Source organism: Streptopelia decaocto (assembly GCF_964273445.1).
Source record: "Streptopelia decaocto genome assembly, chromosome: 1".
Classification (NCBI taxonomy): Eukaryota; Metazoa; Chordata; class Aves; order Columbiformes; family Columbidae; genus Streptopelia; species Streptopelia decaocto.
The window spans coordinates 212,744,949-213,015,532 of record NC_138663.1 but is presented as its reverse complement, the minus strand read 5'-3'; the positions used below and the strand labels follow the sequence as shown (position 1 = coordinate 213,015,532).

Here is a 270,584-nt window from a genome sequence, read left to right as displayed (position 1 = left end):
CTTCCTGACAACACAGCGTCACTGCACCGCCTTCCTGACAACGCAGCGTCACTGCACCGCCTTCCTGACAACACAGCGTCACTGCACCGCCCTCCTGACAACACAGCGTCACTGCACCGCCTTCCTGACAACACAGCGTCACTGCACCGCCCTCCTGAGAGCACAGCGTCACTGCACCGCCTTCCTGAGAGCACAGCGTCACTGCACCGCCCTCCTGACAACGCAGCGTCACTGCGCCGCCTTCCTGACAACACAGCGTCACTGCGCCGCCTTCCTGACAACACAGCGTCACTGCACCGCCCTCCTGACAACACAGCGTCACTGCACCGCCCTCCTGACAACACAGCGTCACTGCACCGCCCTCCTGACAACACAGCGTCACTGCACCGCCTTCCTGACAACACAGCGTCACTGCACCGCCTTCCTGACAACACAGCGTCACTGCACCGCCTTCCTGACAACACAGCGTCACTGCACCGCCTTCCTGACAACACAGCGTCACTGCACCGCCTTCCTGACAACACAGCGTCACTGCGCCGCCTTCCTGACAACACAGCATCACTGCACCGCCCTCCTGACAACACAGCGTCACTGCACCGCCTTCCTGAGAGCACAGCGTCACTGCACCGCCTTCCTGAGAGCACAGCGTCACTGCACCGCCTTCCTGACAACACAGCGTCACTGCGCCGCCTTCCTGACAACACAGCGTCACTGCGCCGCCTTCCTGACAACACAGCGTCACTGCGCCGCCTTCCTGACAACACAGCGTCACTGCACCGCCTTCCTGACAACACAGCGTTCGTCACCTGAACAGCAGAGAGCAGCAGAGAAGGAACAAACACCTGCAAGCTGCATTTCCAAGTTTCTTGCTAGATTTTGACGCTACCTTCACAAAAGCACCAAAATAAAGTTCCAAAGCATGATGAATCATCTCTGTTAACTCCAATGATCTTACTACAGCAGAACATTCTCTCTAAATACTATACCCCTTAGTATGAAACAAGCTTTGAACACGGGACTCTAGCTCACCCATGCACTGTACAAATGGTTCTATTTTAATGGTTTTATTTCAAGTGATTTTGCATCTTGTTTCAATCAAGTGCCCTATTCTTGTGCTATAAGGCTGGTGAGGTGGAGGGCAGTGGGTCCCAGTGTGCTTCTTGTGTGCCATACCCAGAAAAACCGCCTGTACTGAACGTTGTTTAGTAAAAGAACCTACTTTGTATTGTTTGATTTGTATCTCATCTCCTGGGGCTCCAACGTCTTCCTACAGCTGGATCCTTCTAGACTGAGGGATTCTTTCATTTCAGGAAATACACCCACCATGCTCTGTTTGGAAGACTCAGCACCTGCACTGGGGACCAGGGACCCACGTCTACGGGAGGAGAGCTGGGGCACACACCGGTATCTGAGACAAACCTTCGGACGTTCCCAGTAAAAAATACCGAAGCATGGGTAACATGTCAGACTTTGAAGGCTTTTGCTATCAGTTTTGAACACAACAGAAGCAGCAGCAGAAAGACCCTATTCCTGTCTCCAATGAATCAAGTGTCTGAGCAAAGGTCAGATTTGTTTTCCTTCAAACTTAAGGACAGATCCTGTGCGTACAGGGGCCTTTAAGGCCTGAACATCAGGATGAGTGACACTCGCACGGTGTATGTGACCACATGCACATTTATTCAGCTTCAGTGTCACTACACGTTTCCACTTCTAATACGACAACACATGGCGCTGAGGATGCCATCCTGCTTCACCGCCTTCCAGCCGCCCTTCCTGCTCCTGGAACACGGGTTTCCAGCGCAGAGAGAACTACTGGCGCTGCTGCACTGCGGACAACACCAGTGACGTGACACAGGTCAAAGAGCTCCGCTGTCCACCCTGAGGAAGGCACCAAGCAGCCAAAGGCAGGAACGTCCTGGACTGCGGCGGCTGCCGGGCCGTTCTATCACGGACACATGGGCTCGGTCCAGGCTGCTCCGCAGCTGCGCCGCTCTTCTACCGTCTCAAAAAGGGCACACACAGATAGAAAAGCATTTCAGAAACAGAAACACTACACATACAGTTCCACTCACAGGGGACAACACCACAAAGCACATGACGTGCTCCCAAGTGCTCTGCTGGACAACACTGCGGTAGCGCAGTCATAGAATACAACCACCTCTCGCGAGTGGAAGAGCAGAACGGCTCAGAACGGCATGTGTGGAGGCAACAGGGAACAAACTGGAGAGGGAGGGCCTGCCGGATCCCAGACACGGGAGCAGGAGCAGGCAGACCCGCACTGCAGCCACGCACTGGGGCCCCCGTACAAACAGCAGTGAGAGCTGCTCAGGGTCAGTAAATGGGAAGAGTGAAACTGATGAGAACCACCAGCGTCAGGATGAGGCCCTGGCCTCACTGCAGGCAGCAGCACCATTGCTGCGGGGATGGGGACAGCTACTCGGATCAGCATGCCAGCTGTTCCTTCCCGGCCCTTACCGCCTCCCAAAATCTCCCAGAGAAGCCTCCATGGTTAAAACAATACTATGAAAACCCGTCAGTGTGTACCTGCCACGCTGGATAACAACGGAGTCCAGGAAGGTTCCATCCCCTTCGACGCGGCCAAGACAAAGTAATGAGAACACTTCAGATGCCATTCCTGCAGCAGGCCCAAAAAGGAAACAAACATCCTGTGAGTCGGTCTGCAGACGGAGCAGTATTGCCTGAACATCGCCATCAAGAACTCAGAGAACTGAAGCTGAGACCGAAAGAACAGACGGACAATGACTGGAGAGAGGCCTGAGGAGCAGCATTGTGTTGTGCTGTTTCTCCGACCCGGGGGGCTGCTGCTAACAATGGCTGTTGTGTGGCTTCGCCTGCTGCTTCAGCCAGAGCCCCAGTCTCCTGAAAGCTGTTGTGATGAGGGTCTCTTCGACCCAGGGACAATCGCTGCTGTCCAGAAGATGTGTTCTCACCTGCAGCCTCAGTCACACGTGTCCCCCACCTGCTCCCCCAAACAACGGCCAACAACAAGGAGCACGCCCAGAGCTCGCCAAGGGTCCTGAGCTCACCCGGTGCACCAGGGAAAGACCCGAGTGCTGGACATGCAAGCGCTGGCAAAAGAAAGCGTGGGTCTCTCGAGCCTGCGCAGTACGAGCCTGGGTTGTGAAATCAAGACGGAGACTGGGCTGAAACAACGGGAGCGAGGGGGGGGAAGAAGCACAAAAGGTGACTCCAGAATGGACACCGCTGAAGATCTTCCCACCAGAGGATCCCGACCCACGACGGAGGACCGGCCGGACTCCACGGGACCGGAGACCAGAGGAGCTTCTGGAACCGGACTGGTGACAAACGCAACCTCTTTCTCATCTTTACTTTTACGTTTCCCCGTTTCTTTCCCCTTTTCTTTTTCTTACTCTCTCTATCACGTGCCGCTTTACGGGCAAATTAATAAAGTAACACTGCTTGATTGAATTATAACCCCTTGGCATTTTGGTCACCTTAATTTTGCGCTCCAGCGGCGGCCGAGAGCCAGAACACTGCGGCTCAGCCTGAACACCCTCCTCACCCAACCCCAAGGCTCACAGCTCGGGCATTTCTCAGCAAGAAGCTGTGTCCTTCCTCGATGGACTTCTCATCCATGAACCTACCCAGTCGCTCTCTGAACTCACATAAACTTTCATCATCCGCAACATATTGTGGTGAAGAGTTCCACAGCGTAACTGCACCTTACAAGAGGAATCTCTCTCTTTTGTTTTGAGTCAGTTTCCTTCGTGCTGCCCAGAGCTGAGCACAGAAAAGAGCGAGGGCTGTGTACCACAGGCACGGGGTTCTTAAAGGTCATGGAATACAAGTGATCCCAGAGAAATCAAAAATGTTCCAAGGTGCAACATGGTCTCTGCTGGCTGACAACACATAAACGTGACTCCAGTCTGGCCTTGGGACCTCTCTAGACGCAGAAGCACAAGCAACAGGAGAGGAAGTCCATAGCAAGACCAGAGTCCAGCCTGGCTGTTATGGACATCAGGGAACTGAGTACGCCCCTTCCCACGGGGTGGGACGTATTCCGACAGCTACATGAACAGAAAGCATAAACGTGAATTTAAAAGGCACAATATCAGCATAATCATCCCGACTTTTACCAGAAGTAAAAAGCCTTGAGCAGCGTAGGGGAAAGGGACCTGGGGGTCCTGGGGACAGCAGGGTGACCATGAGCCAGCACTGGGCCCTTGTGGCCAGGAAGCCAATGGGACCTGGGGTGGGTTAGAAGGGGGTGGTCAGTAGGTCAGAGAGGTTCTCCTGCCCCTCTGCTCTGCCCTGGGGAGACCACACCTGGAATCTTGTGTCCAGCTGTGGCCCCTCAGTTCCAGCAGGACAGGGAACTGCTGGAGAGAGTCCAGCGCAGCCACCAAGATGCTGGAGGGAGTGGAGCATCTCCCGTGTGAGGAAAGGCTGAGGGAGCTGGGGCTCTGGAGCTGGACAAGAGGACACTGAGGGGGGACTCATTCATGGGATCAATATGGAAAGGGGCAGTGTCAGGAGGATGGAGCCAGGCTCTGCTGGTGACAACCAGGGACAGGACAAGGGGCAATGGGTGCAAACTGGAACACAGGAGGTTTCACTTGAATATGAGAAGCAACTTGTTGGGGGTGAGGGTGGCAGAGCCTGGCCCAGGCTGCCCAGGGGGGTTGTGGAGTCTCCTTCTGTGCAGACATTCCAACCTGCCTGGACACCTTCCTGTGTAACCTCAGCTGGGTGTTCCTGCTCCATGGGGGGATTGCACTGGATGAGCTTTCCAGGGCCCTTCAGCCCCTGACATCCTGTGGTTCTGTGATCTTTTGAAAAGCAATACCCAAAAATTAGTGGAAATACTGAAAATGGAAGAATCCACTGTTCATCCCTGGGCAAATTATTCTAAAAATGAGTCGCTCTCAGCACTGTGTATTTTACATTTCTTATCTAATTCAATCAATCTTCTTTCCAGTAAGACCTGGATCTTCCTTTATCTCCCAGGCTAATTGTAGACCTCTCTGTTACCACGTATCTTACTCCTGTGCAAATCTTTCAGCTTACAGTTGTGTACACGTTAACCTCATCTATAAGGAGAGCAATAAAGAGTTTTCACTTTCTCATGTACAAGCAGTTGTCTTGATCTACAATAACTCTTGTGCACATTTCTTTCCACACCACTTTCAGCGTCTTTGCCCTCACGTAGCACATGTTGGCGAAACACACGCAGGCACGTTAAATGGTTCTCACGCTGCAGGCTTTACATTCCCAGAGAGAATCACAGAGAACCACAAAGTCAAAACAGAAACTTCTGATAAGTGTCCTACAGGATATTTATCTCAAAGTTACTCAGTATTTTTGACTTCTCATCCAGACTTCAAACAGTCACAAACTTTGCCAGCATTTAACATCAAAATTGCAAATAACAGAGTCATAGTTAAATTTCAATCATTAATACAGCAAAGCCTGTACAAAGTCAGACCAAAAAATATCTGAAACTACTAACCTATCCCCAACAATGAGGAACGGGAACAGCCTACAGAAGTGCAAAAGGCAGGACAAGTGCATGTACTTCCCCCAGCAATGCTGCCAACCCTTTGCAGTCAGGAACCTCACATCAGGTGTATTTTTTGTATTGACTAATCCTCAATGGATTTCTCTTTGATTAAAACAATTGCCCCTTGAGGCCATGCACACTCACAGCATCCACCAGATCTTTCGCAGCAGCAGCGGGTTTTCTATGCTAAGACTGTAGCCCTGAGAGAGCACTCGCAGGGGAGGAACAAGCAGCTCTTTGAGCACCAAAGAGCCTCTCCCAGTGCCCCCTGCCCAGCTTTCCGCGAGCTTCCTGCAGGCTCCGCACCAGCCCCGTCTGATCCCAGATCTTCCTGCCCGTACGAACATCTGCGCCTCAGCAGCTGCTGTACAGGATCGTGGCTACGAGAAACTGCAGAAACCTCATCAAATCAAAGCCAAGCCACTGGCATTCAGAATAAAGGAACGTTACCTCGTATTCATCAAAAGGCTCCAGAGCCTGCACTCTCTGCTGCTCTTCTAGTGGAGTACAACGGGTGAAAAACTCATTCATATCCATGACACTGCACTCGGTCCAGCCCTGGAAAGAGAAATCCCTCACAATCATTACCCCTGGAAGGACAGAGACTCGCCTCCCACAAGAGAAGAAAACCCCTGAATTGAACACCTGTGTGATCCTTCAGGATTGTCTAGAATCTGGTGAGGATGGATCTTTTACCTGTAAAGCTCTTAAGAACTTATTTTATTATATCAAAAGTCTCGGAGGAACCCCCCTTGCCTCACACCCATGCCACAAAGCACACTGCGCACTGGTTGGACGACCTCTGAATGACTGCTCATGCTGGTAGAGAGGCAGCGTCCCAGCCCTGGCCCTGTTCACTCCAGCTCACAACTGACACAGCCAGTGGCCTCCCAAGCTCTGTGGCGTCGCCCTCTGCCCCAGCCCATCCGCGCTGCCCGCCCGGGGCGGGGGAACCTGCCTGTTGGAGGAAGCGGCGCTGCTGCGCGCCGCAGTCCGGGTACCGCGCCAAGGAGCGCAGCGCCGAGCCCCGCCGGCTGAAGTGCCGCTGCATGACGCGCCCGAAGGGGTCCCGCGGGCGCACCTGCTCGTACAGCACGAAGCACGCCCGCGGGAAGCGCCCCGCTGCCCACCGGATCAACGCGTCCGACCTGCGGGCAAATCGAGCACAGACGTTAAACAACTGAGGGCCCACCTGTCACACGGCAAACGCAACGTATCTTCTTGCAACACCATTAAACACGTTATTAAGGCACCCTGGCAGAGGTAACACACAAAGAGAAGCCTGTGCTGGAGACCCATGAACATCCTTCCCCCATCCGTGCAGAGAACTCGGGGGATGAGAAGAACAAAAACTCAAACCCTTCCTCGGAGGTTTTGCTGCTGTTTCCTCCTCCCTTTCAGGACGCCAAGCGGCACCGATTGTATTACCAGGAGCTGACTGGGACTTGCAGGGATTTCCTGAGGTCCCAGTCATAAGACGGGAAGTCCCCAGGAGACACACACAAAGCAGCTCGTTCTCATTTCGCTAACAGACGACACGTCCACTAACCTGCTGTTTTCCATGTAGGTGAGCACCACCTCTGCTATGAAGAGGGTGGGGGCTTCGCTGTCGAGTCCTGCTCCCGCCAGGGCTCCCTCCAGCTCAGACAGCTCTGACAAATCCACTCCCAGTAACTTATAATCCTCTCCGGAAAAGGCAATGACTCCTGGGGGACAGAAACGGCACCACGTCCCCGCAGAGCCGACGCAGTACTGGGGCCAGAAAGGGCAATCGAAGAGTCAGCCACACAGGCAAGCGCTGGTGAGACCGTGCACACCGACTCCATCCTCCGAAAAGTACACGACAACCCCACCGCTAAACGAACCGCTAAGGGATAACGTGAAGGAGCAACCCATTGAATGCAGATATAAAACTCCATTATTCCCAATGTAAACTTCACCCACAGAATTATCACATTTACTGTAACAACAAAACTTTATCATATTTCCTTTAAAAACGTTTTTATAGAACCACTACAATTCAGAATCAAATCTCAAGTGCTCTCATTCATAGACCTTTCAGTTCAGGCTCAGAAAGCGCCGCTGCCCTGACAGGATCTGAATGGTCTGTCTCACAACCATGAAGCCGTTCTCATGTTTTCACGGTTTGTTCGGCTTTGAACAGATTCCATCTGTGTAACCTGGCGCCGAATCCTGACCGAGCAGTGCGAGTCCCCAGGCCAGTCCCACAGATCGCTGTCCTTGGAAATAAGTTCCAGCTCATTATTTGCGAGCATTGTCATGGCATATTTCTGTACCCCATAAAAATACCATAAGCTATAGCTTGTCGGCCCGTTTCAACCAAAACCAAATAATGAACAAAGCAAACTGCAAAGTACCTTTAGAAATCACCTACTCTATAGCTCCATATTAGTGCAATCCAACAATTGCACCTGTCTTGAGAACTGTCAATCTCTGCTGCTCCCAAAGGCACCCAACACCGGAGGCAAACCAGCCTCCTTCAGGAGATAATTTCTGTAACAACTAACTTGTCTGTCCCTCACTTCCTGCCCTCCGGACACAGATAACAGGGTATTCCCAACTCTTTTAGTCTGGGTAACTGAAGAAGATTGGTAGGGACAGAACTCTTTGCTGCTGATATTAAACATGTGCATGGATTCAAGAGGAAACTGAACAAGCCCGTGGCAAAGCTGCTCACTAAGACTTGTTCAGCCGCTCACCGGGGTCAGGGACTCGCGCTCTGTAGCTGTCTTCCATCTCTGTTTAAATTGATTATTACAGTCTACATGCGGTGGCTTACACATGTCCCTGTTGTATTTCATTCCACATCTTCCAGAGCATTCATGTACTTTGTCAAAATCCTGCTCTCATCCACCACTGCAGCTCCCCCAGGTTCCCGCTGGTTTATTACAGTTTAACCTTCTATAGCACATCACCTAGAAGACGAATGGAAACCTTGAGGGAAACCGCACGCAGGAGGAGCCTCTAGTAAACCCCAGACTTTCCATTGTGCCACTGAACTGCCCCTCAGTACTTAGCATAACAATCCTTTCAGCTCTGCTTATATTCTATAGCAGTTTCATAAGGCTCAGATTTTCCTTCCTTGGAGAGAAGGAAAAGTCGTCAGGTAACATAACACCTGATGTTTTATTACAGTCAAGGCAGCTCAGAGTCGTGCCTTCTCTCCCACCCAAAACCACATAAACCTCAGTGTAGTTTAGGTTGGGAGGAGCCTCTGAAGGTCCTCCAGCCCAAGTCCTTGCTCCCAGCAGGGTCACCTGTATCAGGCTGCTCAAGGCTCTGTCCAGTTGAGCTCCGACTATCTCCAAGGCGGGAGACTCCACCACCTTTCTGGGAAATCTGCTACCGTTTCTAACCACTCACATGGCAGGAAAACAAATCAAACCACCAAACAGCGCAACACCTGAACATTTTCATTATACGGAACTGAACTGCCCGCACTGCAACGAGCAGCCGCTGCCGGCCCGCTCTGTGACCCCAGAGCCCGGCCCAGCTCCTCCGCACGCGCCATCGGGCGCCGGAGCCCGCAGCACCGTCGCTTTCCCCGCACTTCCCCGGGCAGGCTCCGGCGCCGGCGCCACGGCATCGCCCGCCTGGGCCGTGCTGCCAGGGCCCCCCGCTGCCAGGGCCCCCCGCCGGCACGGGACCGGCTCCTAACAAGCCCACTCTGCCAGCGGGGCATTGTCATCTCCCAGAGCTTACGAATCAGTTCTTTTCTCCTATTTTTTTCAGAAAATGAACATGCTTTTCATCTACCACTTTGGAGTTCCTCTACCATCATATCTCACTTGTTAAAAGCTGAAACTGCATTTGCTTTTTCTAAACACTCAGTATCTAGAAAACGTTCCACAAATACCATACCCAGCTCCTCCCCTCCAGGCTCTCCCACCAGCGCCGACAGCTCTTTGGTTGCTTTGATGAGAGCGGCCTTTTGGCGCGCCACCCTTGGGAAATCCACCTCGTACACCACGGCGCCGTGCAGAAGGCCCATGTCCTTCAAACGGAAGAATAACGAGTCGAAGCCAGCGCCTAGAGACACGATCTGCAGAGAAAGTACCAGAACAAAGTTATGCACAACTCTAGCAGCGTCTTGGGCATCTAGGTGTGAGAAACACTCAACAACATAACTTGTAGAGCGACAAGATCAGGCAATCGTCTGCAAGAGGTAGAAGGATTTTGTGTAGTTATTGCTCCCTCTGAGATATTTCTGCTGAAGCGGCAGGTGGACAGCACAGCAGCGCCAGATTCCCTGCGCTCTCTGGGAAAGGACCACAGCACACGCACTTTCCACACGTATCATGGGAACTACCCGTACAACCAAAGGAAACGCACCTGTGTCCTGGGGTGGCCTTGGGTCTTCAGCAGGAAGTCTCGGACGCAGTGATCTACAGCGCGGGCGCGGATGTAATAACCCCTGCGGAATGACATTGAGCCGCAGTCACTGCCAGGAACCCCCCTTCTCCAGCACCGCCATTCTCCATTGCAGAAACGGGTTTTCTCCCTCAGCTTCTACCCAATATGTCTGATTGTGTCACATCTACAGCTTGGTAATAAATACAGATCTCCTGTATTCAGCGTTAACCAACAAGACTACAGATAACCCAGAGAAAACATAGATATCCTCGCTTGACCTGTTCCACTTTGCCTAAATATTCACTGAATAAACCAGTATAAATTCAGACAGTTAGAATGCTCCCTGCAACGAGTGGCCGGGTTCTTGCCCCACGTCACATGCCATAGCAATATTAACTCCTCCACTTACAGTGGACTGTTGGCTGTAACAAACGACTGACAGTGTGTGCAAATGCAGTGAGCAGGGAACAAAAAATGGCAGAGAAGCAATGACAGGAATTTCACCGCCTGTTCTCCCGAACGACTGGACCTACGTCTGCCTCCTGGACCACGGACCGTCTGCCTGGCCTGGCGGGCACCGGCACCTCTGTCCTTGGCGTTCGGGTTCATCGTGTCCCCGACAGGCTCACCAGCTCCTGTCACCCCTTCAATGAGCGTATTATCCCTGAGCCAGCAAATGAGTTACTGAACTCATCCTTGAAAACGAATGAGAAAACTACTGACTTGCTAATATTTTTAGCAGGTTAGTTTTCAAGACTTGTCTGAGTTAGTTTTCAGGAGCACTGAATACTGGAGTTAAGAACCAGTCACAGAACCACAGGATGGCTGGGGCTGGAGGGGACCTCTGGAGATCATCCAGTCAACCCTGCCAACGCAGGGTCACCGAGCGGATCACACAGGGTCACCGAGCGGATCACACAGGGTCACCGGGCAGATCACACGGGGTCACAGAGCAGATCACACGGGGTCACCAGAGCGGATCACACAGGGTCACAGGGCAGATCACACAGGGTCACAGAGCAGATCACACAGGGTCACAGAGCAGATCACACAGGGTCACAGGGCAGATCGCACAGGGTCACAGGGCAGATCGCACAGGGTCACAGGGCAGATCGCACAGGGTCACAGGGCAGATCGCACAGGGTCACAGAGCAGATTGCACAGGGTCACACAGCAGATCACACAGGGTCACCAAGAGATCACACACGGTCACAGAGCAGATCGCACAGGATCGCAGGTGGTTTGAATGTCTCAGAGGAGACTCCACACCCGCTCTGGGCAGCCTGGGCCAGGCTCTGGCACCTCCAAGGAAAGAAGTTTCTCCTTCAGTGTCGTATTTTACAAAGCTTTCAACCTGTGCCCATAAGCCGTGTAAAACCACACTAACATTTTTGAACGGTTATATCACTGGCAGTTCTCTGCAAGCTGCCGTGATGCACGTTTTCCTTAAGATGCTTTTTAACAAGCGGTGCCTTAAACAGAAGGGACAACCCGAGGGGCTGGGGAAGCCCCGAGCAGAGGGGCCAGACCGCACCGCGCCGGCCCGACCCGCGGCACCGGGACTCGCAGCCGGAGCAGCCGCGGGCCCCGCCCGCTCCTCACCGGTGGACGAGCGGCGCCCGCCGCCGCTGCCGCCCCGCCAGCAGCCGCAGGAACCGGTCCTGGACGTAGCCCCGCGCCGCCGCCGAGCACTTGCTGACGGCGCTGCTGCCGCCGGTGCTCTGGACCTGCGGACAAGGACACAGCGCTGCCCCGAGCCTGCGCGCCGGCTCTGCCGAGCGACCCCGCGGGCCCGGCGGCGCTCGGGGTGCGGGGCCGGCAGCGCCGCCCAACACCGCTCACCCCCGCCCCCGCGGCGCTTGGTCCGCGCGGCCCCGAACCGTCCGCCCGGCGCCGCCTGCGCAGACACCGGCGGGCTCCCCGCGCGGAGGGGGCGCTGCCCGCGGGCCCACTCGCGCGCTACCCGGCCGGGATCACTCGCGCGCTGCCCGCCCGGCCCACTCGCGGCGCTGCCCGCGGGCCCACTCGCGCGCTGCCCGCCCGGCCCACTCGCGCGCTGCCCGCGGCCCACTCACGGCGGCGGGGCGCGGGACGCCCGTGCGGCCGCGGCCCATCCTGCCCGCCCGGGAAGCCGCCGCAGCGACGGGAAGCGCGCGCGCTCTGCCGGACGCAGGAAGTGACGCACCGCGCGCGACTCCCGGCAGGGGAGTGTCCGGGCTGGAGAGATACCGGGGAGCGCGCCCCCTAGCGGGGCCGGCCCGGGCGCCCCCCCAGTGCCGGTCCCGGGGTCCCGGCCCGGCCTGGCCGCCACTGGGCTCCCGGTCCCGGGGTCCCGGCCCGGCCGTCCCACTCCCAGAGAGGCCGCGGCGGCACCTGGCGGACCCGCGAGCGCAGCCCGAGCCTGGGCCCGGCACTGAGGGAGAGCCGGGAGCGCGTCGCCATGGCAACGAGCAGCCTGCGCGCGGTAAGCGGAGCGGAAGCGCTGTCAGGAGCGGGAGCGGAGCTGCCCCGAGCCCGGGGGCTCTCGGGGAAGAGTGTCCGTGCGGACCTGCCCGGGGCAGGGTGCCCTCCCCCGGGGGGGTGGAGGTTCCCCGGGACAGGGTGCAGAGCTCAGTGTCGGGGTGCAGAGCTCAGTGGATGGTGCAGAGCTCAGTGTTGGGGTGCAGAGCTCCATGGAGGGTGCAGAGCTCAGTGTTGGGGTGCAGAGCTCCATGCGGGGTGCAGAGCTCAGTGTCGGGGTGCAGAGCTCCATGGGGGGTGCAGAGCTCAGTGTCGGGGTGCAGAGCTCAGTGTCGGGGTGCAGAGCTCCATGCGGGGTGCAGAGCTCAGTGTCGGGGTGCAGAGCTCCATGCGGGGTGCAGAGCTCCATGCGGGGTGCAGAGCTCTGTGTCAGGGTGCAGAGCTCAGTGTCGGGGTGCAGAGCTCCATGGGGGGTGCAGAGCTCAGTGTTGGGGTGCAGAGCTCAGTGTCGGGGTGCAGAGCTCAGTGTCGGGGTGCAGAGCTCCATGTGGGGTGCAGAGCTCAGTGGATGGTGCAGAGCTCCATGCGGGGTGCAGAGCTCAGTGTCGGGGTGCAGAGCTCCATGCGGGGTGCAGAGCTCAGTGTTGGGGTGCAGAGCTCAGTGTCGGGGTGCAGAGCTCCATGCGGGGTGCAGAGCTCCGTGGAGGGTGCAGAGCTCCATGGGGGCTGCAGAGCTCCGTGGAGGGTGCAGAGCTCCATGGGGGCTGCAGAGCTCAGTGTCGGGGTGCAGAGCTCCATGCGGGGTGCAGAGCTCCGTGGAGGGTGCAGAGCTCCATGGGGGCTGCAGAGCTCCGTGGAGGGTGCAGAGCTCCATGCGGGGTGCAGAGCTCAGTCTCAGGGTGCAGAGCTCCATGCGGGGTGCAGAGCTCCGTGGATGGCGCAGGACTCGGTGAGCAGGACCCACAGTAGTTGTGTCCGTGCTGTTCCCTGGGCTGCAGTTGAGAGCTGGCGCTGGTGACTGGGGGTGTTCGGAACGTGGGTTCTTGGGGTGCACAAGCTGATGGTCTGGAGGACCAACAGGCGGGGCCATGGCGGTGTCTGTGGCAGAGGAGGTGACTCTCCCGTGTTACTTCTCCTTAGGATTTGCACTAGGAGTTTTAGAGGAACTCTGGTAGCCTGAGCTGTGTAAGACATCACAAATACTGTGCGTACTTCCTATTCAGTGTCTCTGCACATCTTGCTCTCCAAAAATTAGTACATTGTGCATTAAATAAGCTACAATCTCAAAATGTCACTTTTACCGAGAGTGGCCAGTGTGCATATTTCGAACTGGGACCCACAAATCTCAGTGCTTAGACAGTGACAGCGTTTTATCAGCAGCAACATGAAAATTCTTTTCTGAAACGTATTTTGTTAGTGTTGCCTTTTAGGTGGTTCCTGGCAGGACTGAAGTAACTAGTCCTGGCTGCTGCAGTCGCAGGGTGTGATAGAACACCTCCTGGGAGCTCCTGGATTTCTGTTCACATTCCAGATGTGTGCGCTGTTTCTGCAGAGACCAAGTCTTCGTTTGCCTCCAGGTTCTCTTTTCCTGGCTGTTCATCATTTTGTTGATCTTGTCACATCGCCGGGTTCTGGAAATGATGTTTTGAGTCAGTTAGAGGTTAACTGACAGGGAATGCTGGCCAGTCCTAGAGATTAACTGACAGGGAATGCTAGCCAGTCCTAGAGGTTAATTTACAGGGAATGCTGGCCAGTCCTGGAGGTTAACTTACAGGGAATGCTAGCCAGTCCTAGAGGTTAACTTACAGGGAATGCTAGCCAATGCTAGAGGTTAACTTACAGGGAATGCTAGCCAGTCCTAGAGGTTAACTTACAGGGAATGCTAGCCAATCCTAGAGGTTAACTTACAGGGAATGCTAGCCAGTCCTAGAGGTTAACTTACAGGGAATGCTAGCCAATGCTAGAGGTTAACTTACAGGGAATGCTGGCCAGTCCTAGAGGTTAACTTACAGGGAATGCTAGCCAGTCCTGGAGGTTAACTTACAGGCAATGCTAGCCAGTCCTAGAGGTTAACTTACAGGGAATGCTAGCCAGTCCTGGAGGTTAACTTACAGGCAATGCTAGCCAATCCTAGAGGTTAACTTACAGGGAATGCTAGCCAATGCTAGAGGTTAACTTACAGGGAATGCTAGCCAATGCTAGAGGTTAACTTACAGGGAATGCTAGCCAGTCCTAGAGGTTAACTTACAGGGAATGCTAGCCAATCCTAGAGGTTAACTTACAGGCAATGCTAGCCAGTCCTGGAGGTTAACTTACAGGGAATGCTAGCCAATGCTAGAGGTTAACTTGCAGAGAATGCTAGCCAATCCTAGAGGTTAACTTACAGGCAATGCTAGCCAGTCCTGGAGGTTAACTTACAGGGAATGCTAGCCAATGCTAGAGGTTAACTTACAGGGAATGCTGGCCAGTCCTGGAGGTTAACTTACAGGGAATGCTAGCCAATGCTAGAGGTTAACTTACAGGGAATGCTAGCCAATGCTAGAGGTTAACTTACAGGGAATGCTGGCCAGTCCTGGAGGTTAACTTACAGGGAATGCTAGCCAATGCTAGAGGTTAACTTACAGGGAATGCTGGCCAGTCCTAGAGGTTAACTTACAGGGAATGCTAGCCAATGCTAGAGGTTAACTTGCAGAGAATGCTGGCCAGTCCTGGAGGTTAACTTACAGGGAATGCTAGCCAATGCTAGAGGTTAACTTGCAGAGAATGCTGGCCAGTCCTGCTGGCAAGTCAGGTCCTGCAGTATTTGCACTTACACCAGCGTCCTGCAAATTATGATGGAGCAAAACATGTGGCAGCAGGTCAGGCAGTGACCACTGAACTCGCTGCATTCAGCCATCCCAGGAAGACTTTCCCAGTCCTGCATTTCTATATCCATAACAATCTTCTGTGCAAACTCTGACATGAAACATGAACTGGGCGTCTTGGGTTTAACACAAAAACACAGACCTAAATAGTTTGGGGGGGTGGGCAGGGGGCTGGGAGGTTGGTGTCCTGCCCTTAGCACAAGGCACCACGTGTGTGCTCCAGGGCTGGCGTCTCCACATCAGATTTCCTGGGTAAAGGGTGGGAAGGGGGCGCGCAGCCATTCTTGGGCTGCCTGTCCTGTTCCTGGGTGTCACAGGTCCTGCAGTCACTCATCATTTTATCAGGCTCTAGTTCAGAAGCAGATGGGACTTGTGCTCCTATGTCCTCCTTAGTCTGGAAGGATGTTTTGGAGCCTGATTGCTGTGATAGCTAAAAATCTCCAGATTTCTTGTTGCATGTATTAATGGCCAATTTGCATCCATTTATTCTTGATTCACAGTTAGTTTTAATCTGAAATTGCTCCTTTGCCATTCTGGCGCCGACTCCAAGTGCACAAGCAGACATTTATCATCTCTTGCTGTTTTGCCAGGCTGGGCTGGCTAAGCAGGCTCTGCTCCTTCGGAGCGGGCCGGGTGCTGTGCGTGCAGGGCACGCTGGCACGGGCCTGGCACGTCCCGCTGACATCCCCCGGCTGACGTGGGGAGGGGTGCGTGGGCAGCACGACCCCCCGAGGGTCCCCGGGGCCCTGCACGGCACGCGAACCTCGCGAGGAACGCACAGCTCGCCCCAAGTAACAGAAACGCGGAGCGGCGCGGCGCAGGCGGCCCGGGCCATGCGGCCCCCGCCCCGGGCGGGCTGGGGACTGGGGAGCGCGTAACGGGAAGCACCCGCTGCGGCGGCGGCAGCGGCAGCGGCAGCAGCCACCGTCTACAGTGCTGTGTGCGGGGAGCGGCGGGGCGGGCGTGTCCTGCGCGCCCCTCAGCGCTGACGTCAGAGAGCCAAACGAACAGCAGGGGGTGCTGCAGAGGGGGGTGCGCAGCCAGCCCGCCCGGCGCCCGCGCGGAGGGGCCACAGCGGCGCCCGGCGACAGCGGCGCCCGACACAAAGGGGCGACAGCAGCGCCCGGCGACAGCAGCGCCCGGCCACAGCAGCGCCCGGCGACAGCGGCGCCCGACACAAAGGGGCGACAGCAGCGCCCGGCGACAGCAGCGCCCGGCCACAGCAGCGCCCGGCCACAGCAGCGCCCGACACAAAGGGGCGTCAGCGGCGCCCGGCGCGAAGGGGCCCAGTGACAGCAGCGCCCGACACGAAGGGGCGACAGCGGCGCCCGGCGCGAAGGGGCCCAGTGACAGCAGCGCCCGACACGAAGGGGCGACAGCGGCGCCTGACACGAAGGGGTGACAGCAGCGCCCGGCGCGAAGGGGCCCAGTGACAGCAGCACCCGACACGGAGGGGTGACAGCGGCACCCAGCGCGAAGGGGCGACAGCGGCACTGCTGGAAGACACAAGAGGTGAAGTGGGAGCTATTGCTTCCCACAGAAGGGCACTCTGTCCACATTATCAAGGCTCTGGCATCAATTCAAGCTGGGCCAAAGAAGTTTGGGTCTTTCTATGGTGTGACTCAACAACACAAAATTCATGCTTCTCATCTACGACAAGCATTTTCCCTTCCCCGCTCTGCTTTCTTCGCCACTTGGATGCATACTGAAGGTTACCAGTTACAGCACAGTCTCTGTATTCGCTTGCACCTGGGAAACAGTTCTGAGAATGATGACAAGGTTACAGATCTGTGTTGTGCGAAGCACTAGGGCTGTGCCTCGAACATTCTGCTACCCAAAATATTTGGTTCTAAGGCTACCGAGATTGTCCTGTTGCTCCCGGTCACTGCAGGAGTGGAGGGCGGAATTCATCTGCCCGTCTAGGACAGTGTGGTTGGAATTGGCTCCAGGAGAACACGTATGAGTCTCAGATCTCAATCATTTTATTGTAATGGAGCACCACAGAGAGACCTCAGTGACAGGCAGGGCCCAGTCAGGCTAAGGCCAGTGCAGCAAAGCTTAGAGGTAAACGGCATAACCTGTAAGTCTGAAATGCATATGGAAGTCTGGAGTGTACAACCCAAACACTTCATCTGTCATCAAAGAGTGTGTGATTAGCAAAACAAGATGCAATTACGGAATCATGTAATGGTTTGGGTTGGAGGAGACCACCCCCCGCCACGGGCAGGAACGTCTCTCACTGGATCAGGTCGCTTAGAGCCTCGTCCAGCCTGACTTTGTCCATTTGAACACAATCAGAGGAACCAGCCTTCTAGCAATTGTTAGGAATGTAAACATCTCAAAAAATCCATCATTGTCAAGGAACATATTGTGATTTTCTCAGTCTTTGATGTTCAGTGCAATCTTTTGTCCTTCAAAAAGAGTGATGGAAAGGAAGTTTAGAAAATACTGTTAGATACTAATGGCAATGATGCTGGAAGTGGAGAGAAGTGCAGGAAGTGCAGCAAAGGGTTGTGAGGACTTTCAAAAGATACAATAAGTAGTTTGTTCCATTGCCTTGTAGAGACTGTGCAGCAGAGAAGAGGGAGATGGGGAAATGATATGGCTAAAATACTAGACCGGAGGGAACATTTGCACCATAGACTTAGATTTGTGAATCAACGAGGAGAGTCAGAAGAACCAGCTGAGGAGATGTGAGAACAAAGAATGTTAAGGTGGGGTTTTGTTTTTCTGCTGTCTTTGTTTTGCAGAGATCTGGGACCCAAGGAGCTTGGGGAATTGGCAGCGCACTGGTGTTCATAGGATGAGAATGACATGTCTTGTGAAATTGTTGGTCATTTAATACAGTATCAGCCCTGAGCAAAATAGCGGAAGGGTTGACCGCACATTCTGAGAGGGAGTGATGTTTGCCACTAACTGTTGAACTGATACACATTTCTGAGCCAGACAATCCTGTCTGTTTGAAATACCACCATTGGTATATTTTGACATCCTGGAAGGTTTGTCTCTGCTCTGCTCCCACATACAGGCCTGTCAGCCACAGCTCTGTGCCTGGCGGAGTCGTGGAGAGATTGTTCTGGGGGTCACTGAGAAACCTCTGACCAGCAGCGCGATCGCTGGTCCCAGCCAGCGCCGGTCCAGCGGGGGGGTCTGTTTGACACAATTCCGTTCTACCACAACGTTGCCCGCTGGTTGGCCAAGGGAAGCCTGTCAACGTGATCCTTTCGGATTCCAGGACAGCCTCGGCAGTGTCTCTCACGGTCTCCTCCTGGACGAGATGTCCCGCACAGCTGGGCAAGCACACAGTGCAGCGGGTGAGCAGTTGGCTGATGGTTCTGATAAATGGGGTCGTGTCGGGGTTCCGCAGGGATCCATCTCAGGGCCAGCACTCTTCAACATCTTCACAAATGTCTTAGACTCAGCACTTGAGGCATTACTTAGTAACCTTGCCGATGATACGAATTTGGGAGGAGCTGTTGGCACTCTGGAGGGCAGAGAGGCCCGCAGAGGGGTCTGGGCAAACTGGAGAACTGGGCAGTCACCAACTGCATGAAGTTCAACAAGAGCAAGTGCCAGATTTTGCACCCGGAACACAGCAGCCCCGGCTGTACCGACAGACCGGGGACGAGGTGCTGGAGAGCAGCTCTGCGGAGACAGATCTGGGAGTTCTGGTCAACGGCAAATTGAACATGGGCCCCCAGTGTCCCTGGAGCCAAGAGGGACCCGTGTCGTGCTGCACCCAGCACAGCACGGCCGGGCAGGGGATGTCCCGCTCTGCTCGGCCTGGGGCAGCACGGCACGGCACAGCACAGCACAGCACGGCACGGCACAGCACGGCACGGCACGGCACAGCACGGCACAGCACGGCACGGCACAGCACGGCACAGCACAGCACGGCACGGCACAGCACGGCACGGCACAGCACGGCCGGGCAGGGGATGTCCCGCTCTGCTCGGCCTGGGGCAGCACGGCACGGCACAGCACGGCACAGCACGGCACGGCACAGCACGGCACGGCACGGCACAGCACGGCACAGTACCGCACGGCACAGCACAGCACAGCCGGGTGGGGGATGTCCCGCTCTGCTCGGCCTGGGGCAGCACGGCACAGCACAGCACGGCACAGCACAGCACGGCACGGCACAGCACAGCACAGCACGGCACGGCACGGCACGGCACAGCCGGGTGGGGGATGTCCCGCTCTGCTCGGCCTCACCTGCAGCATTCACTGTGTGCAGGGCTGGGGCACAGGGTGAAGGAGATAAAGCTACTGGAGAGTGTCCAGAAGAGGCCACGAAGTTGGTGGAGGTTTGGAGGGGAAGCCGTGTGAGCAGCGGCTGCAGTCCCTGGGTTTGCTCAGCTGGAGCAGAGGAGGCTAAAAGGAAACCTCGTCATGGTCTGCAGGTTCCTCACAGGGGGAGGAGGAGGGGTGGGTGCTGAGCTCTTCAGCGACCAACACCAGAGCCCGGGGAGCGGCAGGAGATGTGCTGGGGGGGTCAGTGGGACGTTAGGAAAAGGTTCTTCCCCAGAGGGGCTGGACACTGAACAGGCTCCCAGGGAGGGGTCACGGCCCCAACTGACAGTGTTCAACAAGAGACTGGACACCATCCTCAGACACACGGGGTGACCTGCGGGGTGTCACTGCAGGGACAGGAGCTGGACCCCATGATCTGTGGGTCCCTCCAGCTCAGGACACTCTCTGATTCTGACATAATATTGTGGTCTTTTAAAAATCTCCTTGTTAATAATTCAGAACTTCATTAAATTATGTTGTCCATTCCATGTTGAAGGACAAGAGCTTGTGCTGTGCAACTGCTGTGATCAGCTCTTCCCGAAAAACCACTAAAGCTTTCACAGAAATGACTCGAAGTCTCTCCGTGCTGGAGGATGCTCATACACTTCACGTCAAGCGATACTGACCCCGCTTGGCCTTTCGGCTGCCTGGTGGGACCCTCTTATCTCCTTACCCACCGGAGCTGCTGCACACCCGCTGCTGTCCCCATTTTAAGTAACACGTTACCAAATATATCTGTTGTGTTTACTTTCGGTGATTCCCTGCATTGTGTGAATAAACGTGGGTTGGGGTAGAGCACACAGGATACTTCCAATGAAATGATCTGGCACTTTGTGCTGTATTACATCTATGTTCGTGCTGTTCAAAGACCTATCGCACCATCTCAGTTTGCTGTTTCTCTCTGAACAGGTCAAACTCCCGTCTGAGTTACTGTCCAGCGTGGAGTATTTCAGAGGGGTGAGCCAGATAGGAGCCTCTGGCTTCCGTCGAGGGAGGTTCCCAAAAGCCGTGTGCCCGTGTCGGGGCCTGCTCGGTGGGTGCTGCTCAGCCCCCTGCTTTGGTAAGCAGACCGAAACTCCACAGAGCTCCTCTGGACTTCAGAGATAAAGACCTCGCCTTATTCTTCGCTCCAAATGCAGAAAGTACACGCTGGCTGTTTCATAGTTTCTGTGGTGACTTGAAAGCCTTCAAAAATCTGGCTCTTACATTGTTTCCTCCTCAAATCTTCATTGAAAGTCGCTCTCTGTAAAATGGGGATAAGACCAGATTTCAAACCTCCAAGGGGAGATGCATGAGGGGAAAAAAGGCAATTTTAGCACATTGGGGATGGATAAGGGATTTCTGTAAGGCATTTTTCAGTAGTGCATGAAGAGCTGATTAAACACTGAGCAGTAATTCATTAACTTTGGACTTAAACTCAGTTTAACCCTGCCAGCAGGGTTGTTTAGAGGAATTCTGAGTGGGAATTAAAGGATTTGGTTGCATTAGATGGCCAATAGAATATGAGTTCTCAGTTTGATGAAACAGCTAGCCCAGAAGGTATTTTGAAGAGTGTGTAAAAAGGACAATGTAGAATAGAATAGAATAGAATAGAATAGAATAGAATAGAATAGAATAGAATAGAATAGAATGGAATGGAATGGAATGGAATGGAATGGAATGGAATGGAATGGAATGGAATGGAATAGAATAGAATAGAATAGAATAGAATAGAATAGAATAGAATAGAATAGAATAGAATAGAATAGAATAGAATAGAATAGAATAGAATAGAATAGAATAGAATAGAATAGAAATAGAAATAGGTTCAGTTGGGAGGGACCTACAAGAACCATCTAGTCCAGCTGCAAAACAGGACTGGTATTACACCCGTGTATCACATTAGTATAATGATTACTGACGTGATGTCAGTGTCCTGGAACCAGCATTTCAGACCCATTCTGGTTACAAGTTAAAAGGAATTCTGGTTTGGGGTCTCCCCTACATTCAGAGATTGAAGGCACAGTCTCTTGTTTTAAAACAGTTATAAAATTAACCAGTGTGGAATGACAACAGGACTTTCAGAAAGTGAGGTCCACCCCGTGTTTGGATGCCCGTGAGCTCTGTGCGGGTCCCAGGTGCTGCCTCTGTGCTCCTCTGGCGGTGACAGCGTTTCTCACTGGTTTCCTGGGGGTTCAGGGATCGCCGTCACTGCCGTGTTTGCCAGCAGACACAGTGCTGCATCCCCAAATGAGAATCCACTGTCCGCGTGATGTTAAATCCAGAACCGCATCCAGCAGTTTCCTCCTAGGGGACTCAGATGAACACGACTAGCAAGAGGAAAACATCTCTAGTGTCCTCCCTCCCCGCTCTGCACCGTCCCGTGCGCTCAGCGTCATCCTGCGTTAGCTCTGCTCGCAGGAGCGCGTCACACAGACATCCACCCAGGCTGCGGGGGGTCCTGGTCCGTAATCTGGCCTTGTTTATGGCATCTGAGCCACGACGTCATCATTCTGGGGCCCCACACATAGATGGCAAAGGAAGAAACAATATAAATTATGCTGGCCCCCGCTTTCTTGTGGTGAGATCTGTACTTGCCAGAAACTTCCAGCCTTTGTTCTGGGCTGGGAATGGGTTTCATAAGGGAGAGGGAGGCACTTTCTATTCTGAGTGGAGAAAGCGGCACCAAAGAAGGTTTTAATTATCCCCACCAGCGCGGTGCCGCCGGGCTGCCGGCAGTGACGGGGCCGGTGAGCGGTGCAGCCGGCCCAGCCCGCGGTGCTGCCGGCAGTGACGGGGCCGGTGAGCGGTGCCGCCGGCAGTGACGGGGCCGGTGAGCGGTGCCGCCCGGCCCAGCCCGCGGTGCTGCCGGCAGTGACGGGGCCGGTGAGCGGTGCAGCCGGCCCAGCCCGCGGTGCTGCCGGCAGTGACGGGGCCGGTGAGCGGTGCAGCCGGCCCAGCCCGCGGTGCTGCCGGCAGTGACGGGGCCGGTGAGCGGTGCAGCCGGCCCAGCCCGCGGTGCCGCCGGCAGTGACGGGGCCGGTGAGCGGTGCAGCCGGCCCAGCCCGCGGTGCTGCCGGCAGTGACGGGGCCGGTGAGCGGTGCCGCCGGCAGTGACGGGGCCGGTGAGCGGTGCCGCCCGGCCCAGCCCGCGGTGCTGCCGGCGGTGACGGGGCCGGTGAGCGGTGCAGCCGGCCCAGCCCGCGGTGCTGCCGGCGGTGATGGGGCCGGTGAGCGGTGCAGCCGGCCCAGCCCGCGGTGCTGCCGGCGGTGACGGGGCCGGTGAGCGGCGCAGCCGGCCCAGCCCGCGGTGCCGCCGGCAGTGACGGGGCCGGTGAGCGGTGCCGCCCGGCCCAGCCCGCGGTGCTGCCGGCGGTGACGGGGCCGGTGAGCGGGGCAGCCGGCCCAGCCCGCGGTGCTGCCGGCGGTGACGGGGCCGGTGAGCGGTGCCGCCCGGCCCAGCCCGCGGTGCTGCCGGCGGTGACGGGGCCGGTGAGCGGCGCAGCCGGCCCAGCCCGCGGTGCCGCCGGCAGTGACGGGGCCGGTGAGCGGTGCTGCCCGGCCCAGCCCGCGGTGCTGCCGGCGGTGACGGGGCCGGTGAGCGGGGCAGCCGGCCCAGCCCGCGGTGCTGCCGGCAGTGACGGGGCCGGTGAGCGGGGCAGCCGGCCCAGCCCGCGGTGCTGCCGGCGGTGACGGGGCCGGTGAGCGGTGCCGCCCGGCCCAGCCCGCGGTGCTGCCGGCGGTGACGGGGCCAGTGAGCGGGGCAGCCGGCCCAGCCCGCGGTGCTGCCGGCGGTGACGGGGCCAGTGAGCGGCGCAGCCGGCCCAGCCCGCGGTGCTGCAGGGATGCAGTAGCGGCGCAGCCGGCCCAGCCCGCGGTGCTGCAGGGATGCAGTAGCGGCGCAGCCGGCCCGCGGTGCTGCAGGGATGCAGTAGCGGCGCAGCCGGCCCAGCCCGCGGTGCTGCAGGGATGCAGTAGCGGCGCAGCCGGCCCAGCCCGCGGTGCTGCAGGGATGCAGTGTGCTTCCCCCTGCGGGAAAGTGGCCCTTGTGGAGAACGAGAGCGGTTCTTAGTGAGACCCAGAACAGAGCTCTTGTGAAGAGGAGGGGACTCGCTCTGCCAGACCCGGAGCAGCAGAGCAAAGCAAGCACCAGTTCGGAATGGAAGGGAAGCACTACGGGCTTTGCGCACCCTTGCCCATGTCTCAGCTCTGCTCGAGGTGACGTTGTGCTGTGGAGAATGGTGCTCTGGGCTTGTCGTCCCGAGCTCTCCTAAGGCCTAATGTAGAGCCTGGGCTGCTGCTGCTCACAGCCTGGCAGAGAATGCTGCAGGCACGTGGAAGAGATGTTCTGTCTTCAGGTTTGTGCTTTGCCTTGCGATCATCCTCTTTTCCTCCAGAGGCGCTTGGTACAGTGCAGCACTTTGGAGTCCTGCTATGAAAATCATCTGCTCGGCATTTTTCACACGCTTTGGGGGAGGGTTTTTGTGTGTCCTTCATACTTTAGTGTTCCTCCTGTCCTGCTGATCCTGATTCTCCATCTTGCTGCCCTATCTGTGGGTGGTTCCGGTCACTTTTGCTAGATCTCTGCCTAGTTTTTGCTTTCCCATTGTAAGGATAAATCTAAATCCTGCATCCCTATTGCAAGAGCTGCTACATCCTTCCCTCACCCTGAGTTTGATTAATATTTCCTTCCATCTCTTCTGCTCACTCACAGGTGACGTTGTTGGTTTTAGCGTCACTTTGCCTTCTCCTGCTGTTTCTGAAATGCCCTCTAAAAATGCCCCTGTCCCTGGCATTGTCATGGGCTCCCTGTCCTTGTCTTGTGTCCTTCAGAGACGCTGGTGCCTTTATGTGACGTTTCTCAGGGTCTCGCCTGACGGATCGTGTTGCGTGAAGCAGGTGGGGCTGCGGGGACGCTGCGCCGCCGTTCCCCATTGCTCCCTCCTCCTGCCCTGCTTCCTTCTCTCTTTTCCTCTTCAGCTTCTCAGTGTCACCGCGTCCATCCTGCCCTTCAATCTCCGTCCCTCTCTCTGCTCAGTCACCGCTCGCACTTCCCCACCGTCTGGTTCTTTCATGCTCATGTCTCGCCCTTGATTCATTTCCCCTTCGTTCCATTAAGCTCGACGCTGGGAGTCCTCACCGCTTACACACCCGGCATCTCTTTCACCTCCTGCGCCAGCATTAACGGACTGTCAGAAACAGTCTGAATTCTGCCGCTCCATGCTTTCCTCCCGCTCTCGTTTTGCCGTCCTAGTTTAAAATGGAAGCGTCGCAGTTTTGCTTATTCCCCTGTCCTCAGTTTCAGGTTCCTGCAGCCTGCTGCGGCTCGTTCCTCACACTCTTCCTCCCTTGCTTTCCACTCTTTGTAAGAGCTCCCTGCTTCCTCCCGCAGGAAAAGAACAAGGAATAACGTCTTTCTCTGCCTGGCTTTCACTCTGCTCTTTCTTCTGGGCTTCACAAATGCAGAAATCTCTTACCTACTTCATCCTGTTATTGTGATCCCAGGTAACATGTTCTGAGGATTTCAGGTGCAGCATTTCAAAGAGTTTATGTGACTCCTTTATCATTTGTTCCAGAAGGGAAGACAAAGTTTGTCGATGGTATTTTTGCAGCAAACAGCGTGTCTGTGGCACAGGGGGCTCTGGACTCCAGCCTCCAAAGGTGCCGATACAACGTGAGTGAGGCACGAAACCTGCCATGCACAGGGTTACTCAGGCACAAAGCAAGTGCCACAGACAGGTTAATTTTCAGTAAATTACATTTCCTTTGAGGAAATAATCACCAGTAAGACTAAACCAGAACAGCTGTAGTTGTGTGTGGTGTAGGTGCGGGACGGTGTTTCTCGGAATCACAGAGTTCTAGAGGCAGCACGTTGTCCACTGGCTGTGGCAGAGGACGCCAAGGCCCCTCGGTCCCCGCGTTTCCCAGGCGAGTGCTGCTGGATTTGTCGTTTCTCTGGGCGCAGACGGGGACACTTGGTGGGACAGAGCTGGAAAAGTGCTAAGAAGAGTCTTTCACCTTTGACAGTAATGAAACCAGAAAGACAGAGAGACTTCGTACCAAGGCCTGTAGTGACAGGACAATGGGTAATGGTTCTAAACTAAAGCATAGATTTAGATTGGATACGAGGAAGAAATTATTTACTGGAAGAGTTGTGAGACAATGGAACAGATTGCCCTGAGAAATTATGGATGTCACATCCCTGGAAGTGTTCAAGGTGAGTTTGATGGGGCTTTGAGCAACCTGATCCAGTGAAAGACGTCCCTGCCTGGGGCAATGGGGTTCGACTGGATGGGCTGATGCAAATTGTGTGAGGTTCAACAAGGCCAAGTTCAGGTCCTGCGCTTGGGTCACAATAACCCCAGGCAACGCCACGGGCTTGGGGAAGGGAGACTGGAAAGCTGCCCAGCAGAAAAGGACCTGGGGGTGTTGGTTGACATCTGGCTGAATGAACATGAGCCAGCGTGTGCCCAGGTGGCCAAGAGGCCACAGGATCCTGGCTGGTACCAGCACTGGTGTGGCCAGCAGGCCCAGGGCAGCGACCATCCCTGTGCTGGGACCTGGGGAGGACAAACCGCCAACCCTGGGGCAGTTCTGGGCCCCTCAGCTCAGGGCTCAAAATGGCAGCACCAAAATCCCCTCAGTGCACAAAATGGCGGCGCCAGTGGCACCAAAATCACCTCAGGGCTCAAGAAAGGCCTTGAGGTGCTGGACCGAGTGGAGAGAAGGGAACGGAGCTGGTGAGGGGCTGGAGCACAATGTGATGGAGCGGCTGAGGGGCCTGGGGGGCTCAGCTGGAGAACAGGAGCTGAGGGGAGACCTTCTGATCTCTGAACTGCCTGAAAGGAGCTTGGGCCATGGAGGACCCAAGGTTGATCTCTTCTCCCAAGCAACAAGTGACAGATGAGAGGAAATAGCCTCAAGTTGTGCCAGGGGAAGTTTAGATTCGATATTAGACCTTTGAAGGTCCCTTTCAAACCAGAGTATTCTATGATTCTATGATCAGGAAAAATGTATTCACTAAAAGGGCTGTGGGGCATTGGAACAGGCTCCCCAAGGAATGGTGGAGTCACCACCCGGAGGTGTTTAAAAGACACGGAGATCAGGTTCCTAGGGACATGGTGCTGGACTTGGTAGTGTTAGATTAACGACTGGACTCAATTATCTTAAAGGTCTTTTCCAACCAAAATGACTCTATGATTCTGTTACTCTGAATTGCCTGGTGGCTGCAGGCACAGGAAGCAGACAAGGCACAATTTCCAGTCTATAGAGTTTTTAACTGCTTTCCTTACAAAACCTGAACGCCTTCCAGAAGTTCATCAGACAATGCTGTAAAACCTGTCTGATGTGCTCTACAGACAGTGTCCATGAGGTGCGGGATACAGTAAGGGGAGTTGGATAAAATGGGTCATGTCTGTGTAATTCTCAGCCTGTAATAAACTGAGGTGAGGCTGACTGGCCCGTGGCTCCTTGGAGCTTCCTTTTTGCCCTTCCTGAAGACAGGAGTGATATTTGCTTTCTTCCAGTCCTCAGGAGCCTCCCCCGGTCACTGTGACCTGTCAAAGCCATTGCAGGTGGCCCTGCAGTGGTGTCATCCAGCTGCCTGGCCACCCGTGCTGCGTTCTCCCAGGACCCATGGACTCGTGTAGGCCCAGGCTGCTAAAGTGATCCTAACCCAACCCTCCTCCACCATGGACTCGTGTGAGCCCAGGCTGCTAAAGTGATCCTAACCCAACCCTCCTCCACCATGGACTCGTGTAGGCCCAGGCTGCTAAAGTGATCCTAACCCAACCCTCCACCATGGACTCGTGTGAGCCCAGGCTGCTGAAGGGATCCTAACCCACCCCTCCACCATGGACTCGTGTGAGCCCAGGCTGCTAAAGTGATCCTAACCCAACCCTCCTCCACCATGGACTCGTGTGAGCCCAGGCTGCTGAAGGGATCCTAACCCACCCCTCCACCATGGACTCGTGTGAGCCCAGGCTGCTGAAGGGATCCTAACCCAACCCTCCACCATGGACTCGTGTGAGCCCAGGCTGCTGAAGTGATCCTAACCCAACCCTCCTCCATGGACTCGTGTGAGCCCAGGCTGCTAAAGTGATCCTAACCCAACCCTCCACCATGGACTCGTGTGAGCCCAGGCTGCTGAAGGGATCCTAACCCAACCCTCCACCGAGGGTCAGTCTGCCTTGCTCCAGAGTTTCCTTTGGTCCTAGGGGCCTGGGATTCCTGAAGGTTGCTTCTCTGTGTCCTTTGTCGCCAGTGTTCTTGCCCACTCAGCAGTGGACCCCATTTTCCGTAGTCCTGTCGCCGCTGGGACACCTGCCGAAGCCTCTCGTTGCACTTCACGTCTCTTACCAGCTGTGACTCCACGTGAGCTGTGGTTTTGCCTCCCCCATATCCGCTTGCTTGGATAACTGCTCTATATTCCTTCTGGATTACCTGTCCCTGTTCCATCCCATAGTGCCTCACCGTGGCCCGAGGTATTTTTAGATACTCAAGAATCATTAAGTTGACTCATAAACCAAAATTACTTTCTTCCTCCTGCTGGGTCAGTTGTGGCCCTTAAGGGCTGTGTAGAGCAGGATCAGCCGAGTGGTTGTTTACAGCCTGGTTTTGCCTTTGGAGGAGCCGCACGGCTGTGGGTTAACCTGGAGGTCTGAGTCACCTTCTAAAGTGTGTGGGAGGCTTATGTGTGCATTGTTAACCTATGGGATGGCTTGGATTGTGACTTGGGTTAGAGCGTTCCGTGTTACCTAATGGTAACATCCTTGTTAAATTATGTGTATCACAGCGGCTTAAACTGCAAGTTAATCATTTTTCTTTTTTCTTTTTTTTTTTTAATAATTTAAACACGTTAAGTATAGCACAAATTCTGGTCTGTGTCTGGAGCTCATAAGCAACACTACAACACAAATAAGTAATATTAATGAGGTTAAGATTGTATAATACATAAACTTCCACTAGATGGAGATGTGCCATACCAGTTGATTCCTTCCTTCCCTCCGGTGTGGGGTGCAGAGAGAGGAGGTGTACGTGTGTTTGTGTGTCATCCTCTGGTGTAACACCCATAGCTTCCTGTACTTCTGTGGGGCAGGTGTATTCAGTCAGATCTTACGTGTGCATGCAGCATGTTTAGCGCAGGCTGTTTGGTCAGTGTGCACGCTGTTGCTAATTTGCCTACTGGCTTGTATAGGAGCGTAAGGTATGTGGGATCTCTTGTTGCATCTCATTGTGCATCAGTTGTGGGTGATGAACTAAATCTGTGAAGGCAGAAGGAAGGTCAGGCCGGGGCGCGCTCCGCGCTTTCCGCTTCCCTGGAGGAGCCAGCAGACCCGGCTCTGGAACCCGCCGGCCGGGGGCAGAACGGGGCGCGCGCCGCGAGCTGCCTGCGCCGGGCGGCTCCTGCACGGCCCGTCTGGATCCCGCCGGCCGGTGGCAGGCTGGGGCGCGCGCCGCGAGCTGCCTGCGCCGGGCGGCTCCTGCACGGCCCGTCTGGAACCCGCTGGCCGGCGGCAGAACGGGGCGCGAGCCGCGCTGCGCCGGGCGGCTCCTGCACGGCCCGTCTGGAACCCGCTGGCCGGCGGCAGAACGGGGCGCGCGCCGCGAGCTGCCTGCGCCGGGCGGCTCCTGCACGGCCCGTCTGGAACCCCCTGGCCGGCGGCAGAACGGGGCGCGAGCCGCGAGCTGCCTGCGCCGGGCGGCTCCTGCACGGCCCGTCTGGAACCCGCTGGCCGGCGGCAGAACGGGGCGCAAGCCGCGCTGCGCCGGGCGGCTCCTGCACGGCGCATCGTCCCCGCGGACCCTCCGCTCCCGGCGGGCGGAGGAGGCAGCGGGGCCGGCAGCGTGTGGGTGAGACGCCACTGCTGAGCTCACAGCCCTTCCTTCCGCAACGAACATTTTCCATTCTGAAATAATCACCTCACTATATATAGAAACGCCTCCAAAGCAAAAGCCGTGTTCTCTGGGAAGGGATATTCCTCAGATTATTTTCTTCCTCTTACCAAACACTGCCAGGCCCTTTGCCACGAGGCCTGCGTTTGCGAGCACTGTTGATCAGAGGCACGTGTTCAGCTCGCACAAAAACAGTCTGGATTCCCCGTGCCGGCCCTGCGCTCCTGCCCCCACCCCGTGGGTTCCGAGGCCGCGTCTGTAATCACAATCCGCCGTGTTTCGGAAACCACCTCCCCATCTCACTTCCTCCCAGCTGATTTTCGGGGGAACAGAAGGAGACTTGTTTGCTACCAGGGAGGAAGTCCAGGCCTTAGCGAGCGGTTTCCAGAGGCAGCGCAGCCCGGCGCGCTGTGCTCAGCGTGTGCTCGCAGGGCCGCTGCCAGATGAGGTCACCCTGCCGCAGAGCGCGATGGAGGGACCCGGAGCACGGGAGCAGCAGGCAGGAAGCGCAGCCGTCGGCAGCGCAGGGCTCAGTCAGCTCCCGCTCTGGAAATGTTGATTTCAGTTTTGTCTTGGCGCACAGACTGAAATGTATTAGATGTTTTCCTTCTCATCATTCACTCATTCCATTTTCTCATAATAAAAATCCTCCTTTGTCTGACACAGTTCAGCCGTCTCTTTGGGGTGGTTTAATGGTGCAGGCGACACACAGATTCCGAGGGTGGCTGGGACACCAGGGCTGAGTGGCACCGTCCGTGACTTTGTGCAATCAAAGATCGCAGATCAGAGCCGAGCCAGCACATCTCTTGAGAAAGATCCTACAGTCATAGATTCATAGAATACCAGGTTGGAAGGGACCTCAGTGATCATCTGGTCCAACTTTTCCTGGCAAAAGCACGGTGTAGGCAAGATAGCTCAGCACCGTGTCCATCCGACGATGGACAGCCTTGATTCCTAGGAATCTGTTATGCCTTTTTCTTAGTTACTTGAGCGATTTATTCCTCCTTCCATGGAACTGTTGCTCTTTACTTGTGTATAACTGCAGTTCTACCCCATTGCTCCTGTTCTGAATTCAGGTGCCAGACTGAAACATTATGCACAAGACAAAATGTTATTTCTTACACATCCTTAGAAATCAGCTCTCTTTTTTAATCTTTCTGAAGCTCTCCATGTGGAAACTTGTTCCGCGGATCTTGACTCATTCTTATGTCTCTTCTCTGACCACTTTGAGTTTTCTGCAGTGTCCTGGACTTGGCTGGGATAGATGTTATTTTCCTTCGGGTAGCTGGTATTGTACTGTGGTTTGGATTTAGTATGAGACGACTGCTGGTAAAACACTGATGTTCCCAGCCTCCCATAGTCTGCCAGGTGCTGGGAGGGAGCAGAGCCGGGCCAGCTGACCCCAGCTGGGCAGAGGGTGTTCCTTACCGTACGGCATCATGCGCGGCGTATGACCTGGAGTTGGCCAGGGGCAGATACCACTGCTCGGGGCTGGACTGGCTGTTGGTGTCATGAGTGGTGAGCAACTGCATTGTGCATCGCTTGTTTTGTATATTGTATTATTATTTGCTCTTCATTTGCTGTACTATTAAACTGTTATTATTTCAACCCACAAAGCTGTGGGCTATTTTCTTTCCCTTTCAATTCTCTCCGTCCCATTTCAGGGTGGGGGAGAGCAAGCCGCTGCGTGGGCCTAGTGGCCAGGTGGGATTAAACCACAACAGTCCTTTTTGGTGTCCAACATGGGCCTCAAAGCTTTTGAGATAATAACAGACTAACTAGAACATAATAAGGGATTTATATCTGGTAACAGTTATGATATTGATTCACCTGTTCTCAATCCCAGTTTATTCGATCTGCACCATGCTCTGGGTTTGCGGTACATGTTAGTTTCGCAGTTTGCTGTGCTCTGCATTGATTACTGATGCTTTGCCTGGGAAACTTCGTAATAAAGCAATAACCTTGAGCTTAATCTGGTTTTAGAACTTGGTACTGAAGCCACTACTGTAATTTGGGTACCATCTCATTGAGACAATTAGTAATCACACTTCTTCCTCTGAGAGGCTTTTTGTGGAGGAAATACAGAGTGGCACCTTTGCTACCTTCTTCTGTGATGTTTCCTCCTTTATTACAATAACTTGTCAGTCTCTTGAACATCCTTGGGCAGTTAAAATACTTTTATTGGTATTTCTTGGAAATATCATTTTTATTTTGTCCAAGGTTAGCAAACAATTTAAGAATATCACCCAGAGATCTGTCCTGAGGCTGGATAGCTGTAAGTGACAGGGTGTGTGGAATGGCACAGGCAAATGCCTAGGATGGTGGGCACCTACAGTGTTTTGGGACGGCGGCCCCGAGCAAGCGCCGAGTCCTGGAGCATCAGTGGGATATCTGGAGGAAGCGTGCCGCATCCCGGCCGTTCCAGGGACACGCGGGTCACCGCGGTGGCGGCGGCCCGGCCGGCGCCCGCCGAGCCCCGCTCAGCGCCATTCTGCGCCCTCAAAAGGAGGAGCCGGTCTCCGGATCTGACAACAACGCGACAACACTGTGGCCACTCCAGCCGCTGTGACAGGCACTGCGGCTGCTCCAGCCCCCACAGTGGGCACCGCTGCTACTCAGACCCCAGCGACAGGCGCTGCCGATGCCGGAGGACCAACCGGTGCTGGTATCGGTTGCCCCTATACAAGAGAAGAAAGCTTGGAAGTGAACGTCAGCTTGTTTAGTAAGGGGTGACCAGAAAGCAGGGCCATCACAAGGAGGGAAGAAGAAGACAGCGAGATGGTAAACCACTCCATGCCTGACCCTGAGTGAGCCGCAAGATATGCAAAACGGTTTTGCCTGTCATCCAGGCAAGCACACTGTCACCTGGCTGCCGGAATAAGGGGCCAATAGCCTGGAATTAGTGGGTAAGGAAGACAAGCAGCTGGGAGCCCTTTCTAGGGAAGGAGGTATTGGCAGTGTGATCAGAAAAGGGGCGCAATCCCTCAGCCTCTGGAGGCGACTCCCGTCAGACATAAAGGAAAGGTATCCCTTCAAGGGGGATGTTTGAAGTAGCCCAGGCAAGTGGACTACTGTGGGGACATGTATCCCGTAACTGAGGGAATTAGCTGTTTTAGAAGTGATTTATAGTGACGCAGACAATGTGCAGTTACCCAAAGATCCAGATGAAGTCCCATGCACACAACCCATGCGGCAGAAGGTTGTACAGAGCACACCGTCATCGTGTTCCAATTCTTTGGCTGTACTGAACTGGAAAGATGGAGAGGTGCCAATGGTGGATGGCGCGGTTGTCAACTCTAGCAATACGAGGAAAATCTCTCTTACTCCCTCATCTCAACTGTGCAGAAATTACCAGATGTGATGGCTGAGAAACTGTCCTGGGAGCTCCAGAGATTCAAAGAACATGTGCCCTAGTCCGCACCTGTACAAACCAGTATCTCAGCTGCTAGGAGTAGAGGATACAGAGGGTACACACCACAGGGCATCCTGTGGTTTCACTTGTATGACCGTGGGAGAGGATGTGAGGAAGTGGGATAGAAAACCTACCTCTACACAGGTGCCTGAGTTGCAAGGAAAACCATCACAAATACAGGTTCTTCCAGGAAAACTGCTGCTCCAGTCTCCAGTGGGCTGTTCCCCAGGCAGAGTATCCCACGGGAGGAACTGCTGATTTATGTTTATAAGAAGTGAGTAACAAGGGTGAGATACAAACCCATGTGTACTACACGAACCCATTTGTTGGTAACAAATACTATGACCAGGACTAGAGGGGCCCTGCCTCCAGCCGGGTGGAGGAAAGGGACAGCCGGGTTTATTGGACTGTGTGGGTTTGATAGCCTGACACATCAAACTGTATGAGGCTCTAGGGTACACTGGTGCACAGTGTACCCTAATGCAATCAAGCTATAGAGGCACGGAAGCCATCTGCATTTCTGAAGTGACAGGAGGATCCCAACAGACAACTGTATTGGAGGCTGGAGTGAGCCTCACTGGGAATGAGTGGCAAACGCGCCCCATTGTGACTGGCCCAGAGGTGCATCCTTGGTGGCACAGACTACCTCAGGAGAAGGTGTTTCGAGGACCAGAAGGGTGCTGATGGGCTTTTGGTGTAGCTGACTTGGAGACGGAGGAAATGAAACAGTTCTGCTTTGCCTGGTCTCTTCAAGGACCTTCTGTTGTGGGGCTGCGAAGGGTCAAAGAACAGCAGGTGCCAGTCGCTACCACAACAGTGCACTGGTGGCAATATCACACCAACCGAGACCCCTGATTCCCATCTGTAAGCTGATTGGGCTGGTGAGCCAAGGAGTGATCAACAAGACTCACTCACCTTTTAAGAGTCCCATATGGTCAGTGCACACATCTGATGGAGAGTGGAGACTAACCGTAGATGATCGTGGCCTGAATCTGAACGGGGTCACGCTGCTGCTACACGCTGCCATGCTGGCCATGCTGGAACTTCAATGTGAGCTGGATTCAAAGGCAGCCAGCTGGAGTACCACCACTGATATCGCTACGGTGTTTTTCTCAGTCCCTTTGGTAGCAGAGTGCTAGCCACGGTTTGCTTTCACTTGCAGGGGTGTCCAGTACACCTGGAATCGACTGCCCCAGGAGTGGAAACACTGCCCTACCGTGTGCCATGGACTGATCAAACTGAACTGGAACAGGGTGAAGCTCTGGAACACCTGCCGTACATTGATGACATAATCATCTGTTCTGTTTAACCTCTTTATCAACGATCTGGATGATCTGGGGATCAAGTGCCCCCTCAGTAAGTCTGCAGATGACACCACGTGGGCGGGTGTGTTGATCTGCTCGAGGGCAGGAAGGCCGTACAGAGGGATCCAGCCCAGCTGGATTGATGGGCTGAGGGTCACCAAGGCCAAGTGCCAGGTCCTGCACTGGGGTCACAACAACCCCATGGACGCTGTGGGCTTGCAGAAGAGCGGCTGGAAAGCGCCTGCTGGAAAAGGCCCTGGCGGTGTCCTGGCCGGGCCAGCTGACTGAGCTGACAGAGGGTGTTCCTTACCGTACGGCATCATGCGCGGTGTATAAACTGGAGTTGGCATGGGGCAGATACCACTGCTCGGGGGTGGATTGGCTGTTGGTGTCACGAGTGGTGAGCAATTGCATTGTGCATTGCTTGTTTTGTATATTGTATTATTATTTGCTCTTCCTTTGCTGTTCTATTAAACTGCCCTTGTCCCAACCCGTTAGGGTTGTTTTTTCTTTCCCTTTTGAGTCTCTCCGCCGTCTCACCTGGGGGACGGGAGTGAGTGAGCAGTTGTGTGGTCCTAGTTGCAGGCTGGAGTTAAACCAGCCTTTACAGATACTGAATATTAAATTTCCATCACTAAAGCTGCGGTAATATAATGTCCCTATTGCTCTGTGTGCTTCTGTTTAGTCAGTCCATACTTCCTTGCAGATTATTAATCAAGGTACTAAACAACATTGATAGAGATATTAAAATAATTCGATTCCTTGGCAGGAAGATCATCTGCTTGGCAGGAATAATAAGGTGTGCAGATAGAGACTGAGAAACAATGGTCTATACAGTAGGTCTCTGTGTTTAGTTTATAGTGACCTGTTGGTTGAATATGAATCAGCTGAGGGCATGTTATTGCAAAAACTAAATAACATCATATGAAATGGTATAAACAGGAATATGTCTCGCAGGATGCATGAAGTGACGTTTCTGGTCTGCCTTGCTGTGATAAGGCCCTTAGCCTCAGCGCTCTGTCCAGTCCTGGCGCACTTCGGAGAGCACAGACGGATCTCAGCAAGTCCGGAAGAAACGATCAGAGGTTGAGAAAATACAGTTTGGAAAGATTAAATGCTCTGGGGCAGTTTAGCTTAACAAAGAGTAAGAAAATACGATAACTGCCTTGATTTGTAAAAGACAGTTGCAGAGAACAATCTATTTCCAGTGTTCATGACAGATGGAACAAAAAATGATGGGTTTAAATAACAGCAAAGCAAATGTAGCAGTGAATGGACCGACCGGCAGGTTCGTGAAGTCCTTACGGGAAGGCTTTGGGCGCTGGGCGGGCTGGGCTGGGTCTGCTGAGCGCGGCAGCCCCGGGCCCCGCCGAACCTGTTCGAGGGGCAGGAGCGAACCAGCTGCCGGCCTGCATTCTCCTCTGCTGTTTGAAATCTACCTGTGCTGTGCTGTTCAGAAAGTACCTGCAGGGAATGTAACTGCCGTCTCACTGGTAATCTTGTCCTTCCGTGCTTCTTGTTGTAGCTGCCTACTTGTCTTCACCTTTGATTATTTTGTCTTCTGGGCCTGAATTGTCTTATTGCTCCACTTAAGTCTTAACCTTTTGATGCTGCTATAACTTAAAATGGTACCAAATGAGCTGTTTGGGAAGTCCCCATCTGGATTACAAGAGGGGTGCTAGCTGGGAATACAGGAACCGGCGAAACTAAGAACAAGTCCAGGGTTTGGACAGATGGCACAGTGACCGGTGGGACTCCCGGCCTGCAAGACGCACGGTACAATGTGCGCTCAAGACAAGCAGGTAGCAATGACCAGCATAGTGAGCCCAACTAGCTCGCAGGTTTGCTGTGCTAGAGAATTTCTCTAAAAGCAGGCAAGGTTGACAATAACTGTTCAGGGTGTTTAGGACTGTGTCAGATAGAGCCCTGGAGCGCAGCCCGTGGGAGTCCTTACCAGGCTGCCACGAGAAGGACGGGAGGCAGGGGAGGAGGTGGCTGGGCAGCCGTGCTTCCAGCACGATGTAGTGTGTGACATTAAACCACTGCTCAGTCCGGCTGCTTCTGACACGGCCAGAGCTTCAGCACATTTCCGAGACTGTAAACATTCCCATAAAAAATTAGCAGAAGCTATGAGCTTTACCTGCTTTACCCTAAAACCATCCAGCACGTGCAGCCCATGCATTACATTCAGGGCTTGAGGCTCCTCATGATCAAATCCTATGGCAAGAACTTTGTGTGACAGGACCTTGCATCCAGTTGGGCATGCAGGAGCTGCAGAAGAACCCGTACGCTGCAGTCCCAAACTGTCTGCTCAGGTTACGTCCAGCAGCAGCGCGCTAGGCAGCATCTCCTCTGACCGAGCTGTGAATGGAGAGCTGTAAAGCTGAGGTACCAGCTCCGTTTGCCAGGTGAAATGATCTTGCAGCTCTTTACATTTCATGGATTTCAAGGGCGCTCCAAATGGCAGAGGCAGAGTTGGGATCTCACCGGAAAACTCGCTCCCGCATTGGGGAGAGCTGTCCCCGACCTCCCTCCCTGCCTTCCCCTCGCCCGGCCGTGGGAGTACCTGGCAGGTGCCTGCTTGTGTTTCTAACCTCTCTCTGAGTGCAGGAAGCCTCTGCTCGCTGCGAGCGTCCGGGAACCGGAGCCCAAGCACATCCAGAAGGATTTCCTGTTGGGGCTTCCGAGCCAGACCCGGCCTGTGCGAGCGGGAGCCCCCGAGCAGCTGACGGCCCTGCTGGCCGCCCGCGGCTCCCGCCCGGCCAGGGGCAACGTGCCGTCCAACCAGGGGCAACGTGCTGTCTGACCAGGGGCAACGTGCCGTCCGACCAGGGGCAACGTGCTGTCTGACCAGGGGCAACGTGCCGCCCGGCCAGGGGCAACGTGCCGTCCAACCAGGGGCAATGTGCCATCCAACCAGGGACAACGTGCTGTCCAACCAAGGGCAACGTGCCGTCCGACCAGGGGCAACGTGCTGTCTGACCAGGGGCAACGTGCCGTCCGACCAGGGGCAACGTGCCGTCCGACCAGGGGCAACGTGCTGTCTGACCAGGGGCAACGTGCCGCCCGGCCAGGGGCAACGTGCTGTCCAACCAAGGGCAACGTGCCGTCCGACCAGGGGCAATGTGCCATCCAACCAGGGACAACGTGCCGCCCGGCCAGGGGCAACGTGCCGTCCGACCAGGGGCAATGTGCCATCCAACCAGGGACAACGTGCCGTCCAACCAAGGGCAACGTGCTGTCCGACCAGGGGCAATGTGCCATCCAACCAGGGACAACGTGCTGTCCAACCAAGGGCAACGTGCCGCCCGGCCAGGGGCAACGTGCCGTCCAGCAGGAAGGTGCTAAGCGGGCAGACCAGCTCCCACGTGCTGCGCACGAGCGTGGGAGCACACAGCGTCTGGTCGGGGGGATGCGCACCCCTCGTGGTGGAGGCAGGACAGCAGCATGGGAGCGAGCGTGGCATCCCGTCACAGTGCAGTGTCTGCCTGTAGGTCTAGGGACACACAAAGCATGCGGAGAGAATGTGTTCTGTGCTGCTTTCCAGCCACGCTCTGGTCACCACTGACTCCAGTTTGCCGTGTTTCAGCAGCTCCTATGCTATTTCAGCTTCTGAAGTTCACCCAAGTAGTGATTAACCCAAAGAACTCTGTCATCTTCAACTCTTGCTCCCGTCTCTGTACCCCGGTCTTTACATCATTAATAATTCTATCAAGAGGCAGTCCTGTCCCAACCTGTACTACTACCAGTAGCCTTCTGCCCTGAGTAGCTGAATAGCGTATTTCTACTCTTATTTCTGTGTCTAGTTGCTCTTACAAGACATGGATTGACTCAGATTGTTCTACCAGTCTACGCACAGTTGCAAAGATACAGAATGTCAGAAAGACTGTGCAAGGTCTCTCTGAATGTCCAGGCACGTGATATGGATCTGTTCTCCCCTCTCTTGCCAAGGGGCTCCAAGAATATATAGTAAATTAGAATTTACTAGAAGACCACAAGGAATACACGGTTGTCAGCTCTAAGTAGCGGCAGCACTCGTGTACAACGTCACTCGTGTGCACAAACACCGCAGATGCTGAAGGGAGGAAGAATGGAGTGAGTGACCAGGAACACGCAGGTTGCTTGGGGTGGTGTAAAGGACTGAAAGCAGATTCTAAATGTAAATGATCATTTGAAAACATGACAATAAATGGCAAATGTGATCAAATGCAGCAAGCTTGCCAAATCGTGCCAGACCAGCACATTAGACACCCTGATTTGTGATTTTTGAGGGTGGGCAGGAAGGAAGGTTGATCAGAGTGTCTGAACTGCAGCACTACAGGAACACGGGATGAACTGATTCAAATGGAGAAGACAGAGATTAATACAAAACTGTCAGATATGTGACACTGGCAAAAGACCTAACAGTAAATGAGAAGTTTTGTGCCTGAGGAAATGCACGGTCTTGTCAAGGGCCAGTTCAGAGTCCGTCTATTTCATTTTTTGACAGTAAATATCTCAAAAGACAAAAAACAATATACTGATAAAGTTGATCAGTGACACAAATCAAGAGATGAGTAAAGAAGGTGACCAGAGCACCATAAAAGCAAAAAGCTATTATTGAGTAGCACAGCAGACACTGAATGAAGTTCGTGGATCCTTGGCAGACAGCGTCCGTGGTCGAAGGGGCGTCCGGACACGCGGCCAGCCTCCGCTTTGCGGACGGTCAGTGGTCAGATCGGCCTCGAGAGCTCGCAGGGGTGCAGAACTGTACTTCTTAACTGAACCTCATGAGGTTCCTGCCGATCCAGTTCTTTGATTTTCTGGACCAGAGCTCTGCGTGCAGCGTGTCAGCCGCTCCTGCTACTGTCATCTGCAAACTTGCGCTCCGTCATCAGAGAACATCAGTGAAGATACTGAGCAGTATCGGGTCCCAAATCAATGCTTGGTGTAGTTTGTTGGCTGCCTGGCACCAACCCCATGTTAAGTCATTGATCACCACCCTTTAAACCCAGAGGGGCAGCTGATTTTCAGCCAGCCTAATGCTCCCTTCATTCTGCCCGTACTTCATCAGCTCAAGACTCCCTCTAGCCCAGGGTGGCTACGAGGGGATGCACAGGAACGTGTGAGAGAAGAGGAGGATCACACACAATATTTCACCTAAGTGCACCTCCAGACCCAACTCCAGAGACCTGGACAGGCTGGAGAGTTGGGCAGGAGAAATTTAATGAAAAAGAACAAGGGCAAGTGTAGAGTCTTGAATCTGGGCAGGAACAACCCCAGGTTCCAGTGTAAGTTGGGGAATGACCTATTAGAGAGCAGCGTAGGGGAAAGGGACCTGGGGGTCCTGGGGACAGCAGGGTGACCATGAGCCAGCACCGGGCCCTTGTGGCCAGGAAGCCAATGGGACCTGGGGTGGGTTAGAAGGGGGTGGTCAGTAGGTCAGAGAGGTTCTCCTGCCCCTCTGCTCTGCCCTGGGGAGACCACACCTGGAATACTGTGTCCAGTTGTGGCCCCTCAGCTCCAGCAGGACAGGGAACTGCTGGAGAGAGTCCAGCGCAGCCACCAAGATGCTGCAGGGAGTGGAGCATCTCCCGTGTGAGGAAAGGCTGAGGGAGCTGGGGCTCTGGAGCTGGACAAGAGGACACTGAGGGGGGACTCATTCATGGGATCAATATGGAAAGGGGCAGTGTCAGGAGGATGGAGCCAGGCTCTTCTGGTGACAACCAGGGACAGGACAAGGGGCAATGGGTGCAAACTGGAACACAGGAGGTTCCACTGAAAGAGGAGAAGAAACTTGTTCCTGGTGAGGGTGTCAGAGCCTGGCCCAGGCTGCCCAGGGGGTTGTGGAGTCTCCTTCTCTGCAGACATTCCAACCCCTGGACACCTTCCTGTGTAACCTCAGCTGGGTGTTCCTGCTCCGGGGGGGATTGCACTGGATGAGCTTTCCAGGGCCCTTCAGCCCCTGACATTCTGGGATTCTGTGATCTCTTGGCCAATGTAAGTTCTGAGCATCCACAGTGTTCTACGGCACAAAGTTCCCCTGGTGCACAGCCCCTCACCTGAGGTACTACCTGACTGTGGTTTGATGTTGGCTTTATTAACCCCATTGCACGCCTCTTTTACATTGGAAGACACAGGGAACAAAATGAGCTTCACAGAGCTGAACAAACCCACTCTCCACAGACCGCCTGTGATTTCGTCGTCCTCTTCCATACCTCCTCATTTGTCCTTTCCAGAATGGAGACTGAATTGTTCCATGCGTTGGAACTGATCTAGACCATTATCGTCCTCACATCTGAACTTTTTCCTGCCTTCTCGTGGCCTTCTGGAGATAGATGTAGGGGAAATAAACTGAATATATTACATATTGGTGAATATATGATAAAAATTGTAAGATGTGCTGTTCAGGGTCAAAACGATTCAGTTTCTCCAGGGTACCTTTGGACCAGTAAAAGTAATCCAGAGGTGCGTTTTATTTCTCAATGAGCTCAGACTATGTGCTATTCAGGAAGGGATGCAGACATGCAAATCTTGAGGGGTTCTTCCTCCATGAAGTTAGGGTGTTGGTCCATATTCTCTGCTTGAATTGATTGTCCCTGATGGAAACACCTGGACATTCTCCTGATGGAGCAGGCTGACCCGTCACCTCTACAGCACGTGGTATTAGCGGTGCACCGTCACAGCCAGAAGCGAACGGCAGTTTCTCTGCTAAGAAATAAAAGGCCACCCTAGTGACTGTTGGCCCAGGCCCCGAGTGGCCCCCTCAGGCACACCAGTACTGCTGTGACCTGGCCAGTCTGGAGCAGAGAACAGTCAGACAACAGCCACTGCTGGTGAACCCTGGACAGTCGCTCACCGGAGTCCTGCTTTGTCTCTCGGAACAGATTGGTGGGGCCCCAATAACTCGCAGACAAGCACCTTCCAGCCTGGACATCAGAAGCCCTGATGTGAATCAAGGTGTTGGCAGGTTACTGGTTCCTGGACTCTGGGCTCAGGAAGGAACTGTGGTAGAGAGCGAAGAATGGGCTGTGCTTCTGTGACCATGTCCCCACATCACCTCGATGTCACCCACAGCCTACCTGCATGTCCTGCGCAGCCTGTCCTGCCCTGTCCCATCCCAGCACTGCTCTGCCTCTTGCTCCTGCCCACCCCTTCCCATTTCCCCGGGCTCCCGGCGCCCATTGCTTCCTCCCATCTCTCTGTACCCCGGCTCCAGCCGTTCCTCGCCCTCCGTGCCGGCCTCTCCCGGACACCGCTCCCGGTCCCGTCGTGCCCCGGGCCCGCCACGCCGTCCCACCGCTCCGGTCCCCCGCCCGGGGCCACTCGGGGGCCGCGCTCTGCCGGCGCGCTCCGGTGGCGGGGCGGGGATGGGGGCGGCGGGGGGAGCGGGGGGCTGAGGGCGGCGCTGGGTCGGGTTTCAGCAGGAGCCTCCGCGCCGAGCCAGCGCCGACCCGCCGCCTGCCGCCGAGCGCTCCGCGGGGCGACCGCGGCACCGGGGCAGCCGCGGCACCGGGAGGCCGGCGCGCCGGAGCACCGGGGCGGCCGTGGCACAGGAGGGCATCGGAGCGCGGGGGGAATCGGAGCGGCCAGCGCTACCGAAGCGAGCGCGGCACCGGAGCACCGGGGCACCAGAGCGGCTGCGGGACGTCTTGGCGGGGCCGGATCCTGCGGGATGTGAGCGCCGCCAGCGCGGGACGCACGGTGTAAGTGCCAGCGCCGGGACCGACCCCCTCCTGCTGCCCCGCCGCCCTCGCCCGCTGCTCCGCACGTCGGCATCGCCGCACGGTGGGCCGGCCCGGGCGGGACCAGGACCGGGACCGGGACCGGGACTCGGACCGGGACCGGTCGCTTTGTTCTGCCTCCGCTGCTCAGACAATGGGGCGGGGAGGGGGGGCGCGCCCGCGGCGGCGCAGCTCCACGGATCCGCGGCCGGCGCGGCTCCACGGACCCGCGGCCGGAGCGGCCTCGCCCGCGGCGCGGCGGCAGCGGGGCCGGCGCTGGCAGCGGACGAGCGGGACGGGGCGGCGCGGGGCCGCGGTGCCGCCGCAGGGCAGACCCGCCGCGGGGCGGGCGCGCAGCGGGCGCGGCGGAGGAGCCGCGGAGGCGCCGGGCGGGGGCTGCGGTCCCGAGCGGAGCGGGGCCGGCGCTGGCAGAGCTCCGGCACGGGGGGCGCGCCGTGCGGGACGCCCGGGAGCGCCCGGGCACCGAGCTGTGCACGGGGACTGCGAGCAGCAGCAGAAGCCCCAGGGGGGGCAGGGAGCCCCGGGAGCCGGAGGGTCCGGGATGCCCAGGAGATCTGAGGGTGTTAGAAACCCTGGCGGCCTGGGAGCAGCGGTGGACAGGGAGCAGAAAGGCTCTGCAGCACCTCTGTGATGAGCAGACAGCATGGCAGGGCCCGGGCCAGTGCTGGGATGCATGTGGACTGGGATTGTGGGAACTGGATAATGTGTGAGGAAATTTTATTAGAGCTTCCTTTGTGGGGGAAGTGTTTTCCGAGACACGACAGCCTGCAGGAAGCCCTGGTGTGGCACAGAAATGGGATGCACGGGGTGCAGTGGAGCTGGACTGCATCCTCATGACATGATGGTCGCCACTGCGGGTCACTGCTCAGAGCTGGTGTCAGGGGAGCTGTGTGGCTGGGGGGCGGGCAGTACAGTGCTGGTCACTGCTCAGAGGGGTGTCAGGGGAGCTGTGTGGCTGGGGGGCGGGCAGTACAGCACTGGTCACTGCTCAGAGGGGTGTCAGGGGAGCTGTGTGGCTGGGGGGCGGGCAGTACAGCGCTGGTCACTGCTCAGAGGGGTGTCAGGGGAGCTGTGTGGCTGGGGGGCGGGCAGTACAGCGCTGGTCACTGCTCAGAGGGGTGTCAGGGGAGCTGTGTGGCTGGGGGGCGGGCAGTACAGTGCTGGTCACTGCTCAGAGGGGTGTCAGGGGAGCTGAGGCTGTGTGGCTGGGGTGCAGGCAGTACAGTGCGGGTCCTGAAGGGCCAGGTGGGAGGTGGTAGGAGGCCAGGATGGTGGAGATGACTGGAGGTAGTGGCAGGCTAAGAGGCGGATGAAAGCGAGTTGTTAGCCGAAGGCTGCACCGCAGGCAAGCCTGGGCTGCGTCTGGTTCTGAGGGCGTCTAATCTGAAACTCTTGAGAGATGTGTGAATGCAGAAAAGAAAAGCGTATTCCAGGTCAGCGATGGTGCTCAGCAAAGATTAAACAGGCTTCTGAATCCTTCCTCATCTGGACCGGAGTCTCAAAAACATCATTACATGAGTCATGGCCCCTCATGTGAGACTCTGGGTATGGCATCAGCAGCATCTGCAGCTTTGATGGCGTCCTGCACAGCGAGCGCTCTGACATCTGTTTGCGGCGTGCGCAGTGGGTGCTGCTCCCCAGGTCTCTGCTGGCCTGGCGTGGGCCCTTCCTCGTGGCTGACGTGAGACGCGCGGCACCACTGGCGTGCAAGGGTGTTTGCAGCAGTCCCTCTGTAATTCCCTATCTTATTTTTCTAAATGTGACTTATCTTAAGCGTAGGCTGGGCTCTGCTGGTGCCCTGGCCTATCAGCCTGAGGCTTAGAGACGCTTATGTGTATTGCAGCTGACTCCATTTTAGCCGCCCGCCCTGTCAGCCTCCTTACTGTGGCTCAGGACCCCGAACACCTCTCTGGACAGGTTCTCATGTTGGCAGTTTTCTTCAGAGGCTTCTCCTGCCATTTTTTACTAGAGGACTCAGTGCCTGCTGGTGGGAGGGACAGAGAGGGAGCAGGGCAGCCTGGCTCACGTTACACAGGCTGGGCCTGGACCAGCGGAGCCAGCCCCCAGCGCTGAGCTATCTGCTAATTGGAAGCAGCTGTTGGGATTTGGTGACTCTGCATCAGCTGAGGTCACTGCTGCCTTCCTCCGGCCCAGGCCCTTCATCGGGACAGAGTGCTGCTGCTCCGACGGGCGGCCGGGCCCTTCATCGGGACACAGCGCTGCTGCTCCAGGCCCTTCATCGGGACACAGCGCTGCTGCTCCCACGGGCGGCCAGGCCCTTCATCGGGACACAGCGCTGCTGATCCCACGGGCGGCCGGGCCCTTCATCGGGACACAGCGCGGCTGCTCCAGGCCCTTCATCGGGACACAGCGCTGCTGCTCCAGGCCCTTCATCGGGACACAGCGCTGCTGATCCCACGGGCGGCCGGGCCCTTCATCGGGACACAGCGCGGCTGCTCCAGGCCCTTCATCGGGACACAGCGCTGCTGCTCCAGGCCCTTCATCGGGACAGAGTGCTGCTGATCCCACGGGCGGCCGGGCCCTTCATCGGGACACAGCGCGGCTGCTCCAGGCCCTTCATCGGGACACAGCGCTGCTGCTCCAGGCCCTTCATCGGGACACAGCGCTGCTGATCCCACGGGCGGCCGGGCCCTTCATCGGGACACAGCGCGGCTGCTCCAGGCCCTTCATCGGGACACAGCGCTGCTGCTCCAGGCCCTTCATCGGGACAGAGTGCTGCTGATCCCACGGGCGGCCGGGCCCTTCATCGGGACACAGCGCGGCTGCTCCAGGCCCTTCATCGGGACACAGCGCTGCTGCTCCAGGCCCTTCATCGGGACACAGCGCTGCTGATCCCACGGGCGGCCGGGCCCTTCATCGGGACACAGCGCGGCTGCTCCAGGCCCTTCATCGGGACACAGCGCTGCTGATCCCACGGGCGGCCGGGCCCTTCATCGGGACACAGCGCGGCTGCTCCAGGCCCTTCATCGGGACACAGCGCGGCTGCTCCAGGCCCTTCATCGGGACACAGCGCTGCTGCTCCGACGGGCGCCTCCTGCCCAGCCTGGGTGGCCTGGGCGGCCCGTACCCAAAGGTGTCTGGGCTCTGAAACTGCCCACTTGTCTCCAGGGAGGATGGGAGAGGAGAAGTTTCATCACAGCCTTTCATCACAGCTCCCCACCTCGAGGACCCTCGTTTCCGTTCCCTCGTTTCCCCAGTGCTCTCGGCCGCCCTTCACACTCCCCCGATCTGCTTTTCAAACGTCTCTGCTCCCCGCCAGCAGCCTACAGGACCTTGCTGCGCTCCCGCCTGCTTCCCAAGAGCCACGTCACTAACCAGACCAGGTGTTTTTCCCCTATCTGTGCCCCGGTCTGTTCCAGGCCTTACCCGAGACCCTTCAGCTCCATCGTGTCCTCAGCCACTGGGATCGCCCCAGGGAGCCTTGTTCCTTTATGTGGTTTTCCGCCCTCCTTTTTGGTTTCTGACTTTAAACCTTCTTCCCTGTGCCTTCCCATGGCCTGAGCAGCTGGGTCACAGGACGGTGAGTTTCACTACAGGAGCAGACGTGGACCCCGTTCAGCCAGCACCGCGTGTTTGGGGAAATGTAGCAGCTCCAACAGAGAGACAGACCTGTCCAGGACCACCGAGTCCGAGCAGATCCCGCGAGAGCCCACAGGGGTGAAAGTGGCTTCTCTTGATCCCTGCTCCTGAGAGATAATGATTTATACTTGCTGGGGGCAAGAAGAGAGTGTGGATTTACTTGCCACAGACCTCACACACGGGATGTCCACTAAAGTAGACAAACACTTCTTTATATGCAGAAAACACTTTTTAATATTTTTCCTTCTGTCACTAGCCCAGGATTTCCACAGGGAAAACCAATCTAAACAGCTGAACCGATGTGGGAAAGACGACCCAGGAATAATCACCCCGTGTGCCCTGGAAAGGGTTAACACTGCTGTAGAGAGGATTGACATTCTTAGTACCCAAACTAGGCAGTGTCAGCCACCTCCATCCCCCAGGACAGGGAGGTTCCTGCCGTCCTGCTCTGTCCTGAGTGGCTCCTGAGAGCGGTTATGGGACCAGCAGCAAATGCTTTCAAGAGAGTCCAAGTGTGAGCTCATGCTGCCGCCATCCCCGCAGCGCGCTGGGCGCCGCTGGCTGGGCGGGAGCCGCTCCGGGCCGCTGCTCCTGCGGCTCCTCCGCTGCCGGGGCGGCGGGCAGAGCCCTGGGGCGGGCAGCTCCGGGCAGCGGGTCCAGAGCCCCCGGGCGGGCAGAGCCCCCGGGCAGCGGGTCCAGAGCCCCGGGGCGGGCAGAGCCCCCGGGCAGCGGGTCCAGAGCCCCGGGGCGGGCAGAGCCCCCGGGCAGCGGGTCCAGAGCCCCCGGGCGGGCAGAGCCCCGCGGGTGGGCAGAGCACCGAGCGGCCAGCCCCGGCAGCGGGTCCAGAGCCCCCGGGCGGGCAGCCCCAGCAGCGGGTCCAGAGCCCCCGGGCGGGCAGAGCCCCGGGCAGCGGGTCCAGAGCCCCGGGCGGGCAGCCCCGGCAGCGGGTCCAGAGCCCCGCGGGCGGGCAGAGCCCCGGGCGGGCAGCCCCGGCAGCGGGTCCAGAGCCCCCAGGCGGGCAGAGCCCCGGGCAGCGGGTCCAGAGCCCCCGGGCAGCGGGTCCAGAGCCCCCGGGCGGGCAGCCCCGGCAGCAGGTCCGGGTCCAGCGGCGGTGCGCTGCGGGAGCTGCTCCTCCCCCGGCGCTGCAGCCAGACGGAGCTGCGGCAGGGGGAACGGAGCGGAGGAGACAAAGGAGAGTGAGCATTGGAGGGTGTGGGACTGCGAGGGAGCCAGAGCAGCTGGCAGTTCAGAGGGAGCTGCTGCGTTCCTGCTGTGCTGACACCGCCCTCCATGGTACCAGCGCGGGGCATCCGCAGATTTCTGTACCACGCCAAACAATGGGCCCAGTCTGATTTTATCCTGGACATCCCCAGCTGTGGGTGCATCCTTTGCAACACGGCCATTCTGATTTATTGTTCGCTGGATGTAAGCCTGCTCCGGTTCTGCTGTGCCCTCCCGGGGACGCCAGGTTTGCACTCCGTGGGATTCTGTAGCACCTTGGTCCCTGTTGTCCCGCAAGGCGTGCCGTGGGGCCGGGGCCTCGGCGTGGTCGGGGCCGAGCTGTCCCACTGGGAGACCAGCCTTCCTCAGGGCTGCTGTTGGTCTGGAAGCCTCTCCTCTTGCAGACAGCCCCTCTCAGCCTCGCTGGAGCATCCAGGTGTTAAAGGCACAGGAACGCTCTGCTCTAGGGCAGTTGGCTCCTGTTGCTGGGAGGGCTGGTGTTTGGGGAGAACGTTTGGCTATGTAGGAAAAGGCCTGTGTGATAGGACACGAGCTGCTGACCTCTGGCATTGCCAGGTGCGGCCTGCTTGGCTGGCTTTAGGTACCGTGCCGCCACCCCCTGCTCTGACACAGTGTCACCGTCACTCCTCGTGAGGGACAGGTAACACAGGGCAGCTGGACAGCAGGTATGCGCTGGGCCTTCCCTCTCCCTTCCTTTGCTGCTCCCTCCTAACCAGCATCCTCTGGTCTGCATTCCATGCAGGATTAGAGCGCACTCTGCGGAGGAGATCGAGCCACGCTCTGCTCTGCAAGTCCCTGCAATGGAGCAGATGAAGGGGTCAGCCGTGCTTCTGCTGGAGCTGCTGATCCTCGGGGGCCTGAGAGCAGGGAAGGGCTCTGCCGTCCTGGGCACCCTGGATCTACAGATAGACGAGGAGCAGCCAGCTGGCACCATCATTGGGGACATCAGTGCCGGCCTGCCCCCTGGAACGAGCGCCTACATGTATTTCATCTCAGCACAGGAGGGCAGCGGTGTTACCACTGACCTGGGGATCGACGAGAACACTGGTATCATCAAAACGGTTCGTGTCCTGGACCGAGAGACTCGAGACCACTACAGCTTCATTGCTGTGACCCCCGAGGGCATCACAGTAGAAGTGAACATCCAGGTGAATGACATCAATGACCATGCTCCAGCCTTCCCCAAAGAGCACAGCACCTTCCAGATCCCGGAGCACACGCCCATTGGCAGCAGGTTTCCCTTGGACCCAGCCTTTGACGCCGACAGTGGGCTGCTCAACACGCAGGGCTATGTGATCAAGGGAGAGAACGTGGGGCAGGCCTTCCGCCTGGAAACGCGTCGGGGACCCAACGGGGTCCTGTATTTGGACCTGGTGGTCAGCAACATCTTGGATCGGGAGAATCGTTCGTCATACTCACTGGTGCTGGAAGCCTATGATGGTGGCTCTCCCCCCCGGAGTACCCAGATGACACTGGATGTGTCCATCCAGGACATCAATGACAATGCTCCTAGCTTCAACCAGAGCCGCTATCATACTCTCATCTCGGAGAATCTGAAACCTGGCAGCAGCATCCTGCAGGTCTTTGCCTCTGATGCAGATGAAGGTGACAATGGGGATGTGACTTACGAGATCAACCGGCGGCAGAGCGATCCTGACCAGTACTTCACCATTGACTCCAGGACTGGAGTCATCAAGCTCAACAAGGGTCTGGACTATGAAGTAAGGAAGGTGCATGAGCTGGTGGTGCAGGCGAGGGACAAGGCTGTCCACCCCGAGGTCACCACAGCCTTTGTCACTATTCACGTGCGTGACTACAATGACAACCAGCCCACCATGACTATCATCTTCCTGAGCGAAGATGGCTCCCCCCAGATCTCTGAGGGAGCCCAGCCTGGCCAGTACGTGGCACGCATCTCTGTTTCTGACCCAGACTACGGCGAGTACTCCAATGTCAATGTCACGCTGGAGGGAGGGGATGGCAAGTTCGCCCTCACCACCAAGGACAACATCATCTACCTGATTTGTGTGGACCAGCTTCTCGACCGGGAAGAAAGAGACTCCTACGATTTGCGAGTGACAGCGACAGACTCGGGAACACCCCCGCTCCGGGCAGAGTCGGCCTTCGTGCTGCAGGTGGTGGATGTCAACGACAACCCTCCGCTCTTCGACCAGCAGGAGTACAAGCAGAGCATCCCCGAGGTTGTGTACCCGGGCAGCTTTGTCCTGCAGGTGACAGCTCGTGACAAGGACCAGGGTCCCAACGGGGAGGTGCGGTACAGTATCGTGCATGGCCGTGACACCCACTCGAGCTGGTTTGCCATTGACCCTGCCACGGGTATCATCACCACCGCTGCCCCGCTGGATTATGAGAAGGATCCTCAGCCCCAGCTGACCGTGCTGGCCACCGACAGGGGAACCCCCCCGCTCTCTTCCTCCGCCGTGGTGCGTGTGGCCCTGCAGGATGTCAATGACAACGAGCCAGTGTTCAGGAGTAATTTCTACAACGTGTCGCTGAAGGAGAACACTCCTGTTGGGACCTGCTTCCTACAGGTGGGTACAACTACCGGGAGCTGTAGCTGGAGGGCATGGACGGGGCTGCGCGGGGCTTGGGGTGGCAGACCAGCCACTGCAGCCCGTTCGGTGCATGGGGCGGACGGCAGCGGCTGCAGCAGGAATGCTGGAGCACAGGTCCCCGTGCTCCGTGTGAGTAGGAAATGGGGCAGACCACTGTCACACCCCTTTTGCACGTGGGTACCAGGTGATACCACTGATGGTATGGGCACACCTCGAGGACGTCGTTGTGCGAAGCCTGGCGCTGGCCTCAGCTGAGCTTGGCGCCCACCGTGCCACGCCGCGCTTGCACAAGCGTGGAGCTGCCAGGACACTCAAAACGGTGCCCAGGAACACGGGTGAGACTCCAGGAAGCGACATGGAGCTAAGCTGTTAACTTTGCTCTCCCCCTGTGTGGTCATTAGCCTAGGTTCATCAGTAAGGCTGGTTGTGAACTTTAGCATTAATTTGCACCATTGGTATTGTTATATTACCTTGGAAACAGCAGCTGTGGGACTTGAGCTGAGAGATGTGCTGCATCAGCCTCTGTGCGCTGAGGCCTGGAGAGGTGCTGCCCCGCCGACGGCTCCGTGCGCCCCGAGATGCGTCAGTCACGCCGTTTGTATTTTGTATGGTTTGTGTTCCTTGCCTTTGCGCTTTCAGTCGCATCTCTGGCCCCGGAGCCCTGCTTGCTGGGGACGGGTGATGGGGACACGTCGGCATTGAGGCTGACAGTGGGGATCTGGTGCGATGATGCAGCAACGCAGTGGCAAGCAAGGCAGCGCCCACACTGGCCATCAGGACAAGAACCCGTGAGGTGTGGGGCACTTCTTTGCTGTAGCTGTGGGTCACTGGGACGTGTGGGGTCTGGGGCCAGGTGGTGAGCAGTGCCCATGGGGCAGGAGGAGGGGGCGAGGTGCAGCAGGAACGCTGGGGCCCATGGGACAGGGCAGGAGGGGGTTCTGCGGCCCGGCCAGGGCAAAGGGCCCTGATCTGGAGAGAAGGACGAGTCTGTGTGTGCTGTGGGTGCGCAGGTGGGCGCGGGGCAGGAGCGCGTGGGCCATGCAGGGAGTGCGCCCGCGGGAGACTGGCAGCGTGGGCTGGGGGCTGCAGTGGGGCTGGGGCCTGCAGTGGGGCTGGGGGCTGCAGTGGGGCTGGGGGCGCTGCAGTGGGGCTGGGGGCTGCAGTGGGGCTGGGGGCTGCAGTGGGGCTGGGGGCGCTGCAGTGGGGCTGGGGGCTGCAGTGGGGCTGGGGGCTGCAGTGGGGCTGGGGGCGCTGCAGTGGGGCTGGGGGCTGCAGTGGGGCTGGGGGCGCTGCAGTGGGGCTGGGGGCTGCAGTGGGGCTGGGGGCGCTGCAGTGGGGCTGGGGGCGCTGCAGTGGGGCTGGGGGCTGCAGTGGGGCTGGGGGCGCTGCAGTGGGGCTGGAGGCTGCAGTGGGGCTGGGGGCTGCAGTGGGGCTGGGGGCGCTGCAGTGGGGCTGGGGGCTGCAGTGGGGCTGGGGGCGCTGCAGTGGGGCTGGGGGCTGCAGTGGGGCTGGGGGCGCTGCAGTGGGGCTGGAGGCTGCAGTGGGGCTGGGGGCTGCAGTGGGGCTGGGGGCGCTGCAGTGGGGCTGGGGGCGCTGCAGTGGGGCTGGGGGCTGCAGTGGGGCTGGGGGCGCTGCAGTGGGGCTGGGGGCGCTGCAGTGGGGCTGGGGGCTGCAGTGGGGCTGGGGTGGAGCGGGCAGGGCAAGGGGGAGAATGGGGGAAGGAGGATCTGGGTGGGAGCGAGGGCGGGTATAGAATAGAGAAGGGACATGGGGCAGGAGCAAGTTTAGGATGGGGCAGATCTGGGGAGTAGGGAATGGGTCAGGGTGGGATTTGGGGGAAGCCTGGGCAGAAGTGAGTGGGAAATGAGGAAGATTTGGGCGGGGGAAGCTGTAGGTTTGGTCTATGCAGGGCAGCACTGCACGCTGTGGGGACAGGACCAGGGCTGGGGACAGAGATGGGGAGGGTTCAGGGTGGGCTCGGGGACAGGGTCGGGGTGAGCGGCCATGTGTCCCCGGTGAACACGGAGGCCCCAGGCGCGTGCGGGGACGTCTCGGCTCGGCGGCCCCTGAAGGGAGGCCCCTCTGTCCTCCTTCGTGCCTTGCTGCTCGGGGCCGCTCGCCGTGTGGGAAGACGTTCTGGAAATGCAATCGGAGATGGCGGCTGAGCTCCCGCCTGCGAGCGCGGGACGGGCGGGCGCACAGCGGCACCTTGGAGGAGCTGGTGGTGCGGGGCCGTGGGGCCGCACGAGGCAGCGGGTCTGGCGCGGCTGCCGGGCCCTGGTGAGGCCGGTGGGCGAAGGGGCCGGCCCAGCCCCGCACTGGTGCTGGCCCGGCGGCCGGCAGCAACGGAGGGTTTGGCCAGGTTTCGATGGTCTTGGCTCAGCCTTCATGTTTCGTTTGGAAACTGCGCGTCTGGGCTGAGCGCAGGTAACTCCCGCGTGGCCTCGGCACAAAGCAAACAGCTCACACATCTGCTGCTGCTTCCTCTGAGCCGGGAAACGTGAGAGGATGGGAAAGGAGGCCGGCCAGGCTGCCGGCTCGGCGCTGGGCCGCAGCAGCAGCGAGCCAGGCCGGGGAGCCGGGCAGAGCCGGCGGGAGCCCGGGGCCCTCAGCACAGCTGCCTGGTGCGGCCAGCGAGCCGCGGCAGCCCCGCTGCCCCGGACGGGAGGGGCTCAAGGCGCTGTCAGGGTCCGCGGTAGCCAGCGCCGTGCCCCACAGCGTCGCCTGTGTCAGGTGTGCTGCCCCACAGCCCCTGCGTGCAGCTGCTCCTGCCCGACTCCATCTGTCTGCAGCTTCCAGGCATCGGGGCTCATCCTGCCCTGGGAGGCTAAAGGGTCCCTGTCAAGATTTGGTCCAGACCCACATAATGATCATGAGAGCTGAGCCCATGGGCAGGACCAGCCAGCGTGATGGGCAGCACACAGGACAGACTCCAGGGTCAGCACAGAACCGAATGGGTTTGATTCTCCATGTTTCCAAGCAAAAACCCAGAGAGGACCAGGCCTACTTGCAGACGGTGACACCGGCTCTTGGTGGGCAGGACAGAACGATGGGGACGTGGGGAGTCCACGTGGGCGGCCAGGAGAGGCCGAGGAGTGGCTGCAGCCCCCTGCTCCCCTGCGCGCCCATCTCTGCCACGTTGTCTTTGTGTTCGGCGCGTGAACAGGGACGGGCAGAGTGGGTCGCTGGCCTGAGCTCCCGAGAGAGAAAAAGGATCTCGTAACATCTCACAACATCTTCATTTCTTCCTCGTGTTTACCATGGGCCGCGTCTGATGGTAGCAGACTCTGCATGAGCACCAAGGGAAACAACAAACTCACAGCTCGAGTCTGACGTGAGAGAAACACCAGTGGAAAAGGAGCCCAGGGAAGCAGCGATCGTGACACCAGCACAAGACAGAGCAAGGGGTGGTCACTGACGGGTTGTCTCAGTTTCTCTCCGTTGCCATGAGTTGATAATATACAAGTTTTAAGGCTCATCGGACTACATTCAAATGCTATGCTTACATGATGTGAAGCCCTGTTCTGTTATAAATTCACCCTGCTGGCTTACATTTTTTAAAACATTTGACTTGGTCCCAGCGAGCTGCATGCACGATCAGATATTGTCTTTGTGGGCCTTTCTGACTCTCCATGCTAAATCAAGTATTGTCTGTCCCCTGGCAGCCAGCACGGAGCACAGGGCTGCGAGAGCCCCGCGTTGAGCACGGGCTGGTTGAGCACGGGCTGGTTGAGCCACGAGAGCCCCGCGTTGAGCACGGGCTGGTTGAGCACGGGCTGGTTGAGCTGCGAGAGCCCCGCGCTGAGCATGGGCTGGTTGAGCACGGGCTGGTTGAGCTGTGAGACCCCGCGTTGAGCACGGGCTGGTTGAGCCGTGAGAGCCCGCGTTGAGCACGGGCTGCTTGAGCACGGGCTGGTTGAGCCACGAGAGCCCCGCACTGAGCACGGGCTGGTTGAGCACGGGCTGGTTGAGCCGTGAGAGCCCTGTGCTGAGCACGGGCTGGTTGAGCACGGGCTGGTTGAGCCGTGAGACCCCGCGTTGAGCACGGGCTGGTTGAGCCGTGAGAGCCCCGCGCTGAGCACGGGCTGGTTGAGCACGGGCTGGTTGAGCCGTGAGACCCCGCGTTGAGCACGGGCTGGTTGAGCCGTGAGAGCCCCGCGCTGAGCACGGGCTGGTTGAGCCGTGAGAGCCCCGCGCTGAGCACGGGCTGGTTGAGCCGTGAGAGCCCCGCGCTGAGCACGGGCTGGTTGAGCACGGGCTGGTTGAGCCGTGAGAGCCCCGCGCTGAGCACGGGCTGGTTGAGCCGTGAGAGCCCCGCGCTGAGCACGGGCTGGTTGAGCCACGAGAGCCCCGCGCTGAGCACGGGCTGGTTGAGCTGTGAGACCCCGCGTTGAGCACGGGCTGGTTGAGCCGTGAGAGCCCGCGTTGAGCACGGGCTGGTTGAGCCGTGAGAGCCCGCGTTGAGCACGGGCTGGTTGAGCACGGGCTGGTTGAGCCGTGAGAGCCCGCGTTGAGCACGGACTGGTTGAGCACGGGCTGGTTGAGCACGGGCTGGTTGAGCCGTGAGAGCCCTGTGCTGAGCACGTACTGGTTGAGCACGGGCTGGTTGAGCACGAGCTGGTTGAGCACGGGCTGGTTGAGCCGTGAGACCCCGCGTTGAGCACGGGCTGGTTGAGCACGGGCTGGTTGAGCCGTGAGACCCCGCGTTGAGCACGGGCTGGTTGAGCTGTGAGACCCCGCGTTGAGCACGGGCTGGTTGAGCCGTGAGACCCTGCGTTGAGCACGGGCTGGTTGAGCCGTGAGAGCCCCGCGTTGAGCACGGACTGGTTGAGCACGGGCTGGTTGAGCACGGGCTGGTTGAGCCGTGAGAGCCCTGTGCTGAGCACGGACTGGTTGAGCACGGGCTGGTTGAGCCGTGAGAGCCCCGCGCTGAGCACGGGCTGGTTGAGCCGTGAGAGCCCCGCGTTGAGCACGGGCTGGTTGAGCACGAGCTGGTTGAGCACGGGCTGGTTGAGCACGGGCTGGTTGAGCCGTGAGAGCCCACGTTGAGCACGGGCTGGTTGAGCCGTGAGAGCCCCGCGTTGAGCACGGGCTGGTTGAGCACGAGCTGGTTGAGCACGGGCTGGTTGAGCCGTGAGACCCCGCGTTGAGCACGGGCTGGTTGAGCACGGGCTGGTTGAGCCGTGAGACCCCGCGTTGAGCACGGGCTGGTTGAGCCGTGAGAGCCCCGCGCTGAGCACGGGCTGGTTGAGCCGTGAGAGCCCCGCGTTGAGCATGGGCTGGTTGAGCCGTGAGACCCCGCGTTGAGCACGGGCTGGTTGAGCTGTGAGACCCCGCGTTGAGCACGGGCTGGTTGAGCCGTGAGACCCTGCGTTGAGCACGGGCTGGTTGAGCCGTGAGAGCCCCGCGTTGAGCACGGACTGGTTGAGCACGGGCTGGTTGAGCACGGGCTGGTTGAGCCGTGAGACCCCGCGTTGAGCACGGGCTGGTTGAGCCGTGAGAGCCCCGCGCTGAGCACGGGCTGGTTGAGCCGTGAGAGCCCCGCGCTGAGCACGGGCTGGTTGAGCCGTGAGACCCCGCGTTGAGCACGGGCTGGTTGAGCTGTGAGACCCTGCGTTGAGCACGGGCTGGTTGAGCCGTGAGACCCTGCGTTGAGCACGGGCTGGTTGAGCACGGGCTGGTTGAGCTGTGAGACCCTGCGTTGAGCACGGGCTGACTGACAGCAACGGGAGGAGGCGAGGTGGTGGATTACCGATTCTTGCACAGATCCAGTATTAATGATGTTGGAACCAGGGTTTACATAATTCCTTTGCATTCGCACACACAATTGCTGGGGAACAGGAACATCAGAGATCAAAGGCTGACCAGTACACACCTAACATATAGTCTTACGTTGCCATTTTGAGGACAAGCTTGATGAGTTTTGAAGTCTGAGTGCTGATTTGCGGTTCTGTGGAGCGGCTGTGCTGCATGCACAGCACCAGCACCAGCACCAGCACCAGCACAGCCGCTTGGGCTGTGCCCCAGGTAGGACCTGCGTGAAGTGTGGTGGGATAGACCAGGCTATGTATCCCGTGTTACTGGGAGTCTTGACGGGTAATCCTGGTGCATTGGTTGTGCTACTGAAGGGGCAGCTGTGAGGGGACACAAGTGAAGCTGTGCATGGGGACTGGAACATGAGGAGGAATAATGCTCACCGACTTTGCTGCCAGAGAGAGTGGCAGGAGGTTGGGAGGACATTACTACGTGCGTTCATTTTCTTGGGACAAGGGATTTAGCATTAACCTATTTTCAGACCTTTGCATGACATACAACAGGCCTCCCCCTCCTCAGGAACAAGAAAGCGAGCTTCCCGAGGCGAGATGGAGCGCGTGTGCGCTCGGGGGAGCAGCGCCAGGGCGGCCGAGCACCCCGCGCCTGGGCAGCGACGCGGGGAGTCCGGGGTGCGCGGGGACGGGGACGCGAGGGAGATGCTGGTACATGGGGAGGTTGTGGGGGAGGTGAGTGCTGTTGTTACCGCCAGAAGAGCTGCATTTGTTCCAAATTCCTGTGAAAGTTATTTCCTCGCGCTGCCAGCAGCCTCCTCCTGGGCTTGGCACAGCAGCCAGCGCCATGATTAATTCAAGTAGCATTTCCCCTGGAGCTGCAGCAGCTTTTCCACTGCAGCCGAGAGGCCCCAGCCCCTCGCTCCGCTCCCCCCGCGCTCCGCTCCTCCCCCGGCCCCTCGCTCAGCTCCCTCCTTCCTCCACGCCATCCCAGCCCCCCGGCTGCCCCTTCTCCCTCACCTCTGCTTCAGCCCCGGCCCCTCAACGCACCTTCTGCCGCAGCGCTTGCTCACGCCTCCCTCCCCACGTCCCCCACAGCCCCACGCCTGTGCCCCCCAAGCGCCAGTCCCCGCGCCTGCCGTCCCGGAGCCCCAGCGCACCGTGTCCCCTCTGCTGCGCTCGGGCTCTGCTCCCCCTGCTCCCCACTCCCCTTGGCCCCGCAGCTGCCGTTGCCTGCGCCCCCCGGACCGTCGCTGCTCCCGCTGGCAGCGCTGTCACCTGCATGGCCCTGGGGACACCCCAGCCTCCTCCTGCTCCCCACCGCCGCCCCGTTCCCCATGGTCACCCAGCTCGGGGTGCTCCACCTCACGCTGCCCTGAGCCGCGCTCTCACCGGCGTGTCCTGCCCAGCCGTGTCCCGTCTCACTGTGCAGACCGGCTTTGTGAGCGCCTGAGCTCTGCACAGCCAAAGCCAGCCCAGCAGCGCGGTTTGGAGCCCCTGAGCGCTCCCCAGGAGGCTGTGCCCAGACCCTGCACCACTGCTGCCCCACTCGATCCCGCGCCTTGAGCGCTCGTCCTCCACTGAGGGCCGGACCCGCGCCCGGCTCAGCTCCCGAGCCCCTGCGCGTTCTGCTGGGCTCCCAGTGCCCTGTTCCTCGCTGCTGCAGCTCCCGTTTCACCTCTGGCTGCTCCGCCAGAGGGGCCACCTTGGTGTGCGTGAGCCCTGCTCCTCTTCCCGTGCTCCCTCTTGCCCTGGGCTCAGAGGCACCGGGGCTCCCGGAAGAGCCGTGTCCACTCCCGGGCTCCTGAAACCTGTCACGCAGCCTCGCCCTCCGCCGTCCTGCCTTGATAGAGCCTGAGGGAATGCAGGGAGATCACAGAATCATTTCAGTTGGAAGAGACCTCAGGATCATCGAGTCCAGCCATAACCTGACTCCAGCACTAACCCACGTCCTGAGAACCTCGTCTAAACGCCTCTTGAAGTGGTGACTCCACCACTGCCCTGGGCAGCCTGTTCCAATGCCTGACAACTCTTTCCATGAAGAATTTTTTCCTAATCCAATCCAAACCTCTCCTGGCACAACTTGAGGCCATTTCCTCTTGTCCTGTCGCTTGTTCCTTGGGAGAAGAGACCAACACCCTTCAAGATGTTCCAGGGGAGGTTCAGGCTGGCCATGAGGAAAAGGTTCTTCACCCAGAGGGTTCTGGACACTGGAACAGGCTCCCCAGGGAGGTGTCACGGCCCCAAGAAGCGTTTGGACAACACCCTCAGGCACACGGTGTGAATTTTGGGGTTGTCATACTCGGGGACAGCAGTTGGACTTGAGGATCCTTGTGTGTCCCTTCCAACTCAGGACATTCTGTGTTTCTATGATTCTACCTTGCCAGCATCTGTGATTAAACTGCTTCCCCTCCCCCTCAGACCCGAGGGCTTTACCCCGTCCCAGAGCCGCGCTGGAGCCGCGGGCTGCCCCCGTTGCCGTGCGTGGCTCTGGCAGCCCTGGGCCTGTCCCCGCCTGGGCTGTGGGGCCGCAGGGCAGCGCCCTTGCCGTGCCCAGGGCTGTGGGGCCGCAGGCAGCGCCCTTGCCGTGCCCAGGGCTGTGGGGCCACAGGCAGCGCCCTTGCCGTGCCCAGGGCTGTGGGGCCGCAGGGCAGCGCCCTTGCCGTGCCCAGGGCTGTGGGGCCGCAGGCAGCGCCCTTGCCGTGCCCAGGGCTGTGGGGCCGCAGGGCAGTGCCGTTGCCGTGCCCAGGGCTGTGGGGCCACAGGCAGCGCCCTTGCCGTGCCCAGGGCTGTGGGGCCGCAGGGCAGCGCCCTTGCCGTGCCCAGGGCTGTGGGGCCGCAGGGCAGTGCCGTTGCCGTGCCCAGGGCTGTGGGGCCGCAGGGCAGTGCCGTTGCCGTGCCCAGGGCTGTGGGGCCGCAGGGCAGCGCCCTTGCCGTGCCCAGGGCTGTGGGGCGGCAGGGCAGTGCCCTTGCCGTGCCCAGGGCTGTGGGGCCGCAGGGCGGCGCCCTTGCCGTGCCCAGGGCTGTGGGGCCGCAGGGCAGTGCCGTTGCCGTGCCCAGGGCTGTGGGGCCGCAGGGCAGCGCCCTTGCCGTGCCCAGGGCTGTGGGGTCGCAGGGCAGTGCCGTTGCCGTGCCCAGGGCTGTGGGGCCACAGGCAGTGCCCTTGCCGTGCCCAGGGCTGTGGGGCCGCAGGGCAGCGCCCTTGCCGTGCCCAGGGCTGTGGGGCGGCAGGGCAGCGCCCTTGCCGTGCCCAGGGCTGTGGGGCCGCAGGCAGCGCCCTTGCCGTGCCCAGGGCTGTGGGGCCGCAGGGCGGCGCCCTTGCCGTGCCCAGGGCTGTGGGGCGGCGGGCGCCAGTGCCGCGAGCAGCGGTGCGGGCTCCCCGGCCGTGGTGCTCCGCGGGCTGACCCTCGGCTCGGCCACGCGTGCCGCGCCGTCACCGGGGCCGAGCCATGACCCTGCTCTGTCCCCCGAGGCCTGGGCGTGCTGGAGGCTGGGACCCAGCCCCGAGCCAGCGGCAGCTCCTGAAATAGCCGCCGTGGCCGCTCCCTGGCTGCTTTTAGCTGGTCAGCAGCTGTGCCAGGGCTGGGAGGGCAGGACGCCTGGCACACACTCAGGCAGAGCGAGTCGTGCGTGGGATCGCTGACCACACTGGCGCCAGCCTCTCCTCCTCTCCCACCAAGAGCCGTCACTCGGAGGGGCGGGAGCCCAGAGCCAGATGTTTGCCAAAGCCACAGCGTAACATGTGCGTAGCAGAGATCCAGCCAGGGCAGGGCTCCAGATGAGCTCCCTGCCTGCTGACTGCGCTCGCTGGAGATGGGGAGGACAGCCAGGGAACGGAGCCCCGAGCGGCTGAGCGCTCCATCCCTTTCCAGCGCTGCGGGCTGTGTGGGGGGCACAGGGTGAGCAGTGGGGCTGGGGGGCAAGGAATGGCTGTGTCTGAGGGGCCCTGCTGTCCCCTCGGGGGGGGCCTGTGGTGGAGAAGCTTGGACTCTGACAGGTGATGTGTGAGGCTGTGCTTCTCCATCCATCCCCGACTGGGAAACGCAGGAGCTTCGTGGTGTCATGGCTCCGCTCTACCTCCTGTCTTGCCTGGGGACTAGGAGAAGGGCATGAAATAACAAGGCCTCTTTGTCCCCCCCGTTCTCCATGCAGAGGGGAGAGGCACACGTGCCCTCACAACACTCACAGCTCCCTAAGATGGGTGCTTTGCTTGCTTTCTGCCTAACCCTGAGCCATCTCGCTGCTCTGCGTCATCCAGCTCTGCTTCGCTTTGGCCGCCGCACTCCATGAGATGCTCTTCTGCCCAGCTGCAGGGAGCACGAGCGACGTGTTCCCACCGAATGCTCTGGGCAGGAGGGGCAGGCGGCAGACCTGGCCGACAGTGCCGTCAGGGCTGGGGTACAGGGCTGGTGGAGCAGATCGGCGCTCAGAAGGATCGGAGCTGAATGGGGAGCTGAATGGGGGTCCAGGGAGGCCTTTGGCTGGAGGTCACAGAATGGCTGAGGCGGGAAGGGAGGAGGCGACCTCTTGAGATAATCTAGTGCAACCCCCTCATGCTCCAGCAGGGCCAGCCCGGGTTGGTTTCCAGGGACCATGTCCAGACGGCTTTTCAATACCTCCAGGCATGGAACCTCCGCCACCTCCCTGGGCAACTTGTGCCAGCATTTGGTCACCCTCGCAGTGAAAAAGTGCTTCCTGCTGTTCAGCGGGAGCAGTTTGTGCCCTTTGCCTCTGGTCCTGGCACTGGCCCGCTGGGAAGAGCCCGGCTCTCTTCTCTCGGTGTTCTCTTCCACGTGTGGATGTGTTTCCCCTGGCTATTCTCTTCTCCAGGCTGAGCAGTCCCAGCTCTCGGCCCTTCCTCATAGGAGAGATGTTCCGGTCCCTTCTTCGCCTTCGTGGCCTTTCGCTGGGCTCTGTCCAGTATGTCCATCTCTCTCCTGTACTGGGGAGCCCAGCACTCCAGCCGTGGCCGCAGCGGTGCTGAGCAGAGGGCAGGATCGCCGCCCTCAGCCGGCCGACCGCGCGCCTGATGCAGCCCAGGGTACTGTTCACCTTCTTCGCGGCGAGGACGCATTGCTGTCTCATCTTCGAGGCGGTGCCCACCAGGAGCCCCGGGCCCTTCTTGCCGAGCTGCTCTCCGCTGGGCGTCCCCAGCACGTTTTTCCACAAGCTGTCCCTCCCTGGGTGGGGACTTTGCCCTTGCTGAAGTTCACGCAGGTCCCGTCAGCCCAGCTCTCCAGCCTCTCGAGGTCCCTCTGGATGGCAGCACAACCTCTGGCGTGTCAGCTGTTCCTTCCAGTCTGGTGCCACCAGCAAGTGTCCCGAGGGTGCACTCTGCGTCACCACGGTCCCGGTGAGGGTGCTAAACGGGGCCGGACGCAGCACTGACGTGGGGTTCGCTGCCAGCCACCGGCCTGCAGGCAGATGTTCTGCTGCTGACCAGCACGCTCTGGGCTGAGCCGCTGGGCCCGGTTTCGATCCACCTCGCTGTCTGCTAGCCCAGCCATTCATCAACAGCTTGTCTATAGGATCTTATGGGAGACAGTGGTAAAGGCCTTACAGAAGTCCAGGTGGACCATATCCACTGCTTTTCCTTCATCTGCCAGGCCGGTCATTTATCAGGTTGGTCAAGCACGACTTCCATTTGCTTGAAGCCATGCTGATTACTCCTGATGATTTCCTTGTCCTTTATGTGCATGGAAATGGTTTCCAGGATTAGCTGCCCCATCACCTTCCCAGGGACCGAGGTAGGACTGACTATCCGTAGCGACCTGGGTCCTCCTGCTCACCCTTCTTGAAGGCAGGAGTGACGTTTACTTCCCTGCAGTCTTCAGGCACTTCTCCCAAACACTATGACTGAGCAGCGATCATTGAGAGTGGCCTCAACGGCATCTGCCATCTTAGCACTGTGGGTGCATCCCAACAGGGCCCAAGGACTTACGTATGTCCGGTTTGCTTAAGACCTCACTGAGCTGATCCTCTTCAAACAAGGGTACCTCTTCTTTGTTCCAGCTTCCCTCCAGTCTCGGGGACATGGGACCCCTGGAGACAGGTCTTACTGGTAAAGAGGGTGTTAAGTACCCCAGACCTGTGTATGTCCTGCCCCACCAGGTCCCGTCTCCTGCAGCTGGGCCTGCGTTTCCCCAGGCCTCTCATCGCCTGTGCGCCCACAGAACCCCCTTCTTGACTCTGACATCCCCGCCAGATTCAAACCCAGCTGGAAACTGAGTGCAAACAGCCACATTTTCATGTAATTACAATGATCAGTTAGTGATTTCAGCAGAAAATGCCCTGAATGTATTCCCTGAGCCCCTCCATGAACAACCTCTTCTATACCCATCAAAGAAAAGTCTTCAAAACACAGCGTCAGGTTCATCTCCTGGGTTCTTTAACACATTTTTGGGTCCCAGGGGGCATATGCCATTTCATTTGCATCCATTATATATTAATAAAAGGAATAATACATTTTGTCTGTCACTTTCACCCAGTTTCTTTTCCTAACGTGGCATCAGCAACCTGATCAGCTGAAGCCGCCTCTGCTGGTCGCGGAGGACCGGACTAGGCGACCTCGGAAAGTCGCCTCCAACCGAACCGTTCCATGGGTCCATGATTCAGGGGTATTGAATGCAGAGCAGCGGCAGCGTATCCCAGCCTCACGCCACCACTGTGCGGTTCCCCTCGGATTTACTGGCCCATCCCTTGGGCCTCGGCAGCTCTCCCTGGCACGCAGGTGGTGGTTGTGCCCAACTGTAGCTATTTTACGTTAACATTTTGCACTTCGGTTTGTTTTTCGGTTAGCGCAGTTCTGCTGGCCTGCCCTTTGCGTGCCAGCTTTCACAAACTGTGTGGTCTTCCTAAGTCTGAGCTCACAGGATCTGGATAATCACATCTCTAAATATTAGAATCATAGGATCATGGCATCATTTGGGTTTTAAAAGACCCTTAAGATCATCAAGTCCAACTGCAAACCCATCATTGCCAAGTCCACCACTAAACCATGTCCCTTAGCACCACATCTACCTGTATTTTAGATACCTCCAGGGATGGTGGCTCAACCAGTGCCCTGGGCAGCCTGTTCCAATGTTTGATAACCATTTCTGTGAATACTTTTTTCCTAATATCCAATGAAAACATCCCCTGGTACAACTTGAGGCCATTTCCTCTCATCTGTCACTTGTTGCTTGGGAGAAGAGATCAACGTCCTCCATGGCCCAAGCTCCTTTCAGGCAGTTCAGAGCTCAGAAGGTCTCCCCTCAGCTCCTGTTCTCCAGCTGAACCCCCAGGTCCCTCAGCCGCTCCATCACATTGTGCTCCAGCCCCTCACCAGCTCCGTTCCCTTCTCTCCACTCGCTCCAGCACCTCAAGGGTTTTGTTGGCGTGAGGGGCCCAGAACTGCCCCAGGATTGCCAGTTTGTCCCCCCCAGGTCCCAGCACAGGGACGGTCGCTGCCCTGGGCCTGCTGGCCACCCCAGTGCTGGTACCAGCCAGGACCCTGTGGCCTCTTGGCCACCTGGGCACACGCTGGCTCATGTTCAGCCGCTGGCACCAACACCCCCAGGGCCTTTTCCAGCCGCTGTTCCCCAGCTGCAGCGTCCATGGGGTTGGTGTGACCCGGCACTTGGCCTTGGTGAACCGTGTAAAAATGGCCTCAGCCCCTTGATCCAGCTGTTCCAGACCCTCTGTACGGCCTTCCTGCCCTCACACGGATCAACACTCCCACCCAACTTGGTGTCATCGCACACTTAGTGAGGGTGCCCTGGATCCCCTCCTCCAGATCACTGTAAAGAGATTAAACAGAACTGGCCCCAGCACGGAGCCCTGGGGACGCCGCTCCTGACCGGCCACCAGCTGGATTGATTTGGCTCCATCACCACAGCTCTTTGAGCCCAGCCATCCAGACAGTATTTTACCCAGCAAAGAGTACAGCTCTCCCAGCCATGAGCTGCCAGTTTTTCAGGAGAATGCTGTGGGAAACAGTATCTAAGGCTTTACTAAACTCTACACAACATCCACAGCCCTTCCCTCATCCACGGGGTGGGTCACCTTGTCACAGAAGATCGAGCTGGTCAAGCAGGACCTGCCTTTCACAAGCCCATGCTGCCTGAGCCCCGTCACCCGGCTGTCCTGCACTGCCGTGTGCTGGCACTCAGGATGATCTTCTCCACAGTCTTCCCTGGCGCTGAGGTCAGACTGACGGTCCTGCAGCTCTCCAGATCCTCCACCCGCCCCTTGTAGACGGGCATCACATCTGCCAACCTCCGGTCACCTGGGACAGCCCAGCTGGCCAGGACTGCCGAGGGGCGGCGTGGGGAGCAATTCCGCCGTCTCTCTCGGTGTGCTGTGCACTGTCTGTCATGCGTTTGGACTTGAGAATGTCCTCAGACTTCTTACAGTGTTTGCAAACAACTTGCGTAGACACGGAGAGGCCGCCCCATGTACAAACACCCTGCTGGGCTGTGTGTGGGGCTCACTGCCCACCCAGCAGCTGTCGGCATTTGGTTGTGTGTCCTCTCTCCCCATCGTGCTCGGGGTCACGGCTCAGCACTGATTAACAGCGGCCTGTACTAAACATCTTGTCTGCAAAGTCTGCCGGTGAAATGCAGCGTTTCCCCAAACAGTGCTGGTGGTTCCTGGCTCTGGAATCAGTCTCCGGGCCCTGATTGCCAGTCGCATCTCCGGGTGGCCCCGCAGTGCCAGGACGCTGGCCTCGGGCTGTCCCCTCGTGGGAAGCGACATGTCCTCACTGGCTTCCCTCTGCCTTTACCTCCTCTTGCTTCGCTTGTTCAGAACGCAGAATCTTAGCTCCGCTCCGTCAGGTTTTCCTTTGCAGCCCAGCCTTTGGCCCGCGCTGCTACACGGTGTGCCCGCTGTTCTCTCTTGTGTTGTCTTTGCCTTTCCCGTGTCTGGTGTAAGGAGAAAACAATAAAACCCAAGCATACAACCTATTACTAAATAACCTTAAAATTACCAGCCTATCTTGTCACCTGCAAGTACGAGCTAGGACTGAAACATGGACTAACAAGCGGCAGGGGGTCCTGCTGACCGCTGCTGTCTTTCGCCGTAGTATAAGCTTGTTCCAGGTCAAGCACAGGGGGTGTCTCCTGGGCCTTGGGAAAAGGGCCGGTTCCTGCTGCTTTCTGCCTTCATGGTGAGTGTTCTCTCCCTTGGGCTGCGTGTCACCTGGGAACCGCCAGCCGTGCCAGCGTGGGCAGGCTTTGCCCTTGCCGGGACCCAGTGGAAAGAGTCACCTAAAAGATGGGCCCTGGACGTGCTGGAGCTGTGAAAACAGCCAAGGAGGGAGCTCGGGAGGTGCTAGAGACGGGTCCCGGCGGGCAAAGCGGAGAAGCCTGCAGGTGAGGGCAGGGGAGCAGAGCGTGGGCACAGGAACGCGTTCGTTCTGCTGCGTGACGGTGCCGAGCGGAGGCTTCGCAGGATGAAATAGACGGAATCACTGTCTTTGCCGCGTTCGGGAGCGTCTGGGAGATGTGGACTCTGTTGGACACGCCGCCCAGCAATCTGTATCTCTTCTCGTTGTCCCCTGGCGCTCGGCAGCTGTGCCCCTGCTGTGGGTCGTGCACGGAAGAGGGAGCTGCAGGACCATGTACATGGTGCTGTGTGCGTGGGGAGGGTGCTGGGGTGCCGCAGCCTTGGGCTTGGTGTGAGGCTCCTGCCTTCTCGTGGGGACACGAGCCCGTGAGGAAAAGCCGTCTGGTCCTGCTGCCTCCGCCTGCAGGTGAACAGGGTTTGGGGTGCTGGAGCCCGCCCAAGTGCGCGGCGTCTGCCCCGTGGGCACAGGAAAGGAGCCGTGGGTCCAGAGGAGAGCTGGGAACGGGCCCGGGTGTGACGGGGAGAAGAGGAGCGGGACCATCCGATGCTGGATTCGCTGCAGCAAACTGGGGCTGCTGTGAGTGGTGAGACAGGGACCTGCAGAGCTCGGGACAAGGGCCGCACAGCACCAGGTGCACCGCGTGCTGGACGAGGAGCCACGGGCAGCTCTGCACAGCGCTCGGGGGCGGCTGGAGCAGAGGAACCTGCTTCGCCAGCGTCCTGGGCCGGTGCTGACCTGGATCACGGCAGCAGGGGCCATTCACATTGCAGAGACCTTGCAAGTCTCTGGTCCAACCTCCTTCTTGAGGCTGTTGGGTCAGACCAGGCTGCTCATCCAGCAGCATCCTGAAAACCCCAGGGATCAACGACTTGCTCCAAACCCGGATGGTCCTCACGGGGAAAAGTCTTTCCCCCGTGTCCAGCCTGAGGTTCTCGTTTCAACCCACCCCGGTGGGCTCTGCTCCCGTGCTGTACAGGGCCCGGCTCTGTTCTGTGCTGTACAGGGCTCTGTTCTGTGCTGTACAGGGCTCTGTTCTGTGCTGTGCAGGGCTCTGCTCCCGTGCTGTACAGGGCCCGGCTCTGTTCTGTGCTGTACAGGGCTCTGTTCTGTGCTGTGCAGGGCCCGGCTCTGTTCTGTGCTGTACAGGGCCCGGCTCTGTTCTGTGCTGTGCAGGGCTCTGTTCTGTGCTGTACAGGGCCCGGCTCTGTTCTGTGCTGTGCAGGGCCCGGCTCTGTTCTGTGCTGTACAGGGCTCTGTTCTGTGCTGTGCAGGGCCCGGCTCTGTTCTGTGCTGTGCAGGGCCCGGCTCTGTTCTGTGCTGTACAGGGCTCTGTTCTGTGCTGTACAGGGCCCGGCTCTGTTCTGTGCTGTGCAGGGCCCGGCTCTGTTCTGTGCTGTACAGGGCCCGGCTCTGTTCTGTGCTGTGCAGGGCTCTGTTCTGTGCTGTACAGGGCCCGGCTCTGTTCTGTGCTGTACAGGGCCCGGCTCTGTTCTGTGCTGTACAGGGCTCTGTTCTGTGCTGTGCAGGGCCCGGCTCTGTTCTGTGCTGTGCAGGGCCCGGCTCTGTTCTGTGCTGTACAGGGCTCTGTTCTGTGCTGTGCAGGGCCCGGCTCTGTTCTGTGCTGTGCAGGGCTCTGTTCTGTGCTGTACAGGGCTCTGTTCTGTGCTGTGCAGGGCCCGGCTCTGTTCTGTGCTGTGCAGGGCCCGGCTCTGTTCTGTGCTGTACAGGGCTCTGTTCTGTGCTGTACAGGGCTCTGTTCTGTGCTGTGCAGGGCCCGGCTCTGTTCTGTGCTGTGCAGGGCTCTGTTCTGTGCTGTGCAGGGCCCGGCTCTGTTCTGTGCTGTACAGGGCCCGGCTCTGTTCTGTGCTGTACAGGGCTCTGTTCTGTGCTGTGCAGGGCCCGGCTCTGTTCTGTGCTGTACAGGGCTCTGTTCTGTGCTGTACAGGGCTCTGTTCTGTGCTGTGCAGGGCTCTGTTCTGTGCTGTACAGGGCTCTGTTCTGTGCTGTGCAGGGCCCGGCTCTGTTCTGTGCTGTGCAGGGCTCTGTTCTGTGCTGTACAGGGCTCTGTTCTGTGCTGTGCAGGGCTCTGTTCTGTGCTGTGCAGGGCCCGGCTCTGTTCTGTGCTGTACAGGGCTCTGTTCTGTGCTGTACAGGGCTCTGTTCTGTGCTGTACAGGGCCCGGCTCTGTTCTGTGCTGTACAGGGCCCGGCTCTGTTCTGTGCTGTGCAGGGCTCTGTTCTGTGCTGTACAGGGCCCGGCTCTGTTCTGTGCTGTGCAGGGCTCTGTTCTGTGCTGTACAGGGCCCGGCTCTGTTCTGTGCTGTACAGGGCTCTGTTCTGTGCTGTACAGGGCTCTGTTCTGTGCTGTACAGGGCCCGGCTCTGTTCTGTGCTGTACAGGGCTCTGTTCTGTGCTGTGCAGGGCTCTGTTCTGTGCTGTGCAGGGCCCGGCTCTGTTCTGTGCTGTGCAGGGCTCTGTTCTGTGCTGTGCAGGGCCCGGCTCTGTTCTGTGCTGTACAGGGCTCTGTTCTGTGCTGTGCAGGGCTCTGTTCTGTGCTGTGCAGGGCCCGGCTCTGTTCTGTGCTGTGCAGGGCCCGGCTCTGTTCTGTGCTGTACAGGGCTCTGTTCTGTGCTGTGCAGGGCCCGGCTCTGTTCTGTGCTGTACAGGGCTCTGTTCTGTGCTGTACAGGGCCCGGCTCTGTTCTGTGCTGTGCAGGGCTCTGTTCTGTGCTGTACAGGGCTCTGTTCTGTGCTGTACAGGGCCCGGCTCTGTTCTGTGCTGTGCAGGGCTCTGTTCTGTGCTGTACAGGGCTCTGTTCTGTGCTGTGCAGGGCCCGGCTCTGTTCTGTGCTGTGCAGGGCTCTGTTCTGTGCTGTACAGGGCTCTGTTCTGTGCTGTACAGGGCTCTGTTCTGTGCTGTGCAGGGCCCGGCTCTGTTCTGTGCTGTGCAGGGCTCTGTTCTGTGCTGTACAGGGCCCGGCTCTGTTCTGTGCTGTGCAGGGCTCTGTTCTGTGCTGTGCAGGGCTCTGTTCTGTGCTGTACAGGGCCCGGCTCTGTTCTGTGCTGTACAGGGCTCTGTTCTGTGCTGTGCAGGGCTCTGTTCTGTGCTGTACAGGGCCCGGCTCTGTTCTGTGCTGTACAGGGCCCGGCTCTGTTCTGTGCTGTACAGGGCTCTGTTCTGTGCTGTGCAGGGCTCTGTTCTGTGCTGTACAGGGCCCGGCTCTGTTCTGTGCTGTACAGGGCTCTGTTCTGTGCTGTGCAGGGCTCTGTTCTGTGCTGTACAGGGCCCGGCTCTGTTCTGTGCTGTACAGGGCCCGGCTCTGTTCTGTGCTGTGCAGGGCCCGGCTCTGTTCTGTGCTGTGCAGGGCTCTGTTCTGTGCTGTGCAGGGCCCGGCTCTGTTCTGTGCTGTACAGGGCTCTGTTCTGTGCTGTGCAGGGCTCTGTTCTGTGCTGTGCAGGGCCCGGCTCTGTTCTGTGCTGTGCAGGGCTCTGTTCTGTGCTGTGCAGGGCTCTGTTCTGTGCTGTACAGGGCCCGGCTCTGTTCTGTGCTGTACAGGGCCCGGCTCTGTTCTGTGCTGTACAGGGCCCGGCTCTGTTCTGTGCTGTACAGGGCTCTGTTCTGTGCTGTGCAGGGCTCTGTTCTGTGCTGTGCAGGGCCCGGCTCTGTTCTGTGCTGTGCAGGGCTCTGTTCTGTGCTGTGCAGGGCTCTGTTCTGTGCTGTGCAGGGCTCTGTTCTGTGCTGTGCAGGGCTCTGTTCTGTGCTGTACAGGGCCCGGCTCTGTTCTGTGCTGTGCGCGGCCCGGCTCTGTTCTGTGCTGTGCAGGGCTCTGTTCTGTGCTGTGCAGGGCTCTGTTCTGTGCTGTGCAGGGCCCGGCTCTGTTCTGTGCTGTGCAGGGCTCTGTTCTGTGCTGTGCAGGGCTCTGATCTGTGCTGTACAGGGCTCTGTTCTGTGCTGTGCAGGGCCCGGCTCTGTTCTGTGCTGTGCAGGGCTCTGTTCTGTGCTGTACAGGGCTCTGTTCTGTGCTGTGCAGGGCCCGGCTCTGTTCTGTGCTGTACAGGGCTCTGTTCTGTGCTGTACAGGGCTCTGTTCTGTGCTGTACAGGGCCCGGCTCTGTTCTGTGCTGTACAGGGCTCTGTTCTGTGCTGTGCAGGGCCCGGCTCTGATCTGTGCTGTACAGGGCTCTGTTCTGTGCTGTGCAGGGCCCGGCTCTGTTCTGTGCTGTGCAGGGCCCGGCTCTGTTCTGTGCTGTACAGGGCTCTGTTCTGTGCTGTGCAGGGCCCGGCTCTGTTCTGTGCTGTACAGGGCTCTGTTCTGTGCTGTACAGGGCTCTGTTCTGTGCTGTGCAGGGCCCGGCTCTGTTCTGTGCTGTACAGGGCCCGGCTCTGTTCTGTGCTGTGCAGGGCTCTGTTCTGTGCTGTACAGGGCTCTGTTCTGTGCTGTGCAGGGCTCTGTTCTGTGCTGTGCAGGGCCCGGCTCTGTTCTGTGCTGTACAGGGCTCTGTTCTGTGCTGTACAGGGCTCTGTTCTGTGCTGTGCAGGGCCCGGCTCTGTTCTGTGCTGTGCAGGGCCCGGCTCTGTTCTGTGCTGTACAGGGCTCTGTTCTGTGCTGTGCAGGGCCCGGCTCTGTTCTGTGCTGTACAGGGCTCTGTTCTGTGCTGTGCAGGGCCCGGCTCTGTTCTGTGCTGTACAGGGCTCTGTTCTGTGCTGTGCAGGGCTCTGTTCTGTGCTGTACAGGGCTCTGTTCTGTGCTGTACAGGGCTCTGTTCTGTGCTGTGCAGGGCTCTGTTCTGTGCTGTGCGGGGCCCGGCTCTGTTCTGTGCTGTGCAGGGCTCTGTTCTGTGCTGTGCAGGGCTCTGTTCTGTGCTGTACAGGGCCCGGCTCTGTTCTGTGCTGTACAGGGCTCTGTTCTGTGCTGTGCAGGGCCCGGCTCTGTTCTGTGCTGTACAGGGCCCGGCTCTGTTCTGTGCTGTGCAGGGCCCGGCTCTGTTCTGGTGCTGTACAGGGCCCGGCTCTGTTCTGTGCTGTGCAGGGCTCTGTTCTGTGCTGTGCAGGGCTCTGTTCTGTGCTGTACAGGGCCCGGCTCTGTTCTGTGCTGTACAGGGCCCGGCTCTGTTCTGTGCTGTACAGGGCTCTGTTCTGTGCTGTGCAGGGCCCGGCTCTGTTCTGTGCTGTGCAGGGCCCGGCTCTGTTCTGGTGCTGTACAGGGCCCGGCTCTGTTCTGTGCTGTACAGGGCTCTGTTCTGGTGCTGTGCAGGGCCCGGCTCTGTTCTGGTGCTGTGCAGGGCCCGGCTCTGTTCTGTGCTGTACAGGGCTCTGTTCTGGTGCTGTGCAGGGCCCGGCTCTGTTCTGTGCTGTGCAGGGCCCGGCTCTGTTCTGTGCTGTACAGGGCTCTGTTCTGTGCTGTACAGGGCCCGGCTCTGTTCTGTGCTGTACAGGGCTCTGTTCTGTGCTGTACAGGGCCCGGCTCTGTTCTGTGCTGTACAGGGCCCGGCTCTGTTCTGTGCTGTGCAGGGCTCTGTTCTGGTGCTGTGCAGGGCTCGGCTCTGTTCTGTGCTGTGCAGGGCCCGGCTCTGTTCTGTGCTGTACAGGGCTCTGTTCTGTGCTGTGCAGGGCCCGGCTCTGTTCTGTGCTGTGCAGGGCTCTGTTCTGTGCTGTACAGGGCCCGGCTCTGTTCTGTGCTGTACAGGGCTCTGTTCTGTGCTGTACAGGGCTCTGTTCTGTGCTGTACAGGGCCCGGCTCTGTTCTGTGCTGTACAGGGCTCTGTTCTGTGCTGTGCAGGGCTCTGTTCTGGTGCTGTACAGGGCCCGGCTCTGTTCTGTGCTGTACAGGGCCCGGCTCTGTTCTGTGCTGTGCAGGGCTCTGTTCTGTGCTGTACAGGGCCCGGCTCTGTTCTGTGCTGTACAGGGCCCGGCTCTGTTCTGTGCTGTGCAGGGCTCTGTTCTGTGCTGTACAGGGCTCTGTTCTGTGCTGTGCAGGGCCCGGCTCTGTTCTGTGCTGTGCAGGGCTCTGTTCTGTGCTGTGCAGGGCTCTGTTCTGGTGCTGTACAGGGCCCGGCTCTGTTCTGTGCTGTGCAGGGCCCGGCTCTGTTCCTCGATGGCCCCGTGGGTGCTGGCCGCTCGCTGCCGGACCTGCAGCCGCCTCCCGCAGGACGAGCGGCCCGGGCACCCTGCAGCTCCTTGGGGCAGCTGCTCCAGCCCCGACCGGCTCCCTGGATCCACCCGAACTCGCTGCAGTTTGTTGGGGTCTCTCCTGTCCCGGGGCCCCCAGGTCCATGCGGTGTCTAGGTGTGGTTTATCAGGGCCGAGGAGAGGGCAGGACAATCCCGGCCCTCCAGCTCCGGGCTGTGCCCCTGCTTGCACCGCGGTGCTGCTGCTGGGCTCTCCTGGTCACCGGCTCGTGTCCCGCTCAGCACCCCCTGTACCCCAGGCCGCTGTCCCCACAGCTGCTCCGCAGCCCGGCCGTCCCGGAGCGGTGGCGCAGGGCCAGGGCAGCGCGTGGCGCTGGTCCCGCCGAGGCACGCGGCCCCCGTCACCCCCTCCTCCCGCCCGCCCGAGGCCCACGGTGCCCGTGTCAGCTGCGCCCCCTCCCCGGGACGGGGCCACTTGTCACCTGACGAGCGAGCGCTCTGTGCCCGCACAGAGTGAGGGTCACTGCTGAGGACGTTCAGCAGGACAGGTCCCCGGGCTGCTCACACTTGTCACCCTGGCGAGCGAGCGCTCTGTGCCTGCACAGAGTGAGGGTCACTGCTGAGGACGTTCAGCAGGACAGGTCCCCGGGCTGGTCCCTGTGCACACTTGTCACCCTGACGAGCGAGCGCTCTGTGCCCTCACAGAGTGAGGGTCACTGCTGAGGACGTTCAGCAGGACAGGTCCCCGGGCTGGTCCCCGTGCACACTTGTCACCCTGACGAGCGAGCGCTCTGTGCCCTCACAGAGTGAGGGTCACTGCTGAGGACGTTCAGCAGGACAGGTCCCCGGGCTGGTCCCTGTGCACACTTGTCACCCTGACGAGCGAGCGCTCTGTGCCCGCACAGAGTGAGGGTCACTGCTGAGGACGTTCAGCAGGACAGGTCCCCGGGCTGGTCCCTGTGCACACTTGTCACCCAGCTCCAGGCGGAACAGCTGGTGATCCACCTGCTCTGAGCCCAACCTTCCCACCCGTTTGTGACGCGCCCGCTGGCCCAGCCCTCCCAACATAGCATCCTGCCTTGGGCATGAGGGCGGTGGGAGAGGATGCCAAACTCCTTCCTGAGTCAGGGCGACTGTTGTCCCGAGTTGCCAGCCACAGATCCGTCACTGCTCCGCGGAAAGCAGACGGGACAGTCATCCACGCTGTTCCCTGCCAGGCTGCTCCCTGTGCCTGAGAACGTGCTCCGGGGGGCTACCCCATGATACCCCAGGGACTGGAGTGCGGCAGACAAGACCGTAGGCCCTCGGATCATCCTTCTGGCCTTTTCTAAAGGTGGGGTGCAATATTCTCTTTCCTCTGATTGTCAGGGGTCTCCCCTGATCTCCCCCACATTTAAAAGAGCAGCCCTGTCAGCACCTATTGATGCAGCCTGTGAGATCCCATGGATTTCTACTGATCAGGTTCACTGAAGAAATCCTGACTTAGTGCTCATCCCTGTCTCGTAACTCCCTGAACCCTTTCAAAAAGCATGGAGGCCTGGGACACCTTGTTGGTGAAGGCTGAGGTAGAGGAGGCATTGAGTGTCCCAGTCGCGTCTGTGTCTGCTGCGGCTCAATCACCCACCGCATTCATAAACGCGCCTGTATTCAGCCTTTTGCTACCAATACAGTGGTAGAGGGTCTTCTTAGCAGCCTCAGTTTTCCTTGTGAGTCTCAACCCCGTTGAAGTTTTAGTTCCTGACACCATCCCTCCATGCCTGGGCAGCATTAATAAAGTCCTCTTTTGCAGTTTGACCCGCACCCACCTCCCATATGCTGCCTTTTTGCGTTGCAGCTTAGCCCTAAGGCCACTGCTTAGCCGAGGCCATCTGCTGATACGTCTCCTTGTTTTGCTGAGCACCGGGCTGGACCGTTCCTGTGCTGGGGCTGTCCCGATGGACCGTTCCTGTGCTGGGCCTGTGCTGTCCCGATGGACCGTTCCTGTGCTGGGGCTGTCCCGATGGACCGTTCCTGTGCTGGGGCTGTCCCGATGGACCGTTCCTGTGCTGGGGCTGTGCTGTCCTGATGGACCGTTCCTGTGCTGGGGCTGTCCTGATGGACCGTTCCTGTGCTGGGGCTGTCCCGATGGACCGTTCCTGTGCTGGGGCTGTCCCGATGGACCGTTCCTGTGTCAGGCTGTGCTGTCCCGATGGGCCGTTCCTGTGCTGGGGCTGTGCTGTCCTGATGGACCGTTCCTGTGTCAGGCTGTGCTGTCCCGATGGACCGTTCCTGTGCTGGGGCTGTCCCGATGGAGCGTTCCTGTGCTGGGGCTGTCCCAATGGACCGTTCCTGTGCTGGGGCTGTCCCGATGGGCCGTTCCTGTGCTGGGGCTGTGCTGTCCTGATGGACCGTTCCTGTGCTGGGGCTGTCCCGATGGACCGTTCCTGTGCTGGGGCTGTCCCGATGGGCCGTTCCTGTGTCAGGCTGTGCTGTCCCGATGGACCGTTCCTGTGCTGGGGCTGTCCTGATGGACCGTTCCTGTGCTGGGGCTGTCCTGATGGACCGTTCCTGTGCTGGGGCTGTCCCAATGGACCGTTCCTGTGCTGGGGCTGTCCTGATGGACCGTTCCTGTGCTGGGGCTGTGCTGTCCCGATGGACCGTTCCTGTGCTGGGGCTGTCCCGATGGACCGTTCCTGTGCCAGGCTGTGCTGTCCCGATGGGCCGTTCCTGTGCTGGGGCTGTCCCGATGGGCCGTTCCTGTGCTGGGGCTGTGCTGTCCCGATGGACCGTTCCTGTGTCAGGCTGTGCTGTCCTGATGGACCGTTCCTGTGTCAGGCTGTGCTGTCCCGATGGACCGTTCCTGTGCTGGGGCTGTGCTGTCCCGATGGACCGTTCCTGTGCTGGGGCTGTCCCGATGGGCCGTTCCTGTGTCAGGCTGTGCTGTCCCAATGGGCCGTTCCTGTGTCAGGCTGTGCTGTCCCGATGGACCGTTCCTGTGCTGGGGCTGTGCTGTCCCGATGGACCGTTCCTGTGTCAGGCTGTGCTGTCCCGATGGACCGTTCCTGTGCTGGGGCTGTCCCGATGGGCCGTTCCTGTGTCAGGCTGTGCTGTCCCAATGGGCCGTTCCTGTGTCAGGCTGTGCTGTCCCGATGGACCGTTCCTGTGCTGGGGCTGTGCTGTCCCGATGGACCGTTCCTGTGTCAGGCTGTGCTGTCCCGATGGACCGTTCCTGTGCTGGGGCTGTGCTGTCCCGATGGACCGTTCCTGTGTCAGGCTGTGCTGTCCCGATGGGCCGTTCCTGTGTCAGGCTGTGCTGTCCCGATGGGCCGTTCCTGTGTCAGGCTGTGCTGTCCCGATGGGCTGTTCCTGTGTCAGGCTGTGCTGTCCCGATGGGCCGTTCCTGTGCCGGGCTGTGCTGTCCCGATGGACCGCGCGGTGCTGGGTCTGGCCACGGCCGGCACAGGGCACAGGGCACAGGGCACAGTGCTGGGTCTGGCCACGGCCGGCACAGGGCACAGGGCACAGGGCACAGGGGACAGGGTGCAGTGCTGGGTCTGGCCACGGCCGGCACAGGGCACAGGGCACAGGGTGCAGTGCTGGGTCTGGCCACGGCCGGCACAGGGCACAGGGGACAGGGTGCAGTGCTGGGTCTGGCCACGGCCGGCACAGGGCACAGGGCACAGGGTGCAGTGCTGGGTCTGGCCACGGCCGGCACAGGGCACAGGGCACAGGGTGCAGTGCTGGGTCTGGCCACGGCCGGCACAGGGCACAGGGCACAGGGTGCAGTGCTGGGTCTGGCCACGGCTGGCACAGGGCACAGGGCACAGGGCACAGTGCTGGGTCGCCGGTGCTGCCCGGGCTGAGTGGGCTCTGAGAGGCTGGATGAGGCCGGGCTATCCCAGGAGCAGAACGAGAGGACAAGGCAAGGAGGGAGAGTAACGCTCCCGGTGCTGTGCACGGCTGCAGCGGGTTCCAGAGAAATCCCGTGCTCGCAGCCAGCACCGTCTTAACAAGGCCAAACGGCAGGCAGGAGCACGGCCTGTGCTACTCAGAACCCCGGCCTCATTCTGCACTCGAGCAGGGTGCTCTGCAGGACCCTGACTCTCAGCCTCCTTTCTCTTCAAGACCAAGATCTGGCTGCTGTCAGAAACACAACCCTTGTGCAACATCAAGATGCATTGGTGCAGCCCTCATCTCCTGACAGCCAAGGATTTCCCTTTGCTGAGTGGGCTCCTACAAGACAGAACGGGAAGGTTACGGGCCAGAAAACCCTCTGACTCTGCAGCTGGTTTATCCAGGAAGGGGGGGGCTGCCTGGGCCACCTGGCAATACCAGTGCACAGGGGGTTCTGAGAACAACCTCGGTCTTACAGGGGAAGAATCAGACTCTGGGGTAACAGCAGTGGTTAGAAGTGGGTGTTCAGCAGAGAATGTAATGAACTGTAGAAACAATTAACCACGTCTCCCTTCTCACTGCTGGTCTGGCTGGGTCTGTGAATGGAACATCTGGAGTCGCGATGTCAGAGCTGCAGGGTCACCCCGCTCCGTGCCGCAGGGAGCACCCTCCGGAGCCCCAGCACGGGGCGAGCACGGGGCTCTGGCTTCGCGGTCTGACAAGGCACAGAACATTTTCACCAAGTGGGAGGTCTCACTGCACCTGCGCTTTGGGGATGTCTCTGCTCTCGGTACGTGGGGTTGCAGCTGCACACGCTGTGGTCCTGGGCAGAAAACAGCAAGCACTTCAGCTCTAAACATCGTGCCTGGTCTGCCTGTGGGATCCTGCAAGCTCGCGCAGGTGTCCCGTGCAGGTGAGGTGACCCCACAACTTTGTGCACACCTCGTATCTGCATGCTGACCCTGCGAGCTCATGCAAGCGCCTTGTTCCAGCCGCAGCCTCCTCCGTCTCTTGTGGCTGCCCCGGGAGCAGCCGCCTGTCCTGCGGGCGGGCACGGAGCGGGGCGTGCCGTGGGAGCTCCATCGGGCTCAGGGCTCTGACTCCCTGCTCCCACAGGTTCAGCAGCCGCCTGGCCTGCGGGCGGGCACGGAGCGGGGGGTGCCGTACGAGCTCCATCGGGCTCAGGGCTCTGACTCCCTGCTCCCACAGGTTCAGCAGCCGCCTGTCCTGCGGGCGGGCACGGAGCGGGGGGGGGTGCCGTGGGAGATCCATGGGGCTCAGGGCTCTGACTCCCTGCTCCCACAGCTTCAGCAGCCGGCCCTACACAGCCCTCAACGGGGCGTTTCCTGGGCTGCTCCATAGACAGCTCGACCCCATTTCCCTCGTACTTCTCAGGCAAACATCAGGAGCCTCATAAGTAAGCAACAGTAAAACCAGCTGTTGATCCAAGGTTTGGGTGGGCGCTGGGTGGAGAGCCTGGGGCTGCCCTGCTTTAGCTTCTAGCGAAGTTCCTAGAGAAATATCCAGACTCGGTTTTACAATTTCCAGGGGTGGTGAATTCACCACAGGCCGTGATGAGCCTTTTGGTGGTTACTTACCCCCACAGCTAACGATGTGCAGCACGTCCCAGCCTGCGTGTGCCCGCGGCTGTGGGTCCGGCGGCACAGAGCCGTCTGCCGTCCCCAGGGGCTGCTCGGACCCTCCCCAGGAGGCGTCGCCCCCCACGCTGGGTCTGTGCTGCCCCTGGGCGGTGTCGGGCGCTGCGGAGCTGGACACCGGCGCCAGCCCGGTCCCACGGAGCACACAGGAGCCTGCGGGCAGGAGGGCCTGGCCGGGGCGCCACAGCCACAGCCACTGAGCTGTGCGGCTGCCCACGCTGAGCTAGCACAGTCCACTGCTTCTTCAGGGGTTTGTTGTTCCTGCGGCTTTTCTCCGGGCACCAGTTCAGCACCACCCTCCAGTGACACTAGGACCAGACACAAGTGTCCAGCAGTGGGTGCAGCGGTGCTGGTGTAGCAGCGCCGTGACCTCCCTTGGGCCCTGCGTGGGGGGCACAGGCAGGATTTGTGTCAGACGCTGGTTCACAGTCCCGCAGCAGGATGGGGGGTGCAGTGCCCGAGGTGAGCAGGGGAGCCCCTGGGCGCCCTGCCCTGGCTGCAGCCGCAGCGCCGCCGGTGCCCTGGAGCAGCCTGGCGGGGAGATGCCCCTGGGCGCAGGGGTGGTGCTGTGCTGCTCAGTGCTGAGAGCTCACCCGATTCTCCCTGTTCCCAAAACCTGACACGGCGCCTGTGGCGGAAGCTGGATCTCCAGACAGCATCGCCGGGGGATCGTGGCGCGGCCGCATCAGAGGGCGGGTAGGGCGGGGAAGTGGGGCTGTCCTAGAAGCGCCAGAGCCCCTGGCCTGAGGAGCCTAAAGAAAACATCTTCCTGTGCTGCGGGGCTCGTGGCTGTGCAGTGCATTAAAGCAGCCGACATGCGTTTGAGGGCACCTCAGGTGACAAGCAGTCCGTTTTGAAGGAAACAAGTTATTAATTTGCCACGCGGTGCCCGTTCCAGTCACCGTGGTAGCGTACCAGTTTCAGGCGCATTTCCATCTGCAGCAGCAGTGAATGCTACCAGCTGAAAGCCAGACATAGCCCATGATGCTAGTGTTGGTGCAGGGCTGTTACCCATTAACAACACCCAACGTGGAGTCAGAACACGGGTGACCTGAATACAGGTTTCAGCAGCGTCAGTGAGGTCAGATTTGTGCTCCGAAATGACCACAGTGCAGGGGCTGGGGCCGGAGGGAGGGCGGGTGCTGCACTGGGGGGAGGCAGGTGGGTTCAGTTTCCCAAAGAGCTTTGGGCCGGGCTGCTGCCGTGGCACCTGTGGCTCTGAGCTCTGCAGCTGGAGCCGGGAAGGGGGATCCTGTTTCATGGCGCTTCTTCTGGCAGCTGCTGCGGGGTTGAGGAGCAGGTTCTCTGTACAGGAGCACCGTGCTCGTTGCAGATGTGCTCTCAGCTTCTCCCCTCGGGCTTCCCCCAGACCACGGGCAGCGGGGCAGGGTGGCTGGTGAGGGTGTGTGAGGTGCTGCCTGCCCTCCCCGGGTGCAGGACCCACCGGGGCTCTGGGGCCGCCTGCCCTCCCCGGGTGCAGGACCCACCGTGCAGGACCCACCGGGGGCTCTGGGGCACTGCCTGCCCTCCCTGGGTGCAGGACCCACCGGGGGCTCTGGGGCACCGCCTGCCCTCCCCGGGTGCAGGACCCACCGTGCAGGACCCACCGGGGGCTCTGGGGCACTGCCTGCCCTCCCTGGGTGCAGGACCCACCGGGGGCTCTGAGGCACTGCCTGCCCTCCCCGGGTGCAGGACCCACCGGGGCTCTGGGGCACTGCCTGCCCTCCCCGGGTGCAGGACCCACCGTGCAGGACCCACCAGGGGCTCTGGGGCCGCCTGCCCTCCCCGGGTGCAGGACCCACCGGGGGCTCTGGGGCACTGCCTGCCCTCCCCGGGTGCAGGACCCACCGGGGCTCTGGGGCCGCCTGCCCTCCCCGGGTGCAGGACCCACCGGGGCTCTGGGGCACTGCCTGCCCTCCCCGGGTGCAGGACCCGCCGGGGGCTCTGGGGCTGCCTGCCCTCCCTGGGTGCAGGACCCACCGTGCAGGACCCACCGGGGCTCTGGGGCACTGCCTGCCCTCCCCGGGTGCAGGACCCACCGGGGCTCTGGGCACCGCCTGCCCTCCCTGGGTGCAGGACCCACCGTGCAGGACCCACCGGGGCTCTGGGCACTGCCTGCCCTCCCCGGGTGCAGGACCCACCGTGCAGGACCCACCGGGGGCTCTGGGGCACTGCCTGCCCTCCCCGGGTGCAGGACCCACCGGGGCTCTGGGGCCGCCTGCCCTCCCCGGGTGCAGAGCATACGGTGTGTAGAGAGGGAGGTCCCAGCTCTACCTGATTTACTCCTTTCTCCCTGCCCCAGCTGTTCTCTGCGCTCGTTGTTCCTCCCTGCCTGACGACGGGGGAGCGGTTGGGCTGGGGCCCAGCCGAGCAGAGCGCCGTTTGCAGCCCCCGGCCGGGCCCTTCCTTGGCGCGCGAGCAGCGTTCCTGCGCCGCTCGCTCACGGGAGCGCGGCCCCAGCGCTGCTGCTGGGAGGAGCTGTGGCTGACGAGGCCTGAACTCCGCTTCACCCGGCCTGGCCCAGCTGCCTCCCTCCTGGCTCCGTCCTCCGGCTTTGTTCTCCTGCGCAGCTCCAGCTGGTGGATGAGCCACGGGCAGCGATGCTGCGGTCAGGGGAAGGAGCTGTTTTCTGCTGACCTGAGCTCTGCGAGGAGCCCAGGGAGGAACTGGGGCCTTGCAAGCAGGGAGCAGTTCCAGTCCTGCTGTGTCTGTAGCTGCTAATGCAATTCATGTGGCCCTGGCTGTCTCGGGGCGCCGCCTCAGTCATCCTCTGAGCCCAGGGCTCCTGGGCACAGCGCTGGGAGAGCAGGACAGAGCCAGGGCCATGGTGAAAAGGGGCTGTTTTTCTTCTCGCCCTAAGTGTCTTTGCAGAAAAGAAGGAGCAGAGGGCCAGGGCAGCTGTGACCGCGTGGGTTGTCCCGGCTGGCCGTCAGCTGGGTGCGGTGGGGCTGCCTGGCTGCCGGGTCCTTGGCCTGGCCTTTCTGCACCCCCTCTCCATGTGGCCTTTTCCTTTGCTAAGTCAGGTCTGTTGACCTGGGTCGTGGATGTGGCCCCAGGGGTGCAAGGGGGAGGACAGAGACAGCACCGGGTTGTGGACGCGGTGATGGGCTGTGTCGGGCTGGTGGTCTTGTGACGGTCGCCCTGTTCATGTGGTGTCTTCCCTCATCCAGGTGACAGCCACAGATGCAGACAGCGGCACGTTCGGCTCCCTTTCCTACTCCATTGGCTCTGGCATCGTCAGCGTTGTCCCCACGCAGTTCAGCGTCGACAAGCACACGGGGCAGCTGTGCACTGTGCAGCCCCTGGACCGCGACGAGGGCACGTCCGCCTACGACTTCACCGTCACTGCGGTCGATGGGGTGAGTGCTGGAGCGGCGCCAGGGAGGCCGCGCTGCTGAGTCAGCACCGCGCAGGAGATAGAGTCATAGAGTCCTTGCGGTTGGAAGAGACCCTCAGCATCAAGTCCAGCCATAACCTGACTCCAGCACTGACCCGTGTCCCTGAGAACCTCGTCTAAACGCCTTTTAAAGTGGTGACTCCAGCGCTGCCCTGGGCAGCCTGTTCCAATGCCCCGCAGCCCTTTCCGTGAAGAATGTTTTTCCTCATACCCAATCTAAACCTCCCCTGACACAACTTGAGGCCGTTTCCTCTTGTCCTATCACTAATACTGTAGACATGCTGTTGTCCTTGCCCCTGTTCTTTGCACCATCTCTGATCTGGTCCCTCCACAGGGTGGCCTGAACTCCATGGTGTATGTGAAGGTTTTCCTGGAGGACATAAACGACAACCGCCCGGTGTTTTACCCGCTGGAGTACGCTGCCAGCATCAGCACACAGAGCATGCCGGGCACAGCCGTGCTGCGGGTGACTGCCCACGACAAGGACGAGGGCCTGCACGGAAAGGTGACCTACCGCATCGTCCTGGGGAACTCGCCCCCGCTCTTCTCCCTCAACAAGGACACAGGTGAGCGCGCTCGGTCAGCCGGAGAAGGCGGCAGTCGGAGCCGGGAGCGCGGGCAGCGCAGCAGCCAGCCCGCAGGTCCTGCTCGGCCGCCTCAGCAGCGCGCTCGGCCGCCTCGACACGTCCCTACCTCCCCCTGCTGCGTCTTCCCTGTCTCGGCGTCTTGAGCCTCTGGTAGCCCCTTCCCAGTCTCAGGCTTTGACCTCTCGTTTCTGCACCCAGCTCTATTCCTCATTTATTTGTCCCACCTCCCTACCTCTCCCTCATTCCCCATCCCTGACTCACTGCGTGCTGCTTGCTTTGCCCCATCAGGCTGTATCCTGCTTGGTTTCTTGTCTCTGCCCGGTTCCCTTCTCTGCCCCGCTCGGTTTGCTCTCCTTCCCTGCGCCCTCTGTCGCGCTCGCCTTTCTCGTGGCTGCGCCGGTCTGCCTTGCTTTGGCCACCAAGGCCAGAGCAGCTTCTGCGGGAGGCGGGTGCGGAGCGCGTGGTGCCAGGGGCTCTCGGGAGGACAGGAGCGTGTCCTGTGCTCAGCACAGGCACCGGGGGCTCTCCACAGTGGTTGCCCAGTTCCCAGAACGTGACTGGGGTGAGACAGGCCGCGCAGCCGTCCTGGCGCAGGGCCCCCTCCTTTGTGGAGGTGTCCAGGATAGCTCTTCAGTTGTACACTTCCCCCCGGATCCCACCTGCTGTGTTGCGACCCCGCCACGCTGGAAGCTCGTTTCCCTCCTTTACCTCTCCCAAGACCTGCCCTCTGGGTCATTTCCCCATCCCTCCCCACCGCTTAGCTTGGGCTTCAGGTTGGGAAAGGAGAGTGTGCAGAGACTTTCCAAGGAGGGTTGTTCTTTACTCCTGTTCTTCCATGGTGAGCTCCCTCCTGCAACGCATATTGTTGCCCCTTTGGTCTGTCTTTTCAAGCTTATGGTTTGGCCTGTTCCCTTGGTGCCGGTGACAGCAGTGACCTCTGGACTGCTTTCGTCCCTAGGTGTCATCTCCCTCTCGTGGTCCCTGAGTGGCAAAGCCAACACCTTGGTGCAGCTGGTGATCTCTGCACAGGACGGCGGGGGCCTGCAGGCACAGCCAAACGCGCGGGTGAACATCAGCATCGTGGAGGGCACGGTGTCTCCCCCCGTCTTTGAGCAAGCTCAGTACTTCTTCACAGTGCCCGAGGACGTGCTGCAGGGTGCCAGCGTGGGAGCTGTCCGGGCCCAGAACCCTCCAGGTACGGCCTGTCCCTTGTGTAAACAGTCACCCTCCCTGTCCCTGAGTCATCCTGAAGGTCCAACGCCAGGTTCCCCACAGAACAGCCCTGTCTGGGAGCTTCACGCCCGCACAGGGGCATGTGCATCCAAATGTGCACCCGCGCGATCGTCGCTCAGTTCAGTGCATGCTCTGGCGTGCTTACGGATGTGTGTACACACACACTTGTGCATAATCTGTGCACGGAAGCACACGTACGCAGTGCTGCTGCGCACCCCGACCAGCGTCTGCCGGACGCTGCTCCCGGCGCTGCCGCTGCCCAGGGCCCTGGCGAGGGGAGCCAGGGCCACGAATCATTCTTCCCGTCTCCATTTGCTTGTCCGCAGGTCATGCTGATGACATCTTTTATTCCATCTCCTCGGGGGATCCTCATGGCTACTTTTCCATCGACTCTGCCTCCGGGCAGCTCCGCACCAACCTGCCTCTCGATCACGAGTCCCAGGCCGTCCTGGTCCTGGACGTGCAGGCCCGAAGCGGTTCGCCGCCTGCCTATAGCAACACACGCGTGAAGATCTCTGTGTCAGACGTGAACGACAACGCGCCACTGTTCCCAGCCCCCTCTGACTCGATTCTGCTGCCGGAGGCCACAGAGCCCGGGACTACAGTGTACTCTCTGCAGGCCGAGGACCGCGACAGCGGCGCCAACGGGCAGGTGAATTTTGAGCTGGTGTCAGGAGGTGACAGCACCTTCAGCGTGGAGCGCTCGTCGGGGGCGGTGCGGCTGCTCGGCGCCCTGCAGTATGAAGCCAGCTCAGCCTACAGGCTGGCCATCGTGGCCCGAGACAGTGGCGTTCCCCAGCTCAGCTCCACGTTCACGCTGCTGGTGCACGTGCAAGCCGAGCACGACAACGGGCCCATCTTCGACACGCTCACGTACCGCGTGGAGGTGCGGGAGGGGGTGCCGGTCTCCACGCACTTCCTGCAGGTGCGGGCCCTGGCGCGCGACGCGGAGCCCGCGACCCTCACCTACCACCTGCGTGCGGACGGGGATGCCGCCAGCTTCGGCATCGTGCCCGACAGCGGCTGGCTGTACGTGAAGAGCGCGCTGGACCGGGAGACGCGCGACCTGTACGTGCTCACGGTGCTGGCCTCGGCGGGCGGCGGCGCGGCCGGGGCGGAGGCCCGGAAAACGGGTACCAGCACCGTACGGGTCAGCATCACCGACGAGAACGACAACAGCCCCCGGCTGAGCGAGGAGCGGTACTTCTTCACTGTTGCTGAGAATCAGGCTCCTGGCAGCAGCGTGGGGAGAGTGATGGCAAGTGACCGGGATGCTGGGCAGAACAGCCGGCTCAGCTACCGCCTGCTCCAGCACGATCCCAGCTTTCTCATCCACACACAGACAGGTGAGAGGCGTCCTGGCTTAGGCTGGCGCTGGCTGGAAAGCCGTCAAAAGCCATGCGGGCCAGGCCAGTGCCACAACAGAATATTCATCCTCCCTGCTGGGCTCCCCAGCAACGTACCTGAGCACAAGCTCTTCTCTAAAGAGGTTTCTGGGCTGAGCTGTGTCCGCACTTCTTCCTCACAGGGGAGCTCAGCACCAAGCACAGCCTGGACCGGGAGCAGCAGTCCAGCTACCAGCTCCTGGTGATCGTGCAGGACGGGGGAGCACCACCCCGCAGTGCCACGGGCACCATCTATGTCACTGTGCTGGACGAGAACGACAACTCTCCTGCCTTCCTTCACGTGGGCAGCGGGCAGGAGCTGCCGGTGCAGGTGGGGTAGCAGGCTGGGGACGCGGGGCTGCGACAGCTCTGGTGTGGGGGCAGGTGCTTCTGCAGGGCCAAAGGTGGGGGCAGGGGCACCCAGGAGAGTTTTGGGGTGGGAGGTAAGCAGGCACGAGTTGCATCTCTGCAGCAGCCAGGGCAGTCTGGTGAATCTGATCGAGACCTGGTAAGACAGCCGTGTCCTGGGGAAATGCGGACGTCCTGTGCACAGAGCAAGTGAGGGCTGCGGAGGGCTCCGAAACCGGCAGGGCTGGGCAGCGGGCAGGAGCTCGGCTCACACACGCCTGCAAGGAGGGAAGGTGAAAGGGAGCCCTAACGAGACAGCAGAGCCAGGGCTAAAACGCTTGTGAGCAGGGAGTCACGGGGGGCCATTAACTTCCAGGTCTCAGGACTTTTGGTATAGGCGCTCGGCTTTCTGAGAGGTGGAGAAAGTGCTGCCCAGCTGTTCTTAGCGCAGCGTTCCCCCCAGCTGTGTGGTGGCAGCGGTCACCGGGCACGGCGCGCTGCAGAGCCAGTCGTGTCCGTGCTGCTCAACAACGGGGGTGAGCGCTGACCCTCCGCCCCGTCCCAGCCGCTGCGTCTGCCCCGCTGTGTCCCCTGGGAGTGGCACAGGTGCGGGGGCTCGCTCCGCCGTGTCCCCTGGGAGTGGCACAGGTGGCGGGGGCTCGCTCCGCCGTGTCCCCTGGGAGTGGCACAGGTGCGGGGGCTCGCTCCACCGTGTCCCCTGGGAGTGGCACAGGTGCGGGGGCTCGCTCCGCCGTGTCCCCTGGGAGTGGCACGCATGGCGGGGGCTCGCTCCGCCGTGTCCCCTGGGAGTGGCACAGGTGGCGGGGGCTCGCTCCGCCGTGTCCCCTGGGAGTGGCACAGGTGCGGGGGCTCGCTCCACCGTGTCCCCTGGGAGTGGCACACGTGTGGGGGCTCGCTCCACCGTGTCCCCTGGGAGTGGCACAGGTGCGGGGGCTCGCTCCGCCGTGTCCCCTGGGAGTGGCACGCATGGCGGGGGCTCGCTCCGCCGTGTCCCCTGGGAGTGGCACAGGTGGCGGGGGCTCGCTCCGCCGTGTCCCCTGGGAGTGGCACAGGTGGCGGGCCTCGCTCCGCCGTGTCCCCTGGGAGTGGCACAGGTGCGGGGGCTCGCTCCGCCGTGTCCCCTGGGAGTGGCACAGGTGCGGGGGCTCGCTCCGCCGTGTCCCCTGGGAGTGGCACGCATGGCGGGGGCTCGCTCCGCCGTGTCCCCTGGGAGTGGCACAGGTGCGGGGGCTCGCTCCACCGTGTCCCCTGGGAGTGGCACAGGTGGCGGGCCTCGCTCCGCCGTGTCCCCTGGGAGTGGCACAGGTGCGGGGGCTCGCTCCGCCGTGTCCCCTGGGAGTGGCACGCATGGCGGGGGCTCGCTCCGCCGTGTCCCCTGGGAGTGGCACAGGTGTGGGGGCTCGCTCCGCCGTGTCCCCTGGGAGTGGCACAGGTGCGGGGGCTCGCTCCGCCGTGTCCCCTGGGAGTGGCACACGTGTGGGGGCTCGCTCCGCCGTGTCCCCTGGGAGTGGCACAGGTGGCGGGGGCTCGCTCCGCCATGTCCCCTGGGAGTGGCACACGTGTGGGGGCTCGCTCCGCCGTGTCCCCTGGGAGTGGCACAGGTGCGGGGGCTCGCTCCGCCGTGTCCCCTGGGAGTGGCACATGTGCGGGGGCTCGCTCCGCCGTGTCCCCTGGGAGTGGCACAGGTGGCAGGGGCTCGCTCCGCCGTGTCCCCTGGGAGTGGCACGCATGGCGGGGGCTCGCTCCGCCGTGTCCCCTGGGAGTGGCACAGGTGGCGGGGGCTCGCTCCGCCGTGTCCCCTGGGAGTGGCACAGGTGCGGGGGCTCGCTCCGCCGTGTCCCCTGGGAGTGGCACACGTGTGGGGGCTCGCTCCGCCGTGTCCCCTGGGAGTGGCACAGGTGCGGGGGCTCGCTCCGCCGTGTCCCCTGGGAGTGGCACAGGTGCGGGGGCTCGCTCTGCCGTGTCCCCTGGGAGTGGCACAGGTGTGGGGGCTCGCTCCGCCGTGTCCCCTGGGAGTGGCACACGTGTGGGGGCTCGCTCCGCCGTGTCCCCTGGGAGTGACACACGTGGCAGGGGCTCGCTCCGCCGTGTCCCCTGGGAGTGGCACAGGTGGCGGGGCTCGCTGGAGCTGGCCGAGCAGCGCTGGCAGCAGCGAGCAGGACGGGCAGCCCCTGACCTCGCCTCCTCTGCGGAGCGGGCAGGGCCTGCAGCCGGAAGGATGTGCTGGCTCCGCGTGTTGCTTTGCTTCAGGCAGCGTGCCCGAAGCCACCTGCACCGTGCCAGGTCTAAACCATGGCGGCGGTGGCCCCCGTGTCTGCCGCAGGTCGTGCGCGGCCGCACGCCGCAGGGCGGGTCGGAGCGGGCAGGGCTGTACCGGCGGGTCGCTGCCACATCTGGGTGGCCACCAGCACAGGACTCTGGGGATGCCGCTGCTCCAGTTGGGCCTTCCCTGTTCATTACTTACAACCTTCCCATCGCAGGTCACAGCCGTCCCTTGGCCAGCCCCCTTCCTGCATGTCCAGCTGGTGCTTTCTGCTCGCGAAACTGCCCGGCAGGTGCTGGCCTGGATGAAGGCCCCTCTGGGCTGGCGGAGGCAGAGGAAGGCAAAGTCAGTCTTGTCGTCCCTCGGAACAAGGCTCTGGCTGCAGTCACCCTGCGGGCAGGGACCAGCAGTGGCATTGCTGCGGCTGAACGGGCTCTGCAAACGGCATTGCTGGCACTGTGCGTGCTGCGTCCCGTCTCCGCACAGGGACGCCTGCCCGCGCCTGCGCAGCGGCCGCTGCCCGCGACCCCGGAGCTGGGGGCGCGGGTGCCGGGAGTCTCCCGGTAGAGCTCAGGAGGGCTCGTCCCGTACAAACGTACCACACAGCGTACGTGGCCCTCAGGGGACAGAGCAAGGCTGGGACAGACCTGGAGTACTGGGGCAGGTGAACGCTATGGGAGTTTTGAACTAAACCAATACTTGAGCACTTAGGTTTGAAGCTCTCCTGCTCGAAACACTGGCAGAGAAGGACGAAGCGCGGGAAGAAGCCACTGTTAATCATGAGTGAGGTGTAGAAGAAAGGCTTGGAGGGAAAAGTAGGAACGGAATGATCAATGCAAAGCTCAGTGATTTATTGCGGACTTGCTCAGTGAAGAGTTCATATCAGCGTTCATTGGGCAAAGCAGAGGAGGTTCTGTACCAGCAGCTTTCTGCACCAGCTCATGGGTGTCTCCGGCTGCGGGCGGCAGGACGGGCTGGGCAGGCTGGTGACACCAGGACCGGGCGTGTGCGCGGGGCTGCTGGAGAGGATGGTGACACCAGGACCGGGTGTGCGCGGGGCTGCTGGAGAGGATGGTGACACCAGGACCAGGTGTGCGCGGGGCTGCTGGAGAGGATGGTGACACCAGGACCGGGTGTGCGCGGGGCTGCTGGAGAGGATGGCGACACCAGGACCGGGTGTGCGCGGGGCTGCTGGAGAGGATGGTGACACCAGGACCAGGTGTGCGCGGTGCTGCTGGAGAGGATGGTGACACCAGGACCGGGCGTGTGCGCGGGGCTGCTGGAGAGGATGGTGACACCAGGACCAGGTGTGCGCGGGGCTGCTCGAGAGGATGGTGACACCAGGACCAGGTGTGCGCGGGGCTGCTGGAGAGGATGGTGACACCAGGACCAGGTGTGCGCGGGGCTGCTGGAGAGGATGGTGACACCAGGACCAGGTGTGCGCGGGGCTGCTGGAGAGGATGGTGACACCAGGACCAGGTGTGCGCGGGGCTGCTGGAGAGGATGGTGACACCAGGACCGGGCGTGTGCGCGGGGCTGCTGGAGAGGATGGTGACACCAGGACCGGGTGTGTGCGCGGGGCTGCTGGAGAGGATGGTGACACCAGGACCAGGTGTGCGCGGGGCTGCTCGAGAGGATGGTGACACCAGGACCAGGTGTGCGCGGGGCTGCTGGAGAGGATGGTGACACCAGGACCGGGTGTGTGCGCGGGGCTGCTCGAGAGGATGGTGACACCAGGACCAGGTGTGCGCGGGGCTGCTCGAGAGGATGGTGACACCAGGACCGGGTGTGCGCGGGGCTGCTGGAGAGGATGGTGACACCAGGACCGGGTGTGCGCGGTGCTGCTGGAGAGGATGGTGACACCAGGACCGGGCGTGTGCGCGGTGCTGCTGGAGAGGATGGTGACACCAGGACCGGGTGTGTGCGCGGGGCTGCTGGAGAGGATGGTGACACCAGGACCGGGTGTGTGCGCGGGGCTGCTGGAGAGGATGGTGACACCAGGACCAGGTGTGCGCGGGGCTGCTCAAGAGGATGGTGACACCAGGACCAGGTGTGCGCGGGGCTGCTGGAGAGGATGGTGACACCAGGACCAGGTGTGCGCGGGGCTGCTGGAGAGGATGGTGACACCAGGACCAGGTGTGCGCGGGGCTGCTGGAGAGGATGGTGACACCAGGACCAGGTGTGCGCGGGGCTGCTGGAGAGGATGGTGACACCAGGACCAGGTGTGCGCGGGGCTGCTGGAGAGGATGGTGACACCAGGACCAGGTGTGCGCGGGGCTGCTCGAGAGGATGGTGACACCAGGACCAGGTGTGCGCGGGGCTGCTGGAGAGGATGGTGACACCAGGACCGGGCGTGTGCGTGGGGCTGCTGGAGAGGATGGTGACACCAGGACCGGGTGTGCACGGGGCTGCTCGAGAGGATGGTGACACCAGGACCGGGCGTGTGCGCGGGGCTGCTGGAGAGGATGGTGACACCAGGACCGGGTGTGCGCGGGGCTGCTGGAGAGGATGGTGACACCAGGACCAGGTGTGCGCGGGGCTGCTGGAGAGGATGGTGACACCAGGACCAGGTGTGTGCGCGGGGCTGCTGGAGAGGATGGTGACACCAGGACCGGGTGTGCGCGGGGCTGCTGGAGAGGATGGTGACACCAGGACCAGGTGTGCGCGGGGCTGCTGGAGAGGATGGTGACACCAGGACCGGGCGTGCGTGGGGCTGCTCGAGAGGATGGTGACACCAGGACCAGGTGTGCGCGGGGCTGCTCGAGAGGATGGTGACACCAGGACCGGGTGTGCGCGGGGCTGCTGGAGAGGATGGTGACACCAGGACCAGGTGTGTGCGCGGGGCTGCTGGAGAGGATGGTGACACCAGGACCGGGTGTGCGCGGGGCTGCTGGAGAGGATGGTGACACCAGGACCAGGTGTGCGCGGGGCTGCTGGAGAGGATGGTGACACCAGGACCGGGCGTGCGTGGGGCTGCTCGAGAGGATGGTGACACCAGGACCAGGTGTGCGCGGGGCTGCTCGAGAGGATGGTGACACCAGGACCGGGTGTGCGCGGGGCTGCTGGAGAGGATGGTGACACCAGGACCAGGTGTGCGCGGGGCTGCTGGAGAGGATGGTGATACCAGGACCGGGCGTGTGCGTGGGGCTGCTGGAGAGGATGGTGACACCAGGACCAGGTGTGCGCGGGGCTGCTCGAGAGGATGGTGACACCAGGACCGGGTGTGCGCGGGGGGCTGCTGGAGAGGATGGTGACACCAGGACCAGGTGTGCGCGGGGCTGCTCAAGAGGATGGTGACACCAGGACCGGCGTGTTTGCGCGTGGGGCTGCTCGAGCAGCGGGTCCTGCAGGGAACGGTCCCTGGGACAGGGAGGAGCGTTTGTTCTCAGAGAGGGGCTGTCGCTGCGGGGTGCCTGGAGCTGCTCTCCTTGGAGCTGGCATTTCATGTGTCCCCCAGAGAGGTGACAGCTGGTTGATGTGACTGGTCTGTTTATAGTGATAAAGGTGAGGGGTCCCTGCGAAAAGCTGTAGAAGGATCTTGTTGTAGTGTTCAGTCAGGAAAGAAGATGGGAGACAAGATGCGCTGTTTCTAGCGGGAAGGCGATGCACGTGGCAAAAAGCAATGTGAACTTCACACGCTGGTGGGTCTGGCCTGGCTGCTTAAGCTCGGGGAGAAGATGGGGCATTGCCATGGACGTGTTGAGAAGATGCCACCCGGGCTCAGCCGCGGGCTGAAGGCAAATCCAGTGCTGAGTTTTAGTGGAAAGGGAGCAGAGAATGAAAGAAAAGATCGTTGCCCTGCACCTCAGATTCCGCAGGCGCTCCCTGCCTCGACTCGCTGAACGAGCAACAGCGCCAGAGCAGGGCCAGAGAAGGACGTTGACGTGATCTCCTGTAGAGAACGGTTTCCGTGAAGAAGGAAGCACCCGACCATTCCTTGGCATGGGAGGCACCGCGGGAGCGTAACCGAGGTGTGCAGGGGCGGCACGGGGGAGGCCGGCGAGACGGGAGCTTTGCGAGCTACTCGTTCTTAACAGTGCCAGACCTAGGCGGCTTCCTAAGAAAGGACCAGGCAGCAGGTTTAAAATAAACAAGGGCGGTGCTTTTTCATGCAGAACATAATTAAATTGTGAAATCATTGCCAAGAGTTGCATGGGTTCAAAATTAGATGAATTCATGGAAAGAAAAAGATCCGTCAGAGGCTGCTGAGCAAAACCGCGCTGTGTGTCGGGAAGTGACTTCCCCGGCTGCGGGGTGCGCAGGGGCTGGTCCGCGCTCCTCTTGCCTCTCCTCGGGATCCGCCGCCGGCTGCTGCCAGAGCTGTGCCGGCTGTGCCAGGCCTGTGCCGGCTGTGCCAGGGCTGTGCCGGCTGTGCCAGCTGCTGCCAGGGCTGTGCCGGCTGCTGCCAGGGCTGTGCCGGCTGTGCCAGAGCTGTGCCGGCTGCTGCCGGGGCTGTGCCGGCTGCTGCCAGAGCTGTGCCCGCGGCTGCCAGAGCTGTGCTGGCTGCTGCCAGAGCTGTTCCTGCTGCTGCCAGGGCTGTGCCAGCTGCTGCCAGAGCTGTGCCGGCTGCTGCCAGAGCTGTGCCGGCTGCTGCCAGGGCTGTGCCAGCTGCTGCCAGAGCTGTGCCGGCTGCTGCCAGAGCTGTGCCAGCTGCTGCCAGAGCTGTGCCGGCTGTGCCAGGGCTGTGCCGACTGCTGCCAGAGCTGTGCCGGCTGCTGCCAGGGCTGTGCCAGCTGCTGCCAGAGCTGTGCCGGCTGTGCCAGGGCTGTGCCGGCTGCTGCCAGGGCTGTGCCGGCTGCTGCCAGAGCTGTGCCGGCTGCTGCCAGAGCTCTGCCGGCTGTGCCAGGGCTGTGCCGGCTGCTGCCAGAGCTGTGCTGGCTGCTGCCGGGGCTGTGCCGGCTGCTGCCAGAGCTGTGCCGGCTGCTGCCAGAGCTGTGCCGGCTGCTGCCAGGGCTGTGCCCGCTGCTGCCAGAGCTGTGCCGGCTGCTGCCAGGGCTGTGCCGGCTGTGCCAGAGCTGTGCCAGCTGCTGCCGGGGCTGTGCCGGCTGCTGCCAGGGCTGTGCCGGCTGCTGCCAGGGCTGTGCCGGCTGTGCCAGAGCTGTGCCAGCTGCTGCCAGAGCTGTGCCGGCTGCTGCCAGGGCTGTGCCGGCTGCTGCCAGAGCTGTGCCGGCTGCTGCCAGAGCTGTGCCAGCTGCTGCCGGGGCTGTGCCAGCTGCTGCCGGGGCTGTGCCGGCTGCTGCCAGGGCTGTGCCGGCTGCTGCCAGGGCTGTGCCGGCTGTGCCAGAGCTGTGCCAGCTGCTGCCGGGGCTGTGCCGGCTGCTGCCAGGGCTGTGCCGGCTGCTGCCAGAGCTGTGCCGGCTGCTGCCAGAGCTGTGCCAGCTGCTGCCAGGGCTGTGCCAGCTGCTGCCGGGGCTGTGCCGGCTGCTGCCAGGGCTGTGCCGGCTGCTGCCGGGGCTGTGCCGGCTGCTGCTGGTGCCTGAGGCGGCTGTGGCCGCCGGGCGGTTTGCAGCAGCCCTCCTGGGGGGGATGTCTGACCTGGAACGAGCCCGCTTGGTGGCCCTTTACTGAGGCTTTGCAGGGGCAAGGCCGCCTCTATTGCTGTTTGTCCCTCTGTTTGTGTGTCCGAAATGGCATCTGTACGTGGAGCCTGCGTGGATGCTGCTCATCTGACTCCCCTGCTGAGTCACCGCTGCCCTCAGATGGGTTTGTTCCCTGGGGAAGGGCAGCGTGGCCACGCACGCGAGGCAGGAGCCCCTCGTGTCCTGGATGAGGGGGATGAGGGTGGTTGGGGGTGAGGGATGAGGGTGGTTGGGGATGAGGGTGGTTGGGGATGAGGTTGGTTAGGGATGGGGGTGATTAGGGATGAGGGTGGTTGGGGATGAGGGTGGTTGGGGATGAGGTTGGTTAGGGATGGGGGTGATTAGGGATGAGGGTGGTTAGGGATGAGGGTGGTTAGGGTTGAGGGTGATTAGGGATGAGGGTGGTTGGGGATGAGGGTGGTTGGGGATGAGGTTGGTTAGGGATGGGGGTGATTAGGGATGAGGGTGGTTAGGGATGAGGGTGGTTAGGGTTGAGGGTGATTAGGGATGAGGGTGGTTGGGGATGAGGGTGGTTGGGGATGAGGTTGGTTAGGGATGAGGGTGGTTAGGGAGGAGGGTGATGAGGGTGATTAGGGATGAGGGTGGTTAGGGATGGGGGTGATTAGGGATGAGGATGGTTAGCCTGTTACGGGGTGGGGGTCGAAGCGGCCTCCTGAGCGCGGCCCCACTCGGAGGTGTCCACGCAGACACTCCTTTTCATAAACAGACAAGCTATATTTAGGTCTTCTGCCTCCATCACTGCTGCGAAATGCTGTTCCAGATTCCTTGATCTGGTAGTTTGAAACCGTCTCTTCATTTCCAGCCTAAACTAATTTCTGACCACTTTATGCTTATTTGTTCTTGTGCCAATATTGTGTTTTTGCTTAACTAGCTCTTCTCTGTCCTTGGCATTTCCCTCCGCGCAGTGTTTACAGAGCGCAGCCCCATCGCGGCTGGCCGAACGAGCCCCGCTCCTCTGGCCTCCCCGGCGCCACCGGCGCGGTGCCAGCGGCTCGTGCAGCAGCGTCAGCGCTCGCGGCCCTTTCCCTCGCGCTCGCTCCGATTCCGTTCGTCTTTTTCGTAAATGCACTGAAGTGGCGCCGCGCAGAGATCACCCGGCACAGCTGCGAGGATGAGGGGCGCTGCGGGTGTGCTGGTGGGACGTGAACGTGGGGTCTGAGACCTCAGGAAGGGAATCCGGTGTCCTCCGGGGTGGAAGAGGCTGCAGAGTGCGTGCGGCGCGGACGCTGCCGCGGGGCAGGCGGGACAGGGACAGGCGGGACAGGGACAGGCGGGACAGGGACAGGCGGGACAGGCGGGACAGGGACAGGCAGGACAGGGACAGGCGGGACAGGGACAGGCGGGACAGGGACAGGCAGGACAGGGACAGGCGGGACAGGGACAGGCGGGACAGGCGGGACAGGGACAGGCAGGACAGGGACAGGCGGGACAGGGACAGGCGGGACAGGCAGGACAGGGACAGGGACAGGCGGGACAGGGACAGGGACAGGCGGGACAGGGACAGGCGGGACAGGGACAGGCAGGACAGGGACAGGCGGGACAGGCAGGACAGGGACAGGCAGGACAGGGACAGGCGGGACAGGGACAGGCGGGACAGGCAGGACAGGGACAGGCAGGACAGGGACAGGCGGGACAGGGACAGGTGGGACAGGGACAGGTGGGACAGGCGGGACAGGGACAGGCGGGACAGGGACAGGCGGGACAGGGACAGGTGGGACAGGCGGGACAGGGACAGGGACAGGCGGGACAGGGACAGGCAGGACAGGGACAGGCGGGACAGGGACAGGTGGGACAGGGACAGGTGGGACAGGCGGGACAGGGACAGGCGGGACAGGGACAGGCGGGACAGGGACAGGCGGGACAGGGACAGGTGGGACAGGCGGGACAGGGACAGGGACAGGCGGGACAGGGACAGGCGGGACAGGGACAGGCGGGACAGGGACAGGTGGGACAGGCGGGACAGGTGGGACAGGGACAGGGACAGGGACAGGGACAGGGACAGGGACAGGCGGGACAGGGACAGGCGGGACAGGGACAGGCGGGACAGGCGGGACAGGGACAGGGACAGGCGGGACAGGGACAGGCGGGACAGGGACAGGGACAGGCGGGTCTGCCCCGGGCTGCGGGCCCTGAGGGGCTCCCGAAAACCGCCGGGCAGGGTGGGCCGGGCTGTGCTCTGTCCCTGCCCCGAGAGGCGCTGCTGGCAGCGCTGGTGCACGCGGGCTCTGTCGGGGAGCTGGAAACGCCTCCGAACGCGGGGTAGGCTGAGCACGCGTGTAACTGAGGTCTGACGGTGCTGCGGTGCGCTGGGTAGATGTGGTCTCAAGTGCCAACGGACGGGTGGTCAGCAGTGCTGACCAGAAACGAACGGCAGAAGGGAAGGGCCATGAGAGTCCAAGTGTCCGAGCCCAGGAACTGCCAGCTGCACTTCCAGAGATCGCAGACCTCCTGGGCTGGCGGGGGGACCTGAGCAGGTCAGATCACCCGCACTGCGGGGTGGCTGGGGGACCTGAGATCAGATCAGATCACCCGCACTGCGGGGTGGCTGGGGGACCTGAGATCAGATCAGATCACCCGCACTGCGGGGTGGCTGGTGGGACCTGAGATCAGATCAGATCACCCGCACTGCGGGGTGGCTGGTGGGACCTGAGATCAGATCAGATCACCCGCACTGCGGGGTGGCTGGTGGGACCTGAGATCAGATCAGATCACCCGCACTGCGGGGTGGCTGGGGGACCTGAGATCAGATCACCCGCACTGCGGGGTGGCTGGGGGGACCTGCGATCAGATCAGATCACCCGCACTGCGGGGTGGCTGGTGGGACCTGAGATCAGATCACCCGCACTGCGGGGTGGCTGGGGGACCTGAGATCAGATCAGATCACCCGCACTGCGGGGTGGCTGGGGGACCTGAGATCAGATCAGATCACCCGCACTGCGGGGTGGCTGGGGGACCTGAGATCAGATCAGATCACCCGCACTGCGGGGTGGCTGGGGGACCTGAGCAGATCAGATCACCCGCACTGCGGGGTGGCTGGGGGACCTGCGATCAGATCAGATCACCCGCACTGCGGGGTGGCTGGGGGACCTGCGATCAGATCAGATCACCCGCACTGCGGGGTGGCTGGTGGGACCTGAGATCAGATCAGATCACCCGCACTGCGGGGTGGCTGGTGGGACCTGAGATCAGATCAGATCACCCGCACTGCGGGGTGGCTGGGGGACCTGAGATCAGATCACCCGCACTGCGGGGTGGCTGGGGGGACCTGCGATCAGATCAGATCACCCGCACTGCGGGGTGGCTGGGGGGACCTGAGATCAGATCAGATCACCCGCACTGCGGGGTGGCTGGGGGGACCTGAGATCAGATCACCCGCACTGCGGGGTGGCTGGGGGACCTGAGATCAGATCAGATCACCCGCACTGCGGGGTGGCTGGGGGACCTGAGATCAGATCACCCGCACTGCGGGGTGGCTGGGGGACCTGAGATCAGATCAGATCACCCGCACTGCGGGGTGGCTGGTGGGACCTGAGCAGATCAGATCACCCGCACTGCGGGGTGGCTGGGGGACCTGAGATCAGATCAGATCACCCGCACTGCGGGGTGGCTGGGGGGACCTGAGATCAGATCAGATCACCCGCACTGCGGGGTGGCTGGTGGGACCTGAGATCAGATCACCCGCACTGCGGGGTGGCTGGGGGACCTGAGATCAGATCACCCGCACTGCGGCGTGGCTGGGGGACCTGAGATCAGATCAGATCACCCGCACTGCGGGGTGGCTGGGGGACCTGAGATCAGATCACCCGCACTGCGGGGTGGCTGGTGGGACCTGAGATCAGATCAGATCACCCGCACTGCGGGGTGGCTGGGGGGACCTGAGATCAGATCAGATCACCCGCACTGCGGGGTGGCTGGGGGGACCTGAGATCAGATCAGATCACCCGCACTGCGGGGTGGCTGGTGGGACCTGAGATCAGATCACCCGCACTGCGGGGTGGCTGGGGGACCTGAGATCAGATCACCCGCACTGCGGCGTGGCTGGGGGACCTGCGATCAGATCAGATCACCCGCACTGCGGGGTGGCTGGGGGACCTGCGATCAGATCAGATCACCCGCACTGCGGGGTGGCTGGGGGGACCTGCGATCAGATCAGATCACCCGCACTGCGGGGTGGCTGGTGGGACCTGAGATCAGATCAGATCACCCGCACTGCGGGGTGGCTGGTGGGACCTGCGATCAGATCAGATCACCCGCACTGCGGGGTGGCTGGGGGACCTGAGATCAGATCAGATCACCCGCACTGCGGGGTGGCTGGTGGGACCTGAGCAGATCAGATCACCCGCACTGCGGGGTGGCTGGGGGACCTGAGATCAGATCAGATCACCCGCACTGCGGGGTGGCTGGTGGGACCTGAGATCAGATCAGATCACCCGCACTGCGGGGTGGCTGGGGGGACCTGAGATCAGATCAGATCACCCGCACTGCGGGGTGGCTGGTGGGACCTGAGATCAGATCACCCGCACTGCGGGGTGGCTGGTGGGACCTGAGATCAGATCACCCGCACTGCGGGGTGGCTGGTGGGACCTGAGCAGATCAGATCACCGCATTGCCGGGGTGGCTGGTGGGACCTGAGCAGATCAGATCACCCGCATTGCGGAGTGACTGGCCCCCAAGCCTGCCAGTGCTCGCACCTTTGCATTTGCAGCTGCGGGATCTGTTGGGGCAGAGAGAGCCAGGGCTGTCACGGAGCCCTGGATTTTTGTAGCTGCAGAGGCCTTGGACGTAACCTGGGTGAAACCGTGTCCTCCCGCCACCCGCGGGTCGCTGCTGCCGCGTGCCGCGGTGCTGCTGCGCTGGTCGTTGAACAGGCAGGATGGGAGGCAGGCTGGCCAGGCAGAAATGCCCTTCGCCAGCTTTGCTGTGACGTGTCCGTGTTGTCCAGCCCCAGGCACAGCCCGTGGGCCGTGCCAGGCGGTCTGTGCCGTGGGCGAGGCGGGGTCTGCTGTCGGGAGGGTGCGGGTGCCGCGCTGTGCCCAGGGCCGTGTGGGCAGCCTGAAGGTGCCCTGTACCACTGAGCTGCTCCGCGCTGTGCCGCAGGTGCTGGAGGAGAAGCCATCGGGACTGCTCGTCGCCTCCCTGCAGGCCAAGGACCCCGACGAGGGCGAGAACGGGACCGTCGTCTACTCACTGATAGGTATGAGCTGAGAACTTGATTAATCAACGCTGTTCTCTGCCTCAAGGCATCATCCCTGTGGGCACGCGGGTGCCCACCGCCCAAACCCCGCCACACTGCGCTCCCTCCTCCATATCAACCTGCCCCTGCGCTCCCTCCTCCATCCCACCTGCCCCTGCGCTCCCTCCATCCCACCTGCCCCTGCGCTCCCTCCTCCATCCCCCCTGCCCCTGCGCTCCCTCCTCCATCCCCCCTGCCCCTGCGCTTCCTCCTCCATCCCCCCTGCCCCTGCGCTTCCTCCTCCATCCCCCCTGCCCCTGCGCTCCCTCCATCCCCCCTGCCCCTGCGCTTCCTCCTCCATCCCCCCTGCCCCTGCGCTCCCTCCATCCCATCCCACCCTGCCCCTGCGCTCCCTCCTCCATCCCCCCTGCCCCTGCGCTCCCTCCTCCATCCCACCCTGCCCCTGCGCTCCCTCCATCCCACCTGCCCCTGCGCTCCCTCTGTCCCACCTGCCCCTGCGCTCCCTCCGTCCCCCCTGCCCCTGCGCTCCCTCCTCCATCCCACCTGCCCCTGCGCTCCCTCCATCCCCCCTGCCCCTGCGCTCCCTCCTCCATCCCACCCTGCCCCTGCGCTCCCTCCATCCCACCTGCCCCTGCGCTCCCTCTGTCCCACCTGCCCCTGCGCTCCCTCCATCCCCCCTGCCCCTGCGCTCCCTCCATCCCACCCTGCCCCTGCGCTCCCTCCGTCCCCCCTGCCCCTGCGCTCCCTCCATCCCCCCTGCGCTCCCTCCTCCATCTCCCCTGGCCCTGCGCTCTGTCCCACCCTGCCCCTGCGCTCCCTCCTCTCTGCCGCTCTGCCGCTCACCCTGTTCCTGCAGGCGCCTGGGCAGAGCGTTTCACGCTGCACGTGGCCACAGGAGAGCTGCGCACGGCCGCGGTGCTGCGGCGCGCTGACCGCGCTGAGTACCTCTTCACCGTGACAGCCAGCGACCGGGGCGCGGTGCCTCGCAGCACGTCGGCCATCATTCGCGTTCAGGTATGCAGCGCCCCAGCTCCTCTCGTCCCTGCACCGTCTACCGCTCACTCGCCTCTTGGAGCTCACCATCCAGCTCCTTGAAGCCTTCCTCCCCTCCTCCTCACCCTCCACCACCTTTGTCCCAGGGCACCCTCTGCCCCTGTTGATCCAGCCCTAAAACCTCTGTGCAGAATCTGGGACGGGACAGGGTGCGTCCGTCTGCCCCTGGGCATGTTCTCATTTGTAAAGAGGTCAACAGCATTAATAGTAAGCACTGCTGTCTTTTCCAGACTTGAACAGTCAGCCCTGTCCTAGATACGCTGCTGCAGAGATTCCCTGCACGGAGGCATTAGTTAGGACCATAGAATCATTTGGGTGTGAAGAAACCTTCAAAGCTCCCCCAGTGCCCCCCCCGCCATGACAGGGACATCGTCACAGCTCAGGGTGCTCAGAGCCCCGTCCAGCCTGGCCTGGGATGTCTCAGGGATGGTTCAGCCACCACCTCTCTGGCCAACCTGGGCCAGGCTCTCACCACCCTCAGGGCAACAATTCCTTATATCCAGCCTCAATCTCCCTCCTTTAGTTTAACCCATCACCCCTTGTCCTGTCACAACAGGCGCTGCTCAAAAGTCTGTCCCCATCTTTCTCATCAGCCTGGAAAGGCCGCACTAAGGTCTCCTGGAGCTTCTGTTCTCCAGCTGAACACCCCAACTCTCTCACCTGTCCCCAGCAGAGCTGTTCCAGCCTCGGGTCATTCCTGGGGCTGCTCTGGCCCCTCTCCAGCAGCTCCACGTGTGTCTGTGCTGAGGACCCAGAGCTGGAGCAGCGCTGCAGGGGGTCTCACCCATTCTTCCAGCATCTGCTGAAGGCTCCTGACCCGCAGGGTGCTCTGCTCTGTGTGACTTCGGCACTCACTGCCTGGTGCATTGGCCCGGACAGCCAAGGCTTTTCTCTGCCGTTAGTAACGAGCTTCCTGTTACAGCAGAGCCTGCGGTTTCCCCAGTCAAGGCACTTTCACGGTACCCGGTTCACATCTTCCCGTCCCTGTTCATGCAGTTCCCAAGGCCAGCTGACTCTCCTTGTTCGGTGTTCTGCTGCTTCTCTCTGCTGGCAGTGCCCTCGAACATCATCAGCAAGTTCACAACGTGCTCGGCTTTCTTTTGCCCTTGCACCAATTGAAAGTAAATGTCAGCACCAAGAGCCACCTCTGCAGAGGCTGCTGATGGCTGCGCTAGAGCGCAGTGTTGCGGTGTTCGTACTGTGCCTTCCCAGCTTGATGAGTGATCCCCGAGTGCACCAGAGCCCAGCTGAAGCCCAGGCAGCTGACACGCCGCGTTTCCTCTGCTCTCGTGGGCAGAAGCGCTGCGTCAGCCAGCACATCTGCCTTAGCCCTGCTCAATATGGTTTATGCCGTTTCCTTTTTATGCCATGTCTGTAACTGTTCTTGTCATCGAGGTTGCTCTGTGGCCTTCAAAGCGTTGAGGCCAGGGTGTCAGGCTGGTTGTCCCTGAGGGCTTTGTTTGCATCGCTATAATGCAGCGATTTACTTGACAGTCACCAGCTTTGATCCCTCTCTGGGCCGGCAGATTTGCTGTACTCTCTCTCCCCCAGCTCCTTGACTTGCACTGGGTTCTTCAATACATTTTCCCTTCAGATAACACTATTGCTTCTCATGCATCCTCTCTTGCACCCACAGGTACACCTCATCCCCAAATTAACTTCGGTACCTTTAATAAAAGCAGTGATAGTATTTCCTTATCTTCGAGTGGTACTGGGTTATCTTCCTCTCGGTACCTCTCGTCTGGGTGAGCGTTACCTCGCCTCTCGCCCACTCTTGCTTACGTTGTACAGAGCTGTTTCTGCTGGCGTCGGTGCCTCTGCGGTGCCTGACACAATCACAGGCTCACGGACGGCTGAGGTGGCCGTCTCGGCCAACGACCCTGCCCAAGCAGGGCCGCCCAGAGCCCGCTGCCCATGTCTGGGTGGCTTTGAGGGTCTCCGAGGATGGAGACTCCACCACCGCTCTGGGGAATGTGTGCCAGCCCTCAGTCACCCTCACACTGAAAAGCTTTTTCTGATGTTCAGAGGGAACCTCCTGTGTTCCAGCTTGTGCCCGCGGCCTCTGTCCCGGCACTGGGCACCGCTGGGAGGAGCCCGGCTCTGTCCTCTTGCAGGTATTGATGTACTTTCATAAGATCCCTTGAGCCTCCTCTGCCCAGTCAGCAGCTCTGTCTGTCCTTACCCGCCCTGGCTCCCCAGGTGAGGCTCGTCTTTCACCCTGTCAAATCCGTGCTCATTCCCAGTATGTTTTTTGGGTTGCTATCCATTTGTTAGGCCACGAGAGCTGAGATCTTGCCTCCTGACAGCTGCTTTCTGCGGGCCCCGTGTCCTCCTGTCCCCTGGCTGCCCAACAGGACCTCCTGCCACACGGGACCCCGGCGCCTGCCCCTCACTGCTCCTCTCCCGCAGGTGCTGCCGTCCTCGCGGGTGCTGCCCCGGCCCGACGCCACCGTGCTGACCCTGCAGCCCCTCGAGGGGGTCAAGCCGGGGTCCGTGATCGGCTCAGTGGCACCCACAGACGCCCCTGCGCGGGGACAGCTGACCTACACGGTGGTAGGAGGTGGTGGGGACGGCACCTTTGTGGTCGACAGCGTGACGGGAGAGATTTATGCTGCCCGGGAGTTGGACTATGAGGCTGGGGCACGGCACGTGCTTCAGGTGAGTGCCGAGGACACGCAGCACGGCTATCCCTCCAGCCGGCTGGTGCTGGTACAGATCCACGTGCAGGACTGCAACGACCAGGCGCCCACCTTCCCCGAAGACCCCATCACCATCGTGGTGCCCGAGAACACCCAGGCGGGCTCGTCCGTCTTCACCTTCCAGGCGCTGGACAGGGACGGTGTGGGTCCCAACAGCCAGGTGCGCTACGCCCTGCTGCACCAGGAGCCGCCCGGGGCTCCCTTCCAGCTGGACAGCCGCTCGGGGCTGCTGAGCCTGCGCCAGCGCCTGGACCGGGAGGCCGCTGCCTCCTTCCTCTTGGTGGTGGAGGCCACGGACCAGGCGCGCAACGTGAGCCAGCGCCGCTCGGCAGCCGTCACGGCCCGCGTGTTCGTGACGGACGAGAACGACAACGCGCCTGTGTTCCTCTCACCCGCTGCTGTCAGCGTCATGGAGGACCAGCCGACGGGCTTCGTGGCACTGCACGTGGTGGCCCAGGACAACGATCTGGGGGAGAACGGACGTGTGAGCTACTCGCTGCGAGCAGGAAACAGTGACAGCCGCTTCCACCTTAACCCCAGCACCGGTGAGGGGGGTGCAGGGTGGGAACGTGGGGGCTGAGGAGGGCGCGGGGCTGCCTGGGGGTGCAGTGCGGCGCACGGGAGGGCAGGGGCTGGGAAACCAGAGGAGGGAGACGTGAGGTGCAGAGCCCCGAGCTCAGCGCCTGGCTGGAGCGGTACTGCTGTCTCTCTCGAGACCGGGCTGTCCCTGGCTCGCCCAGCGCCCGCAGCCCCGCGACCGCTGTGTCCGGGGCCGGCCCGCCCTGCGCCGCGCAGCGCCAGCTCGCCCTCTCCATGCCTGCAGGCGCGCTCTCCATCGTGCGGCCCCTGAACCGCGAGGAGGTGGCGCAGCACAACCTGACCGTGGTGGCCACGGATCACGGCTTCCCGCGCCGCTCCGCCACGCAGCTGCTGTCCGTGCTGGTGCTGGATGTCAACGACGAGGCTCCCGCTTTCGAGAAACCTGAGTATGAGGCGCACATCATGGAGAACTTGCCAGCTGGTAGCCCTGTGCTGCAGGTGCTGGCCGTGGACCGGGACCTGGGTGAGCATGCAGGGTCGGGGTGAGCTGCCCAGTTTGGTCAGGGACCCTTCTGGAGACGCAGCACCCAGGACTGGGTGCGCTCCGCTCCCTCCCACCTGGTTTGGAGAGCATGGCTGAGGATCATCTGGCCTGGAGATGAGAGACGGGCCGAATCCTGGGTAAAGCTGACAATGAGAATAGGGCCTCTAATTCCTTCTGCTCCCCAAGACAATGGCCTTTGTTCCTTGGAGGTTCTTGGGCCCATCTTCCCTTCCACAGGCGGGGCGGGGCCCTCCCTCCACCACACAGCTCTGCCCCAGCTTTACTTGCCAGGGAGTGAGCTCATCGCCCTCCACAGCCGGTGGACCCCGGGGTGGGACGCCTGGCAGGAGGGGGGTTCAGGGCTGTGAGTCTCCCGGGCTGCTGCTGGGCTGCCCTCAAACCGTGTTCCTCCCTGCAGGTGCCAACGGGCAGGTGTCCTATGGGGGTTTGTCTGGGGGTCCGTTCTCCATCGACCCACAGACGGGGCTTATTGTCACCACACGTGTCCTGGACCGCGAGGAGCAGGAGCAGCACGTGCTGATGGGTAGGGCTGTGCTGGTGCGTGAGGGGCGCAGCAGGAGAGGGGCTGGCGGTGCTGCAGGGGCAGGCCATGGGCGGTGGGGGGGCTCGTGTGGCGCGGGGGGCTCGTGTGGCGCGCGGGCTCTCGGGTGGTTGGGGCGTGCAGGGTTGCCCGTGGTCCCGTGCCTGGCTGCCCTTGTGCTCGTCTGGGCGTTGGCGTGTGGCAGCCTGGACCGCGGCTCCGGTCGGCGGCGGCTGCAGCGCTCTTGCTGTCCTGCAGTCTATGCGCGGGACGGCGGCCTGCCCCCCAGCCTCGCCAGGGCAACCGTGCGGATAACCGTGGGGGATGAGAACGACCATGCGCCGCACCTGGAGAGCGAGTCCTGCTCCGTGGAGGTCCCTGAGAACCAGAGCCGCGTGGCGCTCTACACCCTGCGGGCCACCGATCCCGACGGAGGCGAGAACGGGCGCTTGGAGTACCGCGTGGCAGGTGAGGCGCACGGGCGGCTCTGGAGCCTCTTCCCGGGGGGTCAGGAAGGGCTCTGCACCCTCGGTTGCTCCAGGAAGCGTCACCTGTGGCAGTTCCTGTTCCACTTCATTCTCTCCTGCTCCAAACCACACGTAGCTGCTACTGCCTCTCAGCCACCTAGTTTCCTTGCCTCCAGTAAAGAGCACCCCAAGATCTGGACATGCTGCACTTCTTCATTCTCCAGGCTCTTGTCTGGTTCCCCAAGCGTGGACTAGTTCCCTGCCTCTTTTGGCTGCTCTGACCTGTTGAATTTACAGGTTGCTGAGACCCCTGTGCCCCCCATGCACTGTCTGGGGCTCCTGTGGCAGCAGCGCTGGTCTGGCAGCTGTTCCAGCCAGTTCTTACACACACACAGAGCTGGACCAAGGAGGTTCAGTCCAACCGGGGCCTGTAAGAACAGCTCGCTCTGCCCTCCTGCCAGGCCGCCCTGGGATGGACTCCATGCTGTCCTCTCCGTCCTTTCACCGGTTGTAGTCATGCTGTCTTCCTGTTCCCTCTCTTCCAGATGGAGACCCTGCGCAGGATTTCAGCCTCGACCCAGTCTCCGGTGTCCTCTCCACCGCACGCGCCCTTGACCGGGAGCAAGTTGCTTCCTACAGCCTCACAGTGGTGGTGCAGGACCACGGGACCCCCCCCCGCAGCGCCACCATGTCAGTGAACGTGCGGGTGTTGGACCTAAATGACAACGCACCCAGTTTTGCTCAGGCCAGCTATGTGGTGGAGGTGCCAGAGGACTTGCCTGTTGGTGCCCTGGTGCTGCAGCTGGTGGCCGAGGACCCTGACGAGGGCACCAACGGGCAGGTCTCCTACTACCTGGGCAACGAGTCGCTCGGCATGTTCCAGATCGAGCCGCAGAGCGGGCGCATCAGCAGCGCCCAGGCGCTGGACCGGGAGCGCCACCCCAGTTACAGCTTCCTGGCCAAGGCCGTGGACTCGGCACCGTGGGAGCCCAAGAACGCAGCTGTGCGCGTCACGGTCACGGTGCGAGATGTCAACGACCATGCCCCCGCCTTCCTGCACAGCCCGCTCACTGTCAACTTGTCCCGCCACACGCCGCTCAAGCAGGTTGTGGCCACCATGAGGGCAGAGGACAGGGACGCGGGTGCCAATGCCTCCATCCTGTATCGCCTTGCCACCCCCAACTCTGCCTTCGCAATCAACTCCTACACAGGGGAGATCCAGCTGCTGCAGCCGCTGGGCGCGCTCGGCCCGCGCCAGCGGACGCTCTTCGTCCTGGCCACAGACCTGGGGCAGCCCGCGCTGTCCTCCACCGGGGTGGTGGTGATCCATCTGCAGGAGGAGCCCTACCGGGGGCTGCGCTTTCCCCGCAGCGCCAGCGACGTGGCCCTGCCCGAAAACGCTGCCCCAGGTACAGCTGCGCAGAGCGCCCGGCAGAGCGCTGGGGTGACACGGGACGGGACGGGAGGGGAGCCGGGTGCTGGGCTGGCAGAGCTGTGGGGAACCCAAAGCAGGGAGCACTGGCGGGGTCTTGGGAAGCCCCTTTATGCTTCGGTAGACCCAAGGGACCACGGGGCCTGCCTGGCGCCCGGGCTGTTCGGGGCCATAGTCCCCGTGGGTTTGCCTCAGGGTGTTTGATCCCTGTAGGTGGCCACGGGTGCCCAGGGGCTCCTGGGGGGTCTCCGGGGATCACAGTGGGACCACAGAGGGGCCGTGGACAGGCCCCACGAGCCCTGGCTCGCAGCCCAAAGTTACCATAAGACCTGGCGTCCTCAGGCAGAGCCGCTGCCCCGTGGCGCAGCCGTGTGCCCACGGCACCTGCCCCTCTGCGCCCCTTCACGCTGTTTGCTCTCCCAGGCACTGCTGTGGCAAGCGTCCAGGCGGTGCACACGGGCGGCTCCTCCGGGCGCATCACGTACAGCATCGTCAGCGGCAACGAGAAGAACGCTTTCCTCATCCAGCCCGGCTCAGGTAGGCACCGGGGCTGCCTGGGCAGCAGCGGGGGGGGCCCAGCGGTGCTCTGCCGGTGCCCGCAGCTGTCACCAGGCCCAGAGCCCCCACAGCACAGGAACACGGTCCGCACCTCCCTACCCATAAATTAAATAGCGTTAGTGTTTGGACACGGACACTAACCTCTCATTGTCCAGAGGTTGTTAGGGAATTTTGCAGCACAATTTCGGTCCCTCCTAACTGGACCTTCCCCCAAAGCCTCCCAGGCCCAGTTCCGGCGTTAGCAGAGGCCGGGACCGTCACCAAGATGTAACCTGCGTGTAGCCCCTGCCTCAGGTGGCCACTTCAGCCAAATGACACGTCCTGCGTTGGGGCCTCAGCGCCAGACACCTGGACGCCACGCTGTATTCTCTGGTGCGCGTGAAGCTGCTGCCACTGCCGCGCTGCTGGGGGTTCACGCTGTCCCTGGCAGTCCCACGGGGAGCTGCTCGCTGGCCAGTGGGCGTTCTGAGGAGCCCTCCCTCCGCGGCGGGCTGCTCCTGCGCAGTCCGCAGGCGCTGGACACGGCGGCGGTGCTGGACACAGCGGCGGTGCTGGGCACAGCGGTGCTGGACACAGCGGTGGTGCTGGACACAGCGGTGGTGCTGGACACAGCGGTGCTGGACACAGCGGTGGTGCTGGACACAGCGGTGGTGCTGGACACAGCAGTGGTGCTGGACACAGCGGTGGTGCTGGACACAGCGGTGCTGCTGGGCACAGCGGTGCTGGACACAGCGGTGGTGCTGGACACAGTGGTGCTGGACACAGTGGTGCTGGACACAGCGGTGGTGCTGGACACAGTGGGGGTGCTGGACACAGCGGTGCTGGACACAGCGGTGGTGCTGGACACAGTGGTGCTGGACACAGTGGTGCTGGACACAGCGGTGGTGCTGGACACAGTGGGGGTGCTGGACACAGCGGCGGTGCTGGACACAGCGGTGGTGCTGGACACAGTGGTGCTGGACACAGTGGTGCTGGACACAGCGGTGGTGCTGGACACAGTGGGGGTGCTGGACACAGCGGCGGTGCTGGACACAGCGGTGCTGGACAGAGCAGCGGTGCTGGACATGGTGGGGCCGCCAGCCCCGGCAGAGCAGTGGGGCGGTTGCAGAGCAGGGAGGCGGTTGCGGAGCAGCGAGGCGGTTGCGGAGCAGCAGGGCAGTTGCGGAGCAGGGAGGTGGCTGCGGAGCAGGGAGGCGGTTGCGGAGCAGGGAGGCGGTTGCGGAGCAGGGAGGTGGCTGCGGAGCAGGGAGGCGGTTGCGGAGCAGCGAGGCGGTTGCGGAGCAGCGAGGCGGTTGCGGAGCAGGGAGGCGGTTGCGGAGCAGGGAGGTGGCTGCGGAGCAGGGAGGCGGTTGCGGAGCAGGGAGGCGGTTGCGGAGCAGGGAGGCGGTTGTGGAGCAGGGAGGCGGCTGCGGAGCAGCGAGGCGGCTGCGGAGCAGCCAGGCGGTTGCGGAGCAGGGAAGCGGTTGCGGAGCAGCGGGGCGGTTGCGGAGCAGTGAGGCGGTTGCGGAGCAGCGAGGTGGTTGCGGAGCAGGGAGGCGGTTGCGGAGCAGCGAGGCGGCTGCAGAGCAGCGAGGCGGTTGCGGAGCAGGGAGGCGGTTGCGGAGCAGGGAGGCGGCTGCGGAGCAGCGAGGCGACTGCAGAGCACCGAGGGGGTTGCGGAGCAGGGAGGCGGTTGCGGAGCAGTGAGGCAGTTGCGGAGCAGCGAGGCGACTGCAGAGCAGCAAGGCGGTTGCGGAGCAGGGAGGCGGTTGCGGAGCAGCGAGGCGGTTGCGGAGCAGAGAGGCGGTTGCGGAGCAGCGAGGCGGCTGCAGAGCACCGAGGGGGTTGCGGAGCAGGGAGGCGGTTGCGGAGCAGCGGGGCGGCTGCGGAGCAGCGAGGCGGTTGCGGAGCAGGGAGGCGGTTGCGGAGCAGGGAGGCGGTTGCGGAGCAGCGAGGCGGTTGCGGAGCAGGGAGGCGGTTGCGGAGCAGCGAGGCGGTTGCGGAGCAGCGAGGCGGTTGCGGAGCAGGGAGGCGGCTGCGGAGCAGGGAGGCGGTTGTGGAGCAGGGAGGCGGCTGCGGAGCAGCGAGGCAGTTGCGGAGCAGCGAGGCGGTTGCGGAGCAGCAAGGCGACTGCAGAGCACCGAGGGGGTTGCGGAGCGCTGCCCCTGGCGCTGGGTGCGCGGGCGTTGTTTGCGCCCTGTGCTTCGAAGGGCAGCCTGTGGAGGGCTGCAGGTCCCCTGGAGCCGGGAGGGCTTGCCGGGGGCTGGGGAGGGGGCCTTCAACCCGGACTATTCTGGGATTCTCCTATTCTATTCACTTCATCTCGATGAGGAAACATTTCCCTCAGGTGAAGTGCCCAGAATTCAGGATTTTTCCCTTAAAACACGTCCCTCCTGAAGGCGTTTTTCTGTCCATGAGACACTGCCCTGCTTTCTCCCGGGGCCGGGGATTGCGTGCGGCAGCTGGACCCGGGGCGCTGGAGCACCATGGCCAGGGAGGCCGAGGGGGCTGCGCGGTGCTGCTCTCCTGTCCCGTACCAGCTGCCACGCAGGGCTGCCCTGGCCCCTGTCCCTTCAGCTCCGCCGTGACAATGGGCCAGCGCAAGGGCACCGGTCCGTCACCGTCCTCAGCCACCCCAGGCTCACTTCTCTGCAGACAGCACCGGAGGTGAGGTCCACGGGAGCTGTGTGAGAGCGTCACGTTGGAGAACACGCTGAAGTGCTTCTGTGGACAGGACCAGGGAAGGGAATGCCACAGCAGCATCCCCAGCCCCACACTATGGCACCTCAGGCTGTGCTGCCTCTGTCCCAGCCAGGAACAGCCCCTCAGAAAGCACCACCAACCCTTCAGAAAGCACCACCAACCCTTCAGAAAGCACCACCAACCCTTCAGAAAGCACCACCAACCCTTCAGAACAGCACTGCTGCTGCCTGCTGTCCCTGTGCTTTCTGTGGCCGAGCCAGCCCTGCCCGCAGGACCCGAGCGGTGGCAGAGGGGCAGGGAGCACAGCCAGCCCGGCCCTGGGCCGCCGGGCTGGGGACCCCGCTGTTCTCCCAGCCAGGCCACCACGCTGTACCTAGAGTCTGTTTTCCGTTCCTGGACGTGTGGCCTGGCTTCAGGTTGTGCACTGGAGCTCAAAGAACCACAGAATGGTAGGGGCTGGAAGCACCTCTGCAGGTGATCTGGTCGAAGCCCTGTGCTGACGCAGGGTCACGGAGCAGATCGCACGGGGCTGCATCCGGGCGGGGGTGAATGTCCCAGAGCAGGAGGCTCCACGCCCGTGGTGTCACCACGCAAAGCCAGCAGCAGAGCTCTTCCACGGGAGCGAGTCTGTCCAGGGCCACACGGCGGGTGCCTGACACGGCATCCAGCTCCGCCGGCGGCTGCGTGTGGGTGCTGCAAGGAGACCGTGGTTCTGCAGGACTCCCCAGGGCAGGAATTCAGCCCCAGGAGCACGTTTCCTCCCATGACATTGAGTGCATGCCTGCGGGAGTGCCGCCAGTCATTTGGATATCCTTTGGATGCCCTCCGCCTCCCTGGCGGGTCAGCAGTACCTGGTCACCAGGAAAACCCTGGTGCACAGTGGCTCGGGAGGGTAGGAGTTGGATGGCTGAGCTCCCGGCAGCTCCCGCAGTGCCTCACACCCACTTGTCCTGCACCAGTAGCTGCAGTTAGGTGACTTTGGCTTGGAGCTGGATGAGCTCCTGCAGCAGCATGGGGCTTGGCATGGAGCAGCTCGTTTTCAGACTGGCCACACCTCAGAGGCGTCTCCACAGTGGCTCAGCCGGGGCGGCTCGCTGGGACTGAGGAGAAGGCCATCGGTTTGGAGGGGGCTCAGAAGAGCTCTGTGTGTTTGTTCCGGCTGTGTGAGGGTGGGTGGATGAGCAGAGGGATGGACTGGGAAGGGAAGACAACAGATGACGAGGATGGATGCTGGCGCATCGCTCGCTCCCTCCTCACCCCCGCTGTGTCCCCGCTCGCAGGTACCATCTCGGTTCAGGACTCCAGCAGCCTGGACTTCGAGGCCAGTCCCCGGCTGCGCCTTGTGGTCCAGGCGGAGACAGCAGCCTCTTTCAGCTTTATGGCCATCAACCTTAACCTGCAAGACGTGAATGACAACTTGCCACGCTTCCAGCTGCAGAACTACGTGGCGTTCATCTGGGAGTCGCAGAGCTATGACTCGCCAGTCATCCAGGTATGGCCAGGCACAGACGGGACGGCCCGGCCCTGCCGGCCCCTCTGCGGGACGGGGCGCTGGGGCTGTGCCGCGGGCCTGGGCTGGCACTGGGAAAGGCCCGGCCCTGGAGGGCTGCGCTTTGCACGGCTCCACAGCTGCACTGCTGAATGTCTCCCGTGGCTTTGCAGGTCCTGGCAGATGACCTGGACCAGGGAGCGAACGGGCAGGTAACATACGCCATCAACCAGTCCCTGCCGATGACAGGGTTGTTCCACATCGATCCTCAGACTGGCACGATCACGACCGCTGCCATCCTGGACAGGGAGATCTGGTCCCAGACGCGGTGAGTGCAGCCAGACTGGCCGGTGCCGCAGAGGTGAGGGGCACGGCTGCAGAGCCGCATCCCAAGGCTGCAGGGGATGCGCTCTGCTTGCGGCCACCCAAAGCTGTCCCAGCCCTCTCTGTGAGATGAGCTTAGGCTTAGTGTTACCATGGGGAGCAAATGGTATTGAAGGCATGACAGATGGCCATGAGATGAGCCAGAGCTCCGTCCAGCCCGGTCTGTGCAAAGCTGAGAAGGTCATGAGAGGGGGAACGGACTCTTTTCAGTGGCTGCATCCATTCCCTTTCCTGCCTGCCTAATCCAGACCACGTATGCTCAGTCCCTTCCCACTCGCACACATGGCACCCTCCTGCCCTGCCACACGTGCTCCGGGCGCTGTACACTGCCCTGAACCCTCTGCAAGCCCTCCTGCATTCAGCCCAGTCCCGTGGGCCCCGCACCGTGAGCACACACCATGGGCATCACAGAATCCCAGAATCACAGGATGGCAGGGCTGGAAGGACCTGGAGAGCTCATCCAGTGCAACCCCCCGGAGCAGGAACACCCAGATGAGGTTACACAGGAAGGCGTCCAGGCGGGTTGGAATGTCTGGGCAGCCTGGGCCAGGCTCTGGCACCTCCCAGCAAAGAAGCTTCTGTTCATGTTCAGATGGAACCTCCTGTGCTTCAGTGTGTGCCTGTTGCCCCTCATTCTATTGCGGGCACCTGCCCTGGACATATTTATCTGCATTTATTAGATCCCTCTCAGCTTCTCCAGCTCAGCAGCCCCAGCTCTCTCAGCCTTTCCTCGGCACAAAGATGCTCCAGACCCCTCAGCATCTCTGTGTCCCTCCCTGGACTCTCTGCAGTGGTTCCTTGTCCTTCTCGGACTGGGGAGCCCAAACTGGCCCCAGTTCTGCAGATGGGGCGTCCCAGGGCAGAGCAGGGCGGGAGGAACAACCTCCCTGACCTGCTGCCCACACTCTTCCTCACACACCCCAGGTCCCGTTGGCCTCTTGGCCACAGGGCACATTGCTGGCCCATGGTCACCCTGTCGTCCCCTGGACTCCCAGGTCTCTCTCCACAGAGCTGCCTCCAGCAGGTCCCCCAACCTGTGCTGGAGCCGGGGGTCGTTCCTCCCGGGTAAAGGCCCCGGCCTGGCCTGGTTAAACCTCACCAGGTTCTGCTCTGCCCAGGGCTGCAGCCTGTCCCGGTCTCACGGGATGGCAGCACAGCCTCTGCTGTGTCAGCCCTTCCTCCGGTTTGGTGTCACCAGCAAACTGGCTGAGGGTGCACTCGGTCCCGGCATTCAGGTCATTGATGACCAGGCTGAGCAGGACAGGACCCGGTGCTGAGCGCTGGGGAACACCGCTGGCTAGAGGCGTCAATGACAGCAAACACTACACACAGTGAATTTCGGTCTTTCCCTCCCCTTTACACACGCATGGCTCAGGTGCAAGGAATGGCTTCCCCCCCCAGGCTGTGTTCTTTCCTCAGCACTCGTGCTCCATTGGCTCCGTCTCCCGCTTCCCGGGCGCGGGTGCGCCTGGGGCGCTCATTCCGTTCACATTCCCACCGCCATTCCTTGAAGAGGCTGCACGCATTCCCCAACACCCAGATATGCTCCAGATATCTACTCCCTGCACCCCACAATGTGTTCTGCCTGCATTGTCCCCCCACGCATTCCAGACACCCGCCCTTTGCACGGGCTGGAGATGCTACGGGTGCACCCGCCACGTTCCCTTGCAAAAGCCTCCGAGTGCCAGGGCCGCGTGTGAATCCGCTGCCCACCATGTGCTCCAGACTCCCGTGTCCACATGCACCGCTGGCTCTATGTCCCAGGTGCTGGGCGCAGGCCCGCTGCCCTGCGAGCGTGCGCCTCGGATGCGTCCGTCCGCCGCCCTGCCCGCCAGACTGCGCGTGCACACGCATCCGCTGCCCGCACGTGCGCTCCAGCTGCCCGCCAGACTGCGCGTGCACACGCATCCGCTGCCCGCACGTGCGCTCCGGCTGCCCGCCAGACTGCGCGTGCACACGCATCCGCTGCCCGCACGTGCGCTCCAGCTGCCCGCCAGACTGCGCGTGCACACGCATCCGCTGCCCGCACGTGCGCTCCAGCTGCCCGCACCTGCCGTTGTCCCAGACACGCCAGATGCTCAGCGCAGTGCAGTACCACATGTACCGCTCCACCCCTGCGCACACATGCAGTGACCCCAACATGCTGCAGGTGCTGTGCATGCGTGCATTGCTACCTCACACACATGGCCACATGTCTGTGAACCATGTGCTCTGCCCTTTTGCTTGCCCGCAGTTTGGTGGTAACGGCAATGGACAGAGGGACGCCGCCTCTCGTGGGCTCTGCCACGCTGACCGTTGTGGTGATGGACATCAATGACAACAGCCCTACCATCCCGTTTCCCTGGGAGGTGCGGGTCCCAGAGAGTAAGTGCATCTCAGCCCGTGAGGTAACGCGTCACCGATGGCGAGGGTCGGGGCGCGATGGACGCCTGTGGGTCGCCGAGGAGCCCCCGGAGAGGCCTGTTGGTGTCCTTGCCAAGGGCTGGCTCGTGCTGACCCACCGCTGAGCCCCCGAGCTGTTCGCACTGCCGGGGGTGTGACGGGCTGGGGGTCGTACAGCCCCTGTGCTGCCGCTGCGCCCCGGGACCCCCAGCTGAGCGCCCAGCCCGTGCCAGCGCTGCCCGCGCCGCGGGGCTCTGCTGCGCACGCCACCCGGCTGCTCTGTCCTCGGCCCGCGTGCCCCGCGCCAGCTGCCACCTGCCCTCCCGAGCTCTGCCCTTCGCCCCCACGTCCCCACCTGCCCTCCCGAGCTCTGCCCTTCGCCCCCACGTCTCCCAGCCCCAGGTGCTCAGGCTCTGGACTGAGCTGCTTTTCCACCCCTGAGCCAGGTCTCCGAGGAGACGGGGCTGCTTGCTCACGCCTCGCCTCTCCGCAGACACGCTGCTGGGCACCCAGATAGCCCAGCTGACCGGGAACGACGTGGACTCGGGCCCCGCGCTCTCCTACGCGCTCGCACTGGATGGCGATGCCGCGGGCACGTTCAGCGTGCTGCGGTACGGGGGACGCATCGCCCTGACGGGGCCGCTGGACTACGAGCAGCGCAGCCACTACACCCTCACCCTGCGCGCCTCGGACACCCGCCACGAGACCGAGGCCAACCTCACCATCGTCGTGGAGGACGTGAACGACAACGCACCGACCTTCAGCCAGGGCTTCTACCAGGTACCGTGCGCGCCAGCGCGCCGGGCAGCGCGGGCCGTCCCGCAGCGCCCCTCTCTGCGCCCTGCGGGGCACCGAGATCCCGCGGGGTGGGTGTGAGCCCATCCCGGCCCTCCTCCCGGGCCCCCATCCACATCCTGGCACCAGCTGTGCCGTCGCTGCCGTGGGCAGGAGCCTGAAGTCGGCTCCGGCGCTGGGGTCAGCAGCTGCGGGCCTGCGCGGCTGCGGCAGCGCGGGCTGCGGGAGGCGGGGACGGGGAAGTGCCGGGAGCGGTGGCAGAGGCACCGCAACGAGTGCTTCTGGCAACGCCGGGTCTGGGGCCCCGCAGCAGGTCATGGACCAGAGCCGGCCTGCGCCATGGGCTGCGCCATGGGCTGCGCCATGGGCCGCTCTCTGAGGAGAGATGCAGGAAGCTGGGAACCCACACAGAGGTTTCAAGCTCACGAGAGCACAGACCAGTGGAACTGTCTGTACATGCTCTTTGGCACACCAAAAAGACAAAGGCTGTTTTGATTGGTGTAAATACCTTTTTGTGTGGAAAATACCAGCTATTAAAGAGTACTTCAGAATAGCAGAGCAAAGAGTCGGGAGCTGGATGCTGCAGCTGGCTGGGGTCACGCTACCGAGGCGTAGCTGCTGCGCGTGGGACAGCCCCCGCTGTGCCAGCCGCGGCCCCGTTGCAGAGCTGGGGAAGGACCTGGCCAGCGACGAGCTGGGCTATTGCTGCCCTGGCCAGCCCCAGACCTTCTCCCAGCCCTGCAGGCTCCAGGCGACGGGTCACAGGCGCCTGCATGGGGCACCCGGTGCTGACTGGACCTTCCTCCTCTCGCAGGTGGCGCTGCCGGAGCACACGCCTGCAGGCAGCACCATTCTCACCGTGAGCGCAACTGACCCAGACTCGGGGAGCAATGGAGACGTCACCTTCCGCCTGGCCGTGCCCAGCGCTGACGTCGCCATCGACCCCAGCAACGGTGCGTGGCGCTGCAGAGGGAGGCGCCCCGTGCCGGCCCAGGCTCAGCCCTCACCGGGTCGCTCTGGGGGGGGCTGGTGGGGCAGACACGGTGGTGGCCATCGAGCACTCCTACTGCAGCGTCCCAGACGCCTGTTCCTCCAGCCAATAACCCAACACCCTTCCCGGCTCCCCGTTGGCCCCCATTACTGACTCTGGCTTTGTTCCCTCACAGGGACCCTCTTCACCATCCGGCAGGTGGAATTCGACGCCAGCCAGCCCACCCTGGACCTGGTGGTGGAGGCCCGCGACCATGGCTCTCCCAGCCTCTCATCCTGGGCCACAGTGCAGCTCCAGGTTCTGGATGTGAATGACCACAGCCCCAGCTTCCAGGTGCCACGCTACAACGCCAGTGTCCCCGAGGACCTGCGGCCAGGAACCACCGTGCTGACACTAGAGGCGGGTGACGCCGACCTCTTCCGGGAGAACGCTGGCTTCGACTACACCATCGTCAGTGGCAACGGTGGCAACGCCTTCCAGGTGGAGAGCCGCGTGGCCTGGGCGGGGGGGCGCCTCCGCACACAGGGCGCCTTGGTGCTCGTGGAGCCCTTGGACTTTGAGGCCATCCCATTCTACAACCTCACCGTGGCCGCCTCGGACCGGGGCCTGCCGCAGCGCAGCGCCACGGTGCCCGTGCTCATCACCGTGCGGGACGTCAACGACAACCCCCCCGTGTTCACGCGAGCTGAGTACCGCACGGCGGTGAGCGAGAGCGCGCCCCCCGGCACAGAGCTGCTGCGCGTGGTGGCCCACGACGCCGACTCGGGGCCCCACGGCCACGTTCGCTACTCCATCAGCTCAGGTGACCAGCACGGCCTCTTCCAGCTTCACGAGAGCACAGGGGCTCTGTGCCTGGCACGGCCCCTGGACCGGGAGGCACAGGCGCTGCACGCGCTTGTGGTGCAGGCCACAGACGTGCCGGGCGGGCACTTCGCGCTGGTGCCCGTAGCCATCGAGGTGAAGGATGTCAATGATAACAAGCCGTACTTTCCAGTGGAGGTGCTGAGCGCCAGCATGCGGGAGAACCTGCCTCCTGGCACGCTGGTCACCACGCTGCGTGCTGTCGATGCGGACACCGGGGTCTTTGGGCAGCTGCGGTACGCGGTGCTGGAGCAGCCCGTCGGGGAGCCCAGCGTGGCAGAGGGTCGGGACGCCTTCACTGTCAACAGCAGCTCTGGGGAGCTGCGCTCCCGCCTCACCTTCGACTACGAACGAGCCAAAGCCTTCCAGCTCTTAGTCAGGGCCACCGATGCTGGCAACGCCTCTGCCACGGTGACCGTGCGGGTGCTGGTGACGGGGGAGGATGAATACGATCCCATCTTCCTGAGCCCCTCCTTCAACTTCGAGGTCCCTGAGGGCGCCCGCAGAGGGCAGAGCATTGGGCGGGTGCTGGCGACAGATGAGGACGAGGGAGCTGACGGTGTCATACTGTACTCCCTGGCAAAGCCCTCACCATACTTTGCCATCAACCAAACCACCGGCACCATCTACCTGCGCGTGGACAGCCAGCCCCAGGCGGGGGCCGGGCGCGCCAAGAGGGAGCCGCGCGAGATGAGCCTGGAGGTGCAGGCGCGCAGCCCCCTGCCCGCCTCCCGCTCGGCCTCGGCGCAGGTCACCATCGACGTCACGCACACCTCCTTCGGCCTGGCCCCGGACCTCAACCTGCTGCTGGTGGCCGTGGCCGCCTCGCTGGGGGTCGTGGTGGTGCTGGCCGCCGTGGCCATCGTGCTGGCGCTGGTCCGCTCTCGGCACCGCCGGGGCCACGAGAAGCCGGAGGGCGACGGGCCGCTGCGCCGCGTGCAGAGCGGGTCGCTGCAGAAGCTGGGCCGCGAGGAGCCGGCCCTGCCCGGGGGAGAGCACATCTACCACCAGGCCCTGCCGGGCTACGGCGGCGAGCCGGCGGGGCCCTACACGCGGGGCGGCTCGCTGGACCCCTCGCACTCCAGCGGCCGGGGCTCTGCCGAAGCCGCCGAGGACGACGAGATCCGGATGATCAACGAGTACCCACGCGTGGCCAGCATCACGGCTTCCATGCAGGAGCACATCTCCGCCCGCGGCCCCGACTCCGGCATCCAGCAAGACGCCGACCAGCTCTCTGACATCTCCTGCGAGCCGACCGCCCTGGAGGGCGCCCAGTGGTTCAAGAGCAAGAAGGGCTCCGGGCTGCTGCTGCCGGGGCCGCCCCCGCAGCTGTACCGCGAGGACGGGGGAGGCAGCGCCTTCCTCGGCGTGCGCTGCGGCCTCAGCGTCTCCTCCCAGCCCCAGGACTACGCCTTCCCGGAGGACGGCAAGCCCTCTGTGGAGGGCTCGCTCACCGCCATTGTGGCCAGCGACGAGGAGCTCCGTGGCAGCTACAACTGGGATTACCTGCTGAACTGGTGCCCCCAGTTCCAGCCGCTGGCCAGCGTCTTCACGGAGATTGCCCGCCTCAAGGATGAGAGCTCCCTGCGCAAGCCCTTCCCGACCAAGCCCAAGGCGGAACCCAAGCCCCGCATCGACCCCCCGCCCCTCATCACCTCGGTGGCCCACCCGGGTGCCAAGTCTGTGCCGCCCAAGCCGCCAGCGGGCAGGACCTTCCCGCACCCGTCCTCCCTGCGCCGCTCGCCCATCAGCCACGAGGGCTCCATCTCGTCCTCCGCCATGTCGCCCAGCTTCTCCCCCTCGCTGTCCCCGCTGGCCGCCCGCTCCCCCGTGGTCTCGCCCTTTGGCATCTCGCAGGGGCCTTCGGCCTCCACCATCAGTGCCGAGCACTCGCTGGAGCCCCCCGAGGAGGCCGAGCTCAGGATTTAGACCTGGGCCCGTGGACTCCCCCGCCCCAGCCCGCAGCCGCGGGGTCCGGAGCGGGGCCGAGCCCAGGGCTGCTCTGCGTAGGTGCTAATCCTGCTCCCAGCACCTTGCCTGGCCCGGGGCCCCTGGGCTGTGAGTTCTGTGTCCTCTGGGGCTGCTGCCTCCCGTCACTCTGCAGTCCGGCAGATTCAGTGCTGGGTTTGATGCCCTGTGGACCACTGGTCCTGTGCCAGCACCGCGGGCCGTGGTCCTTGTACTGTTCGTGGTGTCTCAGATCAGCACCTGGCAGGACAGTGCTTCATGGTGCTCTCCGCCCGGAGGGAGGCCGGAGCCGGCGGGTGCTCCCTGCCTGCTGGGCCGGGGCTCGGCAGCCGGCAGCGCCGTGCCCTGCTGCGGCATCCTGCAGCGCCGTGCCCTGCCGCGGCATCCTGCAGCGCCGTGCCCTGCCGCGGCATCCTGCAGCGCCGTGCCCTGCTGCGGCATCCTGCAGCGCCGTGTCCTGCCACCACAGCCTGCAGCGCCGTGCCCTGCCATGGCATCCTGCAGCGCCGTGCCCTGCCGCAGCATCCTGCAGCGCCGTGCCCTGCCGCAGCATCCTGCAGCGCCGTGTCCTGCCACCGCAGCCGGCAGCGCCGTGCCCTGCTGTGGCATCCTGCAGCCCCGTGCGCTGCTGCAGCATCCTGCAGCCCCGTGCCCTGCCGCGGCATCCTGCAGAGCGTGCCCTGCCGCGGCATCCTGCAGCGCCGTGCCCTGCTGCGGCATCCTGCAGAGCCATGCCGCAGCATCCTGCAGCGCCATGTCCTGCCGTGGCATTCTGCAGCGCCGTGCCCTGCTGCGGCATCCTGCAGAGCCGTGCCCTGCCGCGGCATCCTGCAGAGCCGTGCCCTGCCACCGCAGCCTGCAGCGCCGTGCCCTGCCACCGCAGCCTGCAGAGCCGTGCCCTGCCGCGGCATCCTGCAGAGCCATGCCCTGCCGCCGCAGCCTGCAGCCCCAGCCACAGCAGCCGGTGCGGCAGCAGCGGCGCCGTCCCCGCCGGCTCCGCAGGGCCGTGGTGCCCCGCAGGCACAGCCCCGCAGCCTGGCGGGCGCCCCACGTGCCCGCGGGGATGGGGATGGCTGAACCTGCTTCCTGAGGGCGAGGGGACGCCCCCCCAGGCCAGGTGAGTGGGAGGAGAAGCAGTGCCCGCTCTCTGCTGGACTACCCGTGGCTGCTGGGGAAGGGCATCCCCTGGGGTGTCTCGAGCGCTTCCACCTGGCACCTCCGCACGGGACCCTCTGAAGGGACCTCCCTCCCGGAGCTGCTGGGCCCCCGTTCCTCGGAGCCCGGGCCGGGAGGCGGGTGCCCCACTTAGCGCGGGAGCCGCTCCCGGGGTCAGGCCCGTGTGGGCTGGGGCCGCGCGGCGCGGCTGGCGGCAGCGGCAGCGGGGGCTGCAGCAGAGCTGACCCGGCGCGGCCCGGCCCGGGAATGGCGGCCGAGTCGCCGCTCAGCAGCACAAGCCAGTGACCTGGTCCCGCTGCACCGCCCGGCCGGGGCAGCCTGCAGCTGAGGGAGCGGGTGGCGTGCTACCCCAAAAAGCCACGTGGCCTAAAGCTGCGACGGTGGCAGCCAGCACGTTATCCTACAGCCACAGGCTGAGGAACTGGGCCGCTGACCTCCCGTAGGGCCCTGCAGTGTCACACGCTCACCAGGACAGCGGGGACTGCCAAGGACACTTACAAAATGATGGGGGCAGGTGCCAGAACCCCCAGCCCCGGGTCCCAGCCCTCTGTGCGGGGGCTGCTCTGCACCCCTCCTTCACGCCGCCTTGTGAACATGGGTAGAGCCAGGCTTCAATGGGGCTGGTCCCCATCACTCCTGCAGCGCCGGTGTCGCACTCCTGGGGACAGCCGCACAGCCCGCGCTGCTCCCGGTGGAGCCGGCGGGCGCCGCGGGGCCCTGGGGCGCCGGCCTGGGCCGGCCGCTGCAGCCTGGGCGCGCAGTCGCTGCAGCCTGGGCGCGCGGTCGCTGCAGCCTGGGTGTGCGGTCGCTGCAGCCTGGGTGTGCGGTCGCTGTGCCCGTGCATGGCCGCTGCAGCCTGGGCGCATGGTCGCTGCAGCCTGGGCGCGCGGTCGCTGTGCCCGTGCGCAGCCGCTGTGCCCGTGCGCAGCCGCTGCAGCCTGGGCGCACAGTCGCTGTGCCCGTGCGTGGCCGCTGCAGCCTGGGCACACGGTCGCTGCAGCCTGGGCGCGCGGTCGCTGTGCCCGTGCGCAGCCGGGGCGCAGGGCCGGGGCTGGCGCGGCGCGCTGCACCGTGGCGGCTGCACACACCGCCTGGGCGTGAGCGTGTCTGTGGCCTCGGGAGGGACACCCAGACATCTGAGAGGGGTTCTGGGAGGGGATTTCCTGCCTATCACACTTTTCCTATACCGCTCTGTCCTCAGCCTGAAGCACGTCAGCACCGCGCTGCGACCCCAGCGCAAATGTTTTAGCACAGCAGCCAGAACCCACCACTTCTGCCCACTCTGTCCCCGTGTCCCACTGGAACCACCTGTGGCTGCAGCGCCACCTCTGTCACTGTCCCAGCCCTAAACCCGCGGCGGGTGCCACGGTCCCGGCCGGCCCGCACGGTGTTGTCCCCACGACGCGGCGCAGGGCTGCGCCCGGGCCCCACAGCGCACAGGCGAGTGGGTCCCGGAGCCAGCAGCGCTGGAGCTGTCCCGGGCACAGGGCAGTGGCGCAGGACGGGTCCTGCACAGCAGTGGTGGCACCAGGGCCGTGGGGGATGGCTCTGCACACTCGGCACAGGGCAGCCCGGGAGGCTCTCGGGGCGGGCACCCCTCGGCCCTTCTGTCCCGGCCGGGCTGTCCTGCTCACGGCACCATGCGGAGCGGCAGCCGAGGCGCCGCTGCCCGAGCCCTGTGCAGGTGGGGGTGGCCAAGCAGCCCTGCTCCCCTGCACGTCTGGGACGGGGACACAGACGGGTCACCCCACCGCACGCCACACAGAAGGGTCAGACACACAGCAGCCCCACTTTGGTCCGGGTGGCACAACCACAGGCTGCTAAGCCCAACCAGGAGCCGAGCCTCCAGTTATTTATTTTTACACATTGTACTACGATTCCTGTTTTCTACTTTGTTTGTACCTTTTGTATCGTGTCTTGCTGAGCTGCATGTATTGGGCGCTGCTCATCGGCCTGCACACTGGGCCGCTCCAGCACAGCCTGGACCCAAGTGCCAACCTCTCGAAGAAATGCCTTAATAAACCACACTTGTTTGTACAGAGATGGACGCCAGCAGTGCTGCTCGGGGCTCGCGCTGCGCCGGCACCGCGGCCCGTGGGTGCTGGGGCAGACCCAGCGGGGCGGGGGGCAGGAGGCAGACGCGGGGCGCGGGGGCTCAGCGCACGGCTTGGCTGCCAGCAGCGCACCGCGGGTACGGGCGCCCGGCGCAACCTGCACCCCGCGCTCGGCACAACCTGTGCCCCGCGCCTGGCACAACCTGCACCCTGCGCCCGGCGCAACCTGCTCCCCGCGCTCGGCACAACCTGTGCCCCGCGCCCGGCACAACCTGCGCCCCGCGCCTGGCGCAACCTGCGCCCCGCGCTCGACACAACCTGTGCCCCGCGCCCGGCACAACCTGTGCCCCGCGCCTGGCACAACCTGCACCCCGCGCTCGGCACAACCTGCACCCCGCGCCCGGCACAACCTGTGCCCCGCGCCTGGCACAACCTGCACCCCGCGCTCGGCACAACCTGTGCCCCGCGCCTGGCACAACCTGTGCCCCGCGCCCGGCGCAACCTGCGCCCTGCGCCCGGCGCAACCTGTGCCCCGCGCCTGGCGCAACCTACACCCCGCGCTCGGCACAACCTGCACCCCGCGCCCGGCACAACCTGTGCCCCGCGCCTGGCACAACCTGCACCCTGCGCCCGGCGCAACCTGTGCCCCGCGCCTGGCGCAACCTGCACCCCACGCTCGGCACAACCTGCACCCTGCGCCCGGCGCAACCTGCACCCCGCGCTCGGCACAACCTGCACCCTGCGCCCGGCGCAACCTGCGCCCCGCGCTCGGCACAACCTGCGCCCCGCGCCCGGCGCAACCTGCGCCCCGCGCCCGGCTCTGCGCCGCTCCCGGGCGGCAGAGCTGGGACAGCGGGGCACGGGGGCTGCACTGTGGAGGCTCCGGCCCCTGGGACAGACCCTGCCGCCCGGCCACAGCTGCCTGCCCCCTGGCCGCAGCGACAGGCCAGGTCAGCAGGCAAGCTGCAGGTATTTCAGCCTTCAGCACAGCAGAGGAAACCAAGAGGCTGAGCACAGCCCGGGGGGCCTGGCGCGGGTGCCCCTGACCGCAGCAGTGACGCACAGCGTGGCTGCGCGTGTCCCGGCATCGCTGCGCGCCTGGCCCTGCCCCGGCTGTTGTCCTGCCCCGGCTGTTGCCCTGCCCCGGCTGTTGCCCTGCCTCACCTGTTGCCCTGCCCTGGCTGTTGCCCTGCCTCGGCTGTTGCCCTGCCTCGCCTGTTGCCCTGCCTCACCTGTTGCCCTGCCCCGGCTGTTGCCCTGCCCCGGCTGTTGTCCTGCCCCGGCTGTTGCCCTGCCTCACCTGTTGCCCTGCCCTGGCTGTTGCCCTGCCTCGGCTGTTGCCCTGCCTCGCCTGTTGCCCTGCCTCACCTGTTGCCCTGCCCCGGCTGTTGCCCTGCCCCGGCTGTTGTCCTGCCCCGGCTGTTGCCCTGCCTCGGCTGTTGCCCTGCCCCGGCTGTTGTCCTGCCCCGGCTGTGGCCCTGCCTCGGCTGTTGCCCTGCCCCGGCTGTGGCCCTGCCCCGGCTGTTGCGCTGCCTCGGTTGTTGCCCTGCCTCGGCTGTTGCCCTGCCCTGGCTGTTGCCCTGCCCCGGCTGTTGCCCTGCCTCGGCTGTGGCCCTGCCCTGGCTGTGGCCCTGCCCCGGCTGTTGCCCTGCCTCGGCTGTGGCCCTGCCCCGGCTGTTGCCCTGCCTCGGCTGTTGCCCTGCCTCGGCTGTGGCCCTGCCTCGGTTGTTGCCCTGCCCCGGCTGTTGCCCTGCCCCGGCTGTTGCCCTGCCTCGGCTGTGGCCCTGCCCCGGCTGTGGCCCTGCCCCGGCTGTTGCCCTGCCCCGGCTGTTGCGCTGCCTCGGCTGTTGCCCTGCCCCGGCTGTGGCCCTGTCCCGGCTGTTGCCCTGCCCCGGCTGTTGCGCTGCCTCGGCTGTTGTCCTGCCTCGGCTGTTGTCCTGCCCTGGCTGTTGCCCTGCCCCGGCTGTGGCCCTGCCTCGGCTGTTGTCCTGCCCCGGCTGTTGCCCTGCCTCGGCTGTTGCCCTGCCTCGGCTGTTGTCCTGCCCTGGCTGTGGCCCTGCCCCGGCTGTTGCCACCAGTGCCCACGTGCAGGACAACGCTGCGCGAGTCCCTTCTGTGAGAAGCTGCAGAGCCTGGCAGGTGAGGCTGCCACAGTGCCATGGCCAGGTCCAACCAGCAGCCAACACGCCTGGCGGGCCCTGGCATTGCTGTTGCTACCGCTCAGGGAGCCACAAGGTGTTTGGTTATGTGAGAAAGTAGCACAGAGAAACAGTGATGGGCAGAGGAACCCAAGTGACCCGGTTGGAGAAGGGGACGCGCCTCCCCAGCTCTGCCCAGGCTGTCCAGAGGACAGAATCCCAGGATGTCGGGAGTTGGAAGGGACCTGGAAATATCATCTATTCCGGAGCAGGAACACCCAGCTGAGGTTACACAGGAAGGTGTCCAGGCGGGTTGGAATGTCTGCAGAGAAGGAGACTCCACAACCCCCTGGGCAGCCTGGGCCAGGTTCTGCCACCCTCACCCCAACAAGTTTCTTCTGAGATTTCAGTGGAACCTCCTGTGTTCCAGTTTGCACCCATTGCCCCTTGTCCTGTCCCTGGTTGTCACCAGAAGAGCCTGGCTCCATCCTCCTGACACTGCCCCTTTCCATATTGATCCCCAGGAATGAGTCCCCCCTCAGTCTCCTCTTGTCCAGCTCCAGAGCCCCAGCTCCCTCAGCCTTTCCTCACACGGGAGATGCTCCACTCCCTGCAGCATCTTGGTGGCTGCGCTGGACTCTCTCCAGCAGTTCCCTGTCCTGCTGGAGCTGAGGGGCCACAACTGGACACAGTATTCCAGGTGGCACAATATTCCAGAGCGCACGTTTGCCTCCATCCGCAGGACCAGCGCAGCAGGGTCCAGGGGCTGCAGAGCTCCAGACAGGCTCTTGCGTGAGCTCAGTGGGTGCTGGGGCTCTCGTGTGCAGAGCAGCGGCTCAGACGAGCGGCAGATGCTTGTTAGAGTAATTAGCTCTGTCAGGGCAACCTCATCCTTGCTGGCCAGACAGATCCAGGAAATAATCTCCTGCAAATCTCATCCCACTCAGTGCTGCTCAAAGCTGTGAGCAGCTGGGTGGCTGCGGCTCCCGCAGCGCGCGGCGCCCCCGGCCCGCAGCACGAGCCCCCGCAGCCGCGGCCCCGGGGCAGCGCGGCCCCGCGTGCGGCGGGACGGGGGCCGCGTGCCCGGTGCGGGATGGCGGAGCCGCAGGGGCTGCGTGGCTGCGGCTGCGTGCGGGAACGCGCTCCGCCCGGCGGCCGCTCGTTCTGGTGCCGCCCCGGCACATCCCGAGTCTCTGTGTCCTCACGGGGTCCTGGGAGGGGACAGCGCCCAGCGCCACCTCCAGCGGGCAGACCCGCGCTGAGGCACCACCGCGCGCAGGACAGGTGCCCGATGGGGCCGTGTCCGTGCGGCTCAGGACCCGCCTGTGTCACAGCGCAATCGCACCGCGGCTGGGCCGGGGCTCGGCTGGGGACGCGCTGCTGCGCCCCTCCCTCCAACCCTCCTCTGCTGCCCTGCGCCGTGTCCCCGGCCCAGCCCGAACGGCCGCCCGCACCCCGCCCGGCCCAGCCCGAACGGCCGCCCGCACCCCGCCCGGCCCAGCCCGAACGGCCGCCCGCACCCCGCCCGGCCCAGCCCCGAACGGCCGCCCGCACCCCGCCCGGCCCAGCCCGAACGGCCGCCCGCACCCCGTGCCCGGCCCAGCCCGAACGGCCGCCCGCACCCCGCGCCGGCCCCTTCCCCGCGTTCCCGGGTGAGCTCCACCGCCACCCGGCCCCGCGGGCGCGGCCGCTCCAGCTCCGAGCGGCTCCAGCTGCTGCGGCCACAGCGCGCGTGCACGGCAGCTCCACTCGTGCTTCCAATCGCCGGGACCAGAAGGGCCCGAGGCCTCGCGCGGGTGCCCACGCTACGGGCAGCACCACGGGGGCGCTGGTGGCCCAGGGAGCGCGATGGAGCGCGGGCCTCCTAGGAGACACAGAACCAGGCTCGAGGTGCCACGTGAAGCACGTCGGAGGCCGGGCAGGGGTTGGGTGGGCCTGAGGAACGCGGGCTGAGGTCCCAGCGTCACCGAGACGCTGAGCAGCGCTCTGTGAGCAGGGGGGCGCTGGTTGAGGCCCCGGGTCTCCTGGCTGCCTCCCTGTACCCCAGAGGAGCGGGGTCTGCAGCCGGCGCTGCCCGGGCACACGCGGCGAGCTGCTCAGGCGCTGCCCGCCGGGGAACAGACCCGCGCCCGCCTCCACCCGCCCCACCACAGCCGAGCACCAGCCGCTTCTCCAGCGCTGCTGCCGAGCCAGAGGGCCCTCGGGCACCCGGCCCGCAGCTGCTGCTCCGCGCGGCTCCGGCGTGGGAGACGCGGCAGCCCGGGCCAGGCAGGTGGTTTTCCCATTGTCGGTCTCTTCCTGGCTCGACTGTGCGCTGCAGGGGCAGGAAAGCAACCGGGAAGCGCTGGAGCCGCGGTATGCAGGGTGTCTGCATGTGACCGGGGCTGGGACCGGGACCAGGCCAGCTGAGCCAAGCTGGCCCGGGGCAGGTGGGGTCACAGGACCCTCTGCCGCACCAGCCACCTCCAAACGCCGCTCCGGCACTGCCCCCGGGCCCGCGGGCAGCGGGACAAGCTCCGTGGTGACCAAGGTGCCATTTCCAGAGCTCCCTTGCAAAAATTGCTTGAACCTTCCAGCACCCTGAGACCTGCAAGTACCATAACACCACTTTGGTGATGCTAATGAGGAGAGTTCCTGGCGTGGGAACAAGGCTCTGAGAGAACAAGCACAGGAAGCTGAGGGCTGCAGCTCGGCAGCTTCGGGAGCCAAGCGGCTGCTGTGGCGGTGCCAGCTGGACAGCGCTGCAGCGCCGCGCACGGCACGGCTCCTGCGCCCGGCCCGGCCGCGGGCCCCTCCCACGGGAGAACGCGCCCACGGCCCCGGCTGCCCCGCGCCCCCAGCTCCTGCTCCGGGCTGACCGAGGCGCCCAGCGCCCACGGTGCCCAGTGAACCTGGCGGGGCCAGGCGTCCGGGGGACAGCAGGGGGACCACGAGCCAGTGCGACGCTCGGAAGCAGACTCCATGAGGAGACTGAGGGGGGACTCACTCATAGGGATCAATATGGAAAGGGGGAGTGTCAGGAGGATGGAGCCAGGCTCTTCTGGTGACAACCAGGGACAGGACAAGGGGCAATGGGTGCGAAGGAAGTTCTGCTGGAAGATGGGAAGCAACTTGTTGGGGTGAGGGTGTCAGAGCCTGGCCCAGGCTGCCCAGGGGGGTTGTGGAGTCTCCTTCTCTGCAGACATTCCAACCCCCTGGACACCTTCCTGTGTCACCTCATCTGGGTGTTCCTGCTCCGGGGGGATTGCACTGGATGAGCTCTGAGGGCCCTTCCAGCCCTGCCACCCCGTGCCCCTGTGGACACCGCCGGGCACAGCGCCGTGTGCAGAGCGGCTCTGCCGCCCCCCCGCGCCTCCCGGCTCCTGCGGGACGGGCAGGCGGCCCGGGCTCTGCGGGGACAGCCGTGCCGGGCTCTGCGGGGACAGCCCGGGCTCCGCGGGGACAGCCGTGCCGGGCTCCGCGGGGACAGCCGTGCCGGGCTCTGCGGGGACAGCCGTGCCGGGCTCCGCGGGACAGCCGTGCCGGGCTCCGCGGGGACAGCCGTGCTCTGCGGGGACAGCCGTGCCGTGCTCTGCGGGGACAGCCGTGCCGTGCTCTGCGGGGACAGCCGTGCCGTGCTCTGCGGGGACAGCCGTGCCGGGCTCTGCGGGGACAGCCGTGCCGGGCTCTGCGGGGACAGCCGTGCCGGGCTCCGCGGGGACAGCCGGCCGGACACAGCGGAGCTCAGCCCCGCCCGCCGCTGCCCGCAGCCCCAGCCCCGCCTGCGCTGCGCGGGCCCGGCTGCCCCAGCGCCCCGGACAGACCAGGCGTCCCTGCCCCCCGCAGGCCCCCCCGGGATCCCCGTCCCCACGGGGTCCGTGCTCCCCCGCCTCCCGCAGCTCGGCACCGCCAGCCCGGGGCAGCCGCCGCAGCTGCAGCTCCTGCCCGGGCCGGCCCACGGGGCTGCGCGGGAACGGCTCCGCTGCGCTGCGGGAAGCGGCCGGGGAAGATGGGGCTGGGCGGACCGCACCGGACGGCGCCGGGAGGGGCCCGGACCGTGCCAGGGCCGCCTCTCCCGGGCTCCTGCGCGGGCCCGGCGGTGAGGCCCCCCGGCGAGTTCCGGGACGAGGGGCCGGCACCGCCCCGGGGGTCTCGGCGCTCGCGGTCCCGGTCCCGGGGCTCTGTGCCCGCAGCCCGCGGCTCGGGCGGCCCCGCCCCCCACGTGACCGCGGCTTCGGCCTCGCCCCCCACGTGACCGCGGCTTCGGCCTCCTCACGTGACAGGGAATCGGGCGCGCCCACACGTGATCGGCGCTGCGGCCGGAGCGGCGGGATGGCGCGGGGGTACCGGGCTGGGACCGGGGGGCTCTGTGCCCCGGGGGTCACGGGGTTTGGGGGACCGGGGGGCTCCCCGGCCCGGGGGTCACGGGGTTTGGGGACCGGGGGGCTCTGTGCCCCGGGGGTCACGGGGTTTGGGGACCGGGGGGCTCCGTGCCCCGGGGGTCACGGGGTTTGGGGACCGGGGGGCTCTGTGCCCCGGGGGTCACGGGGTTTGGGGGACCGGGGGGCTCTGTGCCCCGGGGGTGGCGGGGTTTGGGGGACTGGGGGGCTCCCTGGCCCGAGGGTGAAGGGTTTTGGGGGGACTGGGGGGCTCTGTGCCCTGGGGGTGACGGGGTTTGGGGACCGGGGGGGCTCTGTGCCCTGGGGGTGATGGGGTTTGGGGACCGGGGGGCTCTGTGCCCCGGGGGTGGCGGGGTTTGGGGACTGGGGAGCTCCCTGGCCGTAGGGTGAAGGGGTTTGGGGGGACCGGGGGGCTCTGTGCCCCGGGGATCACGGAGTTTGGGGGGACTGGGGGGCTCTGAGCCCCGGGGGTGACGGGGTTTGGGGACCGGGGGGCTCTGTGCCCCGGGGGTGACGGGGTTTGGGGACCGGGGGGCTCTGTGCCCTGGGGGTGACGGGGTTTGGGGACCGGGGGGCTCTGTGCCCCGGGGGTCACGGGGTTTGGGGGGACTGGGGGGCTCTGTGCCCCGGGGGTCACGGGGTTTGGGGGGACCGGGGGGCTCTGTGCCCTGGGGGTGACGGGGTTTGGGGACCGGGGGGCTCTGTGCCCCGGGGGTCACGGGGTTTGGGGGGACCGGGGGGCTCTGAGCCCCGGGGGTGACGGGGTTTGGGGACCGGGGGGCTCTGTGCCCCGGGGGTGCGGGGGCTGGGGGCGGGTGGGCACCCTGCAGCCCGCGGGTTTCCCCCGGTGTGTCCGGTGGCCGCGGGCCCCGCGGTGCCGGCCGTGCCCTGACCGGCCGTCGCAGGTGCTGGTGGGTCCCCGTGGCGCTGGCGCTGTGCGCAGCCGCCTGGAGCTGCGCCGCGGGCCTGGCCCTGGAGCGGGACCAGCCGTTCCGGTAGGTGCCGGGCGGGGGGGGGTGGGCCGGGGCTGTGCCGGGGCTGTGCCGCCGCTCACGGCTGCCCGCAGCGTGCCCCCCGGCTGGAGCCACGCCGGCCGCGTCAGCCCCGGCCACGACCTGCAGCTGACCTTCGCGCTGCGGCAGCGCGGCACCGCGCGCCTGGCGCGGCTCGTCCACGCCGTGTCGGACCCCCGCTCGCCGCGATACGGTAACGGCTGCGCCGCGCGCTGCCAGCCCCGCCGGCCCGCGGCAGCGGGCCTGACCCGCTCTGCCCGCAGGCCAGCACCTGTCCCTGGAGCAGCTGCGGGACCTCGTCCAGCCGTCCGCGGCCACGCTCATGACCGTGCTGAAGTGGCTGCAAGGCCACGGCGTCCAGAACTGCAGCAGCGTCACCACTCTGGACTTCCTGGAGTGCCGCATGCCGGCGAGGTGAGCCCGGCGGCCGTGTCCCCCTGTGGCGGCAGTGCCCGCTGTGGTGGCCGTGTCCCGCTGTGGTGGCCGTGTCCCCCTGTGGCGGCCGTGTCCCCCTGTGGTGGCAGTACCCGCTGTGGTGGCCGTGTCCCGCTGTGGTGGCCGTGTCCCCCTGTGGCGGCCGTGTCCCCCTGTGGTGGCAGTACCCGCTGTGCTGGCCGTGTCCCCCTGTGGTGGCAGTACCCGCTGTGGTGGCCGTGTCCCGCTGTGGTGGCCGTGTCCCGCTGTGGTGGCCGTGTCCCGCTGTGGTGGCCGTGTCCCCCTGTGGCGGCCGTGTCCCCCTGTGGTGGCTGTGTCCCCCTGTGGTGGCAGTGCCCGCTGTGGTGGCCGTGTCCCCCTGTGGTGGCAGTACCCGCTGTGCTGGCCGTGTCCCGCTGTGGTGGCAGTGCCCGCTGTGGTGGCCGTGCCCGCTGTGGTGGCCGTGTCCCGCTGTGGTGGCCATGCCATTCCCACAAAGACAGGAGAAGCCTGTGACGTCCCTGTCCCCAGGGCTCTGCACGGCTGGCCAGGTGACCAAGGGCTGAGCTGATTTCTGCCGGGGCTGCGAGTGCTCCGCAGCCCGGCGCTGGCTGCCGTGCCTGGCGCTGGCTGCCGTGCCTGGCGCTGGCTGCCGTGCCCGGCGCTGGCTGCCGCGTGCCCGGCGCTGGCTGCCGTGCCCGGCGCTGGCTGCCGTGCCTGGCGCTGGCTGCCGTGCCTGGCGCTGGCTGCCGTGCCCGGCGCTGGCTGCCGCGTGCCCGGCGCTGGCTGCCGTGCCCGGCGCTGGCTGCCGCGTCCCTGGCGCTGGCTGCCACATGCCCGGTGCTGGCTGCCGTGCCCGGCGCTGGCTGCCGCGTGCCCGGCGCTGGCTGCGTGTGCCCGGCGCTGGCTGCCGTGCCCGGCGCTGGCTGCCGTGTGCCCAGCGCTGGCTGCCGTGTCCCTGGCGCTGGCTGCCGTGCCCGGCGCTGGCTGCCGCGTGCCCGGCGCAGGGGCAGGCACAGCTGGTGACCTGGAGCACCGGAACAGGGCGCACGTACCCGTTAGGTCCAGCCCCACACCTCTGGCCGCCTGTGGGCCGCTGGGTCCCCGCTGCAGCGCTGGGGCAGAGCTGCAGGCGACGCTGCAGCGTCAGAGCTCTGGCGCGTTTGGGACGGAGCTGGTCGGGTGTGGAAGGCGCCCTTTGCTTCACGCGTCAGCCGCGCTGCTGGGACGTGCAGCTCCTCCCCGAGCCAGCAGCAGGGGTGTGCGGGGCCACGGGCGGGCGCGCCGCCGGGCGCCGGCGGTGTCCCCGTGGTGCGACTCCCAGCACGTGGCCGTCCCTGTGTTGCAGCACGGCCGAGCGCCTCCTGCCCGGGGCCGAGTTCCACCGGTACGTGAGGGGCCAGCGCAGCCTCGTGCGCTCCCCGCGCCCCTACGCCGTCCCCGAGGAGCTGGCCGAGCACCTTGACTTCGGTAGGTCCGCGGGGGAGCGGAGCGGCCGGAGCCCCCGCTGCCGGGGTGTGGGGGTTGAGCGCTGGGTGTCGCTGCCCCAGGGGACAGTGTGGCAGGGCCTGCAGCCGTGGCCCCAGCCGCCCCACAGAGCTCTGCGTGTAGGGTGTGCATGCGCCACCCCTGCAGACACCCCGGCCGGGCTGGACGGGGCTCTGGGCACCCTGAGCCGTGACGATGTCCCTGTCATGGCGGGGGCACCGCATGGCTTGGACCATCCTTTCCAACCCAGGCTGCTCTGTGATGCGGACAGGACAGGACAGGCAGCATGCAGAGCGTTTCCTGCTGGCGGCCTCGGGCACGGCTGCTCAGCGCAGGGCTCAGGTGCAGCCTGCCTGTGTCCGGCTGCTGCTGGGGTGGAGAGCTCTGCTGTGGGTCCGTTCTGCGCGGGGCCGCTCCGCGGGAGAGCCGGGGTGCCGCGCTGCGGGGGGGTGTCTGCGGGGAGCGAGGGAGCCCTCCCCTGCTGCGCAGCGCCCGGGCAGCTCCCCGAGCCGCTCAGCGATGGAGCCTGCGGGCGGCGGGCGGGGAGCCGAGGGGCTGTGGCAGCGCCGGAGCTCTGGCCGTGACAGCTGCTGCTCCTCCCGCTCCCCGCGCGCCAGTGGGCGGCCTGCACCGCTTCCCCGCGGACAGGAGGGCGGTCGGCAGGGCCGAGGACACCGCGTCGGGGCGGCGCCGCGGAGCGGGAGCCGCTTTCCACCTGGGCGTGATGCCCTCCGTCATCCGCGAGAGATACAACATGACGGGAGGAGACGTCGGGCTGCTGCCCAACAACAGCCAGGCCTGCGCGCAGGTAATCGGTGGAGCCGGAGCCGGGCAGAGCCCCGTGGGCCGTGGGGATTCCTCACATTGCTATTTCCCCGAGACCTCGCTGCCCCCGTGGCCCCAGGGCAGCTGTGGGGGCTGCTCAGCAGCCGGTGAGCTCGTGTTTTACTGACCCGCGCCGGGCCAACTCGCCGAGTCAGAGAAAAAGCTTTGCCTTGTTTTTTGAAGAGCAAACGAGACAGACGCGTGCGCTCGTTGTCCCGCAGTTCCTGGAGCAGTACTTCCACCAGGCCGACCTGGCCGAGTTCATGCGGCTCTTCGGCAGCAGCTTCGCCCACCGCTCCCGGGTGGACCGGGTGGTTGGGCACCAGGGCACGGGCAAGGCCGGGCTGGAGGCCAGTCTGGACGTGGAGTACCTCATGAGCTCGGGCGCCAACATCTCCACCTGGGTCTTCAGCAACGCAGGTACTGCTGCCCCCGGCGCTGCTCCCGAGCGGCCCGCTGGCTGTAGCGCCGGCACTCGCCTGTAGCGGAGGGAGGGTCTCTGTGCACAGAACATCTCTGCGCTGGGTCCGTCCGGTGCCCGTCCAAGGGCAGCGCCCGAGCGTGCAGCAGCAGCACGCGCGTGTTGCGGCCCAGAGCGCCCCCCCGGCTGCCCCAGCTGGTGGCTCCCAGACCCGAGCTGGCGTTTCTGGTGACTCGTAGGGAAATCATCTGCCCTGATTTGTGTAGTTGCTCTTGGACCCACGTGAACTTTGAGCACCCAGAGGATCCTGTTACAGGGACTCGGATGCCTCGACTACACAATATAAAGCAGTCGCCTGCTCTGCTGCCTTTCCATGGAGGGACAGAGCAGCAACTGTCTTCTGGGGTTTTTGTGCCTCTTTGGGTTGAACCTGATCTGTCACCCGTGAGCCCACCAGTAGAGTGAGTGAAGGAGAGCAGGGCAGTGAGAAAACAAGGTTGCAAAGCAGGCTGCACAGACACGGTGCAGGACGAGCTGTTATCTGTCCCGGATCAGAAACCAGCTGAACAGGACGCAGCGCCCTTGGGACTGTGAGCTCGGTCTTCCTGATGGTGGAGGAGGCGCAGCTCTGCGTTAACTTAACTTCACCTCCTGATGAAGGAGGCACAGCTCCGCGTTAACTTCACCTCCTGATGGTGGAGGAGGCGCAGCTCCGCGTTAACTTAACTTCACCTCCTGATGGTGAAGGAGGCACAGCTCGGCATTAGCTTAACTTCACCTCCTGGTGAAGGAGGCGCAGCTCTGCATTAGCTTAACTTCACCTCCTGATGGTGAAAGAGGCACAGCTCTGTATTAACTTAACTTCACCTCCTGGTGAAGGAGGCGCAGCTCTGTGTTAACTTCACCTCCTGATGAAGGAGGCACAGCTCTGCGTTAACTCAGCTCCTGATGAAGGAGGCACAGCTCTGCGTTAACTCAGCTCCTGATGAAGGAGGCACAGCTCCGTATTAACTCGCCTCCTGATGAGGGAGGCACAGCTCTGGGGTTCAGGGTGGCCTGTACCGGAGCCTGGTGACAGGGCTGCCAGCAGGAGCTCGCGGCAGAGCTCCAACCGGCTGTGCTGCCGGTTGGGGCTGCGGGAGCACGGGAGCCGGCAGGAGCTCGCGGCAGAGCTCCAACCAGCTGTGCTGCCGGTTGGGGCTGCGGGAGCACGGGAGCCGGCAGGAGCTCGCGGCAGAGCTCCAGCCGGCTGTGCTGCCGGTTGGGGCTGCGGGAGCACGGGAGCCGGCAGGGCCTCGGCTGCTGGTGCTGCCGGGGCCGCTGGGCACGGTTCCCCCCGCCCGCGCCAGGAGGAGCCGACCCTGCCCCGGCCCCGCAGGGAGGCACGAGAGCCAGGAGCCCTTCCTGGCCTGGCTGCTGCTGCTCAGCAACATGTCGGCGCTGCCCTGGGTGCACTCGGTCAGCTACGGGGACGACGAGGACAGCCTCTCGCTGGCCTACATGGAGCGCGTCAACGTGGAGTTCATGAAGGCGGCTGCCCGCGGCTTGACCGTCCTGTTCGCCTCCGGTGCGTGCTGCTGCTGCTGGCGGCGCGGGGCCGGCACGGCGAGGGGCCGGCACGGCGAGGGCCCGGCACGCGGGGCGCTGCCTGGGGTGCCGGCCTGGGCGCTGGAGAGGGCCCGTCCCCCCGGGGGGTGCTGGGGGCAGCGCGGGGCTGCTGGATTGACCGTCCGTCTGTCGGCAGGTGACGACGGCGCTGGCTGCAGGAGGGTGTCTGGGGGCAACCACACGTTCCGGCCCAGCTTTCCAGCCTCGAGGTAGATGTGGGGAGGTGAACCCGGGCTCTGTGGCGACACGGAGCTCTGCGCAGGGCTGGGGCTGCAGCTGCTGCTGGCGCTCTGAGCCCCGACCCTGGGCAGCGGCTGCCTCCAGCGGGTTCTGAGCCCCTTTGGGGACGCTGAGGGCGAGACCCCGCGGTGTGCCCAGACACCCGCACCTCTCAGAGCTGGTGACGGGTGCAGCTCCATGGGGGGCTGCAGTGCAGGGTGACCTGTGCAGCTCCGTGGGGTGTCTGTGGTGTGGGGTGACCTGTGCAGCTCCATGGGGTGTCTGTGGTGTGGGGTGACCTGTGCAGCTCCATGGGGTGTCTGCGGTGTGGGGTGACCTGTGCAGCTCCGTGGGGTGTCTGCGGTGCGGGGTGACCTGTGCAGCTCCGTGGGGTGTCTGTGGTGTGGGGTCACCGGTGCAGCTCCATGGGGGCTGCGGTGCGGGGTGACCTGTGCAGCTCCATGGGGGGCTGCGGTGCGGGGTGACCTGTGCAGCTCCGTGGGGTGTCTGCGGTGTGGGGTGACCTGTGCAGCTCCGTGGGGTGTCTGCGGTGTGGGGTGACCTGTGCAGCTCCGTGGGGTGTCTGCGGTGTGGGGTGACCTGTGCAGCTCCGTGGGGTGTCTGTGGTGTGGGGTGACCTGTGCAGCTCCGTGGGGTGTCTGCGGTGTGGGGTGACCTGTGCAGCTCCGTGGGGTGTCTGCGGTGTGGGGTGACCTGTGCAGCTCCGTGGGGGGCTGCGGTGCGGGGTGACCTGTGCAGCTCCGTGGGGTGTCTGCGGTGTGGGGTGACCTGTGCAGCTCCGTGGGGTGTCTGCGGTGTGGGGTGACCTGTGCAGCTCCGTGGGGTGTCTGTGGTGTGGGGTGCTGCTGAGGCCCCCAGCAGCCCTGTGCCGCCCTGTCCCCACAGTCCGTACGTCACCACCGTGGGCGGAACGTCGTTCAAGAACCCGTTCCTGGTGACGGCGGAGGTGACAGACTACATCAGCGGGGGGGGCTTCAGCAACGTCTTCCCCATGCCCAGCTACCAGGTGAGGGGCGCGGGCTGGTGCTGGTGCTGGTGCGGCTGCGGGGCGCGCGGCGCTGCCCCCGTCGCTCCCGGCGCTGCCCCCGTCGCTCCCGGCGCTGCCCCCGTTGCTCCCGGTTCTCCAGGCTGCTGCCGTGGGGCGTTTCCTGCGCTCGGCCGCGAAGCTGCCGCCCGGCTCCTACTACAACAGCAGCGGCCGCGCGTACCCCGACCTGTCCGCCCTCTCCGACAACTACTGGGTGGTGACGAACCGCATCCCGCTGCCCTGGGTGTCGGGCACGTCGGTAAGGAGCGCGCCGAGGAGCCCTCCGGCGCGGCACCGGGGCCCGGCGCTGAGGCCGCGTCTCCGCAGGCGTCCACGCCGGTGGTGGCCGGCATGCTGGCGCTGGTCAACGACCGGCGGCTGCGGCGGGGGCTGCCGCCCCTGGGCTTCCTCAACCCCGCGCTGTACCAGCTGCAGGAGCGCGGCCACGGCGCGGCGCTCTACGACGTGAGCGGGCAGGGGCCGGCACGGGGGGCCGGAGTGGGGGGTGCTGGGGCAGGCGGGGTCTCCTGGGCCGGGGTGACGCTGCCGTCCCAGGGGAGCTGTGTCCCGGGGGTCCCCGCGGCTGCCCCGCGGGCTGCGTGAGGCGGGGTCCCCTGGCGGTGCGGGGGGTGCTGGGGGTCCCTGTCCCGTCCCACGGGAGCTGTGTCCCGGGGGTCCCCGCGGCTGCCCCGCGGGCTGCGTGAGGCGGGGTCCCCTGGCGGTGCGGGGGGTGCTGGGGGTCCCTGTCTGTGCGGGGACGGGTGTCCTGGGGCAGATCTCTTGCTGCCGGGGAGGGGGTGGCCCTTGTCCCGGGGGTGTCCTGGGGGTCCTGCGCCCTCCCACGGGGCGAGTTCCCAGGGGCCCCTGTCCCACCAGAGGCTGCGAGGGGTCCCGGTGCCCTCTGGGGGGTGGGCAGGGGCAGCCTGTTCTCAGCGGGCCGGGCGCTGCTCCCCGCAGGCATGCAGGGCTGTCCCTCTGTCCTCCAGGGCTGTCACCTCTGTTCCTGCAGGGCTGTCCCCTCTGTCCTGCAGGGCTGTCACCTCTGTTCCTGCAGGGCTGTCCCCTCTGTCCCTGCAGGGCTGTCCCCTCTGTCCTGCAGGGCTGTCACCTCTGTCCCCTCTGTCCTGCAGGGCTGCCACCTCTGTCCTGCAGGGCTGTCACCTCTGTCCTGCAGGGCTGTCACCTCTGTTCCTGCAGGGCTGTCCCCTCTGTCCCCTCTGTCCTGCAGGGCTGTCACCTCTGTCCTGCAGGGCTGTCACTTCTGTCCCCACAGGCATGCAGGGCTGTCACCTCTGTCCTGCAGGGCTGTCCCTCTGTCCCTGCAGGGCTGTCACCTCTGTCCCTGCAGGGCTGTCGCCTCTGTCCTGCAGGGCTGTCCCCTCTGTCCCCTCTGTCCCTGCAGGGCTGTCCCTCTGTCCCCACAGGTCAGGCAGGGCTGTCCCCTTGTCCCCGCAGGTCACGCAGGGCTGTCCCTCTGTCCCTGCAGGGCTGTCCCCACAGGTCAGGCAGGGCTGTCCCTCTGTCCCCACAGGTCACGCAGGGCTGTCCTTCTGTCCCCGCGGGTCAGGCAGGGCTGTCCCTCTGTCCCTGCAGGGCTGTCCCCTCTGTCCCTGCAGGGCTGTCCCTCTGTCCCCACAGGTCAGGCAGGGCTGTCCCCGCAGGTCACGCAGGGCTGTCCCTCTGTCCCCGCAGGTCACGCAGGGCTGTCCCTCTGTCCCCGCGGGTCAGGCAGGGCTGTCCCTCTGTCCCTGCAGGGCTGTCCCGCGGGTCAGGCAGGGCTGTCCCCTTGTCCCCGCAGGTCAGGCAGGGCTGTCCCCTTGTCCCCGCAGGTCAGGCAGGGCTGTCCCTCTGTCCCCGCAGGTCAGGCAGGGCTGTCCCCTTGTCCCCGCAGGTCACGCAGGGCTGCCACCTGTCCTGCCTGGACGGCACGGTGCAGGGTCAGGGCTTCTGCGCCGGCCCCGCCTGGGACCCGGTCACGGGATGGGGAACCCCCAACTTCCCGCTGCTGCTGCGGGCGCTGCTGCCGCCGCCGTGACGCGGCCGCCGGGGGGCGGGGCACCGGGGGGCGGGGCCGCCGCGCTGTCAATAAAGCCACGGGTCCCGCCCATCCCGTCTCTGTCGTTACCGCGCGGCGCCGCTGGGGGGCGCGCGGGGCCAGCGGGGCGGGGCCGGCGGGGCACCGGAAGCGCGCGCAGGCGCGGGGCCGCGCGGGCGGTGTCGGGCGATGAGCGGCAGCGCCGATCCGGATCCCGCGGCCCCGGCCCCGGCCGCCCCCGCGCCGCCGGCCCCCGCGCCCGCCGCCGACAACAAGCCCAGCCCGGCCGCGGGCGGCAGCGGCGTTCCCGGGGCGCCCCCGGGCGCGGGGGGCGGCGCGGCGCGGGGCGCCGAGGGCGGAGCGGCCGGCGGGAGGGGGCCCGGTAAGCGCGCGGGGTGACCGGGCTACGGGGCGCGCGGGGGTGGGCGGGGGCGGCGCGTGCGCTGGGGGGCCCGGGGACGGGACCTGCGCGCCGAGGGTTCCGCGGGGCGCGCGGCCCAGGAGCGCGCCCGAGCCCGGGCAGCGAGCGCAACCGCCCGCGCGGGCCGGGGCCGCGGGAGCGCCGCGCCGGGACCTGGGACCTGGGGACAGCCCTGGGGTCAGCGCTGGGGACAGCCGGGACAGCCCTGGGGTCAGCGCTGGGGACAGCGTTGGGGACAGCCGGGACAGCCCTGGGGACAGCCCTGGGGACAGCCGGGACAGCCCTGGGGACAGCGCTGGGGTCAGCCGGGACAGCCCTGGGGACAGGTGCTGGGGTCAGCCGGGACAGCCCTGGGGACAGCGCTGGGGACAGCGCTGGGGACAGCGCTGGGGACAGCCCTGGGGTCAGCGCTGGGGACAGCCGGGACAGCCCTGGGGACAGCCGGGACAGCCCTGGGGACAGGCGCTGGGGACAGCGCTGGGGACAGCGCTGGGGACAGCCCTGGGGACAGCGCTGGGGTCAGCACTGGGGACAGCCGGGACAGCCCTGGGGACAGCCCTGGGGACAGCGCTGGGGTCAGCCGCTGGGGACAGCCCTGGGGACAGCGCTGGGGACAGCACTGGGGACAGCCGGGACAGCGCTGGGGACAGCACTGGGGACAGGCGCTGGGGACAGGCGCTGGGGTCAGCGCTGGGGACAGCCGCTGGGAACAGCCGCTGGGGACAGCCGGGACAGCGCTGGGGACAGCCGGGACAGCGCTGGGGACAGCGTTGGGGACAGCCGCTGGGGTCAGCGCGGGGGACAGCCGCTGGGGACAGCCGGGACAGCGCTGGGGACAGGCGCTGGGGTCAGCGCTGGGGTCAGCGCTGGGGACAGGCGCTGGGGACAGCCCTGGGGACAGGCGCCCACTGAGCCCTGTGCCCGCAGCGCCCGTCTCAGCCGCAGTGGCCGCGGCCCCCCCCGAAGGGGCCATGTCCAACGGGGTCTACGTGCCGCCCGGCGCGGCCAACGGCGACGTGAAGCCGGTGGTGTCCACCACGCCGCTTGTCGACTTCCTGATGCAGCTGGAGGATTACACCCCCACGGTGCGCGGGGGCGGGGGCGGGCTGGGACACTGAGCACGGGACGGGCTGGGACACTGAGCACGGGACGGGCTGGGGCTGGGGACACTGAGCACGGGACGGGCTGGGGACACTGAGCACGGGACGGGCTGGGGGCACTGAGCACGGGACGGGCTGGGGACACTGAGCACGGGACGGGCTGGGGCTGGGGACACTGAGCACGGGACGGGCTGGGGACACTGAGCACGGGACGGGCTGGGGACACACTGAGCACGGGACGGGCTGAGGCTGGGACACTGAGCACGGGACGGGCTGGGGACACTGAGCACGGGACGGGCTGGGGCTGGGGACACTGAGCACGGGACGGGCTGGGGACACTGAGCACGGGACGGGCTGGGGCTGGGGGCACTGAGCACGGGACGGGCTGGGGACACTGAGCACGGGACGGGCTGGGGACACTGAGCACGGGACGGGCTGGGGCTGGGACACTGAGCACGGGACGGGCTGGGGACACTGAGCACGGGACGGGCTGGGGCTGGGGACACTGAGCACGGGACGGGCTGGGGACACTGAGCACGGGACGGGCTGGGGCTGGGGACACTGAGCACGGGACGGGCTGGGGACACTGAGCACGGGACGGGCTGGGGCTGGGGACACTGAGCACGGGACGGGCTGGGGACACTGAGCACGGGACGGGCTGGGGCTGGGGACACTGAGCACGGGACGGGCTGGGGACACTGAGCACGGGACGGGCTGGGGCTGGGGACACTGAGCACGGGACGGGCTGGGGCTGGGACACTGAGCACGGGACGGGCTGGGGACACTGAGCACGGGACGGGCTGGGGCTGGGGACACTGAGCACGGGACGGGCTGGGGACACTGAGCACGGGACGGGCTGGGGACACTGAGCACGGGACGGGCTGGGGACACTGAGCACGGGACGGGCTGGGGCTGGGGACACTGAGCACGGGACGGGCTGGGGCTGGGACACTGAGCACGGGACGGGCTGGGGACACTGAGCACGGGACGGGCTGGGGACACTGAGCACGGGACGGGCTGGGGCTGGGGGCACTGAGCACGGGACGGGCTGGGGACACTGAGCACGGGACGGGCTGGGGCTGGGACACTGAGCACGGGACGGGCTGGGGACACTGAGCACGGGACGGGCTGGGGACACACTGAGCACGGGACGGGCTGGGGCTGGGACACTGAGCACGGGACGGGCTGGGGACACTGAGCACAGGACGGGCTGGGGCTGGGGGCACTGAGCACGGGACGGGCTGGGGACACTGAGCACGGGACGGGCTGGGGCTGGGGACACTGAGCACGGGACGGGCTGGGGACACTGAGCACGGGACGGGCTGGGGCTGGGGACACTGAGCACGGGACGGGCTGGGGACACTGAGCACGGGACGGGCTGGGGACACTGAGCACGGGACGGGCTGGGGCTGGGACACTGAGCACGGGACGGGCTGGGGACACTGAGCACGGGACGGGCTGGGGACACTGAGCACGGGACGGGCTGGGGCTGGGGACACTGAGCACGGGACGGGCTGGGGACACTGAGCACGGGACGGGCTGGGGACACACTGAGCACGGGACGGGCTGGGGACACTGAGCACGGGACGGGCTGGGGCTGGGGGCACTGAGCACAGGACGGGCTGGGGACACTGAGCACGGGACGGGCTGGGGCTGGGGACACTGAGCACGGGACGGGCTGGGGACACTGAGCACGGGACGGGCTGGGGACACTGAGCACGGGACGGGCTGGGGACACTGAGCACAGGACGGGCTGGGGCTGGGACACTGAGCACGGGACGGGCTGGGGCTGGGGACACTGAGCACGGGACGGGCTGGGGCTGGGACACTGAGCACGGGACGGGCTGGGGACACTGAGCACAGGACGGGCTGGGGCTGGGGACACTGAGCACGGGACGGGCTGGGGACACTGAGCACGGGACGGGCTGGGGACACTGAGCACGGGACGGGCTGGGGCTGGGACGCTGAGCACGGGACGGGCTGGGGACACTGAGCACGGGACGGGCTGGGGCTGGGGACACTGAGCACGGGACGGGCTGGGGACACTGAGCACGGGACGGGCTGGGGCTGGGGACACTGAGCACGGGACGGGCTGGGGACACTGAGCACGGGACGGGCTGGGGCTGGGACACTGAGCACGGGACGGGCTGGGGACACTGAGCACGGGACGGGCTGGGGACACTGAGCACGGGACGGGCTGGGGCTGGGGACACTGAGCACGGGACGGGCTGGGGACACTGAGCACGGGACGGGCTGGGGCTGGGACACTGAGCACGGGACGGGCTGGGGACACTGAGCACGGGACGGGCTGGGGCTGGGACACTGAGCACGGGACGGGCTGGGGCTGGGACACTGAGCACGGGACGGGCTGGGGACACACTGAGCACGGGACGGGCTGGGGCTGGGGACACTGAGCACGGGACGGGCTGGGGCCACTGAGCACGGGACGGGCTGGGGACACTGAGCACGGGACGGGCTGGGGCTGGGGACACTGAGCATGGGACGGGCTGGGGCTGGGGACACACTGAGCACTGGGGACACACTGAGCGCTGGGGACACACTGAGCACTGGGGACAGGCTGGGGACACACTGAGCACTGGGGACGGGCTGGGGACACACTGAGCGCTGGGGACGGGCTGGGGACACACTGAGCGCTGGGGACACACTGAGCGCTGGGGACGGGCTGGGGGCTGGGGACACACTGAGCGCTGGGGACGGGCTGCTCACAGGGACAGCCTGTGCTGGGGATGGACTGAGCACAGAGTACAGTCTGTGTGGGGACAGGCTGCACACGGGGACAGGCTGCCATGGGACAGGCTGCACACGGGGACAGGCTGCCATGGGACAGGCTGCCATGGGACAGGCTGCCATGGGGACACGCTGCCATGGGACAGGCTGCCATGGGGACACGCTGCCATGGGACAGGCTGCCATGGGACAGGCTGCCATGGGACAGGCTGCACACGGGGACAGGCTGCCATGGGGACAGGCTGCCATGGGACAGGCTGCCATGGGACAGGCTGCCATGGGACAGGCTGCCATGGGGACAGGCTGCCATGGGACAGGCTGCACACGGGGACAGGCTGCCATGGGGACAGGCTGCCATGGGACAGGCTGCCATGGGACAGGCTGCCATGGGGACAGGCTGCCATGGGGACAGGCTGCGTACAGGGACAGGCTGCCATGGGGACAGGCTGTGTACAGGGACAGGCTGCCATGGGGACAGGCTGCCATGGGGACAGGCTGCGTACAGGGACAGGCTGCCATGGGGACAGGCTGTGTACAGGGACAGGCTGCCATGGGGACAGGCTGCCATGGGGACAGGCTGCGTACAGGGACAGGCTGCGTACAGGGACAGGCTGCCATGGGGACAGGCTGCCATGGGGACAGGCTGCCATGGGACAGGCTGCCACGGGGACAGGCTGTGTACAGGGACAGGCTGCACACGGGGACAGGCTGCCATGGGACAGGCTGCCATGGGGACAGGCTGCCATGGGACAGGCTGCCATGGGGACAGGCTGTGTACAGGGACAGGCTGCCATGGGACAGGCTGCCATGGGACAGGCTGCGTACAGGGACAGGCTGCCATGGGGACAGGCTGCCATGGGACAGGCTGCCATGGGACAGGCTGCCATGGGACAGGCTGCCATGGGGACAGGCTGTGTGCAGGGACAGGCTGCCACGGGGACAGGCTGCCATGGGACAGGCTGCGTACAGGGACAGGCTGTGTGCAGGGACAGGCTGCCACGGGGACAGGCTGCACACGGGGACAGGCTGCGTGCAGGGACAGGCTGCATGCAGGGACAGGCTGCCATGGGGACAGGCTGCGTACAGGGACAGGCTGCCATGGGACAGGCTGCCATGGGACAGGCTGCCACGGGGACAGGCTGCCATGGGACAGGCTGCCATGGGACAGGCTGTGTACAGGGACAGGCTGCCATGGGGACACGCTGCCATGGGACAGGCTGTGTACAGGGACAGGCTGCACACGGGGACAGGCTGCACACGGGGACAGGCTGCCATGGGGACAGGCTGCACACGGGGACAGGCTGCCATGGGACAGGCTGCCATGGGGACAGGCTGCGTACAGGGACAGGCTGCCATGGGACAGGCTGCCATGGGGACAGGCTGCCATGGGACAGGCTGCGTACAGGGACCGGCTGCACACGGGGACAGGCTGCCATGGGACAGGCTGCCATGGGGACAGGCTGCCATGGGACAGGCTGCCATGGGACAGGCTGCCATGGGGACAGGCTGCCATTGGACAGGCTGCGTACAGGGACAGGCTGCCATGGGACAGGCTGCGTACAGGGACAGGCTGCGTGCAGGGACAGGCTGTGTACAGGGACAGGCTGCGTACAGGGACAGGCTGCCATGGGACATGCTGCCATGGGACAGGCTGCCATGGGGACAGGCTGCCATGGGACAGGCTGCCATGGGGACAGGCTGCCATGGGGACAGGCTGCGTGCAGGGACAGGCTGCCATGGGGACAGGCTGTGTACAGGGACAGGCTGCCATGGGGACAGGCTGCGTACAGGGACAGGCTGCCATGGGACATGCTGCCATGGGACAGGCTGCCATGGGACAGGCTGCCATGGGGACAGGCTGCCATGGGACATGCTGCCATGGGGACAGGCTGCCATGGGACATGCTGCCATGGGACAGGCTGCCATGGGGACAGGCTGCCATGGGACAGGCTGCCATGGGGACAGGCTGCCATGGGACATGCTGCCATGGGACAGGCTGCCATGGGGACAGGCTGCCATGGGACATGCTGCCATGGGGACAGGCTGCCATGGGACATGCTGCCATGGGACAGGCTGCCATGGGGACAGGCTGCCATGGGACAGGCTGCCATGGGGACAGGCTGCCATGGGGACAGGCTGCGTGCAGGGACAGGCTGCCATGGGGACAGGCTGTGTACAGGGACAGGCTGCCATGGGGACAGGCTGCGTACAGGGACAGGCTGCCATGGGACATGCTGCCATGGGGACAGGCTGCGTACAGGGACAGGCTGCCATGGGGACAGGCTGCCATGGGGACAGGCTGCGTACAGGGACAGGCTGCCATGGGGACAGGCTGCGTACAGGGACAGGCTGCCATGGGACAGGCTGCCATGGGGACAGGCTGCGTACAGGGACAGGCTGCCATGGGACAGGCTGCCATGGGACAGGCTGCCATGGGACAGGCTGCCATGGGGACAGGCTGCGTACAGGGACAGGCTGCCATGGGACAGGCTGCCATGGGACAGGCTGCCATGGGACAGGCTGCCATGGGACAGGCTGCCATGGGGACAGGCTGCCATGGGACAGGCTGCGTACAGGGACAGGCTGCCATGGGACAGGCTGCCATGGGGACAGGCTGCACACGGGGACAGGCTGCCATGGGGACAGGCTGCCATGGGACAGGCTGCCATGGGACAGGCTGCACACGGGGACAGGCTGCCATGGGGACAGGCTGCCATGGGACAGGCTGCCATGGGACAGGCTGCGTACAGGGACAGGCTGCCATGGGACAGGCTGCGTGCAGGGACAGGCTGCCATGGGACAGGCTGCCATGGGACAGGCTGCGTACAGGGAAGCTGAGCTCCTCCGGCTTTTCTCTTGCGCAGATCCCAGACGCTGTCACGGGCTATTACCTCAACAGAGCAGGATTCGAGGCCTCTGACCCACGCATGTAAGTGACAGCGGGTGGGGCAGAGCGCGGCCTCAGGACCCTGTGCGGGGTGCGATAGTTCCGGTGGGCGTTCCTGGGTCCGCGGGCTCCGTGCTCTGTCCGGACTGTCCCTTCTCTGCCGCAGCATCCGCTTGATCTCTCTGGCCGCGCAGAAGTTCATTTCCGACATCGCCAACGACGCGCTGCAGCACTGCAAGATGAAGGGGACGGCCTCGGGCAGCTCCCGCAACAAGAGCAAGGTGAGCGGAGCACGGACGGCGGGGGGGGCGTCCTCCGGGCTGCGGGCGCCGCGCTCGCTGCCATGGCTGCGCTGGAGACAGCCTTGGACCCGCTGTGCTCCTGCAGGGTCAGCGTGCTCCCCGATAAGTTACGTTGTGAAAGGCGGGCTGGGGAGAATGAGGCGGGCAGTGGAGCTGGTGGAAATGCTTTGACGGGCTCCCAGAACGTGTGGTTACGCGCACCTCGTCGAGCAGGGCTCTGCAGCCCCGCGGGCTCCCTGTGCCGCGGCCTCGACTGCTGCTGGGAGAGGAACAGAAACGGGAGCAGACGTGTAGTGATGCACCTGGAGTATTGTGTCCAGTTGTGGCCCCTCAGCTCCAGCAGGACAGGGAACTGCTGCAGAGAGTCCAGCGCAGCCACCAAGATGCTGGAGGGAGTGGAGCATCTCCCGTGTGAGGAAAGGCTGAGGGAGCTGGGGCTCTGGAGCTGGACAAGAGGACACTGAGGGGGGACTCATTCATGGGATCAATATGGAAAGGGGGAGTGTCAGGAGGATGGAGCCAGGCTCTTCCGGTGACAACCAGTGACAGGACAAGGGGCAATGGGTGCAAACTGGAACACAGGAGGTTCTGCTGGAAGATGGGAAGCAACTTGTTGGGGGTGAGGGTGGCAGAGCCTGGCCCAGGCTGCCCAGGGGGTTGTGGAGTCTCCTTCTGTGCAGACATTCCAACCCGCCTGGACACCTTCCTGTGTAACCTCATCTGGGTGTTCCTGCTCCGGGGGGGGATTGCACTGGATGAGCTTTCCAGGGCCCTTCAACCCCTGACATTCTGTGGTTCTGGGATTCTGTGATAGTTCCTGGAAGTTCTCCCGGTCATTGTCTGTGTTCCGGGGCCTCACGGGGGTGATGTGATTCATGGCATTGAGCAACGCTCGGTGCGTTTCTGTGCGCGGAGCAGCCGAGGGCACAGAGCACACACACCACACGGCGCTTGGGAGCCGGTGAACGGCGCTCGGGAGCCGGTGGCCGGTGCTCGGGAGCCGGTGACGGCCCCGCGCTGGCGTGCGGCTGCGTGTGGCGTCGAGACGCGCCGGTCCCCGCGGCTCGTGGGGAACCCGGAGCCCACGCGGTCTGGAGGAGCGCACGGCAGCGCCCGTCGGCCTCGCCGCGTCTGACGCTCCTCCCTGTCCCCGCAGGATAAGAAATACACGCTGACCATGGAAGACCTGACGCCAGCGCTTGCGGAATACGGCATCAACGTGAAAAAGCCGCATTACTTCACATAAAGACTGAGGGGTTGTCACTGGAGCTTTTCTCGCGTTAGTTCGGTGCCATTAAATGGCCGGCAGGTCTCCGTGTGTCCCGGTGTGCCGCGGCGCGGGGCTGCGCCGCCGGCTCCGCTCGCCGCACCAGCGCTGCGCCCGGGGCCGGTGCGGGGGAGCGGGTGCAGAGGGGTGTTGGACCCCCAGCCCGGGGGGCTCCGGGTGCTCCGTCTGCAGCTCCAGGAGGGCATTTCCCAGCCCGGGGGGCTCCGCATGCTCTGTCTGCAGCTCCAGGAGGGCATTTCCCAGCCCGGGGGGCTCCGGGTGCTCCGTCTGCAGCTCCAGGAGGGCATTTCCCAGCCCGGGGGGCTCCGCGTGCTCCGTCTGCAGCTCCAGGAGGGCATTTCCCAGCCCGGGGGGCTCCGCGTGCTCCGTCTGCAGCTCCAGGAGGGCATTTCCCAGCCCGGGGGGCTCCGCGTGCTCCGTCTGCAGCTCCAGGAGGGCATTTCCCAGCCCAGGGGGCTCCGCATGCTCCGTCTGCAGCTCCAGGAGGGCATTTCCCAGCCCGGGGGGCTCCGCGTGCTCCGTCTGCAGCTCCAGGAGGGCATTTCCCAGCCCGGGGGGCTCCGCGTGCTCCGTCTGCAGCTCCAGGAGGGCATTTCCCAGCCTGGGGGGCTCCGCATGCTCCGTCTGCAGCTCCAGGAGGGCATTTCCCAGCCCGGGGGGCTCCGGGTGCTCTGTCTGCAGCTCCAGGAGGGCATTTCCCAGCCCGGGGATGCAGGGAGCGCAGGGACCGGGACTGCCCAGCCCTCCTCCTCCTCCCCGCGTCCCGCTGCCGCTGCAGGGGCAGCGCCGGGCCCTGCGCACACAGACCCGGCTCCGTCGTCACCGGGGGCGGGCGCAGACCCGGAGCCTGGGACAGGGCACCTGTCAGCGGCCCCGCTCAGCCCTCCCTTCCCGGGGACACCCCCAGCAGCCGGGTCTCATAACAAACGTTTATTGTGGTGCCGCGGCTGTTCCACGTGGCCCGGATGGAAACAGTGACGGTGAAGCGCGAAGCTGGGGCGGTGCGGGGCGCAGCGGGCGCGCGGACCGGGGACCGGGGCCAGACTCAGTGAGCTGCGCTGGGGGGGCCGGGACACAGCCCCCCCAGCCGCGCGAGGGGCTGCGGCTCCTCGGTGTGTGCCCGCAGCTGCCGGGGCTGGTGCTGCCAGCTGGGGGCTGGTGCTGCCAGCCGGGGGAGCTGGTGCTGCCAGCCGGGGGGGCTGGTGCTGCCAGTTGGGGGCTGGTGCTGCCAGCCGGGGGGGCTGGTGCTGCCAACCGGGGGGGCTGGTGCTGCCAGCCGGGGGGGCTGGTGCTGCCAGTTGGGGGCTGGTGCTGCCAGCCGGGGGAGCTGGTGCTGCCAGCCGGGGGGGCTGGTGCTGCCAACCAGGGGGGCTGGTGCTGCCAGCCGGGGGCTGCGGTCCGAGGGCTGCGGGCAGCTCCGGGGGGGCAGTGGTGTCTGTACCGTGTCCGTGGCCGGCTCAGGGTGGGGGCGCTCCCGGCTCCCCTTGGCACTGGGGTGAAAGGCACTTGGGGGGCGGGGAGGGAAGCGTGGCAGCGGCGGGAGGCGCCTCCCCGCCTACTTCTCCTGCATCTTCTCCAGGATGGGCACGATCATGTCAAACTTGGGGCGCTTGGCCGGGTCCTCGTTCATGCAGATCTTCATCAGCTTGCAGATGTGTGGGGAGATGCCGGGCGGGATGGTGGGACGCAGCCCCTCCAGGGCCACCTGGGAGCAGGGCGGAGCAGGACGGGATCAGGAACCGGCCCCAGCACGGGAGCAGGACGGGATCAGGAACCGGCCCCAACCCGGCGCGGGAGCAGGACGGGATCAGGAACCGGCCCCAGCGCGGTGCAGGAGCAGGACGGGATCAGGAACCGGCCCCAGCCCATCGCAGGAGCAGGACGGGATCAGGAACCGGCCCCAGCCCGGCGCAGGAGCAGGACGGGATCAGGAACCGGCCCCAGCCCATCGCAGGAGCAGGACGGGATCAGGAACCGGCCCCAGCCCATCGCAGGAGCAGGACGGGATCAGGAACCGGCCCCAGCCCGGCGCGGGAGCAGGACGGGATCAGGAGCCCCAGCCCAGCGCAGGAGCAGGACGGGATCAGGAACCGGCCCCAGCCCAGCACAGGAGCAGGACGGGATCAGGAACCGGCCCCAGCCCGGCGCGGGAGCAGGACGGGATCAGGAACCGGCCCCAGCCCAGCACAGGAGCAGGACGGGATCAGGAACCGGCTCCAGCCCGGAGCAGGACGGGATCGGGAGCCCCAGCGCAGGAGCAGGAGCGGGGGCTCTCCTCGGCCCCCCGGCTCCGCAGCTCCGCCCGTCACGCCCGTGGGCGTTCCCGGCCCTCTCCTCACCTTCATGCCGATCTCCATGTTGGACAGGTCTGCAAAGGGCACCTCGCGCGTCACCAGCTCCCACAGCAGCACCGCGAAGCTCCACATGTCGGCCGAGCGCCGGTTGATCTCCTCCGGCTTCTTCTGCAGGGCTGCAGGACCAGCGGGGCTGAGCGGGGCGGGGGGGCCGAGGGGCGGGGACCGGCTCCGGGCACTCACTCACCTTCTGGCGCCACCCAGGCGGGCGCGTACATCCTGCCCGGGCACTGGAAGGAGAACTTCACGTCGGCCATGCTGATCCGGGCCGTCATGTCCTCGTCGATCTGCGGAGAGCGGGGTTGGGAGCGGCCCTGCCTGGCGCGGGACGCGCCGCGGCGCCGCACTCACCATCACGCTGCGGCTGTTGAGGTGGTGGCGCGGGATGAGCGGCTCCAGCGTGTGCAGGAACGCCATGCCCCGCGCCACGTCGAACGCGAACTTCACCGCCTGCGTCTGGTCCACCACGAAGTCTGCGGGGCAGGGACACGGGATGAGGGGGGGACACGGGGGTGAGGGGGGGACACGGGCGTGAGGGGGGGACGTGAGGGGGCGACACGAGGGCGAGGGGCCCACGTGAGGGGTGATGCCACCGCGGGGTGGGTGACGCTGTCGGGCTCCGCGCGCGGGTGCAGGAGGGCGTGCGCACGGCAGCCCAGCCTGCCGCTGCAGCTGGGGGTCCCCGCTCCCCAAACACACGGGGAGAAGCTGTGGAGGGGGGACGGCGCTCTGCCCCGCGGCCCCGGCAGCACTCACTTGTCCCCTCGTGCAGCACGTTGTAGAGGGAGCCGTAGGGCATCCAGTGGCTGATGACGGTGGGGTGGGGGGCCGGGGGGGCCTGGCAGGCGCCCAGCACCGGGAGCACGTTGGGGTGAGAGAAGATCCTGCGGGGGAAGCGCAGCCCTGAGCAGGGGGAGCTGCCCGCCCCCCTGGCGCCGTCGGGCGTCCCCGGGCGCCGCAGCCTGCGCAGCCGCGGCGCGGGCGCTCACCGCAGCTTCGGGTACTCCTCGTTGAAGTCGCGGCTCTTCCGGGTCGTCCAGTCCCGGATTTTCAGCACTTTGACGACGATGTCGTTGCCTTGCCAGCGCCCCTTCCAGAGCTGCGGGGACACGGAGCCGGTCACCGCGGCACACGCGCGGTCCCCAAGCCCCCCCAGCCCCACGGGACCCTCGGGTCACGGCAAGTCGCGGGAGCGAGCCGTGGCCACCGGCGCCAGGCAGCGCTTGCCCCGCGGGCCGGCCGCGCCGGGACGCCGGAGCCCCCGAGCGCCGTGTCCCGGTTCCGCTCGCAGCGGGGTCCGCGGGGCAGGGTTCCCGTCGCCGCGCGGCCTGCGCACCTCGCCCGACTGGTTCTCGTTCAGTCTCTGGCTCAGGCTCAGCTGCTTGAAGTCTATTCCGGCCAGTTTGTTGAGAGTCCCGTTCCCTGTCACAAAAGGAGACGCGTGTGGCTCCCGGAGCCTCCTCCGGAGTCCGCACGGGAGGCGGTTCCAGCGGGACCCGCTGCGCCAGGAGCCCTGGGGAGGGGGTTTCCAGCGCCCGGAGGGGCCGTTTTCCCTTCCCGTCCCCAGGAGCTGCCGCGCGCTCGGCCGTTCCGCCGGGGCTCAGCGCTTACGGGGCCGCGTGCGGGTCGTGCCCTTCCAGAACGTGTCCTTGTAGGGGATCTTGGTGAGGCTCTGGCCCAGCTTCTCGGCGCGCTCTGCGGACACACGGACGTGGGAGGGGGCACGGGGAGGGGGCATGGGGAGGGGGACACGGGGAGGGGGACACGGGGAGGGGGCATGGGGAGGGAGCACGGGGAGGGGGCACGGGGAGGGGGACACGGGGAGGGGGACACGGGGAGGGGGGCACGGGAAGGGGGGCACGGGAAGGGGGGCACGGGGAGGGGGCACGGGGAGGGGGCACGGGGAGGGGGACACGGGGAGGGGGCACGGGGAGGGGGACACGGGGAGGGGGACACGGGGAGGGGGCATGGGGAGGGGGACACGGGGAGGGAGCACGGGGAGGGGGCACGGGGAGGGGGCATGGGGAGGGGGACACGGGGAGGGGGACACGGGGAGGGGGCATGGGGAGGGGGACACGGGGAGGGGGCACGGGGAGGGGGCACGGGGAGGGGGCACGGGGAGGGGGCACGGGGAGGTGGGCATGGGGAGGGGGCACGGGGAGGGGGCATGGGGAGGTGGGCATGGGAAGGGGGCACGGGGAGGGGGGCACGGGGGGTGGGCACGGGGAGGGGGGCACGGGGGGTGGGCACAGGGAGCTCGCTGAGGAGCGCGGCGCCGCGGCGGGAGCCGGGCTGTGGGTCAGGATGGGACCCTCCTACCTCTCAGCACCTCCCTGAGCGGGGTCTTGGCTTTGTCGATGGGCGTCTCGCCGTATTTGTTGGCGATGCTGACCAGGGCGCCGTTGCCCACCAGGTCCTGAGGGCAGAGAGAGCAGCCGGGGGTCAGTCCCCAGCGTCCCCGCGCACGCGGCTCCCGCCCTGCGCCCCCTCCCGCCCTGCGCCCCTCACCTCGGCCAGCTGGTCGTGGCCCCAGAAGCAGGCGTAGTGCAGCGGCGCGTTGCCGTGCTCGTTCACCGCGTTGATGTCCGCCTTGAACTGGATCAGCTGCGCCGGGGACGGGCCCGGTGAGCCGGAGCGGGTTCTGGCCCCAGCACCGCGCCCTGGGGCGCGCCAAGGGGGGGCCGCGCGAGGGACAGCGGGGACACGCACCTTCTGCACGATGTCGCGGTGGCCGTGGCTGGCGGCCAGGTGCAGCGGCGTGTCGTCGCCGCGGTTCATGACGTTGATGCGCGCCCCCCGCATGATGAGCATGTCCACCACGCTGGCGCGGCCCTCGCGGCAGGCCCAGTGCAGCGGGCTGAACCCGTGGTCATCCCTGCAGGGCCACGGCGGCGGCTCAGCCGGGGGGCCGAGCGCGGGCAGGGCTGCCGTGGCACCGCGGCGGGACGTGGCACCCTGTGCCCACACGCCAACGCACCGGCTGCGAGCCCGGGGGACGGGCCAAGGGACAGGCTGAGCAGGGACAGGCTGAGTGGGGCCAAAGGGACAGGCTGAGCAGGGACAGGGACAGGGACAGGCTGAGCAGGGACAGGGACAGGGACAGGGACAGGCTGAGTGGGGCCAAAGGGACAGGCTGAGCAGGGACAGGGACAGGCTGAGTGGGGACAGGGACAGGCTGAGCAGGGACAGGCTGAGTTGGGACAGGGACAGGCTGAGCAGGGGCAGGGACAGGGACAGGCTGAGCGGGGACAGGGACAGGCTGAGTGGGGCCAAAGGGACAGGCTGAGCAGGGACAGGGACAGGCTGAGCAGGGACAGGGACAGGGACAGGCTGAGCGGGGACAGGGACAGGCTGAGCAGGGCCAAGGGACAGGGACAGGCTGAGTGGGGACAGGGACAGGGACAGGCTGAGCGGGGACAGGGACAGGCTGAGCAGGGCCAAGGGACAGGCTGAGTGGGGACAGGGACAGGGACAGGGACAGGCTGAGTGGGGACAGGGACAGGCTGAGCAGGGCCAAGGGACAGGGACAGGCTGAGCGGGGACAGGGACAGGGACAGGCTGAGCGGGGACAGGGACAGGGACAGGCTGAGTGGGGACAGGGACAGGGACAGGCTGAGCAGGGCCAAGGGACAGGGACAGGCTGAGCGGGGACAGGGACAGGCTGAGTGGGGACAGGGACAGGGACAGGCTGAGCAGGGACAGGGACAGGGACAGGCTGAGCGGGGACAGGGACAGGGACAGGCTGAGTGGGGACAGGGACAGGGACAGGCTGAGCGGGGACAGGGACAGGCTGAGCAGGGACAGGGACAGGGACAGGCTGAGTGGGGACAGGGACAGGGACAGGCTGAGCAGGGACAGGGACAGGCTGAGTGGGGACAGGGACAGGCTGAGTGGGGACAGGGACAGGCTGAGCAGGGCCAAGGGACAGGCTGAGCGGGGCCAAGGGACAGGGACAGGCTGAGCGGGGACAGGGACAGGGACAGGCTGAGTGGGGACAGGGACAGGGACAGGCTGAGTGGGGACAGGGACAGGCTGAGCAGGGCCAAGGGACAGGGACAGGGACAGGCTGAGCAGGGACAGGGACAGGGACAGGGACAGGCTGAGCGGGGACAGGGACAGGGACAGGCTGAGTGGGGACAGGGACAGGCTGAGTGGGGACAGGGACAGGGACAGGCTGAGTGGGGACAGGGACAGGCTGAGCAGGGACAGGGACAGGCTGAGCAGGGACAGGGACAGGGACAGGGACAGGGACAGGGACAGGGACAGGGACAGGGACAGGCTGAGCGGGGACAGGGACAGGCTGAGCAGGGCCAAGGGACAGGCTGAGCGGGGCCAAGGGACAGGGACAGGCTGAGCGGGGACAGGGACAGGGACAGGCTGAGCGGGGACAGGGACAGGGACAGGCTGAGCGGGGACAGGGACAGGGACAGGCTGGGTGTCTCTCCGCTGGGTTTAGGGGTAGGGCAGCCCCCAGCAGCCCGTGTTCCCCGCCCCGGACCAGCGCTGGCAGAGCCGGATCCTCCCCGGCCTGCTCGGCTGCTCCTGCCCAAGTAAGGGAGGAGGAGACCGGGCGGCCTTAAAAGGAGACCCAGGCTGGCGGGGGCGCACCCCGGCCCTGCGGCTCCGCGGGGTGACCGATCTGCTCCCGCAGTGTCCCCGCCAGCCCCGCACCTCCCTGCGGGGTGACCGATCTGCTCCCGCAGTGTCCCCACCAGCCCCGCGCCTCCCTGCGGGGTGACCGATCTGCTCCCGCAGTGTCCCCACCAGCCCCGCACCTCCCTGCGGGGTGACCGATCTGCTCCCGCAGTGTCCCCACCAGCCCCGCACCTCCCTGCGGGGTGACCGATCTGCTCCCGCAGTGTCCCCGCCAGCCCCGCGCCTCCCTGCGGGGTGACCGATCTGCTCCCGCAGTGTCCCCACCAGCCCCGCACCTCCCTGCGGGGTGACCGATCTGCTCCCGCAGTGTCCCCACCAGCCCCGCACCTCCCTGCGGGGTGACCGATCTGCTCCCGCAGTGTCCCCACCAGCCCCGCACCTCCCTGCGGGCAGGAGGGCAGGACAGGCGGGACAGGCGGGACAGGCAGGACAGGCGGGAGGGCAGGACAGGCGGGAGGGCAGGACAGGCGGGACAGGCAGGACAGGCGGGACAGGCAGGACAGGCAGCAGGACAGGTGGGCAGGAGGGCAGGCAGGAGGCAGGGAGGACGGGAGGGCAGGACAGGCAGCAGGACAGGAGGGCAGGAGGACAGGATAGACAGGAGGGCAGGACAGGAGGGCAGGACAGGAGGGCAGGAGGACAGGAGGACAGGAGGGCAGGAGGACAGGAGGACAGGAGGGCAGGAGGACAGGAGGGCAGGAGGACAGGCAGGAGAGGAGGACAGGAGGACAGGAGGACAGGAGGGCAGGAGGACAAGAGGACAGGAGGGCAGGAGGGCAGGAGGACAGGAGGACAGGAGGACAGGCAGGAGAGGAGGACAGGAGGGCAGGAGGACAGGAGGGCAGGAGGACAGGAGGACAGGAGGACAGAAGGGCAGGAGGGCAGGAGGGCAGGAGGACAGGAGGGCAGGAGGGCAGGAGGGCAGGAGGACAGGAGGACAGGAGGGCAGGAGGACAGGAGGGCAGGAGGGCAGGAGGGCAGGAGGACAGGAGGGCAGGAGGACAGGAGGACAGGAGGACAGGAGGACAGGAGGACAGGAGGGCAGGAGGACAGGAGGACAGGAGGACAGGAGGACAGGAGGACAGGAGGGCAGGAGGACAGGAGGGCAGGAGGACAGGAGGACAGGAGGACAGGCAGGAGAGGAGGACAGGAGGGCAGGAGGACAGGAGGACAGGAGGACAGGAGGACAGGAGGGCAGGAGGACAAGAGGACAGGAGGGCAGGAGGGCAGGAGGACAGGAGGACAGGAGGACAGGCAGGAGAGGAGGACAGGAGGGCAGGAGGACAGGAGGGCAGGAGGACAGGAGGACAGGAGGGCAGGAGGACAGGAGGGCAGGAGGGCAGGAGGACAGGAGGGCAGGAGGACAGGAGGGCAGGAGGACAGGAGGACAGGAGGGCAGGAGGACAGGAGGGCAGGAGGGCAGGAGGGCAGGAGGACAGGAGGGCAGGAGGACAGGAGGGCAGGAGGACAGGAGGGCAGGAGGGCAGGAGGACAGGAGGACAGGAGGGCAGGAGGGCAGGAGGACAGGAGGACAGGAGGACAGGAGGACAGGAGGGCAGGAGGGCAGGAGGACAGGAGGACAGGAGGACAGGAGGGCAGGAGGGCAGGAGGACAGGAGGACAGGAGGACAGGAGGGCAGGAGGGCAGGAGGGCAGGAGGACAGGAGGGCAGGAGGACAGGAGGACAGGAGGACAGGAGGGCAGGAGGACAGGAGGACAGGCGGGCCAGCTGCCCCCAGGCAGGTTCCCTGGGACAGGCGCCCAGCGAGCGCCAGCAGCCCCTGTCCCTCACGCACCAGCGGCCGGCCCGGTGTGACCGGAGCACGGAGGGACCGGCAGGCGCGCCGGAGGCGCCGGGCAGCACGAGCGCGGGAGGCGCTGCCGTGGCCCTGAGGGGCCGTCGGTGCGGGCAGCTCCGCCCGAGCCCCGTGCCGGCCTGGGCACGCTGCCGGGGGCTCGCAGGAGCTCCGGGGCAGGGGATGCGCCGTGGGGGAGATGTGGGGCAGGGCGCGGGTCAGCCCTGACAGAGCCCGGCTCCCGTGAGAGCGGGAGCAGCGGCACCGCTGCCGGGAGGGGCCGGGTCAGTGTCACCCGGGGCCGGGTCAGTGTCACCCGGGGCCGGGGTCAGAGTCACCCGGGGCCGGGTCAGTGTCACCCGGGGCCGGGGTCAGTGTCACCCGGGCCGGGTCAGTGTCACCCGGGGCCGGGTCAGTGTCACCCGGGGCCGGGGTCAGTGTCACCCGGGCCGGGTCAGTGTCACCCGGGCCGGGGTCAGTGTCACCCGGGGCCGGGGTCAGAGTCACCCGGGGCCGGGTCAGTGTCACCCGGGCCGGGGCCGCTCCCCGCCGCGCCACCCGCGCCCTGTGCAGCCGCGGCCGAGGAAGCGGCTGCAGGACGCGCCGCGCTCGTGCCTCAGCGATGCGGTAACTTCCTCCGGCGGGAGGGGCCCAATCCCGCCCCCCGCCCCGCGCACGCAGCGGAAACGAGACCCGGCCCGGCCTGCGCCCCCGGCCCGGCCAGCGCCCCCGGCCCCATCCAGCGCCCCCGGCCCCATCCAGCGCCCCCGGCCCGGCCAGCGCCCCCGGCCCCATCCAGCGCCCCCGGCCCCATCCAGCGCACCCGGCCCCATCCAGCGCCCCCGGCCCGGCCAGCGCCCCCGGCCCCATCCAGCGCCCCCGGCCCCATCCAGCGCCCCCGGCCCCATCCAGCGCCCCCGGCCCGGCCAGCGCCCCCGGCCCCATCCAGCGCCCCCGGCCCCGGCCAGCGCCCCCGGCCCCGCCTGCGCCCCCGGCCCCGCCTGCGCCCCCGGCCCCATCCAGCGCCCCCGGCCCCGCCAGCGCCCCCGGCCCCATCCAGCGCCCCCGGCCCCATCCAGCGCACCCGGCCCCATCCAGCGCCCCCGGCCCCGCCTGCGCCCCCGGCCCCATCCAGCGCCCCCGGCCCCATCCAGCGCCCCCGGCCCCATCCAGCGCCCCCGGCCCCGCCTGCGCCCCCGGCCCCATCCAGCGCCCCTGGCCCCGCCAGCGCCCCCGGCCCGGCCAGCGCCCCCGGCCCCGTCCAGCGCCCCCGGTCCCATCCAGCGCCCCCGGCCCCGGCGGGTCCGTCCCGCTCACCCCTGGTTCAGGTCGTTCTCGGTGTTGTCCAGCCAGAGCCGCACGGCCACCGCGTTGCCCTCTCGGCACTGCGTGAAGATGTCGTCCATCGCGGCTCTCGCTGCGGGGGGGGGGGTGAGGACGCGGGTCCCGCTGCGGCGCGGCGCTCCTGCCCCTTTCCACGCGCGGCGCTGGGGCCGGGACGCCGCCTCCCGCAGCCCCTCTGCTGGGGCGGCTCCTGGGAGCGGGTCGGGAGCCCTGCGAGCCCCCCTCGGCAGCCCTGCGGAAACCCGCGGGGACGGGCTGGGCTGGGGACGGAGCCGGGCTGGGGACAGAGCCGGGCTGGGGACGGAGCCGGGCTGGGGACGGGCTGGGCTGGGGACGGGCTGGGCTGGGGACAGAGCCGGGCTGGGGACAGAGCTGGGCTGGGGACAGAGCCGGGCTGGGGACAGAGCCGGGCTGGGGACAGAGCCGGGCTGGGGACGGGCTGGGCTGGGGACGGGCTGGGCTGGGGACAGAGCCGGGCTGGGGACAGAGCCGGGCTGGGGACGGGCTGGGCTGGGGACGGAGCCGGGCTGGGGACGGAGCCGGGCTGGGGACGGAGCCGGGCTGGGGACGGAGCCGGGCTGGGGACGGAGGGGAAGCTCCCGGCCGCCTCCATCAGCCCGCAGGAAGCAGATCTGGCATCCGCGGGCTTATCTGCGGGCCCAGCCGGGCCCGTGTGCCCGCATCGCCCGGGGAGCGGGCGGGGGGGCCCCAGCACCGCCCCGCGTGGCACCCACAGCTCCGCAGACCCGCCGGTCCCAGCTCTGACCCAGCTTGGCTGAGCTCAGCACAGCGTCCCACTCGAGACGCTGGGACCCCACAGGTCCAGAGGCTCCCCCTCTCTGCACTGTAACCGACAGACAGCCCGGGCCAGAGCCAGCCCAGAGCGCTCGGCCTGGTCCATCTGCCACGCTGACAGCAGCCGTGTCACCGAGAGCCAGGGCTGCACCGCCCGAGCGCCCCGCACGCACGTTCCTGCCCGGGGGCTGCGGCACCGGGCAGGGACACGGGGCAGCGGCACCGGGCAGGGACACGGGGCAGCGGCACCGGGCAGGGACACGGGGCAGCGGCACCGGGAAAGGACACGGAGCAGCGGCACCGGGCAGGGACATGGTGCTGTGGCACCGGGCAGGGACGCGGGGCAGCGGCACCGGGAAAGGACACGGGGCAGCGGCACCGGGCAGGGACATGGTGCTGTGGCACCGGGCAGGGACATGGTGCTGTGGCACCGGGCAGGGACGCGGGGCTGTGGCACCGGGCAGGGACATGGTGCTGAGGCACCAGGCAGGGACACGGGGCAGCGGCACCGGGCAGGGACGCGGGGCAGCGGCACCGGGCAGGGACATGGTGCTGAGGCACCAGGCAGGGATGCGGGGCTGCCCTCCGAGGGTCCCGTAGTGCAGGGACAGACCCAGCGCGAAGCCCCCGGCCGGTGCTCGCCCCGCTGCAGCGGGACCCCGCCCGCTCTGCCGGGCTGGCTGGCCCCGCGGGCACCGCATGGCCCGGCCGGCTCCGCGGGGCGGGGACACAGGACACCCGCCCCGTGGCCTGGAGCCCCGGGGAGCCCCACGGGCACCAGGAGCAGCTCTGGCACCGCCGGGGCAGCACCGGCCCCGCTCCCGCTCACCCGCTGCGGAGAACGGAGCAGCCCTGCCCCGGGCCTCGGCCGACGTGCTGCGGGTCCCGCCAGCGCCCCAGGGCGGGCAGCGCTGCCCCCAGACCAGATCTGTCACCGCCAGCTGGGACAGGACCAGGGGACGGGACCCCAGCGACACCCCATCCTGCCCCAGCCCCGCGGGACTCGTGCCGCGCTGCCACCGCTGCCGGCCCTGCAGCGTGTCCCTGCCCGGCCCGGGGTGCCCCGCTGTCCCCGCTGCCGGCCCTGCAGCGTGTCCCTGCCTGCCCCGGGGTGCCGCGCTGTCCCCGCTGCCCTGCAGCGTGTCCCTGCCTGCCCCGGGGTGCCCCGCTGTCCCCGCTGCCCTGCAGCGTGTCCCTGCCCGGCCCGGGGTGCCCCGCTGTCCCCGCTGCCCTGCAGCGTGTCCCTGCCCGGCCCGGGGTGCCCCGCTGTCCCCGCTGCCCTGCAGCGTGTCCCTGCCTGCCCCGGGGTGCCCCGCTGTCCCCGCTGCCCTGCAGCGTGTCCCTGCCCGGCCCGGGGTGCCCCGCTGTCCCCGCTGCCCTGCAGCGTGTCCCTGCCCGGCCCGGGGTGCCCCGCTGTCCCCGCTGCCCTGCAGCGTGTCCCTGCCCGGCCCGGGGTGCCCCGCTGTCCCCGCTGCCCTGCAGCGTGTCCCTGCCCGGCCCGGGGTGCCCCGCTGTCCCCGCTGCCCTGCAGCGTGTCCCTGCCCGGCCCGGGGTGCCCCGCTGTCCCCGCTGCCCTGCAGCGTGTCCCTGCCTGCCCCGGGGTGCCCCGCTGTCCCCGCTGCCCTGCAGCGTGTCCCTGCCCGGCCCGGGGTGCCGCGCTGTCCCCGCTGCCCTGCAGCGTGTCCCTGCCCGGCCCGGGGTGCCGCGCTGTCCCCGCACCAGCCCTGGCCCCGGCCAGGCTGCCAGTGGCCCAGCCCCTGCCCTGCCCGAGCCGAGGGGCATCCACCCCCCGCGGCCAAGTGGCCACGCTGCCCCGCTGAGCCCGCGCTGCCCCCGTCCCCACGATGCAGAGCCCCGGGCCACCCCGCGCTGCCCGCCCCGGTCCTCAGGAGCTCTGACCCAAGACCCATCGCCCAGCCCAAGGCCAGGCCCGGCCTAAGGCCCGGCCCAGCCCCTGCCCAGCTCCCGCCACACCTGGGCCAGCCCAGCCTGCTCGAGCCCAGCCCTGCCGCCCCAGTCCCGCCCCGTTCGCAGCCTGTCCCAGCCCAGCCCGGCCCCGGCCGCTGCCCCTCAGCCCCCGGCCCGGCCCAGCCCGGACTGACCGCGACCGGCCCCGTCCCTCCCCACCGCGTTCGGTCCCGACCCGCGCCCGCGCCAGCCCGACCCCGCCCGGCCTTGTGCGCGCCCACGCGCAGCCCGGTCCCGCTTCCTCCCCAGCCCAGCCCAGCGCGGCCCGGCCCGGCCCGGCCGCCCTTACCGGCTCCGGCGGCGGCGCAGGGCGGCGGCTCGGGGGAGCGGGCAGCGCGCGGGCTCCGCCCCGGGCCGCCCGCCGCCAGCGCCCCCTGCCGGCCGCCCGCCGCACCGGCTCCGGCTCCGGCTCCGGCTCCGGCTCCGCGCCGCGGGCGGGGGCCGCGGGCGCGCGGGCAGCGGCGGGGGCGGCACCGGGCGCGGCGGCACCGGCACGAGCCCTGGGCGGGGAGCGGGGGCACCGGCCGGGGCGCACCGGGTGTGGGCGGAGCGAACCGCGTGTGGGAGGGGCGAACCGGGTGTGGGCGGGGCGAACCGGGTGTGGGCGGGGCGAACCGGGTGTGGGGGGCGAGCCGGGCAGCGGGCGGAGCGAACCGCGCCGGGCTGCTCGGCCTCCGGGCCGCAGGGGGCGTTACTTCCGCGGGTGCTGTCGCGGCCGCTCTGGGCGCCCGGCGGGCGCACGTGGGCACCGGTCGTGGTTGCGGCTCCCGGCCCGGGCAGCCCCGCGGCCGCCGCGCCATGTTCGCGGAACAGCAGCGGGACGGCGGGGCGCAGGGCCCGGGCCGGCCGGTAAGGAGTGCGCGCGGGGGGCCGGGCCGGTCCGGGGCGCGGGGGAGGTGACCGGCCCCTCGCCCTCCGCAGGGCGAGCCCCGCGGCCGCCGCGCCATGTTCGCGGAACAGCAGCGGGACGGCGGGGCGCAGGGCCCGGGCCGGCCGGTAAGGAGTGCGCGCGGGGGGCCGGGCCGGTCCGGGGCGCGGGGGAGGTGACCGGCCCCTCGCCCTCCGCAGGGCGCCGCCGCAGCACCGGGGAAACGGCGTCGGCGGCCGCCGGGACACAGCGCGGCCGAGCCCGGCAGGCGGCCCGGGAAGCGGAGACGGGCCGGCGGGCAGCGGGCGGCGGCGGAGGGGCGGCCGGCCGGGCCCGGGGAGCCGCCGCGGAGCGGGCAGCGCCCGGACACAGGTACCGGGGCCGCCCTGCGGCGGGGCCGGCCGGGCCTGCGGGGCCGCGGCGGGAGCCGGGACCGGCCGCCCTGACGTCCCTCTCGGCCCCCCAGGCGCGTCGGCTGAGCGGCCCCGGCCGAGCGCGGAGCCCCCGGCGCGGGGCCCGGGCGGGAGGCAGCGCGGGAACAAGCGGCGGCCGCAGAACGAGCCCCGGGCGGGCCCCGGCGGGGCGCGGGGCGCGGGAGCGGCGCTGCCCGGCGCGGGCTCGGGGCGCTCGGCGGCGCTGCGGGCGCGGATGGAGGAGCGGCTGCTGGGCGCCCGGTTCCGCTACATCAACCAGCAGCTCTACACGTCCAGCAGCCGCGACGCAGCGCGGCTCTTCCAGAGCGACCCCGAGGCCTTCGAGATCTACCACCGCGGCTTCGCCCGGCAAGTGGGGCGCTGGCCGGAGAACCCCGTGCAGCGCATCATCCGCTGCCTGCGGCGCCGGTGAGCGGGCGGACCGGGGACCCGGGCTGCTGAGCGGGAGGGGTGTCCTGAGCTCCCTCCCCCGCCAGGCCAGCCTCGCTCGTGGTGGCAGATTTTGGGTGCGGTGACTGCAAGATTGCGAGCAGCATCAAGAACAAGGTTCACTGCTTCGACCTGGTGCCTCTCAGCCCGCTGGTCACCGTCTGCGACATGGCCAAGGTGGGGCTGGGGGGCTGTGCGCTGCGGGGTGCGGGCTGGGGGGTGGACGTGGGGACAGGAGAGGGCGGTCGGGGCTCCTGGGCGCCAGAGGGGGCACGCGGCTGTTTGGGAAACTGGGGCACCTCCACCCGTGGGCTCCGCGGACAAGATGCGCCATCGAGCCCGAGGGCCTGGGGAGCGGGAGCGCGCGGAAGGGCTGCCTGGCCCCGTCACCATCCTCCTCCCGCTCCTGGGCGCGCGGCCTGGTTGGCGTGTGACAGGTGCCTCTGGCAGCCGAGTCGGTGGATGTCGCGGTGTTCTGCCTGGCGCTGATGGGCACCAACCTGCAGGAGATCCTGGAAGAGGCCAACCGTGTGCTGAAGCCCGGGTAGGCAGAGACGTGCGTGCCGGCTGTGCTGGGTGGGGGGCCGGGGGGCGGCGGGGTGCGCAGGGAGGGGCAGGCTGGGCTTTGGGAGGGGGTCAGGAGGTGCGGGGGTTCAGGAGGTGTTGGGGTGCACAGGGAGGGGCGGGCTGGCCTTTGGGCGGGGGGTCAGGAGGTGTCGGGGTGCGCAGGGAGGGGCGGGCTGGCCTTTGGGAGGGGGTCAGGAGGTGCGGGGGTTCAGGAGGTGTCAGGGTGCGCAGGGAGGGGCAGGCTGGCCTTTGGGTGGGGGTTCAGGAGGTGCGGGGGTTCAGGAGGTGTCAGGGTGCGCAGGGAGGGGCAGGCTGGCCTTTGGGCGGGGGGTCAGGAGGTGCGGGGGTTCAGGAGGTGTCGGGGTGCAGGGAGGGGCAGGCTGGCCTTTGGGCGGGGGGTCAGGAGGTGCGGGGGTTCAGGAGGTGTCGGGGTGCACAGGGAGGGGTGGGCTGGCCTTTGGGCGGGGCGTCAGGAGGTGTCAGGGTGCACGGGGGGGCCGTGCCACTGGAGCTGCCCGCGCTGCCGCGCTCAGGGCCGCGCTGTCCGCAGGGGCGCGCTGCTGGTGGCCGAGGTGGCCAGCCGCTTTGAGGACGTCCGCGCCTTTGTGAACGCCATGGCTCAGCTGGGCTTCAAGAGCGTCTCCAAGGTGCGTCCCCACGCCTGCTCTGCGCTGGGTGCGCTGGGAGCTGGGGGCCCCAGGAGGAGCCCCTGGTCCCCGGCAGCCGCAGAGCGCCCCTGGGGCTCGGGCAGCGGGGCAGCGCAGCCGGGCGCCGGCAGGGACCGCGGCCAGGGTGGTGGCAGGGTGTGGGGACAGGAGAGGACCCAGGGCACACTGGGGTGTGGGGCTGAGGGCTGGGGGGAGGTTTGAGGGGCCTGGGGCCAATGGGGCTGTGGTGCTTATTTCTTACAGAGTCTGGGGGACCTGGGGTCTGTGGGGTATGCGGTACTGGGGTCTGAAAGTGTGGTTGTGCGGGACCTGGGACCATCTGGGTTCTGGGACTCGGAGCACACGGGGGATGAGGAGCATGAGTTAGGGTAGGGGAGCAGGGGGCAGCCAGGGGCCATGGTGCTGGAGTTTGGGGTGGGTTGGTGTTCCTGGAGACCCCGGGAATGTGGGAGGGTTGGGGTTGGCAGTGGTGCTGGGGCCAGAGCTCCCCGGGCGCTGCTCCCGCAGGACCTCTCCAGCGCCTTCTTCTACCTGCTGGAGTTCGCCAAGACCGGGCCCCCCCGGGGCCGCCCCGCGCCCGGGCTGCGCCTGCGGCCGTGCCTGTACAAGCGCCGCTGAGGGCGGGGCTGAGCGCCAGGCCCCGCCCCTCGGCCCCGCCCACAGCCAGGCCTCGGCCCCGCCCCGCGCCTGCGGCCGTGCCTGTACAAGCGCCGCTGAGGGCGGGGCTGAGCGCCGCTCCGCCCCTCGGCCCCGCCCACAGCCAGGCCTCGGCCCCGCCCCGCGCCTGCGGCCGTGCCTGTACAAGCGCCGCTGAGGGCGGGGCTGAGCGCCAGGCCCCGCCCCTCGGCCCCGCCCCGCGCCTGCGGCCGTGTTTGTACAGGCGCCCCTGAGGGCGGGGCTGAGCGCCAGGCCCCGCCCACAGTCGGCCCCGCCACTCGGCCCCGCCCCGCGCAGGCGCGGTTCCCAATAAAGCTGCAGTTTCCTCACGGCTGCGGTGTTGGGGGCGGGGCGTGGGCGGAGCGCGGGGCGGGGCCGGCGGCGCCTGCGCAGTGCGCGGGGCCTGCTGGCGGTCGCTCGGGATGTCGGGGCCGGGCGGGCCGGGCCCCGGCGGGCCCAAGCTGGACATCAACCTGGCCGGCGCGGCCGAGCTGGAGGGCGCGCTCCGCGGCATCGGCCGCCGCCGGGCCCGCGGCATCGTGCGCAAGAGAGAGGTGCGGGCGCGGCGCTGCCGGGCGGGGCGGCGGCGCTCTGCGGGAGCGGTCCCGGCGGGGCCGGGCAGGAGCGGGGCGCCGCGGGGCAGCGGGCGGGCGGGAGCGCCGTGCCCGGGCCGGCCGGTGCTGCCGGGCCGGGGGCAGCCGCGTCCTGCGCTGCGGCCCCGCGGGCCCCGCGGGCGGGTCCGGCCGGCTGGCTGCGGCGGCGCGGGGCGGCAGCGCCGGCTCCTCGGGGTCCGCGGCCGGGCTGTCCCGCCGGCTCCGGGGCTGCTCCGGGCGACGGGCCGAGCAGCCGGGTGCTCCCCGCTGGGCCGGGATCGGGGCCGCCGGGATCCGCCGGGCGGGCCGGGGCCGCTCTGCGGCGGCTCCGCGGACGGGCCGGCCCGCTCCCGGGCTCCCGTGTCCCGGTTCCCGTGTCCCGGCTTCCCGTGTCCCGGCTTCCCGTGTCCCGGCTTCCCGTGTCCCGGCTTCCCGTGTCCCGGTTCCCGTGTCCCGGGCTCCCGTGTCCCGGGCTCCCGTGTCCCGGTTCCCGTGTCCCGGTCCGCGGGCGCTGCCGGGAGCAGCAAAGGGAGTTCCCGGCGGGGCAGGAAGGAGCAGCCGGGGCGGTGCGGTCACCGCGGGTGGGAACGGCGCCGCTCCGGGTGGCGATGAGCTGTCACTGGGAGGGGACAGCCGGGGAGGCGCCGGGCGGTATCACCGGTGACATGGCCGGGAGGTGAGCGGATCCCGGGCCGTGTCTGGGACGGTGAGCGGATCCCGGGCCGTGTCTGGGACGGTGAGCGGATCCCGGGCCGTGTCTCCATCACCGGGTGACATGGGCGGGACGGTGAGCGGGTCCCGGGCCGTGTCTGGGACGGTGAGCAGATCCCGGGCCGTGTCTGCTGTGGCGCTTTAGCAGCGACAGGAACGTTGGTGCCACCTTTTTGTCGCTGGTGCCACGGGGAGCCGGTGAGGTCCCGGCTGGGGCTCGGCGTGGGGCGCAGGAGGCAGAGGAGCGGGCAGGGCGTCGGGAAGGGCTGGAGAGGTCCCGGCTGGGGCTCAGCGTCGGGCGCAGGAGGCAGAGGAGTGGGCAGGGCGTCGGGAAGGGCTGGTGAGGTCCCGGCTGGGGTTCCACGTCGGGTGCAGGAGGCAGAGGAGCGGGCAGGGGGTCGGGAAGGGCTGGTGAGGTCCCGGCTGGGGCTCAGTGTCGGGCGCAGGAGGCAGAGGAGTGGGCAGGGCGTCGGGAAGGGCTGGTTTGACAAGGCCGGGCTGGGAGAGCTTGGCTGTTTTTGGCCTGGAAAGGCGGCTGAGAGGGGCAGGGTCACCCGCTATAAATACAATGGGAATGTAAACACCGTGGGCACGGAAGAGTAAAAGTCGCTTAAAAAAAGAGCGCTGGTCCGAGAACAGGTGAGGACGGGTCTGCCAAAATTGAGCCGATCGGTAGGGCTGCACTTCGGGGCAAACCCGTTCACAGGGGAGAAGCGGCAGGAGCGCCCTGAAACAACGCAGGTGAATTTGGGAGAGCAGTCGGAACCTTGTCTGGCGCTGGTGCCGGTGTGAGCGGACAAGGTGGATGTTTCCCGGGTCCTGCCCCTCGGCCGCCGGCCCCGCAGCCTTGAGGCCCCTCGGCCGCCGGCCCCGCGGGCTTGAGGCCCCTTGGGCTGGGGCGGGAGCTGCTCGGGGTGCGCGCGGCTCCAGGTCCCGCTGCGGCTCCAGGTCCCGCTGCGGCTCCAGGTCCCGCTGCGGCTCCGGGTCCCGCTGCGGCTCCAGGCAGCGCCTGCCCCGTTTGCAGCACCGCGGGGTCCTGCACACACGTGTCTGCAGGAGACGGGGCTGTTCCCGTCCCCGAGCTGCCGACGGGGCCGATCGACCGCCTGGGCCGGGAGCCCTCCGGGGCTCGGCTCGGCTCTGGGTCTTGGCTCCAGGCCTCAGCTCGGCTCTGGGTCTCAGCTCTGGGTCTCGGCTCAGCTCTGGGTTCCGGGTCTCAGCTCCAGGTGTCAGCTCAGCTCCAGGTGTCAGCTCAGCTCCAGGTGTCAGCTCAGCTCCAGGTGTCAGCTCTGCTTGGCTCCAGGTCTTGGCTCCAGGTCTCAGCTTAGTTCCAGGTCTTGGCTCCGGGTCTCAGCTCAGCTCCAGGTCTCAGCTCAGCTCTGGGTCTCAGCTTCGGGTCTCGGCTCGGCTTTAGGTCTCAGCTCAGCTCCAGGTCTCAGCTCAGCTCAGCTGGAGCCAGTTTCCCTTTCTGAGCTCTCGCCTGTGCTCTGTGCCGCCAGCGTGCGGAGCAGCTCTGTTCCTGCTCTCGCAGTTTTGCTCAGGGCAGGGGAGTGTGGGCACAGGAGGGGTTACGTGGGAAGGGCTTTTTGGGCAGGAGGCGCCCCCGCCCCTGGGACGGCAGCGATGGGGACTCGCTGTGCGCAGTCTGGCCCAGCTCCGGCCCCGAGCCGCTCCCCGTGCGGCCCAGGAGCGGTGGCTGCGAGGGGCGGGTGCGCGGCCGGGAAGGAGCCGGGAGGGACTGCGCCCGGTGCCGCTTGGGGCTGCTCTGGGCGTCCCGCTCCACGGCCGCTCTCACTTCTCTCGCAGGAACTGAAGGGCTTCAGCTCGCTCGATGATCTTCTGCACGTCAAAGGCATCACCACGCGCATCCTGGAGCTGAACAGCCAGCGCATGACGTGCAGGAGGAGGCCGAGCGGCGAGGAGGCAGCGAGGGCCAGCCCGGCTCCGCAGGACGGCAGCGCTGCGGCGCCCCAGGTGGGAACGGGGCTCCCTGCCGCGGGGGCAGCGCGGGGCGGGGGGTCTGCGCCGGGCCGGCCTCTGCGCTGGGATGGGGTCTGTGCTGGGCCAGCGCCAGGGGCTGCGCTGGGACAGGGACAGGGGCTGGGCTGGGGTCTGCGCTGGGACAGGGCCGGGGTCTGCGCTGGGACAGGGCCGGGGTCTGCACTGGGACAGGGCCAGGGGCTGCGCTGGGACAGGGACAGGGGCTGCGCTGGGACAGGGGCTGCGCTGGGACAGGGACAGGGTCTGTGCAGGGCCAGGGGCTGCGCTGGGACAGGGGCTGCGCTGGGGTCTGCGCTGGGACAGGGGCTGCGCTGGGGTCTGCGCTGGGACAGGGTCTGTGCCGGGCCGGGGTCTGCGCTGGTATGGGGTCTGTGCCGGGCCAGGGCCAGGGTCTGCGCCAGGCTGGGGTCTGCTCTGGTACGGGGTCTGTGCTGGGACAGGTCTGCGCTGGTATGGGGTCTGTGCCGGGCCAGGGCCAGGGTCTGCGCCAGGCCGGGGTCTGTGCCGGGCCAGGGCCAGGGTCTGCGCCAGGCTGGGGTCTGCTCTGGTACGGGGTCTGTGCTGGGACAGGTCTGCGCTGGTATGGGGTCTGTGCCGGGCCAGGGCCAGGGTCTGCGCCAGGCTGGGGTCTGCTCTGGTACGGGGTCTGTGCAGGGACAGGGTCTGTGCAGGGACAGGGGCTGCGCTGGGGTCTGCACTGGGACAGGGTCTGCGCCGGGCCGGGGTCTGCGCTGGTATGGGGTCTGTGCCGGGCCAGGGACAGGGTCTGCGCCAGGCCGGGGTCTGCTCTGGTACGGGGTCTGTGCTGGGACAGGTCTGCGCTGGTATGGGGTCTGTGCAGGGACAGGGACAGGGTCTGGGCCGGGGTCTGCGCTGGGACAGGTCTGTGCTGGGCCAGGGCCAGGGTTCGCACCAGGCCGGGGTCTGCGCTGGGACAGGTCTGCGCTGGGCTGGGGTCCGCACTGGGACAGGGACAGGGTCTGTGCAGGGACAGGGTTTGTGCTGGTACGGGGTCTGTGCTGGGACAGGGACAGGGTCTGCGCAGGGACAGGGACAGGGTCTGTGCTGGTATGGGGTCTGTGCAGGGACAGGGACAGGGTCTGCGCTGGGACAGGGACAGGGACAGGGTCTGTGCTGGTACGGGGTCTGTGCAGGGACAGGGACAGGGTCTGCGCAGGGACAGGGTCTGTGCTGGTATGGGGTCTGTGCAGGGACAGGGTCTGCGCTGGTACGGGGTCTGCGCTGGGACAGGGACAGGGTCTGCGCAGCCCCAGCAGCGCCGTGTCCGGTCACACCGCCAGCGGCCCGTCTGCTGGCCCTGGAGGTGGCAGCTGGCGCCGGGGACCGTCCTGCGGGGAGCCTGGGACAGTACGGCCGTGCTGGCGCTGCCGTGTCCCACGGTGTCCCCAGCGCAGAGCCGGCGCTGCCGTGTCCCACGGTGTCCAGAGCACAGAGCCGGCGCTGCCGTGTCCCACGGTGTCCCCAGCGCAGAGCCGGCGCTGCCGTGTCCCGCGGTGTCCGGAGCGCAGAGCCGGCGCTGCCGTGTCCCACGGTGTCCAGAGCACAGAGCCGGCGCTGCCGTGTCCCACGGTGTCCCCAGCGCAGAGCCGGCGCTGCCGTGTCCCGCGGTGTCCAGAGCACAGAGCCGGCGCTGCCGTGTCCCGCGGTGTCCAGAGCGCAGAGCCGGCGCTGCCGTGTCCCACGGTGTCCGGAGCGCAGAGCCGGCGCTGCCGTGTCCCACGGTGTCCCCAGCACAGAGCCGGCGCTGCCGTGTCCCGCGGTGTCCAGAGCACAGAGCCGGCGCTGCCGTGTCCCACGGTGTCCCCAGCACAGAGCCGGCGCTGCCGTGTCCCGCGGTGTCCCCAGCACAGAGCCGGCGCTGCCGTGTCCCGCGGTGTCCGGAGCGCAGGGCCGGCGCTGCCGTGTCCCACGGTGTCCGGAGCGCAGAGCCAGCACTGCCGTGTCCCACGGTGTCCAGAGCGCAGAGCCGGCGCTGCCGCGTCCCGCGGTGTCCGGAGCACAGAGCCGGCGCTGCCGTGTCCCGCGGTGTCCCCAGCACAGAGCCGGCGCTGCCGTGTCCCACGGTGTCCGGAGCATAGAGCCGGCGCTGCCGTGTCCCGCGGTGTCCGGAGCACAGAGCCGGCGCTGCCGTGTCCCGCGGTGTCCGGAGCACAGAGCCGGCGCTGCCGTGTCCCACGGTGTCCGGAGCATAGAGCCGGCGCTGCCGTGTCCCATGGTGTCCCCGAGCGCAGAGCCGGCGCTGCCGTGTCCCACGGTGTCCGGAGCGCAGAGCCGGCGCTGCCGTGTCCCACGGTGTCCCCAGCGCAGAGCCGGCGCTGCCGTGTCCCGCGGTGTCCAGAGCGCAGAGCCGGCGCTGCCGTGTCCCACGGTGTCCCCAGCACAGAGCCGGCGCTGCCGTGTCCCACGGTGTCCGGAGCACAGAGCCGGCGCTGCCGTGTCCCGCGGTGTCCGGAGCACAGAGCCGGCGCTGCCGTGTCCCGCGGTGTCCGGAGCACAGAGCCGGCGCTGCCGTGTCCCACGGTGTCCGGAGCATAGAGCCGGCGCTGCCGTGTCCCACGGTGTCCAGAGCGCAGAGCCGGCGCTGCCGCGTCCCGCGGTGTCCGGAGCACAGAGCCGGCACTGCCGTGTCCCACGGTGTCCGGAGCATAGAGCCGGCGCTGCCGTGTCCCACGGTGTCCGGAGCACAGAGCCGGCGCTGCCGTGTCCCGCGGTGTCCGGAGCACAGAGCCGGCGCTGCCGTGTCCCGCGGTGTCCGGAGCACAGAGCCGGCGCTGCCGTGTCCCACGGTGTCCGGAGCGCAGAGCCGGCGCTGCCGTGTCCCGCGGTGTCCGGAGCACAGAGCCGGCGCTGCCGTGTCCCGCGGTGTCCGGAGCACAGAGCCGGCACTGCCGTGTCCCACGGTGTCCGGAGCATAGAGCCGGCGCTGCCGTGTCCCACGGTGTCCGGAGCACAGAGCCGGCGCTGCTGTGTCCCGCGGTGTCCGGAGCGCAGAGCCGGCGCTGCCGTGTCCCGCGGTGTCCGGAGCGCAGAGCCGGCGCTGCCGTGTCCCGCGGTGTCCCCAGCACAGAGCCGGTGCTGCAGTGTCCCGCGGGGCTGCGGTGTCCCCGAGCGCAGAGCCGGCGCTGCCGTGTCCCACGGTGTCCCTGAGCGCAGAGCCGGCGCTGCCGTGTCCTGCGGTGTCCCCAGCACAGAGCCGGCGCTGCCGTGTCCCGCGGGTCTGCGGTGTCCCTGAGCGCAGAGCCAGCGCTGCCGTGTCCCGCGGGGCTGCGGTGTCCCCGGGCGCAGAGCCCGGCCTGGCGCTCCCTGGGCTGTGACACCCGTGCCGCGGTGTCCCTGACAGGGGCGGTGCCGACGGGCAGTGCGGTGCGTGGGCTCCAGGCACCGCGGGGAGGTCCCTCGCTCATCGCAGCCGGCAGACGGGGCGCGGAGAGACCGTCGTCCCTGGGCCGGCAGCGGGGGCGGCCGCGTCCGTGCGTCCTGCCGAGGCCCCTGCCGTCTGCCCGTCTGCGGGACGGTGCTGTGGCGCTGCGGTGCTGGTTGGCCCTGGCCAGCGTGTCCGCGGTGGGGCCGGGGCGGGCGGGGCTGCGGCGGGGCTGGCGCGGGAAGGGGTGTCACCGCGGGGGCGCCGGCGCCGGCACTGCCCCTGCCCGCAGCGCGGCCGCTGCCGCCAGACCGGGCCTGGCCGCTCTGTGCGGGCTGCGGGGGGTGCGGGGAAGGGCTCAGCGCCCCGAGCCGGGTGTGCGGGGGGCGTGGGCTGTGCCCCTCGCGTGAGCGCAGCACAGAGGCCCCGACTGACTGTGCGCTGTGACACGGTGACCAGCGTGGCTGACTGACCGTGCGGTGTAACGGGGTGACCGGTGCGACTGACTGTGCGCTGTGACACGGTGACCAGCGTGGCTGACTGACCGTGCGGTGTAACGGGGTGACCGGTGCGACTGACTGTGCGCTGTGACACGGTGACCAGCGTGGCTGACTGACCGTGCGGTGTAACGGGGTGACCGGTGCGACTGACTGTGCGCTGTGACACGGTGACCAGCGTGGCTGACTGACCGTGCGGTGTAACGGGGTGACCGGTGCGACTGACTGTGCGCTGTGACACGGTGACCAGCGTGGCTGACTGACCGTGCGGTGTAACGGGGTGACCGGTGCGACTGACTGTGCGCTGTGACACGGTGACCAGCGTGGCTGACTGACCGTGCGGTGTAACGGGGTGACCGGTGCGACTGACTGTGCGCTGTGACACGGTGACCAGCGTGGCTGACTGACCGTGCGGTGTAACGGGGTGACCGGTGCGACTGACTGTGCGCTGTGACACGGTGACCAGCGTGGCTGACTGACCGTGCGGTGTAACGGGGTGACCGGTGCGACTGACTGTGCGCTGTGACACGGTGACCAGCGTGGCTGACTGACCGTGCGGTGTAACGGGGTGACCGGTGCGACTGACTGCGTGGTGTAACAGGGTGACCAGTGCGACTGACTGTGCACTGTGACACGGTGACCAGTGTGACTGGGTGCTGTGACGGGGTGACTGGTGTGACTGACTGGGTGGTGTGACGGGGTGACTGGTGTGACTGACTGGGTGGTGTGACGGGGTGACTGGTGTGACTGACTGGGTGGTGTGACGGGGTGACCAGTGTGACTGACTGGGTGGTGTGACGGGGTGACCGGTGTGACTGACTGGGTGGTGTAATGGGGTGACTGGCCTCACTGGGTGATGTGAAGCGTGACCAGTGTGACTGAGTAATGTAACAGGGCGACCAGCGTGACAGGGTGACTAGTGTGACTGACTATGCAGTGTGACCAGTGTGACAGGGCGCTGTGATGGTGTGACCGGTGTGACAGGGCGCTGTGACGGGGTGACCAGCGTCACTGGGCACTGTGACGGGGTGACCAGCCTCACTGGGTGCCGTGATGGGGTGACCAGTGTCACTGGGCGCTGTGATGGGGTGACCAGTGTCACTGGGTGCTGTGACGGGGTGACCAGTGTCACTGGGCGCTGTGACGGGGTGACCAGTGTCACTGGGTGCTGTGACGGGTGACCAGCCTCACTGGGTGCTGTGACGGGTGACCAGTGTCACTGGGTGCTGTGACGGGTGACCAGTCTCACTGGGTGCTGTGACGGGGTGACCGGTGTCACTGGGTGCTGTGACGGGGTGACCGGTGTGACAGGGTGCTGTGATGGGGTGACCAGTGTCACTGGACGCTGTGACGGGTGACCAGTGTCACTGGGTGCTGTGACGGGGTGACCGGTGTCACTGGGTGCTGTGACGGGGTGACCAGTGTCACTGGGTGCTGTGACGGGGTGACCAGTGTCACTGGGTGCTGTGACGGGGTGACCGGTGTCACTGGGTGCTGTGACGGGGTGACCAGTGTCACTGGGTGCTGTGACGGGGTGACCGGTGTCACTGGGCGCTGTGACGGGGTGACCATTCTGCTGTGCTGGGGGTCCCGGGCTGGTGCTCAGCACACGCTGGTTCCTGAGCGCGGGTGAACCCGGCCCTGGCCGCGCTGGCCGCGGCGCCTCGGAGCAGCAGGACCGTTCCTCCCGGCCGCATCCTGCGCGGTGCCCAACCCCCCTCCCTCTGCCGCAGTGTTCCTGCGCCGTTTGGGTCGTTCGGGAGGAGGTTGAGCAGACCCCCCGCTCTTGGGCGTCCCGCTGGGAGTGCGGGTCGGGCGCCGCAGGACCCGAGGGCATCAGCGCGGGGCCGCGGTATCAGCGCGGGGGTCGCGGTATCAGCGCAGGATCACGGTATCAGCGCGGGGACGCGGTATCAGCGCGGGGTCGCGGTATCAGCGCGGGGTCGCGGTATCAGCGCAGGATCACGGTATCAGCGCAGGATCACGGTATCAGCGCAGGATCACGGTATCAGCGCGGGGTCGCAGCATCAGCGCGGGGTCACGGTATCAGCGCGGGGTCGCAGTATCAGCGCGGGGATCACGGTATCAGCGCAGGGTCGCGGTATCAGCGCGGGGCCGCGTTGCCTCCCTGCTCGCGGATCCTCCAGGGCCGAGTGTGCCGCTCCTGGGCGCTGCAGCGGCTGCTCTGGCGCAGCCCCGTGCTGGCGGGCGCTGCAGCGGCTTCTCTGGTGCAGCCCCATGCCGGCGGGCGCTGCAGCGGCTGCTCTGGTGCAGCCCCATGCCGGCGGGCGCTGCAGCGGCTGCTCTGGCGCAGCCCCATGCCGGCGGGCGCTGCAGTGGCTGCTCTGGTGCAGCCCCGTGCCGGCGGGCGCTGCTCTGCCCGGGGGTGCTGAGCTCCGCTCCGGTGCTGGAGCGCACCTGGTCTGTGTGTCCAGCGCAGCGAGTGACACGTGTCGCGCCGGGCACTGTCCTGTTCTTCACACCTGCCCGAGCGTCAGCCTGAGGGCGTAATCAGGAGAGGTTCCATCTGCTTCCGCGCCACGAACAAGGCGAACGCCGAGTGCCGCGTTTGGCACGCGCTGTGGGTGCGCCGAGGCCAGCAGCACCCCCGCGGCGTCCCCGGCGCTGCAGTGGAGCCGCTGGGCGCCGAGCGGTGCCGAGCGGTGCTGAGCGGTGCCGAGCGGTGCTGAGCGGCGCTGAGCGGGCCCCGTGAGCACGGCCACGTGGCTCAGTCTGTCGGTGTCTGCGCTCTGACTGCGGCGCTTCAGGGAACAAACGCAGCTCTTCTGAAGGGGCTGTTGGCAGCGGGTCTGGTCAGTGGGTGCGGAACGGCGCCCCGCCGTTCACCACGGCCCCGCCGCTCACCACGAACCCGCCGCTCACCACGAACCCGCCGTCCTGTGCCGCGGTCACGCTCAGGTTGCGTGAGGGGGTTCTGCTGCCTCCCCCTTTCGCGCACCCGCCACGCTCCCCTTGTTCCCGTGGTGTCTCCCCAGCCCAAGCTTTCCCAGCGCGCTGCTGCAGCCACCGCGCTGCCCCCGCTGCTCTGTGGGCGCTGAGGGCGGGTGACCTTGCGCTGCCGGCGGGGCCGCGCGCGGCGCCTTGGACGCGGCTCCTGCTGCGGCGCGGGGCTGCGGCTGCTGCTCCTGCTGCTCCTGCTGCTGCTGCTGCTCCTGCGGCTGCTGCCGCTGCTGCTGCTTCCTCCGGGCGGTCACCGCGTGCTGCTGCTGCTTTAAATGTTTTCCTGGTGTCGCTCCCCGTGCTGTTCCCGGGGAGGGGCTGTGGGGGCGTGTGGGACAGGCGCTGGAGCAGCCGTGACCGGGTGGTGCTGGCCGGGCGCTGGTTGGAGCGCAGCCGGTGCCCCCGCTCCGGCACGGGGCCCTGCCCGGCGCGGCCGCCGCAGGGGGACAGCTGGGCCTGGGGCGTCCCTGCGCCGGGACGTGGCGCTGCAGCTGGTGCTGCTCGCGTGGCCGCTGCTCCCGCCGGGCGCGGAGCCGCCCGAGGCCGCGCCGGAGCCGCGGAGCGGGGCTGGGAAGTGACGTGGCACCACGTGGTGCCCAGCGCGGCTGCCGGTGACCCCGGAGAGCCCCGGCCTTGGTGACCCCGAGAGCCCCGGCCTTGGTGACCCCGAGAGCCCCGGCCTTGGTGACCCCGGAGAGCCCTGGCCTTGTGTCCCTCCAGCTCTCCAGCATGTCCCCTCCGGTCCCCAGCGTGTCCCCCAGCCGGGAGCACCCCGAGAGCCGGGGCGCAGGGCGGCAGCAGGCAGACAGACAGACAGACAGACAGCCACCCTGACCCGCCTCTCGCTGTGTCGCAGGCGGTGGCCGAGCAGGACGCACCGGGCCCCTGGGAGCCGGAGCGCCCCGGGAAGGGCAGCCCGGGCCCGGGGGGCGATGGCTCCAGCTCCAGCGGGCAAGGGGCACCGGAGCCCGTCAGCTCCACGGCCTGCAGGGAGCAGGAGGAGGAGGAGGAGGAGGAGGAGGAGGAAGAGGAGAGCTGCGGCAGCGAGGACGGGGAGGACAGCAGCAACGTCTACTTCTATTACACCCTCGGGGAGCGCTGGATCGACTACCTGCAGCGCACGGAGGACGGGGGGCTCCTCCGCCACGCGCGGCCCAAGGTGAGCGGGGCGAGCGCTGCGGCCGGGGGCTGTGTGTGCGGAGCCGGCGCGGACACACGTCTGCGGGCGTCCTGGGGCCCGGCGGCCTCAGAGCCTCCCGGCCCCCGCTGCAGTGCCAGGCAGGCCCGGTGCGTGCCGGCTGCGGCTGCCGCTGCAGACCCAGGGCCTGCCGGGGAGCGCAGCTGCGCGCCGGGGACTCCGCGCTGCCGGCGGCGCTGGGCAGCGCTTGGGAGGCACCGCCACGGCCTGTCCCAGCACCGCTGGCTGTCCCAGCACCTCCACAGCCTGTCCCAGCACCGCTGGCTGTCCCCATCCCTGCGGAGCCACCCCATGTGGCACCGGGGTCCCCGCGTCCTGCAGAGCCTGAGCTGGGGTGGCTCTATGACTCTCCCATGGCAGCTGCTGCTCTGCCGGCTCTGGGGCTCGGTGGCTGCCGCTCGCCGCGCGGGTCCCAAGCGTGGGCACGGCCCTGCCATGCGGCTCTGCCGCTGCGGCTCCGGCACGGGCAGCGGGTGTGCCAGGCCGGCTCTGCCGCTGCGGCTCCGGCACAGGCGGCGGGTGTGCCAGGCCGGCTCTGCCGCTGTGGCTCCGGCACGGGCGGCGGGTGTGCCAGGCCGGCTCTGCCGCTGCGGCTCCGGCACAGGCGGCGGGTGTGCTGTGCCGCGCTCCCGCCGCCGTCACCGCCTCTCTCGCAGATGAAGCGCAAGTCGGAGAACGGCCCGGACGGCCGGGCCCTGTCCCCGGGGAAGAAGCTGTGCAAGGGCTCCGAGTACAGCAGGTGAGGCGGGTGCTGGGCCCAGGTGGCGCGGGGCGGGACCCCTCCTGCCAGCCCCCTCCTTGGGCATCTCCAACACCGTCTGGGCGGCCCTGCTGGGGGGCTGCACCAGCCGAGCTCCGGAGGCGCCTCCAGCCCCCACCAGCCCGTGTGTGTGTGCAGGGGGCGCGGGGTGCGGCGCGTCCCGCGGGGGGTGGGACGGGCAGGGGTGCTGGAGCCCGGCAGCGGGCGGCTCGCGGGGACCCGAGTCCCTGCGCTGCCCGGCCGCGGCGCCGGAGCGTCTCACCTCGGCCTGTGTGTGTGCACGTGCAGGACGCTGGGCCCCTGCACGCCCAGCCCCACCACCACCTTCGGGGACCTGCGCAACGCCCAGGCCGGGCCGGCGCGCCGGCGCCGCATCCCCGCGGTGCTGCCGCCGCCCGAGCTGCAGGACTGGCTGCGCACCTTCCAGGTGGGCCCGGCCGCCGCGCGGGGGGCATGGGGGGCCGGGCGGGCAGGGTTGGGGCCTGCGGGGGGTTCTGGGGAGTTCCCGGCTCCAGAACAGGAGCATGGGTGGGCGCTGGCCCCTGGGCCTGGAGGGGCGCTGCTTTGTCTGCCGGCACACGGCACCGCGTCCCCTCCGGGTGACTCACGGCGCTCCCAGCTGTGCCCCATGGCTGCTCTGTGCAGATCTGGGGCGATCGGGGCCCGGCCAGCGCGTCGAGCTGTGCTGGCTGGTGTCTGCGGGGCCGGGCTGGGGACGGGGGACGGGCTGGGACAAGGGACAGGGGCTGGGGACAGGGGACGGGCTGGGACAAGGGACAGGGGCTGGGGTGGGGGACAGGGGCTGAGGACAGGGGACAAGGGCCAGGATAGGGGCAGGGGACATGGGCCGGGGTGGGGGACGGGGGCTGGAACAAGGGACAGGGGCTGGGACAAGAGACGGGAGCTGGAGTGGGGGACAGGGCCTGGGGACAGGGGACAGGGGCCAGCATGGGGGACAGAGGACAGGGGCTGGGGTCGGGCGCTGAGCGGAGCCGCGGGAGCCTGTCGCGTGTGCGGGTGTCGTGACTGGTGTCCCCGTCCCCAGCGGTGGAGCGGCCCGGAGAAGCTGCTGGCGCTGGACGAGCTCATCGACCGCTGCGAGCCCTCCCAGATCAAGTACATGATGCAGGTCATTGAGCCGCAGTTCCAGAGGGATTTCATCTCCCTGCTGCCCAAGGAGGTGAGCGGGGCGGGGACGGGCTGGCCCGGCACCGGGGAGCAGCCCCGAGCGCCGTGCCCGTGCCAGCGCGTGCCCTCCCGCAGCTGGCGCTCTACGTGCTGTCGTTCCTGGAGCCGCGGGACCTGCTGCGCGCGGCGCAGACCTGCCGCTACTGGCGCGTCCTGGCCGAGGACAACCTGCTGTGGCGGGAGAAGTGCCGCGAGGAGGGTAAGAGCCCTGCGTGCCGCGCTGTGGCCGGGGCGGCCGCGGCACCGCGCTGCGCTGCACGGGGCGCGCGCCGCTGCGTGCTGCTGGGCACCCGCTGCGTCCCCTCCGCAGGCATCGAGGAGCCCTTGAACCTGCGCAAGCGGCGCCTGCTCAGCCCCGGCTTCATGTACAGCCCCTGGAAATTCGCCTTCATGCGGCAGCACAAGATCGACATGAACTGGCGCAGCGGGGAGCTCAGGGCCCCCAAGGTGGGTGCCTGGGGGGTCCCCGGGGGACCCGCGCGCGGGAGCTGTGCGGGAGGAGGCTGGCGCAGGAAGGGGCGGCGGAGAAATACCCACGACCACCGAGAATGCTGGAAGTGCCTCAGGAAGAGACTGGCACGTGTGGCCCGTCCTCAGGAGCACAGGCCAGGCACGGCCGCTGGCAGCACGGGAGCTTGAGGCCCCGCAGCTGTGGCTCCTGCGGCTCCTGCTCCAGGTCCCGCGCAGCTTGGGGCTCTCCCACGGCTCCCGTTCAGGTCCCGCGCAGCTCGGGGCTCTCCCACGGCTCCCGTTCAGGTCCCGCGCAGCTCGGGGCTCTCCTGCGGCTCCAGCTCCTGCTCAGGTCCTGCGCAGTTCGGGGCTCGCCCGCGGCTCCTGTTCAGGTCCCACACAGCTCAGGGCTCTCCCGCGGCTCCTGTTCAGGTCCCGCACAGCTCGGGGCTCTCCCGCGGCTCCTGTTCAGGTCCCGCACAGCTCGGGGCTCTCCCGCGGCTCCTGTTCAGGTCCCGCACAGCTCGGGGCTCCCGCGGCTCCGGCTGCTCCGGCGCTGCCGCCGGGCAAGGCTGTGGTTCCGCGGCACAGGAGGGTCCCGGGCCCCGGGCAGGGGGTTCGTCCCCTCGGCCCGTCCCGCAGCGGCCGCGGCCCCAGGAGCGGGGCCCCGCGGCTCAGCCCGGCCGGCCCGGTGCGGAGTCCCGGGGCCGGTTTGTCCCGCCCGAGGCCCCGGGGCCGTGCAAGGCGGGTGAGCAGAGCCCGGCCCCGCTGCTCCGCCGGGAGCGGCCCCGTCCCGCTCCGCCGGGGCCGCGGGTCCCCGGCCCCTGAGCTCGACAGCTTCAGTGGCCTTAACCGCCACAAGGGCCCCTCCATGTTCTGGGGTCCCCGTGCAGCCCACTGTCCCCCAGCCCCGCAGAGGAGCAGCAGGGAGGTGACAGGTGTGACAGGGACCGTCTGTTCGTCCCCCCGCCTCCCCGCCGCTCCGAGGTTCCCCCGCGGGCTCTGGGCCGCCCTCGCCTCCCTCCGCGCTCGTTGTCCCGCGCAGGTGCTGAAGGGGCACGACGACCACGTCATCACCTGCCTGCAGTTCTGCGGCAACCGCATCGTCAGCGGCTCCGACGACAACACGCTCAAGGTGTGGTCGGCGGTCACCGGCGAGGTGAGGGGCCGGGCGCGCAGCGCGGCGGGAGGGCTGGTCCTGCGCTGGGGGGCCCGCGGCTGCGGGGGGCGGGAGAGCTGCGGGTGTGCGGTGACGAGCGAGCGGGGTTTTCACGCTCCGGGAGATCCAGGAGGGCAGGAGCTCCACAGGCTCAGAAGAGCCGGTGCTCATGATACGGGGGCTCCGGTGGGGGCTGCGTCTGTCCCGGAGGGGTGGGCTGGCGACCCCGGGCCTCACGCGTCCCCACGCGCGGCTCGTCCCGTCCCCGTCCCCGTCCCCGCCGGCCGCTCCCCACCAGCGTGTCGCCCGTCCCGCGCAGTGCGTGCAGACGCTGGTGGGGCACACGGGCGGCGTGTGGTCGTCCCAGATGAGGGACAGCGTCGTCATCAGCGGCTCCACGGACCGGACGCTCAAAGTGTGGAACGCGGACACGGGCGAGTGCGTGCACACGCTGTACGGGCACACGTCCACGGTGCGCTGCATGCACCTGCACGGCAGCAGGTACGGGCACACGGCCGCGGTGTGCTGCATGCACCTGCACGGCAGCAGGTACGGGCACACGGCCGCGGTGCGCTGCATGCACCTGCACGGCAGCAGGTACGGGCACACGGCCGCGGTGCGCTGCATGCACCTGCACGGCAGCAGGTACGGGCACACGGCTGCGGTGCGCTGCATGCACCTGCACGGCAGCAGGTACGGGCACACGTCCACGGTGCGCTGCATGCACCTGCACGGCAGCAGGTACGGGCGCGCGGCTGCAGCTGCTCCGGCCCCGCAACGGGCACGCGGGGGTGTCGAAGCGGTGGGGGCCTGGGCCTGTCTGTGGCAGGATTTAAAAGGGGCCATAAGAAAGATGGGGACAGACTTTTGAGCAGGACCTGTTGTGACAGGACAAGGGGTGATGGGTTAAACTAAAGGAGGGAGATTGAGGCTGGATATAAGAAATTGTTGCCCTGAGGGCGGTGAGAGCCTGGTCCAGGTTGGCCAGAGAGGTGGTGGCTGAACCATCCCTGAGACACCCCAGGCCAGGCTGGACGGGGTCTGAGCACCCTGAGCTGTGACGATGTCCCTGCCGTGGTGGGGGCACTGGGGGGCGGGACGGTCCCTGAGCACAGAGCTCCGTGGTTCTGCGATGAGGGCGGGTGGAGCTGCGGGGCTGTGGGGCTGGGGCTCTGCAGCTGCAGGTGCCGCGTGGGACGGGTCCCGCACGCCGGGCTGGGGCCGCCCCGCAGCTCGTGTGCCCGGGTGGCCCGATGGGCTCCGAGCGCGTCCTCGCCCGCAGGGTCGTGAGCGGCTCCCGCGACGCCACCCTGCGGCTCTGGGACATCGAGACGGGGCAGTGCCTGCACGTGCTGATGGGGCACGTGGCCGCCGTGCGCTGCGTGCAGTACGACGGCAACAAGGTGGTGAGCGGCGCCTACGACTACACGGTGAAGGTGTGGGACCCCGAGAGCGAGAGCTGCACGCACACGCTGCAGGGGCACACCAACCGCGTCTACTCCCTGCAGGTGAGGCCCGGCCGCCCCCTCCGCCCGCGCCGCGGGGACACACGGACCGTGTGGGGGACACACGGACCACGGGGACACACGGACCGCACAGGGGACACACGGACCACGGGGACACACGGACTGCAGGGACACACGGACCGCACAGGGGACACACGGACCATGTGGGGGACACACGGACCACGGGGACACACGGACCACGGGGACACACGGACCGTGTGGGGGACACACGGACCACGGGGACACACGGACCACGGGGACACACGGACCGTGTGGGGGACACACGGACCACGGGGACACACGGACCGTGTGGGGGACACACGGACCACGGGGACACACGGACCACGGGGACACACGGACCGCACAGGGGACACACGGACTGCGGGGACACACGGACCGCACAGGGGACACACTGACCACACAGGGGACACACGGACTGCAGGGACACACTGACCATGTGGGGGACACATGGACCGTGCGGGGGACACACGGACTGTGCGGGACACACAGACTGTCTGGGACCCGCACGCACAGCACAGGGACACACACACCTGGCTTAGGCCGGGGCTCCCTCTCCCCTGGGTTAGGCCGGGGCTCCCTCTCCCCAGGTTAGGCCCACATGTGCCATGGTGCTGGTCTATGGTGGTTTGCTGGTCTCCATGTGCCGTGGGTGCTGGTCTGTGGTGGTTTGCTGGTCTCCATGTGCCGCGGGCGCTGGTCCGTGTCTCCGCAGTTCGACGGGACCCACATCGTGAGCGGCTCCCTGGACACGTCGATCCGCGTGTGGGACGTGGAGAGCGGGAACTGCCTGCACACGCTCATGGGGCACCAGTCGCTCACCAGCGGCATGGAGCTGCGGGACAACATCCTCGTGTCCGGCAACGCCGACTCCACCGTCAAGATCTGGGACATCAAGACGGGGCAGTGCCTGCAGACACTGCAGGGTGAGCGCGGGGGGCGCCGGAGCCACATGTGGGGGTGCGGGGCAGATGTGGGGGTGCGGGGCAGATGTGGGGGCATGGGGCAGATGGGGGACGCGGGGCAGATGTGGGGGCGTGGGGCAGAGGTGTTGGTGCGGTGCAGATGTGGGGTCGGAGGGCAGATGTGGCGGTGCCGGAGCAGGGCTGGTCGCCGCAGCCAGATGTGGTGACACAGGGCAGATGTGGGGTTGCCGGGCAGACGTGGCGGCACGGGGCAGATGTGGCAGTGTGGGACAGATGTGGTGGTGTGGGGCAGATGTGGCGGCGTGCGGCTGATGTGGGGGCTTGGTGCAGAGGTGTTGGTGTGGGGCAGATGTGGGGTCGAGGGGCAGATGTGGCGGTGCCGGAGCACGGCTGGTCACCACAGCCACATGTGGGGCTGTGTGGCAGATGTGGGGGCACAGGGCAGATGTGAGGGCGCCGGAGCAGGGTGGTTGCTGCAGCCAGATGTGGGGTCGTGGGCCAGACGTGGCGTCACGGGGCAGACGTGGCGGTGCCGGGCAGGTGTTCCCCGCGGGGGCGCGGGGCTGACGGACCCCCCCTCGCAGGGCCCAGCAAGCACCAGAGCGCCGTGACCTGCCTGCAGTTCAGCTCCAAGTTCGTGGTGACCAGCTCCGACGACGGCACCGTCAAGCTCTGGGACCTCAAGACGGGCGAGTTTGTGCGCAACCTGGTGGCGCTGGAGAGCGGGGGCAGCGGGGGCGTGGTGTGGCGCATCCGCGCCTCCAACACCAAGCTGGTGTGCGCCGTGGGCAGCCGCAACGGCACGGAGGAGACCAAGCTGCTGGTGCTGGACTTCGACGTGGACCTGAAGTGAGCCCGGCGGGGCCGGGCGCGGGTCCGCGGGCCGGGAGCGGCGGCTCGTGGTGGGGCTGGACCCCCCGCTGCCCCCCGCTGTAAATACCGCTGCGGCTGTCCGGGCCTTATTTATATCGTGTGGCTCCCGCGGGGAGGCGCCCGGCGGCGCTGCACAGCATGTTTTGTACACTAATAGAGCCATTTATTTCTGTACCTGGGGCCTGCTTCTGCGCCCCCGCGGTCCTGGAGCTGCCCCCCCCCAGGCCCTGAGCTGCCCCCACAGTCCCTGAGCTGCCCCCGCAGTCCCTGAGCTGCCCCCCCACAGTGCCTGCGCTGCCCCCCCCGCGGTCCCTGAGCTGCCCCCCGTGGTCCCTGAGCTGCCCCCCCGCAGTGCCTGAGCTGCCCCCACAGTGCCTGAGCTGCCCCCCCGCAGTCCCTGCGCTGCCCCCCGCAGTGCCTGCGCTGCCCCCCCGCAGTCCCTGAGCTGCCCCCCCGCGGTCCCTGAGCTGCCCCCCCCGCAGTCCCTGAGCTGCCCCCCCGCAGTCCCTGAGCTGCCCCCCCACAGTGCCTGAGCTGCCCCCCCACGGTCCCTGAGCTGCCCCCGTGGTCCCTGAGCTGCACCCCGCAGTGCCTGAGCTGCACCCACAGTCCCTGAGCTGCCCCCCCCGCAGTCCCTGAGCTGCCCCCCCGCAGTGCCTGAGCTGCCCCCCGCAGTGCCTGAGCTGCCCCCCGCAGTGCCTGAGCTGCCCCCCCGCAGTCCCTGAGCTGCACCCACAGTCCCTGAGCTGCCCCCCGCAGTGCCTGAGCTGCCCCCGCGGTCCCTGAGCTGCCCCCCCGCGGGAGCTGCTGCGGCGCGGTGCAGCCCGTGGGCTGCAGGCAGAGGGGGGAGCGCGCAGCCGTCCCCAGCACCTCCGGCCCCGGGACCCGCTCGTCCCGCGCACCCGTGTCCCTGTGTGGGCGCCCCTCCCCGCCGTCCCGCGGCCGGGCCCCGCTCTGCGTTCCGGCCGCGCCGCTCACTGGCCATTGCACCGGGGCCGAGCGCGGGGACGTCTGACCCTGAGCAAGGCGGCAGGTGACACCAGGTCGGGGGGGAGTGCTGATCTGCAGCGGCAGGACGGACGGACAGACGGGTCTGGGTGGGACGGACAGAGGGGTCTGGGCAGGACGGACGGACAGAGGGGTCTAGGCAGGACGGACGTACAGACGGGTCTGGGCAGGACGGACGTACAGAGGGGTCTGGGCGGGACGGACGGACAGAGGGGTCTGGGCGGGACAGACATACAGAGGGGTCTGGGCAAGATGGACAGACAGAGGGGTCTGGGCGGGACGGACGGACAGAGGTGTCTGGGCGGGACGGACGGACAGAGGGGTCCAGGCGGGACGGACGTACAGAGGGGTCCGGGCGGGATGGACGGACAGACGGGTCTGGGTGGGACGGACAGAGGGGTCTGGGCAGGACGGACGGACAGAGGGGTCTAGGCAGGACGGACGTACAGACGGGTCTGGGCAGGACGGACGTACAGAGGGGTCTGGGCGGGACGGACGGACAGAGGGGTCTGGGCGGGACAGACATACAGAGGGGTCTGGGCAAGATGGACAGACAGAGGGGTCTGGGCGGGACGGACGGACAGAGGTGTCTGGGCGGGACGGACGGACAGAGGGGTCCAGGCGGGACGGACGTACAGAGGGGTCCGGGCGGGACGGACGGACAGAGGGGTCCGGGCGGGATGGATCGAGGGGCTGAGGCCGTTTTTACAAGGTTGAACGAGGCCGAGGGCCGGGTCCTGCACGTGGGTCACAGCAGCGGCAGAACATGCGCCAGCGTGTGCCCAGGTGGCCAAGAGGCCACCAGCTTCCTGGCTGGTCCCAGCACTGCGGTGGCCGGCAGGACTAGAGAAGTGATCATGCCGCTGCACTCGGCACTGGGGAGGCCAGACCTCCAGTCCTGGGGTCAGGTTTGAGCCCATCATCATCATCATCATCATCATCATCATCATCGTCATCATCATCAGGGCATTGAGGGACTAGAGAGTGCAGAGAAGGGAACGGAGCTGGTGAGGGTCTGGAGCACAATGTGATGGAGCGGCTGAGGGACCTGGGGGGTTCAGCTGGAGAACAGGAGCTGAGGGGAGACCTTCTGATCTCTGAACTGCCTGAAAGGAGCTTGGAGCCAGGGGGGTCGGGCTCTGCTCCCCAGGAACAAGCGCCAGGAGCAGAGGAAACGGCCTCAAGTTGCGCCAGGGGAGGCTGAGGTTGGATGTGGGAACAATTTCTTCCCCAAAGGGCTGTGGGGCATTGGAACAGGCTGCCCAGGGCAGTGCTGGAGTCACCATCCCTGGAGGGCTGGACAGACGGACAGGAGGTTCTGAGGACACGGGCCGTGCCGGGTGGGTTGTGGGTGGACTGGGTGATCCCGGGGGCGTCCCCAGCCGCGGTGATCCTGTGGCAGCGCCGCGGGTCACGCGCTGTGGGCAGCCGGGCCGCGCGCTCGTGTCCCGGGGCCGCGGTGACTCCGGGGCCGGCGGAGCGGGCAGGCGGCTCCGGAACCGCCGGCAGCCCCGGGCGGGCGAGCGCTGGCCCCTGCGGCGGCTCCAGCGGCTTCCCTGGAGCTGCGGCCGCGTGGGGACAGTGCAGGGACAGTGCGGGGACAGCGCAGGGACAGCGTGGGGACAGTGCAGGGACAGTGTGGGGACAGCATGGGGACGGTATGGGGACAGCACAGGGACAGCATGGGGATGGCGTGGGGACAGTGCGGGGACAGCGCAGGGATAGCGTGGGGACAGCGCAGGGACAGTGCGGGGACAGCGAGGGGACAGTGCAGGGACAGTGCGGGGACAGCGCGGGGACAGTGCGGGGACAGCGTGGGGATGGCGTGGGGACAGCGTGGGGACAGCGCGGGAACAGCGTGGGGACAGTGCGGGGACAGCGTGGGGACAGTGCGGGGACAGTGCAGGGACAGTGCGGGGACAGCGTGGGGACAGTGCGGGGACAGTGCAGGGACAGTGCGGGGACAGTGCGGGGACAGCGCGGGGACAGCGCGGGGACAGTGTGGGAACAGCGTGGGGACAGCGTGGGGACAGCGTGGGGACAGTGCAGGGACAGCGCGGGGACAGCGCGGGGACAGCGTGGGGATGGCGCGGGGACAGTGCAGGGACAGTGCGGGGACAGCGTGTGGACAGCGCGGGGACAGTGCGGGGACAGCGCGGGGACAGCGCGGGGACAGCGTGGGGACAGCGCGGGGACAGCGTGGGGACAGCGTGGGGACAGCGTGGGGACAGTGCGGGGACGGCGTGGGGATGGCGTGGGGACAGCGTGGGGACAGTGCGGGGACAGCGCAGGGACAGTGCGGGGACAGCGTGGGGACAGTGCGGGGACAGTGCAGGGACAGCGCGGGGACAGCGTGGGGACAGCGTGGGGACAGTGCGGGGACAGTGCGGGGACAGCGTGGGGACAGTGCGGGAACAGCGCGGGGACAGCGCGGGGACAGTGCGGGGACAGCGTGGGGACAGCGTGGGGACAGTGCAGGGACAGCGCGGGGACAGCGTGGGGACAGCGTGGGGACAGTGCGGGGACAGTGCGGGGACAGCGTGGGGACAGTGCGGGAACAGCGCGGGGACAGCGCGGGGACAGTGCGGGGACAGCGTGGGGACAGCGTGGGGACAGTGCAGGGACAGCGCGGGGACAGCGTGGGGACAGCGTGGGGACAGTGCGGGAACAGCGTGGGGACAGTGCGGGGACAGCGTGGGGATGGCGTGGGGACAGCGTGGGGACAGTGCGGGGACAGTGCGGGGACAGCACAGGGACAGTGCGGGGACAGCGCAGGGACAGTGCGGGGACAGCGTGGGGACAGCGCAGGGACAGTGCGGGGACAGCGCGGGGACAGTGCGGGGACAGTGCAGGGACAGCGCGGGGACAGTGCGGGGACAGCGTGGGGACAGCGCGGGGACAGCGTGGGGATGGCGTGGGGACAGTGCGGGGACAGTGCAGGGACAGTGTGGGGACAGCGAGGGGACGGTATGGGGACAGCGTGGGGACAGCACAGGGACAGCATGGGGATGGTGTGGGGACAGTGCGGGGACAGCGTGGGGACAGTGCCGGGACAGCGTGGGAACAGCACAGGGACAGCATGGGGACAGTGCGGGGACAGCGTGGGGACGGTGCGGGGACAGTGCGGGGACAGCGTGGGGATGGCGTGGGGACAGTGCGGGGACAGCGTGGGGACAGTGCGGGGACAGTGCGGGGACAGCGTGGGGACAGTGCGGGGACAGTGCGGGGACAGCGTGGGGACAGTGCGGGGACAGTGCGGGGACAGCGTGGCACCGCGAGGTTCAGCGGGGATTAGGACGCTCGGAAGGAAACGCACAGGGACCGCGTGACTCCGGCGGGCCCGATCCCGCAGCCCCGGCAGCCATTGCGGGAGCGCGGGGACGTGCGGGGGGCGTTCCCACGCGGCCACGCCCCCTCCCCTTGCCTTGAAAAAGCCTTTGGGAGGGGCAAACAGCTCGTGCCGTGGGTGGGTCACACCCACGCTGCGCTGCAGCAGCGGCTCTGGTACCTTGTGCAGCGGGTGAGTCGAGTCCCGCCCGCACTACGCTGCAGCAGCGGCTCTGGTACCTTGTGCAGCGGGTGAGTCGAGCCCCGCCCGCACTGCGCTGCAGCCGCGGGTGCGGGAGCTTTGCAGCAGGGTGCAGAGAGCACTTGCTGCTGTCAGCCCCTCTCACTTACTGCCAGCATCCCAGGCTGCTGACGGCCATGGTCGCTCCAGGAGGAGAGCTTGTCTCTAACAGACGGTGGCAACGCAGCCTGAGGCTCTGTCCCGAGCGGTGGCTGTTCAGGTCTCGGCTGCAGGCAGTGCCAGAGCTGCAGGGAGTGCCAGAGCTGCAGGCAGTGCCAGAGGCTGCAGGCAGTGCCAGAGCTGCAGGGAGTGCCAGAGCTGCAGGCAGTGCCAGAGGCTGCAGGCAGTGCCAGAGCTGCAGGGAGTGCCAGAGGCTGCAGGCAGTGCCAGAGCTGCAGGGAGTGCCAGAGCTGCAGGGAGTGCCAGAGGCTGCAGGCAGTGCCAGAGGCTGCAGGCAGTGCCAGAGGCTGCAGGCAGTGCCAGAGGCTGCAGGGAGTGCCAGAGCCTGCTGCTGCGGGGGAGGGGGCCAGCGCTCCACCTGTGTGAGGTGTGAGCAGGTGCAAGACCTGCTCGACATGGTTGTGAAACTCAAGGAGGAGGTTGAGACGCTGAGGACCATCAGGAGTACAAAGGGAGATGGACTGGTGGAGTAACACCCTGACGTGCCCGTCGGAAAGGCCCCAGGGAGGTACCCCCCAAAAGGAGATGGACCTCCTGCCCTCTGGACAGAGGGGAAGTCCTGAGACGCCCCCCCTTGTCGCTGTCGGGCAGAGGTTGGGGACCCAAAACACGACGAGGGTTGGAAGCGTATTCCGGTTCGGCGTCGCGGGCAGCCCCCTCCCTGCCTGCTTTGCCTCCCCAGGTGCCCCTCCGTGATAGGTTTGAGGCCCTGGATCCTGAAGAAGAGGTAGGTGAGGAGGTGGTGCCGAGCCTGCCTACAAGATCACGTAGGAAGAGGCGGCTGACTTCACGACTTAAGACTGCCTCTGATAAGAAAGAAAGAAGGGTGATTGTAATAGGAAATTCCCTTCTGAAAGGAACAGAGGGCCCAATGTGCAGAGCTGACCCTCATCTTAGGGCAGTTTGTAGTCTCCCTGGAGCCGGATCAAGGATATCGCTAGAGAGCTCCCCAGACTGGTGCACCCGACGGACTACTACCCGCTGCTGGTCTTCCAGACAGATGGGGAGGAAGCTGCTTCCCGTAGTCTGAGGGGGATGAAGAATGATTTCAAGGTCTTGGGAAGGATGGTGAAAGACTCAGGGGCTCAAGTGATCTTCTCTTCACTCCTTCCATCTTCAAGTGATGATGTGGGATGGAACAGGAAAATTCACTCTCTAAATGTTGGCTCCAAGACTGGTGCTACAGGCAGGGCTTTGGATTTTTTGATAATGGTTGGTTTTATAAGACACCAGTCCGGACACTGTCACGCCGGAAAGGTTTATCTCGCAGGGGCAAAAGGATGCTGGGGCAGGAATTAGCTGGGCTCATTTGGAGAGCTTTAAACTAGGCTCGAAGGGGGATGGGGTTGTAGCTGGGCTTGTCCCAGTGGGGCTGCATTCTAAAACTGATGAGGACCGGGTGGCCTCCTCTGCCCCTAGGGAGAAACTGGTGTGCTCTGCTCACTCCCTGAAATGCCTGTACACCAATGCGCAGCATGGGGAATAAGCAGGAGGAGCTAGAATCCTGTGTTCGGTCGGGAGATTATGATCTGGTGGCAATTACAGAGACATGGTGGGACAGTTCACATGACTGGAATGTGGTCATGGATGGCTATGCCCTTTTCAGGAAAGACAGGCCGGACAGGCGTGGGGGTGGAGTTGCTCTCTATGTGAGAGAGCAACTACAATGTACTAAATTCTGCCCAGGAGCGGATGAGGAGCGAGCTGAGAGTGTATGGGTCAGGATCAAGGGGCAGGCTGGCAGGGTGACACTGTTGTGGGCGTCTGTTACAGGCCACCAGATCAGGCTGAGGAAGCTGTGAGTCTCCTTCTGTGCAGACATTCCAACCCCTGGACACCTTCCTGTGTAACCTCAGCTGGGCGTTCCTGCTCCGGGGGGATTGCACTGGATGAGCTTTCCAGGGCCTTCCAATCCCAAACATACTGTGATACTGTGGATGGCGCGGGGACGGCGCGGGGACGGCGCAGGGACAGTGCGAGGACAGTGCGGGGACGGCGCGGGGACGGCGCGGGGACGGCGCAGGGACGGCGGGCGCAGGTGCAGCCCTGGCCGGACGGCGGAGCCGCAGGGGCGGGCGCGTCCCCTCCTGCCGCCCCCAGAGCCGAAGACCCTCTGTGGGGCAGGAACCCCACGCTCCCCCAGCCCAGCGGGGCCTCGGGGCCGACATGGTCCCTGCGGGATGTGGCTCCTGCGTCCCGGCCCTGTGTCCGTGGGTCCGGCTGCAGCCCCGCTGCTGCACTGCAGAGCTGCCAGCACTGGGACGGACGGACGGACGGAGCGGGGAGGTGCTGGGCAGCGCGGATCCCTCCAGCCCTGGGCCGCGCTGGGGGAGCTGCTGGACGCGGCTCCGGAGTCGCTGACCTGGCAGAGCTGGGGCGCGCGGGTCCGGGCTGGCAGCCTCGTGTGTCCCTTCCAGCCCACGGAGGACGGGTCATTGTCACTGTCACTGCTGCTGTCTGTCACCGCCACCACCACTGTTACTGTTGCTGCCACTGTCACCGCCACTGTTACTGCCACTGTCACCGTCACTGTCAAGGTCACTGCCACTGTCAGTGCCACTGTCACTGCCGCTGCCACGAGGAGCCACCGGAGCCTGCAGACCGCATGTTCTTCTGGCTGTCCCTGTCCCCAGCACCTGTCCTGCCGCCGCCCGGGTGCGCTCGCCGGTGCCGGGTGAGGTGGCCAGAGGGGGCGGGGGCTCCGGGATCCGCGGGGCCGGGCCGGGCGCTGTCCTGGGAGCCCACGCAGACGCCGTCGCTGACGTTCCACGCTGTGATCCACGGACCGGCCCGTCTGTCCCGCGGGACGGCGCCCCCGCCCTGCGCCGCGGTTCCCGGCACCTCTGCCGTGGCTCTGGCGCCGTTTCCTGTGTACGGGAGCAACTTGGAGCCCCCGGCAGCCCCTGGAAAACACCCGGTGACCCACAGGATGGGTGACCCCAGTCGCGCCACCCTGGTCGGTCCTGGCATCTCCCCCAGCATTGCCAGCGGCACAACCACAACCAGTGTGGCTCTGAACGGTTTTCTGTGGGCAAAGGTGGCCCAAGACGGGCAGAGGATGAGCAGGGACATGGGGGGCTGCGTCCTTGGACTGGGGAGCCCAAACTGGCCCCAGTTCTGCAGATGGGGCGTCCCAGGGCAGAGCAGGGCGGGAGGAACAACCTCCCTGACCTGCTGCCCACACTCTTCCTCACACACCCCAGGTCCCGTTGGCCTCTTGGCCACAGGGCACATTGCTGGCCCATGGTCACCCTGTCGTCCCCTGCACTCCCAGGTCTCTCTCCACAGAGCTGCCTCCAGCAGGTCCCCCAACCTGTGCTGGAGCCGGGGGTCGTTCCTCCCGGGTAAAGGCCCCGGCCTGGCCTGGTTAAACCTCACCAGGTTCTGCTCTGCCCAGGGCTGCAGCCTGTCCCGGTCTCACGGGATGGCAGCACAGCCTCTGCCGTGTCAGCCCTTCCTCCGGTTTGGTGTCACCAGCAAACTGGCTGAGGGTGCACTCGGTCCCGGCATTTAGGTCATTGATGACCAGGCTGAGCAGGACAGGACCCGGTGCTGAGCGCTGGGGAACACCGCTGGCTCCAGGCCTGAACCAGGCTCTGCAGCGCTGGTCCCAGCGCCTGAGCTCTGCTGTCCTGTCAGCTTGTGACCCTGCTCACCGCACGCTCGCCCACACGCGCTGCCTGAGCTCACCCATGGGGCTCCATCATCTCCCACGTGTCCCTCTCAGGCTCCATCTCCCGTGGGCCCTCTCAGGCTCCATCATCTCCCGCGGTCCCTCTCGGGCTCCCCATCCTGCAGTCCCTCTTGGGCTCCATCTCCCACGGTTCCTCTCGGGCTCCATCATCTCCCACGGTTCCTCTCGGGCTCCACCATCTCCCACGGTCCCTCTCGGGCTCCATCATCTCCCGCGGACCCCCTCGGGCTCCATCATCTCCCGCGGTCCCTCTCGGGCTCCATCTCCCGCAGTCCCTCTTGGGCTCCATCTCCCACAGTCCCTCTCAGGCTCCATCATCCCCCGCGGTCCCTCTCGGGCTGCATGTCCCGCGGTCCCTCTCGGGCTCCATGTCCCGCGGTCCCTCTCGGGCTCCATGTCCCGCGGTCCCTCTCGGGCTCCATGTCCCGCAGTCCCTCTCGGGCTCCATCTCCTGCAGTCCCTCTTGGGCTCCATCTCCCACAGTCCCTCTCGGGCTCCATCATCCCCCGCGGTCCCTCTCGGGCTCCATGTCCTGCGGTCCCTCTCGGGCTCCATGTCCCGCGGTCCCTCTCGGGCTCCCCCTCCCGCCCGCCTCCCGCGCTGTTTGTTCCCGTGGTTGTTCCCGCCCCCGCCCCGCCCGCCGGAGGCTCCAGCGGCCATGGCTGCGCGGGGTCGGGGCTGCGGCCCGGGCCCGCCGCTGCGGCTGCGGCTGCCGCCGTCCGTGTCGCTGTCCGTGCCGCTGGCGCTGCTGCTGGCGCTGTCCCTATCGCTGTCCCTGGCGCTGTCCCCGCCGCCGTCCCCGCCCGGGCCGGAGCCGCTGCTGGAGGCCGCTCTGCGCTGGGGCTGGCGGAACGTGTCGTGCCCGGCGTGCCGGCTGCTGTTCGGGGCGCTGGACCTGGCGCTGCAGGTGGGGCCGGTCACCGGGCCGGGGGGACCCAGGGGACACCGGCACCGGGCCGGGGCGGGCGGGGCGGGGACCGCGGGGCCGGGAGCCGAGCGGGGTCAGGAGGGGACCGGGACAGGCGGGGGATGGGACAGGGACACGGGACGGGGACACGGGACGGGGACACGGGGCAGGGACACGGCGCAGGGACACGGGACGGGGACACGGGACGGGGACACGGGACGGGGACACGGGGCAGGGACGCGCTGCCGTGGGACAGCGCCGGCGCCGGGACGGGCCGGAGCAGGAGCTGGGCCGGGACCTTGTGACAGCGCGGGGCGGGACAGGCTGGGGCGCGTCTGGCTTGTGACAGGCACGGGACCGGGACGGGACACGCTGGGACACGCTGGGACGTGCCAGCGGCTGCGCTGTGAGGGACAGGACAGGACAGGGACAGGACAGATCACAGAATCCCAGAATGTCAGGGGTTGAAGGGCCCTGGAAAGCTCATCCAGTGCAATCCCCCCATGGAGCAGGAACACCCAGCTGAGGTTCCACAGGAAGGTGTCCAGGGGGTTGGAATGTCTGCAGAGAAGGAGACTCCACAACCCCCTGGGCAGCCTGGGCCAGGCTCTGCCACCCTCACCCCCAACAAGTTGCTTCTCCTCTTTCAGTGGAACCTCCTGTGTTCCAGTTTGCACCCATTGCCCCTTGTCCTGTCACTGGTTGTCACCAGAAGAGCCTGGCTCCATCCTCCTGACACTCCCCCTTTCCATATTGATCCCCAGGAATGAGTCCCCCCTCAGTCTCCTCTTGTCCAGCTCCAGAGCCCCAGCTCCCTCAGCCTTTCCTCACACGGGAGATGCTCCACTCCCTGCAGCATCTTGGTGGCTGCGCTGGACTCTCTCCAGCAGTTCCCTGTCCTGCTGGAACTGAGGGGCCACAACTGGACACAAGATTCCAGGTGTGGTCTCCCCGGGGCAGAGCAGAGGGGCAGGAGAACCTCTCTGACCTACTGACCACCCCCTTCTAACCCACCCCAGGTCCCATTGGCTTCCTGGCCACAAGGGCCCAGTGCTGGCTCATGGTCAGGACAGGGACAGCACAGGGACAGGACAGATCTGGACAGGGTCAGGCTGGGCCCAGCCTCCTCCCCAGATGGGACCAGGGACAGGGGCTGGAACGGGCTCCCTGGGGCACGGAACCCGGGGGGGCGGCAGGAGGGCGTGCGGGGGGTCGGTGGGACGTGAGGAGCAGGTTCTGGACTCTGGAACGGGTCCGTTCCCCCTCGGGACGTTCTGTGGTTCCGTGGGCTGGGCCGGGGCGCTGGGGGATGGGGGGCGCTGTTGGATGGGGGCGCTGTTGGATGGGGGCGCTGGGGGATGGGGGCGCCGGGCAGGCGCGGGTCCCGCGTGGGCGGGGGCTCAGGGGCCGTCCCGGGTCCCGCCTGAGCCCCGTCCCGCCGTGTCCCGCAGCTGGAGCCCAACGTGGCGCGCGTGGGGCGCGTGGCGTCGCGGCTGTGCGAGGCGCTGCGGCTGGCGCGCGCCGAGGTGTGCCGGGACGCCGTGCGCCTGTTCCAGCGCGACGTGGTGGCGGCGTGGGCGCGCTCGGTGCTGCGGCCGCCCGAGGCGTGCGGGCTGCTGCTGGGCCCGCGCTGCGGCCGCTGGGACATCCTCGGCGACTGGAACGTCACGCTGCCCGACACCCCCAAGCCGCCGGTGCGGCCGCCGGCGCCGCCGCCGCCCGGCGCGCCCGTGGCCCGAGTGCTGTTCCTCACCGACCTGCACTGGGACCGGCGCTACGCGGCGGGCAGCGCCGCCGCCTGCCCCGACCCGCTGTGCTGCCGCGGCGCCGCGCTGCCCGGCCCCGGCGGCGCCGGCTTCTGGGGCGAGTACGGCAAGTGCGACCTGCCGCTGCGCACCATCGAGCTGCTGCTGGCGCAGCTGCCCCGCGCCGCCTTCGCCGCCGCCTACTGGACGGGCGACATCCCGGCGCACGACGTGTGGCAGCAGAGCCGGCAGGACCAGCTGCTGGCGCTGCGCACCGTCACCGCGCTGCTGCGCCGCCACCTGGGGCCGCTGCCCGTCTACCCGGCCGTGGGCAACCACGAGGCCACCCCGGTCAACGCCTTCCCGCCGCCCTACGTGCACGGCAACCAGTCCGCCGCCTGGCTGTACGACGCCATGGCCGAGGCCTGGCGGGACTGGCTGCCCGCCCCGGCGCTGGACACCCTCCGGTGCGGGGGGGCCGCGGGGCTGGCGGGGCGGGGCGCGGGCGCGGGGCTGCGCTTGGGCTCGCAGGGCCCGGGGGCTCAGAGCTGGGGGCGCGGGCTCGGGGCTGCGCTTGGGCTCGCAGGACCCGAGGGGCTCAGAGCGGGGGGCGCGGGCGCGGGGCTGCGCTTGGGCTCGCAGGGCCCGGGGGCTCAGAGCTGGGGGCACAGAGCAGTTTCTGCATGGGGGGCCAGGGCCGGGCCCTGGGCCGGGGTCAGGGGTGCTGGGGGCTGCGGCTCAGGTGCCCCAGCTCGGGGGAGGCGGGGGCTCCGCGCTGCGCGGCGCAGGGCGGGGGGTGCTGGGGGTGGTGGGCTCAGGGCGCGGGGGGTGCTGTGGGGGGCAGGGATGGGGTGGGAGGTGCAGTGGGTGGGGTGCTCAGGGCATGGGGGTGCTGTGGGGGTGGGGGTGGGTGCTGTGGGTGGGGTGTGTGCTGTGGGTGGGTGCTGTGGGTGGGGGGGGTGGGTGCTGTGGGGTGGGGGTGGGTGCTGTGGGGGGTGGGTGCCATGGGTGGGGGTGGGTGCTGTGGGTGGGTGCCGTGGGTGCAGTGGGTGCCGTGGGTGCTGTGGGTGGGGTGGGTGCCGTGGGTGCAGTGGGTGCTGTGGGGGGTGGGTGCCGTGGGTGCTGTGGGTGGGTGCCGTGGGTGGGGTGGGTGCTGTGGGTGGGTGCCGTGGGTGCCGTGGGTGGGTGCCGTGGGTGCTGTGGGTGCCGTGGGTGCCGCGGCCGCGGGCAGCGCTCACGGCCCGTCCCCGCAGGGCCGGCGGGTTCTACACGGCTCAGGTGTGGCCGGGGCTGCGCGTCGTGTCCCTCAACATGAACTTCTGCTCCCAGGCCAACTTCTGGCTGCTCATCAACGCCACGGACCCCGCGGGGCAGCTGCAGTGGCTCGTGGGGGTCCTGGCGGCCGCCGAGCGCGCGGGGGACAAGGTGAGCGGGGGGGGGCCGGGGGTCCCGGCCCGGGGGTCCCGGGGGTCCCGCCACCCACAGCCCCCGGCTCCGCTCCCCAGGTGCACATCATCGGGCACATCCCCCCCGCGCACTGCCTGCGCAGCTGGAGCTGGAACTACTACCGGATCGTCAGCAGGTCAGTGCGGGCACCGCCCCGCGCCGGCCCCGCCACCGGCCCCGCGCCCACCGGCCCCGCCGCGCTGCCCGGGCCGCAGGCGCAGCAGAGGGGACGGGGGACAGTTCTGTGCCAGAGAGGCTGGATCCAAAACTGCTGTGCCGGAGGGGGGCGCGGGAGGGTGGAGCTGGCGCTGGTGGGCACGGCCAGGACATGCGGAGTCAGTACGGGGGGGACGGGACCGGCAGCACCGGGACGGGGCAGCACCGGGACGGGCAGCAGCGGGATGGGGCAGCAGCGGGATGGGGCAGCACCGGGATGGGCAGCAGCGGGATGGGGCAGCAGCGGGATGGGGCAGCAATGGGATGGGGCAGCAATGGGATGGGGCAGCACCGGGATGGGGCAGCACCGGGATGGGGCAGCAATGGGATGGGGCAGCAGCAGGACGGGGCAGCACCGGGACAGAGCAGCACCGGGACAGAGCAGCACCAGGATGGGGCAGCACCAGGATGGGGCAGCAGCGGGATGGTGCAGCACCGGGACGGGCAGCACCGGGACGGGCAGCACTGGGACGAGGCAGCAGCGGGATGGGCAGCAGTGGTATGGGCAGCAGCGGGATGGGGCAGCAGCAGGACGGGGCAGCACCGGGATGGGGCAGCAGCGGGACGGGGCAGCACCGGGATGGGGGCAGCAATGGGACGGGGCAGCAGCGGGACGGGGCAGCAGCGGGATGGGGCAGCACCGGGATGGGCAGCACCGGGATGGAGCAGCAGCGGGACGGGGCAGCACCGGGATGGGGCAGCACCGGGACCGGGCAGCCCCGCGGGGCCGGGCCGGGGGTGCCGGTGCCGACGTCCCCGTCCCGCAGGTTCGAGGGCACCATCGCGGCTCAGTTCTTCGGGCACACGCACGTGGACGAGTTCGAGATGTTCTACGACGAGGAGACGCTGACCCGTCCGGTCTCCGTCGCCTTCGTGGCCCCGAGCGTCACCACCTACATCAACCTCAACCCCGGTGCGTCCCCCGTCCCCCGGCCGCAGTGCCGCCCCCTCCCCATCCCCGCGGCCGCGGTGCCGTCCCCTCCCCCCGCCCCCCGGCCGCGGTGCCGCCGCCTGACCCCCCCCATCCCGCAGGGTACCGCGTGTACGAGGTGGACGGGCCGTACCCCGGCAGCTCCGCGGCCGTGCTGGACCACGAGACGTTCATCCTGAACCTGACCGAGGCCAACGCGCCGGGCGCGGCCCCGCGCTGGCGGAGCCTGTACCGCGCGCGCGCCGCCTACGGGCTGCCGGGTGCGCTCCCCGCCGACTGGGACCGGCTGCTGCGCCGCCTGCAGGACGACGAGCGGCTGTTCCAGCGCTTCTGGTTCCACCTGCACAAGGGGCACCCGCCGCGCGCGCCCTGCGGCGCCGCCTGCAAGGCCGCGCTGCTCTGCGCGCTGCGCACCGGCCGCTCCGCCGACCCCGCGCTCTGCCGCCCGCTGCGCCCCGCGCTGCCCTTCGCGCGCGTGCTGCGGCTCTGGCGCCAGCGCCGCCTCTGCTGAGCCGGACCGGTGCTGGGTATACTGAGCTGGGACCGGCGCCGGCTCTGCTGAGCCGGATCGGTGCTGGGTATGCTGAGCTCGGACCGGCGCCGCCTCTGCTGAGCCGGACCGGCGCCGGGTATGCTGAGCTCGGACCGGCGCCGCCTCTGCTGAGCCGGATCGGTGCTGGGTATACTGAGCTGGGACCGGCGCCGGCTCTGCTGAGCCGGATCGGTGCTGGGGCCGCTGAGCTGGGACCAGCGCCGGCTCTGCTGAGCCGGATCGGTGCTGGGGCTGCTGAGCCTGATCGGTGCCGGGTATGCTGAGCTCAGACCGGCTCTGCTGAGCTGGGACCGGCGCCGCCTCTGCTGAGCCGGATCGGTGCTGGGTCCACTGAGCTCGGACCAGCGCCAGCTCTGCTGAGCCAGGACCAGTGCTGGTTCTGCTGGGCCAGTTCAGCACCAGCTCTGCTGAGCTAGATCAGTGCTGGTTCTACTGAGCCGGATCAGCGCCAGCTCTGCTGAGCCGGATTGGTGCTGGTTCTGCTGAGCCAGGATCAGCACCAGCTCTGTTTGGCCAGGATCACCGCTGACTCAGCTGAGCCCGGATCAACGCTGATTTCACGGAGCCAGATCAGTGCTGGCTCTGCTGAGCCGGGCCCAGCGCCAGGGCTCGGGGTCCCCGTGTGTCCCTGTGCTCCCCTGGCACAATAAATGTGTGATGGACCCCGCGGCTCCTGCGCCGGGTCCGGCTCTCAGAGAGACCTCGGGATCATGGAGACCAACCACAACCCGCCCGGCACTGCCCGTGTCCTGAGAACCTCGTGTCCGTCTGTCCAGCCCTCCAGGGCCGGTGACTCCAGCACTGCCCTGGGCAGCCTGTTCAATGCCCCACAGCCCTTTGGGGACACGCTGTTCCCAGACCAAGCTCAGCCCCCCAGCGCCCCCCGTGTCCCCCGCGCTGCTGGAATGGGGTTTATTAACGTTTAGTACGACACGATCCTCGTTACAGCGGGAGCGGCGGCCCCGGGCGCCCCGGGTTACACCACATGCATGGGGGACCCCGCGCCCCCCGCCCCGCGCTGGGGCACCCGCGGGGGGACGGGACCCCCGGCCGGGGCGCCGCCCTGGGGCACAGCCGCGCTGGAGCCGCGCACCCGGGGCGGCACGAGCCCCACGGCCCCGCACGCATGGGGACACCCGCGCATGGGGACATCCGCACACGGGACACCCGCACACGGGGACACCCGCACATGGGGACACCCACGCATGGGGACACCCGCTCACGGGGACACCCGCACACGGGGACACCTGTGCATGGGGACACCCGCGCATGGGGACACCCGTTCACGGGGACACCCGCGCACGAGGACACCCACGCATGGGGACACCTGCACGTGGGGACACCCACACACAGGGACACCCGCGCACGGGGACACCCGCACATGGGGACACCCGCACCACGGGCCCCCCCGCGCCCCGTGCGTCCCCTCCGTCCCGTCCCCCCGGTGCATCCCGGGTGGGGAGGGGGCTCGGCCGCTGCTCCCGCGGGGCTCACGGCGTCTGGGCCCCCAGGCGCTTGGGCTTCAGGGTGCCCAGCAGGGTCTGCACCCCCCGGCGCACCGAGGAGCCCACCCGCCGCGCCACCGAGTCGGCGGGGGGCGCGGGGAGGCAGGAGCTGGAGGCCTGGGGGCGCGCGTCCAGGCACTTCTGGTAGCGCAGCTGCGGAGGGGACAGCGCCGGGACACGTGTGGGGCTGGGACAGGTGTGGGGCTGGGGACAGCGCCGGGACACGTGTGGGGCTGGGACACGTGTGGGGCTGGGACAGGCGTGGGGCTGGGGACAGCGCCGGGACACGTGTGGGGCTGGGGACAGTGCTGGGGACAGGTGTGGGGCTGGGACACGTGTGGGGCTGGGGACAGCGCCGGGACACGTGTGGGGCTGGGACACGTGTGGGGCTGGGCAGGGTCCATGGGGCAGTCATTTACCATGCAGGGTCTATGGGGCAGAGGGGCTCTATGGGGCAGGGGGTCTCTGTGGGGCAGGGCTCACCGTGCAGGTCTCTGGGGCAGGGTCTGTGGGGCAGGGGGTCTCTATGGGGCAGGGTCTCTGTGGGGCAGGGCTCACCATGCAGGTCTGTGGGGCAGGGTCTCTATGGGGCAGGGTCTCTATGGGGCAGGGTCTGTGAGGCAGGGTCTCTGTGGGGCAGGGTCTGTGGGGCACGGTCTCTGTGGGGCAGGGTCTCTATGGGGCAGGGTCTCTATGGGGCAGGGTCTCTGTGGGGCAGGGTCTGTGGGGCAGGGTCTGTGGGGCAGGGTCTCTGTGGGGCAGGGTCTCTGTGGGGCGGCGCTCACCATGCAGGCCGCCTGCAGCGCCTCGCTGAGCCCCGCGGCGTTGGGCTCGCACCAGACCATGTGGCAGCGGAAGGCGCCGGGCGCGCCGGCCATGATGAAGGCGAAGGAGCGCACGTCGCGGCCCACGCCCATGAACGACAGGAAGCGCACGCGGCACTCGCACAGCACGGCCTCGCTCTGCGCGGGACGGGACGGGGACACGGGGACGGCGCCGTCACCCCCGCGGGACGGGGACACGGGGACGGCGCCGTCACCCCCGCGGGACGGGGACACGGGGACGGCGCCGTCACCCCCGCGGGACGGGGACACGGGGACGGCGCCGTCACCCCCGCGGGACGGGGACACGGGGACAGCGCCGTCAGCACCGCGGGACAGGGACACGGGGACAGCACCGTCAGCACCGCGGGACGGGGACATGGGGACGGCACCGTCACCCCCGTGGGATGGGGACACGGGGACGGCGCCGTCACCCCCGCGGGACGGGGACACGGGGACGGCACCGTCAGCACCGCGGGACGGGGCCACGGGGACGGCGCCGTCACCCCCGCGGGATGGGGGACATGGGGACGGAGCCGTCAGCACCGCGGGACGGGGACACGGGGACGGAGCCGTCAGCACCGCGGGACGGGGACACGGGGACGGCGCCGTCACCCCCGCGGGATGGGGGACATGGGGACGGAGCCGTCAGCACCGCGGGACGGGGACACGGGGACGGAGCCGTCAGCACCGCGGGACGGGGACACGGGGACGGCGCCGTCACCTCCACGGGACGGGGGACACGGGGACGGCGCCGTCAGCACCGCGGGATGGGGGACATGGGGACGGCGCCGTCACCCCCGTGGGATGGGGGACACGGGGACGGCGCCGTCACCCCCGCGGGACGGGACGGGGACACGGGGATGGCGCCGTCACCCCCGTGGGATGGGGGACAGGGGGACGGCACCGTCACCTCCGCGGGACAGGACGGGGACAGGGGGACGGCACCGTCACGACCATGGGACGGGACGGGGGACACAGGGATGGCACAATCACCACCACAGCACGGGACGGGGGGACACGGTCACAGGATGGGACGGGATGGGGGGACATGGGGACGCAGTCATGACCACAGGACAAGGACATGAGGACGCGGTCACGGCCATGGGATGGGGACACGGGTGTGGGGACATGGTCACCGCAGCAGGACGGGACGGGGGCGCAGGGACGGTCACGGCACAGGGACAGGGATGGGGGACACGGGGACACGGTCACGGCCGCGGGACGGGGACACGGGGCTGCGGGGCATCCACCTGCTGGTGCGTGATGGTGAGCGTGGCGGGCGCCACGTTGACCACGATGGGCGTCCAGTGGTCCCGGCTGCCGCTCGCCAGCGCCGCCTCCAGCGCCGCGTTGATGACGTCCATGCCTGGGGACAGGGACAGGGACGGGTCAGGGACAGGGGTCAGGGACACCAGGGGGTCAGGGACAGGGGATCAGAGACAGGGGGTCAGGGACAGGGGGGTCAGGGACAGGGGGGTCAGGGACAGGGGGGTCAGGAACTGCCACCCCCGGCTGGGACCCCCGGCCGGGCCCCGTCCCGCACTCACCCACGGGCTTGGCCACGGGCACGCAGCCCAGGTAACACACCGGGAACTGCTGCACCCCCTCGCTCTTGGGCGCCGGGAACTCCACTGCGGCACACGGCGGGGTCGGGCTGCGCCGGCACCGCGGCACCGTGCTCCCCGCACCCGGCACCGCGGCACCGGCACCCCGCTCTGTGCTCCCCGCACCCGGCACTGCGGCACCGGCACCGTGCTCCCCGCACCCGGCACCGTGCTCCCCGCACTCGGCATCGTGGAACCGGCACATGGCACCGTGTTCCCCACACCCGGCACAGCGGTGCCGGCACCCAGCTCTGTGCTCCCCGCACCCGGCACCGCAGCACCAGCACATGGCACCGTGTTCCCTGCACCCGGCACCGTGTTCCCCGCACCCGGCACCATGTTCCCCGCACCCGGCACCGTGTTCCCCGCACCCGGCACCGTGCTCCCCGCACCCGGCAGCACCGGTCCCACCGCGCCCCGCGCTGCCTCTGCACCCAACACGGCGCCAGCACCGCAAGCCCCAGCACCCCAGACCCCCACCCCGTGCCCTGGAAGGGGGCTCCCCCAGCCCCCCCAAACCCTGTACCCCTGCCCTGGAACGGGACCCCCCACCCCCCAGCCCTACCCTGGAAGGGGACCCCCCCCCCATCCTACCCTGGAACGGAATCTCCACCAGCCGCGCCGGGTCGGTGCTCAGCCCGTTGGGCCCCCCCCGGGCGCTTCTCCGCTCCACCATGATCTGGGGGGAGCGCGGGGGCACCAGCCCCCCCGGCCATCACACCACGGCCCAGCCCCCACCCCACGGGGACGGGGGGACCCCAGGACAGAGCTCGGAACTGGGGGGGGACAGGGGGGACCCCAGGACAGAGCTCGGAGCTGGGGGGGGACAGGGGGGACCCCAGGACAGAGCTCGGAGCTGGGGGGGGACAGGGGGGGACCCCAGGACAGAGCTCGGAGCTGGGGGGGGACAGGAGCACAGCGGGCAGCACGGGCAGCCGGGGGCACTGCGGGGGTCACTGGGGGTCTGGGGGTCTCACCTGTGCGCACACTTGTGCAGGCTGCTGGCACTGGGGGTTTGGGGGTCACTGGGGTTTGGGGGTCCCTGGGGGTCTCACCTGGGCAAACACCTCGTGCAGGCTGCTGGCACTGGGGGTCACTGGGGGTCTTGGGGGGTCACTTTGGGGGTCCCTGGGGGTCTCACCTGCGCGCACACCTCGTGCAGGCTGCTGGCACTGGGGGTCTCGGGGGTCACTGGGGGTCACTGGGGGTCTGGGGTCTCACCTGCGCGCACACCTCGTGCAGGCTGCTGGCACTGGGGGGGTCACTGGGGTCTGGGGTCTCACCTGCGCGCACACCTCGTGCAGGCTGCTGGCGATGTTGCGGGCCGGGCTCTCGCAGCGGAACACGTGGCACTTGAGCATCTGGGTCAGCGGGTCCCGCGCCACGAACGCAAAGTCCCTGCGGGGGGCGCAGCGCTCGGGACCCACCCCAGCCCCCAGCTCCCCCCGCCCCAGCCCCCAGCTCCCCCCGCCCCAGCCCCCAGCTCCCCCCGCCCCGCGGCCCCAGCGCCACCAGCACCACCCAGCGCCACCAGCACCACCCAGCGCCGCCCAGCGCCGGGAGCACCGGGAGCGCCGGGAGCGCCGGCAGCACCAGGGCGGCTGCCCTACCTCTCCCTGCGTCCGGCAGCGCGGCGGAGAGACCAGAGACCGGTTAGAGGGGACGGTGCGACCCACGGACCACAGACCCACGGACCACAGACCACACAGACCCACAGACCACAGACCCACAGACTACACAGACCCACAGACCACAGACCCACAGACCACACAGACCACAGACCCACAGACCACAGACCCACAGACCACACAGACCCACAGACCACAGACCACACAGACCACACACCCACAGACCCCATGGACCCACGGACCACAGACCACACAGACCACAGACCCACAGACCACAGACCCACAGACCACACACCCACAGACCACACAGACCCACAGACCACACACCCACAGACCACACAGACCCACAGACCACACAGACCACAGACCCACAGACCACAGACCCACAGACCCCACAGACCACAGACCCACAGACCACAGACCACACAGACCCACAGACCACAGACCCACAGACCACACAGACCACAGACCCACAGACCACACAGACCCACAGACCACACAGACCCACAGACCACAGACCCACAGACCCCACGGACCACAGACCCACAGACCACAGACCCACAGACCCCATGGACCACAGACCACACAGACCCACAGACCACAGACCACACAGACCACAGACCCACAGACCCCACAGACCCACAGACCCATAGACCCCACAGACCCCACAGACCCACAGACCCATAGACCCCACAGACCCATAGACCCCACAGACCCACAGACTACAGACCCCACAAACCCCACAGACCACAGCCCCACAGACCCCAGCCCTCCAGACCCCACAGACCCCCCAGGCAGAGACCCCCAGCCCCACAGGCAGGACTGAGCCCATGAAACCCCCTGCCCTGGCACTGCCGGGGGGCTCAGCCACAGGACCCCCATGGCGGGTGCACGGGACCCCCGCCCCACACCCCACAAGCACCCGCGTCCCGCACACCCCGTTCCAACGGGCTCAGGATCCCCACACCCCACGCGCACCCACGCGTCCCACCCCACGCGCAGGGACGCCCAGAGCCCCGCGCCCCACGCGCCCGGTGCGCCCCCGCGCGGCCCCACCTGCCGCTGTCGCGCCCCACGCCCCAGACGCGGATGGCGGCCACGGGCTGCGCGTGCAGCAGCGCCTGCTCCTGCGGCTCCAGCAGCTTCAGCGTCCGGTTCTCCAGCAGCAGCAGCATCGCGCGGCCCTGGGGGAGCAGCGGGGTCCGGGGGGGCGGGGGGGCGGGGGCAGTGGGGACAGTGGGGGTGGCAGGGACGGCGGGGACAGCGGGGGCTGAGGGGACAGCAGGGGCTGTGGGGACAGTGGGGACGGCGGGGACAGTGGGGGCTGAGGGGACGGCGGGGGCTGTGGGGGCTGTGTGGACAGTGAGGGCTGCAGGGGCAGCAGGGGCTGCAGGGGCTGTGGGGGCTGCAGGGGCTGCGGGGGCTGCAGGGACAGCGGGGGCTGCAGGGGCTGCGGGGGCTGCAGGGACAGCGGGGGCTGCAGGGGCTGTGGGGGCTGCAGGGGCTGTGGGGGCTGCAGGGGCTGCGGGGGCTGCAGGGACAGCAGGGGCAGCGGGGGCTGTGGGGGCTGCAGGGACAGCAGGGGCTGCAGGGGCTGTGGGGGCTGCAGGGGCTGCGGGGGCTGCAGGGACAGCAGGGGCAGCGGGGGCTGTGGGGGCTGCAGGGGCTGTGGGGGCTGCAGGGACAGCAGGGGCTGCAGGGGCTGTGGGGGCTGTGGGGGCTGCAGGGGCTGCGGGGGCTACACGGGCTGCAGGGGCTGCGGGGTCTGTGAGGACAGCAGGGCTGCAGGGGCTGCAGGGGCTGCAGGGGCTGCGGGGGCTACAGGGGCTGCAGGGGCTGCAGGGGCTGCAGGGGCTGCAGGGGCTGTGGGGGCTGCGGGGGCTGCAGGGGCTGTGGGGGCTGTGGGGGCTGCGGGGGCTGCAGGGGCTGTGGGGGCTGCAGGGACAGCGGGGTCATTGGGGGCAGGGGTCAGGGGCACTCACCTCCCCCCAGCTGCCGGGGGGGCCGCGCTGGTGCAGCGAGAGCTGCCGGATGCAGTTGTTGACGGCCGCGCTGCTGCGGCCGGGGGCCAGCTCGGCCTCGCTCATCTCCACCCAGCCCAGCGAGCGCACGGCGAAGCGCTGCGGACGGGACGCGTGGGCGCGGGCACGGGGGGCGCGGGGCACGGGGGGCACGGCGGGGGGAACAGGGCACGGGGGCACGGGGCACGCGTGGGGCACGGGGGGGGCACGCACAGCCCCCCCGCAGGGACCCCCCGCAGCTGCCTGCCCCACACGTCCCTGATCGTGGGGACAGCGCTGACCCGCCATGGCAGTGCTGGAAGCACCACGGGGGTGCCAGGTGTACCCACGGGGGTCCCAGGTGTACCCACAGGGGTGCCAGGTGTACCCACGGGGGTCCCAGGTGTACCCATGGGGGTCCCAGGTGTACCCACAGGGGTGCCAGGTGTACCCATGGGGGTCCCAGGTGTACTCATGGGGGTGCTGGGTGTACCCATGGGGGTCCCAGGTGTACTCATGGGGGTGCTGGGTGTACCCATGGGGGTCCCAGGTGTACTCATGGGGGTGCCAGGTGTACCCATGGGGGTCCCAGGCTGCACCCATGGGGTGAGTCCCAGGTGTACCCACGGGGGTCCCAGGCTGTACATGGGGGGGCCCCAGGCTGTACATGGGGGGGGTCCCAGGCTGCACTGGGGGGTCCCAGGCTGCACCAGGGGGGTCCCAGGCTGTACATGGGGAGTCCCAGGCTGTACATGGGGGGGTCCCAGGCTGCACTGGGGGGGGTCCCAGGCTGTACATGGGGAGTCCCAGGCTGTACATGGGGGGGTCCCAGGCTGCACTGGGGGGGGTCCCAGGCTGTACATGGGGAGTCCCAGGCTGTACATGGGGGGGTCCCAGGCTGCACTGGGGGGGGTCCCAGGCTGTACATGGGGAGTCCCAGGCTGCACTGGGGGGGGTCCCAGGCCCCCGGCAGCAGGCCGGAGCCCGGCCCCGTGGGGCAGTGCTACACAGGGGCCCGGGGGGGTCTGGCTGGGCCAGGCCTACCTTAGAGCCCGGCTTGTCCTCCTCGGCCAGCGCGGTCCTGAGAAGGGGCGGGACGTCACGGCTGCTCCCCACGCACCCCCACCCCCCCCAAGGGGGTCCCCGCCCGGACCCCACGCACCCCCACCCCCCGGGGTGGACCCCACGCACCCCGCGGGTGGCGAGGCCGGGTCTGGGGACGGCGGCTCCGCATCCTGCGCCCCGGGGTCGTCGTCCTCGTCCTCGTCCTCCGCGGGGTCCTGGGAAGGGACGGGCTGGGGGGGCCGGGGGGGCTGCCCACCCCCTCACCCTCCAGAGCCCCTGAGCCCCCATTCCACACCCCTGTACCCCCATTGCTCACCCTCCAGAGCCCCCGAGCCCCCATTCCACACCCCTGTACCCCCATTGCTCACCCTCCAGAGCCCCCCGACCCCCCATTCCACACCCCTGTACCCCCATTGCTCACCCTCCAGAGCCCCCCGACCCCCCATTCCACACCCCTGTACCCCCATTGCTCACCCTCCAGAGCCCCCCGACCCCCCATTCCACATCCCCGTACCCCCATTGCTCACCCTCCAGAGCCCCCCGACCCCCCATTCCACACCCCTGTACCCCCATTGCTCACCCTCCAGAGCCCCCTGACCCCCCATTCCACATCCCCGTACCCCCATTGTTCACCCTCCAGAGCCCCCCGACCCCCTCTCCACCCCCGCACCCCCATTGCTCACCCTCCAGAGCCCCCCGACCCCCTCTCCACCCCCGCACCCCCATTGCTCACCCTCCAGAGCCCCCCGACCCCCTCTCCACCCCCGCACCCCCATTGCTCACCCTCCAGAGCTCCCCGTCCCCGAAGCGCTCGGTGGGGGTGAAGCCGGGCCAGCCCAGCTGGGGACAGCGGCTCCGGTTCGGGTGCGCACCGAGGCAGCCCCGCACCCCGGGGTCCCCACCACCCCACACCCTGGGGTCCCCATAGCCCCGCACCCCGGGGGCCACACAGCCCGGGGTCCCCACAGCCCAGGGTCCCCACAGCCCCACACCCCAGGGATCCCCACAGCCCGGGGTCCCCACAGCCCCGCACCCCGGGGGCCACACAGCCCGGGGTCCCCATAGCCCTGCACCCCGGGGTCCACACCGCCCCGCACCCCGGGATCCCCACAGCCCCAACACCCCGGGGTCCCCACCACCCCACACCCCGGGGTCCCCACAGCCCCGCACCCCGGGGGTCCACACAGCCCCACTCCCCACCACCCCGCACCCTGGGGGTCCCCACCACCCCACAGCCCCACACCATGGGGGCCCCACTGCCCTGTGCTCACAGGGGTTGCTACAGCCCCACACGCTGGGGGTCCCCGCAGTCCCATGGTCCCCACCACCCTCCACCCTGGGGGTCCCCACAGCCCAGGACCCCCGCCCCGCCGCGTCCCCCGCGCCGTGTCCCCGCACCGGCGGCCGTGGGCAGCGGGCGGTGTCCGGGGAGCCGGGCGCGGAGCCGCGGGGCAGCCCCGGGGGCGGCTGCCACTGCGTGGTGCCGGTGGGGACGTGCCAGTAGTAGGTGCCCGAGGTGTCCTGCACCCGCAGCCATCCCGCCGGCAGGTCCGCGTCCGGCTCCACCGCGCTCCGGCTCCACAGCGACTCTGCGCAACGGGCACGCTCGCACGGGGCCGGGGGCTGCGCCCGGCACGGCGCGGCACGGTACAGCACGGCACGGCATGGTGCGGCATGGTACAGCACGGCATGGCACAGTATGGCACGGTACAGCATGGCACAGTATGACATGGCACAGTATGGCACAGCACGGCATGGTACAGCACGGCACAGTATGGCACAGTATGGCACAGCACAGCATGGCACAGCACGGCATGGTACAGCATGGCACAGTATGGCGCAGCACAGCATGGCACAGCACGGCGTGGTGCGGCACAGCACAGCATGGCACAGCATGGCACAGCCCCACGGAGCCCCACGGAGCCCCACAGAACCCCACTGCGCCCCACTGCCCCATGGGACCCACAGAGCCCCACTGCCCCATGGGACCCACGGAGCCCCACTGCCCCACGGGAGCCGGCGCCTGCCCCATGGGACCCACGGAGCCCCGCTGCCCCACGGGAGCCGGCGCCTGCCCCATGGGACCCACGGAGCCCCGCTGCCCCACGGGAGCCGGCGCCCGCCCCAGCGAGGTGGGGCCCGTCCCCACGAGCACCGGGAGCTGTGGCGGCGGGGCCAAGGAGCCCCTGCCCGAGCGGGGGGCACCAGTGGGGACGGGGACCCGGCTGCGCCGGAGGGGATGGGGCTTCAGAGCCCACAGCCGGGCAGGCGCCGCTCCCACGGCCAGTGCCACAGCCAGTCCCCACGGCCGGTCCCCACGGCCGGTGCCACAGCCGGTGCCCACGGCCGGTCCCCAGGGCCGCTCCGCAGGGCCGGTGCCACAGCCAGTCCCCACAGCCAGTCCCCACAGCCAGTCCCCACGGCCGGTGCCCACGGCCGGTCCCCACGGCCGGTCCCCAGGGCCGGTGCCACAGCCAGTCCCCACAGCCAGTCCCCACGGCCGGTCCCCACGGCCGGTCCCCAGCCCAGGCTGCAGCTGGGGCCGCTGGGGCAGCCGGGGACCGAGGGGCCGGTACCGACGCTGCTCCCAGCCCGCCCGGCCCCAGCCCGCGGGGTCCCCATCCGTGTCCCCATCCACAGCCCCATCCGTGTCCCCATCCCCGTCCCTGTCCCCATCCCGGTCCCGCTCACCTGCGGCCAGAGCGGGCGTTTCCCCGGCAACGGCTGACGGCAGCAGCGGGGGCGGGGCCGGGGCGGGGCCGGGGTGGGGACAGCGATGGGGACAGCGATGGGGACCCAGGGATGGGGACAGCGATGGGGACAGGAGTGGGGACAGCGATGGGGACAGCGATGGCGGGGCTGGGATGGGGACAGGAGTGGGGACAGTGATGGGGACACAGGAACGGGACAGGGATGGAGACACAGGGATGGGGGGCAGGATGGGGGCAGGATGGGGGCAGGATGGGGGGCAGGGAGGTGGGGGGGCAGAGATGGGGGATGTGGGGAGCAGAGAAGGGGCCGCAGGATGGGGGGGACACAGGGACGGGGGCAGGGCCGGCGGGAGCACGGGGGGGGACACGGGGAGCGGGGGAGGGGAGGGGAGGGCGCAGCTGTGGGGCCGGCGGGACACGCGGGACACGGAGGCGGCACCGCCAGGCACAGCGAGCGGAGCGGGGACACGGGACGGGCTGCGCCTGCACTGACGGCACAGGGGCTGCACCCAGCAGCGGGACAGCGGGGACAGCGGGGACAGAGCCGTGGGGCACAGGGGCTGCACCCAGCAGCGGGACAGCGGGGACAGCGGGGACAGAGCCGTGGGGCACAGGGGCTGCACCCCAGCAGCGGGACAGCGGGGACAGCGGGGACAGAGCCGTGGGGCACAGGGGCTGCACCCCAGCAGCGGGACAGCGGGGACAGCGGGGACAGAGCCGTGGGGCACAGGGGCTGCACCCCAGCAGCGGGACAGCGGGGACAGCGGGGACAGAGCCGTGGGGCACAGGGGCTGCACCCCAGCAGCGGGAACAGTGGGGACAGAGCCATGTGGCACAGCATGGACAGCACCATGGGGACAGCACTGTGGGGACAACACCATGGGGCACAGCAGGGACAGCGCCATGGGGACAGCACCATGGACAGTGCCGAGGGGACAGCACTGTGGGGCACAGCATGGACAGCACCGTGGGGACAGCACCGTGGGGCACAGCAGGGACAGCGCCATGGGGACAGCAGGGACAGTGCCGTGGGGACAGCACTGTGGGGCACAGCAGATACAGCGCCATGGGGACAGCAGCACCAACAGCATGGGGACACGGGCAGTGAGGGGGCGGGGGGCACCGCGGGGGCGCCGTGGGGCACAGTGGGGGCGCCGTGGGGGCGCCGTGGGGCACAGTGGGGGAGGGCTGGCGAGCAGCTGTGGGCACACAGCCAGGGGAGAGAGATGTGGGGCCAGGCTGGGGACACCGTGGGGACACCACGGGCTTGTCAGGGGGGTCACGGGGCAGGGACGGCCATGGGGCAGGGAGGGGACACTACTGGGGCTGCCACGGGGTAGTCACAGCTGCCGTGGGGCCATCTAGACAGTCAGGGGTGACTGTGGGGCAGCCAGGGGTCACCATGGGTCACTGTGGGGCAGCCATGGTGCAGCTGTGGGTCACCACGGGTCCCCGTGGGGCAGTCAGGGGTCACTGTGGGTCCCCGTGGGGCAGTCAGGGGTCCCCGTGGGTCCCCATGGGGCAGTAGGGGGTCACAGTGGGTCCCCGTGGGTCACTGTGGGTCCCCGTGGGGGGTCACCGTGGGTCCCCGTGGGTCCCCGTGGGGCAGTAGGGGGTCACCGTGGGTCCCCGTGGGTCACCGTGGGTCACTGTGGGTCCCCGTGGGGCAGTGGGGGGTCCCCGCGCGCACCTGCGTCGTCGGGGGAGCTGCCGGCGCTGCCCTGGCTGAGCGTGGCCCAGCTCGAGTCCTCGTCGCTGCCCGCGCGGCTGCGCGCGCCGAAGAGGCGGCTGGCGCTGCGGGGGGGCTCGCGCGGGCCGCGCTCCCCGCCGGGCTCCGAGTCCCCGGTGCCGGGGTCGCTCTGCCCCGCCGGCGAGTCCCCGTCGCCCTCCTCGCCCTCCTCCTCCTCCTCGTCCTCGTCCTCCTCGTCCCCGTCGCGCAGCGGGATGAGCGGCCGGGCGCCCCCGCGGCTGCGGGCGCTGCGGGTGTTGAGCGGCAGCTCGGCGGGGCGCGGCGGCGCCAGCTCGTTGCGGTTCTGGTCGCGCTCGGCGCGGCGCTGCAGGTTCTGCCCGTCCTTCAGCCACTTGGCCGTGCGGGGCTCGGCGGGCTCGGCCCCGGCCCGCAGCGCCGTCCCGCCCGGCGCCGCGCACCGGTTGTCGTTGGCCAGGTCGCTGCGCTTGCTCACGGCGCCCGACATGGCGGCGGCGGCACCGGCGGCACCGCGGCTCCTACAGCGCCCGCGGCGGCGGCAGCTCCGCGTCCATCGGGCCTGCGGGGGGCGGCGGGACGCACCGGGAGCCGGAGCCCAGCGGCCCCGAGGAGCCCCGCGCCGCCCCGGGACCCCGCACCCGAGCGGCCCCGAGGAGCCCCGCACCGCCCCGGGACCCCGCACCCGAGGGGCCCCGAGGAGCCCCGCGCCGCCCCGGGACCCCGGTCCCAGCCCCCGAACCCGGCCCGGCACCCCGGTCCCGCAGCGCCGAGCGGCCCGGCCGGCTCCCCGGTTGCCCCCATCCCACCGCCCGCACCGGGACCCCCGGACCCCGCACAGGGACCCGCACCGGGACCCCCGGCCCCCCCGCCCCCGGCCGCAGCGGCCCCGCTCGGCCCAGCCGGTACCTGCGGCGGCTCCGCTGGGGGGCACGGGGGGGCTCTGCTTCCGCTTCCGGGGGCGGGGCGGAGACAGCGCCCCCCCGGTACCGACTGGCACCGTCACCGGCACGTACGGACACCGGAACCGGAACCGGCACCAGCACCGGCCCCGGCCCGGCGGGCTGGGGGACCCGCATCGCGGCCGCCGCGGTGACCCTGCGGTCCCGCTCCCCCCGCTCGGGTCACGCTCCCCGCTCCGGTCCCGCTCCCCCCGATCCAGATCCCACTCCCCGCTCCGGTCCCGCTCCCCACCCCGGTCCCGCTCCCCGCTCCGGTCCCGCTCCCCCAGGGCCGGTCCCGCTCCCCGCTCCGGCCCCTCTCCCCCCGATCCAGATCCCGCTCCCCGCTCCGATCCCGCTCCCCGCTCCGATCCCGCTCCCCGCTCCGGTCCCGCTCCCCCAGGGCCGGTCCCGCTCCCCGCTCCGGCCCCTCTCCCCCCGATCCAGATCCCGCTCCCCGCTCCGATCCCGCTCCCCGCTCCGATCCCGCTCCCCGCTCCGGTCCCGCTCCCCCAGGGCCGGTCCCGCTCCCCGCTCCGGTCCCGCTCCCCGCTCCGGTCCCGATCCCCGCTCCGGCCCCGCTCCCCCCGATCCAGATCCCGCTCCCCGCTCCGATCCCGCTCCGGCCCCGCTCCCCGCTCCGGCCCCGCTCCCCGCTCCGGTCCCGCTCCCCGCTCCGGCCCCGCTCCCCCCGATCCAGATCCCGCTCCCCCCGCTCCAGCCCCGCTCCCCCCGATCCAGATCCCGCTCCCCGCTCCGATCCCGCTCCCCGCTCCGGCCCCGCTCCCCCCGCTCCGATCCCGCTCCCCCCGCTCCGGTCCCGCTCCCCCCGCTCCGATCCCGCTCCCCCCGCTCCGATCCCGCTCCCCCCGCTCCGGTCCCGCTCCCCCCGCTCCCCGCTCCGGTCCCGCTCCCCCCGCTCCGATCCCGCTCCCCCCGCTCCGGTCCCGCTCCCCGCTCCGGCCCCGCTCCCCCCGCTCCCCGGTCCGGCCCCGCTCCCCGCCCCGGTGCGGCCGTGTCCCCCGGGAGCAGTGACCGGGCAGCCTGGGCCCCGCGGGGACGGAGTGACCAGAGTCACCCGGGGACACCGTGAGCCCACCCGGGACCGGCACCGCGACCAGTACAGACCAGAACGGACCAGTACGGACCAGTACAGACCAGAACGGACCAGTACGGACCAGTACGGACCAGTACAGACCAGAACGGACCAGTACGGACCAGTACAGACCAGAACGGACCAGTACAGATCAGAACGGACCAGAACTGACCAGTCCAGCCCAGTCCAGCCCAGCTCAGCCCAGTGCAGCCCAGTCCAGCCCAGTTCAGCTCAGTCCAGCCCTATTCAGCCCAGTCCAGCCCAACTCAGCCCCGTCCAGCCCAGTTCAGCTCAGTCTGGTCCAGTCCAGCCCAACTCAGCCCAGTCCAGCCCAGCTCAGCCCAGTCCAGCCCAGTTCAGCTCGATCCAGTCCAGTCCAGACCAACTCAGCACAGTCCAGCCCAGTTCAGCCCCGTCCAGCCCAGTGCAGCTCAGTTCAGCCCAGTGCAGCCCAGTTGAGCCCAGTCCAGCCCAGCAGAGCCCAGTCTAGCCCAGTTCAGCCCAGTGCAGCCTGACACAGCCCCCATCCCCCAGTACCACGTCCCCCGGTGTCACAAACGGTGTCCCCTCCCCAGGACCCCGGGCACCTGCACCCGCCAGCCCTGCCGCTGTCCCTGTGCACCTGGGTGGTGACACGGGGACCGGCAGGGGACAGGACAGGCAGATGGGGACAGGACAGGCAGGGGACGGGGACAGGGACAGGCAGGGATGGGGACAGGGACAGGCAGGGAATGGGGACAGGCACAGGCAGGGGACGGGGACAGCACAGGGATGGGATGGGGACAGCACAGGGACGGGGACAGGGCAGGGATGGGGACAGTGCAGGGATGGGATGGGGACAGGGCAGGGGACGGGGATGGGGACAGCGCAGGGATGGGATGGGGACAGCGCAGGGACAGGGATGGGGACAGCGCAGGGATGGGATGGGGACAGCACAGGGATGGGATGGGGACAGGGCAGGGACAGGGATGGGGACAGCACAGGGATGGGATGGGGACGGCGCAGGGATGGGATGGGGACAGCGCAGGGATGGGATGGGGACAGGGCAGGGACAGGGATGGGGACAGCACAGGGATGGGATGGGGACGGCGCAGGGATGGGATGGGGACAGCGCAGGGATGGGATGGGGACAGGGCAGGGACAGGGATGGGGACAGCACAGGGATGGGATGGGGACAGCGCAGGGATGGGATGGGGACAGCGCAGGGATGGGATGGGATGGGGACAGCGCAGGGATGGGATGGGGACAGCGCAGGGACGGGATGGGGACAGCGCAGGGATGGGATGGGGACAGCACAGGGATGGGATGGGATGGGGACAGCGCAGGGATGGGATGGGGACAGGGCAGGGACAGGGATGGGGACAGCGCAGGGATGGGATGGGGACAGCGCAGGGATGGGATGGGGACGGCACAGGGATGGGGACAGCACAGGGATGGGATGGGGACAGCGCAGGGACAGGGATGGGGACAGCGCAGGGATGGGATGGGGACAGCGCAGGGACGGGGACGGCCCCCTGTCACCGCGGCCACCCCCGCACCCCACAGCTCGGGGCCGTCTCGGGTGTCTCGGCTTCCGCCGTGTTTATTAGTTTGTGTTAGTGCGTGTTCGTGTCCGTGCCCGTGCGTGTCCGTGTCCGTGCCCGTGTCCGTGTCTGTGTCCGTGTCCGTGTCCGTCCGCCGGGCTCGGGGCCGCCAGCAGCTGCGTGGGCGCGGGTGGCGGCGCAGCGCGGGCCCGCCGAGCACGGACACGCCGTCGCGCGTGCACATGGCGCCGTCCACGCGGTCGGGGGGCAGCGGCAGCGGCGGCCCCGCGCGCCGCGGGGTCTGCGGCAGGTCCACGAGCTGGATGCGGTCACCCGCGCGACGGGGCGGGCGGGGCTGGCGCCCCCGGCACACACCGGGCACAGCCCCGCGGGTCCCACGGGGGTCTCCACCCGGCACAGCCCCGCGGGTCCCGCCGTGTCACACCCGGCACAGCCCCGCGGGTCCCACGGGGGTCTCCACCCGGCACAGCCCCGCGGGTCCCGCCGTGTCACACCCGGCACAGCCCCGCGGGTCCCACGGGGGTCTCCACCCGGCACAGCCCCGCGGGTCCCGCCGTGTCACACCCGGCACAGCCCCGCGGGTCCCACGGGGGTCTCCACCCGGCACAGCCCCGCGGGTCCCGCCGTGTCACACCCGGCACAGCCCCGCGGGTCAGGGGCGGGGGCGGGATGGGCGGGGACAGGGGCGGGACGGGCGGGGACGTGGGCGGGGGCGGGGACGGGGGCAGGATGGGCGGGGACAGGGGCGGGACAGGCGGGACGGGGCCGGGACGGGCGGGGGCGGGATGGGCGGGGACGGGGACGGGCGGGGACGGGGAGGGGCAGGGGAGCGGTTTGGGGCTTCCCGGGGGCTCCTGGCGGGGGGGAGGGCCGAGGGGATCCCACGGGGGGGCCGGGCAAGGACAGCACGGCCCTGGGGACACGGCCCCACAGCCCCACAGCCCGGCTGCCCCGCGGGGGACGTGTCACAGCTGTGCCCCGGTGCCACGTTCCGGGTGCCCGAACTGCCCTGGGGGGTCTTACCGGGGGGGCAGCGAGACGGGGAGAGGGGCGGGACCCACAGGGACAGGGACGGGGAGGGGACAGGGACCTGGATGGGGACGGGGACAGGGATGCGGGTCACGCCGGCTCAGGCGGGTCCGTCCGTCCCGGCGCGGGCGGCGCCCCCTGCCCGTCCAGCCCCGCCACGTCCGGCCCGCGGGCCGGGGCCGCTGCGCGTCCTGCCGCGAGCCCAGCCGAACCACGGGCTCCCCGCGGGCGGCAGCGGCGGCCTGGACCCACGGACCCGCCCACGGCCCCGCCCCATGGATCTGACCCACGGACCCGCCCACGGACCCGCCCACGGACCTGACCCACGGACCCGCCCCATGGATCTGACCCACGGACCCGCCCACGGACCTGACCCACGGACCCGCCCACGGACCTGACCCATGGATCTGACCCACAGACCCGCCCACGGACCTGACCCACGGACCCGCCCCATGGATCTGACCCACGGACCCGCCCACGGACCCGCCCACGGACCCGCCCCATGGATCTGACCCACGGACCCGCCCCATGGATCTGACCCACGGGCCCGCCCACGGAGCTGACCCACGGACCTGACCCACGGACCCGCCCACGGACCCGCCCACGGACCTGACCCACGGACCCGCCCTCGGACCCGCCCTCGCACCTGACCCACGGACCCGCCCCATGGATCTGACCCACGGACCCGCCCACGGACCCGCCCCATGGATCTGACCCACGGACCCACCCACGGACCCGCCCACGGACCCGCCCAAGGACCCGCCCCACGGACCTGACCCACGGACCCGCCCCATGGTTCTGACCCACGGACCTAGCAGTGTCAGTGTCACACCCCCAGCAGTGTCCCTGTCACCCCAGCAGTGTCCCTGTCACCCGGCCCATCCTGTCACCCAGTCGGGGTGCTGAAGGCCGACATGCGCCCGGTGTCACCGGGCAGGGCCGGGCCGGGCTCTCGCTGCACCGGTCACCGGGGTCACCACACGAGGCCCAAACCGTGACCTGGGACGGCAGCGGCACTGGGGACAGGGACACGGGACAGGGACACGGGACAGGGACACGGGACAGGACAGGGACACGGGACAGGACAGGGACACGGGACGGGCAGCAGGGGCAGCCCCCGGGGTGGGGGTCAGAGCCCAGTGCCGTGGGGGGGTCAGAGCCCCCGGCACCGGTCCCGCGTGTTCCCAGGACCCATGCGGAGGTTTGATCTGGAACCGGCGGCGGGACACAGGGACAGGGACACGGGGACAGCGGGAACAGGGACACATCCCGTACCGGGGGACACATCTCATACCGGGGACACATCCCTGCTGTGGGGCAGTGCTGGTGCTGTGGGGCAGGGTGGTGCTGTGGGGAGGTGCTGTGCGGCAGGGCGGTGCTGGTGCTGGGGGGCGGTGCTGTGGGGCAGGGCGGTGCTGTGGGGAGGTGCTGTGGGGCGGTGCTGGTGCTGGGGGGCGGTGCTGTGGGGCGGTGCTGGTGCTGGGGGGCAGTGCTGGTGCTGGGGGGCAGTGCTGGCGCTGTAGGGCAGTGCTGGTGCTGGGGGGCAGTGCTGGTGCTGGGGGGCGGTGCTGTGGGGCGGTGCTGGTGCTGTGGGGCAGTGCTGGTGCTGGGGGGCGGTGCTGTGGGGCGGTGCTGGTGCTGGGGGGCGGTGCTGTGGGGCGGTGCTGGTGCTGGGGGGCGGTGCTGTGGGGCGGTGCTGGTGCTGTGGGGCAGGGCGGTGCTGCCCCCCCGCTGTGGGGCTGGAGCTGCCAGGGCCGGTTCTTCCAGAATATTTTATTTTGTACAGACTGTTTGTCAGCGTGCGGCCCCACAGCTGCCGTGGGGCTGGGACCCACACCCGCCGTGGGGCTGGGACCCACACTCGCCCTGGGGCAGGGACCCACAGCCCACACCTGCCGTGGGGCAGGGACCCACCCCCCACACTCGCCGTGGGGCTGGGACCCACACCCCACACCCGCCGTGGGGCTGGGACCCACACTCGCCATGGGGCAGGGACCCACACCCCACACCCGCCATGGGGCTGGGACCCACACCCCACACCCGCCGTGGGGCTGGGACCCACAGCCTCCGTGGGGCAGGCACACGCGGTGGCCCCACAGCTGGGGCTGGGCTGTGGGGCTGGCGGGGGCAGCGCCTGGGGGGTGGGGGCTCCAGGACCCACCGCCCCACAGCCCCAGCCCTGCCCGATGCTCCCCCGGCCCCACATGCTCCCGTGTGCCATCGGGACCCCCGTCCGTGGGGCAGGAGAGGGCAGGACCCCTGGCACCCCCCCCCGCCGTGCCCGTCCTCGCCCGCGCCGGCCCGGCCGCCCCCGGGTAAAGTGCACGTGAAGGCCGGGGCGGCTGTGGGGCAGGGCGCTGTGGGGCAGGCGCCGTGGGGCAGGCGCCGTGGGGCACGATGCCACGGGGCAGGCTGCTGTGGGTCAGGCGCTGTGGGGCAGCCCTACTGCAGGCAGCGGTGGGTCAGGCGCCGTGGGGCAGCCGTGGGGCAGCCCTACTGCAGGTAGCGATAGGCCTTGAAGCAGTGGTTGCCCGAGTCGGCCACCAGCACGTGTCCGTCGGCGCTGAGCGCCAGCCCCTGCGGCCCGTACAGCGGCTCGGCCGCCGTGTTGATGTACGACAGGAACGAGCCCGCGCCGTCAAACACCTGCGGGGGGGAGCGGCCCCATGGCCCCGGGTCCCCATGGCTCCGGGTCCCATTGGCCCCATGGCCTCATGGCCCTGTGTCCCCATGGCCTGCGTCCCCATGGCCCCGTGTCCCCATGGCTCCGGGTCCCCGTGTCCCCATAGCCCCAGCTCCCCATGGCTCCGGGTCCCTATGGCCCCATGGCCCCAGCTCCCCATGGCTCCGGGTCCCCATGGCTCCAGGTCCCTATGGCCCCATGGCCCCATGGCCCCAGCTCCCCATGGCTCCGGGTCCCATTGGCCCCATGGCCCCGGGTCCCCATGGCTCCGGGTCCCATTGGCCCCATGGCCCCAGCTCCCCATGGCTCTGGGTCTCCATGGCCCCAGCTCCCCATGGCTCCGGGTCCCCGTGTCCCCATGGCCCCAGCTCCCCATGGCTCCGGGTCCCATTGGCCTCATGGCCCCATGGCTCCGGGTCCCCGTGTCCCCATAGCCCCAGCTCCCCATGGCTCCGGGTCCCTATGGCCCCATGGCCCCATGGCCCCAGCTCCCCATGGCTCCGGGTCCCCATGGCTCCAGGTCCCTATGGCCCCATGGCCCCATGGCCCCAGCTCCCCATGGCTCCGGGTCCCATTGGCCCCATGGCCCCGTGTCCCCATGGCTGCAGGTCCCATTGGCCCCATGGCTCCAGGTCCCCGTGTCCCCATGGCTCCGGGTCCCCATGGCCCCGTGTCCCCATGTCCCCATGGCCCTGTGTCCCCATGGCCCCGCAGCCACCACCCACTGCCCCTGCCCAGGTCCCCGTGTCCCTGTGTCCCCATGGCCCTGTGTTCTCATGTCCCCGTGTCCCCCGTCCCCCGTGCCCGTCCCACCTGGATGCGGCTGTTGCCCCAGTCGGCCACGATGATGTTGCCGTTGGCGTCCACGGCCACGCCGGTGGGCGCGTTGAACTGCCCGTTGCCCTCCCCGTGCGACCCGAACTTGAACAGGAACTCCCCGTCCGCGCTGTACACCTGCAACAGGGGGCGCGCGGGGTCACCGGGGGGCAGCGGGGGCACCGGGGGGCAGCGGGGGCACCGGGGGGTCAGCGGGGGCACCGGGGGGCACCGCGGGGGCACCGGGGGGCAGCGGGGGCACCGGGGGGTCAGCGGGGGCACCGGGGGAGCAGCGCGGGGTCAGCGGGGGGCGCCGCGGGGTCACCGGGGGGCAGTGGGGGCACCGGGGGGTCAGCAGGGTCACCGGGGGGCACCGCGGGGGCACCGGGGGGCAGCGGGGGCACTGGGGGGTCAGCGGGGGCACCGGGGGGCAGCAGGGGCACCGGGGGTCAGGGGGGTCAGCGTGGGGGCAGCGGGGTCACCATGGGGGCAGCGGGGTCAGCACGAGGTCAGCACAGGGTCACCATGGGGTCAGTGCAGGGGCAGCGGGGTCACCATGGGGTCAGCGTGGGGTCAGCGGGGTAACCATGGGGTCAGGGGGGTCAGCGCAGGGTCCGCAGGGTCAGTGCGGGGTCAGGGTGGAGTCACCATGGGGTCAGCGTGGGGTCAGTGTGGGGTCACCGTGGGGTCAGCGTGGGGTCAGCGTGGGGTCAGCGTGGGGTCAGCATGGGGTCAGCACGGGGTCGGCAGGGGGTCGGCAGGGGGTCGGCAGGGGGTCAACGGGGTCAGCGCGGGGTCAGTGGGGTCAGGGCGGGTCAGTGGGGGGTCACCGTGGGGTTGGCACAGGGTCAGCACGGGGTCAGAAGGGTCAGCGCAGGGTCAGCACGGGGTCAGCATGGGGTCAGCAGGGTCAGCACGGGGTCAGCGGGGGGTCAGTGCGGGGTCAGCGGGGGGTCAGTGCGGGGTCAGCAGGGTCAGCACGGGGTCAGCATGGGGTCAGCAGGGTCAGCGGGGGGTCAGCGGGGGGTCAGCGGGGGGTCAGCGGGGGGTCAGCGGGGGGTCAGTGCGGGGTCAGCGGGGTCAGCAGGGTCAGCACGGGGTCAGCGGGGGGTCAGTGCGGGGTCAGCAGGGTCAGCGCGGGGTCCCCATGGGGTCAGCGCGGGGTCCCCATGGGGTCAGCGGGGTCAGTGCGGGGTCAGCAGGGTCAGCGCGGGGTCAGCAGGGGGTCCCCATGGGGTCAGCGGGGTCCCCCCGCACCTTGACGGAGTGGTTGTGGAAGTCGGTGACCACGATCTCGTTCTTGTTGTTGACGGCGACAAAGTGGGGCCCTGGGGGAGGGGAGCGCGTGGGCCCAGAGCCGGAACCCCGAGCTAGAACGTGAGCCCAGAACCCGGAACCACAGCCCAGAACCACCATCAGCCTAGAACCCAAACCCAGAGCTAGAACCTGGAACCCAGAACCACAGCCCAGAACGCAACTCCATGACCCAAACCCAGAACTAAACCAGCAGCAGAACCCGAATCCAGAACCCGAACCCAGAACCTAGAGCCAACACCGCGGCCTAGAACCCAGAACTGGAATCAGACCCCACAACTAGAACCAGAGCCAAACACAGAGGCCAGAACCCAAAACCCAAGCCCAGAACCAGACCCAGAGCCCAGAAGTAGAACCACAGCCCAGAACCTCCACCCAGGACCAGACCCAGAGCCCAGAACCTGAGCCCGGAACCAGACCCGGAGCCCAGAACCCAAAAGCCCAGAACCAGACCCGGAGCCCAGAACCTGAGCCTGGAACCAGACGCAGAGCCAGACCCAGAGCCCAGAACCAGACCCAGAGTGCAGAACCCAAAAGCCAAGCCCAGAACCAGACCCAGAGCCCAGAACCTGAGCCTGAAACCAGACCCAGATCCAGACTGAGACCCAGAGCCCAGAACCAGAGCCAGAGTCCAGAACACAAGCCCAGAACTAGAACCACAGCCCAGAACCTGAGCCCAGAGCCAGACCCAGAGCCTGGAACCTGAGCCCAGAACCAGAACCAGAGCCTGGAACGAGACCCAGACCCAGAGCCCAGAATCAGAACCTGGAACCAGAACCAGAGCCTGGAACCAGACCCAGACCAGACCCAGACCCAGAGCCAGAGCCCAGAACCCAAGCCCAGAACTAGAACCACGGCCCAGAACCTGAGCCCAGACCCAGAGCCTGGAACCTGAGCCCAGAACCAGAGCCAGAGCCTGGAACCAGCCTCAGTGCGCTGAACCTGAGCCAGACCCAGGCACTGAGTGTGGAACCTGAGTCCGGAACCAGGCACAGAGCCCAGACCCAGACCCAGGTGCAGACCCAGAGCCAGCCCCAGGCCCGGGCGCAGAGCCAGCCCCAGAGCCAGTGCCAGGACCAGGCGCAGAGCCGGACCCAGTGCCGGCCCCAGGCGCAGCTCCAGCTCCGGCGCCGGCGGTACCTGCGAACTGGCGCTCGGCGGCGCCGCGGCTGCCGAACTTGGCCACCATCTTGCCGCTGGGCTGGAAGATGAAGACGCAGCAGGCCTTGTTGTCCACCACGATGATGTGCCCGTTGCGGTCCACGGCCACGCCCTTGGGGCCCAGCAGCCGCCCCGCCCCGATCTTGCTCTGCGGGGGAGGGGTCAGCGCCGGGCGCGGCCGCCGCCCCGCCCCCGCCCAACCCCCCTCACCTTGAACTTGCCCTCGGGGGAGAAGATGCTGACCCAGCGGTTGTCGTAGTCGGCCACGATGATGTCCCCGTTGGTGTCCACGGTGACGCCCGTGGGGCGCTGCAGCTGCCCCGGGGAGCGGCCGCGCACCCCGAACCGCAGCCGGAACTGCCCCTCGCTGGAGAACACCTGCGGGACAGCGGCAAGGGAGGGGACGGAGGGGACCGGAGGGGAGGGGACAGGGACGGGAGGGGACGGGAGGGGAGCGATCGGAGGGGAGGGGAGGGGAGGGGAGGGGAGGGGAGGGGAGGGGAGGGGAGGGGAGGGGACAGGGACGGGAGGGGACGGGAGGGGAGGGATCGGAGGGGAGGGGAGGGGACAGGGATGGGAGGGGACAGGGACGGGGACGGGAATGGGGACGGGAATGGAGACGGGGATGGGGACGGGGATCGGGACGGGGATGGGACGGGGACGGGACGGGGACGGGATGGGGACGGGATGGGGACGGGACGGGACGGGGATGGAACAGGGACGGGATGGGATAGGACAGGGATGGGACGGGGACGGGATTGGGATGGGACAGGACAGGGATGTGACGGGACAGGGATGGAGACAGGACACAGATGGGATGGGGACAGGATGGGACAAGGATGGGATGGGACAGGACAGGGATGGGGACAGGACAGGGATGGGATGGGATGGGATGGGATGGGATGGGATGGGATGGGATGGGATGGGATGGGATGGGATGGGATGGGGATGGGGACGGGACAGGGGCAGGATGGGACAAGGATGTGATGGGATGGGACGGAGATGTGGACAGGACAGGATGGGACAGGATGGGACAGGGATGTGGACAGGATGGGACAGGACGGAGATGTGGACAGGACAGGATGGGACAGGGATGTGGACAGGATGGGACAGGACGGAGATGTGGACAGGACAGGATGGGACAGGGATGTGGACAGGATGGGACAGGATGGAGATGTGGACAGGACAGGATGGGACAGGGATGCGGGCCGGGATGGGACAGGACAGGGATGGGCTGGGGATGGGACGGGGCAGGATTGGGCTGGGCCAGGCTGGACTGTGCTGGGCTGGGCCGGGTTGGGCTGGGCTGGGCTGGACTGTGCTGGGCTGGGCTGGGCTGGGCTGGACTGGGCTGGACTGGGCTGGGCTGGGCTGGACTGTGCTGGACTGGGCTGGGCTGGGCTGGACTGGGCTGGGCTGGGCTGGGCTGGACTGTGCTGGACTGGGCTGGGCTGGACTGTGCTGGGGACTGACACAAACCAATAAACAGTGGCCGGGCCGTACCTGCACGCACTGGTTGTTGCTGTCGGCCACCACGATGCGGCCGCTGCTGGACGTGGAGATGCCCTGCAGGTTGGTGAACTCGCCCTTCTCACGGCCACGGCTTCCTGCGGCACAGCGACGCTGGGGACACCGGGCACCGGGACACCGGGACATGGGGACAGCGGGACACGGGGACAGCGGGGCTGGGGACACCGGACACCAGACACCGGGACACAGGGACAGCGGTGCTGAGGACACCGGACACCGGCACACCAGGACACAGGGACAGCGGGGCTGGGGACACCGGGACACAGGGACAGCAGGGCTGGGGACACCGCGACACCGGGACACAGGGACAGTGGGGCTGGGGACACTGCGACACCAGCACACCGGGACACCGGGACACAGGCACAGTGGGGCTGGGGACACCGGCACACCGGGACACCGGGACAGTGGGGCTGGGGACACCGGGACAGCAGCACACTGGGACACCAGGACAGCGGGGACAGCGGGACACCGGCACACCGGGACAGCGGGACAGCGGGGACACTGGGGACACCAGGACCACATGGGGACACCGGGGACACACGGGGACACATGGGGACAGCAGGACACCAGGACAGCAGGGACACACAGAGACACTGTGGACACCAGGGACACACGGGGACACCAGGACAGCAGGGACACACAGGGACACCTGGGGACACTGGGGACACACGGGAACACCAGGGACACCCCGCGCCACACAGAGCCCTGGGGACACCCGGGACACACAGGGGACAGCAGGGACACCCAGGGACACCCAGGGACACCCAGCACTGCACGGAGCCCTGGGAAGCCCCAGGGAACCCCCCTGCCCCGGGGAGCCCCCACTGACCTGGGGAGCCCCTGGGAATCCCCCCCAGCCTGGGGAGCCCCCAGCACCCAGGGAGCCCCCACAACCCTGGAGAGCCCCAAGGAGCCCCAGGGAATCCCCCCATCCTGGGGAGCCCCCACTGACCTGGGGAGCCCCAGGAGCCTCAGGGAACCCCCCCAGACTGGGGGGCCACAAGGAGCCCCAGGAGCCCCCAGCACCCAGGGAGCCCCCACAACGCTGGGGGAGCACAAGGAGCTCCAGGAAGCCCCCAGGGAGGCCCTAGTGCCCCAGGCCCCCAGGACCCCACGCGGCGCCGGCGCCCGCGGGCGCTCACCCACGCGGAAGATGAGCTCGTCCTCGATGGGGTTCTCCTTCTTCTTGCCGCTGCCGTACATGCTGGACGGGCGCCGCACGGCCTTCTGCCGGATGTGCGCGCCGCTGGGCGACTTGACGCGGCGCTTGGCGTCGTCGGGCGAGGGCGGCAGGTCGCAGGGCCGCACGGCGCGCGCGCGGAACGGGCTGCCGCGCAGGGGCTGCCCGTACAGCAGCACCGACAGCTGGAAGTCGCCCTCGGCGCGCGGCGTGTACTGCAGCTCGTAGGTGCCGTTGCGGTTGTCCTGCACCTCGGCCTCGGCCGCCGCGCCGTCCGGCCCCGTCACCTGCCGACAAACCGGCCGTGAGCGCGACGGACGCGGCTGTGAACGTGCCGGGCACAGCCGTGAGCTGTGAGCTCAGCCACACAACCAGGGCTCGGTTTAGAGCTTTATGGTAAGAAGAACAGAACCCCATCGAGTGCCGAGAGCAGGAGTTTTACTGCACTAGCTGGAACTTGAGCAGACAAGATACCAAGAGTTACAGCAAAAGGGGCGCCGGTCTGGTTTGGGTCGACTTGGCAGCTTGGGAGACCCATAGAGACCATAGAGACCCATAGAGACCATAGAGACCACAGAGACCACAGAGACCACAGAGACCACAGAGATCCGTAGAGACCCATAGAGACCACAGAGTCCCATAGAGACCCATAGAGACCCATAGAGACCACAGAGACCATAAAGTCCCATAGAGACCCATAGAGACCACAGAGACCCAGAGAGACCCATAGAGACCCATAGAGACCCATAGAGACCATAGAGACCACAGAGTCCCATAGAGTCCCATAGAGTCCCATAGAGACCACAGAGACCACAGAGACCCATAGAGACCCACAGAGACCCATAGAGACCCATAGAGACCACGGAGACCATAGAGTCCCATAGAGACCACAGAGACCCATAGAGACCCACAGAGACCCACAGAGACCACGGAGACCACGGAGACCATAGAGTCCCATAGAGACCACAGAGTCCCATAGAGACCCATGGAGACCCATAGAGACCACAGAGACCACAGAGACCATAGAGTCCCATAAAGACCACAAAGACCATAGAGATCCGTAGAGACCCATAGAGACCACAGAGACCATAGAGATCCGTAGAGACCCATAGAGACCACAGAGACCATAGAGTCCCATAGAGACCATAGAGTCCCATAGAGACCGCAGAGACCACAGAGACCATAGAGTCCCATAGTGACCCATAGAGACCATAGAGACCCATAGAGACCCATAGAGACCCATAGAGACCATAGAGACCCATAAAGACCTACAGAGACCCATAAAGAGCCATAGAGACCACAGAGTCCCATAGAGACCCATAGAGAGCATAGAGACCATAGACACCCATAGAGACCCCTCCTCAAAGCCACCAAGTGCCACTGCGCAGGCGAACAGGGCGGGTCAAGGAGGACACTATGGGAATGGTTCTCTGAGCCTCATTTCATGAGCAGCGGGGAAGGTTATGATACGTACAGGCGTTCTGGGGTCACTATGGATATGTGCCGCCTGACTGTATGCAAGCACAGCTCTGGTTGTCAGAAGGTGTGTGTGCTGGGCGGAGCGGACCCCCGCGCACCCAGCGCTGCTCCGTGTGCTCTAATGAGCCCGTGATTAGGAACACAATTAAGGGACGGGATGAAGCGTCCCATCCACAGAGAGCCCGGCCGGCCGTCTCACCTGGAAGCGCAGGCAGGCGCCGCCGGTGCGCACCAGCTCGCCGTCCTTGTCCTTGGTGGTGACGCTGAGCGAGGCGGGCTGCCCCACCACGGCGTGCCGCAGCCCCTCGCCCGTGGCCACCGTCTGGTGCGCCGTGGCGCTGGTGGTGACCAGCGCGCCCAGGTTGAGGATGGAGCGGCGCACGGCGTCGGTCTCCACGGCCAGGTCGAGCTGCGCGTTCTCGTGCGGGTGCTCGGGGAAGGCGCGCGCCGCCAGCTCGCCCAGCCGCTCGCCCATCTGCTTCTGCACCAGCAGCACCTCGCCGGCCGTGCCGTGCCGCAGCGCCTGCTCCGCGAACGCGCAGCTGCTCAGGATGCTCTCCTGGCCCTGCCGCAGCGTCTCCAGCTGCGCCTGCAGCACCTGCGGGGACACGGCGCCTCGACACGGGACACGGGGACGCGGGGACACGGCGCCTCGACACAAGACACGGGGACACGGCCACTGTGGGGACACGGGGACAGAGCCACCACGGGGACACAGCGCCTCGACACGGGGACATGGCCACCGTGGGGACACGGCGCCTCGACACGGGGACACAGGGACACAGCCACCGCGGGGACACGGGGACACAGCACCTTGACACGGGGACACGGCGCCTCAACACAGGGACATGGGGACACGGCGCCTCGCCACGGGGACACGGCCGCCGTGGGGACACGGGGACATGGCCACCGCGGGGACACGGCGCCTCGACATGGGGACACGGGGACACGGCCACCGCGGGGACATGGCACCTCGACACGGGGACACGGCCGCCGCGGGGACACGGGGACACGGCCACCGCGGGGACATGGCACCTCGACACGGGGACACGGCCACCGCGGGGACACGGGAACAGAGCCACTGCGGGGACACGGCGCCTCGGCACGGGGACACGGGGACACGGCGCCTCGACACGGGGACATGGGGACACGGCGCCTCGCCACGGGGACACGGCCACCGCGGGGACACGGGGACATGGCCACCGCGGGGACACAGCCACCATGGGGACACAGCCGCCGCGGGGACAGAGCCACCGCTGGGACACGGCACCTCGACACGGGGACATGGCGCCTCGACACGGGGACACGGCGCCTTGACACGGGGACACGGGGACACGGCCAGCACGGGGACATGGGGACACGGCCACCGTGGGGACATGGTGCCTCAACACGGGGACACGGCCACCACGGGGACACGGCCACCACAAGGACACGGGGACACGGCCACCGCGGGGACACGGCACCTCGACACGGACACGGCCACCGCGGGGACACAGCCGCTGTGGGGACACGGCACCTCACCGCAGGGACAGGGCCACCGCGGGGATGGGACCCTGATCATGGGGATGGGACCCTTGTCACTGGGATGGGACCCTGGTCATGGGGACAGACCCCCACCATGGGGACGGGACCCTGGGCATGGGGACGGGACCCCGAAAACCAGGATGGGGCCCTGTTTGTGGGGACGGGACCCTAGGGACAGGACCCGCCACAGGTGTGGGACCCTCACTGATGGGATGGGACTCTCATTGTGGGGATGCGACCCTGACCCTGGGGACGGGACCCTGATGACCAGGATGGGACCCTGACCCCTGGGACGGGACCCTGATAACTGTCCAGCCCAGCCCAGCCCCATCGGACCCCGCAGGGCTGCACCAGGCACGGCAACATGCAGGCATGGTGGCATGGGGACACGGGGACAGGGGACACGGGGACAGGGGACCCGCGTGGCGGGGCCGTCACCTTCTGCTTGGCGGCACAGGCGGCCTCCAGGTCGCGCACCAGCAGCCCCCGGCGCTGCCGCAGCGCCGCCTCCAGCTCCTCGAAGGTGCTGCCGATCTCGGCCACGGCCTCGTCCTTGCGCTCTGCCAGCTGCCGGCTGATCTCGGACACCAGCGCCACGGCGGCCGCCAGCTGCGGGAGCCTGCGGGGCGGGCGGGTGGGCGCGGGGCGGGCGCGGGGGGCGCCCCGGGGCCCCGCTGCGTACCTGCCGCGCACCGCGTCCAGCTGCTGCTGCAGCGCCGCCTTGTGCGGCTCCAGCACGTCGCGCAGCGGCACGGTGCGGTGCTCGCGGTGCTCCCCGGCCGTGCACTCGCGGCACATCGCCGTCTCGCACGGCTCGCAGTAGAACTCCATCACCTGCCGGGCAGCGCCTGCCGGGAGCCGCACGCACACCGGGACCCCCGCGACACCCTGCACCCGGGACCCTGTGCCCATGGGACCCCGGGACCCTGTGCCCGTGGGACCCCGTGCCCCCGGGACCCCCTGCACCCGGGACCTCGTGCCCCCGGGACCCCGTGCACCCGGGACCTTGTGCCCCTGGGACCCCCTGCACCCGGGACCCCCTGCACCCTGTGCCCCTGGGACCCCCTGCACCCGGGACCCCGTGCACCCGGGACCCCGTGCACCGGGGACCCTGTGCCCATGGGACCCCCAGGACCCTGTGCACCTGGGACCTCATGCCCCTGGGACCCCGGGACCCTGTGCCCATGGGACCCCGTGCCCTCGGGACCCCCTGCACCCGGGACCCCGTGCACCTGGGACCCCATGCCCATGGGACCCTGTGCCCCCGGGACCCTGGGACCCCGTGCACCCGGGACCCCCTGCACCCAGGACCCTGTGCCCATGGGACCCCCCTGCCCCCGGAACCCCCAGGACCCTTTGCCCTCGGGACCCTGTGCACCCTGTGCCCCCGGGACCCCGTGCCCCCAGGACCCCCTGCACCCGGGACCCCCCTGCCCCCGGAACCCCCAGGACCCTGTGCCGCCGGGACCCCGTGCACCCTGTGCTCCCGGGACCCCGTGCCCATGGGACCCCCAGGACCCTGTGCTCCCGTGCACCCTGTGCCCCTGGGAGCCCATGCACCTGGGACCCTGTGCTCCCGGGACCCCCAGAACCCTGTGCACATGGGACCCTGTGCCCCTGTGCCCATGGGACCCCGTGCACCCCGGACCCCGTGCCCATGAGACCCCGTGCCCCCAGGACCCTGTGCACCCGGGACCCCGTGCACCTGGGACCCTGTGCCCATGGGACCCTGTGCACCCGTGCCTCCGTGCACCCTGTGCCCCCGGGACCCCGTGCCCATGGGACCCCCAGGACCCTGTGCCCCCGTGCACTCTGTGCCCCTGGGACCCTGTGCACCTGGGACCCCTGTGCTCCTGGGACCCCATGCCCCCGGGACCCCCACAACCCTGTGCACCCGGGACCCCCCAGGACCACGGGACCCTCCAGTGCCACCAGGACCCCCAGGACCTTCCAGTGCCACTGGGACCCCCCAGGACCACGGGACCCTCCAGTGCCACCACGACCCCCAGGAGCACAGGAGCCCAGTTCACCTGGAGCCCTGCAGCCCCCAGGTCCCCCCTACCCCTGGAACTCCCAAATGCCCCTGGACCCTACAGCCCCCCAGCCCCCCAGATTCTTGCAGCCCACACAGATCCCTGCAGCCCCCTGGACCCCCCCCGCACACCTTGCCCTCGTGGTTGGGGCAGCAGAGGGGCTGGCCGGTGACGGCGCTGAGCGGGTCGGCGCCGCGCGCAGGATGGGGCCCGTCGGGCTGGCGCTGCAGCACCTCCATGAGGTTGGTGATGAAGAAGTTGTTCTGCAGCGCGGCCACGCCGCGCTCGGGCAGGATGGACGTCTGGCGGCACACGGGGCACGACAGCGACAGGCTCTGCGCCGGGATGTAGTTCTGCAGGCACCTGCGGGCGCGCGCGGCTCAGCGCGGGACGGACGCACGGACGGGACGGACACACGGACGGGACGGACACGGCTCAGCGCGGGACGGATGCACGGACGGGACGGGCATGCGGACGGGACGGACACACGGACGGGACGGACACATGGACGGGATGGACACGGCTCAGCGCGGGACGGACGCACGGACGGGACGGGCATGCGGACGGGATGGACACGGCTCAGTGCGGGACGGACGCACGGACGGGACGGACACACGGACGGGACGGACACACGGACGGGACGGACACACGGACGGGACGGACACGGCTCAGCGCGGGACGGACGCGCGGACGGGACGGGCGCACGGACGGGACGGGCGCACGGACGGGATGGATGTGGCTCAACGCGGGACGGACGCATGGATGGGACGGACACGCGGACAGGACGGACACGCGGACGGGACGGACGCAGCTCAGCGCAGGACGGACGCACGGACGGGATGGACACACGAACGGGACGGACGTGGCTCAGCGCGGGATGGACACATGGACGGGACGGGCAAACAGACGGGATGGACGCACGGACGGGACGGACACACGGACGGGACGGGCAATCAGACGGGATGGACGCACGGACGGGAAGGACATGGCTCAGCGCGGGATAGACGCACGGACAGGACGGCACATGGACAGGATGGGCACGGCTCAGCCACGGGACAGACGCACGGACGGGATGGACACACAGATGGGACGGGCACACGGACGGGACGGGACGGACACGGCTCAGCCACAGGACACGCACACGGACGGGATGGACACACGGACGGGACAGACATGGCTCAGCCATGGGACGGACGCACGGACGGGACAGGCACACGGACAGGATGGACACGGCTCAGCCGCGGGACACACGCACGGATGGGATGGACACACGGACGGGAGCAGAGGGACAGACAGACGGATGGGAGGGACGGGGGTGCAGGCAGGAGCAGAGGGATGGGGCTCAGGACAGACACACGGACGGGAGGGACAGAGGTGCAGGACAGCAGCAGAGGGAGGCACTGGACGGGCAGCAGGACAGACGGACAGCAGGGCTGCACCGCGGCACACGGGTGCGTGAGCGAGGGCCAGGGCTGGCAGGACAGACTGGCCACAGGACAGACGGACAGGAGGCATCAGGGCGCATGGGGCAGGAGCAGAGGGCTGGGGCTGCAGGGGCAGACAGACGGCAGGATGGATGGACAGACGGACGGGAGGGCTGCGCTGCGGCACACCGGGGCGCGGGGGTCGGGGTGGACAGACGGCGGGACAGATGGACAGGAGGCTGCGCCGCGGTGACCGAGCAGCCGCTGCCAGGGCCCAAGGGGCGGATGGACAGAGGGACGGACGGACGGAGGGACGGACGGACGGACAGAGGGACGGACGGACAGAGGGGAGCGGCGGGGGGTGTTTTGGGGTGGGGGCTGTGGGCACAGAGAACACGCATCAGCAGAGCCCGGAGCCCGGGACGCGCTGCGACCCCCCGCCCCAAACCCCCAAAACACCCCAAACCCCCAAAACCACCCCACACCCCCCAACCAACAGCCCGTGCAGGAGCAGCCATGGGGACACACACAGCGCCACGGGGACACAATGGGATGGGGACACAGCGCGATGGGGCTCAGTGGGGATGCAGGGGGGCCATGGGCACAGTGGGGACACATTGGGGACACAGGGAGGCCATGGGGACAGTGGGAGGCCGTGGGGACACAGGGAGGCCGTGGGGACACATTGGGGACACAGGGAGGCCCATGGGGACAGTGGGAGGCCATGGGGACACAGGGAGGCCGTGGGGACACAGGGAGGCCGTGGGGACACATTGGGGACACAGGGAGGCCCATGGGGACAGTGGGGACACACTGGGGACACAGGGAGGCCATGGGGACACAGGGAGGCCATGGGGACATTGGGAACACACTGGGGACACAGGGAGGCCATATGGACACATTGGGGACACACTGGGGGCACAGGGAGGCCCATGGGGACACATTGGGGACACAGGGAGGCCATGGGCACAGTGGGGACACACTGGGGACACGGGGAGCCCCGTGGGCACTGTGGGGTGCAGTGGGGATGCAGTGGTGCTGGGGACACAGCAGGTCACGGCAGGGACACAGCGGGGATGTGCGGGGGCAGCGGGTGCAGGGGATGCAGGGGATGCAGGGGATGCAGGGGGTGCAGGGGGTGCAGGGGGTGCAGGGGGTGCAGGGGGTGCAGGGGGAGCACTGGGAGCACTGGGAGCACTGGGAGCAGGGACGCAGTGGGTGCAGCGGGAGCACTGGGAGCACTGGGAGCAGGGATGCAGTGAATGCAGTGGATGCAGTGGGAGCAGTGGGAGCAGTGGATGCAGTGGATGCAGTGGATGCAGTGGATGCAGTGGATGCAGTGGGAGGTGGATGCAGTGGGAGATGGATGCAGTGGATGCAGTGGATGCAGTGGGAGCAGTGGATGCAGTGGGAGCAGTGGATGCAGTGGGAGCAGTGGGAGCAGTGGGAGCAGTGGGAGCAGTGGATGCAGTGGATGCAGTGGGAGCACTGGGAGCACTGGGAGCACTGGGAGAGGGATGCAGTGGATGCAGTGGATGCAGTGGGAGCAGTGGATGCAGTGGGAGCAGTGGGAGCAGTGGATGCAGTGGGAGCAGTGGATGCAGTGGGAGCACTGGGAGCACTGGGAGCACTGGGAGAGGGATGCAGTGGATGCAGTGGATGCAGTGGATGCAGTGGATGCAGTGGGAGCAGTGGGAGCAGGGATGCAGTGGATGCAGGGCTGGGGGGCGGGTGCAGGGGTGCAGTGGATGCAGAGGGCACAGGAATGCAGTGGATGCAGGGCTGTGTGCTGGGGTGCAGGGGTGCAGTGGATGCAGTGGATGCAGGGCTGTGTGTGGGGGTGCAGGGGATGTAGGGGTGCAGGGATGCAGGGCTGTGGGGGGGGGTGCAGGGGTGCAGTGGATGCAGTGGATGCAGGGATGCAGTGGATGCAGAGGGCACAGGAATGCAGTGGATGCAGGGCTGGGGGTGGGGTGCAGGGGTACAGGGATGCGGGGGTATAGGGATGCGGGGCTGCAAGGGGTGCAGGGCTGTGTGCGGGGGTGCAGGGCTGCAGGGGCACAGGGGTGCGGGGGCGCGGGGGTACCGGGGTGCCCACCTCTCGCAGAAGGTGTGCAGGCACGGCAGCACCTTGGGGTTGTGTGCAGGGGTGCAGGGGTGCAGGGGTATGGGGGTGCAGGGGTGCAGGGGTACGGGGTCCCACCTCTCGCAGAAGGTGTGCAGGCACGGCAGCACCTTGGGGTTGTGTGCAGGGGTATGGGGGTGCAGGGGTACGGGGGGTGCGGGGTCCCACCTCTCGCAGAAGGTGTGCAGGCACGGCAGCACCTTGGGGTTGCGGTAGCGGTCCAGGCAGATGCTGCACACCAGGAACTGCTGGTCGATCTGCCGCACCACCGGGCTGGCGCCGGCCTCGCGCCGCGCCATGGCGGCGTCCCCGTCAGCCTGCGGCACCCGTCAGTGCGCCACGCGGACCACGGACCCACGGCCCGCAGCCCCACGGCATCAGCCCCACGGCATCAGCCCCACAGCCCCACGGCATCAGCCCCACAGCATCAGCCCCACAGCCCCGTAGCATCAACCCCCAGAGCCCACAGCATCGGCCCCACAGACCCCAGCATCAACACCACAGCCCCCACAGAGCCCCACAGCATTGACCCCACAGCATCAACCCCCAGAGCCCCACAGCATCGGCCCCACGGACCCACAGCATTGGCCCCATGGCCCCACAGGACCAGCCCCACAGCCCCACGGCCCTGCACAACCGGCCCCGCAGCCCCACGGCATCAACACCACAGCCCCACAGGATCAGTCCCGCAGCCCCACGGGCCCACAGCATCGGCCCTACAACCCCACAGGATCAGTCCCACAGCCCCATGGCCCCGCATGACCAGACCCACACACCCACAGCATCAACCCCACAGCCCCACAGCATCAGTCCCACAACCCTGCAGGATCGGTCCCACAGCATCAACCCCACAGCCCCACAGGATCAGCCCCACAGTCCCTCAGCATCAGCCCCACGGCCCCACAGGATCAGCCCCACAGTCCCTCAGCATCAGCCCCACGGCCCCACAGGATCAGCCCCACAGTCCCTCAGCATCAGCCCCACGGCCCCACAGCCCTCGGCCCCACATGCTCCAGGGGGCACAGGGGGGACCCACGGCACCCGGACACCCCGCCCAGCCCCACAGGACCCACAGCTCTGCCCCACGAGCGGCTGCTCACCCCATAGCGGTGGGCCCGGCACAGAGCCCCTGCCAGCCCCACAGCACCCACGGCACCCACAGCATCCCTGCCCCACAGCACCCACGGCACCCACGGCACGCACGGCACCCCTGCCCCACGGCACCCACGGCACCCACGGCACCCTTGCCCCGGTCACCCCCTGCCCCACGGCATCCACAGCATCCCTGCCCCACGGCACCCCTACCCCACGGCACCCACGGCACCCACGGCACCCCCTGCCCCGGTCACCCCCTGCCCCCCGTCCCCGCTGACCCCCATATCCCCCGCAGCCCCGGGACACCTCGCCCGCCCCACAGCGGTCCCAGAGCCGCCCGGTCCCCCCGTTCCCGGTCCCGTTCCCGGTCCCGGTCCGGCCCCGCTCCCGGCGCTGCGGCGGCCCCCGCGCTCCAGGCCCGGCCCCGCCCCGGCCGCCATTGTGCGGCACCGCCCGCCGCAGCGCCGCCCGGACACGGGGGACACGGGGGGACACGGGGGGACACGGACACGGGGGTGACCGGGGCACACGGGGGGCAGCGCCAGCCCGGCCCGCGGAGCCGCTGCGGGTCCCCGACGTGATGCCGCGGGCTCCGCATCCCGCCCCCCACGTCCCTGTGCGCGTCCGCCCACCCCGCACTGTCCCCCCACCCACGCACCCACCCAGCTTCTTGTCCCTTCCATCCCGTTATCCCCATCACCCCCAGCCCCACTGCGTCCCCCACCCTATAAATCCCCACCCAACTCACCACACGCCCCCCCTTCCGCACCGCCCCCCCCCCCACGCGTGACACTCCACTCACCCCCCACGCAGCCCCCTCCTCTCCGCGGGCCCCTTCCCCGCATCCTCGGCCCCGGGCCGGCGGCGGGGACTGCGCCAGGGGCGGGGGGGGGACGGCGCTGCCAGCCCGGAGCGCACCACGGTGAAAGATTGGGGGGGGGACACGAGTGGGGGGGGACACATATTGCACGGGCCCCCCCCGCGGGGCCCACGGCTGGGGGTGCGCAACGCGTTGCGCACCCCCAGCCGTGGGACCCGCGGGGGGGGCCCGTGGGACATTGGAGACCCCACCACACCGCCTCCCCCCCCCCCGACACGAATGGTCGCGTCCGGGCTGTGGCTCTGCAGTGGGGGGGGCTCCGGGCGCGCCCACTCCGCATCCCCGGGGTACCCGCCTGTCGCCACGGCAACCGCATCCCGCATCCGCTTCGAAATGGGGAGGGGGATGCCGGCTGGGAGACCCCCCGCCCCAAAATATATATGGGGCGCGGGCGGGGGGGGGTCGCGATGGGGTTTAGAAAGGGCGACGAGAACAAGAGCCCACGCGGGGGGGGTGGGAACTTTGGGGTGACACGGGGGGAAGTTTTGCCTGGTGAGGACCCCGCAATATTGGGCAAGGGGGTGATTCTTGGGGGGTCTTTAGGGTGCTGGTGGGTGAGCCGTGGGGTCCGTGATGGGCCGTGGGGGGTGTGATGAGCTGTGGGGTCCGTGATGAGCCGTGGGGTCCGTGATGGGCCGTGGGGGGTGTGATGAGCCGTGGGGTCCGTGATGAGCCGTGGGGTCTCACCCCACATCTCCGAGCAGGACGTTGGTCCAGACTCACAAGGTCTGTGCAGTCCAGCCCAGCTCCCAATTCTCTGGCCCCACGCGCCCCTTCCTGTGCCCACGGGGAAACACTCGGGGGGCTCCAGCCCCCCCAAACCCCCGTTCACCTCCAGGCAGAGGCAGCAGGAGCCCCCAGCTCCGGAATATATTGAGGTGCTGGAGCGGGTCCAGAGAAGAGCAACAAGACTGGGGAAGGGACTTGAACACAAGACCCATGGGGAGAGGCTGAGGGAGCTGGGCTTGTTTAGTCTGGAGAAGAGGAGGCTCAGAGCTGAGCTCAGCACTCTCTAGAACTACCTGAAGGGCAGTTCTAGCCAGGCGGGGATTGGGCTCTTCTCCCAGGCATCAGCAATAGGACAAGGGGGCTTAAACTTAAATTGAGGCTGGGTATTAGAAAGCAATTCTGTGCAGAGAGAGTGGTCAGGATTGGAATGGCTGCCCAGGGAGGTGCTGGACTCACCGTCCTGGAGGGTTTTAAACTGAGATTGGCCATGGCACTTAGTGCCATGATCTGGTCAATGGGCTGGAGTTGGACCAAGGGTTGGACTGGATGGTCTCTGAGGGCTTTTCCAACCCAGTCCATGCCGGGATCGATCGGTGACCGTCCGGCTGTTCCCACGCGCTCGTGTCCACACGAGAGGGCAGGAGCCCAAGGCTACGGCACCCAGCACCCCAGCACCCCGGCACCCCAGCACCCCAGCACCCCAGCACCCAACACCCCAGCAGCCCAGCAGCCCAGCACCCCAGCACCCCAACACCCCAACACCCAGCACCCCAGCACCCCAGCACCCAGCACCCCAGCACCCCAACACCCCAGCACCCCAGCACCCAGCACCCCAGCAGCCCAGCACCCAGCACCTCAGCAGCCCAGCACCCAGCAGCCCAGCAGCCCAGCACCCAGCACCCCAACACCCCAGCACCCCAGCACCCAGCAGCCCAGCAGACCAGCACGAGCACCCCAGCACCCTGGCACCCCGGCACCCCGACACCCCAGCACCCTGGCACCCTAGCACCCCAGCACCCAGCACCCCAGCACCCCAGCACCCTGGCACCCCAGCACCCAGCACCCCAGCATCCAACACCCCAGCACCCTGGCACCCCAGCACCCCAGCACCCCAGCACCCCGGCACTCCGGCACTGCAGCACCCTGGCACCCCAGCACCCTGGCACCCCAGCACCCAGAACCCCAGCATCCAACACCCCAGCACCCCGGCACCCCAGCACCCCAGCACCCTGGCACCCCGGCACCCCAGAACCCCAGCACCCAGCACCCAGCACCCCAGCACCCCGGCACCCAGCACCCCAGCACCCCAACACCCCAACACCCCAGCACCCAGCACCCCAGCACCCAGCACCCCAGTACCCAGCACCCAGCACCCCAGCACCCCAGCACCCCAGCACCCCGCACCCCAGCACCCAGCACCCAGCACCCAGTACCCCAGCATCGAGCACCCCGGCACCCCAGCACCCCAGCACCCAGCACCCCAGTACCCAGCACCCAGCACCCCAGCACCCCGCACCCCAGCACCCAGCACCCAGTACCCCAGCATCGAGCACCCCGGCACCCCAGCACCCCAGCACCCAGCACCCCAGTACCCAGCACCCAGCACCCAGCACCCCAGCACCCAGCACCCCAGCACCCCAGCACCCAGCACCCCCCCCGCGCACAGCACCCCGTCCATTATCCTGCAGGTCCCACCCCGTGCCCGACCCCCGGCAGGGGCACAGCTGCCGAGCGCCGGGGCCGGCACGGCACCGTGCGGGACACGGGACACGGGACACGGGACACGGGCATGGGGGTGCCTGGGGGTGTCCGGGGGTGCCTGGAGGTGTCCGGAGGTGCCTGGGGGTGTCTGGGGGTGCCTGGGGGTGCCTATAGGTGCCTGGGGGTGTCTGGGCTGTCCGGGGGTGTCCGGGGGTGTCCGGGGTGCCTAGGGGAGTCTGGGAGTGTCCGGGGGTGCCTGGGGATGTCCGGGGGTGCCTGGGGGTGTCCGGGGGTGCCTATGGGTGTCCGGGGGTGCCTGGGGATGTTCGGGGGTGTCCGGGGATGTCCGGGGGTGCCTGGGGGTGTCCGGGGGTGCCTATGGGTGTCCGGGGGTGCCTGGGGATGTTCGGGGGTGTCCGGGGATGTCCGGGGGTGCCTGGGGGTGTCCGGGGGTGTCCGGCGTGCCCGCCGGGGCCCGGGTCCCGCAGGCCGGGGCGGGCGGGCAGCCTCCGCGCGCCTGGCACGGGTGGCACCGGGTGACACGGGTGGCACCGGGCGACAACAAAGGGCGCAGTGACGGGGACACGGGTCACGAGCCGGCCCGGGCCAGCGGGGGGGACACGGTGGCCACGCAGGAGCCACGGGGCCAGCAGCGCGCGGCGCGTGCCCGGCGGAGGCGCCCCCACGGCCCTGCGTGACAGCGGCGGGGGCGGTGGCCGTGCGGGGCGTGGGCCCCCCCGGGGGGAAGGAAGCCGTGGGAATTCTCAGCGTTTATTGTCACAAGGAAGCAGAGGGGATGGGGACACGGGGGTAAAACGGCGCCCGCGCCCCTCAGCTGGGGGGGGCCCCGCGCCCCCTGCCGCCCGCCAGGCGCCGGAGGAAGCCGAGCAGCGCCGAGGCGGGGGGGGGCCCCGAGCCGCCGGGGGGGGCGACCGGGGGCGGCCGGGGGGGCGCCGGGTCCCCGCGGGGCGCGCTGCCCGAGAACAGCGCGGCCAGGCTGAAGGGGCGCGCGGGGCCACCGGGGGGGGCGGCAGCGGCCGGGGGGGGCGGCTCGGGGGGGGCGGGGTCGCGGGGCTCCCCCCGCGCGCAGCCCCGCGCCTCGGGCAGCGCCGGGGGGGCGCCGGGCGGGCCCTGCGGGGCGGGGGGCGGCCGGGGGCTGCCGGGGGGCGCGGGGCCGGGCCGGGGGGGGCGCAGCCCGTGCCGGCCGGGCTGGGGGGTCAGCGGGAAGGGCGCGCGGGGCCGGGGGGACGCGTCCCGCGCCGAGCACGTGGCGATGGAGCGGCGCCTCAGCCGCTCCTGCTCCAGCTGCTGCCGCCGCTGCCGCGCCTGCTCCCGCGCGCGGTTCTCCTGCGGGAGCGGACGGGACGGGCTGCGGGGCCAAACCGCGCCGGCCACGGGCTGGGGGGGCCCAGACCCGCACCGGCCCCACGGGCTGGCGGAGCTGGTGCCGGTCCCACGGGTGACAGGGCGCAGGGCCGGTGCCTGCGCGGGGCGGTACCCACGCGGGGTGGTGCCTGCGCGGGTTTCGGTACCCACACGGGGCGGTACCCACGCGGGGTGCTGCCTGCGCGGCGTTGGTACCCACGCGGGTTTCGGTACCCACATGGGGCGGTACCCACCCCGGGGTGGTGTCTGCACGGGGTCGGTACCTGCACGGGGCGGTGCCCACGCGGGGTCAGCACCCACACAGGTCGGTACCCACGCGGGTTCGATACCCGCACAGGGCGGTGCCCGCGTGTGTTTCGGTGCCACGCGGGTCGGTACCCACGCGGGGCGGTGCCCGCACGGGGCGGTGCCCGCGTGTGTTTCGGTGCCACGCGGGTCGGTACCCACGCGGGGCGGTGCCCGCACGGGGCGGTGCCCACGTGGGGCGGTACTCACACAGGGCAGTGCCCGCGCGTGTTTGTGTGCCCTGCGGGGCGGTACCCGCACGGGGCGGTACCCACACGGGGTCGGTGCCCACACGGGGCGGTACCGCGCGTGTTTGTGTGCCCCGCGGGGCGGTACACACGCGGGGTCAGTACCGCACGGGGCGGTGCCCACACGGGGTCGGTCCCCCGCGGGGCGGTGCCACGCGTGTCCGTGCGCCCCTCGGGGCGGTACCTGCGCGGCCGCCCGCAGCCGTCCCGCGAAGGCGCTGAGCACGGCGCAGAGCTCCCGCAGCCCGCCCGCCGCCTCTTCCTCGCAGTAGAACTCGAGCGCGGCCGCCGCCGCCCGGTGCATCCGCTGCAGCGCGTCCCGCGCCCCGCGCAGCTGCTCGTCGGCCGCGCTCAGGAACGGCTGCAGCTGCGGGCCCCCCGGGCCCCGCGCCGCCTCCAGCCGCCCCGCCAGCCGCCGCAGCTCCGCCTCCACCTCCGACACCTCGATGCTGCGGGGACGCGCGGTCACCGGCCCGCCCCGCCCGCCCCGCGCCCCGCGCCCCGCGCCCGCGCCCGCCCCGCACCCCTCACCGCGCGGCCGCGCCCACGTGCGGCAGCTTGGCGGGGAACTCCAGCAGGTTCGGGTCCGCCCGGGCCGCCTCCTGCGGGACAGACGGACACAGAGTGGCGGGGGAGCGGCCCCGGCCCCCAGAGCCGCCCGCGGGAGCTGGGACAGCACAGGGGACAGCAGAGAGACAGGGACAGCACAGGGGATGAGGACAGCAGAGGGGACAGGGACAGCAGAGGGACAGGGGCAGCAGAGGGGATGGGGACAGCAGAGGGACAGGGACAGCACAGGGACGGGGACAGCAGAGGGACAGGGGCAGCAGAGGGACAGGGGCAGCAGAGGGACAGGGACAGCAGAGGGGATGGGGACAGCAGAGGAACTGGGGACAGCAAGGGGACAGGGACAGCAGAGGGACAGGGACAGCACAGGGACGGGGACAGCAGAGGGACAGGGACAGCAGAGGAACTGGGGACAGCAGAGGGGACGGGGACAGCACAGCGACAGGGACAGCAGAGGGGACGGGCACAGCAGAGGGACGGGGACAGCAGAGGGACAGGGACAGCAGAGGGACAGGGACAGCAGAGGGGATGGGGACAGCACAGGGACAGGGACAGCAGAGGGGACGGGGACAGCAGAGGGACGGGGACAGCACAGGGGACGCGGACAGCAGAGGGACAGGGGCAGCAGAGGGACAGGGGCAGCAGAGGAACTGGGGACAGCAGAGGGGACGGGGACAGCAGAGGGACAGGGACAGCAGAGGGGACGGGGACAGCAGAGGGACGGGGACAGCAGAGGGACAGGGGCAGCAGAGGGACAGGGGCAGCAGAGGAACTGGGGACAGCAGAGGGGACGGGGGCAGCAGAGGGACAGGGACAGCAGAGGGGACGGGGACAGCAGAGGGGATGGGGACAGCACAGGGACAGGGACAGCAGAGGGGACAGGGACAGCAGAGGGACAGGGACAGCAGAAGGGACGAGGACAGCAGAGGGGACGGGGACAGCAGAGGGACAGGGGCAGCACAGGGGACAGGGACAGCAGAGGGACAGGAGGACAGGGGGACAGGAGGGACGGGTGGACAGAGGGAACATGAGGGACAAGGGGACAGGAGGGACAGGAGGGACGGCAGGACAGAGGGAACAGGAGGGACAGGAGGACAGGGGGACAGGAGGGACAGGGGACAAGGGGACAGGGCTACAGGGGGACAGGGCGGCAGGTGGGACGGGGGGACAGGGGGGCAGGGGCACAGGGGGACAGGGGTGCAGGAGTGACGGGGGACAAGGGGACAGGGCGACAGGGGGACGGGGGGACAAGGGGGCAGGCGGGACAGGGGGACGGGGGGACAAGGGGGCAGGCGGGATGGGGGGACAGGGGGACGGGGGGCAAGGGGACAGGCGGGACGGGGGGACAGGGGGACAGGGGGACAAGGGGGCAGGCGGGACGGGGGGACAGGGGGACAGGCAGCAGACGGGACGGGGGCGGCAGTGCCGGCTCCCCCGCAGCGTGGGAACCGCGCTCTGGATCCCGTGTGCCGGGAAAACAGCCCCGGGCGCGGGGGCGGGCGCGGCCCCCCCGGAGCGGCCTTGAGCGGGACGGGGGAGCGCGGCTCCAAGGGCGCCCTGTGAACTGCGGGGACAGCCCAGCGCTGCGGGGACAGCAGGGGACAGCCCAGCGCTGCGGGGACAGCCCAGCGCTGCGGGGACAGCAGGGGACAGCCCAGCGCTGCGAGGACAGCCCAGCGCTGCGGGGACAGCAGGGGACAGCCCAGCGCTGTGGGGACAGCCCAGCGGTGCGGGCACAGCCCAGCGCTGCGGGGCCAGGCGGGCGCAGCCCCGGGCAGGCCCGCGCTCACCATGGCCACGAAGTGCAGCAGGTCCACGCCCGGCTCGTTGCCCTTGGTGTCCGGCAGCTTCAGCAGCGAGGACACGCGGAACCCGGCGGCGCTGCCGGCGTAGCCGCCCTGGGAGCGAGCGGGGTCACCGGGGGGGGTCACCGGGGGTCACCGGGGGATCACCGGGGGGGACACCGGGGGTCCCCGCGGGAGCGGTTCCCGCGCGCTCACCGAGTTGAGGTGGTTGCCGGCGCTCAGGACCAGGTGCAGGATGGAGTGCAGCTCCTCGCACTGCAGCAGCTCTGCGGAGCGGCCCAGGGGTGAGCGGGACCGCCCCCCGCCCCGCGCCCCGCGCCCCCGGGGCCGCTCACCGCCGGCGGCGTCCGTCAGCGTCTGGATGGAGCCGCGCAGGGCGCTGAGCCGCGGCCAGAACTCCTCCTGCAGCACCAGCAGCTCCAGGCGCCGCGCGTAGCTGGGGGGCGAGGGGTGAGCGGGGTCCGGGACCCGGCACACGGGACCCCCCGGCACAAGGGACCCCCGGTACAAAGGACTCCCCGGCACACGGGACCCCGGCACACGGGACCCCCGGCACAAGGGACACCCGGTACAAAGGACTCCCCGGCACACGGGACCCCCCGGCACACGGGACCCCCCGGCACACGGGACCCCGGCACACGGGACACCCGGTACAAAGGACTCCCCGGCACACGGGACCCCCCGGCACACGGGACCCCTCGGCACAGGGGACCCCGGTACACAAGACACCCTTGTCCCCGGGAGCCCCCGGCACACGGGACCCCCCGGCACACGGGAGCCCGGGACACGGGATCCCCGGCACACGGGACCCCCGGCACACGGGAGCCCGGCCCCCGGGACCCTCCGGCCCCCGGGACCCCCCGGCACACAGGACCCCGGCACAAGAGACCCCCCCGGCACACGGGACCCCCGGCCCCCACCTGGGCACGTCGGTGAGCAGCAGCATGAAGAGCTCGGGCTCGGGCAGCTGCTGGGCGCTGCCGGGGAAGGAGCGCAGCCGGGCCACCTGCGGGCAGAGAGCGGCTCAGGGGGGCCGCCGGGGTCCCCCCCGCCCAGGGACCCCCCCCCAGCGCTCACCTCTGCGGCGCCGGGCAGCAGCCGGGAGAGCTCCCGCAGCTTCTCGGCCCCGTACGGAGCGCCGACGCCGTCGCGGATGTCCTGCACGACCTGGCGGACGGGCCTGGGGACGCGCCACGCGTGGCTGAGCCCGGCCCGCCCGCGGCGGCGCTCTGCCCCGCACACCCCGCGTCCCGCGGGGCAGAGCCACCCGAGCCCCTGCGGCGGGCAGGGACCCCCCTGTTCCCCACCCGTGTGCGGGACCCCGGCGGGGAGCAGGTACCTGCGATGTCCCCCACGCAGGGAGCCCCGGGGACAGGCCTCGTTCTGCCCCCACGGGCTGGACGTGGACACGGGCATCTCCCCCACCCCTTGTGTGCAGCACCGGGGGTGCAGAGTGTTGGGAGGGGGATGGGTCTCCCGGGAGGGGGTGTCCCGGGGGGGTGTCCCGGGGGGATGTCCCGAGGGGGTGTCCCTGGGGGTGTCCCTGGGGGTGTCCCTGGGGGGTGTCCCTGGGGGGTGTCCTGGGGGGTGTCCCGGGGGGTGTCCCTGGGGGGGTGTCCCGGGGGGTGTCCCGGGGGGTGTCCCGGGGGGGTGTCCCGGGGGAGGTCCTGGGGGGTGTCCCTGGGGGGTGTCCCGGGGGGTGTCCTGGGGGGTGTCCCTAAGGGGTGTCCCGGGGGAGGTCCTGGGGGGTGTCCCGGGGGGGTGTCCCGGGGGGATGTCCCGAGGGGGTGTCCCTGGGGGTGTCCCTGTGGGGTGTCCCTGGGGGGTGTCCCTGGGGGGTGTCCCGAGGGGGTGTCCCTGGGGGGTGTCCCTGGGGGGTGTCCCTGGGGGGTGTCCCGGGGGGTTGTCCCTGGGGGGTGTCCCTCGGGGGTGTCCCGGGGGGGTGTCCCGGGGGGTGTCCCTGGGGGGTTGTCCCTGGGGGGTGTCCCGGGGGGGTGTCCCGGGGGGTGTCCTGGGGGGTGTCCCTAAGGGGTGTCCCGGGGGGCAGCTCCGCTCACCGCTTGACTTGCTTGAGGAAGACGCCGAGGGCGAGGCTCCGCTTGGGCTCCAGCAGCGCGGTCTGGGGGGGCCGGGGGGTCAGTGCGGCCGGGGAGCGCGGGGGAGCGCGGGGGGAGCGCGGGGGGGTCTCGGTCTCACCGCGGGCGCCGGGCGCTGCCCCGGGGCGGCCCCGCGGGGCTCCCGGAAGAGCAGCCGGAGCCGCGGCAGGTCCAGCGGCGGCGGGGGCCGCGGAGCCCAGACCGAGCGGCGGCCGCGCACCCGCGCCGGGGACACCGGCTCCCAGTGCAGCGCCCGCAGCCGCTCGCCCGCCGGGGGGGGCAGCGCCGGGGGGGGCGGCCCGGGGGGGGGCGGCGGCGCCGGGGGGGGCGGCCCGGGGGGCGGCGGCGGCGCCGGGCGCGGGGGGGAGCCCATGGCCGGACCGGACGGGCAGGGGGACGACGGCCGCCCCGCGGCTGCTGCGGCTCCGCCCGCCCCGGCCCCGCCCCGGTGCCCCGATCGCTCCGCGCTGGCGGCGGAGGGAGCGCCGGGGCCGCGGTGCAGCGCTGGGAGCCCGGCCCCGCTCGGACCCCCTGTCCCGCTCGGTGTCCCCTGTCCCGCTCGGTGTCCCCTGTCCCGCTCGGTGTCCCCGGCCCCGCTCGGTGTCCCCTGTCCCGCTCGGTGCCCCCTGCCCCGCTCGGTGTCCCCTGTCCCGCTCGGTGCCCCCTGTCCCGCTCGGTGTCCCCTGTCCCGCTCGGTGTCCCCTGTCCCGCTCGGTGCCCCCTGCCCCGCTCGGTGTCCCCTGTCCCGCTCGGTGCCCCCTGCCCCGCTCGGTGTCCCCTGTCCCGCTCAGTGTCCCCTGTCCCGCTCGGTGTCCCCTGTCCCGCTCGGTGCCCCCTGCCCCGCTCGGTGTCCCCTGCCCCGCTCCGTGTCCCCTGTCCCGCTCGGTGCCCCCTGTCCCGCTCGGTGTCCCCTGTCCCGCTCGGTGCCCCCTGCCCCGCTCGGTGTCCCCTGCCCCGCTCGGTGTCCCCTGTCCCGCTCGGACCCCCTGCCCCGCTCGGTGTCCCCTGTCCCGCTCGGTGTCCCCTGCCCCGCTCGGTGTCCCCTGTCCCGCTCGGTGTCCCCTGTCCCGCTCGGTGTCCCCTGTCCCGCTCGGACCCCCTGCCCGGCTCGGTGTCCCCGGCCCCGCTCGGACCCCCTGTCCCGCTCGGTGTCCCCTGCCCCGCTCGGTGTCCCCTGCCCCGCTCGGTGCTCCCTCGGGGCTGCGGCGCCCGGCTGGAGCCGCGCACGGGGAAGGGAACCGGCCCCGGGAAGGCGGCCAGCGCAGGGAACGGAACCGGCCCGGGGAACGGAACCGGCCCGGCCGCGGTGCTGCCAGCGGGACGGCGGCGACCGGCAGCGCCGAGACCCCCGGGAGCGGCCGATGTCCCGTCTGTCCCCGAGGAACGACCCCCGAGCCCCTGTCCGGGTCGCCCCAGCCCCTCCCCTGGGGTCGCTCCCGTGTCTCCTGTTCCCCTCCCGGGCCGCCGGGATCGCCCCGCAGCCGGTACCGGTTCCCGCCGGGGCTCGGGGAGGTCGGAGCGGCTGGGGGCGGATCAGACGGCAGCGGGTGCCCAGGGGGTGTCTGGGGTGCGCAGGGACCCAGCGCCCCGCCCCCCGCGCCGGGGCCGGCACCGGCTGCAGCTCCGGGCGCGGCTCCTCCCGCCCGGTTCCCGCGCACCCGGTGGCCGCTGCGCCGGAGCCCGAGCGCCCGCTGGTGCGTGAGCCCCGTCACGCGTGTCCGCGCTGCTGCGGGGGCGGGTCTGGGCTCGTCGTCTCCGCTGTCCCCGGGCAGCCCCGTTCCCGCCGCGGGGCGGGACCCCGAGCGCCGGGACGCGGCCCCTTGTCCCCCGGCCGGGCGGAGGCTGCGCCCGTGGGCAGAGACGGCCACCCCGCGACCCCGCAGCTGCGCGTGCGCAGCGGGCACGGGGGGACAGAGTGGGCACGAGGGGACAGAGGGGACAGAGCGGGCATGAGGGGACAGAGTGGGCACGGGGGGACAGAGCGGGCACGGGGGGACAGAGGGGACACGGGGGGACAGAGGGGACAGAGGGGACAGAGGGGACACGGGGGGACAGAGGGGACACGGGGGGACAGAGCGGACAGAGTGGGCACGGGGGGACAGAGGGGACACGGGGGGACAGAGGGGACAGAGTGGGCACGAGGGGACAGAGGGGACAGAGCGGGCACGGGGGGACAGAGGGGACAGAGCGGGCACGAGGGGACAGAGGGGACACGGGGGGACTGAGCGGGCACGGGGGGACAGAGGGGACACGGGGGGACAGAGGGGACAGAGCGGGCACGGGGGGACAGAGGGGACACGGGGGGACAGAGGGAACAGAGCGGGCACGGGGGGACAGAGGGGACAGAGTGGGCACGGGGGGACAGAGGGGACACGGGGGGACAGAGGGGACAGAGACAGGATGAGTGGACAGTAGAAATAGAATGGGCAGGGGATGAGGGGACAGAGAGGACAGAGCGGGCAGGGGACGAGGGAACAGGGGGGATAGAACGGGCAGGGGATGAGGGGAGAGAGTGGACAGGGACGAGGGGACAGAGAGGGCAGAGAGGGCAGGGGACGAGGGGACAGAGCGGGCAGGGGACGAGGGGACAGAGCGGGCAGGGGACGAGGGGACAGAGCGGGCAGGGGATGAAGAGACAAAGGGCACAGGGGATGAGGGGACAGCACAGGCAGTGACAAGGGGACAGAACCGACAGGGGATGAGGGGACAGGGCGGGCAGGGGAGGAGGGGACAGGGGACGAGGGGACAGAGCCCAGGACCCCCGATCCGTGTTGCAGCACCAGCGGCGCAGTGGGGGCTCCCGGTGCACCCAGCTCCTCGGGGGGAGCCCCGGGCTGCGGTGGGATGGGCCCGCAGCCCCACGCCGGCCGTCCCTGTGTCCCCATCACCCCGGCCATCCCTGTGTCCCCGTCACCCCGGCCGTCCCCGCGTCCCCATCACCGCCAGCACGGGGCCATGATCGTACCGTTTATTCTGGAGTCGTATTGGGGGGGGGTCAGACCTTCACCAGGACGGGGGTGTCAGATCCAGACGTTAAATTACCGATTAAATTAGCAACGGAAACCAACTGTCTTGTCTCAGGAGAAAGTGCCCAGTGCTGCGGGTGGGGCGGGAGCGGCGCTGGGGGCGCGGGACCCCGGCCCTGCCCCGCACACCCACGTGCACGCCGGGACGGGCACCTTTGGTCCTTGGGGGGGTCCCGGGGTCCAACCCACCCCCCCTCACCAGCAGCAGCGCACAGAGACCCCCCCAGGGCCCCCAGAGCCGAGATCCGCAGGGACACGCGCAGCCTGGGGACAGGGCACGGGGACCCCAGAGCAGTGACCCATGGGGGACACGTGCAGCCTGGGGACAGGGCACAGAGCCCCCCCAGACCCGAGATCCATGGGGGACACGTGCAGCCTGGGGACAGGGCACAGGGCCCCCCCAGACCCGAGATCCATGGGGGACACGTGCAGCCTGGGGACAGGGCACAGAGCCCCCCAGAGCAGTGACCCATGGGGGACACGTGCAGCCCGGGGACAGGGCACAGAGCCCCCCCAGACCCGAGATCCATGGGGGACACGCGCAGCCTGGGGACAGGGCACAGAGCCCCCCCAGACCCGAGATCCATGGGGGACACGTGCAGCCCGGGGACAGGGCACAGGGCCCCCCAGAGCAGTGACCCATGGGGGACACGTGCAGCCCGGGGACAGGGCACAGAGCCCCCCAGACCTGAGACCCGCAGGGACACGTGCAGCCTGGGGACAGGGCACAGAGCCCCCCAGACCTGAGATCCATGGGGGACACGTGCAGCCTGGGGACAGGGCACAGGGCCCCCAGACCTGAGACCCGCAGGGACACGTGCAGCCCCGGGACAGGCGGGACAGCCCGTCCCGGGGGGAGTGTAGTGTGAGGTGGGGGGGCTTGGGCTGGCTGGGGGGGGCGGAGTGTGAGAGCAGCTGCCCGGGAGCCCTGGGGATCAACCGGGAGCACCGGGGATCAGCCGGGAACCCTGGGATCAACTGAGAGCACCGGGGATTGACCGGGAGCACCGGGGATCAGCCGGGAACCCTGGAGGGGCTGCGGGGAGGGAGGGGGCGCAGCCCCAGCGCCAGGGAGACGGCAGGACCATGGATGCCGGTGCAGGGGGGGCACCCGCAGCCTCCAGGATGGGAGGGGGGCACCCAGAGACCCCAGGATGGGGGGGGGGCACCCGCAGCCCCCAGGATGGGGGGGGGGCACCCGCAGCCCCGGTGCTGCTCCTGTGCGGCTCCATCTCCATTTGGGAACGAGCGCCCTGCCCAGGGCTGGGGGCGCAGGGAGCCCCGGAGCGTCCCCCCACCCCAGGGTGGGGCGGGGGGGTCGCCGCCCGGGGGCGGGGCGGGGGTCCGGGCTGCGCGCCGGGCGGGGGGGCCGCGCTGAGGTCCGCGCCCCCGCCCGCTCACTGCTCCTCCAGCCACGACGGCTTCTCGGCGCCGGGCGTCTTGAGCTTGATGTTGAACTGCTTGAGCGTCTGCTCCAGCTGCTGCTGGTTCCCCGCGAAGTACGCGGAGATGGCGTTGTGGAACAGCAGCAGCTGCTTGTGCATCACCTTGATCTGCGGGGACGGGGACACCGCGGGGACGGCTCAGGGACAGCGCGCGGGGACGGGGACAGCGCGCGGGGACGGGGACAGGGACAGCGCGCGGGGACGGGGACAGCGCGCGGGGACGGGGACACCGCGCGGGGACGGGGACAGCGCGCAGGGACGGGGACAGGGACACCACATGGGGACAGGGACACTGCACGGCGATGGGGACAGGGACACCACATGGGGACAGGGTCAGGGACACCCCACAGGGACAGGGGACAGGGACAGCGCACGGGGACAGGGGACAGGGACACCGCAGGGGGACAAGGACACCGCACAGGGACAGGGACGGGTCAGAGCTGCAGCAGGGACAGGGACGGGTCAGAGCTGCAGTAGGGACAGGGACGGGGTCAGGGACGGGGACAGGGACGGGGACGGGTCAGAGCTGCAGCAGGGACAGGGACAGGGACGGGTCAGAGCTGCAGCAGGGACAGGGACAGGACCCCGCTCAGCCCAGGACAGGGCTCAGCTCCACGAGCCGTGACAGCGCAGGGGGACAGCGCCCAGCACCCGCTGCCCGTCCCCCGGTCCCCCGGCTGCCCCCCGGCACCCAGGACTGGGGCCCAGGACAGCCCAGCCCGCAGCCTCCCCACCTTGTTCTCCTCCAGGAACTTGAGCTTGATGGCCACGTCCGCGCGCAGCTTCTCGTACTTGTCCTTGTGGCTCTGGAACTGGCTCTGCGCGGCGTCCAGGCGGCACAGCGTGCCGGCGTCGCGCGGGCCCATGCTCAGCTCCTCCAGGTCCGTGCGGTACGCGTCGTACTCCAGCCTGCGCGGGACGGCGTCACAGCCCACGGCGCCGGAGCCGGAGCCGCACCCGCCGCATGCACCCGCGGCTCTACCTGGCCGTCTCGTACTGCTTGACCGTCATGAGCGTGTCCTCCATGGTCTTGTTCACCAGCGTGTTGATGCTGGACACAAAGAAGTTGACGGCGCCCAGCAGTGTCTCCCCGTTCTTGCAGAGCAGCTTCTGCGTCTCCGCGTTGTAGCCGAACTCCTCCTGGCAGGGGAGGGCAGCTCGGCTCTGTGCCGGCCCTGGGGTCGGCCAGGCGCGGGGACACGGCCCCGTGGCCCCCGGCCGCTGCTGAGCATGGTGTCCCCGAGCTCCTCCCCACGTGTCCCCGACCTCTTCACTCATCCCAGGTGTCCCCAAGCTCCTCCCCAGGTGTCCCCGAGCTCCTCCTGCTCCTCCCCAGGTGTCCCCGAGCTCCTCATTCCTCCCCACGTGTCCCCGACATCTTCACTCATCCCAGGTGTCCCCAAGCTCCTCCCCAGGTGTCCCCGAGCTCCTTGCTCCTCCCCAGGTGTCCCCGAGCTCCTCCCCACGTGTCCCCGACCTCTTCACTCCTCCCCAGGTGTCCCTGAGCTCCTGCTGCTCCTCCCCAGGTGTTCCCAACCTCCTAATTCCTCCCCAGGTGTCCCCGAGCTCCTCACTCCTCCTCAGGTGTCCCCAACCTCCTAATTCCTCCCCAGGTGTCCCCAAGCTCCTCACTCCTCCCCAGGTGTCCCCGAGCTCCTCCCCACGTGTCCTCAACCTCTTTGCTCCTCCCCAGATGTCCCTGAGCTCCTCCCCATGTGTCCTCGACCTCCTCACTCCTCCCCAGGTGTCCCCAACCTCCTCACTCATCCCCAGGTGTCCCCGAGCTCCTCCCCACGTGTCCCGGAGCTCCTCGCTCATCCCCAGGTGTCCCCGACCTCCTCACTCCTCCCCAGGTGTCCCTGAGCTCCTCTCCAGGTGTCCCCAAGCTCCTCACTCCTCCCCAGGTGTCCCCGAGCTCCTCCCCAGGTGTCCCCAACCTCCTCACTCCTCCCCAGGTGTCCCCAACCTCCTCGCTCCTCCCCAGGTGTCCCCAAGCTCCTTGCTCCTCCCAGGTGTCCCTGAGCTCGTCCCCACGTGTCCTCGAGCTCCTCACTCCTCCCCAGGTGTCCCCAAGCTCCTCCCCAGGTGTCCCCCACCTCCTCATTCCTCCCCAGGTGTCCCCAACCTCCTCACTCATCCCCAGGTGTCCCTGAGCTCCTCCTGCTCCTCCCCAGGTGTCCCGGAGCTCCTGCTGCTTCTCCCCAGGTGTCCCCAACCTCCTCGCTCCTCCCTAGGTGTCCCTGAGCTCCTCCCCACGTGTCCTCGAGCTCCTCACTCCTCCCCAGGTGTCCCCAACCTCCTCACTCTTCCCCAGGTGTCCCCGAGCTCCTCACTCCTCCCCAGGTGTCCCCAACCTACTCCTGCTCATCCCCAGGTGTCCCCGACCTCCTCCTGCTCCTCCCCAGGTGTCCCGGAGCTCCTCCCCAGGTGTCCCTGAGCTCCTCACTCCTCCCCAGGTGTCCCCGAGCTCCTCCTGCCCTCGCAGCCACGCAGGCGCTGCAGGACCAGGCTGGGTCCCTGGGTCCCCAGGTCCCCTCCCGGCGCGAGGGGCTGCGGACGCCCCCCGGTCAAACCTGCAGCTCCGGGGACTTCTGGCTGAGGTCGGCGAAGGCGTCGCCCAGCGCGTGCTGCGTCTGCACCAGGCTGTAGAAGTGGTTGGTGAGCGCCCGCGCCAGCTGCAGCACGCACTCGTACTTGCGCTTGGTCTCGCGCAGCAGCTCGATCTGCGTCTCCAGCTCCAGGTCCACGGTGCGGGAGCCGCGGCCGAACCGCTCCGAGATCAGCTGCTTGGTGCACTGCGGGCCGGGCGCGTCAGGAGAGCCGCGCGGCCCCCCCGCGCCCGGGGGCTCCCCGGCGCCCCCTCACCTTGTACGTGTTGATCCCCCACTTCTTGACGATGTCAAACTTCTCCACGGCGATGCCGCGCACGATCTCCTCTCCGGCGGCGGGGCCGGCGTGCGGCTGGTGCAGCGCGGAGCCTGGGCAGACACAGCGCCTGGCACCGGCGCCAAACCCACCCACGCGTGTGGGGCGGGGGCGGCCAGGGGCGCCGCGTGGGGACTGCCGGGAGCACCAAAACCCCTGGCACGGCAGAGCGGGCTCCGGCAGCACCGGCGCTGTGGGAGCCGCCCTGCGCAGCCCCGTGCCGGAGCAGACGTTCCCAGCAGCAGTGAGCGCACGAGCCGGGCGTTACGGTGCTCGGGCCGCTCTCGGGTGCTGTGCACCCACTGCCCAGCTGTGGGCACCGGGACCCGACGCCCGGTGCGCCCTGCAGGGAAGCTGCTCACCAGCCCCTTGGGGTCCCGGCGGGGCCAAGCGGTGGCACCGCAGAAGGCGCTGGCCCCTGGTGCTGCAGGGCCAGGGCTGCCCCTCGCCAGGTGACCCCGGCACTTCCCATGCGGCACCGCGATCCCGGCAGCCCCCGCCGTGTCCTGCCTCACCGGCAGTGCCGGGGCAGCACACGGGTGGGCTCCGTGCCACGGGAACCGGCACACGGGTGGGCTCTGTGCCACGGGAACCGGCACATGGGTGGGCTCTGTGTCACAGGAACTGGCGCATGGGTGGGCTCTGTGCCACGGGAATGGGCACACGGGTGGGCTCCACGCCACGGGAGTGGGCACACGGGTGGGCTCCGCGCCACGGGAGCCGGCACACGGGTGGGCTCTGTGCTGCAGGACCTGGCACGCGGGCGGGCTCCGCACCACAGAACCATCTCCTGCAGCCGGCACCGCCAGGTCCCAGCTCTGAGCCGCCCGCGGCTCCGGCGGCGCCGTCCCTGCCCCGGCACCAGGTCTCTGCCGCAGCCACGAGGCCGGCGGGTGCCGGGAAGCCCTCCCCGCGGCCTCGCTGCCGGCACCTGGCGCCGCCGCGGCTGCAGCCCAGGCGCCGCGAGGGGCCCGAGGGACCGCGCTCCCGTCCAGCCCCGCGGCCGCAGTACCTGGGGCAGCGGCCGGGTCGGCCATCCTGCTGGCGGCGGCCGCGCTGGGGGCCACGGGCGCTCCTCGGGGGGGGTGAGCTTGGACAAGACACCCTGGAAACGGGGGGTGCGGGCGGGGAGCGAGGGACAGGGGGACGGGCACGGGGACGGCCGGGACACGGGACGGGCGTGCGGGCGGGACGGAGCGGGACGGCAGCGGGTGAGACGAGCGTGAGGTGACAGCGAGGACAGGGGGCTGCGGGCGGACACCGCGCCCTCCCGCGCCCTCCGGCCCCTCGGCCGGGGGCACCGTGCCACGGAGCGGGACAGACGGACACTGGACGGCAGCCGCGGCTTCTCCTCGGCACAGGGAACGGGAGGGAACGCGGCGTCCCCGCGCACGGGACAGAAATGAACGTGTGACAGGACCCCGAGGGGCAGAGGGTGACACGGCTGGACACACCTGCCCTGGCACTGCTGGCGGGGACCAGCCCAGCACCACCGGCACTCACCGCAGAGCCACGGCTGCCCCCGCGCCCCGGGGACACCGGGACCGGCAGAGCGCCCAGGGGGACACACCGGGACCGGCAGAGCTGCCGTGGGGGGACACACCGGGACCGGCAGAGCTGCCGTGGGGGGACACACCGGGACCGGCAGAGCGCCCGGGGGGACACACCGGGACCGGCAGAGCTGCCGTGGGGGGACACACCGGGACCGGCAGAGCGCCCGGGGACACACCGGGACCGGCAGAGCGCCCGGGGACACCGGGACCGGCACAGCTCCCGGGGACACACCGGGACCGGCAGAGTGCCCGGGGGGACACACCGGGACCGGCAGAGCTGCCGTGGGGGGACACACCGGGACCGGCAGAGCGCCCGGGGGGACACACCGGGACCGGCAGAGCTGCCATGGGGGGACACACTGCGACCGGCAGAGCTGCCATGGGGGGACACACTGCGACCGGCAGAGCTGCCATGGGGGGACACACTGCGACCGGCAGAGCTCCCGGGGACACACCGGGACCGGCAGAGCTGCCGTGGGGGGACACACCGGGACCGGCACAGCTCCCATGGACACAGGGTCCAGCACAGCTCCCGGGGGGACACACCGGGACCGGCAGAGCTGCCGTGGGGGGAACACCGGGACCGGCACAGCTCCCGGCGGGGACACACCGGGACCGGCACAGCTCCCATGGACACAGGGTCCGGCACAGCTCCCGGGGGGACACACCGGGACCGGCACAGCTCCCGGGGGGCTCACCGCCACCTGCCCTGTCCCCTGCACAGCCCAGCCCCCTCCTCTCGGCACAGCCGCAGCACCGGCGCATCCTGGAGCGGAGCGGTGGCACCAGCGTCTCTCCGGCCACCCCTCCGCACAGCGCGCAGCCGGCGGCACAACCGCAAGCAGGGTGCCCCACAGCCACAGCGGGGCCCACAGCCCCCGGGGGGAGCGCAGGGGAGGGGCGGCCCCCCCAGCGCCCAGCGCGGCGCAGCCCGTCCCACCTTTGATGGCGCCGGTGGGGATGATGCCCTCGGCCGTGCCGCCGTAGCCGCCGGACACGATGCTGGTCTCGTTGAGGTTGGGCCCCGACACCATCACCTGCTGCAGGTCCTGGGTGCGGGGACACGGCGGCTGAGGCGCGGAGGGGACGGGGGACAGCCGGCCCGCGGAGGGCGCGGTGACACCGGGGCGCCGCGGTGACACCGGGTGCCGCGGCACTAACCTGCTCCAGGCCGTCGTCCTCGGGCAGGCTGCCCGCGTCGCCGTTGCTGCTGATGGGGATCTCCATGGTGGCCGCCTTGCTCAGCATCCCGTCCGACATGGCAGCGCCTGCGGCACACGGAGCTGGCACCGCAGCCGGGACGGATGAGGTGGGACCGGCTCCAGCGCCGGGGAACCGAGGGGCCGAGCCTGGGCTGGGCTCCCCATGGCGCAGGAAGGGGACGGGGGACAGTGGGGGCCAGGGGACAGCGGGGGGGCAGGGGACAGCGGGGTTCCCTGGGGACAGCGGGGGGGCAGGGGACAGCGGGGTTCCCTGGGGACAGCCGGCCCGGCGCAGCCCGCAGCTCCCAGAGCTCTCTGGAGCCGTGGCCGCGCTCCGTCACCCCGCGGCGTGCCCGTCCCCAGCCACCCGCACTGGCCCCGGCCCCGGCGCGGCCCCCTGGCCCCCTGGCTCAGGCGTTGGGCGCGGGGCCGTGCTCCCCCCGTCCCTCGGGAGCCGGGCCCCGCAGCGTCCGTCTGTCCGCACGGCGGGAGCTGGCGCGGTGCCGGGACCCAGCGCCACGTCGCAGCGGCCCCGGCGCCCAGACCGGCCCGGGCACATTCCAGAGCAGGTGGCTGCGCCTCCCGCTCCGCTACTGCCCTGCGGGGACACGGGAACGGACCGGGACACGGGACAGCCCGGGGGGGGACACGGGACAGCCCGGGGGGGGGACACACGGGACAGCCCGGGGGGGGGGGGACACGGGACAGCCCGGGGGGGGGGACATGGGACAGCCCGGGGGGGGGGGGACACACACACGGGACAGCCCGGGGGGGGACACACACACACACGGGACAGCCCGGGGGGGGGGGACACACGGGACAGCCCGGGGGGGGACACGGGACAGCCCGGGGGGGGACACACACACACACGGGACAGCCCGGGGGGGGACACACACACACACGGGACAGCCCGGGGGGGGACACACACACACGGGACAGCCCGGGGGGACACACACACACACACGGGACAGCCCGGGGGGGGGGACACACACACGGGACAGCCCGGGGGGGGGGACACACACACACGGGACAGCCCGGGGGGGGGGACACACACACACGGGACAGCCCGGGGGGGGACACACACACGGGACAGCCCGGGGGGGACACACACACACACGGGACAGCCCGGGGGGGACACACACACACGGGACAGCCCGGGGGGGACACACACACACGGGACAGCCCGGGGGGGGGACACACACACACACGGGACAGCCCGGGGGGGGACACGGGACAGCCCGGGGGGGGGACACACACACACGGGACAGCCCGGGGGGGGACACACGGGACAGCCCGGGGGGGGACACACACACGGGACAGCCCGGGGGGGGACACACACACGGGACAGCCCGGGGGGGGACACACACACACGGGACAGCCCGGGGGGGGACACACACACACGGGACAGCCCGGGGGGACACACACACACACGGGACAGCCGGGGGGGGGACACACACACACGGGACAGCCCGGGGGGGGACACACACACACGGGACAGCCCGGGGGGGGACACACACACACGGGACAGCCCGGGGGGGACACACACACACGGGACAGCCCGGGGGGGACACACACACACACGGGACAGCCCGGGGGGGGACACACACACACACGGGACAGCCCGGGGGGGGGACACACACACACACACGGGACAGCCCGGGGGGGGGACACACACACACGGGACAGCCCGGGGGGGGGACACACACACACGGGACAGCCCGGGGGGGGGACACACACACACGGGACAGCCCGGGGGGGGGACACACACACACACACACACACGGGACAGCCCGGGGGGGGACACACACACACGGGACAGCCCGGGGGGGGGACACACACACACACACGGGACAGCCCGGGGGACACACACACACACACGGGACAGCCCGGGGGGGGACACACACACACGGGACAGCCCGGGGGGGGGACACACACACACACGGGACAGCCCGGGGGGGGACACACACACGGGACAGCCCGGGGGGGACACACACACACACGGGACAGCCCGGGGGGGGACACACACACACACGGGACAGCCCGGGGGGGGGACACACACACACGGGACAGCCCGGGGACACACACACACACGGGACAGCCCGGGGGGGGGGACACGGGACAGCCCGGGGGGGACACACACACACACGGGACAGCCCGGGGGGGGACACACACACACGGGACAGCCCGGGGGGGGGACACACACACACACGGGACAGCCCGGGGGGGGACACACACACGGGACAGCCCGGGGGGGACACACACACACACGGGACAGCCCGGGGGGGGGACACACACACACACGGGACAGCCCGGGGGGGGGACACACACACACGGGACAGCCCGGGGACACACACACACACGGGACAGCCCGGGGGGGGGGACACGGGACAGCCCGGGGGGGACACACACACACACGGGACAGCCCGGGGGGGACACACGGGGACCGGCCGCACCGGCAGCGCTGCCGCGGACTCACCTGCCGGGCGCCCGCTCCCCGGCCGCCCCGGTTCCCGCCGCTCCGGGTCCCCCGGTTCCCGTTCCCCGGTCCCCCCGGTTCCCGTTCCCCGCCCCCCCGGCTCTCCGTTCCGGTTCCGGTTCCGGTCCCGCCCACCTGCGCCGCGCGGCCCGGCCGGGCCCCCCCGCTCCGCTCGGCCCGGGACACGCCGGAAGTCGCGTCGCGCCGCGAGCGAGGGCCGCCGGGATCCCGGACGTGGCGTCGGCGGCGGCGCCGGGCGGAAGCGGCGCCCTCCCGAAGCGCCGTCCGGGCGGAAGCGGCGTCCTCCCGAAGCGCCGTCCGGGCGGAAGCGGCGTCCTCCCGAAGCGCCGTCCGGGCGGAAGCGGCGGCGGGGCGCGCCCGATGGAGCCGGGCGGCGAGCAGCGGCAGCAGCTGCGCAGCGTGAGCGGGGCGGGGGGCGGGGCGGGGGGCCCGGGGGGGCCCGGGGGGGCCGGTGCCGCGGGCTGAGCGCCCGGTGCCCCCGCAGCTGCGGGACTTCCTGCTGGTGTACAACCGCATGACCGAGCTCTGCTTCCGCCACTGCGTCTGCAACCTCAACTACCGGCTGCTCACCGGCCGAGAGGTGCGGCGGGAACGGGGACGGGGGTGGGGAACGGAGGATGGGGGGAACCAGGGATGGGGGGAACCGGGGATGGGGAACCGGGGACGGGGGGATGGAGGATGGGCACCGGGGATGGGGGGAACTGGGCACGGGGGAACCGGGGACGGGGAGAACCGGGGATGAAGGGAATGGGGAGGGGGGAACCGGGGATGGGGGGAACCGGGGATGGGGGAACCAAGGATGGGGGAACCAGGGATGGGGGGAATGGGGAGGGGGGAACTGGGGATGGAGAGAATGGGGATGGGGGGAACCGGGGATGGGGGAACCGGGGATGGGGGGAACCGGGGATGGGGGGAACCGGGGATGGGGAAACCGGGGACGGGGGAACCGGGGACGGGGGAACCGGGGATGGGGAAACCGGGGACGGGGGAACCGGGGACGGGGAAACCGGGGACGGGGAAACCGGGGATGGGGGGAACCGGGGATGGGGGAACCGGGGATGGGGGAGAACTGGGGATGGGGAAACCGGGGATGGGGGAACCGGGGATGGGGGGAATGGGGATGGGGAAACCGGGGATGGGGGAACCGGGGATGGGGGGAATGGGGATGGGGAGAACCGGGGATGGGGGGAATGGGGATGGGGGGAAATGGGGATGGGGGAACCGGGGATGGGGGGAATGGGGATGGGGAGAACCGGGGATGGGGGAACCAGGGATGGGGGAACCGGGGAGGGGGGAAATGGGGATGGGGGAATGGGGACGGGGAACCGGGAACGGGGGGAACTGGGGATGGAGGAACCGGGGATGGGGGGAACGGGGGATGGGGGAACCCGAGATGGGGTGAACCGGGGATGGGGGAACCGGGGACGGGGGAACCGGGGACGGGGGAACCGGGGATGGGGGAACCGGGGACGGGGGGAGTGGGGATGGGGGAACCGGGGATGGGGGAATGGAGGATGGGGGGAACTGGGGACGGGGGGAACCCGAGATGGGGTGAACCAGGGACGGGGGGAGCCGGGGATGGGGGAACTGGGGATGGGGGAACCAGAGATGGGGGGAATGGGGATGGGGGAACCGGGGATGAAGGGAATGGGGAGGGGGAGAACTGGGGATGGGGGAACCGGGGACAGGGGAACGGGGGATGGGGAGCCCGTACCGGCTGCAGGTCCCCGTCCCGCTGCCCCGTCCCCTTCACCCCCCATGTTCTTGCCTGTCGTTCCCACTCGCTCACCCCCCATGTCTCACCCCCGTCCCCCCCCCGTCCCGCCCCCCTGCCCCCGCCCCGGCTGCCCGCAGGAGTCGTGCCTGGAGCGCTGCGCGGGGAAGCTGGTTCACTCCAACCACCGCCTGATGGGCGCCTACGTGGCGCTGATCCCGGCCGTGCTGCAGCGCCGCGCCGCCGAGCACGAGGCCAGCGCCCCCGCCCCCGCCCCCGCCCCGCCGGCGGCTCCGGGGCCGCAGCGTGAGGCTCCGGGACCGCAGATGGAGGCTCAGGGACCGCAGCACGAGGCTCCGGGGCCGCAGCAGGAGGCTCCGGGCACGTAGCGCGGCGCCCGCCCCACCGGCGGCTCCGGGACCGCAGCGGGAGGCTCCGGGCACGTAGCGCGAGGCTCCGGGACCGCAGCGCGAGGCTCCGGGACCGCAGCGGGAGGCTCCGGGACCGCAGCGGGAGGCTCCGGGACCGCAGCGGGAGGCTCCGGGACCGCAGCGGGAGGCTCCGGGACCGCAGCGGGAGGCTCCGGGACCGCAGCGGGGGGCTCCGGGACCGCAGCGGGAGGCTCCGGGACCGCAGCGGGGGGCTCCGGGCACGTAGCGCGGCGGCCGCCCGGGCGGCGGCTTCGGCAGCGGCGCGGCGGGGGCTGCGGGACGGCCCCGCGTCCCGTGCTGGGGTGACGTTCGGACAGTCCGGGCTCCGCGTCCTCCCGCGGCACCGGGAGCCCCCGCAGCCGTTCTGTGCCGTGGTGCCGGCGCACCGGAGGGACCCGGCTGTGCCAGCCCCCTCACCGGGACAATTCCCCGCGCTCTGTGCCGGCGGCTCCGGCGCTGGGCGCTCCCGCTCCGTGCCGGGGCTGCTCCCGTTTGTGACAGACGGTGTCACGGTGCCAATAAAGATCGTCGTTAACGTCTCGCTGCTGCCGCGCCGTGCGGAGCTGCTGGGAGCGTTTGTGCTGCTGCGGCTGTTGGCGTCAGCGCCGGCTGAGGGTCCCAGTTCCGCAGGTCCCGGCTCTGGGGGTCCGGGTTCCGCTCTGGGGGTCCAAGCGCCCCCCGAGGCAGCAGCTCCATCCTGCGGCAGCGCAGCCGGGGCTGCCCGGGCACAGGGTGGCCTGGAGGCTCCACACCTGCGGGCTCTGCAGCTGCGGGCTCCGCACCTGGGGGCTCCGCACCTGGGGGCTCTGCACCTGCGGGCTCTGCAGCTGGGGGGCTCTGCAGCTGGGGGCTCTGCACCTGGGGGTTCTGCACCTGGGGGCTCTGCACCTGCGGGCTCTGCAGCTGGGGGGCTCCGCACCTGGGGGCTCCGCACCTGGGGGCTCTGCACCTGGGGGTTCTGCACCTGGGGGTTCTGCACCTGGGGGCTCTGCACCTGCGGGCTCTGCAGCTGGGGGGCTCCGCACCTGGGGGCTCCGCACCTGGGGGTTCTGCAGCTGGGGGCTCCGCACCTGGGGGTTCTGCACCTGGGGGCTCCAGAGAGGGGCCGGTTCCTCCTGGCTCTGTGCCACACCAGCTCACAGCACTCGGGACTCACCAGGTCCAGACACTGAGGCCGAGCGTGTTCCTGGGTGGCACACGGTGCATGGGCAGCGCCGGGGACGGTCACCTCTGCTGGGCACCGTCACTGCTGCCGGGGACGGTCACCGCTGCCGGGCACGGTCACCTCTGCTGTGCACGGTCACCGCTGCCGGGGACGGTCACCTCTGCTGTGCACGGTCACCGCTGCCGGGGACGGTCACCGCTGCCGGGGACGGTCACCTCTGCCGGGGACGGTCACCTCTGCCGGGGACGGTCACCGCTGCCGGGGACGGTCACCGCTGCCGGGGACGGTCACCTCTGCCGGGGACAGAGCGACCACCCGGCACAGGCTGCCGCTGCGGCTTTCTCGCTGTCAGTGTTGCCGGTGCCTGTGCCGGTGCCTGTGCCGGTGCCTGTGCCGGTGCCTGTGTTGCTCCCTGTGCCAGTGCTGCTGCCTGTTTTGCTCTCAGTGCCTGTACTGGTGCCTGTGCCAGTGCCGGTGCCTGTATTGCTCTCGGCGCTGGTGCCTGTGTCAATGCCAGTGCCGGTGCCTGTATTGCTCTCGGCGCTGGTGCCTGTGTCAATGCCTGTGCCGGTGCCTGTATTGCTCTCGGCGCTGGTGCCTGTGTCAATGCCTGTGCCGGTGCCTGTTTTGCTCTCGGTGCTGGTGCCTGTGCCGGTGTCGGTGCCTGTGTTGGTGATGGTGCCAGTGTCAGTGCCTGTGCCAGTGCTTGTTTTGCTCTTGGTGCTGGTGTTGGTGCCTGTGCCTGTTTTGCTCTCGATGCCGGTGCTGGTGCTGGTGCCTGTGTCGGTGCTGGTGCCTGTGTCGGTGCCGGTGCCTGTGTCGGTGCCGGTGTCGGTGTCGGTGCCGGTGCCGGTGTCGGTGCCGGTGCCTGTGTCGGTGCCTGTGTCGGCGCCGGTGCCTGTGTCGGTGCCGGTGTCGGTGCCGGTGTCGGTGCCGGTGTCGGTGCCGGTGTCGGTGCCGGTGTCGGTGTTGGTGCCTGTGTTGGTGCCTGTGTCGGTGCCTGTGCCAGTGCCTGTGCCGGTGTTGGTGCCGGTGTCGGTGCCGGTGTCGGTGCCGGAGTTGGTGCCTGTGTCGGTGCCGGTGCTCTGCCAGGAGCTGCCCCGTTTGGTAACAGCTCCTGTCACGACACTCACGCGTGCAGCGCAGGGTCCTGCTGAGCGCGAGTCGGGTGAACCGGTGAACCGGTGAACGGGCCGGAGGGCACTTTGCTCCCTGGGGGGGTGGACGCTGTGCCGCCGTGGCTGCTCACGAGGCGTGAGCTCATGAGGCGTGTGCGCGTGTGCATGAGCGCGTGGGCATGTGCGTGTGTGTGCGAGTGCGTGTGTGAGTGCATGTGTGAGTGTCTGAGTGCGTGTGTGAGTGGGTGGGTGCGTGCATGCGTGTGCGGGGTGAGCAGTCGCTGTTCACACGCTGCGTGTGCGGTGCCGTGTGTCCGCATCACTCCCAGTGTGTGGTTTTCACCCGCGGGTGCTGCGGCGGAGCCGGATGTGCCCCCCGGCTGCCCGGAGCGCGGGGGCTGCGGGACGGCGGCACCCAGAGGGGACCGAACCGGCGCACCCGCTCTGTGCCAGCGCAAGAGCCGGGAAACAGCGGTGAGTGTGTGGGTGACACAGGACGCTCCCGGGGCGGGTGTCTGTCTGTCTCCTCCCGACACGACGGCCTCAGGGGGCGAGAGATGGTTAAAATGAAGTCCGGGTTCGTACTTCGTTCAGGAGCCGGCTCGTGTTTCTGAGCAGCGCAAACCCTGCTCTGCTCCGGCCCCACATCTGTGGGGCGGGTGGGGGGGGCGGCGTGACCCCGAGGGACACAGGTGGCCAGTGAGGGTGGGGGTGGCCGCTGTGAACGTGGGATTAATGGGCACGTCCACTGGAATCACGGGGGATTAAAGACACGTCCACTGGAGTTTAAGGCCCCGCGGCTCCGGCAACTGCTCCAGGTCCCGCACAGCTCGGGGCTCTCCCGCAGCTCCTGCTCCAGGTCCCGCACAGCTCGGGGCTCTCCCGCGGCTCCTGCTCAGGTCCCGCACAGCTCGGGGCTCTCCCACAGCTCCCGTTCAGGTCCCACACAGCTCAGGGCTCTCCCGCGGCTCCAGCTCCTGTTCAGGTCCCGCACAGCTCGGGGCTCTCCCGCAGCTCCAGCTCCTGTTCAGGTCCCGCACAGCTCGGGGCTCTCCCGCGGCTCCTGTTCAGGTCCCGCACAGCTCGGGGCTCTCCCGCAGCTCCTGTTCAGGTCCCATGCAGCTCAGGGCTCTCCCGCGGCTCCTGCTCCAGGTCCCGCACAGCTCAGGGCTCTCCCGCGGCTCCTGTTCAGGTCCCATGCAGCTCGGGGCTCTCCCGCGGCTCCTGTTCAGGTCCCGCACAGCTCAGGGCTCTCCCGCGGCTCCTGTTCAGGTCCCACACAGCTCGGGGCTCTCCCGCAGCTCCTGTTCAGGTCCCGCACAGCTCGGGGCTCTCCCACAGCTCCTGTTCAGGTCCCGCACAGCTCGGGGCTCTCCCGCGGCTCCTGTTCAGGTCCCGCACAGCTCGGGGCTCTCCCGCAGCTCCTGTTCAGGTCCCGCACAGCTCGGGGCTCTCCCGCAGCTCCTGTTCAGGTCCCGCACAGCTCGGGGCTCTCCCGCGGCTCCTGTTCAGGTCCCGCACAGCTCGGGGCTCTCCCGCAGCTCCTGTTCAGGTCCCGCACAGCTCGGGGCTCTCCCACAGCTCCTGTTCAGGTCCCGCACAGCTCGGGGCTCTCCCGCGGCTCCTGTTCAGGTCCCGCACAGCTCGGGGCTCTCCCGCAGCTCCTGTTCAGGTCCCGCACAGCTCGGGGCTCTCCCGCAGCTCCTGTTCAGGTCCCGCACAGCTCGGGGCTCTCCCACAGCTCCTGCTCCAGGTCCCGCACAGCTCGGGGCTCTCCCGCAGCTCCTGTTCAGGTCCCACACAGCTCGGGGCTCTCCCGCGGCTCCTGTTCAGGTCCCGCACAGCTCGGGGCTCTCCTGCGGCTCCTGTTCAGGTCCCGCACAGCTCGGGGCTCTCCCGCAGCTCCTGTTCAGGTCCCGCACAGCTCGGGGCTCTCCTGCGGCTCCTGTTCAGGTCCCGCACAGCTCGGGGCTCTCCCGCAGCTCCTGTTCAGGTCCCGCACAGCTCGGGGCTCTCCCACAGCTCCTGTTCAGGTCCCGCACAGCTCGGGGCTCTCCCGCGGCTCCAGCTGCTCCGGCGCTGCCGCCGGCCGAGGCTGCGGTTCCGCGGCACAGGAGGGTCCCGGGCCCCGGGCAGGGGGTTTGTCCCCTCGGCCCGTCCCGCAGCGGCCGCGGCCCCAGGAGCGGGGCCCCGCGGCTCAGCCCGGCCGGCCCGGTGCGGAGTCCCGGGGCCGGTTTGTCCCGCCCGAGGCCCCGGGGCCGTGCAGGGCTGGTGAGCAGAGCCCGGCCCCGCTGCTCCGCCGGGAGCGGCCCCGTCCCGCTCCGCCGGGGCCGCGCACACTCGGGCGGGTCCCCGCGCCCCTCCCGGCCCCAGCGCGGTGGCCCCGAGGTGACGCTGCTCCGTGCGGAGCTGCCGCTGCGGGGCCAACCCCCCAGAACCGCGCTGAGCACGCGGCACTGAGCCCCGTCTGCAGGGACGTCTGTCCCAGGGATGTCTGTCCCAAGGATGTCTGTCCCAGGGCCATCTGTCTGTGTGATCTGCTCGGTGACCCTGCGTGATCTGCTCTGTGACCCTGTGTGATCTGCTCTGTGACCCCGTGTGAGCAGGTGGGGCTGGGGATCTACAGAGGGACCAACCAGCCCGGGATGCTGAGGTTGTGTGGGACATGGAGTCTCTGGGGCTGTGGGACGTGGAGTCTCTGGGGCTGTGGGACGTGGAGTCTCTGGGACTGTGGGACATGGAGTCTCTGGGCTGTGGGACGTGGAGTCTCTGGGCTGTGGGACATGGAGTCTCTGGGGCTGTGGGACATGGGGTATCTGGGCTGTGGGACGTGGAGTCTCTGGGCTGTGGGACGTGGAGTCTCTGGGCTGTGGGACATGGAGTCTCTGGGGCTGTGGGACGTGGAGTCTCTGGGCTGAGGGACATGGAGTCTCTGGGGCTGTGGGACATGGAGTCTCTGGGCTGTGGGACATGGAGTCTCTGGGGCTGTGGGACATGGAGTATCTGGGCTGTGGGACATGGAGTCTCTGGGGCTGTGGGACATGGAGTCTCTGCTGTGGGACATGGAGTCTCTGGGGCTGTGGGACATGGAGTCTCTGGGGCTGTGGGACATGGAGTCTCTGGGGCTGTGGGACATGGAGTCTCTGCTGTGGGACATGGAGTCTCTGGGGCTGTGGGACATGGAGTCTCTGGGGCTGTGGGACGTGGAGTCTCTGTGCTGTGGGACATGGAGTCTCTGGGGCTGTGGGACATGGAGTCTCTGGGGCTGTGGGACGTGGAGTCTCTGTGCTGTGGGACATGGAGTCTCTGCTGTGGGACATGGAGTCTCTGGGCTCTGGACCCCGTGTCCCGTGGCTCCGGTCCCGTGTCGGTCGCTGCCCCGTTCTGTCCCCACACGCTCTGCCCGTGTGGAGCTGCCGTGGGTGCTGGGGGTGTCTGGGCCGGGACCTGCGGTGGGAGCGTGTGCAGGTGTGTGTGCACGTGTTCACGTGTCTGTGCGTGTTCACGTGTGTCTGTGCGTGTTCACGTGTGTCTGTGCGTGTTCACGTGTGTCTGTGTGTGTCCACGTGTGTCTGTGCATGTTCATGTGTCTGTGTGTGTTCACGTGTGTCTGTGCGTGTTCACGTGTGTCTGTGCGTGTTCACGTGTGTCTGTGCGTGTTCACGTGTGTCTGTGTGTGTCCACGTGTGTCTGTGCATGTTCATGTGTCTGTGTGTGTTCACGTGTGTCTGTGCGTGTTCACGTGTGTCTGTGCGTGTTCACGTGTCTGTGCGTGTTCACGTGTGTCTGTGCGTGTTCACGTGTCTGTGTGTGTTCACGTGTGTCTGTGCGTGTTCACGTGTGTCTGTGCGTGTTCACGTGTCTGTGCGTGTTCACGTGTGTCTGTGCGTGTTCACGTGTGTCTGTGTGTGTTCACGTGTGTCTGTGCGTGTTCACGTGTGTCTGTGCGTGTTCACGTGTCTGTGTGTGTTAACGTGTGTCTGTGCGTGTTCACGTGTGTCTGTGCGTGTTCACGTGTCTGTGCGTGTTCACGTGTGTCTGTGCGTGTCCACGTGTGTCTGTGCGTGTTCACGTGTCTGTGCGTGTCCACGTGTGTCTGTGCGTGTTCACGTGTGTCTGTGTGTGTTCACGTGTCTGTGCGTGTCCACGTGTGTCTGTGCGTGTTCACGTGTGTCTGTGTGTGTTCACGTGTCTGTGCGTGTCCACGTGTCTGTGTGTGTTCACGTGTGTCTGTGCGTGTTCACGTGTGTCTGTGCGTGTTCACGTTCACGTGTGTCTGTGTGTGTTCACGTGTGTCTGTGCGTGTTCACGTGTGTCTGTGCGTGTCCACGTGTCTGTGTGTGTTCACGTGTGTCTGTGCGTGTCCACGTGTCTGTGTGTGTTCACGTGTGTCTGTGCGTGTCCACGTGTCTGTGCGTGTTCACGTGTCTGTGTGTGTTCACGTCTGTGCGTGTTCACGTGTCTGTGTGTGTTCACGTGTGTCTGTGTGTGTTCACGTCTGTCTGTGTGTGTTCACGTGTCTGTGCGTGTTCACGTGTGTCTGTGTGTGTTCACGTGTCTGTGCGTGTTCACGTGTGTCTGTGCGTGTTCACGTGTGTCTGTGCGTGTCCACGTGTGTCTGTGCGTGTTCACGTGTCTGTGTGTGTTCACGTGTGTCTGTGTGTGTCCACGTGTGTCTGTGCATGTTCATGTGTCTGTGTGTGTTCACGTGTGTCTGTGCGTGTCCACGTGTCTGTGCGTGTTCACGTGTGTCTGTGTGTGTTCACGTGTCTGTGCGTGTCCACGTGTGTCTGTGCGTGTTCACGTGTCTGTGCGTGTTCACGTGTGTCTGTGCGTGTTCACGTGTCTGTGTGTGTTCACGTGTGTCTGTGCGTGTTCACGTGTGTCTGTGCGTGTTCACGTGTCTGTGCTTGTTCACGTGTCTGTGTGTGTTCACGTGTCTGTGCGTGTTCACGTGTGTCTGTGCGTGTTCACGTGTCTGTGCGTGTTCACGTGTGTCTGTGCGTGTTCACGTGTCTGTGCGTGTTCACGTGTCTGTGCGTGTTCACGTGTCTGTGTGTGTTCACGTGTCTGTGTGTGTTCACGTGTGTCTGTGCGTGTCCACGTGTGTCTGTGCGTGTTCACGTGTCTGTGTGTGTTCACGTGTCTGTGCGTGTTCACGTGTGTATGTGCGTGTCCACGTGTCTGTGCGTGTTCACGTGTCTGTGTGTGTTCACGTGTCTGTGCGTGTCCACGTGTCTGTGTGTGTTCATGTGTCTGTGCGTGTTCACGTGTGTCTGTGCGTGTCCACGTGTCTGTGCGTGTTCACGTGTCTGTGCGTGTCCACGTGTGTCTGTGCATGTTCATGTGTCTGTGTGTGTTCACGTGTGTCTGTGCGTGTTCACGTGTGTCTGTGCGTGTTCACGTGTCTGTGTGTGTTCACGTCTGTCTGTGCGTGTTCACGTGTCTGTGTGTGTTCACGTGTGTCTGTGCGTGTTCACGTGTGTCTGTGCGTGTTCACGTGTCTGTGCGTGTTCACGTGTGTCTGTGCGTGTTCACGTGTCTGTGCGTGTTCACGTGTCTGTGCGTGTTCACGTGTCTGTGTGTGTTCACGTGTCTGTGTGTGTTCACGTGTGTCTGTGCGTGTCCACGTGTGTCTGTGCGTGTTCACGTGTCTGTGTGTGTTCACGTGTCTGTGCGTGTTCACGTGTGTATGTGCGTGTCCACGTGTCTGTGCGTGTTCACGTGTCTGTGCGTGTTCACGTGTCTGTGCGTGTCCACGTGTCTGTGTGTGTTCATGTGTCTGTGCGTGTTCACGTGTGTCTGTGCGTGTTCACGTGTGTCTGTGCGTGTTCACGTGTCTGTGCGTGTTCACGTGTGTCTGTGCGTGTTCACGTGTCTGTGCGTGTTCACGTGTCTGTGCGTGTTCACGTGTCTGTGTGTGTTCACGTGTCTGTGTGTGTTCACGTGTGTCTGTGCGTGTCCACGTGTGTCTGTGCGTGTTCACGTGTCTGTGTGTGTTCACGTGTCTGTGCGTGTTCACGTGTGTCTGTGCGTGTCCACGTGTCTGTGTGTGTTCACGTGTCTGTGTGTGTTCACGTGTGTCTGTGCGTGTTCACGTCTGTCTGTGCGTGTTCACGTGTCTGTGCGTGTTCACGTGTGTCTGTGCGTGTCCACGTGTCTGTGCGTGTTCACGTGTCTGTGCGTGTTCACGTGTGTCTGTGCGTGTTCACGTGTGTCTGTGCGTGTCCACGTGTCTGTGTGTGTTCACGTGTCTGTGTGTGTTCACGTGTCTGTGCGTGTTCACGTGTGTCTGTGCGTGTTCACGTGTGTCTGTGCGTGTTCACGTGTCTGTGTGTGTTCACGTGTGTCTGTGCGTGTTCACGTCTGTCTGTGTGTGTTCACGTGTCTGTGCGTGTCCACGTGTCTGTGCGTGTTCACGTCTGTCTGTGCGTGTCCACGTGTCTGTGCGTGTCCACGTGTGTCTGTGCGTGTCCACGTGTGTCTGTGCGTGTTCACGTGTCTGTGCGTGTTCACGTGTGTCTGTGCGTGTCCACGTGTGTCTGTGCGTGTTCACGTGTCTGTGTGTGTTCACGTGTCTGTGTGTGTTCACGTGTCTGTGTGTGTTCACGTGTGTCTGTGCGTGTTCACGTGTGTCTGTGCGTGTTCACGTGTCTGTGCGTGTTCATGTGTCTGTGCGTGTTCACGTGTGTCTGTGCGTGTTCACGTGTCTGTGTGTGTTCACGTGTCTGTGTGTGTTCACGTGTCTGTGCGTGTTCACGTGTCTGTGCGTGTCCACGTGTGTCTGTGCGTGTTCACGTGTGTCTGTGCGTGTTCATGTGTCTGTGCGTGTTCACGTGTGTCTGTGTGTGTTCATGTGTCTGTGCGTGTTCACGTGTCTGTGCGTGTTCACGTGTCTGTGCGTGTCCACGTGTGTCTGTGCGTGTTCACGTGTGTCTGTGCGTGTTCACGTGTGTCTGTGCGTGTCCATGTGTCTGTGCGTGTTCACGTGTCTGTGTGTGTTCACGTGTGTCTGTGCGTGTTCACGTGTCTGTGCGTGTTCACGTGTCTGTGTGTGTTCACGTGTCTGTGCGTGTCCACGTGTGTCTGTGCGTGTCCACGTGTCTGTGTGTGTTCACGTGTCTGTGCGTGTTCACGTGTCTGTGCGTGTCCACGTGTGTCTGTGCGTGTCCACGTGTGTCTGTGCGTGTCCACGTGTGTCTGTGCGTGTTCACGTGTCTGTGTGTGTTCACGTGTCTGTGTGTGTTCACGTGTCTGTGTGTGTTCACGTGTCTGTGCGTGTCCACGTGTGTCTGTGCGTGTTCACGTGTGTCTGTGCGTGTTCACGTGTCTGTGTGTGTTCACGTGTCTGTGCGTGTTCACGTCTGTCTGTGCGTGTTCACGTGTGTCTGTGCGTGTTCACGTGTCTGTGTGTGTTCACGTGTCTGTGCGTGTTCACGTGTGTCTGTGCGTGTTCACGTGTGTCTGTGCGTGTCCACGTGTGTCTGTGCGTGTCCACGTGTCTGTGTGTGTTCACGTGTCTGTGTGTGTTCACGTGTCTGTGTGTGTTCACGTGTGTCTGTGTGTGTTCACGTGTCTGTGTGTGTTCACGTGTCTGTGCGTGTCCACGTGTGTCTGTGCGTGTTCACGTGTGTCTGTGTGTGTCCACGTCTGTCTGTGCGTGTTCACGTGTCTGTGTGTGTTCACGTGTCTGTGCGTGTCCACGTGTCTGTGCGTGTTCACGTGTCTGTGTGTGTTCACGTGTCTGTGCGTGTTCACGTGTCTGTGTGTGTTCACGTCTGTCTGTGCGTGTTCACGTGTCTGTGTGTGTTCACGTGTGTCTGTGTGTGTTCACGTGTGTCTGTGTGTGTTCACGTGTCTGTGTGTGTTCACGTGTCTGTGCGTGTCCACGTGTCTGTGCGTGTCCACGTGTGTCTGTGTGTGTTCACGTCTGTCTGTGCGTGTCCACGTGTCTGTGCGTGTTCACGTGTGTCTGTGTGTGTCCACGTCTGTCTGTGCGTGTTCACGTGTCTGTGTGTGTTCACGTGTCTGTGCGTGTCCACGTGTCTGTGCGTGTTCACGTGTCTGTGCGTGTTCACGTGTCTGTGCGTGTTCACGTCTGTCTGTGCGTGTTCACGTGTCTGTGCGTGTTCACGTGTGTCTGTGTGTGTTCACGTGTGTCTGTGTGTGTTCACGTGTGTCTGTGCGTGTCCACGTGTCTGTGTGTGTTCACGTGTCTGTGCGTGTTCACGTGTCTGTGCGTGTCCACGTGTGTCTGTGCGTGTCCATGTGTGTCTGTGCGTGTTCACGTGTGTCTGTGTGTGTTCACGTGTATATGTGCGTGTCCACGTGTGTCTGTGCGTGTTCACGTGTGTCTGTGCGTGTTCACGTGTCTGTGCGTGTCCACGTGTGTCTGTGCGTGTTCACGTGTGTCTGTGCGTGTCCACGTGTGTCTGTGTGTGTCCACGTGTCTGTGTGTGTTCACGTGTCTGTGCGTGTTCACGTCTGTCTGTGCGTGTTCACGTGTGTCTGTGCGTGTTCACGTGTGTCTGTGCGTGTCCACGTGTGTCTGTGTGTGTTCACATGTGTCTGTGTGTGTTCACGTGTCTGTGCGTGTTCACGTGTGTCTGTGTGTGTTCACGTGTGTCTGTGTGTGTTCACGTGTCTGTGCGTGTTCACGTGTCTGTGCGTGTTCACGTCTGTCTGTGCGTGTTCACGTGTGTCTGTGTGTGTTCACGTGTGTCTGTGCGTGTTCACGTGTGTGTGTGCTCACATGTGTGTGCTCACTTGTGCAACACTTGCTCACGCATCGCATGTGCAGCTGTGTGTGCGTGTCCACACGTGGGTGTCACCCGTGTGTGCAGCTGTGTGTGCGTGTCCACACGTGGGTGTCACCCGTGTGTGCAGCTGTGTGTGCGTGTCCACTCTCCCGTGTCACCCGTGTGTGCAGCTGTGTGTGCGTGTCCACTCTCCGGTGTCACCCGTGTGTGCAGCTGTGTGTGCGTGTCCACTCTCCGGTGTCACCCGTGTGTGCAGCTGTGTGTGCGTGTCCACTCTCCGGTGTCACCCGTGTGTGCAGCTGTGTGTGCATGTCCACTCTCCCGTGTCACCCTTGTGTGCAGCTGTGTGTGCGTGTCCACTCTCTGGTGTCACCCGTGTGTGCAGCTGTGTGTGCTTGTCCACACGCGGGTGTCACCCGTGTGTGCAGCTGTGTGTGCGTGTCCACTCTCCGGTGTCACCCGCGTGTGCAGCTGTGTGTGTGTGTCCACGCACGGGTGTCACCCACATGTGCAGCTGTGCGTGTGTGTCCATGTGGTGGTGTCACCCGTGTGTGCAGCTGTGCGTGTGTGTCCATGTGCTGGTGTCACCCGTGTGTGCAGCTGTGTGTGCGTGTCCACGCGCGTGTGTCACCCGTGTGTGCAGCTGTGTGTGCGTGTCCACGCGCGGGTGTCACCCGCGTGTGGATCTGTGTGTGCGTGTCCACGCGTGGGTGTCACCCGTGTGTGCAGCTGTGTGTGCGTGTCCACTCTCTGGTGTCACCCGTGTGTGCAGCTGTGTGTGCGTGTCCACTCTCTGGTGTCAGCCGTGTGTGCAGCTGTGTGTGCGTGTCCACTCTCTGGTGTCAGCCGTGTGTGCAGCTGTGTGTGCGTGTCCACTCTCCGGTGTCACCCGTGTGTGCAGCTGTGTGTGCATGTCCACTCTCCCGTGTCACCCTTGTGTGCAGCTGTGTGTGCGTGTCCACTCTCTGGTGTCACCCGTGTGTGCAGCTGTGTGTGCTTGTCCACACGCGGGTGTCACCCGTGTGTGCAGCTGTGTGTGCGTGTCCACTCTCTGGTGTCACCCGTGTGTGCAGCTGTGTGTGCATGTCCATGCGCGGGTGTCACCCGTGTGTGCAGCTGTGTGTGCATGTCCACTCTCCCCTGTCACCCTTGTGTGCAGCTGTGTGTGCGTGTCCACTCTCTGGTGTCACCCTTGTGTGCAGCTGTGTGTGCGTGTCCACTCTCTGGTGTCACCCGTGTGTGCAGCTGTGTGTGCGTGTCCACACGTGGGTGTCACCCGTGTGTGCAGCTGTGTGTGCGTGTCCTCGCGCCGGTGTCACCCGTGTGTGCAGCTGTGTGTGCGTGTCCACTCTCCCGTGTCACCCGTGTGTGCAGCTGTGTGTGCGTGTCCACTCTCCGGTGTCACCCGTGTGTGCAGCTGTGTGTGCGCGTCCACTCTCCGGTGTCACCCGTGTGTGCAGCTGTGTGTGCGTGTCCACTCTCCGGTGTCACCCGCGTGTGCAGCTGTGTGTGCGTGTCCACTCTCCGGTGTCACCCGTGTGTGCAGCTGTGTGTGCATGTCCATGCGCCGGTGTCACCCGTGTGTGCAGCTGTGTGTGCGATTCCACGCGCCGGTGTCATCTGCGTGTGCAGCTGTGTGTGCGTGTCCACTCTCCGGTGTCACCCGCGTGTGCAGCCGTGTGTGTGTGACGTGTCGGGCTGTGTCACACCCGTGTCCGTGCGTTCCTGTGCCATCCCTGCTGTCCCGGGTGGGCTGTCCCCGCTGCTCCCCACAGCTGCACCGGCTCATGCCTGGGGTCTGGGGTTGTGCAGTGGGGGGTCTGGCCCCTGTCACCCCAGCCCCCGTCACCCGGCTCTGCCCCCCGTCACCCGAGCTCCGTCACCCCGTCCCCCGGCTCTGCCCCCGTCCCCCGGCTCTGCCCCCAGCGGGCGGTGGCAGCGCTGGACGCAGTGGCGCAGGCGGGCGAGGGCGAGTTTATTTTGGCCGGAGCCCGGGGGTGCGGTGGGAGCCCCTGGGCTGGGGGCGCCGCTCCCCCACGCCCCCAGGGGTCGCTGGGAGCCCTGCCCGCGCCCAGCCCCCGCTGACCCTGGGTGGGGGGGGGCGCTGCGGCTGCGGGGTCCCGGGTGGGGACGCCCCAGGGCACGGGGGGTCCTGGAGCCTGGGGGTGCAGGGAGCTGTGCCGGGGCAGGGGGGGCCGGGGCAGGGGACACGGGGGTTCCAGGACGAGGGGGCACAGACGGTGCCAGGGCAGGAGGACACCGGCAGTGCCAGGACAAGGTGGTACCAGGGCAGGGGGACACAGATGGTGCCAGGGCAGGGGCACATGGGGGTGCCAGGGCAGGGGGACACGGGGTGCCAGGACAAGGTGGTACCAGGGCAGGGGGACACCGGCAGTGCCAGGGTAGCGGGGCACGCGGGAACACGGGGGTGCCAGGATGAGGGGGCACAGGTGGTACCAGGGCAGGGGACGTGGGGTGCCAGGGCAGGGGGACACAGGGGTGCCAGGGCAGGGGGACATGGGGGTGCCAGGGCAGGGGGGGAAGAGGTGCCAGGACAAGGTGGTACCAGGGCAGGGGGACACTGGCAGTGCCAGGGTAGGGGGGCACTGGCAGTACCACGGCAGGGGGACACAGGGGTCCCAGGACAAGGGGGCACAGGTGATACCAGGACAAGGGGGACACGGGGGTGCCAGGACAAGGTGGTACCAGGACAAGGGGGCACCGGCAGTACCAGGGCAGGGGGACACGGGGGTGCCAGGGCAGGGGGACATGGGGGTGCCAGGGCAGGGGGTGCTCGGGGCCGTGGGGGGCTCAGGGGGGCCCGAGGCTGCTGACGGTGGTGTAGCTGAACTTGGAGAGTGAGGCGGTGGCGGCGGCCGCCTCGTCGTCGGGCGCGCGGCGCGGGCAGGCGCGGCGGCAGCCGGCGCAGGTGGCCAGGAAGGCCTTGCGGAAGCGGCGGTTCATGAAGCAGTAGATGAGCGGGTTGGCGCAGGCCGACGTGTAGGACAGGAGGTGGATGAAGGAGATGGGCGTCCCCGAGAGCGCCCGCTGCGCCGCGCGCGGGGCGAAGGCGCGCCACGTGTTGGCGGTGAAGATGGGCAGCCAGCACAGGAAGAACATGGCCACGATGACCACCAGCATGCGGATCACGCGCCGCTTGGCCAGCAGCTTTGCCTCCGAGCTGTTGATGCGCGCGCGCTCCTGCTGCGCGCCCAGCGCCCGCAGCTCCAGCGCCCGCAGCTCCAGCGCGCCGCCCGGCCGCGACAGCTGCAGGTAGCACCCGTCCCCCTCGTCACACGCGGGCGCCGCGTCCCGGCCGCGCTGCGCTGCGGGGCAGAGGGGACACGGTCACGGCGCTGGCACCGCGGGCACCCACAGCACCCCGAGGTCATGGTCATGGATGTCATGGATGTGGCACCATGGGGACCCACAGCACCCTGAGGTCATGGTCATGGATGTGTCACCATGGGGACCCGTGTCACCCTGAGGCCATGGTCACGGCTGTGTCACCATGGGGACCTGCGTCACCCTGAGGCCGTGGTCACGGCTGTGTCACCATGGGGACCCGTGTCACCCTGAGGCCGTGGTCACGGCTGTGTCACCATGGGGACCCGTGTCACCCTGAGGCCGTGGTCACAGCTGTGTCACCATGGGGACCTGCGTCACCCTGAGGCCGTGGTTGCGGTGGTGTCACCATGGGGACCCGTGTCACCCTGAGGTCATGGTCACCGCTGTGTCACCATGGGGACCCGCAGCACCCTGCGGCTCTGCCCGCGTGGGGCTCAGAGCCGAGCGCTGCCCCGCCCCGCGCCAGCGCCCCCCTCACCTGCGCCGTCCCCCTTGATGTCCAGCTCGAAGCGGATCCCCCGGTAGAGCTCGCGGGAGATGAGCCCGTACGCCACGATCATCACCACGCCCGGGATGAAGAAGAGGACGAGGAGCAGCAGGACGTACCTGGAGAACGAGGCGCCGTCGCTCGCCAGCCCCTCGCCGGCCCGGCCGCAGCAGCGGCGCCGTGGCCGCGCCGCGTCCCCGCGTGCCGGGCTCACCAGGCCTGCCGGACGTGCTCGCTGGGCCAGTCGTGGGTGCACTGGCTGACGGGCGCGCGGGCGCCGCGGGCGGGCACGGCGCGCGTGGTGCTGTACACGGCGTAGGGCAGCATGAGCAGCGCCGAGAAGAGCCAGGTGCCGGCGATGACCCGGCAGGCGTGCGAGCGCGTCTGCCACACGCGGGACTGCAGCGGGTTGCAGATGGCGCTGTACCGCTCGATGGCGATGGCCACCAGGCTGAACGTGGACACCGAGACGGAGACGCCTGCGGGCAGCGGGGGTCAGCGCCCGCGGCGCCGCGGCACAGCCCGCCCCGGCGCCCGCCGCCCCTCGTACCCATGAGGTAGGCCATGAGCTTGCAGATGGCCTCTCCGAAGATGAAGGTGCCCATGAGGTTGGGGACAAGGGTGAAGGGCATGCAGCACAGGGCCAGCATCAGGTCGCTGACGGCCAGGGACAGCAGGAAGGAGTTGGTGACGGTGCGCAGGCGGCGGTTCAGGAGCAGCACGGCCACCACCAGCGCGTTCCCGCAGACGCTCAGCACGAAGATCAGCGTGTAGAGCAGGACGCGCACCGTCAGGTCCAGGTCTGCGGGCGGCAGGGCCGTGGCTGCGTGCGGTACCCCGGCGGGCGGCGGGGGCGAGCGCGGTGCCGGCACCCGCGCTCCGGTGGCTCCCGCCGCGGCCCGTGGGCTCCGGGGGGAGCCGGGCGGCTGTGGCCGCAGCGGTTGTGCGGGGGATGCCCCGTGTGCCCCGTGCTGGCTCCGCAGGCGCCGCTGCTCGGGCCGGGCTCCAGCGCCGGGACACCCCGAGCCGCGGGTGGCGGCCGCGGTGCCGCCCGTGTCCTGCCCGTCCCCAGCGCCACGCGGGACGGGTCTGCCCGTGGCCACCTCTGGCAGCGCAGCGGGGTCCCGCACCGAACCCCCGCTGCCCGGCTCGGGGGACGTGAGCGGGGCTGCTCAGCCCCGGGAGCGGAACGGCAGCCGGTGCCGGCGCGGGGGGGCGGGTTGGGGTCCTGGCGGGGGTGCAGGGCGGTGGGCGCACCCCGTGGGGCCCCTGCCAGGGGCCCCTTCACCTTCCCGCTGCCCCCGGCTGAGCGTCGCCCGGAGCCCGGGCAGCCCCGCCGAGCCGCCCCGGGAGCCGGCACCGGGAGCGCCGGGGAGCGCCCGTCCCGCCGAGCCCCCAGGCGGGGGCGCATCCCGACCGGGACCGGGACCGGGGCTGGGGGAGCGGCTGGCGGGGCGGGCCCGGTGCGGCGGCTGCCGGGGGCTGCACCGGGGATGCAGACAGGGAGCGCCGGCTGCAGAGCGGGAATGGGGCGCACGGCGGGGGGTGCGCCGGGATGGACCGGGCAGGGGACGACGGGCACCAGGCTGCACCGAACAGGCAGATGCACCGGGAGGGACAGCGGCGTGCACCGGGAGGCACCGGGAAGCACCGGGAAGCACCGGGAAGCACCGGGATGTGTGGCGGGACCCACCGGGATGGGCGGGCGGGCGGGGGCACGGAGGCGCAGGGCGGGATGGGGGTTCCCTCCCGTCCCCTCCCGTCCCGAGCCGGTCTCACCTTTGGGGGCCGGGGGCCCGCGGAGGCCCCTGCGGAGGAGGTCGCAGGCGGAGCCGTTCCCGGCGGAGCCGTTCCCGGGGCCGGTGGAGCCGGAGCCGTTCCCGGGCCGGCAGAGCAGCTCCTGCAGCGACTCGTTGAGGCGCCGCGGGTCCATGGCGCCCTCAGAGCCGCCCCGCGCCCATCGCGCCGGCACCGGGAGGGAGGGAGGACGCTCCGCTCCGCTCCGCTCCGGAGCCGCCGGGAGAGTGAGCGGGGGCGGCGCCCGGCGCGGGCCGGGGCGGGGGCGCGGGGCGGGCCGGGGGCGGGGGGCGGCAGCGGGAGCGGGGGGAGCCCGGGGGCGGCGGCGGCCCCAGGGAGCGCGGGGACGCCGGGGAGTTGGCGGGGGGACGCGGCGGGAGCGGGAGGTTGGGCAGGGGACAGCGGAGCGGCGGCGCCCTGGGACGGGGGGCTCGGGGGGCTCGCACGGTGGTCGCCGGGACCGCTCGCACGGCGCCCTCTGGAGCGCTCCTGGAGCACCGGGAGGCGGCGGCCGTGGGCACCGTGGTGGCTGTCACCGTGGTGGCTGTCACCGGCGGCGCTCACCGTGGTGGTTGCTAGCGGCGGTGGTCGCCGTGGTGGTTGTCACCGGGTGGTGGTCACCGTGTGGTGTCACCCCCGGCGGTCACCGGGCGGCGGTGCCGGCGCCCTGGCCGCTGCCCCTGTGTGTGCCCCCGGGGCTGGGGGACCCGAGCTGCCCCGGCCCCAGCCCCGCTCCCCGCTCGCCCCCACCCCGGACCGCCCCGTTCCGGGTCCTCGCTCGGCTGCCGCCGCCGCCGCTTTTCCGGGAGCCCCCGGGCACTCCGCACCGGCACCCGCCCCTGTTACCCGCACCCTGCCCGGGTCCTGCCCGCATCCTTCTCCTTCTCCATCTCCTTCTTCTCCTTCTCCTTCTCCAGTCCCTACCCTACCCCATTTCTGTTCCTATCCCTATCCCCATCCCCATCCCCATCCCCATCCCAGTCCTATCCCAGTCCCTATCACTGTCCCTGTTCCTAGCCCTGTCCTGCCTTGTCGCTGTCCCTGTCCTGTTTCTATCCTGCCCCTACCCCTTCCCTGTCCCCATCCTGATCCCAATTGTGATCCCTGCCCCTGTTCCCATCCCGATCCCTGTCCCTGTCCCTGCCCCGTCCCTGTTCCCATTCCTGTCCCGTCTCGCCGCGGTTCCAGCGCTGTCCCGGTTCACGAACAACTCACCGTTACTTAGCAACAGTTATCAGTGTTACCTAGCGACAGTTGTCACGGTTACCTAGCAACAGTTGTCACGGTTACCTAGCAACGGTTGTCACGGCTACCCAGCAGCGGTTGTCGCTGCTGTCCCAGCGCCGAGTAACTCAGCGACGGGGGCCCGTCCTCCCCGTGCCCCGGCCCCCCGCGGGACCCTGAGCCC

At 67.2% G+C, this 270,584-nt stretch overlaps 15 protein-coding genes across 56 annotated transcripts in view; 7 read left to right on the top strand and 8 right to left on the bottom strand.

Moving 5' to 3' along the window:
• The window catches only part of LCMT2 (leucine carboxyl methyltransferase 2), a 27,707-nt gene extending 15,618 nt beyond the window's left edge, over positions 1-12,089 (bottom strand). For 20 of the 21 annotated variants that reach the window (XR_014183652.1, XR_014183653.1, XR_014183654.1 and 17 more), the window contains exons 1-8: positions 11,992-12,089; positions 11,519-11,643; positions 9,896-9,977; positions 9,425-9,605; positions 7,092-7,248; positions 6,501-6,690; positions 5,993-6,100; positions 2,545-2,635 (exon numbers count right to left, since the gene is read on the bottom strand). Coding sequence is in view for 10 of the 21 variants with exons in the window: in XM_082048700.1 (XP_081904826.1) it covers positions 2,545-2,635; positions 5,993-6,100; positions 6,501-6,690; positions 7,092-7,248; positions 9,425-9,605; positions 9,896-9,977; positions 11,519-11,643; positions 11,992-12,030 (973 nt within the window). In the remaining 11 variants the exon portion in view is untranslated. Of the gene's footprint in view, positions 1-2,544; positions 2,636-5,992; positions 6,101-6,500; positions 6,691-7,091; positions 7,249-8,342; positions 8,431-9,424; positions 9,606-9,895; positions 9,978-11,518; positions 11,644-11,991 lie in introns of those variants that run through there. The other variant, XM_082048702.1, reaches the window with a different exon arrangement.
• A 29,619-nt stretch (positions 12,090-41,708) lies between these two features.
• DCHS1 (dachsous cadherin-related 1) lies at positions 41,709-118,645 on the top strand. Its single transcript, XM_082048478.1, has 21 exons — positions 41,709-41,807; positions 47,431-49,240; positions 79,185-79,373; positions 79,746-79,977; positions 80,957-81,193; positions 81,558-82,577; positions 82,760-82,947; positions 95,946-96,042; positions 96,899-97,056; positions 99,505-100,339; positions 100,618-100,857; positions 101,297-101,422; positions 101,678-101,887; positions 102,432-103,295; positions 103,742-103,855; positions 107,839-108,050; positions 108,221-108,375; positions 110,665-110,795; positions 111,307-111,593; positions 112,423-112,561; positions 112,775-118,645. Exons 2-21 carry the CDS (start codon positions 47,489-47,491, stop codon positions 115,387-115,389), a joined length of 9,801 nt encoding a protein of 3,266 aa, XP_081904604.1. The 5' UTR covers positions 41,709-41,807; positions 47,431-47,488; the 3' UTR covers positions 115,390-118,645.
• A 5,470-nt stretch (positions 118,646-124,115) lies between these two features.
• TPP1 (tripeptidyl peptidase 1) lies at positions 124,116-134,311 on the top strand. Its single transcript, XM_082048895.1, has 13 exons — positions 124,116-125,118; positions 126,081-126,170; positions 126,242-126,381; positions 126,452-126,602; positions 127,951-128,072; positions 128,708-128,898; positions 129,137-129,335; positions 130,715-130,903; positions 131,081-131,153; positions 132,070-132,190; positions 132,312-132,470; positions 132,539-132,676; positions 134,103-134,311. The coding sequence occupies exons 1-13, from the start codon at positions 125,108-125,110 to the stop codon at positions 134,244-134,246; spliced, it is 1,728 nt and encodes a 575-aa protein (XP_081905021.1). The 5' UTR covers positions 124,116-125,107; the 3' UTR covers positions 134,247-134,311.
• APBB1 (amyloid beta precursor protein binding family B member 1) lies at positions 132,973-206,033 on the bottom strand. 3 transcript variants are annotated; one of them, XM_082048905.1, is made up of 15 exons: positions 205,948-206,033; positions 205,024-205,600; positions 202,021-202,211; positions 201,406-201,462; positions 200,749-200,837; positions 200,602-200,638; positions 199,540-199,677; positions 198,614-198,741; positions 197,213-197,327; positions 196,524-196,608; positions 195,873-195,956; positions 195,576-195,691; positions 194,287-194,463; positions 193,449-193,654; positions 132,973-132,986 (listed from the first exon to the last, which is right to left on the bottom strand). In XM_082048905.1, the coding sequence occupies exons 2-14, from the start codon at positions 205,526-205,528 to the stop codon at positions 193,487-193,489; spliced, it is 1,890 nt and encodes a 629-aa protein (XP_081905031.1). In that variant the 5' UTR covers positions 205,529-205,600; positions 205,948-206,033; the 3' UTR covers positions 132,973-132,986; positions 193,449-193,486. The 3 variants fall into 3 exon arrangements, with proteins under 3 accessions (XP_081905031.1, XP_081905030.1, XP_081905032.1); XM_082048904.1 differs by lacking the exon at positions 132,973-132,986 and having other exon boundaries at positions 192,256-193,654; XM_082048906.1 differs by lacking the exon at positions 132,973-132,986 and having other exon boundaries at positions 192,256-193,654; positions 197,225-197,327.
• Positions 134,417-143,015, top strand: TAF10 (TATA-box binding protein associated factor 10). Its single transcript, XM_082049179.1, has 5 exons — positions 134,417-134,628; positions 135,595-135,752; positions 141,379-141,443; positions 141,568-141,682; positions 142,860-143,015. The coding sequence occupies exons 1-5, from the start codon at positions 134,436-134,438 to the stop codon at positions 142,947-142,949; spliced, it is 621 nt and encodes a 206-aa protein (XP_081905305.1). The 5' UTR covers positions 134,417-134,435; the 3' UTR covers positions 142,950-143,015.
• Positions 143,909-156,293, bottom strand: ILK (integrin linked kinase). Its single transcript, XM_082043062.1, has 13 exons — positions 156,193-156,293; positions 153,114-153,213; positions 148,055-148,220; positions 147,854-147,949; positions 147,665-147,761; positions 146,957-147,040; positions 146,682-146,767; positions 146,335-146,444; positions 146,102-146,229; positions 145,697-145,818; positions 145,533-145,632; positions 145,331-145,461; positions 143,909-144,696 (listed from the first exon to the last, which is right to left on the bottom strand). Exons 2-13 carry the CDS (start codon positions 153,200-153,202, stop codon positions 144,547-144,549), a joined length of 1,359 nt encoding a protein of 452 aa, XP_081899188.1. The 5' UTR covers positions 153,203-153,213; positions 156,193-156,293; the 3' UTR covers positions 143,909-144,546.
• Positions 156,601-159,855, top strand: RRP8 (ribosomal RNA processing 8). Of its 4 annotated transcripts, XM_082060506.1 has the most exons (9): positions 156,835-156,899; positions 156,972-157,143; positions 157,238-157,613; positions 157,682-157,811; positions 158,072-158,178; positions 158,752-158,848; positions 159,377-159,549; positions 159,652-159,702; positions 159,779-159,855. In XM_082060506.1, exons 1-7 carry the CDS (start codon positions 156,849-156,851, stop codon positions 159,485-159,487), a joined length of 1,044 nt encoding a protein of 347 aa, XP_081916632.1. In that variant the 5' UTR covers positions 156,835-156,848; the 3' UTR covers positions 159,488-159,549; positions 159,652-159,702; positions 159,779-159,855. The 4 variants fall into 4 exon arrangements, with proteins under 4 accessions (XP_081916631.1, XP_081916632.1, XP_081916630.1 ...); XM_082060505.1 differs by lacking the exon at positions 156,835-156,899 and adding an exon at positions 156,601-156,752 and having other exon boundaries at positions 159,377-159,702; XM_082060504.1 differs by having other exon boundaries at positions 159,377-159,702.
• Positions 159,938-177,922, top strand: LOC309437949 (F-box/WD repeat-containing protein 7-like). Its single transcript, XM_082048818.1, has 13 exons — positions 159,938-160,080; positions 162,637-162,804; positions 170,528-170,830; positions 171,526-171,608; positions 171,918-172,056; positions 172,675-172,809; positions 172,893-173,016; positions 173,128-173,264; positions 174,313-174,426; positions 174,746-174,927; positions 175,709-175,934; positions 176,665-176,875; positions 177,460-177,922. Exons 1-13 carry the CDS (start codon positions 159,949-159,951, stop codon positions 177,726-177,728), a joined length of 2,223 nt encoding a protein of 740 aa, XP_081904944.1. The 5' UTR covers positions 159,938-159,948; the 3' UTR covers positions 177,729-177,922.
• Positions 186,857-192,087, top strand: SMPD1 (sphingomyelin phosphodiesterase 1; the record flags this gene model as incomplete). Its single annotated transcript, XM_082043744.1, has 6 exons — positions 186,857-187,105; positions 188,557-189,317; positions 190,104-190,275; positions 190,356-190,432; positions 191,280-191,425; positions 191,545-192,087. The coding sequence occupies 6 exons, from the start codon at positions 186,857-186,859 to the stop codon at positions 191,952-191,954; spliced, it is 1,815 nt and encodes a 604-aa protein (XP_081899870.1). The 3' UTR covers positions 191,955-192,087.
• Positions 206,034-211,417: 5,384 nt separating the features above from the next.
• On the bottom strand, positions 211,418-228,935 carry TRIM3 (tripartite motif containing 3). Of its 6 annotated transcripts, none has more exons than XR_014186041.1 (14): positions 228,815-228,935; positions 227,086-227,234; positions 223,500-223,731; positions 222,018-222,169; positions 221,774-221,954; positions 220,011-220,409; positions 218,295-218,619; positions 217,126-217,229; positions 215,833-216,000; positions 215,602-215,770; positions 214,405-214,475; positions 213,145-213,285; positions 211,572-212,294; positions 211,418-211,461 (listed from the first exon to the last, which is right to left on the bottom strand). XR_014186041.1 is itself a non-coding variant. In XM_082072660.1 (13 exons), exons 2-13 carry the CDS (start codon positions 227,214-227,216, stop codon positions 212,142-212,144), a joined length of 2,226 nt encoding a protein of 741 aa, XP_081928786.1. In that variant the 5' UTR covers positions 227,217-227,234; positions 228,815-228,935; the 3' UTR covers positions 211,444-212,141. The 6 variants fall into 6 exon arrangements, 4 of the variants coding, with proteins under 4 accessions (XP_081928786.1, XP_081928788.1, XP_081928787.1 ...); XR_014186042.1 differs by having other exon boundaries at positions 211,452-211,514; positions 211,601-212,294; XM_082072660.1 differs by having other exon boundaries at positions 211,444-212,294.
• Positions 228,936-232,153: 3,218 nt separating this feature from the next.
• LOC309435480 (uncharacterized protein) lies at positions 232,154-240,606 on the bottom strand (the record flags this gene model as incomplete). The annotated part of the gene is made up of 11 exons (XM_082043732.1): positions 232,154-233,690; positions 233,773-233,843; positions 235,599-235,706; positions 235,809-235,879; positions 235,949-236,049; positions 236,534-236,619; positions 236,691-236,793; positions 237,671-237,732; positions 237,810-237,971; positions 238,843-239,592; positions 240,598-240,606. 11 exons carry the CDS (start codon positions 240,604-240,606, stop codon positions 232,154-232,156), a joined length of 3,060 nt encoding a protein of 1,019 aa, XP_081899858.1.
• Positions 240,607-240,669: 63 nt separating this feature from the next.
• ARFIP2 (ARF interacting protein 2) lies at positions 240,670-250,564 on the bottom strand. 8 transcript variants are annotated; one of them, XR_014183690.1, is made up of 10 exons: positions 250,472-250,564; positions 247,820-247,926; positions 247,599-247,707; positions 245,046-245,158; positions 244,754-244,823; positions 243,163-243,320; positions 242,915-243,089; positions 241,931-242,288; positions 241,534-241,899; positions 240,670-241,423 (listed from the first exon to the last, which is right to left on the bottom strand). XR_014183690.1 is itself a non-coding variant. In XM_082048837.1 (9 exons), the coding sequence occupies exons 2-9, from the start codon at positions 247,916-247,918 to the stop codon at positions 241,710-241,712; spliced, it is 1,272 nt and encodes a 423-aa protein (XP_081904963.1). In that variant the 5' UTR covers positions 247,919-247,926; positions 250,472-250,564; the 3' UTR covers positions 240,670-241,709. The 8 variants fall into 8 exon arrangements, 7 of the variants coding, with proteins under 7 accessions (XP_081904963.1, XP_081904964.1, XP_081904966.1 ...); XM_082048837.1 differs by having other exon boundaries at positions 240,670-241,899; XM_082048840.1 differs by lacking the exons at positions 240,670-241,423; positions 241,534-241,899 and adding an exon at positions 246,118-246,225 and having other exon boundaries at positions 241,990-242,288; positions 244,754-244,975; positions 250,472-250,560.
• Positions 250,565-250,575: 11 nt separating this feature from the next.
• Positions 250,576-253,043, top strand: TIMM10B (translocase of inner mitochondrial membrane 10B). Of its 5 annotated transcripts, none has more exons than XM_082049207.1 (4): positions 250,576-250,756; positions 250,842-250,937; positions 252,212-252,424; positions 252,525-253,043. In XM_082049207.1, exons 1-4 carry the CDS (start codon positions 250,718-250,720, stop codon positions 252,726-252,728), a joined length of 552 nt encoding a protein of 183 aa, XP_081905333.1. In that variant the 5' UTR covers positions 250,576-250,717; the 3' UTR covers positions 252,729-253,043. The 5 variants fall into 5 exon arrangements, with proteins under 5 accessions (XP_081905333.1, XP_081905332.1, XP_081905331.1 ...); XM_082049206.1 differs by having other exon boundaries at positions 252,212-252,445; positions 252,546-253,043; XM_082049205.1 differs by having other exon boundaries at positions 252,212-252,445.
• Positions 253,044-266,355: 13,312 nt separating this feature from the next.
• CCKBR (cholecystokinin B receptor) lies at positions 266,356-269,312 on the bottom strand (the record flags this gene model as incomplete). The annotated part of the gene is made up of 5 exons (XM_082065826.1): positions 266,356-266,870; positions 267,371-267,498; positions 267,594-267,858; positions 267,930-268,181; positions 269,159-269,312. 5 exons carry the CDS (start codon positions 269,310-269,312, stop codon positions 266,356-266,358), a joined length of 1,314 nt encoding a protein of 437 aa, XP_081921952.1.
• A 1,154-nt stretch (positions 269,313-270,466) lies between these two features.
• Positions 270,467-270,584, bottom strand: part of CNGA4 (cyclic nucleotide gated channel subunit alpha 4) — a gene marked incomplete at both ends in the record, with an annotated part of 6,935 nt that continues 6,817 nt past the window's right edge. The window contains one exon of the mRNA XM_082043717.1: positions 270,467-270,584. This exon is cut by the window's right edge and continues 81 nt beyond it. Within this exon, the coding sequence (XP_081899843.1) occupies positions 270,467-270,584 (118 nt within the window).

Excerpts from the sequence above, each read along its gene's own strand:
- TRIM3 (XM_082072660.1), bottom strand. The coding sequence starts at position 227,216 with ATGGCGCGGCGCGAGGCCGGCGCCAGCCCGGTGGTGCGGCAGATCGAC. Across the intron at positions 220,410-221,773 it reads CCTGTGCCGCCAAGCAGAAG|GTGCTGCAGGCGCAGCTGGA; the intron begins GTGACGGCCCCG and ends GTGTCCCCGCAG. Across the intron at positions 212,295-213,144 it reads GGGGCAACAGCCGCATCCAG|GTGTTTGACGGCGCGGGCTC; the intron begins GTGGGACGGGCA and ends TCCCCCCCGCAG.
- ARFIP2 (XM_082048834.1), bottom strand. The coding sequence starts at position 247,918 with ATGTCGGACGGGATGCTGAGCAAGGCGGCCACCATGGAGATCCCCATC. Across the intron at positions 247,708-247,819 it reads AGGACGACGGCCTGGAGCAG|GACCTGCAGCAGGTGATGGT; the intron begins GTTAGTGCCGCG and ends CCCCGCACCCAG.
- DCHS1 (XM_082048478.1), top strand. The coding sequence starts at position 47,489 with ATGGAGCAGATGAAGGGGTCAGCCGTGCTTCTGCTGGAGCTGCTGATC. Across the intron at positions 101,888-102,431 it reads CTTGGAGTACCGCGTGGCAG|ATGGAGACCCTGCGCAGGAT; the intron begins GTGAGGCGCACG and ends CCTCTCTTCCAG. Across the intron at positions 108,051-108,220 it reads ATGACTCGCCAGTCATCCAG|GTCCTGGCAGATGACCTGGA; the intron begins GTATGGCCAGGC and ends GTGGCTTTGCAG.
- TPP1 (XM_082048895.1), top strand. Across the intron at positions 126,382-126,451 it reads CCCCCGCTCGCCGCGATACG|GCCAGCACCTGTCCCTGGAG; the intron begins GTAACGGCTGCG and ends CTCTGCCCGCAG. Across the intron at positions 132,677-134,102 it reads ACGGCGCGGCGCTCTACGAC|GTCACGCAGGGCTGCCACCT; the intron begins GTGAGCGGGCAG and ends TTGTCCCCGCAG.
- TIMM10B (XM_082049205.1), top strand. The coding sequence starts at position 250,718 with ATGGAGCCGGGCGGCGAGCAGCGGCAGCAGCTGCGCAGC. Across the intron at positions 250,757-250,841 it reads AGCGGCAGCAGCTGCGCAGC|CTGCGGGACTTCCTGCTGGT; the intron begins GTGAGCGGGGCG and ends GTGCCCCCGCAG. Across the intron at positions 252,446-252,524 it reads CTCCGGGGCCGCAGCAGGAG|GCTCCGGGACCGCAGCGCGA; the intron begins GCTCCGGGCACG and ends ACGTAGCGCGAG.
- ILK (XM_082043062.1), bottom strand. The coding sequence starts at position 153,202 with ATGGACGACATCTTCACGCAGTGCCGAGAGGGCAACGCGGTGGCCGTG. Across the intron at positions 146,445-146,681 it reads ACGAGAACCAGTCGGGCGAG|CTCTGGAAGGGGCGCTGGCA; the intron begins GTGCGCAGGCCG and ends GTGTCCCCGCAG. Across the intron at positions 145,633-145,696 it reads TCAACAGCCGCAGCGTGATG|ATCGACGAGGACATGACGGC; the intron begins GTGAGTGCGGCG and ends CGCTCTCCGCAG.
- LOC309437949 (XM_082048818.1), top strand. The coding sequence starts at position 159,949 with ATGTCGGGGCCGGGCGGGCCGGGCCCCGGCGGGCCCAAGCTGGACATC. Across the intron at positions 162,805-170,527 it reads GCAGCGCTGCGGCGCCCCAG|GCGGTGGCCGAGCAGGACGC; the intron begins GTGGGAACGGGG and ends GCTGTGTCGCAG. Across the intron at positions 174,427-174,745 it reads GGTCGGCGGTCACCGGCGAG|TGCGTGCAGACGCTGGTGGG; the intron begins GTGAGGGGCCGG and ends CGTCCCGCGCAG.
- TAF10 (XM_082049179.1), top strand. The coding sequence starts at position 134,436 with ATGAGCGGCAGCGCCGATCCGGATCCCGCGGCCCCGGCCCCGGCCGCC. Across the intron at positions 141,444-141,567 it reads GAGGCCTCTGACCCACGCAT|CATCCGCTTGATCTCTCTGG; the intron begins GTAAGTGACAGC and ends TCTCTGCCGCAG. Across the intron at positions 141,683-142,859 it reads GCTCCCGCAACAAGAGCAAG|GATAAGAAATACACGCTGAC; the intron begins GTGAGCGGAGCA and ends CTGTCCCCGCAG.
- RRP8 (XM_082060505.1), top strand. The coding sequence starts at position 156,702 with ATGTTCGCGGAACAGCAGCGGGACGGCGGGGCGCAGGGCCCGGGCCGG. Across the intron at positions 157,144-157,237 it reads CGGGCAGCGCCCGGACACAG|GCGCGTCGGCTGAGCGGCCC; the intron begins GTACCGGGGCCG and ends TCGGCCCCCCAG. Across the intron at positions 157,614-157,681 it reads ATCCGCTGCCTGCGGCGCCG|GCCAGCCTCGCTCGTGGTGG; the intron begins GTGAGCGGGCGG and ends CTCCCCCGCCAG.
- APBB1 (XM_082048905.1), bottom strand. The coding sequence starts at position 205,528 with ATGTCGGGCGCCGTGAGCAAGCGCAGCGACCTGGCCAACGACAACCGG. Across the intron at positions 201,463-202,020 it reads CCCGCTGCCCACGGCCGCCG|CTGGGCTGGCCCGGCTTCAC; the intron begins GTGCGGGGACAC and ends CGCTGTCCCCAG. Across the intron at positions 193,655-194,286 it reads CGCTGCAGGCGGCCTGCATG|CTGCGCTACCAGAAGTGCCT; the intron begins GTGAGCGCCGCC and ends TCCCCTCCGCAG.